This window comes from Pelodiscus sinensis, chromosome 19 (assembly GCF_052426305.1).
Source record: "Pelodiscus sinensis isolate ZL-2025 chromosome 19, ASM5242630v1, whole genome shotgun sequence".
Classification (NCBI taxonomy): domain Eukaryota; kingdom Metazoa; phylum Chordata; order Testudines; family Trionychidae; genus Pelodiscus; species Pelodiscus sinensis.
The window spans coordinates 29833858-30071419 of NC_143070.1; the positions used below are offsets into that span (position 1 = coordinate 29833858).

Here is a 237562-nt window from a genome sequence, read left to right on the forward strand (position 1 = left end):
CCTTGTCCTCCCACCCCCTGATGCCCCCCCTCAGCCCAATTTGTCCCTTGTGCCTGTCCAATCCCTCACCCCACCACTGTCCTGCTGGCATTTCTCTCTCCCCCGCTCTGAGCCCCCCGCCACCAGCCACTGCCTTCCCCTTCCTTCTCTTGCCCTGGGTCCCACCTAGGCCTCAGCATGAGCCCTTCCCTCGCCCCCTGCCTCTGCCTGCCCCTTCCCTCACTCCCTCCCTCTGCCACCTTCCCCTTAGTTCTGCCCCTCCCCTCTCCTCTGCCTCCCTGTCACCTGCACCCTCCCCCTCCCCAAACCACTGGTGCCAGCTCCTTTGCGCTCCCCTCCCCTGCCCCCTGGGCCCATTTCTCCCAGCTACCTGCCCAATGCAAGTCTCCCCTCTTGGCCCCCTTTCGGCCCCCTGATGTTTGCCCCTTCCCGGCCCCCCTCCTCTAGCCCACTGGTGCCCTCTCCTCCCCTCTGGGTCCTGCCCCTCCACTCACCTTTCCTCTGCCTCCCTTATGCCCTCCCTTCTCCACACCCAACTGTCTGCCCCCTCCTGTGCTCCCCTGTTCCCTTGTCTCCACTCTGCCCCCTGGCGCCTGCCCCTCTGCTCTCCGCCCTGCTTGCCTCTGACCCCATCCTTCCCTAGGGACTGCTCCTTGCCTTGCCCATCTCTGTTCTCCTGGCACCCAACCCTCATGCCCCTCCCCCCTTGATAATCACCCTCCCCTTTCTGCCCTTTTGCCCCCTGGGGTCTGCCCCCCATCCCCTTCTCACCTCTCTCTTCCCCCTTGTCACCTGCCCCCTCTCCCACCCCCTCCTTGCCCCTGGTGCCACGCGAGGCCTGGAGAATGTGGGCAGCTGTGGGAACGTGAGTCAGGAAGTGTCATTTCCCCTTCACCGCACACAGGAGCCAGGGGCACCCAGTGACGTGACCAGGCAGCGAGACTGACCCACACGCAAGGCAGCGTTTCCTCATGCAGCGCAGTCAGCCGGCGGGGCTCTGCTGGGGGTGGGGTGAAGGCCAAAGTGACAACATGGCTCAGAAAGGGCAAGATCCGTTCACGGAGGGTCGCTCCGCCAGTGGCTCTGAGCCAGAATGGGCAGGGATGCGCCAGCCTGATCTGAGTGTCCCCGACCTCCGTGCGCCGGACGCTGGGAGTGGGTCACAGGTTGGATAGTGGGGGAGGTCGGGGTTGGAGATGAGGAAAAACAATTTCCCTAGGTGGGTAGGGAAGCGCTGGGCTGGGTTCCCTAGGGAGAGGGTGGAATCTCCATCCCTAAAGGTGTTTCAGTCCCACCTGGGCCAAGCCCTGGCTGGGATGATTGAGTTGGGTGGGTCCTGCTTTGGGCTGGGGGCTGGACACGATGCCTCCTGAGGTCTCTTCCCACCCTAGGATTCTATAAGTCTATGATCACTAGACGATTCCCTCCTCTGCTCATTCCCTCTGGCTGCTCCAGGCGCTGCAGTGGCAGGAGGCAGGACACTGGGCAGAGGGACCAGGGGTCTGACCCAATATGGCTGATTTTGCATAAATATTAGTTATAATAATAACAACACAGTTGTAAAAACTGTAGAAACCATTTCATATTTAGCTAGAAGCCATCTTGTATAACAGAAACCATTTCAGGTTTTTGCTTTGGCACGTAGACCAGAGTGAACTTTCTATCACCCCATGTGCCAGGCCAAGACAGATGTGCTATTGCAGGGGTCTCCAAACTACGGCCCGCGGGCCGCATCCCTCATCCGGCCCATGGAGACTGTGACGGGGAAGAAACTCCCCGCACTAACAGCCCCTCCCCTGGAGAAGCGCCGAGCGGCGCAGCGCCGCGGAGCTGGGGCGGGGAAGAAACTCCCCACACTGACAGCCCCTCCCCCGGAGAAGCGCCGAGCGGCGCAGCGCCGCGGAGCTGGGGCGGGGAAGAAACTCCCCACACTGACAGCCCCTCCCCCGGAGAAGCGCCGAGCGGTGCAGCGCAGCGGAGCCCAGGGGAAAGCCCACGGGGAGGGGAGCGAGGGTGCACAGCCACAGGCGCGGCAGGCGAGGAAAGCGGCAGGACCCAGGAGGAGAAGGGGCAGGGACGCCAGGGTGAGCAGCACGCCCCGTGCGTGCCGGCTCAAAAGGGGGAGGGGCCGGAAGGACAGGGGCGGCCGGCACTCACTTTCTTTTGGGCAGGCAGCCAGGAGAGGGAAGCCGGAGGAGCCAGCGGGACGGAGGAGGGACTCTGGACCCGCGCAGCCCTTGCCCTGGGCAGCGAGACTCCCCGGCCGGGGGTGCGGGGGATCGGAGCCGCCAACGGACGGCCACACGCCCTGCGGACCGACGGCCGAGCCCAGGCTCTGCGCGTCCCTCACAGCAAGAGGGGTTGGGACTTGGAGTGGACAATTGCTCCCTATTGGCCAGTGCGTTCTTATCCTATTGGCTAGCTCTCTCATGAGGTCACTAGTGGGCTGGGCTCTATTTTGGCATCCAGGAAACAATTTCACCATTCACACTAATACAGGTGTTCATGTGTAGTGTATCAATGTGTTATTAAATAATAACTGAATAAAATAATATTAAATAAATAATTAAAAACAACATCCATGTTTTGATAGTTTTTTATTTGGACCTCAAGTGTGTAGTTGGCCCCCGAACTGCTGTTTGATAGTTAATGCGGCCCTCGGGCAGAAAAGTTTGGAGACCCCTGGTCTAGTGGTTAGGATCCAGCACTTTGACTGCTGAGGCCTGGGTTCAATTCCCAGTCAGGGAAACCAGCCTCACTTTTCACCTGACATCTGCCAAGTCATTCATCTTACCTCATTGTTACAGCAGCTGTGACCCAAGAGGTTCACTCAGGGCCCCTTTCCCACCTCTCCCTCACTGCCAAGACAGCACCTGCCATTTTCACAAGCCCTTCAGAAGGGCAGAGCTGGGTGACTCAAACTGCCCCTCCCCTCTCCCATGTGGGCAGCCCTGCAGGAAGCTCTGTGGCACACACAGCACTAGCCCAGCGCAGGGTCAGCTCAGCACAAGATCCATTGGTTCAGTTTGGTTGTTGAAGGAGACAACCCAGAACTGGCTCCAGCCCCCACTCAGTAACCTGGGGAAATGACCCACCAGGCCTGGGCCCCTCGGAGAGGCAACGATTCCCCACTGACCAGGGCAGAGCCTCCCTCTGACACAGTCATGGAGCCTTCTCCCCCTGGGCCTGCCTCCCCCTTCACTCAGCTCTCACTGCTCGGTGCTGCCAGGGAGGGGCCTCACTGCGAGAGCCGCCTGGGCAGGTTCCTGCCACAGAGACACGTCCCAGAGCAGGACGGATGCTCAGACCGACACTGAGTGTTGCTCAGCACTGGGGTGAGACAGGGAAGGACAAAAGGGTCTAACGGCGCCTGCAGCCTTTCAGAACAGCCCCCGGCCCCACCCCCAAGTACCAACCCTGCTCAGGATCCCCAAGGGCACTGACACAGACTCCCTGGCACAGGACAATCCCAGGCCTCAGTTCTGCCGGCCAGCAGTTTCCCCTCTTCGGTTTCCTGTCAGCTCCCTGTAAAACACCTCACAACGGTAGATGAGGGTGAGTGGGGATAAACCCAGCTGTGCTGTAGAGCGGCTGTTAGGTGGGGAAAGAGAGGTGCTCCCTTTGCCTCCCGAGCAACTCACACATGTAAGAAAACTACGGTTGAATATCTTGGCATAGTTGTCAGGATGGCCGAGTGGTCTAAGGCGCCAGACGCAAGGTTCTGTCTTTCCCTCAGTTGGGTGTTCTGGTCTCTGAATGGAGGCGTGGGTTCAAATCCCACTCCTGACATGGCTTCCTTTTTATATCTAGAGAAGTGACCTCATTTCGATGACTCTCCTGACATTGCAGGATCCCTTGCTCAGCATTTCTCTCAGGCTGCATCTACACAGCAGCGTTCCTTGGGAATAACGGCCATTACACTGCAATAACAATGGGAGCGTCAACACAGCGATTTCATTATTCCGACTTCTGTAACGCTCCATCCAGACCAGTGGTCTGAGGAGCCAGGAAGTTTCCAGGCTGCAGACAGACAAGCCCACAGGCAAAGACAAAGTGGAGTCGTTGGGACTTCAGCCCAGCAGGGTCTCCGTGTGGCTCCCAGACCTTTTGTTTCCCATTTCCAGGGGCAAACATTCAGCAACACTCACAGGCCCCACAGGAGGGGGCTGGTTTGATGCTTCACCCCACGGCCCAGCAACAAGCCCCCAAACTTCCCCTGTTCTAAGAGCCCGGTTTGCTGTGTGAATTTTGTTTGGCAGGTGACATCAGGCCTGGGCATCGGGATTATCTGCCAGTTCCCCTGGCCCTGGCGCTTTGCTGTCTTCACATCTGTGATGGCCGAGTGGTCAAGGTGTTGGACTAGAAATCCAATAGGGTTTCCCTGAAAAAGTTCTTAGCCTGCCCATAGCGAGGCCTTTGCTTTGGTCACTCCCCCTGCTAGTGTAACTCTTCTGCCAGGTAGTGCTGGCAGCAGCCAGGGCTGGGTTTGATTTCTAGGGGTTTCTCTTCATTCATCTTACACAAAACTGGCTTGAGGCCCCACCCAGCAGCCTGGGAAATCCACCCCCCCCCCCCCCCGAGTACCTTGGGGAGGCGATGTTTCCCCATTCGCCAGCACAGAGTCTGAATGTAGAAAAGAAACTTTTAATGAAAGAGGGTGAGAAGTAACATGGCATTCGCCTGGGAAAATACCACAAGCAGGGTTCAGAACCAACCCACAAATAAGTCTCGGCTCAAGTGGCTTGAGCAATGTCCTTTGCCAGTAATGTAAGTCCAGCAATGTACGTGTCCCACTCACGTGCCCAAACTTTCTCTGTACCCCACTCCCAGTTGCTGCCCTTGCTCAGGGCAGATAAGAGCTCAGGCGTGATTTTCAGAGTTCACCTCCCACTCTTGGAGGGAGTGGGCATAGGAGGCATGAGTCTGTTTTAGGCCTATCCTTAGAATGGGTAGTGGGGGAGGGAGAGACAGAATGAACCCGTCTCATAGCTCATGGCTGGAGGACATGTGGACTTCTGGTTCACGCTCCTTCCCCCCACACCCAGACTCCACTCCACTTGAGTCTGGAAGAGAAGGGCTCATCCATCCAAGACTTTTTTCAATGACAGTGTCTCTCCTGCAAGCACTGGTGTCATATTTTACAATCCCTACAGTTAGAGATAAAATGGTTTGTGACCCCACCATAGCCAAATTAGTTACAATACTCCACATTCCATTCTCACAAACGATCCTCCATCAAGCCCATAGCACTGGCTGAACTGGATTTACATAGCCACAGCCCGGATTCATTTCGCAGCCCAGCATGAGCTGTATTTCCATATCAACAGTTGATTATCTTGCAGGGCTACACAACTGAAGGAGTGTCCCCACACCTAGGACTGCTCTCCCCTTTCAGCTGGCTGTATTGGAAACAGTGGTTGAGACCCTGTTTACTTCTGCAGTGCAGACATACCCTGAGTGAGTGGGGGTGATACAGGGGGAGCAGCTCAAACAGGCCAAAGGGTTGGCCAGGAGCAGGACATGAGCCCTGCAAGGCAGCAGTGACATCATAAGCGCTTTGTGCAGCACCTCAGCTCATTGGTTAGGAGGCAGTGACCTCACAGAAGGTCCAAGACAACAGCCCGGTGGGACAGGGGCAATCTGAGACTACACACTACAGGGTGTTTGAGCTGCTCCCCACGAAAAGCGGTGAGAGGGAGCCCTTGGCTGTGGGACCCACTTGTGCCTGTTGTTCAGGGTTAAATAAGATCTCCCCCAGGAGGTTGCCTGTTCCCTTCCCACCTTGCATTGGCTGGGAATCAAATCAAGCAAGGGGCAGCAAACGCCAGGCACTGTCATGGTCTGGGGCACAGATAAAGACCCTCTTGGAGCTGTGGTCGAAGGAGGAGTCTCCGCAGGCCCTGCAGTCCATGCAGAGGAATGTGGACATTTATGGCCGAATGGCCAATGGTCTAGCAAAGAAAGGCCACCTCCCTCCTACCCCCGCATCCTAGACCAAGTCAGAGCCAAGGTCAAGGAATTGCGGCAGGGGGATGTGAGGGAAGCTCACTGTGAAATCAGACCAGAGACGGACACTGTCAGTAAACACTCATATCGGAAATGCTCCTCTGGATGCTGGGCCCACCAGAGCCGTGTGCTGCTGCCATCTACCTGCTCCGTGGACATCTTCCCATTGCAGAGAGCGCACCGAGCCAGACTGTGACTAGACAGCCCCTCTCTGGGCACGCAGGGACTACATCTACACTGCAGGCATCTTGCTCAAGAATGGTCGTTCTTACGCAAAAACTTGAGAAGCATCTACACTGCGCGCACGTTCTTGAGCAACTAAATTTACAGCAAAACGTAGGAAAAGAGGGCTTCTTGGGCAAGAGTTATTCCTCTCCCCATGAGGAATAAACCCTCTTGTGCAAGAGCTCTTGCACAAGAAGGTAGTATGAATGGGCAACAGTTTTTTTGTGTGCAAGAAACCCCTATGGCTAAAATGGCCATCAGAGCTTTCTTGCACAAGAGAGTGTGAACACTGCCTCGGACATTCTTGCCCAAAAGCACATGGCAGTATGGACGTGCTCTTGCACAAGACGTTTTGCACAAGAACTCTTGCACAATACAGTTCTTGAGCAAGAAGTCTGCAGGGTAGATGTAGCCAGGGGTTGTTTGGGTTTCTTATCAGCACTGAGCTTTGTAGAACAGCCCAGGGAACATTGTGAAAAGCCAAAACCTTCCAGCCCTGGGTGTCCCCGGCCAGCCAGCAAGTGGCACATAGGTTCCTGGTAGTGCTGGCTTGGGGTAGGTTGAAACAAGTCCACACAGTTCAGATGAGGTGGCCCAGTGGTTAAGGGGATGGACTGTTAATCCCTTGTGCTCTGCAGGCATGGGTTCAAATCCCATCCTCATTGGATGTTTGCAGCCCTTCCTCTTGCTTCTCTCAGGTCTCTCTTCAGTTCAGTGCCAGCTCCTCCTGTAACCCTGAGGGCTTTAAACTAGGTTCGTCGGGGGACGGTGACCAAAACCCTGAGGGGAGTGGGAAAGTCAGATACCGGGAAGAAATGCATAGAGCAAGGAGCGAGAAAGGAAGACCCCAGTTTCGAATGGAGAAGATAGTGCAATCAACTGGTTACCTGAAGTGTTTGTACACTAATGCGAGAAGCCTGGGCAACAAGCAGGAAGAACTGGAGGCCCTGGCCCAGACCAAGAAATATGATTTAATTGGGATAACAGAGACTTGGTGGGATGACTCGCATGACTGGAGCGCTGTCATGGAAGGGTATAGATTGTTCAGGAAGAATAGGCAGGGGAGAAAAGGAGGAGGAGTTGCACTATATGTAAGAGAGCACTATGATTGCTCTGAACTCCAGTATAAAGAGGGAGAAAAACTTGTTGAAAGTCTATGGGTCAGGTTTAAAGGAGCAAACAGCAGTGATGTTGTGGTTGGTGTCTGCTACAGGCCACCGAACCAGGTGGATGAGGTAGATGAGGCTTTCTTCGGACAACTGAGCGAAGCTTCCAGATCGCAGGCCCTGGTTCTCATGGGGGACTTTAAACACCCTGACATCTGTTGGGAAACCAATATGGCAATACACAGGCAATCCTGGAAGTTTTTGGAGAATGTTGGGGATAACTTCTTGGTACAAGTGCTGAAGGATCCGACCAGGGGCCGTGCACAGCTTGACCTTCTCCTCACAAACAGGGAGGAACTAATAGGGGACATAGAGGTGGGTGACAACCTGGGAAGCAGTGATCATGAGATGGTAGATTTCAGGATCCTGACCAAAGGAAGGAAAGAGAGTAGTAAAATACACACCTTGGACTTCAAAAAAGCAGATTTTGACTCCCTCAGAGATCTGATGGAAAGAATCCCCTGGGATGTTAACATGAAGGGGAAAGGAGTCCAGGACAGCTGGCAGTATTTTAAAGAAGCCTTATTGAAGGCACAGAAAGAAACCATCCCGACGCGTAGCAAGAGAGGCAAACCTGGTAGGAGACCGGATTGGCTTACAGGGGAAATCCTTGGTGTACTTAAGCACAAAAAGGAAGCTTACAGAAAGTGGAAACTTGGACAAATGACTAGGGAGGAGTTTAAATGTATAGTTCGAGAATGCCGGGGGGTTATTAGGAAGGCGAAAGCGCAAATGGAGTTGCGACTAGCTAAGGGTGTAAAGGATAACAAGAAAGGTTTCTACAGGCATGTCAACAAGAAGGTGATCAGAGAGGGTGTGCAGTCCCTAATGGATGAAGGAGGTAACCTAGTGACAGATGATGTGGGGAAAGCTGAAGTACTCAATGCTTTCTTTGCCTCTGTATTCACGGACAAGGTCGGCTCCTGGGCTTCTGTGCTAAGCGACGCAAGATGGGAAGAAGATGGACAGCCCTTGGTGGGTAAAGAACAGGTTAGGAAATATTTAGAAAAACTAAACGTACACAAATCCATGGGTCCGGACTTAATGCACCCGAGGGTACTGAAGGAGTTGGCAAATGTCATTGAGGAGCCTTTGGCCATTATCTTTGAAAAGTCGTGGAGATCGGGCGAAATCCCGGATGATTGGAAAAAGGCAAATGTAGTGCCCATCTTCAAAAAAGGGAAGAAGGACGATCCAGGGAACTATAGGCCGGTCAGTCTTACCTCGGTTCCTGGAAAAATCATGGAAGGGATCCTAAAGGAATCCATTTTGAGACACTTGAATGAGAGGAAAGTGATCAGGAATAGTCAGCATGGATTCACAAAGGGCAAGTCGTGCTTGACCAATCTGATTAGCTTCTATGATGAGGTAACTGGCTCAGTGGACATGGGAAAGTCAGTGGATGTTATATACCTTGACTTTAGCAAGGCTTTTGATACGGTCTCCCACAATATTCTTGCCAGCAAGTTAAGGGAATGCGGATTGGATAAATGGACGGTAAGATGGATAGAAAGATGGCTAGAAGGCCGGGCCCAGCGGGTAGTGATCAATGGCTCGATGTCAGGATGGCGGTCTGTTTCTAGTGGAGTACCCCAAGGTTCGGTTCTAGGACCAGTTTTGTTCAATATCTTTATTAATGACCTGGATGAGGGGATAGATTGCACCCTCAGCAAGTTTGCAGATGACACTAAGCTAGGGGGAGAGGTAGATACGCTTAAGGGCAGAGATAGGGTCCAGAGTGACTTAGACAAATTGGAGGATTGGGCCACTAGAAATCTCATGAGATTCAACAAAGACAAGTGTAGAGTCCTGCACTTGGGACAGAAGAATCCCAAGCATAGTTACAGGCTGGGGACCAACCGGTTAAGTAGTAGTTCTGCAGAAAAGAACCTGAGATATGAGTCAACAGTGTGCCCTTGTAGCCAAGAAGGCTAATGGCATATTAGGATGCATTAAGAGGAGCATTGCCAGCAGATCCAGAGATGTCATTATTCCCCTTTATTCGGCTTTGGTGAGGCCACATCTGGAGTACTGTGTCCAGTTCTGGGCCCCCCACTACAAAAAGGATGCGGACGCATTGGAGAGGGTCCAGCGGAGGGCAACCAAAATGATTAGGGGTCTGGAGCATATGACCTACGAGGAGAGGCTGAGGGACTTGGGTCTGTTTAGTCTGCAGAAGCGAAGAGTAAGGGGGGACTTGATAGCAGCCTTCAACTTCCTGAAGGGAGGTTCCAAAGAGGATGGAGAGAGGCTGTTCTCAGTAGTGACAGATGGCAGAACAAGGAGCAATGGTCTCAAGTTGTGGTGGGAGAGGTCCAGATTGGATATTAGGAAAAACTATTTTACTAGGAGGGTAGTGAAGCATTGGAATGGGTTACCTAGGGAAGTAGTGGAGTCTCCATCCCTAGAGGTGTTTAAGTCTCGGCTTGACAAAACCCTGGCCGGGTTGATTTAGATGGGATTGGTCCTGCCTAGAGCGGAGGGCTGGACTTGACGACCTTCTGAGGTCTCTTCCAGTTCTATGATTCTATGATAAGGGGATGGTTGGATGAAATAACATGATCTTGGTAACTAATTGACCATTCATTATAGGGAACTTTCTGGGTGTCTGGCTGGTGAGTCTAACCCACATGCTCAGGGTTTAGCTGATCGCCATATTTGGGGTCAGGAAGGAATTTTCCTCCAGGGTAGATTGGCAGAGGCCCTGGAGGTTTTTCGCCTTCCTCTGTAGCATTGGGCACAGATCACAGCTGAAGGACTCTCTACATGTTGGGGCCTTCAAAGTATTTGAAGGCTTCAATATCTGAGACATAGGTGAGAGGATTATTCTAAGAGGGGTGGGCGAGATTCTGTGGCCTGCGCTGTGCAGGGGGTCAGACTAGATGATCATAATGGTCCCTTCTGACCTTAAAGTCTATGAGTCTATGAGTCTATGAGTAACCCTGCCTGCCCCAGCCCCTCCCACTGCAGCCTGGGGAAAGGGGAAATCTCCACAGAGACGCTCCCAGATGGGACCCTCAATCCCTTCTGCCCTCAAGGGGAAACCTCACAAAGGAGATTCCAGGCAGCCAGGCCATGGGGGTCTCTGACATTCCTGCAGCCTGTCACACCTGGCTGTTGCCATGGACCCTCTGTGACGTCACTGCCTCCCAGCCAATGAGCTGAGGTCATGTAAAAGTTCCTTGTGATGTCACTGCTGCCTTGCAGGCTCATGTCTTGCCCCCAGCCAGCCCCTTGGCATGTGTGAGCTGTTCCCCTTCTGCCCCCCTCACTCAGGGCTGGTTCTGGGGCTCACACAGGGAACATCTGAGGCTGCTCAGGGGGCCACATGGCCCCAGGGTCACCTTTTAAATGTCAGGGCAAGCCAGGATCTATCCCGTCCCTTCCCCAACACCCCACCCCTTTGCTGAGCCCCTGCCCTCCCCAAACCTTTCCATGGACTCTTGGTTACTAATGGACACTCACCACTAATGACATAATCACACCCCAGCCATTTTGCTAGGGCTGCAGCTGGGGAGAAAAGTTTAATTTAAATCATTAAATGATTCAGCGTTTGAACTGTCTCATGTTAGTTGATCAAACTTCATTTTAAATAAAGGAAAACATTACGGCCAGCACAAAAGATTTCAGTGCCTCACCCCTAGAGACTCTGGAACAAAGAAGACACATGAGAAGAACCCAGCGTTCTTCCTTTTGCTGAGACATGGATGGATCTAGCTCAGGTTTCACTCAGGGGGTCTGTCTGCATGTGAAGTACCTGTGACAGCCCCTGTGCCCCTCTGCCCCTCACCAACAATGCCATCTACTTGGGGGAGAAGTTGCCCTGAGACTTGCAAAAGGAACAACCTGGATAAATTAGGTTTGGTCATGCACCCTTCAATAGTTCAGCTGGCAGAGCAGAGGACTGTAGTGGGTGTTTGGTAAGTGATCCTTAGGTTGCTGGTTCAACTCCGGCTTGAAGGAGCTATTCTTCTCCTTCCAACATGGCCTTAGCAGAAAGCAGTCAAGGTGGTTACCTTGGGTCCCTGTCTTCAGAGACCTGCACTTTAAATGACAAAAGGATTGTGGGGAGGAGCTGCCAATCACAATTCTTGGGCTGCACATGTTCTGTCCACACACAAAAGTTCTTTTGGAACAATGGCCATTATTCCACAACAACAATGCAAGAGTCTACACAGCAATTCCGTTATTTTGAAATAATTCTGAAGTAACAGACGGCTTATTCCGACTTCTGCAAACCTCATTCTATGAAGAATAACACCTGTTCCAAATTAGCTATTTCAAAATAAGGCCCGTGTAGCTGCGCCACTGCTGCTAGTTTGAACTAGCCCCTCCCCGGGGCCATTCTGAGTTATTCTTCCCAGGGCTCTAAATCGAGACAGCTCGTCCACACTGGGGAGCCTGCCTCGGACTATTTTGAGGTTTCCTTGCAGTGTAGACGTGCTAGTTCGAAATAAGCTATTTTGGAATCACTATTCAGGACTTAGAAACCTGCAATGTGAGTTCAAATCTCAATGGGACCTCCTGGGGTGCGCTTGTTGGTGTGAGGTTTTTCACACTGCAAGCTTTTTGCACAAAATGGCCGCTCTTGTGCAAAAACTAGTGGAGTGTTTACCCTGCATGTGCATTCTTGCACAAGAAAATATATAGTAAACCATTAGAAAAGATGGCTTCTTGCACAAGAGTTATTCCTCTCCCCATAACGAATAAGCCCTCTTGCACAAGAAGGCAGTGTGCACAGGCAAGAGGGATTTCTTGTGCCAGAAACCCCTATGGCTAGAGCTTTCTTACACAAGAGAGTGTCCACAATTCTCTTTATGAGGAGATACACCATCTCATAGAGCTGGAAGGAGCCTTGAGAGGTCAGGTAGTTCTGTCCTTGCGCTAATGGAAGCTCCAAGAACCATCCTTGACAGATATGACCCAGATACCTAAATGGTTACTTCAAGGATTAAACTCATAACCCTGGGCTTAGCAAAGTAACATTCAAATAACTGAGCTATCCTGCCTTGCTTTTAGGGCTAAAGCACACAGCCGTGTGGACTTGCTCTTGCACAAGAACTCTGGCCCAAAACCGTTCTTGGTCAAGAAGCCTGCAGTGTAGATGGAGCCTAAAGTTTTTCATATTTTTTGTTTTAAAAATAGTTCAAACAATTGTTCAATGGGCCCCAGGCCTGGAATTGTGCTGCAGCCGACTCCCTCGCTACGGTCGCTGGCTCCATGTGCACTGGCCTTCTGTCTGGGTGCTGACAGGGGGTTGAGACGTGGCAGGTACCGATGGGTAACAGGTGCCAAGGCGCATACAGAGACGCCAGCGCCTGCATCTCTGCAAGTGACCTCACTGTGCACAGCTCAGCTTTTAGCAAACACTCTCCTCCTGTCTGCGCCTAACACCAGTGTCACTGTCTGCTCCTGAGGGGTCCTCTCTGGGGGGAAATGGCAGTTCCAGGGGACACTTGCCCAGTGTTGAAACATCTCACAGGTAACATGGCAAAGAGGAAGCCAAAGAGACTCTACATCTACCAGGAAACATCACAACTGTCAACCCAGGTGGGACTTGAATCCACAATCCCTGGTTTAAGAAGCCATTGCTTTGTCCATTAAGCTACTGGGGCACACTAAAGATAACAGAGACAGAAATTCCCTCTTCCAAATGCACATTCCTCAATTTTTAGGTGCCAGATTCAAGCCGTTGGAAGGAGCCAGAAACACAGGAAGGGCTGATCCTTCCTGACGGCACAGAATTAAGGGAGAATTCCTTTGTCCTATAGCAATCCGAATTGGCCAACGAGCAAGTCACACATTTTTTGTTCTCATATAAGTACAGGAGAATGGTCTCTTACAGTAATGATGGCCAAGTGGTTAAGGAGTTGGCTTAAAAATCCAAAAGCTTTTCCCTGTGCAGGGTTGAATCTTGCTCACACTGAGGCCTGTGTTTTGGTCACACTCCTAACAAGGGCAACAAGCTTGACTGCCAGCTGTTTGCACATCTGGACCCAGAAATATCCTGAGCCTTGGTTCTGTTAGCCAGTTTCTTTTCAGCTCACTGCAAACTGCCTCCCAGCTGTAGGTGAGGCTGAGTGTGCATGAAACCAGCGGTGCCTGACCAATGTGTCTGCTTTTCCTACCATCCCTCCATCTGTACCTGGAGACGGCTTCCTTCAGTTGAACTTTGCCTTGTCCCCACGGCAGGAAGCCAAAGGGAGCAAAGAGCAGAAGTGCAGGATGCTGGTGGGTGCCCTCTGGGTTTGATTTAGTGAGTCTTAGTTTGACTGGCTGAATCAAGTTCCAGAAGATTGATCACGGCAATTCCTCTCCAGCTGGACGTGGTTCTTGTTCTTCTGTACAGAACAGCCAATGGGCGTTCAGATCTCAGCCTTGCTCAGTTGATGGGAATAGAAACCAGACACCCAGCAGGTTTGAACTGGTTTCAGCTGAGGGACCCGTCTGCCTGGTTTACGTGCATTGGCACAAGAACACACGAGGGGTTTGCTGACATTTTAAGAATCCCTGTACAATAGAAATCCATGACTGACACACCTGGAGGTGCAAATGTTTCACTTAGGATAATTAACTTTTTCAGGGGGCACTTGAGATTGAACCAAGACCTCTACAATCGGCACTCAAACACTGCCACTGAGTACACCTGACAGTGGTTGTACTTTTCAGCCCAGTGTTGGGAACTTAGCACCTGGCAGCACTGGTGCCTGCAGGAGCAGATTGTCATCCTGAAGCGGGAATACCAGGAACTCCCCCCAATACTTCTCTAGACCCTTTGCTCCCAACACAGGGTGGGGGGCCTGTGCGCCTCTGGAGGAGTGACCCACATCATATCCCCAGCATTTCTGCCCTTCATGGATGGACCTTTGGGGGAGGCCCAGACGCTCCATCCTCTCACTCAACTCCTATCACACACTGGAGCAGGGCAGCCCCCAACGGTAGGGCTGAGCCATGGGGTGCTGGGCAAGGGGCAGAGGCTGCAGGAGCTGAGAGTTTCCCTAGAGCCCAGGGACCCATAACGAGGCATCCACTTCTGGTCTTTGCCTAATAGCCAAGAAGTTCTGCTTTACCGAAACAACACAGGCACCCTCTCGCCTCTGGCTAGCCTCATGGCAGATGTAGGATTTTCCCAGAAACTCTGCAGGCAGGCATTGGTGGTATAGTGGTGAGCATAGCTGCCTTCCAAGCAGTTGACCTGGGTTCGATTCCCAGCCAATGCAATGTAAAGAGGGAGCATCAAAGCACCTTGCTGAGCTTTTATTTGAACCCTGAAAAAACAGGCACAAATGGGTCCTGCAGCTGTGGGCTGCCTCTCACCCCTCTTCATCCTCTCCGAGAGCATACACAGTAATGCGATTCCTCCCTCACGTACCCCTGCGGCAATTCCTTGACCTTGGCTCTGACTTGGTAGGATGTGGGGGTAGGAGGGAGGTGACCTTTCTTTGCTAGACCATTGGCCATTTGGCCAAAAATGTCCACATTCCTCCGCATGGACTGCAGGGCCTGCAGAGACTCCTCCTGGGACCACAGCTCCAAGAGCGTCTGTATCTGTGGCCCAGACGATGACAGTGCCTGGCGTTTGCTGTCCCTTGCTTGATTTGATTCCCAGCCAATGCAAGGTGGGAAGGGAACAGGCGACCTCCTGGGGGAGATCTTATTTAACCCTGAGCAACAGGCACAAGTGGGTCCCACAGCCAAGGGCTCCCTCTCACCGCTTTTCATGGGGAGCAGCTCAAACAAAACTAATTTGGCTGTTATGGGGTCTGCATGGGGCTTGTACCCGTGACCTGAGCGTTATTAGCATCAAGCTCTAAACAGCTGAGCCAGCAGGCCCAAAGGTGGCCCCACAACAGAGGGAAGAGAAGAGTTTCCCTGCTATTGGGGGAAGCCAGCCAGGCCAAGGCCCTTTTAGCCCCTGGGTCTGTGCAGGCTGGAGCCTCCTCTTACCAGTTTTCTGGCCTATTTCCTGAAAAGCTCACAATCTTGTGCCTATTTCTGTTTCCCTGTCCATAGCAGGCAGCTAAAGGAGGGAGAGAACAGTCACCACAACAAACATATCTGTGGCCAGCACAGGGCTTGAACCCAAGACCTTGGTATTACTACCTTCATGCACTAACCAACTTTACTAGCCAGCCAACCAAACACAGCTCACAAATATCCCTTTTAGAAAGGTGAGTCCGGCAGCTGAAGGGATGTCTCTGCAGCTGCCAATGGCTCTTCTCTGACAGGGCCACTAGTGACTCACTGTGACGTGGGCTGGCTAGTCCAGCTGGTTTGACATTTGGTCAAGGTGGCTGCTGGCGGTTGACGTGGTGCACTGAGACCCAGGGCAAAGAGGCAGCTGGAATCTCTTGCTATCAGCATCTTACCTCCCAGCTTCTTCCCTGTCAGCAGCAGCCACAGCCCCTTTCAGGCTCTGAGACAGCCCAGCAGTTCCATGAGTGGCCAGGGGAGGCCTCTTCTGTGTCCCAGAAGGACCTGGGAAAATGTGAGCAAAGGAAGCAACAAGGCACCACTGGGAGTTGAACCCAAGCTCTTGTGTTTAGAAGAAGCAAGCTAAGCCATGGTGCCCCCCTCAAGCTGTTGGGTGAAACTGCTCTGTGGTCCCAGACAACACCTTTGACTCCCAAAGTGCAGCAATTTCCTACCAGCCCTGGCTGTGTCTGTGGCTGAGCTGCACAAAGGAAGATACAAGATCCCTGCTGGGGTCTTTGCCGGATGAATGTGCCTGAGGAAAGAAGCTGGAAGCGCAACAGACACACAAAAGGGGACGTGGGACAGTTTGAGTCGCACACAAGGTTGGTGGTGCAGCTCAGCCAGGGACCTTATCCACTCGCAGAGCTTCACAGCTTCTCTAGGCCCCGAACCCTACCAGGCAAACTGCCCCATGGGCCTCGCCCGCACCATGCTCAGGGCCTGGGGATTTTCTGTCCTTTTGCCAGACCAAATAACTAGCCCCCTACCCACCCCACTGCTCTGGAGTCTCTACCTCTCATGGGCCTTCTCATCCTCAGACTCCTCTTTGTCTCCAGACAGACCCTGCTCTGCTATAGCCACCTCCCTCTGGCTGTCACTCCTGGGCCTTCTAGAGTAAAATGTGCCCCTTCATTCTGACTTTGAATACCTGGGGTTTCAGCAACCAGATCCGCAGCTAACACCAGCATTAGCTAGTGAGGGGTCTGGATAGCTTCTGCAGAGAAGGAGACAGTAACTGCAGAGCATCCTTGCCAACTATTTCAGAGAAACGCAAAATCCTTGTTAATGAAAGGAAACTATCACCCCAGGTGGGACTAGAACCCACAATCCCTGATTTAGGAGGCCAGTGCCTTGTCCATTAGGTCACTGTGGCACACAGCAAAGACTTCCAGGGAAAGAAATTCACCCTTCTAAATGGCCCTTCTTCAACTTTTAGCTCCTAATGAAGCCCCTTTGAAGGAGCCAGATACACAGGAAGAGCTGATCACACCCCTCTGAAAATCAGCTTTTGACTTGGCAGCTGGCTCCAAGTCATGGGCCTTGACATCTCGTCTCCCTCCCGAAACCAGGGAAGTGTCTCCCACCGCTGCAGCCTCCTGAGGCTCTATGGCCCTGTCTGTACAGCAGGGACAGCAACACTCACAGCCCCACATGAGGGCCCCTGGCCTAGCAATGTGGCCCCCTGAGCAGCCTCTGATGTTCCCTGCATGAGCCCCAGAACCAGCCCTGAGTGACGGGGCAGAGGGGGAGCAGTTCACACATGACAAGGGGCTGGCCAGGGGCAGGACATGAGCCCTGGGAGGTAGCAGTGACATCACAAGGGCCTTGTGCAGCACCTCAGCTCATTGGTTGGGAGGCAGTGACCTCACAGAGGGACCATGGCAACAGCCAGGTGGGACAGGCTGGGGCATCTCAGAGACCCCCATGGCCTGGCTGCCTGGAATCTCCTTTGTGAGGTTTCCCCTTGAGGGCAGAAGGGATTGAGGGTCCCATCTGGGAGTGTCTCTGTGGAGATTTCCCCTTTCCCCAGGCTGCAGTGGGAGGGGCTGGGGCAGGCAGGGTTACAGGAGGGGCTGGCACTGAACTGAAGAGAGAGCTGGGAGAAGCAAGAGGAAGGGCTGAAAACATCCAATGAGGATGGGATTTGAACCCATGTGTGCAGAGCACAATGGATTAGTAGTCCATCGCCTTAACCACTCAGCCACCTCATCTGAGCTACTGGGATTTGTTACCAATTACCCAAAGCCAGCATTGCCAGGAACCTTTGTGCCAGTCAGTGACTGGCCAGGGACACCCAGGGCTGGAAGGTTTTGGCTTTTCACTATGTTCCCTGGGCTGTTATACAAAGCTCAGTGCTGGTAACAAACCCAAACACCCCTTGGCTACATCTACCCTGCAGGCTATTACACAAGAACTGTTTTGTGTAGAAGTTCTTGTGCAAAACGTCCTGTGCAAGAGCATGCCCACAGTGCCATGTGTTTTTGCACAAGAATGTCTGTGGCAGAGTGCACGCTCTCTTGGGCAAGAAAGCTCTGATGGCCATTTTAACCATAGGGGTTTCTTGCACAAAAAACCCCTGTTGCCCATTCATACTACCTTCTTGTGCAAGAGCTCTTGCACAAGAGATTATTCCTCATGGGGAGAGGAATAACTTTTGCGCAAGAAGCCCTCTTTTCCTACGTTTTTCCGTAAATTTACTTGCATAAGAACGTGCATTCAGTGTAGATGCTCCTCAAGTTTTTGCGCAAGAACGGCCATTCTTGAGCAAGAAGCCTGCAGCGTAGATGTAGTCCCTGGGTGCCCAGAGAGGGGTGTCTAGTCAAAGTCTGGCTCGGCGTGCTCTCTGCAATGGGAAGATGTCCATGGTGCGGGCAGATGGCAGCGGCACACGGCTCTGGTGGGCCCAGCATTCACAGGAGCGTTTCTGATATGAGTGTTTACTGACAGTGTCCGTCTCTGGTCTGATTTCACAGTGTGGTGAGACACTGGCACCCACAGCAGCATGGATGGCGTGGCTGGAGGGAGTGGCTGGCGGGCAGCCGGTAGGAGCAGTGGCAAGTGGGCAACGGAGCGGGTGAACCTCATTTGCATATCTAATGAGCCCCCATTGTTGTGGAAGAGGCTCTTGTGCCAGGGTACGTCTAGACTACATGCCTCTGTCATCAGAGGCATGTAGGTTAGGCTACCCGACATAGGAAAATGAAGCGGCGATTTAAATAATACTTGCGCAAGAGGGCCAGTGTAGACAGGGAAGGAATTTTTTGCGTAAGAAAGTCCCAATTCGCAAAATGGTGATCGGGGATTTCTTGCGCAAAATCGCGTCTAGACTGGCCACGGATGCTTTTGCGCAAAAGCACTTTTTGCGCAAAGGCACCCGTGCCAATCTAGACGCTCTCTTGCGGAAATACTTTTAAAGGAAAAACTTTTCCGTTAAAAGCATTTCCGCAAAATCATGCCAGTCTAGACGCAGCCACCTTGTTTAAAGGCAGAGCTGACTAGAATCAATTGAGAGTCCTTGTCTTGTCTCAGTGATTGCTTGAGCAAAAACCATTGATAAAATCTTGTGTAGACTGACCTTGGACTCAACATGCAGGCAATATGTGTTAAAGGGCAGTGCAAAGGACGCAGTGAGGTACCATATTACCTAGTGAAATCATTGGTGCTGAAATAACTAAGGACTGGAATTTGACCACAGAACTGACACTTTCTTAACAGACTCCATTTTTGCTATTTAAAAGGTAAATCAATGTAACAGAAAACTGCAACACTCTCTGGTAACTTTTTAAAAATCAAACTTTAAACTTTATTGAAAAGATTGGAGAGTTTGCAATTGAAAATATTTGACCTACACTTAAGGCAACTGATTTAATTTTGTGTAAAATTTTGCATCATAAAGGATGGCATTTTTTTTTTGAAAATGTTCAACTATATTGATATACATTTTGGTCAGATCTACTTCTGATGTGATATTTGGGTGTGGTTGTGTCCTTTTTTTTTTTGCTCTACAAAAAATTCTGGGTGGTGGGGCCCTGCCAAAACTATTCGAATTGGGCCCCCCACTTCCTAAAGCCGGCCCTGTGCCCCACAACACGTGGCCTCAGCACAGGCCTCCAGCCACTGGACCAGGGCCCTGACTGCCAGAGTGGGCCCTGGCTTCCCCCCCCCTTCCCCTCACTATGTGGCCACAGCAGGCCCTGGCTCCCCCGCCCGCCAGAGTAGCCCTCACCACACAGCAAGCCCTGGCTCCCCACCTGAGTAGCTCCCCCGCCCTGTGGCAGACCCTGGTTTCCCCAGCCCCACCCCAGAGTAACCCCCTCACCATGCAGCATGTCCTGGCTCCCTGCCTGAGAAACACCTCCCACCCCCACCATGTGGTATGCCCTGGGCCCCCATCAGAGCAGGCCCCAGCCCCCCGCCATGCGGCAGCCCTTGGCTCCTCACTGGAGCAGCACCCCCCACACCTCCATGCAGCAGCCCCTGGCTCCCCACCAGAGCAAACCTCCCCACCACGCAGCAGGCACTAGCCCCCCAGCAAGCCCCAGCTGGGCCCTGGCCCCTCACCACATGGCCGGAGCATGTTGCTACCATGTGACCTCAATGTAGGCCTCAGTCTCTGGACCAGGCCCCCCCATTTCCCCCTACCCCCCACCACGAGGGCCACAGCAGCCCCCGCCCGCGAGAGCATGCGCCACTCACCTCTGTGGAGGAGGGAGGGAGGTGGGTGGAGAATTTTTTGTGCGCGGCTGTGCAGGTGCACACCTTAGAGGGAACGCTGCCCGGCACTTTTCAGTGCTGTCCCTCAGCCAGGGTAGAGAATCCCTTCGAGTGCAGGACACGTGTTCCGAGGACACATAAATCTCTTTGTGGCCTTCGCAATAACCAGCTCTGCCACATCTACCCTGGCCCGTGATTGCACAGATTATAGGATCCCACCCCTCTAACGCCCGGGGTGTCCACACTGGCCTAGCAAACCACCGCCACAAGAGACACGGCCCCTCCTGCTCGACATTACTTCGAAGTAACGGCTCGCTGTTGCAATGCGCATGTTGTTATTTCGAAATAAAGTCAGTTATTCTGAAATAACGCTGCTGTGCAGACATCCCCTAAAGGTATGACAAACAAAACTGTGATCTTTTCCATTGATCTGTGGCTGGGAAGAAAGCAAACTTCACCACACTCCATGTTAGGAGTCATTATGTGCCAGCATCTTTAATACAATTAAGTTAATTTGTTGTGACTCGGTAAAAGAATCCCTTCTCTATTTCTTTACCAAACTGCATTTGTTGTGTCTTTATAACCAAGGACATGAAGAGCCCAACACTGCACTGAAATCAATGCACGCTGGCTGCGAATAATATTTCTATAGAAAAATAAACTAAACAGGATATTGCAGCAGAGATTTCTATGGAGAGGAAGGCAGGATGTGAGGTTGAGGACAAAGCAGTGTTAATTGATGCAAGAGCAGGCAGGGAGGGGCCATATCTTGATTACCAGAGATCTGTAGCTAGACAGTTGAAAATTGCAGGAGTTTATGCAGCCAGAAATTCAAAGAATATTATAAAATCACGTGAATCTAATGAGATTGGTTAATTCATTCTATGTTTTTTTCACCTGTGAATGTTCAAAGGTGCAGCACAGTATGGGGTGTATGAGCCCTGCTTTCTAGAAAGAGCTGGTCAGGGCAAGAGAGTGAGGGAGCAGCTGCACACGTGTCACTGCGCTGGTTATGACACATGGACATTGTCACTGAACAGTCTGTGTGACGGGGTGAAGCAACCCCGCCACTCACCAGCGGCGCAAGGTACGGGCCAGGGCGAAGGGTCCGCGGGTGCCGGACGCCGGGGAAGAGGCGCGTCATCAGCGTGCGCCCGGGAGTGACGCTGATGTCACGGGCGCGCGTGGACAGGACCGGGAGGAAAACTCGGAAGTGGGGGGAGCCTGGGAACGACGGGGGGAGGGAGGACGGGACATCAAGGAAGGGGGAAGACACGAACGAGGACCGCGGGAGGAGAGGGAGGACGGGACAATAGGAGGGGAGGAGAAGAGAGACGCCGGGTCGTAACGCCGGCGGAGTGGAAGCAGCCCAGGGCGGGCCATGAACCCCGAGAGCAGGTGTGTTTGGGGTACACACACCCCTGCTACCGCCAAGAGCCACGCTTGGGTCGGGGTCCGGAGACCCCCCACTCTGCCCCACAAAGGGCTGTGAACTCGAGCTGGTCCGGCTCCCACCTCAAGGAGCCAGAGATGAGGGGGGGAGACGGTGGGTCGATTCATGACAGTCTGACAATGCCATAACGAATTGTGTTCACAGAAATGTTTCGGATTGCTTGAAGTGCCACAGCTGACATACACACAATGCCCTGTAAATAAGTCAAACATCGATATAGCTGTAAGGGAAGAAAAAGGTCAAAAATTCCATTTCTAAAAATAGATTTTTAATAAAAAGCTGTTGAACTGTAAAAGAAAAGGTTCTTGTGCTGACACCTTGTTACAATAACAAGTTTCTAAATTAGAAAACGTTTTTTCTTTCATATTTGACACTGAGATTTCACAGCTGTAGAAAACTCTGACAGGAGTGAAAGTCTCCTTCCTCCCCATCTGGGGTAGGGGACGGGGCAAGGTGAGGGCAGCAAACCCCACCCGCTGTCTGGCTGTGTTTTGTACCAGCCTCACCCTGTGCTGGGGTGGAGCAAACCTGGGTCAGGGGGAAAAGCAGCCTGGGCTCCTTCCAACCAGGGGGTCCCATCCCCAGCCTGGGCTGGGCTGCCAGGTGTCCGGTTTTCCACTGGAGGCTCCATTTGCAAAGGGAAAGGGGCAGTGACCGGTTGGCACAAAACATCCAGGTACCTGCAGTAACCGGCCCTGCCCCGGGGGAAGAGCCGCAGCGCTGGGAGGGGCCGGTCGGTGCCGCGGGGTCACTGTCAGGGGCAGGGATTCCCTCCGGCCTGGGCCGGCACCGGGCAGATGGTCAGGGGAGCCGCGTTGGTGCCCCCGGCGTTGAGACCGGGACAGAAGAAAGGGCGCAGCGTCCCGGAGAAGGTGTCGGTGAAGGTGAAGAGATGGGACCCGTCAGTCACATTGTAAAACGAGACCTCGCCCGCCTCGTAGTCCAGGAAAACCCCCACCCGGCTGGGCCTGGCGCTCACGGGGAGGGGGGTGGAGGGGGAGGTGCCGGCCTCGTATCCCCCGTCCCTCAGCCACACGACCCAGTATCCGTTCTTAGGTGAGAGTGTGACTATCCCCTTCCTGCTCACAGATTCCCTGCAAACCCCCAGGCCCCAGCCTGTCTTGTCTCCCACCCCCACCTCCCAGTAACGCCTCCTGCCCGCGAACCCCTCGGCGCCCAGGACAATGGGATAGTTCTCAAATCTCTCGGGGGTGTCGGGCAGATCCTGGCGCGTGTCTCCGTCTCTCACACGTTTCCGATCCTCAGACAGGACGAGGTAGCGATTTGCCGTGTCTGGATCCAGCGTCACGTCCACTGGGGAGAGAGTCACAGAGTCAGGGCCGGGGGCAGGGGCGGGTCCCTGGGGTCAGCGGAAAATTAACCTGCCCCCCCCCCGTTAATCGCTGTGCGGGGGGGGGGGTTATTGCCTGAGGGGGGTCAGGGCCCTTCTGCCACTGAGGAGACACAGAGCGGGAAAAGGGCGGGAGGAGCGGGGGAGGGGCGGCAAGCTGGCAGTGGGGGGAGGGGCAGGGTAATGCTGGGAGAGGAAGGGGGAGGGGCAGATGATGGGGCAGAGGGGAAGGAGCCACCACAGGCCCAATGTGGGGCAAGAGGAGCAGGCACAAGGCCACAGAGGGGTGAGGGAAGGGGCAGTCCCCTGGGGGGCTGAGTGGAGGGGCAGATGCAAGGAGGGCAGGGGGAGGGGCGGACACCAGGGGGCAGAGGGGGAGGAAGGGAGCAGAGGGGCACAGGGGGGCAGACAGAGGGGTGTGGGGAAGGGCAGGTGCTAGGGAGGCAGAGGGGGGAGGAGATGTGGGCACCAGTGCGGCAGAGATGGGGTGGGGCCTACACCACAGGACCCAAAGGGGGGCCCAGGGAGGAGACCCTAGGCAGGCCGAGGGGCAGAGGGAAGAGCAGGCACCAGGGAGGCAGATTCCCAGGAGCGCTGTGAGCAAGACACGAGGAGTCGTCCTTCCGCTCTGCTCTGCGCTGATCAGGCCTCAGCTGGAGTCGTGTGTCCAGTTCTGGGCCCCACATTTCAGGAGAGAGGTGGAGAAATTGGAGAAGGTCCAGAGAAGAGCAACAAGAACGATGAAAGGTCGAGAGAACATGAGCTAGGAGGGGAGGCTGGAGGAATTGGGCTTGTTTGGTTTGGAAAGGAGCAGACTGAGAGGGGACATGAGAGCAGTTTTCAAGTATCTAAAAGGATGTCACAAGGAGGAGGGAGATAAATTGTTCTCCTTGGCCTCTGAGGGCAGGACAAGCAGCAAGGGGCTTAAACTGCAGCAGGGAGGTTTAGGTTGGACATTAGGAAAAACTTCCTGCCTGTCCGGGTGGTGAGACACTGGAATAAGTTGCCTGGGGGGGGTTGTGGAGTCTCCATCCCTGGAGATATTGAAGAGCAGGTTGGACACACACCTGTCAGGGATGGTCTGGATGGTGCTTGGTCCTGCTGTGAGGGCCGGGGACTGGACTCGATGACTCTCGAGGTCCCTGCCAGTTCTGTGATTCTGACGGAGGTGAAGGCAGAGAGGGGCCTCAGGGAGGCAGAGGAGCAGTGACCAGAGGGGCTGGTACCAGGGGCTAGAGGGGAATGAGGGATGCAGGATCTGGGGGCAGAGGGAGAGGGACAGAGGAGAACTAAGGGGAAGGTGGTGGAAATGTGAGGGGAGGGGGCAGGTACCCAGGTGGGGGTGGGGGAGAGGAAAGGGGCTTATGCTGAGGGAAGTGGGGCAGGGCAGGAGGAGAAAGGGGAAGCAAGAAGGGCAGAGTGGGGGAGAGACAAATGCCGGGGGACAGGGATGGGGAAGGCACCAGGGCAGATGGGGGGAGAGAAGGTTTTATTCTCACTGGGTGGGAAGGGTGGGTGCCAGGGGGCTAGAGAGGGGGAGGGGTTAAAGGCAGGGGGAGAGGAGGAGCAGGTGGGCTGGCAGCAATGGGGCAGGGGAGGGGCAGGCACCAGGGCTAACAGGAGTCAAGGGGGAGACAGTGAAGGGATAGGGCAGGAGGAGCGGGGGAGGGGTGGGAAGGTGTCGGAGTGGGGGAGGGAGGGGACAGACTGATGCTGGCAGAGGGAAGGGGAGGGGCAGATGAGAGGGACAGAAGGGAGGCAATGGGGGCAAGAGGAACAGGAACGATGAGGACAGAGGGGGGTGAGGGGAGGGGCAGGTTCCAGCCAGGGTTTCCCTAGGACCCTGGGGGGTGTACACCAGTGCTTCCTCCAACTGTTCCTAGCCGTGTGCGGAATACATTTTATGACGTGCACTGCGGCGCACCCAGGAGACACACGGGCTGTGGCCATGCGAACGCTCTGCTGATCTGCTGGGCTGCTCCCGAATCTCCCCTGAGAGCGCAGGGTGGGTGTGACAGCCTCTCCCGGCTGCTGTCTGTGGTGGTGGAGCTGGTCCGGCGGCCCTGGCCGACTCACTAGTGTGTAAACAGGGCCTGAGGGAGCCCTCCCCCGCAACAGCTTGTGAGGAGCCGGATTGGGATGATGCCAGGCCCAGCCTGTATTGCCAGGGACACGCCTGCCCTGCCTGGGGCCCGGCCCACAGAGCTGGGCTGCCCGGGATCCGTTCTGCCTGGGGCTGGGCACAAACCACTGAGGTGCCCTGTGGGGTCAGGAAATGTTGGGACCCTTTTAGTGTCTGAGTGACGGGCAGCAGCAGAGCTGGGCTGGGCCTGCCTTGGGGAGGGACCCTCAGCACCGAATCTGTGCTGGGGCTGAGCCCCGGCCTCTCTGGGCTCGTCCGTTCCCAGCCCTGGCACTTCTGGGCTTACAAAGTCCTGCAGCGCCCACATCCTAACAGAGAGACGACTGGATTGTTGTTGGTTTCTCAGGTGCTACAGGCACACTCGGTGGTTTTTGAGGGTTTTTTAAGATACAGAATCAATTGGCCCCTCTGAGACCTCTGGGCTGGGCCCATCAGTTGGGAAAATAACAAACGTGCTGGAGCCTGGCCCCTTTCCGGTGACAGGTTAAGCCCTGACCACCGCCAGACACCTGAACTGGGGAGCAGGGTGGGGCTGCCGGGGGCTGGTGAGCAGAGGGCGGGTGGCCCAGGGGTTTGCCGGCCCCTCTCTCCTGCGCAGACAGAGCTGCCTGGGCCAGACGGAGCCTTTGGCTTGGTTCAGTGATGGCTGGAGCTGCAGTCACAGAGCTCTCAGGGCTGAGCCCTGCTGGGGACAGTGAGCAGGGTGGATGGGCGGCAGGGGGGCAGCCCAGCCTGCCCTAGCCGCGAGGTTCTCCACTCAGAGCTGCCATCACTCAGAGCTGGTGGGACCGGCCCAGGGCATGGGGTGGGGTGGGCACCAGAATGTGCCGGGGCCAGGCCATTGGGGACAGAGCAGTAGAGGGAACAGTAGCGCAGCAAACAGCAGCAGCCAGAACATGGGTCTGTGGGACTGTGTGTCAGGAACTTCACTCCAGCACTCTGCTTTGTGCCTGGGAACCAGATAGAAAAACACGTTTCCTAGGAGACCAGGACTTTTAAAATCTATTAATTGCCAAGGTTGTTGTGTCACGACATCACTAGCGCGACAGGCCAGTGTCTGGGGGAGTTTCTGTGTTGACTATGTCATGATTATTATAATTAATATTTATGCAAAACCAGCCCTATTGGGCCAGACCCCTGGTCCCTCTGCCCAGTGTCCTGCCTCCTGCCACGGCAGCACCTGGAGCAGCCAGAGGGAATGAGCAGAGGAGGGAACCGTCTAGTGATCCCTGCCCTGTCGCCCACTCCCAGCGTCCGGCGCACACACTGGGGAAACTCAGATCAGGCTGGTGCATCCCTGCCCACCCTGGCTCAGAGCCGGGGACGGAGCGACCCTCCGTGAATGGATCTTGCCCTTTCTGACCATGCTGTCACTTTGGCCTTCACCCCACCCCCGGCAGAGCCCCGCCGGCCGACTGCGCTGCATGAGGAAATGCTGCCTTTGTGTGGGTCAGTCTCGCTGCCTGGTCACGTCACTGGGTGCCCCTGGCCCCTGTGTGCAGTGTAGGGGAAATGACACTTCCTGACTCACGTTCTCCTCACCTGCCAGCATCCTCCAGGCCTCACGTGGCCCCAGGGGCAAGGAGGGAGTGGGAGGCGGGGCAGGTGACAAGGGGAAAGAGAGAGGTGAGAGGGAAATGGGGGGTAGACACAAGGGGGCAAAAGGGCAGCAAGGGGAGAGTTGTCATTAAGGGGGGAGGGGCATGAGGGGCAGGTGCCAGGAAAACAGAGACGGGCCAGGGAAGGAGCAGTCCCGGAGGGAGGGAGGGGGGCTGAGCAGAGGGGCAGTGACAAGCAGGGCAGAGAGCAGAGGGGCAGGTGCCAGGGGGCAGAGTGGGGACCAGGGAACAGGGGAGCACAGGGGGGCAGAGAGTTGGGTGAGGAGAAGGGAGGGAACAAGGGGGTCAGAGGAAAAGTGAGTGGAGGGGCAGGACCCAGAGGGGAGGGGAGGGTGCCAATGAGCTAGAGAAGGAGGGAGGGGAAGGGGCAAGCAGCAGGGGGCTCAAAGGGAGCCAAGGGCAGGGACTTGCACCGGGCAAGCCGTGGGTAGAGACGGGCCTACGGGGCCAGGGGAGGGGAGCACAAAGGGGCTGGCATCAGTGGTTTGGGGAAGGGGAGGGTGCAGGTGTCGGGAGGGGAGGGGAGGGGCAGAACCAAGGGGAAGGTGAAAGGGGATGGGGATGTGAGGGAAGGGTTCATGCTGAGGCCTAGGTGGGGCAGATGCCAGGGGCTAGAGGGCACAAGGGGTGGGACAGGTGCCGGGGCTCAGGGGTGCAGCCTGGAGTGGGGCAGGCACCAGGGCCAACAAGAGGCCAGGTGTGAAGCAGCTATTGAAGGTTGAAGGGGGCAAGGGAAGGGAGGGCACCAGAGGGCAGGGGGAGGGGCAGGTGCCAGGGGAGAGAAGGGGGAAGGGAGGGGCAGACAAAAGGAAGGGGGAGGGGAGGGAGCAGTGGGTGCCGGGGCAGAGGGGGTGAAAGAAGGAAGATGGGGGGTGGGGCCAGTCACATGTGAGGGTGCAGAGGGGCATGAGGAGAACTGGGGCAGAGGGCGGTGAGGGGGTGGGCACAGAGGAGAAGGAGGCAGGGGGCAAGCATTGGGGGGGCAGTGAGGGAAGGGGGAGGCACCAGGAGGGTGTGTGGAGGGGAAGGGCAGGTGCCAGGGGGATTGAGGGATGGAGCGTAAGGACAGATGGGGGAGGGGGGGCAGGCCTCCACTTTCCCGGCCCAGTCCCTCCCTGAGGGCTCCTAGGAGGGGCAGGGAGGCGGAGGATGCGAGGGGGATGTAAACATAAGCCAATGGGCTGTTGCTAATGAGGGCAGTGGGGATGGGAGAGGCAATTCCCCACTTCCTCCCCCTCCTATTGAGAGAAGCTGCCCTGGGGCCAGTCCCAGTTCACACCCACGTGGCTGCACTGGGGGTTTGCACGGAGGCAGGTGCATCGGTGCAAGGGAACCCGGCTCCCACGGCCTCAGATGCTGCTGTGCCGGGGCCGTGCTCCTCCTCTCACTGAGTTATGGGTCAGTAACTGCAGGTCACTGGGGCTGGGGGCTGGACTCTGGGCTCCCAGGTGGGGCCGCCCCACTGGGCAGCAGAGCGAGTCTCACCCCCACGCTCTGCCCAGGGCCGTGTTTAGGCATAGGGAGCATCTGCAGTAGGACAGACTGAGGGACCCTAGGTCAGACCCCCAGAACCGAGCAGTTCCAACCCCCACCCCCAACCAGGGGGACCCACATTCCCATCCCTGCCCCGCCCCACACAGGGAAGGGACCTGGGGCTCCCAGCTGGGTCCCCGCCCCTGGGCTACAGGCTGGAAGGGAAGCGGCGGCACCTGGCTCTGTCCATGGACACTCGCCAGCAAACTCAGCCTGGGGCCGGGAGCAGTTTCACTGGACCCCAAATCGAATTGTTCTGCCGATGAACCATTAGCACCCGATTGCCCAGCCCCTCTGCAAACCTGCCTGAGCAGCTGAGGCGCCCAGGCCCCAGTGACCGGCAGGGAGGGACTGTCCCCAGCCCCAGCCCCTCGTGGTGATGGGCAGGCCGGGCTCAGGGCACCAGCTGGGACACTCCAGAGCGACTGTGAAATGTGCCCTGGCCAGGAAAATCCTCCCAGCCCTGATCTCAGCCCACAGACCCGGCTGCCAGTGGAGACTCGGCTCCAGCCTGAACTCTCTGCCCAGAGCGACGTGTCCCCTGGGCCCTGCGAGCGGCACAGACCCTCTGCCGCTGCCCCGGCGTCTCCCAGCGCGGGCACTGGCCACAGAGCCCTCCCCCCCCCAGAGTCCCAGGGGGGCAGATATCTCCAGCTATGACTGCCCCAGCCTGCCTCTGGGTCTCCCTGCCCAAGTCTGGGGCAGACACGCTGTGGGCTCTCACCCCAGGCACAGCAGGTTCAGCTACACAGCCGGGCAGCACATCCCAGAGTCAGGGAAGGGGGCAGACCAAAGTGTGTCAGGCTCCCACTACAGCACAAAAATAGCCAGAGACCTTCCAGCTCAGGCTGGAGAGGGGGCTCTGAAGCCCAGGGACTGCAGCAGGAGGGGAGGTTCAAACCTAGGTTCCACTCCCACTCTCTACACATCCGTGTTTAATGCTGCAGAACAAACACCCACTCCCGCCAAGGAGGCTGACAGAGCAATATGGCCCAGACACCTTCCAGCTTGTGGGACATTTGATCTGCCAAGCAGGTTACTGGAGGGCCAGGAACAGCCCTGGGTACCCAGCACATCACACTGAGGGGGGCAGGGACTTGACCCTCACCCACCATAAACAGTGGTACAGAGGATGTTGCCAAGACTGTGGGCAAGATGGGTACAGGAGATGGGACTGCCCGCAAGAGTGGGGAGACTGGCTGCTTTCTCACAACAGGGGAGTACCAGGCAACTAGAGACATCTTGCCTGGGGGAGGTTGGCCCCAGGACTGTGGGAACCTATTTTGGACCTGGTAGAAGGACCCCTCCTGGGGTTAATTTGTTTTGACACATAACAGGATGCTGCCTACAAGAACTGTGGATGCTGACAGAGGGGTCACTGTGGGGCAGGGAGAGTTTCTAGTACTGGGTACAATGGGTAGCAAGGAAAGCAGGACTCAGGCCCGGCCTTTGGGCCAGTCTCTTCAGAGACGTTTTCAGTGTTAAATTATCAAAGGCAAGTGCCCCTTTCCCACAGGGGCCCAGTGTTAATGTGTTGGTCTGTATGTCACCACACAGGTGGTACCTTTGGCTGAAAGAGCCCAGGAAGGGGGAGGGGGGCTGGCACATGGATTGAGGAATGGGGAGGACATGGGTGATTTCCTGGTGGCAGACAGGAAAAGCCAGAGAGCCCTGGCTGTGAGTGCTTCCTTACCTGTGAATTCCCTCAGCATTTCTAGCATGCCGGGGACTCTGTATGCAACCTTCAGTTCAGCAGCACTGAGCTCTGAGTCCTGCCGCCTCACCTGCTCACTCCTAAGGAGAACACAGCCTGTTAGTGCTCAGACGCTCAGCATAGGCCCCACTTCAGTGGGCTTGACAGGAATAGATGGCAACAGAACATGGCATCTCACCTGGCCAGCGTGCCCTTGACATCCTGGGGAGACAGAGAGCAAATAACAGAATTAGTTGCATACAGTTCACAGGTAGAATCTCAGAACTGGAAGAGACCTTAGGAGGTCATCAAGTCCAGTCCCCTGCCCTAGGCAGGACCAAGCACCTGCTCTTAAATCTCTCCAGAGATGGAGATTCCACAACCTCCCTAGGCAACTTATTCCAGAGTTTGACTACCCTGACAGGCAGGAAACTTTTTCCTAATGTCCAACCTAAACCTCCCTTGCTAGAGTTTCAGCCCATTGCTTCTTGTCCTGCCCTCAGAGGCCAAGGAGAACAATTTTTCTTCCTACCTTTGGAACCATACATCATGCAGTTACCGTTACCTAATTACCTAAATACATGCTGCATGATGTATGGTTCCAAAGGTGCTAATGCACAATTTCAGCCCCAGAGAAGTGTCTTGTGCATGATGCAGCAGTTACTAATGGTACCAGGGGAGGATATACTGGGTCACTAAACGGTACAGTAACTATTTGCAAACAACAATAAGAAAAAATTAATTTTTCCCAGAAATATGGTGCAGATGTTCCAGATACTGTGCTGAGCTGTCAAAATAAATACCAAGATTAGAAAAAGCCACAGTCTAACTCATGCTTATGGGAGTGTTACACAGCAACTGTACAGCAAAAAAGCGATAGTAAATCTTGCCTCAAAAGGCTTCAAAGGCTACATCTACACTGCGGAGCTATTTCGGGATACTGGTAGTCAGTCCTTTTTTTGTGACGGTACTGTCCAGTACGCAGTACTGGCACCTCCAAACACAGTACTTGTACTTTCAGTCAGATCTTCCCTGGAAAGAACAGAGCGTACCGGCACGTCCGTGCACAAACATCCGATAGTCAGCTGGGCCATGTGTCTTAAAGGGGCTGCATCTCTTAAAAGGGCAATACCGGCCCCATCCCAGTTTTCTAGGGGAAAACTGGCACTTTTTTTTTTTTTTTTTAACAAAAGAAGCACTGTCAGTAACGCCTCAAAATAGCTGCTCCACATCTGTTGAAGCAGCCTATTATTTAAGGATCCCTGCAGACAGAGGCTGCATCAGCATCCCACAGAGCAGCATCCCCTGTGCTCCCCACCCCCAATGCTATGTCCAATAGAGACAGCAGAATGGGGAAAGGGCAGGCAGCTCCCAGGAGACAACATGAGAAGAAAGCTGGCTTAAAAGTCTGTTCCCCATGCGTACTAGCTCCCACCTGTCCCCCCCAGCTGCTGCCTCCAATAGAGAGGCTGCAGCGCAGGGGCAAGTGGCTCATGTGAGCCGAAATGCACAGGGAGCTGGCTTGAGAGCTTCATCCTGCATGTACCAGCTCCCATCTGTCCCCCTCGCGCTCCTCACTGCTGCCTCTCTTTCCAGGGGCAGGCAGCTCCATGGGTTCTGGGGTTCATGGGGAGCTGGCTTAAAAGGCAGCTGGGATGGTGGAACACAGGTAGTCAGTAAGATTAACAGACAAGCCCAGGCTCATCATGTTCTCAACTCCACGTTGACATCCCTACTGCTGACTGGTAGGAAGAGTTACCCTTTGTCTTGACAGCTGCATTTGACATTGGGAGGTGCTCTGATACCTTGGGGATGAGCACCAAGTAAGAACTTAGGAACACTGACTGGCTAATCTTTTAGGGGGCTCAATTCCTTAGTCAAAGTCCAGATTCCAGGGAAAATAACATCCCAACCCCATCATGATAATAAGTATAAAAATATTTCAGTTTCCTTTCAAAATCATCTGGCTGTCCAGATTTGGCCCATAGTCCACCTGTTGATTGCTCCTTTGTAGGGGCAGGGCCATGTCTCTCTGGGTACTGGAAAGCATCCGGTTCATGGCAGGGGCTACTGGATAAGAACAATAAAATGAGTCAGTGGACCTAGTGCCTAATCTATGTGTTGTTTGCAAATCTCATGAGGTGCCTATTTACTTCTCTTGGAACCTAAATACTGCTGAAAATCTGGCCCAAAGTCAGTCCTAAAAATTATATGTGGTCTCCTAAATCACTTAAGTTTTTTACCTCATTCTATCCTGAGGTTCTTAACTTTATGGAGCCAAATGCAAACCTCTTGGCCTAAACATTGCTAAAATGGACTGCAGTTCTGTGTGAATCTGTGACACTACAGACATAGTCAATCAGTAAATAATAATGGTAATATGGGCAGGAGATGGGAGTCTATTTGTTTCCTTGGCTGTTGAAAATTGAAACTAAAGGAGAACTCCATATAACTCACCTGCAGCAGCTCAGTGGCTGGCTGCTGACACTTCCTCTCGATCTCTACAATCAGTTGTTGCAGAGAAACGCTTTGCTGTGAGAGTTTGGTGACATTTTCCTGTAATCTCTGCAGAGTCTCTCTCTTCTCCTCCACCAGCCTCTTCAGAAGTAGCTGCTCCTCCTCCCTCAGCAGCGTGTGCAGCTTGTTAAATTCAGACAAAATTCGCTGTCTCTGACATTCCACTTTCTCCTTTAGGGAATAAAATACACACAAACCCACAACTATCAGCAGATTTATGAAACAAAATACAGGATTATGTAGCACTTTAAAGACTAACAAGATGGTTTATTAGGTGATGAGCTTTCGTGGGCCAGACCCACTTCCTCAGATCAAATTGTGGAAGAAAATTGTCACAACCATATATACCAAAGGGATACAATAAAAAAAAGTGAACACATACAAAAAGGACAAATCAAATTTCAGAATCGAGGGTGGAAGGCTAATGTCTGTGAGCTAATGATATTAGCAGTGATAATTGGGAAAGTCACAAGCAAGTAGATTGTACAGTTTGTCAAGGCCTGCCGATCACATAGAACTGAAGGGGATCTTGAAAGTCATCAACTCCAGCCCCCTGCCCTTGTGGCAGAACCAAGAGCTATCCCTCAATGGCCCCTCTCTCCTTACCCCAGCCTCTCTTCCTTTCACCAGGCAGAGGAAGAGGAGAGGGTTGGGGTGCATGCTCTTGTCTTGGGCTAAGGGAATTGGAGTGTGGGAGGGGCTCTGATCTGAGCCTGGGGCAGGGAGTTGGGGTGCAGAATCAGGTTCAGGGTACTGGCTCTGGGAGGGAGTTTGGGTCCCAGGGGCTCAGGGCTAGGGCAGGGGATTGGGGTGCAGGAGGGGGCTCATGACTGGGGCCAGGGTTTGGAATACAGTCTCCAGCTGGACACTGCTTACTACAGGTGGTTCCTGGGTGGTGGTGCAGTGGGGCTGAGGCAGGCTCACTACTGCTCTGGCCCTGCTCCACTCTCAAAAGCAGCCCTCAAACTCTCTCTATCCCAAGCTCTGTACCCCTCCCCCCACCCTGTCCATTCTCTGGAGATAGAACACAGGGTGGGAGAGGGGCACCCTGACATCAGTGACCCTCCTCTCCCTTCCCCTGCCCTGCAGAGTAAGCAGGAGGGAACAGCTCCAAGGCAACGGGCAAGAGGTGCTCAGAAGTGCGGGAGGGGCAGCTGAAGTGCTGGCACTTGACAGCCTCTTGGCCAAACCATCAGGATCACCTGTCAGAGGCTCCAAGATCTACCAGTGGATCCCGACCTACTGGTTTGTGATCTCTGACATAGAGGGACTGGATTCTGCCTCCTCCGCTTCCTAGGTGGATACCCCAGCTGTGAGACAAAGAACCCAGGGTACGTCTACACTACCCCGCTAGTTCGAACTAGCAGGGTAATGTATGCATACCGCACTTGCTAATGAAGCCCGGGATTTGAATTTCCCGGGCTTCATTAGCATAAAGCCAGCGCCGCCATTTTTAAAAGCCGGCTAGTGCGAACCCCGTGCCGCGCGGCTACACGTGGCAGGGGCTAGATAGTTCGGAATAGCTAGCTAGTCCGAACTATCTGTACGCCTCGTGGAATGAGGTGTACAGATAGTTCGGAATAGCTAGCTAGTCCGAACTATCTAGCCCGTGCCGTGTGTAGCCGCGCGGCACGGGGTTCTCACTAGCCGGCTTTTAAAAATGGCGGCGCCGGCTTTATGCTAATGAAGCCCGGGAAATTCAAATCCCGGGCTTCATTAGCAAGTGCGGTATGCATACATTACCCCGCTAGTTCAAACTAGCGGGGTAGTGTAGACATACCCCTATTCTCTTATACATGCTGGCCCAAGGACTGTGCATGTATCAGTGGAGCCATTTCAACAGAAGAGACTTTCCTTCTCCCCCTGACTCTCCTGAGAAGTGAGGGATTCCCATGTTCCCATCCCTTCTGCCCTTTACAAGAGATGAGAGGCACCATCCTACTACCATTCGTTATACAGGGAGCAGAAAATACTAAGCCAGTGATTTTCCAAGAACCTAAAGCTTTGGTGTGGTAACTTCCAAGTGCCTTTGAGGAGCTGGACCACAGTCACCTTCAAGTAACCATTACATCCTTAACTCTGTCCCCCACGTGATACTGCAGATCCAAAACTCATATGTGGGGAAAAGCAACTCCACTGCTCACCCTTTCATTTCAGTAAGTATTCATCAGGAAACACAAAACCATTAACAAGAAAGGGATACATAATAAGACAGAAACTATCCCTTTGTCTTCATATAAATCCATGGTACACCACGTTTTCAACACTGCATGCAGATGTGGTCATCTCGTCTTAGAAAAGAGATCTTGGAATTGGAAAAGGTGCAGGAAAGGACAACAAACATGATTAGGTGCAAGGAAAGCTTATGTATGAGAAGAGATTAATAAGACTAGGGCTTTTCAGTTTGGCAGAGACAATCCATGTGGGATATGATAGAGGTCTATAGAATCATGATGTGTGTGGAGAAAGCGAGTAAAGAAGAGAATACAAGAATGAGGGGTCAGCACATGAAATGAATAGGTAGCAGGTTGAAAACAAACGAAGAGAAGTATTTCTGCATGGAACCAGTCATCATATAGGGTGGGGGTTGCAGTCTCCATTGGCCCCAAACAGGCTGGTTTCTTCCCTCAACACACACAGCAATTCCCAAACCAGTCTGAGCTGGCCTGAGTCTTGGAGAGCACTTTGAATGGTGCTTTAAACTGAATTGGTGTCCCAGCCTTACGTCGGGTGCAGAAAGGCTTCTCCGGAAATGTGTGTAATTCCATGGGACTCACTAGGGCTAATTGCCCCACTCACTGACCCAGTGAGCATCAGGAGCAAGCCTGTCCATGCTCATGGGGCTATGGTCGTGTGAAGCTGGTGTGAGTGAGAGTAGGGCTGTCCCAGTGAGCAGAGTCCATGTAAAATCAACTCCACCAGACTGGCAGCATGGATTAACCTTAGTGCAATGCTGACACAAGCTGTGAGACATCACAGAGTCCAGCCTCTACCTCCCTAGGTGTTTCTAGGACGGTCCAGCTTGCTCTAGAAGGGGCTGCTGCAGCAGAAATGCAGATACATAAAATCTGGATTTGTCTGGGCCTCATTTGCATTCTCAGCCCGTTACTGGTAAGTGTCATGAAGATCTGCCAGCAGAACACTTCTATTCCCCTCCTCATTCCTCATCATTATTTGTTTCAGTATTGTGCTGGTGTTGCCTATGTTTGAAAGATTAACCCAAACCTCAGACACTTACTTCCCAGTCTTTGGGCTTATTCTGCTCCACGGATTCCAGCTTTGAAATCTCCCCTCTTGCTTTCTTCAGCAGCTCCATGTCTTTCTGGAGTTTCCCCTGTGAGGAAAACAAAGGCTGGGGGATTCTGCTGGCCGGAGTCAGACTCTGCAACACTCAGTGTAACAATGCCTAGCTTATAAGCCCCTCCAACACCTCTGGGAATACACTGTGACCCACAGTGCCTGAGCTAGGGGCCAGGCTCCCTGTACAATGCACGGGAAGAGCTGGGCACCTTAGACTGAGATTCACAAAACCCAGCATATTGGGGAGGGAGCTGCCTAAACTAGCCAATAGGAAGTGTTTATGTAGGAATCCTAAGCCCCACCCCCTCAGGGAGACAGACACCCAACGCAAGGTTGCAGGGAGGCGCCTGTCTCTACCAGAAGTGTCTCCGGGACCCAGGCAGTTGGACCGGGGCTGTGTCTTGGGGGAATGAGCTAGAGGCTGCTGACTCCACACAGAAGAGCTGGAGGAGCCCCTGATTTGTGACTTTTAGCCCGATGGCTGGAACACCCACCTGGGATGGGAGAGAGGTAGGTTAAGTTCACCCCTTCCTGCCCGAGGATGGGAAAGGAGACCCCAGTTCCAACCTGACCTCCCAGGAGAGGGCTCTAAGCCAGGCTGGGAGAACTTTTTGACTTGAGGGCCACGTCAGGGAGTAGAAGTAGTGTGGTGGCCATGAAAGCTCAGATGGGCTGGGGAGGCAGGAGTCATGACAAGGGGAGGAGAGGTGTGGAAGGGTTCAGGGCAGGTGTTAGGGCTGGGAGAATTGGGAGGGTGCAGAGTGGGGGACTCAGGCCAGAGGGCTCAAGGCATGAAGGTGGAAGGTCTCAGGGGGACGACCAGGCTGCCTGTGGCAGCAAGGACAGAGCTGCAGATGCTTGGCCCCCTGATTCCTGCAGGGGGGAGGGGTCAGGACTACACAGCCAGCTCTGCCAGGCCTAGCGTTCTGACCTCAGCTTTGGCTGACCCTCAGGGGGACAACAGGTCTGTGTGTGTCAGCCCTGCAGCTCCTTGGGGAAGGGCGTGACGAAATGGGGATTGTATTTGCCCTGTTCTCTTTGTTATGTGAGTTCTACTGTCCTGTAGTAACCCTGTGTGTGGGCCTCAATTTCCCTGGGCACTGCAACAATAGTGAGAGGGCGGTGGGATTTTTGGTGTGACAGCCTCCTGCACATACACAACAGCTGATGATTTCTGTCATCTAAGCCAGGAAGGGATGTGTGACCAGGTGACACCTTTGCTCAGGAATCTGGAGAAAGGCGAGGGAGTGGGTGGGGGGTGGGAACAGGACTGACTGGAGCAGAAGACAAGTTTCTGAGTGGTTCTGGTGGCCTTGACGGGCAGGGCCCTTGGCTCTGGGCCCCCTTCTCCCCAAGGTGGCCTGTACTGACTGCTCCTGGTCCTGTGCTAACAAGCCTGTTCTACACTGTATCTCTGAACTAATAAACCTTTTGTTCTACCTGCCAGATGACAGTCACATCCAGCTGTGCCTGGTGACTCCTCACTCTTTGCTGAAGGCTGTTTGGTGGCAGGGGGCCACTTACCTGCGGCTAGCAATATGGAGAGCTCTGGCCACAGCTGGCCACTCTTGCTGGTGTGGCTGCATCCTGTGGCCACTCTGCAGTGTAGCTGTCCTCCATGCTCCCAGTGATCACTGCAGAGTCTAACTGTCCCTACTGTCAGACCCCTCCCTTTCCATGTTGTGGAAAACAATCCGATTCAAGGCACATCCCATTGTCCTGGCAGAACCAAATGCTGGCCTTGCTTTAAGTCAGAACAGGAGGAAAGCGTATCCTGGTCAGCCTAGCTCTTACTATTGAGAAGTTCTTGAACAAATGGACTCGCAAATGGACAGATGGACTCATGGACAGACAGACACACACACAAAGTGTCTAAGATATATTTAAGGAAATAATGTTTCCTACCTTATATTCCTGCGCAGCCTCCTTGACCGGCGTCAACGTGTGAAATCTGTGTTCCTGGGTTTTATCACAAACCTGACAGATCACCTCACCATCCTCTTCACAAAACAGCTTCACTTTGTTCTCGTGCTGCCTACAGCCTGCCTGCTTTTTTAGGTCCTTAAGTTTTATTCCTAACTGCGGGATATTTTTCACCATAGTAGAAAGCTCCATGTTGGTATGGAAATTCTCTTTGTTGATATTTTTCCTGCACTGTGGACACAAAACTCCTCTTTCCATTGCCCGTTTTTCATAGTGCTGTGTGATACAAACCCGGCAGAAGTTGTGTCCGCAGTCTGTGCTCACTGGATCTTTGAAGTAACCCTGACAGGTGGGACAGGTCACCTCTTCCAGCATCTGCCTCAGAGACTGGGCAGAGCCCATGGCTGTGGGAATGTAAGTGTTTCAGTGATCAGTTTCATGTAAGGAGTTGCACTTTCACTGCAAATCAGGTGACATTTCACCAGTGAGGATAACAAACCATGGGAACAGCTTCTCAAGGGAAATGGCAGAATTTGTCATCACTTCAATCTTTTAGATTGTGCTTAGATGCCTTTCTGAAAGATTTGCAGTACACTGGAGATAAGACAGCTAGACTGGATCTAGCCCAGTGTCCTGTCTGCCCACAGTGGCCGGTGCCAAGTGCCCCAGAGGAGTGAACAGAACAGGGAATCACTAAGGCTACATCTACACTGGCTCATTCTCACACAAAAACTCTTTTGCGGAAGAGTTCTTGTGCAAAAACTCTTCCAGAAGAGAGCGTCTACACTGGCATGTGCTTTTGTGCAAGAGCATCCATGCCAGTGTAGATGCTCTCTTGTGCAAGAAAGCTCTGATGGCCATTTTAGCCATAGGGGCTTCTCGTGCAAGAAATTCATGTTGCCTGTCTACGCTGGCCTCTTGCGCAAGAACAGTTGTGCAAAAGGGCTTATTCCTGAGAGGGAGCATCAGAGTTCTGGCGCAAGAAGCCCTGATTTCATACATTAGAATGCCAGTTTACTTGCACAAGAACGCCCCACCAGTGTAGACAGGCAGCAAGTTTTTGCGCAAGAGCGGCTGTTTTTGCTCAAGATTGTACCAGTGTAGACACAGCCTAAGTGATCCTATCACTTATTCCCAACTTCTGATACAAAGAAGAGAGAGACACTCAGACTCTGTTGCTTCCTTGCCCATCCTGACTAATAGCCATTAATGAACTTTTCCTTCATGAACTTATTTCGCTCTTTTTTGAGCCTTGTAATTGTTTTGACTTTCACAAAATCCCCTGGCAAGGAGTTCCACAGGTTGGCTGTGTGTTTTGTGAAGAAATGCTTCCTCTTGTTTGTTTTAAACATGCTACTTATTAATTTCCTTGGGTGACCCTTAGTTTTTCAATTATGGGATGGAGTAAATAGCACTTATTTACTTTCTCCACACTAGTCATGATTGTATGGACTCCACCACATCCTATCCTGAGTCGTCTCTTTTCCAACCTGAAAAGTCCCAATATTTTTAATGTCTCCTCACATGGAAATGGTTCCATACATCTAGTAATTTATGTTTCCCACCTCTGAAGCAGGGCTTAACTCGAAATAAGCTACACAAATTGAGTTACGTCAAGTGTGTAGCTTATTTAGAAATTGGCAGCATCTACACAGCACTTATTTTGAAACAGAGCACTCTGCCTCCAACTTCCCTTATTCTTCATACAGTAAGGGTTACAGGAGTCTGTTGTATCATACAAGCAAGGTAGTAACAAACTTCAACAGGACTTTATTTACCAAAAGTGGAGTCTCTTTACAAAGCTGCTACATCCCTCAGTAGCTGTCACTCATCCCCTGCCAATCTTCTCCCCATTCCTTCCTGTTTCCTGTGCTTCCAGACTCCCAACAGCCAATGCTCCCAGTTCTAATAATTACAAGCAGCATCTAAAACACCACAGAGTTGGAGTAAGAAGTCCTCCAGCTTGACAGTATTTTGACATTATCTCATGGACTAAATGTAGGGTAAATTGAGGCACCATGATATTTTGCTAAGAACCCCTATTCAAATTCTGAAGTCCTGTATAGGCCTCTAACCTCAAAACCTGTAAACCTCTGTTATAGACTGTTAACAGACTGAACAACTGTTAGCCTGAGTAGAGGGACCTTGGGAAGACACAGTCGCCCCAGAAACCACATTCCAAGAGGCCACACCAGCTGATACCAAAACAACCTTGCTAACGTGTTTTGCTTTAATCCTAGATAATGGGCCCATAAACTCGTGGATCACATCAGCAGATGTATCATAATTTAACTAGACGAAAGTTGCCATTTAATTGTCTGTTTGTTGATGTTGGCTTATTTAGCTTCTTAAGGAAAACTATTTGTATCAGAGATAAGGTGTTTGACACTGGGCAGAGATGCTGTGTAATCTTTCTTAGCTTATTGGCTTACGTGCTCATTTCATCTTGCTGCTAGAACCTACTGAATTGTTTCCCCTCTTCCCATCAGCCCTCTATATAATCTATTGTAATGTTTCGCCTAAGCCGTGTTCACCAGCCTAACCACCAGCATTGTGTGTAATAAATCCTCTTGCCTGTTTTCACCACATCCAGAGTGTCTAGACTTATTGCCAACACTAACTTATTGTGAAATGACACTAGTTATTTTGGAATCATGTGGCTGTGTAGACATAGCCTACCTGTACATGACGGTGTGTGACTAACCCCCACTTGTGTGCTCTAAACACTAATATGGAGAGCCACCCCCACTTGCACCATTTGAGCTACTGCCCCAACTCCAGAAGGTGCTCATATCTCTGTGTGTGATGTTAAGATTGGCTGTGCAGCCTGTAAGACACCCCCCCCCCCCCCACGGCGGGCAGGGAGGGTGGAATGTCCTTATACGGTCACATACAAGGTGGTGCAATTGTTTTTGGTCAAAATCTTGAGATATTTTTTATCTTGTCTTGTCACATTTTTGGCCCTACTGGTGAGGTTTGAGCAGTGGGGGCAGGCCCTGCTGATTGTGAGAGCAGCATTTATTTACCTTCAGGCTCCTGCTGTTGAGTAGAAATGGCTTCTTGAGCCTGAGCAATCCCACTGTCGCTCCTAGAGAGAAGACAGACACTGTCATTGGTCAGCCCAGCCCAGTGCGGTGACTCTGCAGTGCATCCACCAGGGCTGTAAGGGGGGCAAATGCCTGTACAGTACCTGTCTGAGGTGCTCGCCTCCCCCTGAAAGAATAAATGAGGAAACTGTCAGTAACAGTCTGAAGTTTATTAAATCACATGAAAAAACATCCAGGGACCATTCCCCATCAGTGCATCACAGAGTTAGAGGCACAAACCCCCTCTGCCCATCAGGACAATCCTACTGTAGAATGGTAAACTCCCAAGCCTTCCCTGCTTATGAACTTCATTTGTCTTAACAAATCCTGTAGCATTGCCCGGAATCAGGCGATGAAGCCAGAAGCATCCGTTCTGATCATCTGGTCTGACCCCCTGTTTCTGAGCACATGCCAAAGAACCTCCCCCAGAGATTCCTGCATCCTTGTGGCTAAGCTAGGGCAGCTCTCTGAGAGATGCCCTGGGATGATTTAAAGACTCCAAGTTATGGGAACCCACCATAATCCCTGGAAAATTGTTCCAATGGTAAATCCCTCTCATGGTAAAATAAGTGTGCTGTACTTCTAGGTTCAAGTTATCTAGTTTCCATGCATTCAATCTCACTCTGCCTTCGTTTGCAGGATTAGAGCCCTCTCCCACCTCTGCCTTCCCTCTGCAGAGCCAATGGGATTAAAAGGCAGGAAAACTTCTTAGTAAGTAAATCTAGAAGCTCGGAGGGACTCTCTCAGAGCAAGAGGGAACATCAACCACCACAGGCCAGAAGAGAAGGCTGGAGGGAGTGAAAACAGGAGGACCGCTGCTTTGTCTGAGATGCTGACCACAATCCCTGCTCCCTATACAATCCCCCTGCTCCCCAACCAATCTCCCCATCTTCTCCCAACTCTCCCTGTCTCCCATCCAACCCCCCCAACCTCTCCCCCTACAAGACCCACCACTTACTAACTGCGCCATCAGGTCCCCCTCCAGTCAGAGCTGGAACTCTACGGCCCAGAACACTGGTGCTGGTGGCACAGTGAGTTGATGCTGTAGGCCAGGGCTACTCAACTTTGGAAGCCCTGGGGACCACAGTAATACTCACAGCACATGCCGAGGGCCACAACTTAAGTGTGATTGCATATACAGGCAAGTATTTATGCAAATATATGCAAATAGCTTCTTTCACAATGACGGGCATGAATACAAAGATTAAGGCAAGGCTACACAAGATGCAGGGCCCATTTAAGTCAGTTCTGCTGATAATAACTTTCAATATCTACCCAATTTCCACCCACATGACAGCACTTTTAATGAGCAATGACAGTTCGACAATTTAACTACTAAAACACATCTCAGCAGAAGACCATTGTATTGACTCCTTTTTTGTTTTGGCTCCTACCCATGGGCTGTGTGTTGAGCCCCATGTAAATCCAAACTGCCTCGTGGGCTGCAAACAAACAGACTGTGGGCCGCACACAGCCCACAGATGACGTGTTGAGTAGCTCTGCTGAAGGGGATAGGACACAGAGGGGGTGAGGCTGGGGGTCGCCTCCCCAGGTGGGAGCTCAGGGGCCAAACAGGAATGTCCTACAGGCTGGATGTGGTCAGTGGACCAGTTTGTCCCCCTTTGCTCTATGCTGATGGGAGCGAGCTCTCCTGGTGGCATAAGAACTCCACCCCCACAAGCAGCAGAACCGGTGCCAGCAGATGAAGCTCTCATGCCTATATAGCAGGGTGCTCATGGGCTCTCCTGCCACATACACTTGGCAAAAACAGGCTGTGGCATAGCCGTAGTGGTAGGAGGGGTGAAACCAGGCACAGGGGATCGCTACAGTCCTGAAAATCCACAGGTAGCAACTCTGTATCCAGGAAGCATTTCTGGTGATAACAGCATGGATGTGGATACAAATGTTGCACCTATGCAGGGAATGGTAAGAGCTGGGCAGGGAGCTGTAAGGAACCATGACACAGACCCTGCATGTGCCCTGAGTGGGGGACCAGAAGGAAGGAACACAGCTATCCACCAGGCTCTTACTCTGGCCTTGGCTCTTAGTCTACGTATAAACTACATTCTTTCAAAAGAGGAATGTAAATGAAGCCGATCAAAAATTCAAATGAAGTGCAGATTTACAAATCTCGTGCTTCATTTGCACAATCACGTGAGAGCTCTTTTTCAAAAAAGGGTTTTTCAAAAAAGAAACTTTAGTCTTGATGGGGCTCGCTCCAAAAAAAACCTTTCACAAAACCCATACACCTCACTTTTTCTTTCGAAAAAGTGTTTTTAAAAAAAGAACCCCATCTAGACTGCAGTTTCTTTTTCGAAAAACCCCTTTTCAAAAAAGCGCTCTTGAATGATTATACAAATGAAGTGCAAGCTTTCTAAATCTGCACTTCATTTGAATTTTTGATTGGCTTCATTTACATTTCACTTTCTAAAGAAGAATGTAGTTTAGACACGCCCTGAGACGTCTCCCCCCTTCCCCTCCCCCCCCCGCGCCCCAGGTAGGAGCTGGAGAGATGTTCCTGGCAGCTCTGAGGAGCTTTGCTCCCTTCATCTGCCCTGGGTGGGGAGGCCTGAGCAGTCCCTGGCCCATTTCCCTGCCCCCAGGCAGCTTGCCCAGGTCAAGTGAAGGGACCCAGCTTCCTGCAGTTGCCAGGGCAGCTCTCTTCAATCTAGCTCTGGCTGGGGGCAAAGGAAGTTCAGAGCAGGAGAAGCAATGGACTCTGCCTGGCCTGGGTAGGGGGCCCAAGCAACATCTGGGCAGCTCCACAGGTCACCCCTCCCCCACTCCACCAGGTCAGTGTGGAGCCCAGCCCGGGAACCAAGGGGAGCTCAGTGGATTTTCCATATGGCCACTGTCTAAGAGGGAGGCTCATAGCAGCCCAGCCAGCCACCGGCCATGTCACCATTCCCAAGGTTCCCCACCCAGCCAGGGCAGGTGAAGGGTCTGCAGCTGCACACAGGCTCCCTGCAGCTGCTTGCACAGATCACCGTGACCGGGTTTCAGGAGCAGGGGCTCAGAGTTCAGTCCAGCCAGGTAACTAGACCTCTGTAATAGGCCACAGACAATTTTTGCGGATCACAGATTGGTTGCAGATACACATTTTGTATCCATGCAAGGCTGCAGGACTTTGAGGAGGGGGGCAGTTTGTCTCAAGATTTTCTGTTATTGTGTGGAGTTGGGTAATTCTGTAGCGCTTTCTTAAATATACCAGCCCCAGCAGTTAAGAAATTCCTTTGTTCCAGGCTTGCTGGACATAGTGTCCCTGGAGGGGTCAATGGAGAACCCAGTGTGCCCACAGCCAGCTGGAAATCTGTGTGTAACTTACTGAGCACATGGGAGGGCTGCAGCCCAGCTGCTGTGGTTTCACACAGGACCCTGGCTCAAAGAAGGGAAACAGACGTGGGATCTGCAGCTGGGAGTGCAGAGAGAGACCCAGAGCTGGGGTCTCAGAAGCATGTGGGATCCTGTGGTTAGGTCCAGTCACAGCGGACTGGTGTCTGTCTGGGAGTGGGGGGTAGGGGACATGGGGCTCTGAAGGGATTTAATTAGTGAAAAATACACCCCTACCTTGGGCTCCTGGGCAGCCTTTGCCATGGGAACCACGGTGTGAGCATGGTGAGCTGAGGATCCTTTACAGTCGTCACAAAGGGCTTTTCCATCATCCTTACAGAACCACCCGAGCGCTTTGCCGTGTTCCACACAGACGTCCTCTCTCCGTCTCCTTTTCCGCATTTGTTTCATGTGCTGCACTAAACTGCCCAGCTGCGTGTTTGGCCTGAAGGCTCTTTTCTGGAACCTTTCTCCGCACTGAGGACAAGAGGTCGTCTTCTCTCCCGCACAGCGCTGGGTGATGCAGCCCTGGCAGAAGTTGTGCCCACACTCGATAGTCACCGGGTCTGTCAAATAATTCTGACAGATGCGGCAAATGGCATCATCTAGCTCTCTGCCAGCTAATGACGTTGCCTCCTGAAGGGGCTCCTGGCCCGCAGCCTTACGTTTGCCACTCTCCATGGCTCTGGGCTCTCAGTCCGTCTGTCTCCTTCCCCAGCACTGGGTGCTCTGCTGTCTCTGGTGGGAGGTGCCTGCTGCTAATCTCTGCCCTGCTGGGTACAGGGCGAGGCGAAGAGGAGGGAGGGGCTGGAGCAGAAATTGGAGAATGGAGAGAGACTAAGGGACAAGGAACTGACTGGGGGAGGAGTGGAATGGCTGTAAGAGAGGGCAGGAGAACAGCTCTGTGGGACACCCCTTCAGTAGCGAGCGGGGCAGGGTGAGGGGGGAGTTCTAGCTCTTCGTTCATCAATGGTGAGATAGACCCTGGAACATGGTGTCCCATTCTGATGGCCACATTGTGAAATGGAGGTTCTAAAAGAGCCCAAAGGGTGCACAAAGAGGCAGACCAGGTTTGATTTGAGGAATGGAGAAAATGCCCCACAGCTGAGAGAGCTCGACCTGCTCTCTTTAATCAAAGGCAGAGCGAGAGGTGACTGGCTTGTGGTGTTTTTGTGCCCTCACAGGGAGGAAATCTGGGGCATTAAAGGGCTCTGTGATCTAGTGGCAAAAGGCAGGACAAGAGCCAATGGCTGGAAGCTAAAGCCAGACAGATCCAGATGACAATGACACAATTTGCAACAGTGCAGGGGAATAACAAACTTCCAGGGTAGTGGCCCCTCCACTCCTTCATGTCTCCCAGTCCAGACCCTTCAGGAAGGGGGCTTTAATCAAACACAAGTTATTGAGCTCAGTAACTAGATGCCATTCACTAGCCTAGATTATACTGGAGGTAACTCTAAATCTAATGGTCCCTACAGGATTAGAGTGACCATATTTCTGCATGCCAAATATGGGACACCAAGGTGGGAGGGGCTGCTGGTACTTGGGGCTTCAGCCCTCCAACAGGGGCAGGGAGGGGGTGGCACTCTGGGCTCCAGCTCCATGGGAGTGGTGGGAATGGGAGCCACCAGCACTCAGGGCTTCAGTGGCTGAAGCTCTTTCAGAAGTGATGTGCCAAGATTTAGCTTATTCATGGATCTGTGTGCTGGGGGCGGGGGGAGACAGGAGTAGGCTGGGTATGGTGAATATATTTTTTGAACCAGCTGCAGCTGGGGAGAATGGTTTAAATTATTAAACAGATTAAGCATTTTAACTTTCTCATGTTATTTTATCAAACTTCATTTTAAATAAAATAAAATACTAATTTATGTCCCACACAAAAGGTTTCAATGGTTCCTTTAATTATGACAGGAGTGGGGAACCATTTTTAGGGTCGAGGTTACTGACCCACAGAAAAATCAGTTGGGGACCACACAAGTGAAGAGCAAAAAAACTCCCCCCCCAAGCCGCTAGTCCTCACTGGTGTGGCCCCAACTGAGACACCTCATTCCTCCGGCACTCCAGCCCTGCCCCCACTGCATTTCCCTCAGCCCCATGATTCTCCCCTAGCACAGCCTAATCACCCTGCATCATCCCATCCCCACCTTGGTACAACCCCTGTCTCCTCCCATCCTGCCCCTGCATCCTCCTTCACCCTGTCTCCTGCCTCCCCTCCACCCCACCCACCCCAAGCACTCACTCACAGGGCAGCAGTGTTGGGTTAAGGAGAGGCAGGGGTAAGAGTCTCTTCCCTGCCTGGCCCAGACCTTTGCCTGCAGGCTGCAGTTCCAGGACTGGGTAGGCAAAGCCCAGGGCTGCCCAGGACTGGCTCCAGCCTGGTCAGGCGCTAGGGAAGTGGGTTCCACAACCCTGAACATAGTCTGTGGGCAGCAACCCAGGCCCCAGCACAGCACGTGTGCCAGCTGCTCAGCCCTGGCTCTACAGAGCAGACCCAACCTCCTCCTCCCCAAAAGCAGGAAGCCTGTATCCAAGCGGAGGAGTCCCCTCCTGCATTTATCTCTGGGCAAGTTCCATCAACAGCACTCGCTGGCAGGAACGTCCATGCAAACAAGGGATTTCTACTGAATGTTACACACTGTTCATGGGCAGCAATGTCTGAACATTTAGGCCCTGATCCAACAAAGTCCTTAAGTTTGTGCATCATTTTTATCCTGCAGGCAGCCCCACCAAAGCCTTAATCACACGTATTGGTGCCAAAAACCTGTTTCTAAGAGGCCAAACAAGAAACCGAAACAATCCCATTGATCTGTGTGTCTGGTCATAGCTAACCCCAGTGAGCAATGCACTTCACAAACATGTTTATCATAAAAATACACATCTGTGTGGGCATCCCAGGCATGGGGCTAGGATCTGCGCCTTCCCTTCTCCTGTCCCAGACACCGATTCCCCATCTCCACCCCTTCCACACCTTCCTGCATGGTGCTGAGACTAATTTCCCCTCACACAGATGAGTTGGCAGCAGAAAGGATCCTGCATAGCAGGGCCTCTCACTCTCCCCTGGCCCCTGTGGCTGTTTTACCCCTTGTCATGAGCAAAGAGTCCCTGCTGCCCTGTAAACGCCGGGACATTCCCTGTTGGTCACTTGCCCCATGGCGCTCACTGAGCTTCTGGGCTTAATTTTACCTTGGGAGTCAGGCCATGCTGCAAATGGCCATGAGAAGACTTGGGCATCCCCAAGCCAAGCCTGGCCCTGGCCCTGCTGGGGTTGCCTGGGCATTGTGGAGGAGGCACTAAACCAAAAGGACCCTAGAGCAGTCTGAAAGCCTTCTGCAATTCTCTGAGTTTGACACAGTCAAAAAAGAAGATGAGGCCAAACTCTGTCGGGCCCATGTGGGACCCTTTGTAGGGGAATCAGCTCTCTGAGTCGTGCTCCTCATCCTACTGAAATGCTCCCACTGCCAGACTGTGTCCCTCATGACCACTAACGGCCTTTTGTTCTCACAGAGCAGCCCTGCAAAGTGGGGCAGCACCAGGATTCATGGCAGTGCCAAGCGGGGGCAGGGCAGAGAGACCGTGTCTTGGTTTACAGCAGGGACGGGGGCCTGTTTTGAGTCAGGGGCCGCCGACCCACAGAAAAATCAGTCGGGGTCCTCACACCAATGAGAAGCAAAAACCCAAAGCAAACCCTTAATGCCACTGCTCCTGACGGAGAAGGACAAACCCTCCCCACATTCCCCTCACACACCAGAGCCTGGGGGTACAGCCTAGCAGACGTTGTGTGCTCCAGCCCTGGGGGGAACAATGTGGGGCTGGAGAGACAGTGTGAGTTTCTCAATGCGGTGGGGGGGAGCCCTGAGCCTCAGAGGCTGGATCCACACAAGCCAGGGCCACATCCAGCCCCCGGGCCTGAGGCTCCCCACCCCTGGCTAATAGTGAGATGTCATGTTGCCATAGCTACGTCAGTTAGACGTGTGAAACACCCACCCACGCTACATAACTGTCCCAGCTCACACCTCCCTGTAGCCCCTTTTGTTGGTACCAACTCGTCCCCTTCAGGGGGTTGATGCCACCTACACTGGGAATATCACTGCCAATCTCAGCCGCCTCACTGCTTGGCGGGAGGGGCAGTTGCTCATGTAGCTGCACAGTCAAGGACCAGCCTCTGTCTCCACAGGGAGCGGATGGGCCTGAGCTCAGTTCTCAACAGCAGCCTCCCCTCTGCCGGCTGCACCGGCTGCTCTCCCTAGGGGCTCCCTGCACACAGGGCACAGGGCTCCTTCCCCCGCTCCCACACACAGCCCGGCCGTGTCTGCAGCTAGCCCAGTGTCCTCGCAGTCAGGGAGCCAGTCCTGTGATGACAGCCGGCCTCCCCCACCCCCTGCTGCCCCACCCCATCTCCCCTGGACTCTGCCCCTCTTCACTCCTACTGGAAGCAACAGCTGCCTAATACTGACAAGCACGTTACAGCCTCTCAATAGAGCCTCTACTGGGCCCTTCTCCCTTCCCTCTGGCTCTTCCCTGCTGCCCTTGGCTTGCCCAGGATCCCCTCATGTGAGCCCCAAAATACAGCCTGGATGCAGTATGATCTGAGGATGCCCCTCCCCCACACAACACAGAGACCGGTTTGAAACCCTGTCAGTCAGTTTTACTGGGCTCTGCCACAGCACAGGGGCAGGATGTGGGGTCGTCTCGACGGCCTGTGCAGCCCGACATTCCTACCAGTGAGCGCTGGCCTGTCTGAGACCCTGCGAACCTTCTCGCATGACCTGGCCACCACAACAGCCAATGATCAGATTCCCTCTGCCATTGGCTCTGGCCCTAGCACACCTCTCATCCCTCTGTGTATTGCACTGTGTGTGCTTAGGGGCCTAGCAGACCCCTGGGTTATTGTCGCAGGCAGACACCGAGCTAACAAAATTCTGTTTTGTCTGGGTTTCCACCATCCTGCCCCAAACATGAAATTGCTGGAAAGTAACCACAGCCAACAGGCTGGTCTAAGTGAGGCTGTAGGGACATGGTGAGCTCTGTTGCTCCAGAGGCTGAGGTGCCCAGCCCAGCACAGGTGCCAGATAAGACTCCGGCTGCAGCTTTCAGTTGGAATGTGGCAAACCTCACCTTCCTGAGGGGAAAGGAGGCGGGAGAAACGAACACTGTGATGTTATCAGCTCTTCTTCTATGTGGCCACATTATTCTTTTTCCCAGAAAATAGGCTCAGTCTGGTGAGAATGAGAGGGGAAAAAATAGCCTTTAAAAATTAAGAGGAAAAATGACCAAGATCCCTGAGTTAATGCCCAGACCTGCCCGCCATTTCCCAGGGCTTCTCCCTGCCCCCATCAGTTGTAATCCCGCCAAGTCACCCGTGGGGACGAGCAGCAGGAAGATGCAGGTGGTGAGTGCAGGGTACAAAGGGCAGCAACAACCAGCAGTTAATTGAGCTGCAGAAGGAAGCAATGTCCAATGGGAGCCTCTGGGGTCAGAGTCTCCTTTTTTATGGCACATCATTGAGCTCTTGCCTGATAGTCACACCCTGCGCCTCAGAACACACGGATAGGATGTGTCATTGAACACTCTCCTACCTGTGCTGACATTGCTCTGGGTGACTACGTCTAGACTGCAGAGCTTTTCCAGGATGCAGGCAATATCCCAGAAAATCTGTGATGCATCCAAAGAACACGTCCGCTTTTCTGGAAAAAAATTTGGAAAAGCAGAAGCATTCTTTCTCTATCCCTGTACACCTCGTTGTATGAGGAATAAGGGATGTGTCAAAAGAGGTTTTTCTGAAATTTGGCCCCATGTAGACAGGCCAAATTTTGGAAAAGTCTCTTTCAGAAGAAAAGTAGAAAAAGATACACAAATTGCGGTTTGCAATTTGAGAATCTTTTTCTGACTTTTCTTTGTAGTGTAGACACAGCCAATATCTGAAAAGAAGATTCTTCAGATGCTACTGTGAAGGGTGTATTATGGTTAGGCTGCAAAATTCCCTAACCTTTGTCTGATTTCCTGTGAGACTTTAATTAAGTTATTGAGGCTAAGCACTGACCTTCCAATGGGAGTTAGGCTACTAAATGCTTTTGAAAATCACACTAGGTGCCTAATTACATTGTTAGGTGCCTAGAGACCTTCCAAATTCTGCCCCTTAGTCTCTGAGGGTATGTCTACACTACAGCGCTAATTCGAACTAACTAAATTTGAATTAGTTAATTTGAAATAAGCTAATTCGAACTAGTGCATCTAGACCTAAAAACTAATTCGAATTAGCGCTTTGCTAATTCAAAATAGCATGTCCACATTGAGTGGACCCTGAATCGAAGGTAAGGCTGGCCGGAAGCAGTGCCGGCAGGGCATCAGGGTCGGACTTAGTGCGTGAGGCTGCTGCTTCAGGCTAGCCAAGGGCTGTGCTAAAGGGACCCGATCCCCTATCTCAGACAGACAGTTCCCAGGTTTCTCTGCTTGCTGGTCTACCTCGCTGAGGGACAGCAAAGCATTTGTTTCTCTGCATGCTCTGCTTGCCCTCACTCGGGACACCCTGGCACTCTGCAACATGGAACCAGACTGCCCCCGGGGACTCTGCTGCGTCTTATGGACACGTTGCCGGCAGCCTGGCTGCACTGTCTGCAGGCTGCCATCCAGGAGGACCATTGAGAGGCTGTCAGGATCCAGGGGGCCCTGCAGGAGAGCGTCTCCCCGGTCTACCTCACTGGGGGCTTGTGCCCCATTCCTCCCTCTCCTCCTTCCACTTACTCTTCCCTAGCCCCCCCTTCCTGATGTCAAATAAAATACACGTATTTTCAAAAATAACAACTCTCTTTATTGAACACAACTGTGGAGTGGAAATGAAACTGTGGGGAGACAGGGGAAAGGAGGTGGGAGAGGGCAGGAGAGAGGGTGGGAGGGGGAGAGGGAAAACTGGGAGGAGGGAGCTTAAAGGGGAAACCAAAGGGAAGAAGGGGGAGGGGAAGCTCAGGGATTGGGGTGGGGGTCTCGCCGGGCCAACCGCCTCCCAGCACAGCGAGGGAGGGGGCCTCGGCATCCCCGGGAGGATGGGGTGGAGGATGTGGAGGCTGAAGTGGGGGGTGTGCACACTGAGGGGGAGGATGTAGAGGTTGAGGAGGAAAAGGTGGGAGGGGGGACAGTAGTTGGGGGGGCAGTAGGAGCAGGACCGGCACAGGGCACCATGCTCTGCAGCAGGGCCTGCAGGGGACAGTTCCTCGCTCGGTCCTCCGCAAACTGCTCCCAGTGGAGCTGCAGGTCTTCCCACATCCAGGCCTGTTCGGTGTGGTGCAGGGCTCGCAGGAACTCCAGGTGCTGGTCCCAGTGCTCCTGCCATGTGCTGGTGGTCCGGAGCAGGCCGCGGGTGCGGGAGCATGTCCCGGGCGGGGTGGTGCGCCCGGCACGAGCAGCTGGTGCAGCTGTAGAGAAAGAAGAGAAGTGGTCAGTTCTCCCTGGGGACGCAGTGGATGATGCCCAGCCCCCTTCCCCCCGCGATGTGAGAGTGACCGTGCCCTGCACCGTCACAGCCGCTGTGCTTGCACAGAGGCCATGGTCAGGATGCCTGGCTCTCCCTGGGACTGGGAGCTGTCCCAAGACCGCACCCATGCCCCTGTGCTGTGTATAGTGTGGCTGGGGTGGGGGAGAGGTATTCCCTGCCTCTGTGTAGCGGGGGCGTGTGAAGGGAGGGCGTCCTGCTGGGTCCTGCCCCAGGGTTGGGAGCGTGTCAGGTGTCTTCACACACGCATGTGCCTATTGGGCCACAGCCCCTGGTGTCATGCAGCTGGAGCCACCTGCCCAAGGGTGGCATGGCATGTGCTCACATGGGCACAGGTGGCTGCGTGATCCGTGGGAGGCATGGCCCACGTGTGCGGTCCCTGGTCTCCCTCCCCACCTCTCCCCCGGGTAGGGGACAGTGCTGGCACTTACCCGGTATGGCCTCCCTGGATGACCCTGCCTACTCCGGTGCTGGAACAGCTGGTGATGGCCCTTCCGGTGTGCCTGGGTCAGGGCCCTCTGGTCCCAGCTCACTGCCTCCCGGGCTGGCGTGCACCGCCCCGCCCCCCAGGAGTTGGTTGAGGGAGGGAAGTAGGGACAGGTGTCAGCCCCTGCTGTGGTGCCGCCCCTGGTGGCCCTGGTGTACGCCTGCCACAGCTTCTTCACTTTCAGGCACACCTGCTCCTGGGAGAGCCTGTTTCGGGCCATGGTGGCTGCTCTACGGCTGTAAACGGCTGCATTCCTCCGCCTAGTGTGAAGATCATGGACATTGGGGGCCTGCCCCCAAACCTCAATGAGGTTCATGACCTCCGCACTAGTCCAGGAGGGCATGCGCCATCTACGGCCCCTGGATGGCCCCTAGGTGCTGGGGGACTGGATGGGGGATGGCTGGCTGGCACTGGCTGCCTGGCTTATCCTGGGGCCACTGGGTCAGGGGCAGAGACCGCTGGCAGGCCTGGCTCTGGCAAGTGTTGTCTGGCCAGAGTCTACCCCTTTAAGGGCCCCAGGGCTGGGGAGGGGAGAGGAGTTTTCCTGGTTTGGCCCAGAGTGGCTACCAGGGGGAACTGGGAAGGGCTAGCCTCCAGCTAGTTCGAATTAAGTGGCTACACAGCCCTTAATTCAAAATAGGCGTAACTCCTCGTAGAATGAGGTTTACCTAGTCCGAATTAAGTGCTCCGCTAAATAGATTTTGAAATAATGGGCAGCTTATTCTAATGCCCTGGTAACTCTCGTTCCATGAGGGCTAAAGGGAATTTCAGAGTAGTGCATTGTTGTGAAATTTGGCCCTGTGTAGACAGCACCAAATTATGAAATACGCTATTTCAAAATTATTTGAAATAAGTGATGCAATTTCTGTAGTGCAAGTCACATAGCTTATTTTGAGATAAGGGTGCTGTGTAGCCACGCCCCAATACTCGCAGGGAGGGCTACAAAAAAGTCTGCAGGCTGGGGGCAGTAAATCAGGGTGGACATCCCAAGCACGGAGGCAGATACAAAGACTGAAGGATATGGAGAGAGATGAGCGGTGGCCTCAGCAAGAGGTTGGGTGGAGTTAATACATGGGGGGAGACGGCTGAAGAGCTTCTTGGGCTCCTTCCCCCCAGTCTGGGACCATCACTCACCCAGTGCTGGGCTTGGGCTCTCCCTTTCCCCTTTCCTAGCCCAGCTACCAAATCCCCTTCCCCACCCCTCCCAATTCTCCACCCCTCCTTCCATCATTCTAAGAGTGGTTTCCTTGGCGCAGCTGAGTTGCAAGCACAAAGCAGCCCATACAGCAGAGACTGGCCTGCTCTCTCTGGCCCCCAGTGACTGTTTCTCTCTTTGCCGGGATCGTAGATTCCCTAGGACAGGAAATGCCTGGAGATTCCCTGCTGCTCGCTTGCCCAGTGGTACTCACTGAGGGTATGTCTACACTACCCCGCTAGTTCGAACTAGTGAGGTAATGTATGCATACCGCACTTGCTAATGAAGCCCGGGATTTGAATTTCCCGGGCTTCATTAGCATAAGCGGGGAGCCGCCATTTTTAAAACCCCTCTGCTTCGAACCCCTTGCAGCGCGGCTACACGGGGCTCGAACTAGGTAGTTCGGACTAGGTTCCTATTCCGAACTACCGTTACTCCTCATGAAACGAGGTGTACCAGTAGTTCGGAATAGGCACCCTAGTCCGAACTACCTAGTTCGAGCCCCGTGTAGCCGCGCTGCACGGGGTTCGAAGCAGCGGGGATTTAAAAATGGCGGCGCCCGGCTTATGCTAATGAAGCCCGGGAAATTCAAATCCCGGGCTTCATTAGCAAGTGCGGTATGCATACATTACCCCGCTAGTTCGAACTAGGAGGGTAGTGTAGACATACCCTGAGGTCCTGGGCTTGGCTTTTTTTCAGAGTCAGATCATGGAATATTGGCCCTGGAGAGACCTGGGAATCTATCTGAGCCTGGCCTGAGTAGCAAAATCTCAATAGTATTCATTACCATATAAATTACATAGGTTCCTGCACCCATTTTATTGCTTATGTCTCATCCTCCATCTCAGTTTCCTTTCATGTTGAGGTTTGGCATTGTCAGTCATTTTGGAAGAAAAGAAAAACTTTAATTTTTTTATGTTTGGTCAGTGGAATGTGGCATGCTTGTTCCTTGATGCAAGTATAGAGAAAAAGTATGAAAGACCAGAAGATATTATGAAAGATCTTTTATTATATTTAGCTATTGGCCCTTTTGAAATAAAATAATGTTTGTATTATGTTTGCATGGGGGGAATATTTTGATACAAATTTAGAGAAAAAATAACTAGCAGGTCCATAAAGAAAATTTTGAAAAAAGAAATATTTTTGTTAGGATTTGCAAGATTTTTAAAGAGTAAAAAGAGAGGAAACCATAGAAAGGAACAAGAGAGTGGAATTTGTTATAAAGATCTGTAAGCCAGTGGGGTGTGGGAACTGAAAAATAATTAATGAATAAAAATACAAAATACATAATACAGGAAAATTTTGTGTTTAGTCAGAGTGGAAATGGTTTTATGGATCAGAAAGTCTCTGGTAATGTGAGAATGAAAAAAAATAAAAAGTATAGAACATCATTAAAGAACAAAAAAATCTGTATTTAGTAACAGTGTCATTAAGATAATTAAGACTGTCAAAATAGGACAATTAAAAAACATAAAAAATCATAGAAAAGAACTAAATAATAGAAAAAAGTGTCTTTAGTGACAGTGGAATGTGTTGTAAAGATGAGTAAATGTCTGGTAAACTTACTTTTTGTTTAAATTAAACAAAACAAACAAGAAAAAGGCTTATTGCAATAAATTATTGAATGAGTATACCTGGCAAAAGAAAGGGCCTTGTAAAATATGTAATAAAATGGAAATTATTTAATAATCACATCTCAAAAATCTTCTCCCCAATCCAATCCTGTTAAGGAGAAATACTCCTTAACAGCTTGTGAATTAAGGATCAGAAGACAAAAGTTAGGTGACCAGAACATAACATGAAACCCTCCTAAACTTGCTTTTAAAGTACCTAAAAAGAAATTGTTCAAAATACAAGTTAATCTTAAAAAGTAACCCATTTTTTTTACCAGAAATAAGAAATAAGAATTCTGCTTTGTTTAGCTTGGTTAAAGATAAACGTTATTTGCAATATATTTTATTAGAAATAATGCTGTGTATAATACTTTCAAAGTATAATTGATTTATTAACTGCACAAAGAAGTAAGATAAACATTTTCTTTTGTTATGTGAAGAAGTCATTGCTTTGTAACTACACATTTTTCCTTGGAGTTGTGGTTGTGCATTGTCATGTAAATCGTGGGGCTACATTTGTTACTGGTAGTAAAAAAGAAGTGGCCTTTGCCTTAAAGGTTTTACTGAAAAAATAAGTATTGCTGGTAATTGTTGAGAATTTTGAAGGTGTATCTCACCCGTGTGGCATAAGCAGGAATAGCATTTTTTTTAAATTGTATTTGAACGCCAAGGCTACGTCTACACTGGCATGATTTTCCGGAAATGCTTTTAACGGAAAAGTTTTCCGTTAAAAGCATTTTCGGAAAAGAGCATCTAGATTGGCAGGACGCGTTTCCGCAAAAGCACTTTTTGCGGAAATGCGTCCGTGGCCAATCTAGACGCGCTTTTCTGCAAAAAAGCCCCGATTGCCATTTTCGCGATCGAGGCTTTTTTGTGGAAAAGAAATCTCTGCTGTCTACACTGGCCCTTTTGCACAAAAGTCTTTTGGAAAAAGACTTTTGCCAGAACGGGAGCAGCATAGTATTTCCGCAAAAGCACTGACAATCTTACATGAGATCGTCAGTGCTTTTGCGGAAATTCAAGCGGCCAGTGTAGACAGCTGGCAAGTTTTTCTGCAAAAGCAGATGATTTTGCAGAAAAAACTTGCCAGTCTAGACACAGCCCTTGTCTATCAGCACCATTAATAAAAGAAAAATTGTTTTAGTCTCACAGGGTGGGTTATGTGTAAAAGCTTCTGAAATATATATATATGGGAAATGTTTGTTGCTGTAAGTAAAAGGAACACACAGGAATATGTATTTAAAACATTTTGTTTGTCTGACTTATCAGGTGTATCCTAGCAGAACACATACGTAAGGAGACCATGGGCCAAGAAATTGCCTTCTGAAGCAATTACAGTTTCCAGTGTTAGAAACAAGATCAGGCTTCTTGATTCTGAACAGTCCTGCACATCCAGTACCGACATTACCCTGCCTGTGTCTACTCTGAGAGATAAGATCCACTTTATTAAAGTTGATTTTTAGCACCCGATTTTGTAAAGTCGAAGGTGCATGTCTCTGCTGTGTGCAAGAGTTTGACATAGTGCATCTCCAGTGGTATGCCTGCCATTGACTTTGACAGTGGTGCACTGTGGGTAGCCGTCCCACACTTCCAGCTACACCTTTGCTTTCTGGGTTAGGCTCCCAGAGGGACACAAAGAGAGCAGTGAGTGGTTCTGGGTGCATGTTGTCAGCATTCCCTACTGCAATGACCGCCTCCCTCTCCCGCACTTCAAAGCAATGGAAAAGAGTCTTTTCACACCCCTTTTGCTCTGGTTATCCATACGACATAGCAGGGCAAGCATGGACCTCACTCAGCTGCTAAGTGCTCTGGTAATTATTGCTAACATCTTGTGACTTTGGCTGTGGCATGTCCAGGGCCTAGCCAGGAGCCACGGAGTGAGGAAGAATGTGATGAGGCCATGAACATAGACATGTCTGAAACTCTTGAGTGGAACAGTCAGCATACGCTGGTGGCGGTTGATCCATGTGACACAGTGCAACAGAGGTTCTGGTGCCGTAAGACAAGCACAGTCTAGTGGGACCACATAGTGACACAGCTATGGGACGATCAGCAGTGGCTGCAAAACTTCTGAGTGATAAAGGCCATTTTGATGAAGGTTGTGAATGGCTTTTCCCACCTACAAGACAAAAATATCAGAAACTTCGGGGAGTACCTGAGTTAGTCTGTACAGGATAAACTTAAAAAACAAGAAATGGTCTGGTAGAACTTTATAGACTAACAGAACATATAGATGGGCACAGCCCACTTCTTCAGATGACCAGAATTCTGAGTTTAGGATGTGCAGAACCAAAATAAATAGGAGAGAAGGGAGAGGGGGTAAGGGAAAAAAGAAGGGGGGAGGGCAGAAAACAAGAGGCAGAGGGCATGAAAATATCAAAGGGAAAATAAGTAGTCAGAACTGAAAATCTATAAGCGGGGCTTGACAAACTATAGAATCTACTCACCCGTGGCAAGTAGGTTTCAGCTGCGCACTCCGTTTATCAGCGGCGTGCATATGCACAATGTGGCTCTTTCGCATGCGCAGTGCGGGCTGGCGAGTGGCTTTCACCACTGTTTGTCAAGTCCTGTTTATAAGCACCTAAAGACTGGATAGTTAAAAGGAAGCAAATAAGGATCATAGGATAGCAATAGATAGGAAGAGTACTAACTCAAGAATCTACACACAGAGCTTGGCACTTCCATTGAATGTTAGGTAGATGATGTCCCAGTTGGTGATAGAAGGTGCCTTTGGACATTTAAAGGGAAGTTTTTGCAAAAGTAGCATTCCCATCGTTGCAGCAGCCTGACGTGTGCTCCATAATATCTGTAACAGTAAGGAGGAAAATTTCATGCCAGGAGGAGAAGGGGGAGGGGTCAAGGCAGATCACCCAGCCCTAAGTATGAGCAGCTAAACACCAGGACAACAAAGAAAGGACATCGAAGGGCACCACTAGTCAGATAGGCTTTGAGAAACAGCTTTGTGAATGACCAGAAAGTGATATAAACAAGTGATCCTGTGGCACCTTAGCCCTGGTCTGCATGAGGGAGTTATTTCGAAACAACCAGAGCGTCCACACAACCAAGTCCATTGATTCAAAATAACGGGTGAGTTATTTCAAAGTCTGTACTCCTGCTTTCCTTGGGGGATGATGCTTATTTTGAAATAGAATTAATGGGGACCCTCCACTGCTGCTATTTCAAAATAATGACTCCCCAGAGTGATTCCAAGTAATTGCTCCCCAGTGCTTCCAGGGGCTCTGAGTGGAGGCAGTGCACCACAACAATGGAACCTGCCTCAGACTAATTTCAAGGCTCCCCCATAGTGGAGACACGCTATTTCAATGTTTTTATTTTGGGAATTACTTTGATTTTAGTTATTTCATAATAATTTCCTAGTGTAGACATACCCTAAGGGTACGTCTGCATTTGCTCCGTAGTTCAGACTAGGGATGCAAAGGTAGGTGACCAAAATTGCTAATGAAGCAGGGATTTAAATATCCCATGCTTCATTAGCAAGATCTTGCCGGTGTGCTAGTTTGAATCACAGCTGATTTGAACCAGGAAGTGCCCACCAGGATGCGATAGTTCTAACCAAAGCCCTTGGTTTGAACTAACGTTACTCCTCAAAAAATTTTGAGACATACCACCTGTCAAATGCAGACCTGCATTAATGAGGCTAATTAAGTGGTCTGGATGTGTCCCATTCATAGCTTTTGATGTGGAAATGCAGATGTTGATGTCAGGAGAGATTAGTTTTGTAATGTGCCAACTGTTTAGGCCAGGAATGGGGAACCTAAGGCCAGGGGGCCGGGTGTGGTTCTTGGTTTGCCTGGGTCTGGCTCTGAGGCTCAGGGTTCCTCCCCCAGCATTGGGGAGCCCGTGCTGGCACTACAAACCCCTCCCACCCCACTGCAGTGCAGGAGCCACAAAATCTACTCTCTTGGGCTCCCGAGGCTCTGGTGTGTGAGGGGAATGTGGGACCTGTCTTTATTCTTCTCTTTCAGGGACCACGCCAGTAAGAGTTTGTTTGCTTTTTGCTTCTCATTTGTATCATCCCTGACGGATTTTTCTGTGGGTCAGTGGCCCACAACCCAGAAAAGGTTCCCCACCCCTGATTTAGGCTTAGGGTAGGGCTATAAATAAATTCCAGTTCTGCAGACTCTCTGTGTAATTGGCTAGTGACACTCCTTTGCAGAAGAATGTTGATTTTTAAATACATGATTGAGTGACCAGGCAGATTAAAATGTTTCCCTGCAGGTTTCTGTGTGTGACCATGTGGAGGGGTCATCCCCTATCCGGGGTTAACTCCCCCTTTTGGGGGTCAATCCCCCTAACCAGTTGTAACCACCTCTGGTTGCCTTAGTGTTTGGTAGTCTTTGGCTAATCGTTGGGTTGCTCGGTACACCCTGGTGAGCGCTGGGAGGGACCCTCCCTCTCTCCAGGTCCCAGTCCAGGACCCTAAGAGCAGGCGCAACTGATGCCCAACTTGGCCAGGGGGGCAGATGCCACAACTCACCGACCCTCAGGTCCTCCTTGACCTCATCCTGGGCTGCTTCCTTCCCTCAGGCCATCCTCTGTCTTGGCTGCTCCAGTCCGCTTTCAACCCAGTCACCTGGTGACTCTCTGGCCTTGGCGTCTCGTGGCTCCATCGCCCAGTCCTGGAGGGTCCGCCATACGAGTCCCAGCTACTGCCCTGACTCCTGCCCTCTCCCTCCCTTTGAGGGCAGGCACCCTTCTTTTAAAGCCAGTGCCCTCTTCCCGGGATGCCGGCGCATGCACTTTCCGGCCCCTGTGCCCTGGCGCGTCTGCTGGGGGGAATCCTTGCGCCTGCACAGGCGGTGGCTGCCGAACAGGCTTGGCAGAGTCGCTTGCTCACTGTGGCGTCAGGGACCCATGCCGCTTGGGTGTGGGATGCAGGGCTTAACCCTTCTGCCCCGGCCGCCCATCACAGACCATTTCTGATTTGTGTCCTTTTATCCCTTGTGGCAGAGATTGTCCAGTTTGGCCAATGTACACGGCAGAGGGGCACGGCCAGCAAATACCATATTTGAGGATGGGCAGTTGCATGAACTCCTGATGTTGTAGCTTATGTGGTTCCCCTCATCCCGGCTCCAGGGCCTCGCCCAACAGAGCTCCCCTGCTCCAGCCTTGGCTCAGCCCTTCCCCCAACAGACTCCTCCCCTCTGGCACAGTCCCCCACCAACAGAGTCCCCCCACATCAGCTTCTTTCCCAGCTCCGCCCCCAGCACCTCCCCTTCAGCCAACCCCTCTGACAGAGCCCTCCCCCCATCCGAGCCCCCCATCTGAGCCCCCTGCACCAGCTTTTCCCTCCCATATGGGACCCCCAACAGAGCCCCCCCCACCAGCCCCAACTTTGAGCTGAGCCCCCCGCAATGGAGCTCTCCTGCTCCACCCTCTTCACCAGCTCAGCCCCTCAACAGAGCTGCCCTGCGCTAAAACCTCCTCTGCAGCTGAGCCCCCTGCCAACAGAGCCCCCTACACCAGTCCCTCCTTCCCAGCTGGGGTCATCAACAGAGCTGCCCTATTCAAGCCCCTCGCCTCAGCTGAGTCCCGCCAATGGAGCCCCACATCATGCCAGCTCGAGCCAAGGGCGTTGCTCATTTCAGCCAGGGAAACATCCACCTTGCATTCCTGGCTCTGCATTGCTGTGTCCAGGGTGGAGGACAAACCCCAAATAGTCTGGTCAGACTAGCGACCCGGCCCATAGTGAATTCCCATTAAAAGCTCCAGTCTACATGGGTCACAGCACATGCACAGTCAACAGACAACTGTGGTACCACAGAGAATCACTGTGCATGTGCGGCATGGCAGGGCCCTGCTAGGAAAAATCTCCCATCGCCAGCACCAGGATGCACCAGCACCTGAAGCGGAGCACCCACAGGGACAGCAGTCGCCGGAGAAGCTGGTGCACCCTGGGGCTGCCTCCTGGTCAGAGACTGGCTGAATGGGGCGGGGGCTCTGGAGGCTGCCAGCACACAGGCTCCAGCCCTGCTGCTCCAGCAGCACGGTCTCACCGCCCGGCCAGCCCCACTGCTACGGCAGCCGGGCAGTGCAAGTGGTCCCAACCCTGAGCTCCTCACCCACAACCCCCTGCCCTGAGTGCCCCCTCAATCCTCTGCACTGAGCCACCTACACCCGCAACTCTGGTGCCCCCCCACACTTCTAGCCCCCTGCCCTGGGCCACCTGCACCCACCTGACTCTGGTACCACCCCCACGCTCCCAGCCCTAAACCTTCTCCCTCCCCCCAGCATTTGCTCACACTCCAGTGGGAATGAAACTGCACCTGGGGGAGAGGGTTGGAGGGGAGACGGTTGGGGGCCAGCGACTCTGAGAGGAGAAATTCGAGTTCTTAAGTCGAATTTCATTATTTCAAAATAGTTTCCTAGTGTAGACGTGGTCTAAGGGTTTAAAAAGTGCTACGGAGACAGCGCTTTAACGTGGCAGCGTGGCCACAGCAGGGCCGCTGGCAGAGAGCTCTCCCAGCCCTGTAGGTGAACCATCTCCATAAGGGGAGTAGCTAACAGCATTAGCAGCCTGTTTACCTGGGTACCAGTATCCCTCTGAGTTTTTTCATCCAGGAGTGGAGTGAGTTTTGTCTTGTGTGCTAGCAATGAGGGTGAGGGCACTTGTGTAGATGGATGCCACCATGGCACCCACCAGTCGCATGGCTCTCTGAGAAACTCTTTCAGCTAGTACCCCCCCTCCCCACACACCATGTTGCTCCCTATGCAGCCTGTGTGCAGGGCAAGGAAAGCCCCAGGCTGCCCCTCAGGGAGCTGGCTGTGAGCCCCCACCTGGAGCGGGGAGGGTTGGGGGTAAGGGGGCTCTGTGGGGAGAAAGAGAGGTACGGGAGGGGGCAGCCCCAGGAGCAGCCACACCACAGCCTGGCTCCAGCCGTGGGGAAGGGCTGGAACTAGGCCAGGGAGCAGACCGGCTGCCGGAACAGATCTGGCCTCACACCACGTAGCAGCCTCCCTCCCCCCCTCCTCTCCCCCTCCCCGAGCAACACATGACCTCAGTGCAGGCCTCCAGCCACTGGACCAGGGCCCTGGCTGCCAGAATGGGCCCTGATCCCCCTCTCCCCCACAGAGCAGCCCCCAACATGCAGCAGGCCCTGGATCCTCACCGGAGTAGCTCCCTGCCATGTGGCAGACCCTGGTCCACCCACCCCCACCCCATGCAACATGGCCTGGCTCCCTGCTGGAAAAACACCCCCCCACACCACCACCACCACCACATCGCAGACTCTGGCTCCCTCCTGGAGCAGCTCCCCCATCATGTGACATGCCCTGTCCTCCCATCAGATCAGGCCCTGGCCCCCCGCCATGCAGCAGCTCCTGGCTCCCCACTGGAGACCTCCCCCATCCTACAGCAGGCACTGGCCCCCTCACCACATGGCTGAAGCAGGCCCTGATCGGCTGCCCCCATGTGGCCTCAACACAGGCCCCAGCCTCCAGACCAGGCCTTCAGTTTCCTCCTACCCCAACATGAGGCCACAGCAGCCTCTGCTCACTGGAGCATGCACCTCTCACCTCTGCGGAGGTGGGGGGCGGGGGTGGGTGGAAAATTTTTTTTTGTGCAGCTGCACAAATGCACGCCTTAGAGGGAATCCTGCCCAGCACTTTGCAGCGCTGTCCCTCAGCTCGTGTAGAGCACCCCTTTGACAGCAGGATGTGTTCCGAGGACACGTAAATCTCTTCGTGGCCTTCGCAATAACCAGCTCAGCCTTGCCTACCCTGGCCCATAGTGACACATCCTGCTGTCAAAGGGATGGTCTACACGAGCTGAGGGACAGCGCTGCAAAGTGCTGGGCAGGATTCCCTCTAAGGCGTGCACTTGTGCAGCTGCAAAAAAAAAAATTCTCCACCCACCCCCGCCCCCCACCTCCGCAGAGGTGAGAGGTGCATGCTCCAGTGAGCAGAGGCTGCTGTGGCCTCATGTTGGGGTAGGAGGAAACTGAATATCGATATAGACATGAGGGAAGAAAAGGGTCAAAATTCCATTTCTAAAAATAGATTTTTAATAAAAAGCTGTTGAACTATAAAGGAAAATGTTCTTGTGCTGACACCTTAGTACAACAACAACAGTTTCTAAATTAGAAGATGTTTTTTCTTTCATATTTGACACTGAGATTTCACAGCAGTAGAAAACTCTGACAGGAGTGAAAGTCCCCTCCCCCCTCATCTGGGGCAGGGGACGGGGCAAGGTGAGGGCAGCAAACCCCACCCGCTGTCTGGCCGCGTTTCGTACCAGTTTCACCCTGTGCTGGGGTGGAGCAAACCCGGGATGGGGGGGAAAGGCAGCCTGGGCTCCTTCCAACCAGCAGGTCCCATTCACCAGCCTGGGCTGGGCTGCCAGGTGCCCGGTTTTCCACTAGAGGCTCCACTTGCAAAGGGAAAGGGGCAGTGACCGGTTGGCACAAAACATCCAGGTACCTGCAGTAACCGGCCCTGCCCTGGGGGAAGAACAGCAGCGCTGGGAGGGGCCGGTCGGTGCCGCAGGGTCACTGTCAGGGGCAGGGATTCCCCCCTGCCTGGGCCGGCACCGGGCAGATGCTCAGGGGAGCCGCGTTGGTGCCCCCGGCGTTGTTAAAGGGATTGAAATACGGGCGCAGCGTCCCGGAGAAGGTGTCGGTGAAGGTGAAGAGATGGGACCTGTCAGTCACATTGTAAAACGAGACCTCGCCCGCCTCGTAGTCCAGGAAAACCCCCACCCGGCTGGGCCTGGCGCTCACGGGGAGGGGGGTTAGGGGAGAGGTGCAGGCCTTGTATCCCCCGTCCCTCAGCACCACGGCCCAGTATCCATTCCCAGGTGTGCGTGTGACCTTCCCCTTCCTGCTCACAGATTCCCTGCAGACCCCCAGCTCCCAGCCTGTCTTGTCCCCCACCCCCACCTCCCAGTAACGCCTCCCGCCCGCGAACCCCTCGGCGCCCAGCACAATGAGATAGTTCTCAAATCTCTGGGGGTTGTCGGGCAGATCCTGGCGCGTGTCTCCGTGTCTCACACGTTTCCGACCCTCAGACAGGACGAGTTCGGGATGAGCCGTGTCTGGATCCAGCGTCACGTCCACTGGGGAGAGAGTCACAGAGTCAGGGCCGGGGGCAGGGGCGGGTCTCTGGGCTAAGGGGGAAATTAACCTGCCCCCCCCGTTAATCGCTGTGCGGGGGGGGGGGTTATTGTCTGAGGGGGGTCAGGGCCCCTCTGCCCGTGAGGAGACACAGAGCGGGAAAAGGGCAGGAGGAGCGGGGGAGGGGCGGCAAGCTGACAGTGGGGGGAGGGGCAGGGTAATGCTGGGAGAGGAAGGGGGAGGGGCAGATGATGGGGCAGAGGGGGAGGGATGGAGAGGAGGGAGCAACCGTAGGGCCAATGTGGGGCAAGAGGAGCAGGCACAAGGGGACAGAGGGGTGAGGGAAGGGGCAGTCCCCAGGGGGGCTGGGTGCAGGGGCAGATGCAAGGAGGGCAGGGGGAGGGGTGGACACCAGGGGGCAGAGGGGGAGGAAGGGAGCAGAGGGGCACAGGGGCAGACAGAGGGGTGTGGGGAAGGGCAGGCCCTAGGGAGGCAGAGGGGGGAGGAGATGTGGGCACCAGTGCGACAGAGATGGGGTGGGGCCTACACCACAGGACCCAAAGGGGGGCCCAGGGAGGAGACCCCAGGCAGGCCGAGGGGCAAAGGGAAGAGCAGGCCCCAGGGAGGCAGATTCCCAGGAGCGCTGTGAGCGAGACACGAGGAGTCGTCCTTCCGCTCTGCTCTGCGCTGATCAGGCCTCAGCTGGAGTCTTGTGTCCAGTTCTGGGCCCCACATTTCAGGAGAGGTGGAGAAATTGGAGGGTCCAGAGAAGAGCAACAAGAACGATGAAAGGTCGAGAGAACATGAGCTAGGAGGGGAGGCTGGAGGAATTGGGCTTGTTTGGTTTGGAAAGGAGCAGACTGAGAGGGGACATGAGAGCGGTTTGCAAGTATCTAAAAGGGTGTCACAAGGAGGAGGGAGACAAATTGTTCTGCTTGGCCTCTGAGGGCAGGACAAGCAGCAAGGGGCTTAAACTGCAGCAAGGGAGGTTGAGGTTGGACATTAGGAAAAACTTCCTGCCTGTCCGGGTGGTGAGACACTAGAATAAGTTGCCTGGGGGGGGGTTGTGGAGTCTCCATCCCTGGGGCTATTGAAGAGCGGGTTGGACACACACCTGTCAGGGATGGTCTGGATGGTGCTTGGCCCTGCCGTGAGGGCTGGGAACTGGACTCGATGACTCTCGAGGTCCCTGCCAGTTCTGTGATTCTGACGGAGGTGAAGGCAGAGAGGGGCCTCAGGGAGGCAGAGGAGCAGTGACCAGAGGGGCTTGTACCAGGGGCTGGAGGGGGATGAGGGATGCAGGGTCGGGGGGCAGAGGGAGAGGGGCAGGGAGAACTAAGGGGAAGGTGGAGGAAATGTGAGAGGAGGGGGCAGGTACCAGGATGGGGGTGGGGGAGAGGAAAGGGGCTTGTGCTGAGGGGAGGGGGCAGGGCAGGAGGAGAAAGGGGAAGCAAGAAGGGTAGAGTGGGGGAGAGACAAATGCCGGGGGACAGGGATGGGGAAGGCACCAGGGCAGATGGGGGGGAAGGTTTTATTCGCAGTGGATGGGAAGGGTAGGTGCCAGGGGGCTAGAGAGGCACTGGGGGAGGGATTAAAGGCAGGGGGCAGAGGTAAGCAGGCGGGCTGGCAGCAATGGGGCAGGGGAGGGGCAGGCACCAGGGCTAACGGGGGTCAAGGGGGAGACAGTGAAGGGAACGGGAAGGAGGAGTGGGAGGGATGGGAAGGTGTCAATGGGGCGGAGCTGGGGGGAGGGGACAGGCTGATGCTGGGAGAGGAAAGGGGAGGGGCAGACGAGAGGAGCAGAAGGGGGTAATGGCGTCAAGAGAAACAGGTACCATGAGGACAGAGGGAGTGGGGTGAAGGGAGGGGCAGGTTCCAGCCAGGATTTCCCTAGGACCACTGGGGGGGTGTACATCAGTGCTCCCTCCAGTTGTTCCTAGCCGTGTGCAGAATACATTTTATGACGTGCACTGAGGCGCGCCCAGGAGACACACGGGCTGTGGCCATGTGAACGCTCTGCTGGTCCACTGGGCAGCTCCTGACTCTCCCCTGAGAACGCAGGGCAGGTGTGACAGCAGGGCCCGGACAAGCTCTCCCGGCTGCTGTCTGTGCCAGTGTCAATGGGGCTGATGCGGCTGCCCTGGCTGAACCACTAGGGTACGTCTAGACTGGCCACAAATTCCGGAAAAGGGATGCAAATCAGGTAAGTCAGGATAGGGAAATCCGCGGGGGATTTAAATATCCCCCGCGGATTTAAATAAACATGTCCGCCGCTTTTTTTCCGGCTTGGGGAAAAGCCGGGAAAAAAGCATCTAGATTGGCGCTATCCTCCGGAATAAAGCCCTTTTCTGGAGGATCTCTTATACTCAGGTAGGAATAAGAGATCCTCCGGAAAAGGGCTTTATTCTGGAGGATCGTGCCAGTCTAGACGCTCTTTTCCGGCTTTTCCCCAAGCCGGAAAAAAAGCGGTGGACATGCTTATTTAAATCCGCGGGGGATATTTAAATCCCCCGTGGATTTCCCTATGCTGACTTACCTGATTTGCATCCCTTTTCCGGAATTTGTGGCCAGTCTAGACGTAGCCTTAGTGTGTAAACAGGGTCTGAGGGAGCCCCTCCCCCGGGACAGCTCATGAGGAGCCGGATTGGGATGATGCCAGGCCCAACCTGTATTGCCAGGGACACGCCTGCCCTGCCTGGGGCCTGGCCCACAGAGCTGGGCTGCCCGGGATCCGTTCTGCCTGGGGCTGGGCACAAACCACTGAGATGCCATGTGGGGTCAGGAAATGTTGGGGCCCTTTTAGTGTCTGAGTGACGGGCAGCAGCAGAGCTGGGCTGGGCCTGCCTGGGGGAGGGACCCTCAGCACCGAATCTGTGCTGGGGTTTGCCAGGGCTCAGCTCTGGCCCCTCTGGGCTCGTCAGTTCCCAGCCCCGGCACCTCTGGGCTCACAAAGTCCTGCAGCGCCCACAGACTAACAGAGAGACGACTGATAGAAATGTAGCCGTGTTAGTCTGGTGTAGCTGAAACAAAATTAGTATCAGAGATCCTAATTCAAGCTACCTATTCCATGCCACGTGTAGCCACGGGCCGGAATTTAAAAATGGCGGCGTCTGGGAAGATGCAAATGAAGCCCAGGATAGCCTAGGGGGCTAGTGTAGACATACGCAGGGAGATGACTACATTTGTTGTTGGTTTCTCAGGTGCTACAGGAGCAAGCGTTGTTTTTTGAGGGTTTTTTAAGATACAGACTCAATTGGCCCCTCTGAGACCTCTGTGCCTGGCAGTTCCCAGCCCCGGCACCTCTGGGCTTGGCCCATCAGTTGGGAAAATAACAAACATGCTGGAGCCCGGCCCCTCTCTGGTGACAGGTTAAGCCCTGGCCACCCCCACACGCCCTGTGCTGGGGAGCAGGGTGGGGCTGCCGGGGGCTGGTGAGCAGAGGGCGAGTGGCCCAGGGGTTTGCTGGCCCCTCTCTCCCGTGCAGACAGAGCTGCCTGGGCCAGACGGAGCCTTTGGCTTGGGTCAGTGACAGCTGGAGCTGCAGTCACAGAGCTCTCAGGGCCGAGCCCTGCTGGGGACAGTATGCGGGTGAGGGGGAGCCCGGCCTGCACTAGCCACGAGGTTCTGCGCTCAGAGCTGCCATCGCCCAGAGCTGGTGGGACCTTGAGGGACTGGCTGAAGGCACGTGGAGGGGGGCAGCAGAAGGTGCTGATGCCAGGCCATTGGGGACAGAGCAGTAGAGGGAACGGTGGCGCAGCAAACAGCAGCAGCCAAAACATGGGTCTGTGGGACTGTTTCAGAGACGTCACTCCAACGCCCTGCTTAGTGCCTGGGAACCGGATAGAAAAACACGTTTCCTAGGAGGCCAAGACTTTTCAAATCCATTCATTGCCAAGGCTGTTGTGTCACGACATCGCTAGCGCGACAGGCCAGTGTCTGGGGGAGTTTCTGTATTAATGGTGTTGTTATTATAATTAATATTTATGCAAAATCAGCCAGTGTCCTGCCTCCTGCCACTGCAGCGCCTGGAGCAGCCAAAGGGAATGAGCAGAGGAGGGAATCGTCTCGTGATCCCTCCCCTGTCACCCACTCCCAGTATCCAGTCCACAGGGACTAGGGACACTCAGAACAGGCTGACGCATCCCTGCCTATCCTGGCTCAGAGCCACTGGCGGAGCGACCCTCCGTGAATGGATCTTGCCCTTTCTGACCATGCTGTGACTTTGGCCTTGACTCCCCCCTCCCCCGGGCAGAGCCCCGCCGGCCGACTGTGCTGCATGAGGAAACGCTGCCTTGTGTGGGTCAGTCTCGCTGCCTGGTCACGTCACTGGGTGCCCGTGGCTCCTGTGTGCAGTGAAGGGGAAATGACACTTCCTGACTCACGTTCTCCTCACCTGCCAGCATCCTCCAGGCCTCACGTGGCCCCAGGGGCAAGGAGGGGGTGGGAGACTGGCCGGCCAGGTGATGAGGGGAAATAGAGAGGTGGGACATGGGGGGCAGACCCCAGGGGGCAAAAGGGCAGCAAGAGGAGGGTGGTTATCAAGGGGGGAGGGGCATGCAGGACAGGTGCCAGGAGAACAGAGATGGGCAAGGGAAGGAGCAGTACCAGGGGTGGGGGGGGGGGGGGTAGAGCAGAGGGGCAGAGACAAGCAGGGCAGAGAGGAGCAGGGCAGGCACCAGGGGGCAGAGTGGGGACAAGGGAACAGGGGAGCAGAGGAGGGTGGAGAGTTGGGTGAGGAGAAGGGAGGGCACAAGGGGGCAGAGGAAGGTGAGTGGAGGGGCAGGACCCAGAAGTTAGGGGAAGGTGAGTGGAGGGGCAGGACCCAGAGGGGAGTGTAGGGCACCAATGGGCTAGAGGAGGAGGGAGGGGAAGGAGCAAACATCAGGGGGCCCAAAGGGGGCCAAAGGCAGGGACTTGCGCTGGGAAAGCAGCAGGAGAGATGGGCCCAGGGGGCCAGGGGAGGGGAGCACAAAGGGGCTGGCACCAGTGGATTGGGGAGTGGGAGGGTGCAGGTATCGGGAGGCAGAGGGGAGGGGAGGGGCAGGCACAGGGGGTGAGGGAAGGGCTCATGCTGAGGCCTACGTGGGGCAGATGCCAGGGGCTAGAGGGCACAAAGTGTGGGAGGAGGGGCAGGTGCCAGGGGGTGGGAGGGCAAGGGAATGGGGGGGATGTCAGGGGCTACAAGGTACAAGCAGCAGGTGCCAGGGCTCAGGGGTGCAGCCTGGAGTGCGACAGGCACCAGGGCCAAGAAGGGGCCAGGTGTGAAGCAGCTATTGGAGGCTGAAGGGGGCGAGGGAAGGGAGGGCACCAGAGGGCAGGGGGAGGGGCAGGTGCCAGGGGACAGAAGGGGGAAGGGAGGGGCAGACAAAAGGAAGGGGGAGGGGAGGGAGCAGTGGGTGCCGGGGCAGAGGGGGTGAAAGGAGGGAGCATGAGGAAGGTGGGGGTGGGGCAAGTCACATGTGAGGGTGCAGAGGGGCGTGAGGAGAACCGGGGGCAGAGGGCAGTGAGGGGGTGGGCTCAGAGAAGAAGGAGGCAGGGGGCAGGTGCTGGGAGGGCAGTGAGGGAAGGAGGCGGCACCAGGAGGCTGTGGGGAGGGGAAGGGAAAGGGCAGGTGCCATGGGGATTGAGGGGTGGAGCGTAAGGACGGACAGAAGAAGGGGAGTGGAAGGGGAGGGGACAGGCCTCCACCACCCCAGCCCAGCCCCCCCCGGGCTCCTAGGGGGGGCAGGGCAGTGGAGGATGGGAGGGGGGTGCAACTGCAAACCAATGGGCTGTTGCTAATGAGGGCAGTGGGGAGGGGGAGGGGCAATTCCCCATTTCCTGCCCCTCCACCTGGGAGAAGCTGCCCTGGAGCCAGTCCCAGTTCACACCCACGTGGCTGCACTGGGGCTGCACTGGGGGTTTGCACAGGGGCAGGTGCATCGGTGCAAGGGAACCCGGCTCCCACGGCCTCAGACACTGCTGTGCCGGGGCCGCGCCCCTCCCCTCACTGAGTTATGGGTCAGTAACTGCAGGTCACTGGGGCTGGGGGCTGGACTCTGGGTTCCCAGGTGGGGCCGCCCCACTGTGCTGCAGAGCCAGGCTCACCCCCACGCTCTGCCCAGGGCCGTGTTTACACCCAGGGGAGCATCTGCAGCAGCAGAGACTGAGGGACCCCATGTCAGAGCCCAGTGGTTCCAGCCCCCACCTGACAGGGGACCCACATTCCCATCCCTGCCCCACCCCACACGGGGAAGGGACCTGGGGCTCCCAGCTGGGTCCCCGCCCCTGGGCTAAAGGCTGTGGGGGAAGCGACGGCACCTGGCTCTGTCCATGGACACTCGCCAGCAAACTCAGCCTGGGGCCGGGAGCAGTTTCACTGGACCCCAAATCGAATTGTTCTGCCGATGAACCATTAGCACCCGATTGCCCAGCCCCTCTGCAAACCTGCCTGAGCAGCTGAGGCGCCCAGGCCCAGTGACCGGCAGGGAGGGACTGTCCCCGGCCCCAGCCCCACACGGTGACGGGCCGGCCGGGCTCAGGGCACCAGCTGGGACACTCCAGAGCGGCTGTGAAATGTGCCCTGGCCAGGAAAATCCCCCCAGCCCTGATCTCAGCCCACAGACCCGGCTGCCAGTGGAGACTCGGCTCCAGCCTGAACTCTCTGCCCAGAGCGACGTGTCCCCTGGGCCCTGCGAGCGGCACAGACCCTCTGCCGCTGCCCCGGCGTCCCCCAGCGCGGGCACTGGCCACAGAGCCCCTCCCAGAGCCCCCGGGGATCAGGTGTCCCCAGCTAGCGACTGCCCCAGCCTCCCCCTGGCTCCCTCCACCCAGCCCTGGGGCAGACGCGCTGGGGGTCTCACACCGGGCTCTGCAGACATGGCAGGTTTGGCTACACAGGTGGGCAGCGTGTCCCAGAGCCAGGGGAGGGGCAGACTCTGGTTGTGGGGTTTGTGCCCCAGCACTAAAGAATCCTGCAGAGCTTGGGGCTCTGTCACTGCCGATCTCACAGGACCTTCTCTGCTGAGCCCCCCTAGGTATCAGGGCCTGCACTGACAAGGCCGCCCCCTGCTGTGTGCTCCCGCCCCCAGCTCGGAGATTCGCTGCCCTGGGCCGAGCAGACAGACCCTTTGGCTATGGCTTGTGCAATAAATATGCAAATGAGGCGAAGTGTGGAATATTGCCACACCTCATTTGTATAATTAATTTTCAGCCGCTTTTTGCACAAGAGGCTTTTGCGCAAAAAGGAGTCGTCTCCACAGCTCCTTCTGGCGCAAGCCCCCCTCTTGCACAAGAGCCGTTCTGCCTAAAAAATAAAGCAGACCCTCTGTTTGCCTCATTTGTCTTTTCCTAAGACTCCCCCTCTCCTTTATTTTCACATGGCACTGCTGGGCATCCCTGGCATGTCCTCTCTCCACCACGCCCTTTGTGATCGTCACATAGATACCTGTATTTCATTTGCTGGTTCAGAGCTCCATGAGAACGGATTCTTCTCTCCACTCCTTCAACCTAAACTCCTCGTGTAGACCAGGCCGAAGTGACCATGGGTCGGGGAGCTTCATAATCAGGTTATAAAAACCATCAACTCCAGACAGGAGCAATGAATTATGGACCTACAGTGCCCAGACTCCACCAAATATGTGGGGCAAGATCTCGACCCTAGTTCTGCCTGCTGCCCCCCTCCAACACCTTCCTAGGTACATATCCTGGCCCTCCCTTCTGCCCCCAGATTTGAATGTGCCCAGAAGTCCCCAGCTACCACCAACACTGGCAGTACAAGAGGGCTAATGGTGGCTTCCTGTCTTCCCACCTTGAGCCGCTCCCTGCCCAGGGAAATGGTCTCATTATTCAACACTGTCCCAAAGCAAAGGAGCAGAAAGCTTACAGGTGAGCTGAAGTTTTGAAAGATCACATTCAGCAGAGTTTACAGCAGTTACCTGCATGTTGTCTGGCTTTCTCCCAGCCTGAAATCAAGCAGAGAGAGAGATGAGGACTGCCCTGAGCACAGACTTGCTGAATAGAAAATAATCTCAGATAAAGTTTATGACAAGAGAAAAATATAATAGCTATTGATAACTTTTCAAATAGGGTCTAACGGGCCGTCAGCGGCCCGCACGCGGAACGGCCCGGACCGCTGGATGGAGGGCGGAGGCGCGGGCCAAACCCCTGGGACGGCGCTGGGAGGGGCCGTGGCGGAAATTGACAGCTGGGCGGCTGCAGGGGAAGCTGCCATGCCGCTGGAGGGGGGGGAGCCCCAGGAGGTGTCCGGCACGGCGAACCATTTTAAAAAGGCCCACAGGTGCGCGACCAAGGCTGGCTGGTGGCCCGCCCCTGTCCTCGGGACTCTCGAGACAGCCCCCACAGCCAGCGGGCAGTCAGTCCTGGGTTCGCGGCCGGCCGGGATAGGCCCTGACACCCATCGGAGGAGCAACTTGGCCGGGGCTGGACCCGTGGCTACGGCAGCCCCACGGGGCTTGGACACCGCAACCTCAAACCGGGACCACTGAACCGCGGTAGGTCGTGCAAGATGGCGGGGGTACCCCAGGGGCTAGGGAAAGGGAGGAAGCAGCCCCGGGCAGGAGCCTTCTGGCATCCTTGGGCAGATGCATTGCGGGAGGAAACACTCCCCATCTGCCGTGCAGGGGCGATCACAAGCCCCTGCACTTAGGGCCCCGGGCTGGGATCCAGAGAGAGGGCGGGTCCAGGTCCCCCTCCCTCACCCCCACTGGCACCCAACCCCTTTTTGTGAACCTGGCCACCATCTGGCGTGCGGACAGCAGCGGCCGGGTGGCAGAGACGGCTAGGCCACGTCCCGTTGAGGGGTGACACTTGGGGTGTGGGCCCCCTCTTTTGCTGCTGAGGTGGGACACTGTTATCGGGTTCATTGACCCCCCTTCCCGTACCGTGGAGAGGGGGTGATCGCACCCGCCAGCTGGGGTGTCTGACAGGGAGCCCCGGCTGGAGAGTTGGACAAGGCAGGGAGAATGGGACAAAGGGATCTGCTGAGCCCTCCACCCACCCACACACCCCCACCCCCGACCTCCCACACGGGGAAAATGTGAATGTATTTACCTGCATTTAGTAGGGCTCTTCTCCACTCTGAAAACAAACACAGAGACATGAGACCTCTCCTGAACACAGAAACGCTGAATAGGAGACAATTTTGTAGCAAGTTTTACATTAGTAATAATAATAATAAAAAACTTACTGAGCTCACCCTGCAGTTTATCTAAAAGCAAAAGAAAGAAAAATGAGACCCACATGTTAAAAAGGAGGTATTCAATACGTTCCCACTGTAACAGGGCAGCTGCCCTGTACTGGCCCTTTAAGAGTCAAACCCCAGCCTGGAGCAGGGCCGGGGAGTTCAGCCCAGCTGGGCTGCGTTGGCCAATTAAGGCCCAGCTGGGAGCCATAAAAGGGGAGGGCTGCTTCAGAGAAGGTGTATGAGCCTGGCTGCTGGGGGAGTAGGATGCTCCCCAGAGCTAGGGCAGGGCAGGGCAGGGCAGGGCAGGGCAGGGCAGGGCAGGGCTAGAGAGTCAAGGCTGTGCCAGGGGCGCTTGGACAGACAAACTGCCAGCCTGCTAGGCCTGAAGTGAGGCCTGCTGGAGAAACACCAATCCCCCAGAAGGGGGGGCTCAGAGAGAGTGACTTGGGCACTGCCGGAGGGCAGTGTGGTGAAGAGAATGATGTGACTGGAGGATTCCAGAGGGGAAACCCCCACGTTAGCGGAGGCCCGTGCGGGCGGAATGGACTGATTCCGGGGACAGACAACGGACCCCCGCAACGGTGGTGAGTGCCCCCTCACCGCCCCCCTCACATCCACATTAAAGAGTAAACAAATTAAAATCTTCTGACTCAGAATCTAGGTTGACGGTGTAATCTACTCAGTTACAGAAAGCACAGTTCATACCTGTGCTTAAGCAAAACCAGAAGTAGAAAGGGATGAACTCCCTGGTCTAGCTAACTGGCAGGTGCCAGAGGTAATTAGAACCAATCAGGGACCATTCAGGAAATGGAAGTCTAACCTGTGTCAGATAAAGTATGAAGTGGATGGTTGGAGGGCCCAATGGAATTTGAAGAGCAAACAGCCAAAGGTGCAGAAATAAATACCAAGACATTTCTCAAGCAAGACTCCAGTGGAAGAACAGGTGAATCAGACTGGAGCCTGGTAGGAGGTGAGCAAGGTGATAAAATCAAAAGATCAGGAGAATGAAAACAGGAGATGAGAAGTGAGAAAAGTACCTTGTGCAGTAATAACAGTTCTTCAAGATGTGAATCCCTGTGAGTGCTCCACTGTTGGTGACAGGTTGTCCCAGTGTGGTGAAAGGTGGCAACTGCTGCCAGGTGAACTTGGAGAGAAGCTAAGGCTAAGGCCTGATTGTTTTAAGGAGCGGATATAATCCAAAATTTAGTGTGGTGGTATTGAATGCAGGTCCAGCCGTTTGTCTGTACACCATGATGCAAATCTGCACCACTTTCGGAGGGCGATGGAGCATGTAGTATGTTTCCTGCTGTGCATCAAGACCTCCTTAACCCGATCTGAGGTTAGAAAGCCTAATTCGAAATACCTACTCTGTGCCGCGTGTAGCCGTGGGCACGGAGTCCGAACTACCGGGGATTTAAAAATGGCGGAGCCCGGCAAGATGCACATGAAGCCCGGGAAATTTAAATCCCGGGCTTCATTTGCAACTTCGGATGCCTACATTAACCACCCTAGTTCGAACTAGAGTGGTAGTGTAGACATACCCTTAGAGTTCTTTGAAGGGGTTAACAAACATGCAGACTCGGGGATCCAGCAGATATAGTATAGTTAGATTTTTCAGAAAGCCTTTGACAAAGTCCCTCACCAGAGGCTCTTGCGTAAATTACATGGCCATGGGATAAGAGGGAAAGTCCTTTCTTGGACTGAGAACTGGTTAAAAGACAGGAAACAAAGGGTAGGAATAAATGGTAAATTTTCAGAATGGAGAGGGGTAACTAGTGGTGTCTCCCAAGGGTCAGTCCTAGGACCAATCCTGTTCAATTTATTGATAAATGATCTAGAGAAAGGGGCAAGCAGTGAGGTAGTAAAGTTTGCGGATTATCCTAAACTGTTCAAGATAGTCAAGACAGAAGCAGACTGTGAAGACCTTCAAAAAGATCTCACAACTAAGTGATTGGGTAACAAAATGGCAAATGATGTTTAATGTGCATAAGTGTAAAGTAATGCACGTTGGAAAAAATAACCCCAACTATATATATAGTATGATGGGGGCTAATTTGGCTACGACAAATCAGGAAAGAGATCTTGGAGTTATCATGGATAGTTCTCTGAAAACGTCCACACAGTGTGCTGCGGCGATCAAAAAGGCAAATAGGATGTTAGGAATTATTAAGAAAGGGATAGAAAATATGATACAGAATATCTTACTGCCCCTGTTTAAAACTATGGTTCACTCACATATTGAACACTGTGTACGGATGTGGTCTCCTCACCTCAAAAAAGATATTTTGGCCTTGAAAAGGGTTCAGAAAAGGGCAACTAAAAAGATTAGGGGGTGGGGAACAGGTCCCATATGAGGAGAGGCTAAAGCGACTGGGACTTTTCAGTTTGGAAAAGAAGAGACTGGGGGGGCGGTATGATAGAGGTCTATAAAATCATGAGTGGTGTGGAGAGGGTGAATAAAGAAAAGTTCTTCATTAGTTCCCATAATGTAAGGACTAGAGGACACCAAATGAAATTAATGGGTAGCAGATTTAAAACTAATAAGTGAAAGTTCTTCACACAGCGCATAGTCAACCTGTGGAACTCCTTGCCAGAGGAGGCTGTGAAGGCTAGGACTATAACAGAGTTTAAAGAGAAGCTAGATAAATTCATGGAGATTAAGTCCATAAAAGGCTATTAACCAGGGGATAGAAATGGTGTCCCTGGCCTCTGTTTCTCAGAGGCTGGAGAGGGATGGCAGGAGACAAATCGCTTGATCATTGTCTTCAGTCCACCCGCTCTGGGGCACTTGGTGGTGGCCACTGTTAGCAGACAGGCTACTGGGCTAGAAGGACCTTTGGTCTTACCTAGTACGGCCGTTCTTATGTATCGGCTGAGACATTGTTGATGCTGGGTAAGTATGATGCTACCAGTGTCACCTTGTGAATTGCCTTGATGCACAGGGAATGGAATTGGACACCTCCCTCGTGATTTATGTAATGTGAAAGAAAGATGTGGAGAAATTGGAAAGGGTACAGAGAAGAGCGACAAGAATGATTAAAGGGTTAGAGAACATGACCTATGAAGCCAGGCTTCATGAACTGGGCTTGTTTAGTTTGGAAAAAAGAAGATTAAGGGGGGACATGATAGCGGTTTTCAAATATCTAAAAGGGTGTCACAAGGAGGAAGGAGAAAATTTGTTCCTCTTGGTTTCTGAGGACAGGACAAGGAGTAATGGGCTTAAAGTGCAGCAGGGGAGGTTTAGATTGGACATTAGGAAAAAATTCCTAACTGTCAGGGTGGTCAAATATTGGAATAAATTGCCAAGGGAGGTGGTGGAATCTCTCTCTCTGGAGATATTTAAGAACAGGTTAGATAGACATCTGTCAGGGATGGTGTAGACAGAGCGTGGTCCTGCCTTGAGGGAGGGGGGCTGGACTCGATGACCTCTCGAGGTCCCTTCCAGTCCTATGATTCTATGATTCTATGTTGTCATCATATTGTCGGTAAGTACCCTGACCATATTTTGAATGCGTGTGGAGAAGTGCTTATGTAACCCACACACCTAGCGTGGTTACGGAGTACTGCAAGTATCCTGACTGTATTTTGAATGCGTGTGGAGAAGTGCTTGTACATACTGACGACTGCTCTCTGTTCTAAGAGACTGATGTGGAACAAGGTTTCTTTGGTGGACCATCAGCCCAGTGACCATCCAAATGCTCTCCCCATCCAAGTATGGAGGCCAGCCAGTGCAGTCGTGCATGAGAAACCATGTTTGTTGTGGCTGCCATGAGCTGGACACAGGTAAGTACTTGTACTGTAGGCTCATGGTGACCATTGCTATGAAGTCCTGTATTGCCTGGAACCTCTGCAATGGTGGGTATCACTGTGCTGAGGTACAGTCTAAGCAGGCACCTGTACATTTCAAGGACTGAGCAGGACATAGAGGAGATTTTTGATCACTGCTGTGGAGGCAGGAAAAGGGAATAAGGGAATTTGTGTGAAGCCATCTTGGTCTTGTTAACAAGAGAGCAAGAGTCAGGCTAAGTCTGTGGCCTGACAACGCGAGATCTGTAATTAGACGCTGCCTTCGCCTCTTGCCTCCATATGGAGATAAGGACAGAATGCTGACTCTGGTAGGGACCTTGAGATAAGGAGCATCTGGGTGGAACTAAATAACTGTTAGCCATTGGTGTTTGTAATGGGAAGGAGACTAATTGTTATTGTTGTTATATCTAATGGACAGTATATAAACTGCTTCATAATTGCTTGTATTCGAAGATCTGCCTGGGGGGGGAACTCCCGCCCAGTCCAAACCAGTTTTTCCCTTGCTGCAGCTCATAATAAAACTGCCTCTGGCTACTTGTTGCTTACAAACACAGCGAGGACAATGTTTTCTTCCACACTGATGATGAGGCCCAGGGATTTGAATATTTTCCATGTTGCATTCATGGATTCAAAAGTTTCTGGGAAGGAAGAGCCTTTTATTAGGCAGTCATTGAGGTACGGGAATATGTTAATTCCCTTGCTCCATAAGTAATCTGCAATGACAGCAAGCAGTTTGGAAAATACTCTGGTTGCAGAAGACAGGCTGAAGAGTAGGACAGGATATTGGAAATGTTCTGTTGCTACCATGTATCTTAGGAAACATCTGTGAGCAGGGTGGATTGTGATGTGGAAATAGGCATCTTGTAGGTTGAGGGCTGCAAATCAGTCCCTCCCATCTAGTGCAGGGATAACAGAAGCCAAAGTCACCATTTTGAACCGGTGTTTGCAAAGATATCAATTGAGTCTATGGAGGTCGAGAATGGGTCTCCAACTGTCTGTCCTTTTTTTGTGTGAGAAAGTAGCGGGAATAGAAGCCTCTGCCCCTGAACTCATCCAGTACCCTCTTCTGCCCCCATGGAGAGGAAGCGTTGGACCTCTTGTTTTAATAGGGCCTTGTGAGAAGGCACCGTGAAGAGGGACAGGCAGGGGGGAGAGGGTAGGGAAAGGGATGTAAACGGAATTGTGTAGCCCAGTGGTTCCCAACCTTTTTGAGCATATGGACCCCTTTTCAATCTATTAAAATTTCACAGAACCCCTCCTCCCCGTCGTTGAGAGAAAAGAAAAAGATAAAGAAAAGAAAATGAAAAGGAAAGAAAAAGAAAAGAAGTAAGGATCTAAACATTTAAAACTTTCCACGGACCCCCTGAAGTACTGTCACAGACCACCACGGGTTTGCGGACCACAGGTTGGGAACCACTGGTATAGCCTGATGCTCTGAGCTCGAGGATTCAGCGGTCGGTTGTAATGACAGCCCATCGATGATAGAATGGTTTTAAGCAGTAATGAAAAAGAATGAACCTGGTCTTGGCATGGACAGGTGAGCGGGAGATCTTGCATGCCCTCGACTAATGCGTCAAACCTGTTGCTTATTGTTCTGCTCGTTGGACATCAAATTATTTTGTGGATGCCTCCTTTGAGGGTGTTGTCTCACATGGGATTGGTTGAATCCCCTGTTCTGATATCTGGGGTATGCAAATTCATGGTGCCTTTGGTATGGCACATACTGTTTTTGTTGATTGGGGTCATGTACATGCCCCCAATCTTTACTCGTATGGAGGACCTCACTGGTCCTTTCGGTGAATAACTTTGTCTGTTGAACGGGAGGTCCTCTACTTTGGATTGTAGCTGATTGTAACCAGGATACTCTTCAACTGATTTGGCAGTAGATGTTGCAGACACAGCAGCACAATCAAGAGCCATTTGTCAGGCTGTCCGTGTGGCAGCACAGTGCTTCTGTCCGATGATTTCAAAGATTGGTGTTTTGTTATCTGTTAAATGTTCCCTGAGAACAGTGAGCTTATAATAATTGTTGAAATCATGATTTCTTAGGAGAGCTGCGTAGTTAGCAATGCTCAGTGATAAGGTTGATGAGGGATAGATCTTTCTACCAAAAAGATCTAAGCGTTTGCTCTCTTTGCCTGCTGTGGCATTCTTGTATTGCGGCACTTTAGCCCCCGGTTGTGCTATGTCGACCACCAGGGAATTTGTCTGGGGATGAGAAAAAAGAAAGTTCGTGCCCTTGGCAGGGATGAAATTCTTTTTATTGGCCCTTTTGTTAGTGGGTGAGATGGAGAGTGGGATTTGCCATTTTTCATTGGCCACCTCCATAATGGCCTAATTGATGGACAGTGCAATTTTTGCCCTTTGGAAAGGTTTCAAGCTGTCGTCTTGTTAGTCTTACAGCAGGCCTTAGATGGTGCCAGTGGTTTACTCAGTGCTGGCGGTGCTGTAGTAAGAGGTTGTAGTTCAGGCTCCCGGGATTTTGTTGGTTATGTTCATAGCATTTTCTGATGCAGTCCAAAAATCCAGTGGGAGAGTCTCTCAGATGATATATCCCTTCCCTTATTATGTTCTGCCAGTAGAATAAACAGTTTAGGTCAGGGTGGGCAATAATTTTTTGCCAGGGGCCACTTCGGAAATTTTTGAAGTGGTCCTGGGCTGCACTGGAAGGGGTGGAGCATCAAGTGGAAGGGGGTGGGGACAAGGTATTTCCAGGATCCCCACCCCCAATAAAGATTGGCCTTTGCCCCCACCCTAAGTTCCTTCTATGAGCCATGCCCCAGGCATGGAAGGAGACTTCCTGAACCCCTCTACCCCAAGGCCAATTAGGGCCTGGGGGTGGGGAAGTGCACAAAGCCTCCTCCCACCCTGCCAGGACTATGTGGTGCTTTGAAGCACCAGGCACTGCTCACGGGGTGGGGGCAGAGCGGAGAAGGTCTCCTGCCCTTGGTCTCCTGCCCCCCAGACTCTAAGTGGCCTGGAGGGGGAGCAGCAAGGCCTCCGTGGGCTGGTTCCATCTGCTCGGCAGCCCGGATCCAGCCCACAAAGGCCCTTTTGCCCGTCCCTTGTCTAGGTGAGGATCTGAAGGGCTTTGCTCTAGGTATATAAAAGGAAAGTGCCCTGCGGAAGTTGAGGGGATGCAGTTTTGCTTCTAACTGATTGGTGTGAGGGTTGGGAAGATATACTGGGAGCTGAATGGTCTGATGTATATGGAAAGAAGAGTGTATCTTAGGTAGGATTTCGGGATGAGTATGTAGGGTTACCTTGTCTTTGAAATAAATGGTATCTGGGGGGTCAGCCATTAGCGCCACTATTTCTCCCACACACCTGGCGGAAGTAACGACCACTAGAAAGGCAGTCTTCACCAAAAAGTAAAGCAGGGAGCATGTGGCCATGGGCTTGAATGGTCATTTAGTAAATGTGTTAAGAACCAAGTGCAAATCCCATGGCTCAGCTGTAAGAGCCACGTCGGGGTACAGGGCCTGGAGGCCTTTCAGGAACCATTTCATCACTGGATGGACTAATCGGGTAGCATCGTCTATTTTTGTGTGGAAAGTTGTGATCCCTGCCAGGTGGACTTTAATCGCGCTCCTGGAAAGATAGGATTGTTTTAAGTGCAGGAGATATTGGAGGGAGGAAGGTAACGGGGCCACCTCAAGTGGAATGTTACATGATGTGGCCCATCTGACAAATTGTGACCATTTGTGGGCATATGCATTTTTTGAGTAGACGTAGCCCTGCTATGTAGTAGCACATTCTGTACTTGTTCCAAGCACTGGCGCTCTAACTCTGAAAGCCATCTCGGTACCAGGCTTTGAGGTGAAGCCTGGGTAATTGGGGAGGCTGAATTTGGAGCCCTGTTTGGTATAATAGGTTCAGGCTCTGCGGTAGAGCGATTGGGGGAAATATGGCCATCCAGTTGAGGAAGGACTGCTTGGGCCAAGAAGGGGCTAGAAGTATGATCTTTGCTCTGTCCGTTCTTATTGTGTGTATTGTACTGTGGAGAAAGGGAATGGGGGGGATAGGGGTGGCATGGAGTAAATGATGGCTCTTTTTGAATATCGAGCACCTCCCAGGTATCCTTTTCCTATGCCTGCTCTGAAGCAACCCAGGGGGCACTTCTTGATGGGGTTTGTGGTGAAAAGGTCTCTCTGAGGATAGCCCCAGTGACAGAAGATCGTTGACAGCGCTGTCACTCATCGGTCACTCTGCTCTTGAGGTAGGGTTCTGCTGAGAGCATAGGCTGTGGTATTTAAAATGCCTGGGAAGTCACATGTACTGATAGTAATCCTGTGTTTGAGGCACATTTTCCAGGGGGCAATAGCTTCTGTACATAGGTACATGGAAGCGTGCACTGCCCTGCCTATATATATAGAACATGCATGCATTGCTGTTGATGTAGGCTGACAAGTCTGCCCAAGTAATACTGGTAGGAAGTGATGGCATGCAAGCCTGATCACTCTGAGTTCCAGGACATTTATATAGAGAGTCCTCTCTGTTGGAAGTCATATTTGCTAAGTAACACCATGTAGTTCACTAACCTAAATTATAGGGTGGATGAATGTAGACTTTCCTCTGGAATACATCTAAGCTCTTGCTTTCTTTGTCAGCTGGGGCTGAATGAGGTTGTTGTTGTTTACTCCTCTGATGCGCTGCTTTCACCATCAAAGAATTGTGGGAGTGTAAAAAGGAATTTGGATGACTTAGGAGGAACACAGTGCTTTCTATTCACTCACTTACTCATAGGTGGAATGGTGACTGGGGTCTGCCAGATCATTTTTATGGGGTCCAAGACTGACAAATTTATGGGTGAGGTGATTTTCACCAATAGGGCTGTTTGGAGGATGTTGGTGAGCTTGTGTTGAGTTTGTGACTTCTTCCCTGGTGATGTTGAGGTCAGCTGCCACTCTTTTAAACTGGTCCTGAAAAGTAGTGAAGTCATCAGCTGGCAATGGTGGCATCACTGTGTCATCAGGAGAAGATGATGAATTTGTGTCTGGAGATGTATCCGGTCTTGATTCACAAGATTGTGGGTCCTGCACCTCTTCCTCCATTCTTTGTGGTAATGGAGATTGTGGTGGGAGAGAGGGGGAACAAGTTGTGTATTTTGCTTGTTGGTATGTTTATTTCTAAAATTGTAGGTCCATAGGCTCCAATATTGCCAATAGAGTCATGGCATGGGTTGTGGTAACCATGGGTATGGTCCCTGTGATGGGGCATCGGGGCCCCGCACCCCTTTCAAGGACCCAGGGGGAAGGTCCATGCCAGAATGCCGCATGGTCACTGGCTTGGAGCTGGTAGAAGAGGCGGCCAGCATGGGCAGAGGAGGAGGCGCACTGCTGGCAGCTTTGAGCCCCGGCGCCTGTGCCGAGCATGGGGCAGGTGCGGGGACGCTGGACGCTGTGTCCAATTGTGCAGGGCAGGCTGGCAGGGAAGGACATGAATGGGCAAGAAAGGAGGGCCTGACCCATAAAAAGGGGGAGTTGAGAGCAAAAGGGAGGTGGGAACGAAGAGAAGAAGCGTCAGAAGGAAGCAACCTGGGGCTACAGAGAGAGGGGGGAAGAAGGATCCCTAGGGTGAGAATCACGGGGGAGGAAATGACACAGGGCGGAGATGTTGGCGGGCTGCCGAGTTGAGGCTGTTGGTGCCCCATCAGTCAGGTTGGGGAGAAGGCTCCCCGCCCCTAGGGCCCTGAGTTGGGACTTGGAGAGAGGGTGGTCCTGAGTCCCCCTTCCCCTTAGGGAATTCTATGGCGGTCTGTGAACAGTCCTTGAGTTTGTGAAGTCAAAAAGGGAGTGAGGTGCGGCCCCTGGATGGGATCGGCCCACTCACAGTCCCCAATGTGGGATAGCATTGCCCAAAGGGGATCTAAAGGTAGGATGAGTGGATGCTGCAGAGACCTCCGTGCCAGGTGACAAATGTGAAGCCCCCACAATCGTCATTTTCGTCGCTGGATAGCTCCATGGGCAACGTGCCATGTTTTGGTACCACTGTGGCAGGTGAAGTACTGGTGCCAAGGAATTGAGAATTAAAAGTGGAAGAGACCAGGTGCAGGTCTTTCTGATGTAGGTTCCTCAGTGCCAGGATAGACAGTACTGTTGTAATCTGAACCATAGATGGTACCAATTCCAGGGGTGTGGTTGCTGGTGCCGATGTCTGCTCCAGCGCCACAGTGGTCATGGTATCGACAGCCGTTGCCACAGCACTGTCATCCGGTGCAGATGATTGTTTCGGTGCCTTGTTGGCAGTTCTCTGCACCAACATGGTGACATCCTGGTTGCTCAGTACTGTGCTGGTCCCTGAGCTGTGTGAGGCAGGCATGGTCAGGCCTGTTGCCTCAGTACGGCTTCTGTGCACACCATGTTTGAAAACATTGTGATCAGGGCAGGAGATGCCTGTGGAAGCCAAGGGATTTGTATGTAGCCATTTTGATCTTTTGGTTAGCCTAACTCATGCTAACTGTGAGCCCTAACAACGCAGAGTACAGGGAGAGACAGTTTTCACCTCTCATCTCTCTTGTGCTCGAGATAAGGATAGAATGCTGACTCTAGTGAAGACCTTGAGATAAGGTGGCGTCTGAAGGGCATTGTTATGGAAAGGGGAATAATGGTTTATTGTTATTATATATAAACAGACAGTATATATATTGGCTTCTAATTGTTTGGTATTTGATGATCTGCCTAGCAGCAGCTTCTTCCCTTGCAATATTGCTACGCTGATTATTTTCGGGAATAACAGCATTGTGCAAGAAGGTTTTTCTTGTGCAAGAAGGGGCAAGAGCTTCTTCCACAAAAATGGTGGCTCATATATGCAAATGAGGCTCGGCGATATTCCACGCTTAGCCTCATTTGCATAGCTCTGGCGCAAAATCACGCCAGTGTAGACATAGCCCAGGAGCTGCCCCACAGCAGCCCCTTTACCACCTCTGCCCCAGGGAAAGCAGCAGGAACAGTCAAGTCTCCCCAGCACAGTGAAGAAAAAGGGGTGAGGGAGACCCCCAAGAAGATGGAAGGGGGGTATCTCCCCCTGGCCCTGCCTGGGGCAGGGCAGCAGAGGCCCCCACTCAGCCAGAACCCTCAACAGCTGACTGAGGTGAAGAGGTGGGGGGAGGAAGCTGCCTGCAAACAAAGCAGGTCAAGAGAAGTGGGGGCCTGGCCCAGAATGAGGGTGCACTGAACCCTGCCTGCCACAAGAGCAATAGCCACCCTGCCACATACACACCCCTCCCAAAAAGGAAGAGAAGAGGGGTGCAGGGAAGGAGGGTGTAAAGCAGCCTGAAAGCAGCAGGCTGCAGGAGTTTGCTGGAAGACAGGTACACGGGTAGCTGGGGGAGTTGATTCCTGTACCTGCAATAGGCTGCCAGATGTTCCTGCTCAACTATTAAGACAGGCAGGTACCTGAGATTCATTCAGAGCCCACCTGCAGTAGCAGGCTAATGGGACACCTGCAGCCAATTCTTCGGGCACTTGCAAATTTCTACACAAAGCTCTTAGAGATTCAGCAGAGAAAACCCTCTGGGGCAGGGAAAACTTTCCCAGCTGCCTTGGGGATTTGCACATTCAGTGCCCATTAATGTAACCAAGAATTGTGTGTTCCACACCCTAAAGAAACTTCGAAATCCCTGGCTCCCTATAAACATGAAGGTCACTGAAAGCCAATTTCTGCCCTTTGTGACCAAGGCACAACTACTGCCCAGCACTTACACTGCAGTAAAGAGCTAATTGCCCTGTCCTGTAGCGGGTATAACCACCGTGACTGCTAACACGTCCATGTGCACAGCCACTGCTTTGCCCACCCACACCTCCTACTTGCAGGCCTGACTGAGGAGGAGGGGACAGGACTGGGACCTAAGAAACTCCTCTTTTCTCCTGCTTCGCTTTCCAGTTTTCTTGCAAGCCCCCAGGTCCTGTATGTCAGCGCTCCAAGCCCAGCTTACTGAGTCCCACATGGTGTTAAACTGAGCAATGCTGATCCCCAGGGAATAGTCCAGAATCACATTCCGTCAGGCTCCCCAAGTGAGATCTGAAGGATGAAACCACTTGACATGACTCGGTTCAGACAAAGTCCTAGTTTATTCAGCTCCCTCTTCACCTCCAACCCGGCTCCCATTGCCTGAAACTCCTCCAAACACTGAATCAGAACACCTTAATCCTGATAGCTCTGCATTGGGTTTTGTTTTGAAATCCCTCCCCTCCACCCCCATACCCCCAGCCCTTTTCTTACTTCACCTTTTGCTCTGTGTTGCTTCCAGGAGTAGTAACTAGCCAGGGGGATGAGAACAGCCAGGAGAGCCAGGATCACCCCCAGAGACACCATCCAAGGGTTGACCCTTGGGAAAAACAGTCCTGCAAGAGAAAGTGCCATTGACATTGGGAGCAAATGTAGATAAATCTATGTATTAAGTATATTCACATAATTTCACATGACTTTGCATTGTGCTATTTTGTATTTCATATGACTTGGCATTGTGCCTCTCCATATAACCTTGTAACTTTGTATTAGAATACAAATCCATATAACCTTGTAACTTTGTATTAGAACTCTATATAGAAAACTTGTAGAAAACTGGGTATATAGTTAAAGTGGAAGAAAAATGTCTTTTTTGCTAGGAGTAGAATAAAATCTTCCCCCCACTCTGTAATCAATTGCCCTGTTGAATGAATGAGGTGTGAATGAGTAAGACTTGGGTGCCAAGCACCTCCCGACAGCTACACCAGTTGAAGAGGGGGTGGAAGCCAGGCCCAAGATGTCAAGTGGGCTCAAGAAAGAAGAACAGACATATTGACGGCCTTGGGGATTAGTAGCAGGCACCTTCTTTGGAAAACATCCTCTCTGAACAGCATTGGGACAACATCCAGAGAGAAGCAGCACAAAAGACCAATGGACACAGACCCAGATTTTGAATCTGGGATATATTTGCATGAGAGGGAAGCTGCTATAAAAGTGAGGTGTCTTGCAAAGGACCCCGGGTCTTGTCTTGTCACCATTAGAGCATCAATCCGGATCGGCAAAAGCCCGGCTCCACCCCTCCCGCATCTAACTCACCTGGCCAGTGAAGTTAAGGGGAGCAACTAGTTGGTAACAACAACAAGAAGGAGTGTGCTTGTGTGTGTTAGAGTGCATGAGTGATATATATCATATGCATATGATAAGTATTGATTAATTTATGTATGTTTAATAAAAATGGCGTGTTGCCTTATCCCTCTGAAAAAGATCCCAGGTACTTCTTTTAAGTACAACACAAATACACGCAGCATGAAAGCAGGGCACTGACAGTGGGCTCTCTGTGACTGCTTAAAAGAATCTCCCAGAGAAACACAGAGAGAAGTGTGACACCTTTGTTTTAGAAGCTTCAGGGGGCGGCTGAGTTAGTCTGTTAGGGTATGTCTACACTTGCACCCTCTTTTGAGACAGGGATGCAAATGAAGAAATTTGAAATTGAAAATGAAGCCAGGATTTAAATATCCCGTGCTTCATTTGCATATTCGAGTTATGGCGCTATTTCAGAATAACAGATGCTGTTAAGACGCGGTTATTTCGAGAGAAAACCCTTCTCTTGAAATAACTCTTATTCCTCATACAATGAGGTTTACCAGTTATTTCAGAAGAAGGGTTTTCTCTTGAAATAACCGTGTCTTAACAGCGTGTTATTTCGAAATAGCGCCATAACGCGAATATACAAATGATGCATGGGCTATTTAAATTCCGTCTTCATTTGCAATTTCAAATGTCTTCATATGCATCTCTATTTTGAAATAGGGTGCAAGTATAGACATAACCTTAGAGAAAAATGCAACAAATGGTCTGGTAGCACTTTATAGACTAACAAAACATGTAGATGGGATCATGAGCTTTCATGGGCACATCTGAAGAAGTGGGCTGTGCCCACAAAAGCTCATGATCCCATCTACATGTTTTGTTAGTCTATAAATTGCTACCAGACCATTCGTTGGTTTTTTTTACCTCTGTTTTATTAAGTCAGTGAAACGCCCAGCTTTAGCCTGGTTACTGAATATGGCTCTTTAATGGGAGGGGGTATAGTGGGGCAGAAGACTTTGCTTTGCTACCCCTACCTCCCACTGGTGTCAGTTCAAGCATCCCCTAGGCCAGGGCTAGTCAGTAGATGGACCGTGGCCCAATCTAAACTGCCAGATGCTTCAGAATGGACCTGAAATCTTCATCGTTTACCTATTTGATCTTTTTTATTATTATTTTCTCTGGTGTCTGGATCTTTATTGTACCTTGACCAAGCAATTTGTAATTTACAGATTTCCCCTTCCCTTGGCTACTCTACGTGATCCCAAGGCTGCAGCCAGAACAGACTGACCCTCAGAATCAGAGAGCTGGGACCAGCTTCCTGACACCCCCAACTCTCCTGAGCTCACAGGGACTCAACTACACGAGAGAGAGTGGCCCAAATTGTGTTAATGCTGGATTTTAATAAAAACAAACTTGAGCCCAGAAATTGAGAATAAAAATTCCTCTTCCCAGGGCCTTGGCATGATGGCTGATAAGAGGATCCTTAGCTAAATGATAAGTGGGGTCTATGGAAAACCATAAAAATTACAAGCTGACACTTTAAATACTGAGATGTTTCCTGGGATTGCTTACAGGCTAGGGCCCTGTGCAGGGAGAGCACATCTGGGTCCTCTGAAGTCAGTCTGCGAAGGACCAGCCTAGAGCAAGGTGGTCTGAGTTCTGCTCTTCTGCCTCTGGGAGCAGCCTGCATTTACCTCTGGTGTGTTGGATTCTGGATTCTTACAAATAAAGCAGAGCCGCACTGCACCCTTCCAGGGGGAGTATTTGTGTTTTGTTTTCAACTCTTGTTTTTATGCCATGAACATAACAGTCAAATAACACTGGGCCTATCACAACCAAAGCAGCTGTGAAGCACTTTGGGACCTTAGATGAAAAGTGCTTTACAAATACAACATTTTTCTCTCTCTCTATCTATTTCATTTTAAAAAGTTTTGCCTGTGGGACAAGAGTGATGTCGTTATGTCAGTCCCGTCTCAGCTGCCCTGCTTCCTCCCTGCTGCTCACCCAGGGGGCTATGCAGGAGCCACGTGGCCTTGCCCCTCACTGGTGGGGGGCCCAAACCTCAAAGCCTCCCCTCCCCCGTGCTTGGAGTGAGAGGGCCAGGTTAGCTGTGGCTACGGTCTGGCCCAATTCCCCCAGGGACTGGAGGGAGCGATCTAGGCCAGCCTTGGTCTGGCCCAACTACGCACGCTCCCTCCCCCATCCCACTCTGCAGCCAGAGGGAGGGAGCTGGGCCAGCCATGGCCTGGGTCCAATCCAACCTCCTCCCTCCCTTGCCTGGCAGCCAGAGGGAGGAAGCTAGACCAGCCTAGGTCCATCCCCCTGCCCACCAGCAGCTGGAGGGGTAGAGCCAGGGCTGCCTAGGCCTGGAGAGAGGGGCTAGTGTGCTAGCAAGCAGGGGGCACCACCTCTAGTACTGTTGCATAAATTGCTGGTTTCGTCCCCTTGGAGGCTAGTCTGATTTACCCCAAGAAGAGAGTCACACTTTCAGGCTGGGTCCAACTCAAGTTTATTGGTTGCAACCAAGGTACGGCTAAGGAACTCAATGTTCAAAGCAGAGCCGACCCTGAGCGTTGGCTAAGCATCCTTTTTTATACTTTCTTTAACTTTCTTATCTAACTTGGCACGTCTTGATTTGTTACCTTAGCTTCGTGTTGCCGCGTTATTGGTTAGCATATTTCAACTCTATTCCATTCAGTAACAACCACCAGTATAGCTTACTTAAGCAATAGCAATTAGCAAATTTCCCTAACTCAAGTAATACGTGTACTCCAGTCCTTGAGAAATGGGTCTAAACGGCTAGTTCCCCTTTTTACTACAGCTTCTAAAACATGCGCAATTAGCTAAATGATATGTGCTGTTTCAAGCTTAAGTAATGGAAGGGGGAAGAAGCACACATAGTCTTTACTATATTTTACTACAGTATGTATAAAAAAGTTTTTCCTGCAGGTTGACAGAGTGAGATCATCACGAACCTCTGCAACCCCACCCCCACCCCAGTGTTCCCTCTAAGCTGTGGGGCAGCCCAGCTCCACAGGGGATTAATCAGCCCCGTCCAGTCAGAGGCTCAGGGCTCCAGGCATCCAGCTGACTGACTGAGTGGGGCTGATGAATCCCCTGTGAAGTTGGGCTGCCCTCCTCCCCTTTCTTCAGTTCCTGCTGCCACCCTGCAGCCCCCCTCCTCCCCTTTCCCCAGCAACCAGGGGGAAGAGAGTGCAGCCTGCAAAGTGCCACAGAGGCCTCCCTTGGTGGCTGGGGGGGGAAGGGCACAGGGCCTGCGAGGCCCCAGAACGGTCCTCCCTCCCTCCCTGCAGCTGCGGGGGGGAAAAGCCAGACACAACCTTACCTGGGCCTCCGCCCTTCTCCTACCCTCCCCCCTGCCCGTGGCTGAAGGGAGAGGAAAGAGCCAGGGTCAATGGAGGGGGCAGGGTTGGAAGGGGAGGGTCAGGGATGGGGGAGGCAAAAGCAGGGGCAGCCTCAGGGCCGGGGGAAGGGCCTGGGGTGTGCCCCTTCCCTGGCTGTAGGGGGGGAGCCGTGCCCCTTCTGTGGCCCAACCCCCCCACACACTCCGGCAGCGAGGGACGGAGAGAGCCAAGTCTGGCCCAGCTTTCGGAGGGGCCTGATGACGGGAAGGGAAAGAGAGCCAGGGCAGGCCAGGACTGCCATGTCTCGGCCTGGCCCTCCTTGGAGGCCAGGGAGTGGTGTTGGGGCTGCCTATCCCCAGCGGGGGATGGCGAGCATATGAAGCATACCTAGTATTATTATAGAGATAAAATATTCATTTGGTTTCAGCCAGGTTATTTGTCAGATAACAGTAAATAAAATCTAAAAATTAAGACATTCTTAGGTAAGATTTTGTTTCGGCTTATTATAGTCCTGAACTTTTACTGCTGGTATTTTCAGATTTTAGTGATGCTGAGACCATAACCAGGGCTCTCTTCCACTCTTTGGGAAAAATGACTTTTAGACAGATAATCATAAACATTCAGGGCTTGTCTAGGCTACTGAAGTTTTGAAAGAGGATATGCAAATTCTGCAGGAATTCTTCCAATCTCACTTTCAAAAGCAGAGCTTCAAAAGTGAAAGTAGTCTGGATGTGTTTTTTTCTGCAATCCCCCTTTTTTGAAAAAACGTGTGAACCTCATTATTTGAGGAAGAGCGGCTTTTCAAAAAAGAGGGGAGGGTGGCTGAAAGAAACACGTCCAAACTACTTTCATTTTCTAAAGCACCGCTTTCTAAAGTGAGATTGGAAGAAGATATGCAAATTCCTGCAGAATTTGCATATCTTCTTTCGAAACTTCGGCATAGTCTAGACATAGCCTCAGCACCCAGCAGTTCACATTGAGAACAAAGGAGAATTCACACACCAGGACTGTTTCTAGAAGGGTACAGGGCCCAGTATAATTCCCAGCTCTGCCTCCCCCACCTCTTTCCCCTCCACCCTGCCCTACCCCCATTCCACTCCCTGAGTGACACCAGGAGCTAGGCAGTTGGAGCAGAGCGGGTCTGGTTTCACTGCCACCAGTCCCTGCATTGCAAAGGCCCCATGGCAACGTGAAGTGTGGGGGGACCCCCCAATGCACAAGGCCTGGAGTGACTAACCTGAATAGTCTAATGGATGGGATGGCTCTGCTCACCCCACCCTACTCCAATGGCTGGTCTGTAGGGACAGTTAGTGCACAGCAGGCTGGAAGTAAAAGTACTTCTCACCAGCTTTCTGTGCACAGACTGCCGTGCACTGATACGTCCCTACTGTGCTTTGCTCTGTTCTGCTTTCAAAGCAGAGGAGACTGAAGCTCACTGCGGAACTGTTAGTGCCCACGGTAGGGTCCACACAGCCAGGGTGTGTCTACACCACAGAGTTTTGTTGGAAAAATGGCCGTTTTTCTGACAAAACTTGAGCAATGTCCACACTGCAATTGCGTTCATCGGCAAGAAAATTGAAAGAACAGGGTTGTTGTTTTTTTTGCAGTATTGGCAATCCTCATTCTATGAGGAAGAAGCCTTTTTGTGAAAAAGCTCTTTTGGAAAAAGGTGTGTGTGGATGGGGAAGAGGGAAAGAAGAGGCAAGAGGAAAAAGCACAGGTGCCCTGGTGGCCACTCCGTCCATAGCAATCGCAGCTGAACTGCAAGATAGTGTCCATTCAGTGTGGATGCTCCCTGCCAAAAAAGCAGATCACTTTTTGATGTACTCTGGCAGTGTGGACATTCGCTTTTGCAAGAAGTTTTTTCAAAAGATCTCTTCCAGAAAGCTTCTTCCAAAAGAAGCCAGCACTGTAGGCATAGCCCCAGACAGTGCCTGGCAGGCTAATGAGAGGCAGATTTACACCCCAGCTTGCCACCAATTAACTGTTCCTGTGCACAAGGCCAGATGCTGCTCACTTTGCAGCAGAGTCCACTGGAAACCCCACACCCCCACTCTTAAGCCAACAGTGACAGCTTGCAGCTATACTGGCCTCACTGCAGCAAAGGAGAATCGACTCCACAGCCTGAGAAGAACGATGAGGGCTGAGTGGAGCTGAGCTGTTATGAAAACGTGGCCTACGGCGTCCCTGCTTGGAAGGTGCTAAACACTCTCAGCCCCTGCTGGAGTCAAAGAGACTGAAGGTTGCTCAGGACTTTCCAAGAAGTATTCAGCACATTGCAGTCTCAGGCTAATATGAGACCCAATGATAAATTCTGTCTGCCCATGTCAGCAGCATCTCATACACATGCAGCACAGACGGGCACTGACCTGCTATGGAAATTGTTGATTCCCTCTCCTGGTCGAGTCGGGGGTTCCAGACATGGCAGGAAACTTTCTGGTTGGACTCTTCTCTTAGAACAATGGCAAACTCTGTCTGAAACAGGTCACTGGCCTCGGGGGATATTTTTTCAGAGGCTGATGGTAAGGGCTGCCCCTGGAGATCTCTCCACTGGACTTCAGGCTGCGGGTACCATCCAGATGATCGACACACCACCCGGATCCCTCCATCCTGGTGTCCCTCCACCAAGACGTCAGGAGCAGAGCCCAAAGCTACAGAAGAAATAAATGAAGGTATGACAATCCTACAGTGTACAGTAACAACCTCAACTGTGCCCTTCCATGGTATGTCTACACTACAAAGTTAGTTCAAACTAACGTACGTTAGTTCGAACTAACTCTCATAGGCGCTACACTAGCGCTTAGTTCGAACTAGGTAATCCTCATTCCACGAGGATTAAGCCTAGTTCGAACTTACTAGTTCGAATTAAGGGCTGTGTAGACCCTTAATTCGAACTAGTGGAAGGCTAGCCCTCCCCAGGTTTCCCTGGTGGCCACTCTGGCCAACGCCAGGGAAAATCTTCTCCCTCCCAGCCCCGGACCCCTTAAAGGGGCACGGGCTGGCTACGGTGCCTGTGTCAGGTGCAAGCCTGCCAGCACCCAGCCAGCAGACCCTGCACCTGGCACGGATCAAGCCACCCACCCGATGCCCCCCAGCCCACCCCCTCTTCCCGGGATCAGGCTGGCGGCTCCCAGGAGCTTGCCCGGGACCGCAAGAGGCGGGCACCCGCCTGGGCTAGTGCGGACATCGTGGATCTCGTCCACGACCTCCGCACTAGGCACAGGAAAGTGGCCAGATAGGGCAGGAGAGGTGTGCATGAAAATCATGGTGGTCCACTTAGACCCCTGACCCTGAGCCCTGAGCTTACAATGGCCGTACTGGGTCAGACCAAAGGTCCATCTAGCCCAGTAGCCTGTCTGCCGACAGTGGCCAACCCTAGGGACCCTGGAGGGGATGGACCAAAGACAGTGACCAAGCCATTTGTCTCGTGCCATCCCTCTCCAGTCTTCCACAAACCTTGGGCAGGGACACCACTCCTACCCCCTGGCTAATACCACTCCATGGACCCAACCTCCATGACTTGATCTCACTTCCCTTTAACCTCTGTTCTAGTTGTAGCCTTCACAGCCTCCTGCAGCAAGGAGTTCCACAGGTTAACTATTTGCTTTGGGAACAACAACTTTCTCTTACTAGTTTGAAGCCTGCTACCCATTCCTTTCCTTTGGTGTCCTCTAGTCCTTCTTTATGGGAACTCATGAAGAACTTTTCTGTATGCACCCTCTCCACCCAACTCCTGCTTTTAGAGACCTCTATCCTGTCCCCCCTCCGTCTCCTCTTTTCTAAGCTGAAAAGTCCCAGTCTCTTTAGCCTCTCTTCATATGGGACCTGTTCCCAACCCCTGATCATTGTAGTTGCCCTCCCCTCTCCCACCCTCTCTCTTCCCCTCTCCCACCTCCTTTTCCCAGTCTCCCCCAGTTTTGTTAAATAAAGACAGATTCTATTTTTGAACACAATTGTCCTTTATTTTGTACATCAGGAAGAGGGGCTAGGGAAGGGTAAGTGGAAGGAGGTGAGGGAGGAATGGGGTACGAGCCCCCGATGGGGAGGACTGGGCTGGCTCTGCGGGCTTCTGGGGGTGGAAGCTCTCCTGCAGCCCCCCAATTGCCCCCTCTCCCCAGATGGCAGCCTGCAGCAAGTGCAGCCGGGCTGATGGCCGAGTGGTGTGATGTGCCCAGTGTGGGTACTCCGGCCACTCCAAGCCAGGACTGGTTTTCAAGCGGGGCACCCCTGAGAACTGTCTGTCCGGGGTGGGGGCCGGGTCCCTTTAAGCACAGCCCTCGGCTAGCCTGAGACAGCATCTCCACGCTCTAAGTCCTCCTCTGATGCCCTGCCGGCACTGCTTCCGGCCATCCTTAAGCCGGCCATCCATCAGGGTCCACTTAACGTGGACATGCTAGTTCGCATTAGCAAAATGCTAATTCGAATTAGTTTTTAGTTCTAGACGCGTTAGTTCGAATTAGCTTAGTTCGAATTAACTAATTCGAACTAAGTTAGTTCGAATTAGCGCTGTAGTGTAGACGTACCCCCAGAGTGCAGGAATGAATAGTCAATACACCTCAGGCCAGTGAGGGGTTGCCAGAGGGTGTGGGGGAAAAGGGAATGGATGGACAGGCCTGCAACTGGTGATGGAAATTTGCCTGGAACAGAAGTGGGAGTTCCAGAGGTGATGAGCCCAGTTCCGTGTGCAGCTCAGGCTATGTGACCAATTAAAGGTGTGGCTCACCAGTAAGCTGCAGCCTGTGGTGTGTGCCCCAGAACTGTGGGGCAGACAAGAACTACAAGTTGTGGGGAACTGTGATGCAGGTGGAGAAAGAGACAGACACACCAGTCTCCTCTCACATCCTTAAAATAGTGATAGAAATGTAGCCGTGTTAGTCTGGTATAGCTGAAACAAAATACAGGAGGGTATGTCTACACTACAGAGTTAGTTCGAACTAACTTAGTTCGAATTAGTTAATTCGAACTAAGCTAATTCAAACTAACGCGTCTAGAACTAAAAACTAGTTCGAATTAGCGTTTTTCTAATTCGAACTAGCATGTCCACATTGACATGGGTTTAAGGCTGGCCGGAAGCAGTGCCAGCAGGGCATCAGAGAAGGACTTAGAGCGTGGAGATGCTGTCTCAGGCTAGCCGAGGGCTGCGCTTAAAGGGACCCGACCCCCACCCCGGACAGACAGAGGCTACAGAGACTGGGACTGTTCAGCTTAGAAAAGAGGAGATGGAGCGGGGACAGGATAGAGGTCTCTAAAAGCAGGGGTTGTGTGGAGAGGGTGCATTCAGAAAAGTTCTTCATGAGTTCCCATAAAGAAGGACTAGAGGACACCAAAGGAAAGGAATGGGTAGCAGGCTTCAAACTAGTAAGAGAAAGTTGTTGTTCCCAAAGCAAATAGTTAACCTGTGGAACTCCTTGCTGCAGGAGGCTGTGAAGGCTACAACTAGAACAGAGGTTAAAGGGAAGTGAGATCAAGTCATGGAGGTTGGGTCCATGGAGTAGTCTTAGCCGGGGGTAGGAGTGGTGTCCCTGCCCAAAGTTTGTGGAAGACTGGAGAGGGATGGCACGAGACAAATGGCTTGGTCACTGTCTTTGGTCCATCCCCTCCAGGGTCCCTAGGGTTGGCCGCTGTTGGCAGACAGGCTACTGGGCTAGATGGACCTTTGGTCTGACCCAGGACGGCCATTGTAAGCTCAGGGCTCAGGGTCAGGGGTCTCAGTGGACCCCCTTGATTTTCATGCACACCTGCTCCTGGGTGGCCAGGCTGGCAGCTCTCCTGCCCTAGACGGCCACTTTCCTGTGCCTAGTGCGGAGATCGTGGACGAGGTCCACGATGTCCGCACTAGCCCAGGAAGGTGCCCGCCTCTTGCGGTCCAGGGCAAGTTCCCGGGAGCTGCCATCGGGTGGGTGGCTCTGTGCCATGCCAGGTGCAGGGTCTGCTGGCTGGGTGCTGGCAGGCTTGCACCTGGCACGGGCACCGTAGCCAGCCTGTGCCCCTTTAAGGGATCCGGGGCCTGAAGGGGGGCAATAGAGTTTCCCTGGCGTTGGCCAGAGTGGCCACCAGGGAAAGCTGGGGAGGGCTAGCCTCCCACTAGTTCAAATTAAGGGGCTACACACCCCTTAATTCGAACTAGTAAGTTCGAACTAGGCTTAATCCTCGTAAAATGAGGTTTTCCTAGTTCGAACTAAGCGCTCCGCTAGTTCGATTTAAATTCGAACTAGTGGAGCGCTAGTGTAGCGCCTATGAATGTTAGTTCGAACTAACGTCCATTAGTTCAAACTAACATTGTAGTGTAGACATACCCGGACTGTGTAGCACTTTAAAGACTAAGAAGATGGTTTATTAGATGATGAGCTTTCGTGGGCCAGACCCACTTCCTCAGATCAAATACTGGAAGAAAATAGTCACAACCATATATACCAAAGGATACAATTAAAAAAAAGTGAACATATATGAAAAGGACAAATCACATTTCAGAACAGAAGGGGGATGCGGGGGGGGGGGGGAGAAGGAAGGTAAATATCTGTGAGTTAATGATATTAGAGGTGATAATTGGGGAAGCTATCTTTGTAATGGGTAAGGTAGTTGGTGTCTTTGTTGAGTCCCTCTCCCCCCCCCCCCCCCCCCCCCGGTGAAGAGTGTCAAATTTTAGCATGAATGACAGTTCAGAGGATTCCCTTTCAAGTGCAGATTTGAAAGTGTTCTGGAGTAGGATGCAGGTAATCAGGTCGTTGAGACAGTGTCCTTTCTGGTTGAAATGGCAAGAAACTGTTTTTTCTTTGTGATCCTGTCTGATATCTGTTTTGTGGGCATTGATCCTTTGGCGAAGTGTTTGAGACGTCTGTCCAATGTACATAGCAGACGGACACTTTCGGCACATGATAGCATAAATTATATTTCTGGATGCGCAGGAATATGTGTTGTTGATCTTATAACTCACTTGGTTAGGTTCAATAATGGTATCAGCAGAGTGAATAAGTAGTAGTTGAAGTTTATAAATGCTTGGTGGAGATCCTGAAGTTTCTGGTCTCTGTCAGTGGGATTAGAGCAGATGTTGCAAACCTACACCCCACCATTAACCTCAGCCTGGACCATTCTACACGAGAGATCCATTTCCTAGACACCACAGTACAAATCAACAATGGAAAATTAGACACCACCCTCTACAGAAAACCCACCAACTCAAACAGTTACCTACATACTGCCAGCTCCCATCCAGCACACACCATACGATCCATCATCTATAGCTAAGCCCTTTGATACAACTGCATCTGCTCTAATCCCACTGACAGAGACCAGAAGCTTCAGGATCTCCACCAAGCATTTATAAACCTCAACTACCCACCTGGAGAAATAAAAAAGCAAATTGAAAGAGCCAAACGAATACCTAGAAACCATCTACTACAAGACAGACCCAAGAAAACCAACAATAGAACACCACTTGTCATCACCTACAGCCCCCAACTTAAACCTGTCCAACACATTATCAATAAACTACAGCCTATACTGGAACAGGATACTAAACTCCAAGAGGCTCTGGGAGACAGACCCATAGTCTCCTATAGACAACCACCTAACCTCAAGATGATTCTTACCAACAACCACAGGACATACCACACTAATACCAACCCTGCTACCTTCCCTTGCAACAAACCCCGTTGCCAGCTTTGTTCACATATTCACTCTGCTGATCAAGAATACATATTCCTGCGCATCCAGAAATATAATTTATGCTATCATGTGTCGAAAGTGTCCGTCTGCTATGTACATTGGACAAACATCTCAGACACTTCGCCAAAGGATTAATGCCCACAAAACAGATATCAGACAGGATCACAAAGAAAAAACAGTTTCTTGCCATTTCAACCAGAAAGGACACTGTCTCAACGACCTGATTACCTGCATTCTACTCCAGAACACTTTCAAATCTGCACTTGACAGGGAATCCTCTGAACTGTCATTCATGCTAAAATTTGACACTCTACGCGGGGGGGGACTCAACAAAGACACCAACTACCTTACCCATTACAAAGATAGCTTCCCCAATTATCACCTCTAATATCATTAACTCACAGACATTTACTTTCCTCCCCCCCCCCCCCCCCCCGCATCCCCCTTCGGTTCTGAAATGTGATTTGTCCTTTTCATATGTGTTCACTTTTTTTTAATTGTATCCTTTGCTATATATGGTTGTGACTATTTTCTTCCACTATTTGATCTGAGGAAGTGGGTCTGGCCCATGAAAGCTCGTCATCTAATATACCATCTTGTTAGTCTTTAAAGTGCTACATAGTCCTGTATTTTGTTTCATCCTTAAAATAGTCGCCATATAATAAACCTTAGAAGCTGCTGGGACAGAGACCGGGATGAGATTTCTCTCACCAGCCTATAACCAGCTGCACACTGCACAGCACGACTCCTAGCCCCACAGCACTATCACAGAGTGACAGGGGGAGGATCACTGAGCAACCATGGGGCAACCAAGCAAAGTGTTCTCAGGCCTGAGGTCTATTCCTGGCTCTGCCCCTGACAAGATGGTTGATCTTGGGCAACACACTTCTATGCTGTGTGCCTCAGTTTTTCATCTGTAAAATGGGGAGAATGAGGTAAAGTTCTTTTAGATCTACTAATGGGAAAGCAGTAATATATAGGTAAGGACTTTGAATATCTAGACACAGTTGTGTAGCAAATGCAAACTCAGGTGAGAACTAAGTCTGCCTGAATGGCCACTAACTCCTTCAATAGTTTCTCTTTCTTAAAAAACAAACAAAAAAAAGCCACCCCTCAGGACAGTGATCTCCAACCTTTTCAACCACAAGATCACTTTTTCAATTTAAGTGCAATGTAAGATCTACCTCAAACCCAAACACCCTTGCCCAGGTATGCTGTCTGCCAACAGTGGGCAAAGTCAGGTGCCCCAGAGGGACAACTGGTAACCTCACGTGATCCCTCCCCTGTCACCCACCTCCAGACAAACAGAGGCTAGGGACACCATTCCTACCCATCCTGGCTAATAGCCATTGATGGACCTAACCTCCATGAATCTATCTAGCTCTTTTTTGAAAAACCACCCCTGTTGAAGTCCTGATTTTCACAACATCTTTGGGCAAGGAGTTTCACAGGTTGACTGTGCACTGAGTGAAGAAAAACTTCCTTTGGTTTATTTTAAACCTGCTACCTATTCATTTCATTTGGTGACCCCTAGTTCTTAAAAAAAACGGTCTGGTAGTACTTTATAGACTAACAAAGCATGTAGCTGTTATCATGAGCTTCAGCTGACTAGAGTGTTGGAAGTCCAGAACCCAGAATAAATAAGGGAAGGAGGGAGTGGGGGAAGGGAAAAAATTGGAGGGGTGGGGGAGAGGATATTGAGTTGATAAGTTTCAAAGGTATAGACAAGCCAGCCTGTAACAGGAAAATTAATTGTACTGTAGTGTCAAGGAAGTGGATTTCTCATGTAGATTGATTCAGGCTGAGGTTTTGTTTTGTTTCAGGCCAATTCCACAAGCCAAATACACAGAGGACTGGAACTTAACTTCATTCACAAGTTTAATTCTTATGCTAATGGTCTACATCGCGATATCGGATGGCTTGCACATTATCTACCAACCAAAGAATGAAGTTACCAATGGTTCTTGATGTCTGTGTAGAATCTGGTGTTAGTACTCTTGCTTTCTTAATGCAAACTAATGGTCCTTCTTAGTCTCTTTTATCTTTTAGTCTTTAAGGTGCTACTAGACTATTGGTTGTTTTTTAAAGTTTTTCCTGTTACAGACTGGCTCTGCTATCCCTTTGAAACATATCTACCCAGGCTATGGCTACACTGTGAGTTTTGCTGCAAGAGCCAATGCAAATGAAGCATGAATTAGCATTTTCTCACACTTCATTTTCATACTCTCGTTCGGTTTTTGTGCAAAAATAGTGAGTGTGGCCATGGCCATTTTGCGCAAAACCCCTTTCCACAAGATCCTTATGCCTCTCTGGGACAGGCATCTTCCCTCTGCTCCAACCTCACTCCCCTCAGCCCCATGATCTCACCAGCCCGCTCCCCTGCATCGCCCTATGCCCCTCACTCAGTACAACCTCTGCCCCTTCCCATCCTGCCCCTGCATCCTCCCTCACTGCCTACTTCTGCCCCCACGTCCCTGTGCCCCTAGCTGGGGTGAGGTGAGGTAGGCGGGAAGGGCAGAGTCTCTTCCCTGCCTAGATGAGCCCTTTGCCTGCAGGCTGCAGCTCTGGGTCTGGGGCAGTCAGAGCCTGGGGCTGCCCAGGACTGGCTCCAACCCAGCTGGGTGCAGAGGGGCGCTGTGGAAAGTGCTCTCCGGCCCCACACACAGCCTGTGGGGAGCAGCCTGGGCCCCGAGGCCCCATGTGTGCTGGCTGCTCAGCCCCAGCTCTTCAGAGCAGACCCAGTCCCAACCGCTCCTGAAGCAAGAAGCCTGTAGACAGGAAGTGGGGGGTTAAACCCTTAGCTCCCGTGAGCTGCATGTCCAAGGTGGGCAGGAGAGCCCCAGGGACATATGAACACCTTTCACACACCCTGAGCTAGTGCTTCAGCCTGCAGCGGTACGGCTGAGGCTGGAGTGGAAGCACGAGCTCCCAGCTGCTTGTAGGGAGCTGAGCTCCTGTCCCGTGTGCCACGGGAAATTGGCTTGTGTGCTGCTTGTGCCAGGGGTTGCCAACCTCTGGTGTAGACCCAGGTGTTTGACCCAGTTACAGAACTAGCTGTCCCCTTTGCTGGTCTCTCTGGGTATGTCTACACTTGCCCTCTAGTTCGGACTAGGGAGGCAAATGAAGCATAACAAAGTTGCTAATGAAGCGTGGGATTTAAATATCCCGTGCTTGATTAGCATATTCGCAGCTGGTCGCCATTTTAAAAAGCCGGTAGACCAAATTACCGCGCCACATGTAGACACGGTAGTCCGATTCAAAACCCCTCCCTCGATTTAATTGTTACTCCTCATTGCACGAGGAGTAACAGTTAAGTTCAGGGAAGGGTTTTCTAATGGAATACCATGTCTACACGTGGCGCGGTAATTCGGGCTACTGGCTTTTTAAAATGGAAACTGGCTGCGAATATGCTAATCAAGCGGGGGGTATTTAAATCCCGCACTGCATTAGCAACTTTGTTATGCTTCATTTGCCTCCCTAGTCCGAACTAGGGGGCAAGTGTAGACATACCCTCTATCTCCTTTGCTGGTCTCTGGCAACTCCTTCAGGAGTTAGGCCTTCTGCCTCTACCAGTTCTGTGGGTGGGGAATGCCTCAATTCTCCTACTCTTATGCCAGGTTCTAGACTACAGAGCCCCGTGTATCCACCACGCTTGCCCTGGAAGAGCCAGATATGCACTGGGATCTATCTCAGCTGGTGCCATTAGTGTGAGGCGGCTCAGAGCCACCGTTCAACCCCAGATGTACACAAATAACTGCAATAATCACAATGTGTTAATGTCACCTGAGTGGGTAGGGGTGTTTGTGTCTCTCACTAATCCCTGGCTCAATTGTCCTCACATTTGGGCCACTAACCCCACCCCAGACTCCAGCGAGTCACAGCAGTTTTCAAGACAATCCAACTATGAGTCTGGGCTTTTGAGAGTTTAGAAAAAAACATGTATTACACAGCAAACTAGAACCAGCTTTATCCAGCACAGAGCTGCTGACCGAGTATACAGTAATGAAAACAAAAATGGTGTCATCTCACAATGAACCTTCTGACTCCACTTTTACCTGGTTGAAAACATTAAAACAGCAGAACAAGCTACTGACCTGCCACCTGCAGTTCCAATAAAGCATCTTCATAAGAATCACTGGACTGGAAAAAACACTTGTACTGCCCATTGTCAGAGGGTCGGATATTGCGTATTCTCAAGGAAACTCTCCCCTCGGTGATATTGTCTTTCAAGAGCTCAGTCCTCCCTCGATATTCCGGCATCTGCTCCTCATACTGATCCTGCCCATCGCGGTACAGGTGCACAGCTACAAAGAACTGGGATCGGAACCACCTCACTTCCATGTTCACAGCGCTCATCCGGGGGGAGAGGTGGCAGGACAGGACGGCCTCCCCACCGACCACGGCACTGACTGGGTGGTCAGGGCCAGTCACGCTGAACTGTGCTGTGAAATGTTCAGTGAGAAAACACTCAGAGGGGTAGCTGTGTTACTCTGTTTCAGCACAAACTAGGAGTCCTGTGGCACCTTAAAGCCTCAGTGAAGAACCTCTGGCCTGGGGGACAAATGCAGCCCCTGCTACCCTAGATCTGGCCCCTGAGGCGTGGGTCTCCTTCCCCAGTATTGGGGAGCCCACAATGGTGTTCTAGCCTCTCCTGGGGCTGGAGCACACACAATCTGCTAGCCTGCCCCTCCCCCAGGTTCTCCTATGGGAGGGGGACGTGGGCAGGGTCTTTCTGTTTCTCAGTTGGGGGCCATGTCAGTGAGTGTTTGTTTTGGGGTTTTTTACTTTTCACTTCTGAGCAGCCCCCAACTGATTTTTTTGTGGGTCAAGGGCCCCTGATGCAAAAAAGTTTCCCTCCCCTGCCTTAAAGACACATCCAGCTTTTATACCAAAAATATTTGTTTTCTTCAGTTTCTAGAATCTGGTCTAATCCAGTGAATGCAATTCTCCTTAAGGGTGTCACGTCTCCGGAGCTGTTACCTGTCACACCCCTTATGGCTTGTCATTTGGAAAAAAGAATCCCACCTGTATGTACAGATGGTTTCTCTCTGTTATTGGCAGGCTGGGCGGAGGTGGTTTACAATACAAGGCAGGGACGGGAGACGGACCAAGCAAGAGCAACAGCAGCAAACCCAGTGAGAAGGCCGGAGCTCTTACCTGCCTCCAGCCTGTGAGCCTGCAGAGCGAGGCAGAGCGTGAGGTAGCCGGGCAGAGCAGGGCGCACTGTAGAGCGGGGTGAGAATGAGGAAACCTTCCCCGTCATTGTTGCTGGGCCTGGGGAACAGGAGAAATAACAAACCAGAGGGTGGGTGAGTGGGATGCAGTGACAGCACAATGATTGTCTGACTCTCACAGCCCTGGCCCATGGCTCAGTTGCTTCCATTAGCGCACTTCCCAGTACCCACAGACTAAGAGCAGAGGGGCCATTAGATCATCCAGTCTGCTCTGTGACATTGGCATCGCCACTGCTTTGGGGAAAGGAATTGCTTCTCTGCTCGGGACATGACGAGCACACCCGGGTGTCTGAGCTGCAGAGCTACTCGGTGTTTGGGCTGAACTCAAGACATATCCATGGAGGATCTGGAAAAGACAACTGGAAGACTCAATGACTGAGCATCAACTCCTGGAGTACGTTTCTTCCTCCATTTCTTTGCAGGCACTGCTGCGGCCACATCTGGAGTACTGCATCTAGTTCTGGGCCCTCCACTATAGAAAGAATGTGGACACCTTCAAGAGGGTCCAGTGGAGGGTGAACAAAATGATGAGGGGGCTAGACACATGACCGACAAGGAGAGGCTAAGAGATCTGGGCTTGTTAAGTCTGCAGAAGAGCAGAACCGGGGCGGGGAGGAGGGGTGGGATTAGAGAGCAGCCTTCAACTTCCTGCAGGGGAGCTTTCAAAAAGGATGGGGAGAGGCTGTTCTCAGTGGGGGCAGATGGCAGAACAAGGAGCAATGGTCTCAAGTTGTGGTGGGGGAGATCTAGGTTGGAGATTAGGAAAAATGATTTCCCTAGGCGAGTGGTGAAGCACTGGGATGGGTTCTCTTGGGAGGTGTTGGACTCTCCATCCCTAGAGATTTTTCAGTCCTAGCTTGACAAAGGCCTGGCTGGGCTGATACCATTGGGATTGGTCCTACTTTGGGCAGGCAATAGGATTTGAAGACTCCTGAGGTCTCTGCCAGCGAAAGGAGTCTAAGGCTACCTCTAGACTACATCCTCTGTCGGCAGAGAGATGTAAATGAAGCACTTCAAAAGTGCAAATGAAGCTGGGATTTAAATATCCCACACTTCATTTGCATACTCATGTTTGGCACCGTTTCGATCAAGCGCCATTTCGAAAATGAAACCACAGTTAAGACGCAGTTCTGCCGACAGCGGGGTGATTTTTCAACAGATCCTGTACTCCTCAAAAAACGAGCCTGGAACTGGAGAGCAAAGGGAGCAGGTGTCCAGTGTCTGTGTTAAAGAACTGGACTCACAGGGTATGTCTACACTACCCCCCTAGTTCGAACTAGGGTGGTTAATGTAGTCATACGGAGTTGCAAATGAAGCCTGGGATTTGAATTTCCCGGGCTTCATTTGCATAAAGCCGGCCGGTGCCATTTTTAAATGCCGGCTAGTTCGGACCCCGTGCCGCGTGGCTACACGCGGCAAGGACTAGCTAGTTCGGATTAGGCTTCCTAATCCGAACTAGCTGTACACCTCATTCCACAGGCCAGCTGTTCCACGAGGTGTACAGCTAGGACGAGGAAGCCTAATCCGAACTAGCTAGTCCGTGCCGCGTGTAGCCACGTGGCACGGGGTCCGAACTAGCTTTAAAAATGGCGCCGGCCGGCTTTATGCAAATGAAGCCCGGGAAATTCAAATCCCAGGCTTCATTTGCAACTCCGTATGACTACATTACCCCCCCTAGTTTGAACTAGGGAGGTAGTGTAGACATACCCACAGGGACATAGGAACTTACTTGGGACTGAGAGACAAAAGGAGACAGGGAGCACGTGAGCCAAGCTGGACCCCAGCAGCACAGCTCAGTGGAGCCTGAGCTCTGGCCAGCTTGAACCCTCCCTTAACATTTGCTGCTCTGTGCTGAGCTCAGGACTTTCATGTTCCATAGGCCGGGTGACAACATGTGGTGTGGTTGTGCGGCCCCTCCGCTTTCGCCTTTGCCTGTTTTGGCCTAAGTCTGGCAGCCGCACAGCCATTTTGCTATATATAGTTTTCCCAGACTCTCCTGCCCAGCGGCAATCTGTGCTGGGCATTAACAATATGAGTCGCAAGCAGTTCCCATCGCCAAGGGCAAGCGGGGGTAGGGGGACCCGGACCCGCCCTCTCTCATGGGTCCTAGCCCAGGGCCCTAAGGACAGGCACACTTAAAGTCCCGCCCGGCTGGTGGGGCTCCAGCCGAAACACACCAGCCTGCAAGCCACTAGCAAGGAAGCCCGGCCCTGGGCTGCTTTTTGCCCCTGAAAGGATGCTGGGGAGGGGTCGCTCCCTCTCCCAGCCACCGCTTCTACCTTTCTCCTCCTTCCTCTTTCACTTGCTCTCCCTCTCTCTCTCTTGTCCGTGATGCTGCTTCCTTTCCCCCCTCCTCTCATGTCCATGCCCTTTTTGTATCTCCTGCCCGACCTTCCAAGTTGACCCTTCCCTGGTGACGCGCACCCTACACACCCTTCAAGGCCTCGCCCCCTTCCCTTATGTCCTGACCAGCGTGCACCCGCCGTGGCTCAGCCTGGCATCTCCCAGCTGCACGGCGGAAGTTAGGTCCATCAATGGCTACCAGCTAAGATGGGTAGGAATGTTGTCCCTAGCCTATGTGTCAGAGGCTGGAAATGGGAGACAGGGGAGGGATCATTATGACTGCCTATTTTGTTCACTCCCTCTGGGACATCTGGTATTGGCCCCAGGCGGCAGACAGGATCATGGATTAGATCCGTGGTCACCAACTGGTCGATCGCGATCGACTGGTCGATCACGAGGCCTCAACCAGTCGATTGCGAGGCGTCCTGTCTGCCCCGCCCCCATTTCCCTCCCACCCCCGAGAAGCCCCACTACCTACCTCAAGTGAAAATGGAGGTAGTGTAGCCTTCCCGGGGATGAACAGAAGTCCCACAGCTTAGCGCCACTTCTGGCAATTCCGGAAGTAGAGCTAGCTGCTCTGCCGGGTGTACTGTGGGAGGGAGCATCGGCTTCCTGCACCGCACCGGAGGGGTGAGTCAGCCCCGGGGAAGGCACACGCGTGGGGCAGTCGGCCCCAGGGCAGGCGCGTGTGGGGTTTCCCTGCGCCGGGGGGGGGGGGGGGGGGGTCGGCCCTGGGACAGGCACGCACTGGTTTTCCTCTGGGGCGGGAATCCTGGGAGGAGGCAGATGCAGGGGACTCTCTGCCTCCACTGGCACTCCAGCCCCCACTCTCCAGCCACAGAACTCTGTCCCCACTCCCCTGTCCCCAGCTACAGATCTCTGTTCCTATTCCTGTCCCCACTGGCACTCTGCCCCCTGCTGCAGAACCCTGTCCTCTGCCCTCCCAGCACCCTGTTCCCTCTTCCCTGCCCCCAGCCACAGAACTCTGTTCCCCCACAAAATGTATAATTATAAATGCTTCATTGTAGATTTAAATAGTATGAATAAAAAACAGACCATTTATTTCAGAACTATAAACACGTGATTTTAATTGTATGTATCGCATAATTTAAAAATAAACTGTTTATCAGAGTGTGTAAGGGCTGGGGATAGCAAGTGATGGACAGAAGGAGACTAGAGAGGGCGGGGCTTCAAGAAAGTGGCCGGGCGGTGGATCTTCGCCTGTCTGGAGATTTAAAAAGTGATCTTGGGTGTAAAAAGGCTGGAGACCACTGGATTAGATGGATTTTTGGTCTGACCCAGTATGGCCATTCTTGTGTTAAAAATCAATGTGGTTGCTCAAGTATTCAATTAGGGGATAACTAACATCCCTGGCCAGAAACCCCCTGAGAGCAGCAGCAGCTCCCCTACTCCGCCCATGCCCTCCCTTGGAGTGAGCCCGGCCCTCTCCCCAGAATGCCAGGGGTCTGGTGGGCCCAGGCACCAACAAATCACGGAGCTGGGGTCAATGGGGCTTGTGCACCTGAATCCCTTGGGCGCTCTAGAAAATCTCCCGCTCGCTGTCCCCACTCGCACCCGGGCTGCTGCATCCCTCGCCCTCTGGCTCTGGAGCCGCGGGGCAGGAGCGGCTGGCGAAACACCCGCACTCTCGGCCGCGCCTCCCCCTCTCAACGGGGCTCGGGTTCCGCCTTCGAGCCCAGCACAGCGCGCCGAGGCGACCCGGCAGGGGAGAAGTTCCCAGCCCCCGCTGCGCTCCCGGCGGCAAAGCCCCGCGTGATCCCCGCAGACCCGGGGCAGCAGCAGGGCTCGGCCCGGCAGCAAAGCGGCGCGTGATCCCCGCAGCAGCAGCGCCCGGCCCGGCAGCAAAGCGCGGGGCTCGCAGGGACCCTACCTGGGGGGCGAGTCTGCGCGGCCCCGCTGCCCCCAGAGCCCCCGTCCCTAGGCAGGGCCCCCAGGCGGGGCGGCCCTTTCCCGGGACTCAGCCTCCATCCCGCCGGCGGGGGCGGCCCGACTCGAAACCGAAAGCAGCAAAGGGCGGGGCGGGGCGCTTCCCAGTCTGGCCCCGGGGCGGGGAGGAGGCAGCTCTGGGCCCGCGGGATGGGCTCCCAGGCCCGCCCGGGGGTGACACCAAGAGCCCGGCGAGACGGCGCCCCCCGCGCTCTGACTCGCTGCGCCCCCTGAACCCCGCGGCTCCGGGCTGGGGCGAGCAGAGTCCGGGCTGGCTCCGCCCCCCGCCGGCAGTTTTAGGGACCTCGTGTGAGTGTCGGTGGGACTCTGAGCAGGTGCTGGACGCAGCTGCCGGGACCAGGAGTCCGCAGGGCCCTGCCCTGTGCTGAACAGCGCTGCGCCGCGCAGCCCGGGAAGGGGAAGCCCTTGGCCCCAGCAGGCTGGATTCCTGCCAGTCTCATGAGTCTCCCAGCTCTGGCGCAGAGGAGGGGAGCGAACAGCCCAGCGGGGCCCATCCCTGCTGCTCATTGCGGCCTCTCCCACCCACTGCCCCAGCAGCACCCCTGGGACCACCACGATGGCTGGACTGGGAGGGGTTGCAGGATCGGGCCCTTCCTGGCTTTCTCATCCGTCAGGGCTCCATATTCCATACAGCAGGAGAGGGGAATCGGGAAGGGGGGTTGAGCCAGAGAAGGGGGGACTGAAGGGTGTCCAGTATTGACCCCCTTGGGCCTAGTAATGTCCCACCCCTTCACCTCACATAAAAAGTCTAGCGCTACCACCCAGCCCCCGCCACTTGGGTCAGCCTGGTGCGACTCCACCCTGTGTGATGTGGAACATGCAAGTGCATCTTTGGCCCTGGCCAGCCCCAACGTCAGCATATCCAAATTGGCCCGGGAGGCCAGCAGGAACTGTTCCCCCACTCCTTCCCCGTCCCCATCAGAGCAACCCATGCAGTTAATCAATTAAATCTTAATATTTTAGTTGTTTAACCAGTGAACCATTTAATCGCTCTTTTACATCCCCACTTGGCACCTACATTTTTGAAACAGCAATCCCCTAAGTGCCTGTGATTCTGCCTCTAGACGGGGCACTGCTGCCAGCTGCCCACTCCTTAGCACAAGCCTGAATTGAGGGCGGACAGCTGCTCCTCCGCTTGCCTTGCCTTCAGGGTCTGCGCTTACCTGCAGTCTAAAGAGAGACTCAGCCCAGCATGGGCACCTGGGGGAGGAGGAACTGTGGGGGGAGAAGCTGTGGGAGGGGCTAGGGGTTGCCAACTTCAATGGACCAGATGGACTGGACGACATTGGCTGCAACGGCATGCAGTCTGGGAGAGCTGGCAGCCCTGGGGCAGGGCAGGTGGGAGGCTCACAGGCAGCCTCAGGGCAGCAGGCAGAAAGTGCAGGTGGCAATGAGAGTTTCATGTCCGGGCTCGAGGACTCAGGAGGAGCAGGGGTGGCCGCACTGATAGCCAGAGAGAAGCAGCTTTGAAGTGTCCTGCTCTCCTAACCCCACTTCCTGCACCTTCTGGTTATGTCGGCCCCCACCTCCTCATTCCCCTGCCCCCACCAGTACACCACCTGAGTCAGCAACCCACGCAGGGCATGTGGCATGAGGCTTGAGTTTGGGGAAAAGGAAATGAAAGTCTCATGGCAAAAGAATATAAAATGCACCTGCATGATCCCTCAGCTCTGCAATAACTTGGCTGCAAGTCAAGCGCTGACCAAATGTCTGATTGACCCCCCCCAAGCTGGGCACCCAGAGGGAGGTTCAAGCCAGCAAACTCTAAGAACCTGATATCTGGAGGTGGGTACAATGGAGACCACGTTGCACTCCTCATTCAGCACCTTGGCCGCCCTTTCAGTGAGTCAGGGACACTTCAATCTGGGTCAATACCTGGGCTCTTTCTTCTTGCAAGGTTTCCCACCAGTGGTTCCCAAGTTTCATAGGTGCTTCACAGCTACACTGCATACAACAGGCCTGGCCAAGAAAAAAACTAGGATGTCTGCCTGCCTGCCTTCTTGCTTCCTCTCAGGCTATGTCTAGACTACAGGGCTACGTCTACACTGGCCCCTTTTCCGGAAGGGGCATGTAAATTTCACCTATCGTAGTAGGAATAAGAAGTAGGGTTCTTTGAAGTAGGAATAAGAGCCTCCAGAAAAGGGCGCTTTTTCCGGAGGATCGGGGCCAGTGTAGATGCTTTTTTCCGGCTTTTTTAAAAGCCGGAAAAAAGCGGCGGACATTTTTATTTAAATGCCGCGGGGATTTCCCTACTACGATAGGTGAAATTTACATGCCCCTTCCGGAAAAGGGGCCAGTGTAGACGAGCTCATAGTGTCTTGTGGAAGAAGCTTTTTTTTGGAAGAGATCTTCCAAGAAATCTTCTTGTAAAAAAGAAAGTTGACACTGCAAAAGCATAGAAAAAACAATGTGCTTTTTTAAAAGGTAATGTTCTGGCAGTCTACACTCTTTCTTGCATGTAAGCTGCGATTACTATGGATGGAGCAGCCACTAGGGCACCTGTGCTTTTTCTCTTCCCTCTTCTCCAGAAAAACTCCCTCTTCCCCATCCACACATGCCTTTTTCTGAAAGAACTCTTGTGCAAAAAGGTTTCTTCCTCACAAAATGAGGATTACCAATTGCTCAAAAAGCCCTCTGTTCTTTCAATTTACCATCAAAAGAGCATGCTTGGAGTGTGACTGTAACTCAAGTTTTATTGGAAAAATGGCTGTTTTTCTGACAAAATTCTGCAGTCTAGTTATAGCTTCACACACTTATTGAGGCTGACAGGTGTTGCCAGGTAACAGACAGTCACAGGGTGATTGACTCAGCCCCATCTATTCCCCTTGATTGAAGCTGGAGTGGTGGGAGCTTATTAATGGCTTCCCAGGCACCACTCCCCCACCACAGGCCCAGCCAAAGAGTTTGTGGGGCCTAAGGCAGCACGCTGTGGTTGGCTGAGCTTCATGGCCAAGTGGGTAGGCAGGAACTAAGCAGCAGGTAGCCCTGAATATGCAGGGAGCAAGGCAACCACTTCATTCACCTTGCCCAAAGGCCAGGCCTGTGCCCCAGCCACAATGAACTTTAAATTCTCTATATGTGTTTTATCATTTAACAATAAACCTTCAGTATTGGACACTAAGGCTACGTCTACACTGGCATGATTTTCCGGAAATGCTTATAACAGAAAAGTTTTCCGTTATAAGCATTTTTGGAAAAAGCACGTATAGATTGGCAGGATGCTTTTCCAGAAAAGCACTTTTTGCGGAAAAGCGTCCGTGGCCAATGTAGACACGCTTTTCCGCAAAAAAGCCCCGATCGACATTTTCGCGATTGGGGCTTTTTTGCGGAAAAGAAATCTGGGCTGTCTACACTGGCCCTTTTCTGGAACAGTTTTCCAGAAAAAGGACTTTTGCCCAAACGGGAGCAGCATAGTTTTTCTGGAAAAGCACTGATGATTTTACATTATATTATCAGTGCTTTTCCGGAAATTCAAGGGGCCAGTGTAGACAGCTGGCAAGTTATTCTGGAAAAGTGGCTGATTTTCCGGAATAAGTGGCCAGTGTAGACACAGCCTAAATGATTGGCTGGCAAGTAAGACCCAAATGTGCTTTGATCTGGTAACATACCTGACTCTTTGGGTCTGGAAGAACATTTTTTACATGGGAAGAGAATTTTAAAATAACTTCTCTCTTTCTAGATTTAGGTGCTGATTGGGAACCAGAGAACTGGAATGTAATATGGAGGCTTTTTCTGCATGATCATCAGTGTGGTGGACCATCAGAAGCACTGTTGGTACCTGTTGGGATCCGCTTCTCTCCCCCCCCCCCCCCGCCCCGTCTGATCAGACTGACGGGATGAGGATTTGAGCACGTCTCCTCTTCATGGGTGTGCAGGGAGCAATCAACTTGATATTGCATCATGGTTTGTCTGGTGCCTTTGGGCCTTCTTTTGTTGGAGAGATGACACTCTAGTGTTATAATACTAATAACCTAGGATTCCTGTGGCACCTTGGGGATAAGCTTTTATGAGTAAAAACCACTTTGTCAGATGCATCTGACAGTTTGTTCAGTATATACAGCAGAGGCATTGTTGGCATATGATGAGATGTACCAGGTTAGTAGATGTGTATCTGATAAAGTGGTTTTTACCCTTGAAAGCTCATGCCCAAATAAATCTGTTAGCCTTTCAGGTGCCATGGAATTCCTCATTGTTTTTGCAGATACAGACTGACACAGCTACCCCTCAGATTAATATTCTAGGAGTGTGTCTAGACTGGCAAGATTTTGTGCAAAAACTTGCCAGCTGTCTACACTGGCTGCTTGAATTTGTGCAAGAGCACTGACTTTGTAATGTACAAAATCAGTGCTTCTTGCGCAAATACTTTCCTGCTCCCACTCGGGAAAAAGCCCTCTTGCACAAGAATACTTGTGCAAGAGGGCCACTGTAGACAGGGAAGAACTGTTTTGCGCAAAAAAGCCCCGATGGCGAAAATGGCGATCGGGGCTTTCTTGCGCAAAATCTTGTCTAGACTGGCCACGGATGCTTTTGCTCAAAAGCACTTTTTGTGCAAAAGCATCTGTGCCAATCTAGACGCGCTTTTGCAGAAATACTTTTAATGGAAAAACTTTTCCATTTAAAGTATTTCTGCAAAATCATGCCAGTCTAGACGCAGCCTAGTAGTTTGCCTTTAGTGATGATTCCCTCCACACTGGGTTTACAGTCTCACAGCAAATTTTTGTTTTTATTTTCCCAATGCTAAATCACATGCAGATGTGTTAGTGTTCATTTTAGAATGTATTTGGAATATATAATTGTGTTGTATGTTCATGATTATCTGTTCATGCTTTTAATGCTCACACAGTGATTTTATGTAAAACAAAATGGAGTCGGTCACCTTAGACCCCAGGGTTCCATCTTGGGCTTTGCCCTCCCCCTCTGGAACATTCCAGGGCAGTTGGAGATCCGGTTCTAACCAGATTTTCCCACCTTGGTGAGAGTTCTGCTCCCCTCAGGTTTCCCGCCAAGAGGGCTGGGAGTGAGGCTGCTCACTGCTGCTCACAGGGTCATTTTTCCAGCTCACAGATGATTGTGATCAGCACTTAAATCTGGGCTATTGAGGTGGGAAGCTCCCACTACTTAGCAACCCATCTGAGTGGTTCTTTGGGGGAATGAGGCTATGTCTAGACTGCAGAGTTATATTGGGAAAAGATTCACAAATTGCAAACTTATATTTGCATATCTTTTTCTGCTTTTTTTTTTCCCCAGAAGAGGCTTTTCCAAAATTTGGCCCATCTACACAGGGCTAAATTTTGGAAAAAAACCTCCTCTTGTGGAACATCCCTTATTCCTCTCACTGAAAGAATGTGTCTGGAAAGAAACTGTACCAAAAAAGCAGACACATTTCTTGGATGCAGCAGAGCTTTTCTGGGATACCTCCGGAAAACTCTGCAGTCTAGTCATGGCACAAGTTAGGAACCTGCCGCCCTGCACACAACATGCATGTTTGGGAGGTGGTGGGGATTGTTATGATGCTGCTATCAGGGGTAATGGCCCTGCTGCTGGCTGCTAGGGGACTCTCTGCAGGCCTGGGGTGGCTACATAAAATAATCAGCCATTCTTTGAAGTGTCAGAAACTTGTATAGAAAGTGTCAGTTTATTACAAGGGGGAGTGTGTGTCGGGATAAAATATTTCCCTGAATCCAGCTACCTCTGGTAGCTCAGTCCCACAGTTCAGACAAAGATGAGGTGCTGTTTCTGGGTGCAAGGCTGAGCTGGACCCTAAACAAACAGACAGACAGACACCCTCCTTTCCTTCTTCCCTGCTGGGGAGCTGGGGCTGAGCTGACTCATTCAGCAAAGGAACACAAGCTCTCCGTTGACCACAACCTGTTTCTGCAGCCAAAACACTGAGCTCAACCCATGGTCTGTGGTGTCTGTTATCCTCTCTGCTCCTCACATCTACGGGGTTTCCTGCTGTGCCCCATATGTCCATCAGCTGTGCCCCATATCTCCCCCTTTCTGAACCCCAGCTGCTGCACCCACATATGTCCATTAGCCCCTCTCCTTCCCCTCCCTCGTGCCCACTCTGGTCTCCGCTCCCTTCTTCTTTTGGTCCTTGCACAAATTGAACCCTCTCCTCCCACTTCCCCTCTCTATTCCCCTTTGGTTGTGGGAGGCAGCTTGTTTTCTCAAGTGAGGGCAGGGAGAGGGCAGCAACGTCAGAGCATGTTACTGAGCATGTTCTGGTCACTGCAGCATGTTCAGTAACAGTAAAGGAGCCAATTCACATGGGAAGCAGATTCTGAGGCACTGGCATTGCCTGTAGTACCAGCCCAGATCCTCTGCTCCTCCCCCACACTTCAGCCTCCAGCCTAGAGATGAAAAATGGACACCTCCCTCCCCTTTGCAACCCTCTAGGATCCATGCTTGGGAATGGGGCACAGCGACACTTCTGCCCCTCACACAGGCATGGGGAGCTCAGACATCAAATGACCAAAACCACAAATGCGGTAACAGGAAATCTCCTCCACAGACTGTTTTTCAATATGCCTAAATATGGCTGTGAGGTTTAGAGACTGTTGATTCCAGGAAACGGAAGTGCAGGGGTTTAGATTAATCTTTGTGTCCCTCTGTAATAGCCTGACATTATTATCTCAGTTCACAGTAGTGAAAGTCACAGATCTATGTGTCATTTGTCCTTTTATTCCCTCCAGATGCTCTGCCCTATGAAGTCCAAAAGAAGAATGGGAGATCTCTGGCATCACAGAGAAAGGGTGAGGTTTCAGGGGGTGTTTAGATTTAAATTAAGAGAAAATTCCCATGGAAACACCTTCAACCTCCCAACTGGTAGCACCAGCAGAAGCCAGGGCTGGGTTCAGTATCTAGGGGTTCCTCTCCAGCCATCCAACACAGAACTGGCTTAAGCCCCTACCCAGTCACCTGGGAAATTCACACAACACTACTAGGCACCTCTGAGAGGCAACACTCTCCTTCGCAAGCACAGAGTCAGAGTGAAGAAAAGAAACATTTGATCAAAGGGCAGGGAAGTAATTTATTTGGGAGAACACCCTAAACAGATTTCAGAACCTAACCTATGAGTAAAATTCCCACTTCAGGTAGTCTGGGCAGTGTCCTTTTCCTCTCAGGTTCTTAAGTCCAGTAATGTTAATGTTCCCTCTCCATGCCCAACCCTCCTCTGCCCCCCATTGCCAGTCTCTGACCATGGCCAAAGCAGACCCAGAGTTCAGAGGGGCATCCACAGAGTTCACCTCCCATCCTGAGGGAAAGGGAGGAGGAAAAAAGGCATCTCACTCACTCTGCTGGTCACTGGCTAGCTCCCTGCTCTTTGCTGCCACTATGCTGGCTGCTCATTACAGCTCTCCGCCATTGACCTGTTGGCTCTCAGTAACCATCCACTCGCTTTTTCTGCCACTTTGTGGTGGGTTTGGCTCTTGGCCCAAAACACAGGAAGCCACAAGAAATTCCAGCATCCACTTATGCAATTTTAATTTATAAAAGAGACTCTTTATGGAACACGCTTTGAGCTTTGGCAGTGGAGCAGTGAGGAGAAACAGGCCTAGCTGGACATATAGCTACTGCGTGGAGGGCATGTAGCCGGCTAAGTCAGAGTCCTGCCTGCCCCAGCTTATTCTCACAGGGCTCTGGAAGTGAAGCATCTGTCCAGGCAAATGTATTTACACTGACAGTATCTCTCTCCTTTGCACCAGGTTAAGCACAGACCTTTTTTACCTCCCCCCAATAATTACAGACATTGGAATTAGTGTTAATGTAATTTGGGACCCAACACCAGCCAAGTGGATTACAATGAGCAAAACACAATTCTATCAGCTAAATCACTAACACCTCTAAGCAAAGCAGGGCAAACTGTACTTTCAGAGACTCACCCAAGGTTTCTCTCCCATCCCAGGTGGCTGTAATGGAAGCATTAATTCAGATCCTGCTTAGACTTAAATTTCAAAATTTTGTGCAACCAACATGTCCATGCCAGGAGCCCTCGTGAGGGCAGCAGCAGGTCCCTGTTCCACCTTGGGATGAGTCCCACCAACCCCCTGAATACCAAAGGTCTTGTGGGCCCAGGCAGGGGCAATTCACACGTGAAGGGGGAGATTTTCACAGGCCCAGAGAAGTTGGGATCAATGGGGCTTGTGCTCCTGAATCCCTTGGGTGCTTTAGAAAATCTCCTGCTCCCTGCATCACTTGCACCTGGAGCCATGGGTCAGGAGCAGATAGTGAAACACCCGCACTCCTGGCCATACCCCCCCACCAAGGACTGTTAATGTTGCTCAGTTCCCACACCCACCTGTGCCCAGCGCTGCGCAGGAACAAAGGGGAACCCAGCAGGGCAGACATTTCCAGACCTCCTGCGCACCACTACCAGTGGCAAAGTCATGCTTTATCCCTGCAGCCCCTGTGGCAGTAGCAGTGCCCTGGGCAGGACCAGTCCAGCAGCAAAGCATGGGGCTTGCAGTGACCCTGCCTGGGGGGGGCCAAGTCTGCACGGCTCTGGGCTCTCCACTGAGTCCTGCTGCCCCAGAGCCCCTGTCCCTAGGCAGAGCTGCCAGGCAGGATGGCCCATTCCTGGACTGCAGTGTCCATCCCATGAGCAGGGGCTGCCAGCCACCGGTCTGTCCTGCCCACCCCACACTCTGCAGGCCGCTAGCATAGGGCGCCACTCCCAGCCACAAAACTGAAAGTAGCTATGGGCGGGGCAGGGCACTCCTGTGCCTGGGCCCCAGTTCAAAACCTGGGCATGGCCCCAGGGCGAGACAGCGGCGGCTCTGGGCTCGTGCTCTCAGCCTCCAGGCCTGCCCAGGGGTGATACCAGGAGCCCTGCAAATAGGGTTGCCAGGTGTCCAGGTTTTAACTGAACAGTCCAGTATTTGAGCTTTTCTGATTGGGAGGAGCCTGGTCTGAGCCCAGTTTCACGAGGCATAACGGAGCGATCAACAGAGGCTTCCCTGTCGACTGTGGCGCATCTAGACCATCCCGCTGTGCTGGGACAGCTGATCCCCGGCACAGCGTGGCAGCCATTTTCATGTAAATGAAGCCACAATTATTTAAATTGCAGCTTCATTTGGGTATGTCTAGTAAACTAATCTACATGGCTCTGGCAATAGAGCCATGTAGTGTAGACATACCCAAACAGAGGAATCAGTCAGATGTCCACTCCAGGAGCTCCCTGGCACCCAGGCCTGTCCTAGCCACAAAGGGGCTGCTGGAGAGTGTGAGAAATGGTCCCAGCCTCTCCAGTGCAGAGTTTGGCCTCTCATGTGCTGAATCTCTCTCCCCAGTGATTGTGACTCTGATTCCAGATATGGCTCATCCTGTTCCTAATTATCGACAGGAGAATTTTTATTGTGATGAGATGTACAAAGTAATTATTGTTATATGTGACATTTACTGCAGTTCACAAAAATACAGAAACAAAAGAACCCCAAGAAGAAGAGTCTCTTCAGAATCCTTGTAGCATTCAGGTGATTTGGATTACAAGGACATTTTCCTCTGCTGCTAATGACACTTCTCTTTTAGCAGGAATGTGGCTATTTCTTTAAGAGAAGACTCGTTTGCTGACATGAGATCATTTGGAATGCTGACAATTTCAAGTTTCCTCTAGTACTTTCAGTTTCAAACTCCGCCATTTTCAGCTGACATTAAAAAAGGACAATTACGAGCTTGGAGCAAAAAGGATTTCTTTAAAAACTGTAAGGAAAAGCTGCAATAAAACTCTGCAGCTATTTTTCAGCTAGACACAACTGTGCAAATGGATACAATGGAATGGGCATTGGAATATAAACTGTTAATTACGAGATGAGGATTTTGGAAGGCCAGGTCATACCCTAAAGATCATTAAACTTCTCGCATCAGGTAAGTGAATCTTGATTGCTTGAAAGCCACTGAACTAAAGGACTTGCAGCATCCTTAAGAGTCACTGATTTTTTTGCAAGGACTGTTAATAATACAAAGATTAGGTAATCTCATGAGAATTTCTTTTACTTTTTACATTACATGTACATACAAAATACATTTCCAATCACTTTCCTAGCTCTCTAACACCATTTTTACACCACTTTGACTTAACAAGAATGGCTGTTGTTATTGTGTTTTATTCAGGAGCACATGGTGAAGGCAAAGGAAGATTTGTAACAAAATAACTTCCTGTGTTTACCTGAAAGAAACATACAGCTGCAAACTCAGCCACCAGTATTAGAGCTAGATCCCCATGCAGATCCAAAATGTATCTGCATCCTCATCTGCGTCTGTAAAATCCAGCAGTGGATATCCCCATCTACATGCACAGATACCCATGGATATAAAGCGGAAGTTTGCAAATTTGCAAAGTTCTAGATAAAAAATGTGTATCCGCACCTGTATATGTATCTGCAAAAATAAGACACAGATAGCCACATCCACACCAGTGGAGCCACATCCACACCCATGGATGGAGACACTTGCTGCTATAAAGTGAATATGCATGGATTTGCTTGGCTCTTATTATAGTTTGCTGCCTATTGCCACTGTGTTTCTTGCTTTTTCCTGGGGTGGAGGTGGGTGCAGCAAATCCTCTTCTTCTAATAACCTCAAGGGGAAGAAAAGTCTAGTAACATATAGAATAAAACAGAAAAGTGCCTGCTTCACTCATTATAAAATCCATGGGAATAAAGGATGCGCCTGTAGTGAAGGGACTGTTTTCCGTGTGCTGTTGAATAGGGATGGACTCACTCAGCTTGGGTCACTCAGCTTGGGGCATAAACTTCAAAGTGTTTAGACAAGGAGGACGTGTCTACATGCTTAACTTGGTGTGGGGTTGTATGTGTCTGTGTGCACTGACTGGCCACAGCTGTTGAGTGAGCCATTTATTAAATAGAGATTGGCACAAAAGGAGTTGGACATTGTCAGGGCCTTCAGGAAAATGGTGCTCTGGGTGAAGTTCTATTTTGGTGCTTCCTGACCCTGTCCCCAAAAACATCAACTCTGAACCTCAGAGACTCCCTGGGCTCCTCCCATCACCTCGGTCCCAGCTGTCTCCCCTAAGTGCGGAATTTAAAATAGGTACCAGAGCTCAATTTCAACATTTCAGGAGGAGTAATGGTAGTTCGAACTAGGAAGCCTAGTTCGAACTACCTAGTTCGTGCCCCGTGTAGCCGCGCTGCACGGGGTTCGAACCAGCGGGGTTTTAAAAATGGCGGCTCCCCGCTTATGCAAATGAAGCCCAGGAAATTCAACTCCTGGGCTTCATTTGCAAGTGCGGTATGCCTACATTACCCTCCTAGTTCGAACTAGGAGGGTAGTGTAGACATACCCTAGGAGTGTTTTGCATATTATAATTCAGCTGACAGGAGCATTGTAGTTAATCTCTCTCTATATACATAAAAAGACTTCCTCTGGGATGACAGTGATGTCATCACATCATTCTGCATCACCAGGAGCCTTTACCACATGAAGTGGGGGGCTGCAGTGGCTCCGTTAGGGTTGCCAGGTGGCAGGGAGGTGGGGCATGACCGGCGCTGGGAGCAATGTCTTGGGGAAGAGGGGAAACCCCGTCACTGCTCCTGAGCACTAGTCAAGCAGGTGGTGGAACTGCAGCTGGTCTCACTTTGATGGGACTGTGCATGGGACCAGGGGCGGCCCGTGAGCCTAGGTGAGCTGGGCAGCTGCCTAGGGCGGCGTTGGCCCAGGCGCCCAATGATGACCCTGCCTAGGGCGCCAGCTACTGCAGCAGGCCTCGGGCCGCTCCTGCATGGGACAGGAAGTACCCTGGGATCTGCACATGCCCAATCACTCCCGCTCCCCCCAGCCCGGCCAGCCGTGCCCCGCCTGACCTGCTCCCCCCCCCCAAACAGCTCTGTTTCCCACCGGCCAACCCCGCTCCCCTGATCCTCCCTCCAAACAGCTCTGCTTCCCACTGGCCATCCCAATCTCCCACAGCCAGCCCTACTGCCTCTGACCCTCTCAACCATCTCTGCTTCCCGCTCATGTTAGCCTGTGGCCGGGGTAATGAGTGGTCTGTGAGTCCTATCATACCCGAGTCTTTAACTGTTAGGACAGAGTCCCCTTGTGGCGGGCAGCCAGGGAGGCTGATGGGTGCCCCAAAGATACACCCAAGTCTTTAACTGCTAGGACAAAGTCTCTTCGCAGCGGGCAGGTAGGGAGGCTGACAGGTGCCCCAAGAATCTGCCCCGTGGAGGTGGCATGACTCAATCCAAGCCTCGGTGATAGTTATTGTCATTCTTCCAGAACTTGAGGTGGTCCACACCCCCTTTCATTTCTAAGTTTGGAGAACGTGTGTCTGTGTTCCAAGGCTGGGGTGTTTAATTACAACGGTGTCCCCAGAAGCATATTTGGAGTCCTTCAGTGGTGTATTTTGGGCTGGAGAGGTTCTTCCTGTGGGAAAGAATCCTCTACTTATAGGGCTACCCATAGGGGTTTGCTGGTTGTTCAGCCGCTGAACTATGACATCTAGTCTGTCTCCCCATGTACCGTCCGCGGGCTTTAAGTGGTGCTTTAGCAACCCATTGCATCTGTCAATTATGCCGTTGGACTGGGGTTGGTACAGGAGGTGAAAGGTCCACTGAACTCCGTTCTGGAGGGCCCACTCCTGAACTAGTTTATTCTTAAAATGTGAGCCATTGTCTGATTGTATTTCTTGGAGTGTTGGGACAAGTGCTGTTAAGCGTTTAGTCCCGTGATGGTTGACAACCCCGTTGCCAATTGAGTCGGGTAGGCAAAGGCGATTCCCGAGACAACCTCCACTCCAGTCAAAACATACTTCCATCTCTGTCTGGTGGAGGGTCATGGGCCAATGTAATCAATTTGCCAGGTTGCCCATAGTGTTTTTCCCTCTTGTATCCTGTCGTGAGCTGGGCAAGTTTTGCACCCCAGCTACTTCCCTGATTCCCTAGAGTGGCCACTTTGTGCTATGGCTGGGGTGTGCAAAAAGGCCTCCATGGGCCACATCCGGCCTGCCAAGCAGGTTGATCTGGCCCATAGAGTCCCTGCTGCTCCCCCACACCCAGGCCAATTAGGCCCTAGGGGCGGGGGAGCACGTGAAATTTCCTCCCACAGGGTGGGAGAAGATGTCAGGCACTTCCTTGTCCTCAAACCCTGATTGGCCTGGGGGCAGGAGGAGCATGAGAAGTTTCCTCTGCCCTCTCCTCTGCCCCACAAGGAGCACATGGCACAGCTCCCTCACGGTATGTCTACACTACCACCCTAGTTCGAACTAGGGTGGTTAATGTAGTCATACGAACTTGCAAATGAAGCCCGGGATTTGAATTTCCCGGGCTTCATTTGCATGTTGCCGGGTGTCGCCATTTTTAAATGTCCGCTAGTGCGGACTCCGTGCCCGCGGCTACACGCGGCACGAACTAGCTAGTTCGGACTAGGCTTCCTATTCCGAACTAGCTGTACACCTCGTTCCACTACACTAACGGACATTTAAAAATGGCGGCACCCGGCAACATGCAAATGAAGCCCGGGTAATTCAAATCCCGGGCTTCATTTGCAAGTTCGTATGACTACATTAACCACCCTAGTTCGAACTAGGGTGGTAGTATAGACATACCCTCAGGGCCTGGGGGTGGGGGAGTGTATGAAGCGGCGCACGGCAAGATGCAAATGAAGCCCGGGAAATTCAAATCCCAGACTTCATTTGCAACTTCGGTTGCCTACATTAACCACCCTAGTTCGAACTAGGGTGGTAGTGTAGACATACCCTTGGTGAGTATTTATCAAGACACAGGCAGTCTTTGGGAAACAAGGGAACCATTTATGGGTCACCAGCTGTGCAAAATCTGAAAGTTTTGGGGTTAGAATGAGAAAAGCAAGCCTAGGACATGGTCTCTCTGAGGGTATGTATACATTAAAGAGTTTTGTTGGAAAAACAGCTGTTTTTCTGACAAAATTTGAGGAACTATGTAATACAGACTACTGTGATTATTGAGGAAAAGTTAACCTGATCCTGCCCTTGGTGCAGTAAAAGGGAGATTTGCTATTAATTAACTTGTATTTTTCTGTTTTGTAAAATAAGTTACAAACTCTTGCAAATCCAATTTTATGGGCAGCCTCTTTCACTGCCATCCCTGTTCCTTAATCATTCTGTTTACGAGACTGAATCATTTTTCCTCTGGTATGTTGAAAGAAAATAAATGAGTAAAAAATAAACAAAAAAAATCAAGAATCTTTCTTTTTTATGCACTCATTGAGGCTGTGTCTACACTGGCAGCTTCTTGTGCAAGAATTCTTCCACAAGAGAGCGTCTACACTGGCATGTGCTTTTGCGCAAGAGCATCCATGGCAGTGTAGACGCTCTCTTCCGCAAGAAAGTTCTGATGGCCATTTTAACCATAGGGGCTTCTTGCGTAAGAAATTCATGTTGCCTGTCTACACTGGCCTCTTCTGGAAGAGCTCTTGCGCAAGAGGGCTTCTTCCTGAGAGGGAGCATCAGAGCTCTCGTGCAAGAAGCCCTGATTTTCTACAGTACATCAGCTTACTTGCACAAGAACGAGCGGCCAATGTAGACAGGCGGCATGTTTTTGCGCAAGAGCAGCCGTTTTTTCGCGCAAGAACGCGCTAGTGTAGACACAGCCACAGTGTTTCTCATTTCTAAAAACTGTTTTCCCCATTGATGGAATTACTACCAACTTTTACGCTTTTTAAAATATGAATTTTGTAGGGGTGAGACAAAATCAGACTCATAATGGAAACACAATTTACTTGAATGGCTACTCTAACTCTGTAATATGAAAGAGTTCACTTAATGTATTTGTTCCTTCTTTATTGAACGTGTCCTCTTTAGTGCCTGATTTAACCAGTGTTATGCTCCTTGTGATAATTTTCTTCTTCTTCTTCCTGTTGTCTAGATCAAGCTACAGGGAAGATGAAGGTTCTTCCATTCTGCCACAACCCCAGAGCCAGCTCCCTTCTGCCTGGTTTTATTGTTTTCTTCTTGACTTGTTGTGTTCACAAGATGGAATCAGGTAGGATTCCACACTGCCTCTGCTGTGTCTTAGAGGATTTATTTAGGCCCTTGCAGTGTCTTAACAACATGCTCAACTCAAAGTCAATATTAACTACTCACATTATGTAAACTTAACCACAGAGCAAAATCACCAGTCCCTTCATTATCCACTGTTTACTCTAATTGTGTTACTGCTGTGTTATTTGACTTGCTTCTGGGATATCACACAGATGGGTTTCTTCACAGAAGTATTTTTAAAAGATCGTCAGTGATACCCAGAGCATTGCTGAACACATCTGACTCTGTGCGTGTCCGACAGAGGATGTGTCTATACAGCAACCTTATTTCAGAATAACAGATGTTATTCCAAAATAACTATATGAGGGTATGTCTACACTATAAAGTTAATTCGAACTAACACTGTTAGTTCGAATTAACTTTGATAGGCGATACACAGGCAAACCGCTAGTTCGAATTTAATTCGAACTAGCGGAGCGCTTAATTCGAACTAGGTAAACCTCGTTCTACGAGGACTAACGCCTAGTTCAAATTAACTAGTTCGAATTAAGGGCTGTGTAGCCACTTAATTCTAACTAGTGGGAGGCTAGCCCTCCCCAGCTTGACCTGGTGGCCACTCTGGGCACCACCAGGGAAACTCGTCTGCCCCCCTCACGGCCCTGGATTCCGTACAGGGGCACTGTCTGGCTACGGTGCCCGTGCCAGGTGTAAGCCTGCCAGCACCCAGCCAGCAGACCCTGCACCTGGCACGACATGAGCCAGCCACCCGCTGCCACCCAGCCCTCCGCCTCTTCCCAGGACCAGGTTGGCAGCTCCCAGGAGCCTACCCGGGGCCGTCTGGTCTAATGCGGAGATCGTCGACCTCATCCACGACCTCTGCACAGGAAAGTGGCCATCTAGGGCAGGATAGCTGCCAGCCTGGCCACTCAGGAGCAGGTTTGCATGAAAATCAAGGTGTTCAAGTGCGACCCCGACCCTGAGCCCTGAGCTTAGAACATAAAAACATAAGAATGGCTGTACTGGGTCAGACCAAAGGTCCATCTAGCCCAGTAGCCTGTCTGCCGACAGCGGCCAACACTAGGTATCCTGGAGGGGATGGACCGAAGACAATGACCAAGCCATTTGTCTCATGCCATCCATCTCCAGCCTTCCACAAACAGAGGCCAGGGACACCATTTCTACCGCCTGGCTAATACCACTCTATGGACCCAACCTCCATTAATTTATCTAACTTCTCTTTAAACTCTGTTATAGTTCTAATCTTCACAGCCTCCTGCAGCAAGGAGTTCCACAGGTTGGCTATTTGCTTTGTGAAGAAGAACTTTCTGTTATTAGTTTGAAGCCTGCTACCCATTCATTTCATTTGGTGTCCTCTAGTCCTTCTATTATGGGAACTAATGAAGAACTTTTCATTATTCACCCTCTCCACACCACTCATGCTTTTATAGACCTCTATCATATCCCCCCTCTGTCTCCTCTTTTCTAAGCTGAAAAGTCGAAGTCTCTTTAGTCTCTCTTCATATGGGAGCTGTTCCAAACCCCTGATCATTTTAGTTGCCCTTTTCTGAACCTTTTCAAAGGCCAAAATATCTTTTCTGGGGTGAGGAGATCACATCTGTACACAGTTCTGAATATATGGAATAACATAGTTTAATACTTCCCCTCCTCCTCCTTCCCCTGGCTTCCCCCTTCCGGCTCCCTCCTCCCAGGTTTCCTCCTCCCCTCTCCCACCCTCTCTCTTCCCCTCTCCCACCTCCTTTTCCCAGTCTCCCCGAGTTTTGTTCAATAAAGAGAGTTTCTATTTTTAAACACACGTGTCCTTTATTTTGTACATCAGGAAGGGGGGCTAGGGAGGAGTAAGTGGAAGGAGGTGAGGGAGGAATGGGGTATGAGCCCCCAAGGGGGAGGACTGGGGTGGCTCTGCGGGCTCCTCAGGGTGGAAGTTCTCCTGCAGTCCCCCGATTAACCTCCCCAGATGGCAGCCTGCAGCAAGTGCAGCTGGGTTGATGGCCGAGTGCTGTGATGTGCCGAGTGTGGGCATTCAAGGCACTCCAATACAGGACTTCTTTGCTGTCCCTCATTGAGGTAGACAAGCAGCGGGGAACCCCTGAGAACTGTCTGTCTGGGGTGGGGGTCGGGTCCCTTTAAGCACAGCCCTCGGCTAGCCTGAGACAGCAGCTCCACGCTCTAAGTCCTAATCTGATGTCCTGCCGGCACTGCTTCCGGCCAGCCTTAACTTCGGTTCAGGATCCACTCAATGTAGAAATGCTAGTTTGAATTAGCAAAATGCTAATTCGAACTAGTTTTTAGGTCTAGATGCACTAGTTCCAATGGGTATGTCTACACTACCCTCCTAGTTCGAACTAGGAGGGTAATGTAGGCATACCGCACTTGCAAATGAAGCCCGGGATTTGAATTTCCCGGGCTTTATTTGCATACGCGGGGAGCCGCCATTTTTAAATCCCCACTGGTTCGAACCCCGTGTAGCACGGCTACACGGGGCTCAAACTAGGCAGTTTGGACTAGGATTCCTATTCCGAACTACTGGTACACCTCGTAATAGGTGTTCCTCGGAATAGGAACCTAGTCCTAACTACCTAGTTCGAGCCCCGTGTAGCCGCGCGGGGTTCGAACCAGTGGGGATTTAAAAATGGCGGCTCCCCACTTATGCAAATGAAGCCCGGGAAATTCAAATCCCGGGCTTCATTTGCAAGTGCGGTATGCCTACATTAGCCCGCTAGTTCGAACTAGGAGGGTAGTGTAGACATACCCAATTAGCTTAGTTTGAATTAACTAATTTGAATTAAGTTAGTTTGAATTAGTGCTGTAGTGTAGACATACCCTGAGAGTCTACAGAACAACTGAGTTATTTCAAAATAATGTTGAAATAACAGGTGGCTTGTTTTGGTGTTTGTATGCCTCATTCTACGAAGAATAATGTCTCTTCTGAAATGGCTATTATGAAATAGGGGCTGTGTAGATAGGGCAGCTGAAGTTATTTCAGAATAAGGGGCATCCAGCCCTTCCCATGGTGCCCTGCTGGCTGCTCTGTCCACACTGGGGAAAACTTGGTAGTCCTCTGGAGTCCTTAAAGCTGCAGCCTCAGGGGAAAGGGCTTGTGACAGACAGAAGACCTGACAGCCCAGAGCTATCCTGCAGCTGCCTCACTTTTTGGCAGAATTAGCCAGTCTGCAGCTCCCACATAGTCCCCATCTTCTTCCAGGTCAGATGGCTCCCAGGTCCCTGCCCAGGGCCAACAGAGACAGGTACCTTCCTGGTCTGGTGTGGAGATCCTGGACCTTATTGAGGTTTAGGTGATGAGACCAACTTCCAGGATCTCTGCACCAGACACACACACAGATGCCAACGTCTATGGCCAGATGGCTGACAGCCTGGCCAACAAGGAGCAGGTGCGGATGAAGGTGAAGGAACTCTTCCAGGTATATGCCAGGTCCAGGGAGCACAGCTCCTGCTCTGATGCAGAACCCCACATCTGCCCCTACTTTGAGGACCTGAACTGCATCTTGGGAGGTGGGGTATTCCCTTCTTCCCCTCCCACCCCGGGAGTGAACTCGGGGCTCGAGACACCCGTTGTCATCCTGCTGGGGACAGAGCTGGTAAGGAGAAGAAAAAGAAGCATCTGGAAGAAGCCAACACAATCACTTTCCTGATCCTAGAGATGGTACCCAATGCTCCGGCCATGTCCCAGGCATCGTCTGAGGCCAGAGAAGGCACATCAGGTGAGTGTCATCACGATCCTTATGCACACAGAGGTGAAGGGGGGGCAGTGAGGGGTGGGGACATGCTTCTCACTCATCTTTTGTGGCCTGGGGAATCATGTAGCAGCCTGTACACATGGGAGGATGTGGAACAACAGTGCAGGGCACACAGGCCCAGCAGGCCGCTCCAGAGGACCCTTGTGCTATTGACCACAGAGTGTCCAGAGAGGCCTGCCATACTCATGACACTGGGCTGGGACACCCTCCCTCCACCAACCGCCACTAGGCAGGAGGCTGGGAACATGGAGACACACACACACACACCCTCAGCAATGCCACACATGGCACCTGGGCATTCCTGCACTCTCGGGGCAGCATCCACTCCTGGGGACAGTATAGTGAGGTGCAGGAGTGTCTGCCACTCACACACACCTCCCTGCCACACCCTGCCCCCCCTCTTCCCCAGTGGGCAGGGATACAAGTCCTCTCCCTGCAGTGCACTGCCACTGCTGGGCTCAGTGTGTGCATAGCATGGAGAGAAGCCCAGCTGCCCCGTGGCCCACCTCCCACCCACAGGATCCCATTCTGGCTGGCACCTTCACATGCCTGCTTGTACTTGGGATGTGGGGGTAGTGAGGTCTGCACAGAGGACATCTGGGCCCCTGCAGGAAAGGGCCCACTGGCTACAGTGCACATGGCCTTGCTCCAAGCACATCGCCTTTGTCTGAGCTGAGATCTCTCAGTCTTGGTTCACAGATGAGGGTTGGGCTTCAGGCGCAGTGTCCCCTGGGATGACTGACTATGTCTCTTTATTCTCCACAGCCAGATCAGCTGTGAGAGGAGGGCTGTCAACACCACCCAGGGCAGCCCCCTGAACCTGAGGGACCTGCAGGCACCAGAGACCTATGGGGAGTTTCCAGAGGGAGTACCTCATGGCACTCAGGTCCCCGGAGCAGACCATCAACCACAGGCTGCAGGAAGATATCCATCTGCAGTGAGACAGCTGGCAGGAGCTTCTGGAGCAGGATCACACCCTGCAGTGCATCATTGCCAGAATGATGCCTGCTCCTGCTCCCACTCCTCCTGCTTCTCAACCAATCCCACCCCTCTTTGGTTGCTGAGGACCCCACACCTGTGGCCGTGGGATCACCACAGCCAGGTGCCACTCTCAGCCCTGGCCTTGAGCATCTCTTCTCCCCTCCTCTCCCTTCCTGCTCCCCCCTCCCCTGTTCTTTCCCAAGTTCTGCCCCAATTACTTTGACCCCAAATAAAAACAACGCAGTTTATTTTTTCCAAATAAAAATGTCTCCTTTATTGTTTCTGCAGGGGCAGAGGAGGAAAGAAGGAAGGTGGGGGTTTGGGAGGAAAGACAGAGAGGGAAAATGCACAGGCCCCTAGTGTGGAGGCCCTGGAGAGAGCTACTGGAGTCCTGGGCCTCCTAGATGCTCATGGTGCTTTGATGGGTCTACCAGATGGCAGCTGTGTACAGCTGCTCAAAGGTCCTGCCAATGCGGTCAGCTTCTACCTCCCACCCTGGCAGGAATGCCTCCTCCTTCTTCTCACAAATATACAAGCATAAGATTCTTGCAAAAAACTTTTTTTGGGGTTCAAATACCCCCATCCACACTGCTTCTTTTTGCGCAAAAACCCTTGTGCCAGAAGAAATGGTAGAAAATATGCTAATGATGTTGCAACTTATACTAATGAGTCCTTCATTAGCATATTTTCTGCTGGAAGAACTCGCAGTGAAGACAAAGACTATGGCTATGTCTACACTGGCAGCTTCTTGTGCAAGAACTGTTTTGCAGAAGAGTTCTTGCACAAAAAGTCTTCCAAAAGAGAGTATTTACACTGGCATGTGCTTTTGTGCAAGAGCATCTATGGCAGTGTGGACACTCTCTTGCACAAGAAAGCTCTGATGACCATTTTAGCCATAGGGCTTTCTTGCCTAAGAAATTCATGTTGCCTGCCTATACTACTCTCTTGCACAAGAGCTCTTGGGTAAGAGGGCTTATTCTTCACGGGGAAGAGGAATAACACTTCCGGAAGAAGCCCTGTTTTCTTACACTAGACTGTAAATTTACTTGTGCAAGAACACGCGTGCATTGTAGACACCCAGCAAGTTTTTGTGCAAGAATGGCTGTTCTTGAGCAAAAAGCTGCCAGTATAAATGTAGCCTTTGTGTGCAAACACACTATTTTGAAATAAGCTGTTCCAGAAGACATCTTCCAGAATAGCTTATTCCAAAATAAATGTACAGGGTATATGTAGCCTTACTGAAACATTTAGTAATAAAAATAATAAAAAAATAAATTACCTTAATGGGTTTCAGAAGTACCAAAGATCAGAGGCATAGTTTGAGCCACTTGTACATCAGAAGGTTATAAGAGCTAGAATCTTTTCATGCCAGATGACTTTTTCTTAGGTCTGTGTTGAGGGGTGCTCCCTGCCAGTCAGGATGCCTCCCATACTGGCCCAACGGCACAGTCCATAAAGTCCTCCCCTTTTGGGGCCTCTTGGTGCAGTCCCTTGAATCCTCCCCTTTCGGGGTAGAATACGGCCTCTCAGCGCAATCCTTCGGGTTCCCCACTCTTAGGGTAAATATGGCCTTGTCTCACAGTCTTTAGAGTGCCCCTCTCTCGGAGTAAATATGGCTTTGCAGCCTAGTCCTTAAGCCTGCTGGCTCTGCTGGCTTCGGGGGGGGGGGGGGCGCTGAGGGAGAGGATAGGGGAACCCGGGCCCTTCCACTCCACCAGGTTCCAGCCCAGGGCCCTACTGTCAGTGGCCTGGTCCACTGCCCACTCAGCGAGGGGTTCCTCCCCGTAACCGGCAGAGTCCTTGCAGGGCAGTTGCTTCCTGCCCTGGGCTGCTTCTCCCTACCATGGGCTGCTTCCTACCTCCCCACCTTTCCCTTGTGGTTGTGCTTCTCCCCTGCTGCCGAGTCCAGGGTGGGCACCGCGCCTGGGGTGGTCACATCAGTCCTGATAGCTGGGGACTGCCCAGGTTAGGAGCTGGCCTCATCAGTCCTTCCCCGTCAGCTACCAGCCCCAAGTGAGCTGACTCAGGGCCTTTTATGGCACAGCTCACCAGTGAGCATCCCCTGCAAGGCCGTGGGGGTTGGGACAATCTCCGCCAGCTTGATCCTCTCAGCCAGCTGGGCCCGGCCCATAGGTTCACTTAGGGTTTGTCTACACTAGCTCGTTAGTTCAAGCAAGGCAGGCAAATGAGGGCAACCGGAGTTGAAAATGAAGCCCAGGATTTAAATATCCCAGGCTTCATTTGCATGTTCCCGGGTGCCACCATTTTTAAATCCCCCTTAGTCCGAACTAACTGCCCGTGGCTAGATGTGGCAGTTAAATGTTAATTCGAACTAACTCCTTAGTTCGAATTAACTGTTACTCCTCGAGGAATGAGGTTACTTCGGGCTTGTAAATTTTAAAAATGGCACCTGGACAGAAACATGCAAATCAAGCGCAGGATAATTAAATCCCGGGCTTGATTTGCAATTTCCAATGCCTATATTTGCAGCCCTATTTTGAATTAGGCTGCAAGTGTAGACATACCCTTTGAGAGCACCTAGAAAAATGGGCTGTTGAGTATTAAACTTGTGTCAACTACATATTGAGTGTATTGTTGTTGTGGTGTCTTTTCCAGCACGGTTTACAGTGGTTGGACCCCATGAGCCTGTCACCGCTGTCCTGGGTCAGGAAGCTGTGTTACCGTGTCATCTGTCCCCTCAGATGAGTGCTGCAAACATGGAGGTGAGATGGTTCCGATATGACGCTGTATCCATTGTGCACCTCTATCACGATGGGGCAGATCAGTATGAAAAGCAGATGCAAGAGTATCGGGGAAGGACGGCGCTTTTGAAAGCTGGACTCACAGATGGAAACATTCCCTTGAGGATTTCCAATATCATACCCTCTGATGAAGGAGAATACCACTGTTTTGTTCAAGATGATACTTTCTATGAAGCAGTTGTATTAGAACTACAGGTCGCAGGTCAGTAGCTTGTGTCAGTTTTAGCTTTGTGTGGGCTACAGACTTTGCTCTTTTACAATAACTATGACTCCCTGCTGGTGAAATGTTTTTGCAGTAACAGAGGCTACATCTACACTGCAAGGTTTCTGCACAAAAACAATTGTTTTTGTGCAAAAACCTGGGGAGTGTCCACACCTCAAATGAACTCTAATGATACTGTGAAGTGTGACACTGAGTGGATCAAGAGTGACTACAGGGCTCTGGGAGGACAGGTGAAGGAGTCTGGAGCGCAGTTGGTGTTCTCTTCAGTCCTTCTTGTCAAAGGTAGGGGCCCAGGAAGAGACAGTTTCATCCTGGAGGTGAATGCCTGGCTGCAAAGATGGTGTCACCAGGAGAGTTTGACCATGGCATGCTATTCCGGGAAGGACTGCTAAGCAGGGATGGAGTTCACTTTTCAAAGAAGGGGAAGACCATATTTGGATACAGACTGGCTAACCTAGTGAGGAGGCTTTACACTAGGTTTGATAGGGACTGGTGACCAAAGCCCACAGGTAAGTGAACAACATGGAGACCTGGGAGATGTGTCAGAAATGAGAGAGGTTGTGGGCTATAATAGCAGAGATAAAAGAGGGGCAAAGAAGAATAGGGACAAAATCAGATCAGTATCTCAGATGTCTGTATACAAATGAAAGGAATATGGGAAATAAACAGGAAGACCTTGAAATGCTAATAAATGAACCCAACTATGACATCATTGATATCACACAGACTTGGTGGGATAATACACAAAGTTGGAATAATGGTATAAAAGGGTACATCTTACTCAGGAAGGTTATGTGGAGAAGAAAAGGAGGAGGTGTTGCCTTATATGTTAAAAATATACACACTTGGACATAGGTAGAGATGAATGTAGGGGAGAGACTTGTTGAGAGTCCCTGCATTATTTTAAAAGGGATTAAAAGCAAGGGTGATGTCATGCTACAGGCCACTTACCCAGGTGGGTCTACTACAGGCCACCTACCCAGGTGGAAGAGGTAGATGAGGCTGTTTTTAAAGAATTAACAAAATCATCCAAAGTGCAGGAGTTGGTGGTGATGGGGAAGTTCAACTATCAAGACATCTGTTGGGAAATGAACACATCAAGACACAGATTATCCAATAAGTTCTTCAACTGCATTGGAGGCAATATTTTATTTCAGAAGTTTGAGAAAGCTACTGGGGGAAAGCTGTTCTAGATTTGATTTTAACAAATAGGGAGGAACTGGTTGAAAATGTGAAAGTGGAAAGCAACTTAGGAGAAAGGGATAATGAAATCATACAGTTCATGATTCAAAGGAATGATAGAAGGGAGAACAGCAAAATAGAGACAAAAGATTTTACAAGGACAGGTTTTAGTAAACTCAGAAAGCTGGTAGGTAAGGTCCCATGGGAAGCAAGAGTAAGGAAAACCAACTGAAGAGAGTTGGCAGTTTTTCAAAGGCTACATCTAAACTACACTCCTCTGTCATCAGAAAGATGTAAATTAGACACATTGAAAATGCAAATGAAGCCGGGACTTAAATATCCTGTGCTTTATTTGCATAATGGCGGCCACCACTTTTTTTTAAATGGAGCTTTTAAAAAAACCCGGCAGTTTGGACAGGGCATTTTTGACAGAAATTTCCCGTTTCAAAAGACCCTGTACTCCTCATTTTTTTGAGGAGTACAGGATCTTTCAAAATGGGGCATTTCTGTCAAAAATGCCTCTTCCAAACTGCCATTTTTTTCAAAACGCCCCAGCCGCCATTATGCAAATGAAGCACAGGATATTTAAATTCCAGCTTTGTTTGCACTTTTGATATGTCTACAGAGGGATGTAGTTTAGACATAGCCAAAGGGACATTATTAAGGGTCCAAAAGCAAACTATTCCACAGCTTAGGAAAGATAGAAATTATGATGAGAGACAGCCTTGGCTTAACCAGGAAATCTTTCATGATTTGAAAATCAAAAATCAGTCATATAAAAAGTGGAAACTAGGTTAAATTACAAAGGATGAATATAAACAAACCACAAGCATGCAGGGGCAAGATTTAAAAAGACAAAGTCACAAAACAAGCACAGTCTAGCTAGAGACATAAAGGGTAACAAGAAGACATTCTACAAATATATTAAAAGCAAGAGGAAGACCAAAAACAGGGCAAGCCCATTGCTCAGTGAAGAAGGAGAAACAATTATAGGAACCTTAGAAATGGCAGAGGAGCTTAATGATTTCTTTGCTTCTGTTCTCACCAAGAAGATTGATAGTGACTGAGTGCCTAACATAAGCTATTCTGAAAGATATATTCTGAAATACTAAATAGAGCGTCCACACAACAGGGAAGCATCAAAATTAGTCCAATGCAGGCTCCTCTAATGTGGACACACTATCTTGATGTAGAGCACCAGGAAGTATTGGGGAGTAGTTACTTTCAATGGCCCTGGGGAGGAGGTATTTTGAAATAGCAGCAGTAGAGCATTCATGCTACGGCTATTTCAAAATAGCTATTTTGAAAGAGGAGTTATTTCTGGTGCAATGAGGTTACACATTTCAAAATAAGCTATCTGTTAGATGCTGTGTAGATGTTTGCATTGTATTTTGAAGTAACTGTGTAGATGCTCGCATTGTTATTTCAAAGTATTGGCCATTTTTTCAAAATAATTGTGCTGTCCAGACACACCCATAGTGAATGCTAGTGGAAATGGAGTATGCTTAGAAGTAAATAAAATTAAAAAAAAGAACAAGTTAAAAATTATTTTAAAAAGTTAGATGTATTCAAGTCAGCAGGTCCTAATGAAATGCATTCTACAATACTCAAGGGGTATGTCTACACTACCCTCCTAGTTCGAACTAGGAGGGTAATGTAGGCATACCACACTTGCAAATGAAGCCCGGGATTTGAATTTCCTGGGCTTCATTTGCATAAGCGGGGCGCCGCCATTTTTAAAACCCCGCTCGTTCGAACCCCGTACAGCGCGGCTACACGGGGCTCGAACTAGGTAGTTCGAACTAGGCTTCCTAGTTCGAACTACCGTTACTCCTCATTCCACGAGGAGTAATGGTAGTTCGAACTAGGAAGCCTAGTTCGAACTACCTAGTTCGAGCCCCGTGTAGCCGTGCTGCACGGGGTTCGAACGAGCGGGATTTTAAAAATGGCGGCGCCCCGCTTATGCAAATGAAGCCCGGGAAATTCAAATCCCGGGCTTCATTTGCAAGTGCGGTATGCCTACATTACCCCGCTAGTTCGAACTAGCGGGGTAGTGTAGACATACCCAAGGAGCTGATAGAGGAGGTATCTGAGCCTTTAGCTATCATCTGGAAAATCATGGAAGACAGGAGAGATTCTAGAAGACTAAAAGAGCAAATCTAGTGCCCATCTATAAAAAGAGACATAAAAACAACCCAGGAAACTACAGGCCAGACAGTTTAACTTCTGTGCCAGGGCGCAAATAATTAAGGAGCAAGTAATTAAGGAATTAATTTGCAAACACCTGGAAGATAATAAGGTGATGGGGAACGGCCAGCATGGATTTGTAAAGAACAAATCATATCAAACCAATCTGATAGCTTTCTTTGATAGAATAACAAGTCTTGTGGATAAGGGGGAAGTGGTAGATGTGGGATACCTAGACTTTAGTAAATCATTTGATACAGTCTCTCATGACCTTCTTATCAATAAACTAGGGAAATACAACTTAGATGGGGCTACTATAGGTGGGTGCATAGCAATTTTCAGAGAGTAGTTATTAATGGTTCATAGTCATGCAATAAGTGCATAACAAGTGGGGTTTCTCAGTGGTCTCTTTTGAGACGGGGTCTGTTCAATATCTTCATCAATAATTTACATAATGTCATGCTTATTAAGTTTGCAGATGATACCAAGCTGAGAGGGGTTGTAACTGCTTTGGAGGATCGGGTCATAATCTAAAATTATGTGGACAAATTGGAGAAATGGTCTGAGCTAAACAGGATGAAGTTTAATAAGGACAAATGCAAAGTGCTCCACTTAGGAAGGAACAATCAGTTTCACACACACAGAATGGGAAGCGACTGTCTAAGAAGGAGTCCTGCAGAAAGGGATCTAGGGATTATAGTGGACTACAGACTAAATGGGAGTTAACAGTGTGACACTGTTGCAAAAAAAAAAAAAATTATTCTGAGCCGCATTAACAGGAGTGTTGTGAGCAAGACACAAGAAGTCATTCTTCCATTCTGCTCTATACTGATTAGGCCTCAACTGGAGTATTATGTCCGGTTCTGGGTACCACATTTCAAGAAAGATATGGAGAAACTGGAGAAAGTCCAGAGAAAAGCAACAAAAATTATTAAAATCTAGAAAACATGAGCTATGAGGGAAAACTGAGACTACAGGCAGTCCCCGGGTTACGTACAAGATAGGGACTGTAGGTTTGTTCTTAAGTTGAATCTGTATGTAAGTCGGAACTGGCGTCCAGATTCAGCCGCTGCTGAAACTAATCAGTTTCAACAGCGGCTGAATCTGGACGCCAGTTCTGACTTACATACAGATTCAATTTAAGAACCCCAGGCATCCCCAAGTCAGCTGCTGCTGAAACTGATCAGCGGCTGATTCCAGGAAGCCCGGGGCAGGGGCTTCCTGTAGTCAGCCACTGGTCAGTTTCAGCAGCAGCTGACTTGGGGACGCCTGGGGCAGAGCAGCTGGAGTGCTGCTGGGTTGGTCCAGTAGCGCCGCCGCTCCTCGACGCTACTGGACCAACCCAGCAGCACCCAAGCTGCTCTGCCGCAGGCGTCCTGATTCAGCCGCTGCTGAATCTGACCAGCAGTGGCTGAATCAGGACGCCTGGGGCAGAACAGCTGGGGTGCTGCCCGGTTGGTCCAGTAGCGCCCAGAGCGGCGCTACGGGACCAACTGGCAGCGCCCCAGCTGCTGTACCACAGGTGTCCGGAGCAAAGCCATGGAGCACGGGGGCAGCGGGACAGCCCAGACGCGCCATGGCTGTCCTGCTGCCCTCGGGCTCTGTGGCTTTGCTCTGCTTTGCTCCCCGTCCCCCTGGTCTGCAGACCAGGGGGACGGGGAGCAAAGCGGTGGAACACGCGGGCAGCGGACAGCCCAGACGTGTCTGGGCTGTCCGCTGCCCGCGTGCTCTGCGGCTTTGCTCTGCTTTGCCCCCCCCCCCGTCCCCCTGGTCTGCAGACCAGGAGGATGGGGGGGGGGGGCAAAGCAGAGCCAAGCCGCGGAGGACGCGGCCAGCTGACAGCTGTCAGCTGACCGCGTGCTCCGCGGCTTGGCTCTGCTTTGCCCCCCGCCCCCCCGTCCCCCTGGTCTGCAGACCAGGGAGAGGGGGGGCAAAGCAGAGCCAAGCCGCGGAGCACGCTGCCAGCTGCCAGCTGTCAGCTGATCGCGCGCTCCGCGGCTTGGCTCTGCTTTGCCCCCCCCCGTCCCCCTGGTCTGCAGACCAGGGGGACGGGGGGGGGGGCAAAGCAGAGCCAAGCCGCGGAGCGCGCGATCAGCTGACAGCCCAGACATGTCTGGGCTGTCAGCTGGCCGGGCGCTCCGCGGCTTGGCTCTGCTTTGCCCCCCCCCCCGTCCCCCTGGTCTGCAGACCAGGAGGACGGGGGGGAGGGCAAAGCAGAGCCAAGCCTCGGAGCGCGTGGGCAGTGGACAGCCCTGTCCGCTGCCCACGTGTTCCGCCGCTTTGCTTCCTCTCCCTGGTCTGCTGGAGACCAGGGAGAGGAACGGCCCCGTTCGTAACTGCGGATCCGACATAAGTCAGATCCGCGTAACTCGGGGACTGCCTGTACATCTATACTACAGGATTTTTGCACCAAACCAGCCATTTTTTGCAATAACCCATGGAGCGTCCACACCTCAAGTATGTTTTTACACAAGAACATTTACAGTAGATCATCAGAACAGAGGGCTTTTTGCAGTATAGGTATTCCTCCTTCTACAAGGAATAACTCCTTTTTGTGCAAGAGTTCTTGCGCAAAAAGGTATGTGTAGACAGGCAACAGCGATTTTTGCCCCAGAATCACTAATCTAAAAAAGCACAGGTACTCTGGTGGCTATTCTGTGATTAGCAATCAGAGCTTTCTTGCGAGAAAGCGTCCAAGTAGTCTGGATGCTCTCTTGTGCAAAAGCACATCACTTCTGTGATGTGCTTTTGAGGTGTAGACATGCTTTTGCACAAGAAAGTTTTGTGGAAGATCTCTTCCATAAAAAGCTTCTTGCACAAAAAGCCTGCAGTGTAGACATAGTCTAAAAGAACTGGGCTTATTTAGTTTAGAAAAGAGAAGACTAAGGGTATGTCTACACTAGCCTCCTAGATCAATCTAGGGAGGCTAACGACGATGACCGAAATTGCAAATCAAGCCCGGGATTTAAATATTCTGTGCTTGATTTTCATGTTCGTGACCGGTCGCCATTTTAGAAATTGACTAGCCCGAAGTAACTGCCCGCGTCTACACATGGCAGTGAAACAGGATTCTGATTTAATACCCTAACTCGAATTAGCTGGTATTCTTCCTGCAATGAGATTAGCTCAGGAATGGGCAATCATTTGGGGAGGGGGGCACCTATGCATTTTGGTATGTGGTCATGAGCCAACTCCACCTCCGGAAGTGGTGGGGCTTTGGGCAGAACGGACAGGGCTGGGGACCAGCCTTCCTTCAGAGTTGTCTGAGGCCGGAGGCTTTGAATTAAAAAGATAGCAAAGGGCTCACGGTTCCCAGGCCTGCTGCTACCACATTGCCTGGCAGTCACCTGGGGTTGCTGTGCTGATTTAAGGGCTTGCAGTTCTGGCCCCTGTTGGGGTAATATTGCAATCGTGAGCCATGAGTAAATATCATCCTGCTCCCTGAGCCACCGCCTGGAAATTGGGGGCATGGGCATCAGGCTATAAATGAAAAACAGCCAGATGCAGTCTGCAGGCTGGATCAGAGTCTACGGTGGGCCACATCTTGCCCAGCCATGGCTTCCGTTTTCATTGACAAAAAACTTCCAGCTTCACAAGGAGCTTTTGTCTTTTCCCCTCCTTGTGTTGTCAACAAACATGTAGTGTGGGCACCTTGCAGCGTGGGCACCTCAAGGAATTTTGTCACTGATTCTGGCCTTTGGGAAGTGGCCCACAATTTCCAATCAGCTGCTCTGGTCAGCAGTTTGAACTCCGCTGTCCTGCAGTCCATATAACTACCTAACTGCCCTGCTTCCTTGCAAACCCTGCAAAATTTAAAACCCTTTCCCTGCTTCCTGAGCCCCCATGGGCTGGCTCAGAATGGAGAGGTTTCATGGCATCTTCCCAGGTGCCTCTGCCTGGCCATTCACACATCTCTTATTCTTCAACAAATGAGGTTTACAGGATCTTGCACTAAAGGTTTTTTTCTGACAAATGGCCCCTTCTACATGGGGCATTTTAGCAGCAAAACCTCTTCTGCAAAAATAATCATCAGAAGATATGCAAATGATGGTGCAATTTGCTTATCTTCTGCCAAAAAAATAGCAGTGTAGACATTGCCTATGTCTACACTGCAATGCTATTTTGGGATATCAGAGGTATCCCAAAATAGCTTCCCCATGTCTTTTGAACACATCTTCTATTTTGAAATGTAGTGGGTGCGCTATTTCACCATACTTGTAAACCTCATTGTACGAGGACTAAGGGATGGCTTGAAATAGTGCTTTATTTTGTGTAGACAGCACCAAATTTTGGAATAATTTATTTTGAAATAGACTCAAAGTAAGCTACACATATGGGAAAAGGTATGGAATTGTCCATACAAAAGGTATCAATCTATTTCTAACACATAACTTCCGCTAGTGCAAACTTTTAATTCATTCATTATGTTTTCTTTACAACACAACCTATATTCTAATTACTCCTAAAAGCAACAGTGTGATCATGCTGAATCACAAGGATCCTATGGAGCTTTCTGTCTTGACATCAGATACAGACACAAGCAATCTGACGGATGCATTTTTACCAATGACCTAAAAGACTGTACTTCCTTACTAAACAGAGAAGGGGGCTGGTAGGGTTAGAGTTGTTTAACATTTATTGTCATAGTACCCGTTAAACACATTACATAAAACATTATAACACTCTGATGTCTGCAAGACACCCATACTATATGGCTGTGTCTAGCCTGGCAAGTTTTTCCGCAAAATCATCTGATTTTGCAGAAAAACTTGCCAGCTGTCTACACTGGCCGCTTGAATTTCCGGAAAAGCACTGACGATCTCATGTAAAATCATCAGTGCTTTTCTGGAAATACTATGCTGCTCCCATTCGGGCAAAAGTCTTTTTCCGAAAGACTTTTGCACAAAAGGGCCAGTGTAGACAGCATAGTACTGTTTTCCACAAAAAAGCCCCGATCGCGAAAATGGTGATCGGGGCTTTTTTGCGGAAAACCGCATCTAAATTGGCCACAGACGCTTTTCTGCAAAAAGTGCTTTTGCGGAAAAGCATCCTGCCAATCTAGATGCACTTTTCCGAAAATGCTTTTAGCGGAAAACTTTTCCGTTAAAAGCATTTCTGGAAAATCATGCCAGTGTAGACATAGCCCATGTCTTTTCTTATAGATTATCTTCTCTAGGGTGGTCTGTGTGTCATATAAAAACACCCGAAGGACTCTGTGCACACAAATGGTATGTCTACACTGCAGCACATATCTTGAAATAAGCTACGCAACTTGACCTATGCAAATTGCATAGCTTATTTTGAAATAGCTTATTTTTAAATTTAACGCTGTCCACATAGCACTTATTTTGAAATCAAGCACTATTCTGCTGACTTCCTTATTCCTCATAGAATGAGGTTTACAGGAAGTCACAATAACAAACCCATTATTTTGAATGTATTTTGAAATAAGGGGTTTGCTGTGTAGACAGTGCATTACATTATTTTGGAATAACAGAAGTATTCCAAAAAATGGTGCTGTGTAGACACACCAAACTGACACAGCAGTATTGAAATCTTTTTTATTTCACATTTGGTTAAGGTACAAGACTGTTGTTTCAGATTAAGATAATTATATTTCAATTTAACTCATCATTAATAAAACCCCATGTGTGATCTGGTATGGGAGGTGTTACCATAATCTTGCATTTGTTATCTAGTGCTTATGCTTCTGTTTTGCTGAGCATATTTTGGCTTTCAGAAGGTACCAGAGTTTTCTGCTACCCACTTCTGCATTCTAGAAGGACACAAGGCACTGCCAACCAACATGAACTTGCCTATAACAAAGTTTTCTATTAATTAATTCATGTAAGACATAGTTACACTTTACATTAATGGCTCTCATGGACTAATGCAAACATCTGTGAGGACACTCTTACATGGGCTAGGGAGAGGTTTGTATTGATTTAGATTCAGTTGATTGCTTCTTGATTTTTAAGTGTCCATACAAGGATTTGCAGATGATTAACAAAACCAGTTTAACTACATTGGAAGAAGTTTGTGCATAGAAAAGCCATGACATTAATATGAATTATATTTCAGAAGCTTCAGAGGGTAGCCAAGCTAATCTGTACATGATAAACTTAAAAAACAACAAAGAGTCTGGAAGCACTTTATAGACTAGCAAAACATATAGGTGGCATCATGAGCTTTTGTGGGCACAGCTCACTTCTTCAGATGACCAGAGTATTGAGTTTGGGGTATGCAGACCCAAAATAATAAGGGAGAAGGCAAAAGGGGGGGAATAGAAGGGGTGGAAAACAAGAAGCAGAGGGTATGTAAATAGGCAGAACTGGTAATCTAAAAGCACCTAAGATTGGATAGTTAAAAAAAGCAGATAAGGATCATAGGATAGCAATTAGAGAGGCAGGGTACTAATGCAAGAATCTACACAGACAAAGAGCTGTTGGCACCTATTTGAAAGTTAGGTTGATGATAATGACCCAGCCATCCATTGTCCCAACTGATGGGGCCAACGTAAGAATTGAATTTGTGGATGAATTCTAATCCCAAGGCTTCTCTGTTATCTTGCTTCTAGAATTGGTGAATTATACTGTGCATCAAATGGCCAGGTTAACCTATGAATCACACCCATGGATTTACATTCAATTATTAGTTTAATAGGAAATGGCTTTTGACACCAATGTAGGAAAGCTTTTATCTCATTACTGGAACTGTAGGATTAGCACAAGTTCATGTATTTCTTCTGCAGGTCTGGGCTCTGACCCTGACATCTCTGTGGAGGGACATCAGGAGAAAGGAATCCAGCTGGTGTGTCGATCTTCTGGATGGTACCCACAACCTGAGGCTCAGTGGAGAGATCTTCATGGGAAGCCCTTATCATCAGCCTCTGAAAATATTTTCCAAGATGTCAATGGCCTGTTTCACACAGAGATTGCCATTGTTCTAACAGCAGAGTCCAACCAGAAAGTGTCCTGCCATGTTATGAACCCTCGACTCAACCAGGGGAGAGAGGCAACAATTTCCATAGCAGGTCAGTGCCCGTCCATGCTGCATGAAGATAGATTGACACGCTACAGACATTGGCAGAGAATACTCATCATTGTGTCTCCTGTTTATTGACCTGAACCTTCCAGGCATCAACGATTGGTTGCAACCCCCACACTGAGGGGCCAGCAGCTGAAGAAGACATCTGACCTCCCCACATGTCTCAGCCCACCCCACCCCCAGCCTGGCCCACTGTGCTCTCCCCTCCCCACATTACCCATGTGCGCATGCAGGGGAAGGCTCTGACCTCCCACTGAGCTGACACCCTCCTCCCCTGCACATTCCCTGGCAGCCAGACTTCGCCAGGAAGCATGACGGAGCTACTGCCAGACACTGCCTGGTGCAGCACAGCAGCTACCCAAGGAGTGCCTAGCTCTGGCAGTAGGCTTGCCTTCCTGGACAGAGCTGAATGAGTCAGAACCCCCCTTCCATTCAGAGTTGGCAGAAGCCAACTGGAAGTCCCTGGAAGCCGTTGAGCCTGGGCAGGGAGCAAGTTGCTGCTGCTGCCCCTCATCAGCCAGGCTGTGGGCTCCCTCACCAGCTGAATGCTCTGTGAGCAACAGCAAGACCCTGCAATTAATCAGCCCCTTATCCCAAGTCAGCTGGCATGGACCTGTAGTCATTGTCTAATTTGACTAATGGTCCGTTTTGACTCCAGTGGGAGATGAGGGTGTTTAGCATTTTTCAGGCTGGGATGCCCTTGGATAGATTCTCAGAACATCTCAGTACCCAGAAATCACTATTCTTCTCCATGGGGTTGCAGGAAGAGGGAATTTTCCTGTGTTCATGTGCTGTAGTAAGGACTCTGTTGGAACTGCATGTTATCGCTGTAAGACAGAGGTGGGCAATAATTTGTGATGGGGATGTCAAGGCTGTTCCTCACTCTGGCAGTCAGAGTGAAGAAGGTGGGCGTCCACAAAAGACCATAAATACTTTGCCTCCAGGCTCTACAGGCAGTCCCCGGGTTACATGGATCTGACTTACATTGGATCCCTACTTACAAACGGAGTGAGGCAACCCCGCACTAGCTGCGCCACCCCCCCAGAAGACCGCCGAGACGCGCCGCGGTCTCGCTGCCCAGGTCCTCCGCGGCGAGAAAAGCCGCTCCGCGTCTCCCTGGTCTGCAGGACTGAGGGAAGTGAGGTGTGGGAGAATAAAACTGAGCTCTGGAGAAATGTTTGGCTAGAGTTTCCCCTACATTATGTACCAGTTCCGACTTACATACAAATTCAACTTAAGAACAAACCTACAGTCCCTATCTTGTACGTAACCCGGGGACTGCCTGTACTTACAAAAACTCCCCAGAGTCACATATGCACTGGCTCTGAAAAATAGGCTGCGACCATCAAGTGATTTTAAAGAACCCTGAAAAAAAAACCCAGGAAGGAATTCCTTCCCCAGGGGTACTCAAAGCTTCTTTGCCACAAGAGAGTTTGGAAAAAGAAATAAAAGAAATACAGAAAACAAACTGTGTCTCTGATAGCTGACCTCTCAGTCTAGGCAGGAATCTCCTATTACCTTTCAGGACACAAGAATCAAATAATTGCTTTACAATGATTATTTTATTAACAAAACCCAAAGAGATATCCATAGTAAAGCATGCTTGGTTGCTAGGTGTTACAGAGCAACTGAGCAAAACAAATTAAAAGGCAGCAAACATAGCAGCTCTGGGTATAGCTTAGATAGTGAATGGAGGAGAAGCGCATGTGGATTTCATGCAGAGAAGCTTAAACCAAACAACCAAATCAAAGAAAAATACCCTGATCGTGGCTAAACATGCATTCCTCTCTCTACTCATGATCTGTGCTGATCCATTCTTCAAGGCTCAGTTCACTCCCATGCCCAATATTCCTTGTAGACATGGTAATTCTGATTATTGCATCTTACTCTCTCCAGCTCTTAACTTAGAACTCACACAAAGGAAGAGCAGCCAGGTATATCTATTCAATTCAGATTTCAACTGTCTTTACTATTGGATTTCCTGGCTTTCTGCCAACACCCCCTACCTACCTGAATTTAACCCTTTAGTTACCGGGTACTGGCCAGCACTTCTCCCTGTCCATCACAGAAAGAACAGCTCCTGTGCAAGAGAGGTTTTTTGCACAAGAAGGAGCAATGTAGACAGCTCCTTCTTGTGCAAACCCCCCTTCCTCAAAAATGGCAGCTCATTAGGTATGCAAATGAGGTGAGGTGATATTCACCCATGACTCGTTTGCATATCTTTGTGCAACAATGTGCAGTCCCAGATGGTATCATAAATTTTCATAGGTCATCTGAAGAAGTGGGCTGTACCTACAAAAGTTCATGATACCATCTACATGTTTTGTTAGTCTTTAAAGTGCTACCAGCCCATTTGTTGTTTAAGTTTATTATTTATCAGAATTCTCATAGGCCTGGTCTATACTACATCAGGAAGGTCCTCTTAAGGTACACAATTCCAGCTATGCAAAATGTGTAAGTGGAGTCAGCTTACTTTAAGCTGAGCTGTGGCAGCATCCACACTGTGGGAGGCTGATGGGATCAAGCACTCCTGTTGGCTTCCCTTACTCCTTGCAGAAGGAGGAGTACCAGATGCTGGTGGGGGCTGCCTTCTGTGTTTGATTTATGGTTATACTAGACCTGTTAGATCGAATGTCAGAAGATCAACCTCTGTCATGTCAATCTTATGGTAAATAAGCCACTGCTTTTGCAGAAAAACTTGCCAGTCTAGACGCAGCCACTGTGTCTGGCCTGCCTTCTGCATGTGTTTCCTCACAAGTCAATTGACCTTCTCTTGCAGGTCAACTTTTTCCGCAGGTTTCATCTCTGGTGGTGGGCCTGGCTGTAAGCCTGGGAATAAGCTTGACTCTCCTGACTCCTGTGATTGTTCTCATAATCTGTGCTGTTTGTTCATGCATATGTGAAAGGTAAAGTAACAAGATGGGAGGGAGCTATGTAATCAGAGAAATTTAACAACAAAATGGAAACATAGGGATTGAGGTGTTTGAATTCAATGTTCAGAAAAGTTTGGAACAATTGGTGGTGGGCTCAGGGTGGAAGGGAAGTTGAATAAATTATGACCAAGTTTGAAACAAGAAGTGCCAAGTGGTTCCCCCCTTCCAATGTCTAGTTGGGGATCCCAACGTAATGTGATTCTGAACTATTCTATGGGGGTCAGCATTGCTCATTTTGAAAGAAACATGAGGCTCAGTGAGCTGGGCTTGGAGCTCTGACATATGTAACTTGGCTGCTTGCATGAAAAAAAGAACTTAAAGTAGGAGAAGGAGGGTCCTTAGGTCTATGATGGGGTGCATCAGGGCCTTTTCAGCCCCCTGCTAGAGGCTTCTCAGTCCTACCACACCATACTCCAAAAAAAGGAGCAGATGAGGTGGGTGCTAAAGACCTGCCTAGAAAAGCTTCTGGGAAACCTCCTCTTATGGAGGTAGTTTTATTATGTCAGTGTGACAACAGAGTCAAATCAGTGGGAGGACCATGGTAGTGTGTAGGCCTCCAGTGTTCTGTTGATGAAAGCAACATCATGTTGGTCAATCTGTGTAATGTAGACAAGCCCTGCATGTGGACCTTAGAAAAAATGACTGTTATGCAGTATGCAAGGCTCAACTTCAGGGGTGGGAAACCTACAGCCTTGACCCTCAAGGCTCACCCCCACCCCCCACAGCAGGGCAAGCTGGCGCTGGCTCTCCAGCCACACAGGAGGTTCCATGACTAGATTGCTAGCACCAGCTCCCTGCTGCAGGGGGACTTGCCTCCAGCTTCGTGGGCCAGATCAAGGCAAGGCAGGGACAAATCTAGCCCTCAGGCTCTACTGGGCAGCGGGGTAAGCAGCTCTGCACACTGCAGGCATCACCCCATCACGCCCATTGGCCAGGAATTGCAGCCAATGGGAGCAACGGGGACAGAGCCTGTAGAAAATGCTTCTCTACAGTGGGCAGAGCCACTTGTGCCACCCAGGAACTGTGCCAGGTAGGCACCCCAAACTTCTGCCTCCTTCCACCCAGTCCCTGCACCAGCAGTCCACTCCTGCACTTTTACCTCTTGCCCAGACCCCCACCCCACTTCACTCTCCATCAGCCTCCTCCCATACCCTGAACCCCTCATTTTTGGCTCCACCCTTGAGTATGGAGGGAGGGGGGCACAAAATCTTCTAGCCCCAGGCTTCCAGATGAGTTAATCTGGCCCTGAGGGTAAGCCCTGAACCTCAGTGCCTCCCTCCCCTCAAGGGGCTGGAGCTTGAGGAGAGTGAGGGGAGTGTCTTTGTTTCCTGCTTCTCCATTGGGAGTCATATCTGTGAAGATTTTTCTCAAGGTCACTGAGGGTTTTTTCATTTTTTGTTTTGCATCTCACTTGTGTGCGACTCCCAACTGATTTCTCTGTGGGTCAGCAGCTCCTGACCCCCAAAAGATTCCCCGCCCAAGCTTTACATTAACTACATCAGAACTCCCGCTCCAGCTCTCAAGCACCCACCAAGTCAACACCTGTGAACATGGCCACCATACAATACTTCTGGCAAACTCTGTAGCTCTTCTCGTAAACTTGTATGCAGTTTGCTAACACAAGTTCCTCTCATAAAACAATCTTGATGTATGATAAGTTCATGCTTGTGTGTATATAAGGGAGCCAGACTAGGGTGTCAGTCTATTTCCAGTCCTTCAGAATGGTTTCATAAACCTGAGCTAATGTTGATCTTGATTGATCAAACTACGAGTTGATGAGGCAAACTTCATGGGAAATGAGTTGACAAATTTGATGGATTCTTTCTTTATTACAGGTAGTCCTAAAATTAGCATGACAAGCTGCAGAGCCCATCTTCACTGGCGTGTACTTTTGTTCTTTTGATTTTGATGCCATGCGCCTAACCAATTAACAAGACTGCCCAGTGTTGCATAGATGCTGCCATTGTCACAGAAATTCCTTTCTCGGATGAAGGAAGCTACTGGAGGATTTATAGACTGTAGCCAATTTGACCATCACCTTGGGTATCAACCGGATTGCTGACCTGTCAGCTTGCTCACACTATACTGTACTGAGACAGACATCTACACTCTCAGTCTGTGGCATTACTGCCTGTGTCCATGGAGTGTACATTAATATTTTTTCTATACCCTAAGTGGGGCTCTTTCTTATTTCTCTTAGTATAAGAAACCACTTGGATGTGATCTTTATTATTACAGCTTCTGCAATACTTTAAATTGGCGGTTAGAAGGTGTGTGGAATCCTTTTCCATATCCAGTGCTGGCTCGAGCACTTCTGGCACCCTGGGCAGTGGACACACAACGCATGCTGTAAGGGGTGCCTGATGGCAGCTGTAAGGGGTGGCGCACGGAGCTGGTGGCGGCAGGATGCGCATGTGCTGTGCTGCCCGGCCAGGCCACCACCACTGGTACACAGCCCAGGGCTGCCCGGGGCGAGCCACGCCTGGCCGTGCAGGGCCCCACAGTAGCGGGGAGAGGGGTGCTGCTGGCTGGCACTGCGGGGGTTAACATGGCCCCCGCCCCAGGCGACCGCTGGAGGGTGGTCGCTGCAGGGTGGCCACTGGGAGCTGCTGCATCCTGCGATCCAGGAGCTGGGCGTATGGCACCTGATGGCAGCTATAAGGGGCACTGTGCACCCCTTACAGCTGCTATCAGGTGCCCCCCATAGGTTGGCACACTGGGCAGCTGCCCGGCTAGCTCACCCCTTAATCTGGCCCTGTCCACACCAATAGCTTATTGTACATCTGCTGAGTGGACAGGTTCTTGTCTTGGGTTACAGAGAGGCTACATCTAGACTGGCCAGATTTTGTGCAAAAGCAACCACTTTTGCACAAAATCTTGTCAGCTGTCTAAACTGGCCGCAAGTTCTTGCGCTAAAACACTGACGATCTCATGTGAGATCGTCAGTGTCCTTGCTCAAGAACTGTGACACTCCCACTCAGGGATAAGCACCTCTTGTGCGAGGGTTCTTACGCAAAAGGCCAGTGTAGACAGCTCTTTAGCAAGAAAGCCCCAATGCACAAAATGGCGATCGGGGCTTTCTTGCGCAAGAGAGCATCTATACTGGCATGGGATGCTCTTGAGCAAAAGCACAGCTTTGGTGCAAAGGCACCTGCCAGTATAGGTGCTCTCTTGCACAAATGCTTTTAACGGAAAAACTTTTCCGTTAAAAGCATTTGCGCAAAATCACGCCAGTCTAGACGCAGCCATAGTGTATACATTCCTATTTCTGTTATAGTGGCAGAATTGCAATTCTGTTGAATCTCTTGCTGGCATTTTCATTGCTACTCCATTTCTATTGCACTTTTAAAGGTTAGATTTCCCTGAGTCAAGAACCAATTTCCCTGAGTCTTCATTAAACAATCCACACATTGATCAGTTTCTTAGGATCCCATTAAGTCCATCCCTAAAAGCACAATATTTTGATTAAAAACAACCAGGAGTATAGTGACACTTTTAGGACTAAGAAATGTATTAGGGTAGTAGAGCATAAGGTTTCATGAGATGCTGAGGAGAAAAAGAAAGTCAGGAAAAAGGCAGGGATACAGAGATGGGACTGTGACATCCATTACAATGGATGTGGCTCATTTCCAGCAGTGATAAGAAGCTGAGAGTACCTGACTGAAAAAATACATACTATAATGCAAGAACCACTCCAAATGTTTGTTTAGACCTTGGTTCAGGGTGTTAAATTTGCAGATAAATCTCAGCAATTTCTCTCTACAATCTGTTTTTGAAGCTTTTGATAATATTTTTAATTCTTTTGTAAAGGAACAAATAGATTTCCATTCATGCTGATGCTGCTTATCATAATTGAACCTTTCTGCTATAACCACAGGCTTGGGTGACAAGTGTTCTTGAACAATTTGTACTGTAATTTTTATGTGCTCATCTGAGCAAGTCATGATACTATATGTAGATATGTTAGGGAGCAAGTGTACACATACCCTTAGAGTCTCTCGAGATAGCGATGCAAATGTAGTGTACCGAAATTGCTAATGAAGTGCGGGATTTAAATACCCCACTCTTAATTAGCATAATTGCATCTGGGTGCCATTTTTAAATCACGTTATTGCGAAATAAAACACCCCATGTAGCAGCATTATTTTGAGAGAAAACCCTTCTCTCAAAATAACTGTTATTCCTCATACAATGAGGTTTAACAGTGTATGTCTACACTACAGCATTATTTTAAAATATATTATTTCAAAATAGCTTATTTCAAAATAACGTGTCTAGACACAAAATGCATTTCAAAATAGCATTTTGCTATTTCAAAATAGCGCATTCACACTGCTAGGATGCTGAATCCCATTTAAGGCCAGCTGGAACTGGTTCTAGCAGGGCTTCAAATCAGGTGTTAGCCTCAGGCAGCAGACACACAAGGTATCTGAGACCTGTGCTTAAAGGGACCGCTCTTCCCATGACAGCCGGTTTTAAGGTTTCCCTGCTTGCTTGCCTACCTCACTGAGGGACAGCAAAGCATATTTTTCTCTGTATGCTCTGGTTGCCCTCACTCAGGACACCAGCATGGAGCTGGAGCCACCCCTGGGCACTGTTTCTCTTCTCCTGGACGTGTTGCTGCAAGCCTGGCAGCACATTCTGCAGGCAGTAACAGTCTCCATGGTGTGCTCCACTGGGGGCTTGTGCCTCATTCCTTCCTCACGTCCTTCCACTTACCCCTCCCTAACCCCCGTTCCTGCTGTACAATAAAAAGACACATGTTCATTACAACAAAGCCTCTTTATTGAACAAAACTGGGGTGGGGGGAAATTAAACTGAGTGAAACTGGGGAAAGAAGGTGGGAGAGGGCAGGGGGAAACCTGGGAGGAGGGAGCTGTCAGGAGGTGAGAAGGGTTTTCTCTCTAAATAACGGTGCTACACGGGATGTTTTATTTCACAATAACGCAATTTCAAAATGGCGTCCGGACACAATTATGCTAATTAAACATGGGATATTTAAATCCCGCACTTCATTAGCAATTTCAGTACACTACATTTGCATCCCTATCTCGACAAAGGGAGCAAATGTAGACATACCCTAAGGTGCCACAGGACTACTTGTATCATTAAAGGTTTTGCTTTCCTGGGGCAATCAGACTGTACCGAACTATCTGTTTTCCCTCTCATCACACTTTTTATCCTGGAAAATCTCATTTTCTTTGAAACATCGATCCAGCTTCTGCCTGCTTTATATATATTTGCCAGTCTTCCACAATATTGTCAAAGGCCACCATGTTTCCAATACAGCCTGCCATGTTGCTTCACTGCTGAAATAGTTCATAGTACTCATGGTTATAACAGGCTCCTCTTCCCTACTGGGACTGCAAGCAATATCACTGATTCTTTTGCTACTCTGATACCATGGGGGCCAATGGAACTGCTGGGCCCCTGGGCAAGGGTGGGAGTGGCTCCATGTTCCTTGAAGGGCCAAGGCCTACCGTGGAATACAACATCCCCATCCCCAACCAGCCCTTAGTGCCACCTGGAGCACGTTGTGCTACCTGAAGCTCCACTGGCAATTTAAAGGGACTAGGGCTTCCAGCCACTTGCAGCTACTGCAATGGCAGTAGCAGCCAGCAGCCCCAAGACTTTTTGAATCATTAGGCCCCAGGGCAGTTGTCCCCTTTGCCTGCCCCATGAGTGGGCCTCTCAGATACAGAGAAGGCTCTTGAAATCCCATACTGATTGTCAGTTGTGTGTTATGCACATAGCACAAATCCCTGCTCAGAAACTCAGAAGTGTGCACACAATGGTGGCTAGATGACTCTCAATGGCACAGAGAAAAACAAAACAAAACATAGTAACTGCAACGTATTAGCAAATTCAACATAAGAGACTGCTTAAGAGTATGTCTACACTTGCATCCTCTTTTGAAAGAGGGATGCAAATGTAGACATTCGAAATTGTAAATGAAGCCAGAATTTAAATATCCCATGCTTCATTTACATATTCGCAGATGGACACTAATTAGAAATATCTTATTTTGAAATACAAAATGCTGTTTAGATGCGGTTATTTTGGGAGAAAATCCTTTTTCCAAAATAACCCTTAAACCTTGTTATATGAGGAAAAAGGATTATTTCAGAAGAAGGGTTTTCTCCCAAAATAACCGCATCTAAACAGTATTTTGTATTTCGAAATAAAGTATTTCAAAATAGCGCCCATCCACAAATATGCAAATGAAGCATGGGATATTTAAATCCCGGCTTTACAATTTCGAATGTCTACATTTGCATCCCTCTCTCGAAAGAGGGTGCAAGTGTAGACATACCCTAAGATTGGAAACTGTAAGTGCAGGTTCACATAAATGGATTCAACATTTTGCTCAGTACTTACAAATACCTTACAGTCAGCTTCTACAGTACTCTAAGTTCAGGGAAGCATTTTATACTCTCACCCACAAAATCCTATAAAAATAATAATTTTCACAAGATTTTGGTACTTACAAGAATTCCTTGTCAGTGTATCAGTGAAACATCTGCACAAAGCCTCAGCACTGTTCAAAATATGTCATATTTGCTGTTCTGATTGCCTGAACTAGGTTCTCCTGCATGTCATCTACTGCAAATGTACTTTCACTCAGCTTATGACTTTTAAAAATCTTTAAAATCTTAAAAAATATCTTTATTTTGGCTTTGTAATTTTCTATTTTAACATTAAAATTTATCTATGTTTATAGAACAGTACGGCTGTGTCTAGACTGGCCAGTTTTTCCAGAAAATCAGCAGCTTTTCCGGGAAAACGTGTCAGCTGTCTACACTGGTTGCTTAAATTTCAGCAAAAGCACTGACTTCTTACTGTAAGAAATCAGTGCTTTTTGCGGAAATACTATGCTGCTCCCGTTCAGGCAAAAGTCTTTTTCCGAAAGACTTTTGTGCAAAAGGACCAGTGTAGACAGCAGAGATTTCTTTTCCGCAAAAAAGCCCTGATCGCGAAAATGGGCTTTTTTGCGGAAAAGCGCGTCTAGATTGGCCATGGACGCTTTTCCACAAAAAGTGCTTTTGTGGAAATTTAAGCAACCAGTGAGCGTCCTGTCAATCTAGACGCTCTTTTCCGAAAATGCTTTTAACGGAAAACTTTTCCGTTAAAAGCATTTCTGGAAAATCATGCCAGTGTAGACGTAGCCTAGATGTTTGTTCTTTGAGATCCTATGATTTCAGTGCTGAGTTCCTGGGTTGCCCATACTCTGAGACGAGATCGTATTCCTAGGGATCAGCGAGGGTACGTCTAGACTACTGACCTTGGGTGTGTCTAGACTACATGCCTCCTTCGACGGAGGCATGTAGATTAGCCAGATCGGAAGAGGGAAATGAAGCCGCGATTAAAATAATCGCGGCTTCATTTAAATTTAAATGGCTGCCCCGATCTGCCGATCAGCTGTTTGTCGGCAGATCGGGGGAGTCTGGACGCGATGCCCCGACAAAGAAGCCTTTCTTCATCGACACAGGTAAGCCTGGTTTCACGAGGCTTACCTGTGTCGATGAAGAAAGGCTTCTTTGTCGGGGCATCGCGTCCAGACTCCCCCGATCTGCCGACAAACAGCTGATCGGCAGATCGGGGCAGCCATTTAAATTTAAATGAAGCCGCGATTATTTTAATCGCGGCTTCATTTCCCTCTTCCGATCTGGCTAATCTACATGCCTCCGTCGAAGGAGGCATGTAGTCTAGACACACCCCTTTTCTGGGATACTGGCGGTATCCCGGAAAAGCTCAGCCATGTCCAAGGAATGCATCTGCTTTTCTGAAACAAATTTTGGAAAAGCAGACATAATTTTTTGGCTTCCCGGTAAACCTCATTCTATGAGGAAGGGATGTTTTGAAAGATAGGTTTTTCCGACATTTGGCTCCTTGTAGACAGGCCAAATGTTGGAAAAGCCTCTTCTGGAAAAAACCTGGAAAAATATACACAAATTGCGGTTCACAATTTGTGTATCTTTTTCTGACTTTTCTTTGTAATGTAGACTCTGAATTCAGTGATGAATTCAGAAGGATTGCAATGAAGCACTCCCTCTTGCAGAAAAAGGATTATAGGGGTATGTCTACACAGCAAAGTTATTTTGGGATATCAGAGGTATCCCAAAATAGCTACTCGTGTCTTTTGAACGTGTCCACTATTTTGAAATATAGTGGACATGTTATTTTACCATCCCTGTAAACCTCATTCTATGAGGAATAAGGGATGGCTCAAAAAAGTGTGCATTTTAAAATTTGGAGCTGTGTAGACAGCGCCAAAGGATGAAAGAAGGTATTTCCAAATAGACTCAAAATAAGCTATGCAATTTGTGTAGTGCAAATTGCGTATCTTAGTTCAAGTTTAGAGTCCAGTGTAGACACACCCTGGCTACGTCTAGACTGGCAAGATTTAGCGCAAATACTCTAAACGCAAGAGTTTTTGCATTAGAGTATTTGAGTAAGAAAGCATCTATACTGGCATGTGCCTTTGTGCAAAAGATTTGCTTTTGCACAAAAGCATCTGTGCCAGTGTAGATGCTCTGTTGCGCAAGAAAGCTCCGATGGCCAATTTAGCCATCAGGCTTTCTTGCGCAAGAAATTGATGTTACCTGTCTACACTGGCCTCTTGCGCAAGAACACAAGAGCGTCAGAGTATTTTCACATGAAGCACTGATTTCATACAGTAGAACGTCAGTGTTCTTGTGCAAATACTCACAGCCAGTGTAGACAGGTGGCAAGATTTTGCTCAAAAGCATTCGCTTTTGTGCTAAATCTTGCCAATGTAGACACAGCGCCAAAGTAAAGAGCTGTTGGAGCAGAGTCCTGCACTGAATCTCCTGCCTCTCTAATCTAGCTAAGAAACTAAAGTAATTGTTTCTTTCTTGACATTCTTGTTCTCGCTCAGTGATTATCTGACTATTTATACCACAGTTGAACAGCTCCAGGAGGACAGGCTGAGGCCTTGTCTACACTATGAGATTGATTTCTGATCACCCAATTTTGCAAAGTTGAAGGTCTGTGTCCCTGCTGTGTGCAAGAATTCAACATAGTTCAAAATAGGACATCCCTAGTGAAGAGACTGCAGTTGACTTTGAGATCAATGCATTGTGGGTATCTATCCACCCTTGCTTGAGATCAATGGAAAATAGTCTTTCCACACCCATTTTGGCTCTGGTTACCCATGCAGGTGCCATAGCAATGTGAGCATGGACCCCTTGTGTCATGGATCCCATTTAGTGTCTAACTATCTGTGATAGGGCAGACAGGCCCCGCACTGAGGGGCAGGGAAAAGCCCAGACACAGGTGGCTGTGAAGGCCCCACCCCTCCAGCCCTGCTGAGAATACTCCCAGCAGAGCCCGGGTATAAAAGCAGAGAGAGCCCTGCAGTGAGGGAGGACACAGAGGGAAGGAGTAGCCCAGGCCGTGCCGGTGTTTCTGCAGCAGTGAGACCAGCATCGCTGCCCGTGCCTAGCCCTGAAGCAGAGCCAGCAGCTGCCAACCCCAGGGAGGCAGGAGCGCACCCGCAACCCCAACCGCAGCCCCGCCAGGTGCTGACTCAGAGGCAAATAGGCCCCAGGGGAACCAGGGCGGGGTAGGAAGCAGCCCAGGGCACAAGACCAATAGTGCATGTCAGCTACATCTAGACTGACATGATATTCCGGAAACGCTTTTAACGGAAAAATTTTCCGTTAAAAGCATTTTCGGAAAAGAGCGTCTAGATTGGCACGGACGCTTTTCCGCAAAAGCACTTTTTGCGGAAAAGTGTCCGTGCCAATCTAGACGCGCTTTTCCACAAAAAAGCCCCAATCGCCATTTTCGCGATTGGGGCTTTTTTTGCGGAAAACAAATCTGAGCTGTCTACACTGGCTCTTTTGCACAAAAGTTTTGCGCAAAAGGACTTTTGCCCGAATGGGAGCAGCGTAGTATTTCCGCAAGAACACTGACAATCTTACATGAGATCGTCAGTGCTTTTCCAGAAATTCAAGCGGCCAGTGTAGACAGCTGGCAAGTTTTTCTGGAAAAGCGGCTGATTTTCTGGAAAAACTGTCCAGTCTAGACACAGCCAGAGTGTATTGGCTGGATTCCCTGCCAAGTGGGCAGGAGCCATAGTCCCTGCCTAAAGGGCCCTGGGCTGGGACCCGGTGGAGAGGAAGGGCCTGGGTCCCCCTACCACCCATTTTCGCTTCCCTGAGCAATCAATCCCTGGTCTAGGAGCGGCTTCCCTGGGTGGCTAGGCCTCAAGAGTCATATTTACCCTGATAGAGGGGCATTGACTTCTGGACTAGGCTGCTAGAGCTGTATTTACCTGGGTAGAGGGACACTAACTTTGGGGACTAGGCTGCTAGAGCCATATTTAACCCCGGTAGAGGGGCATTGACTTTGTGGTGCAGCCGAGGGGGAGGAACAAGGCCCTCAACAGGGCTGCTTTTTGCTTGCAACTCAGCTGTGCCAAGGAAACCACTCCTGGCATGATGGAAGGAGGGGTGGAGAATTGGGAAGGGTGGAGAAGGGGATTTGGTAGCTGGGCCAGGGAAGGGGGAGGAGAGAGCCTAAGCCCAGCACTGTGTGAGTGATGGTCCCAGACTGAGTGGATGGGACCCACTCATGGGAAGAAGTCCAAGAAGCTCTTTGCCCATCTCCCCTCATGTGTTAACGCCACCCAATCTCTTGCTGAGCCCACCCCTCACCTCGCTCCATATCCTTCAATCTTTGCATCTGCCTCTATGCTTGGAATGCACACCCTGACTTACTGCCCCAGGCCTGCAGACTTTTTTTTTATCCTTCCCTGTGCTTCTTAGAGTGAGACTACACAGCACCCTTATCTCAGAATAAACTACACAATTTGCACTACACAAATTGCATAGCTTATTTCAAGGTAATTTTGAAATAGCGTATTTCGTCATTTTATGCTGTCTACACAGGGCCAAATTTCAGAATAACGCATTCTTCTGAAATTCCCCTTAACCCTTGTGTAACAAGGGTTGCCAGGACATTGGAATAAGCTGCCTGTTATTTTGAAATATATTTCAAAATAATGGGCTGCTTCAATAGACACAAAATTGTTTTGGGATACTCCAGTATCCCAAAATAGCTCCACAGTGTAGACGTAGCTTTAGTGAAAGCCTGAGCCCAGTCCTGATTGAGAGTTTCCATGTTTTGCTTTGTCAAATGCCCACAAGCAGACCACAATTTTCTCAGATTTATTTGTTCAAATATATTTGCTAAAAACATTTGTAACTATACTAATCTGTGGGTTTAGTTATGATTGGACTCACAGGTCACATAAGACTACTTCTGTTTCTGGATTGGATTAATTTCAATAGGTTTTTGGTGCAAATAAGTGTAATTAAGGCTTTGGTAGGACTGTTTGCATGCTGAACGTTATGCACAAAATTGAGGACCTTGTTAGGTCAGTGCCTAGGTTGTCAGATATTGCTGCCCAGGAATATTTTATAATATTTGGTGGAAATCCCTTCTTTACATGGACTCTCCTGCCAGGGGGCACTTTCAATAAAATATATCTGGGATGAATGCAGAAGGGCAGGACTGTAGCTGAAGGGACTTCATGGGAGTCAGGCACCTAACTCATGCAGGCACTTTTGAAAGTCACAATCGGCTCCTGTCTTTCTCTCTATCAGCCTCAATAGCTGGCACAGAGACTAAGGGGCAGAATTTGGGTGGTCTATAGACACCTAACAATGTTATTAGGCATCTAATGTGATTTTCAAAAGCATAACTCCCATTGGAAGATCCGCGCTTCACTTCAATAACTTAATTAAGGTCTCATGGGAAATCAGACAAAGGGCAGGGAATTTTGCAGCCTAACCATAGTACATCCTTCACAGTAGCATCTGAAGAATCTTCCTTTCTGATACCGACTGTGTCTACACTACAAAGAAAAGTCAGAAAAAGATTCTCAAATTGCAAACCGCAATGTGTGTATCTTTTTCTACTCTTCTTCCGAAAGAGACTTTTCCAAAATTTGGCCCATCTATATGGGGCCAAATTTCAGAAAAACCTCTTTTGACACATCCCTTCTTCCTCATGCAACGAGATTTACAGGGATGGCGAAAAAACACTTTCACTTTTCTGAATTTTTTTTTCAGAAAAGCGGACATGTTCCTTGGATGCATCACAGGTTTTCTGGGATATTGCTGGTATCCGGAAAAGCTCTGCAGTCTAGACATAGCCACCTGGAGCAATGTCAGCACAGGCAGGAGAGTGTTTAATGACACGCCCTGTCAGTGTGTTCTGAGGCGCAGGGCGTGACTATCAAGTAAGAGCTCAATGATGTGCAATAAAAAAGGAGACTCTGACCCCAGAGGCTCCCATTGGACACTGCTCCCTTCTGCAGCTCAACAAACTTCTGACTTGTTGCTGCCCTTTGTACCCTGCACTCACCACCTGCATCTTCCTGCTGCTCGTCCCCATGGGCGACTTGGCAGGATTATAACTGATGGGGGCAGGGAGAAGCCCTGGGAAATGGTGGGCAGGTCTGGGCATTAACTCAGGGATCTTGGTCACTTTTCCCCTTAATTTTTAAATGCAATTTTTCCCCTCTCATTCTCACCAGATTGGGCCTATTTTCTGGGGGAAAGAATAAAGTGGCCACGTAGAAGAAGAGCTGATAAAATCACACTGTTAGTTTCTCCCGCCTCCTTTTGCTTCAGGAAAGTGAGGTTTGCCACATTCCAACTGAAAGCTTCAGCTCCCGGAGTCTTATCTGGTGGCTGTGCTGGGCTGGACATGTCAGCCTCTGGAGCAACAGAGCTCACCGTGTCCCTGCAGCCTCACTCGGACCGGCCCCAGAGCTGTGGTTACTTTCCAACAGTTTCATGTTCAGGGCAGAAACCCAGACAAGACACAGTTTTGTTAGCTTAGTGTCTGCCTGTGACAATAACCCAGGGGTCTGCTAGGCCCATAAGCACACACAGTGCAATACACAAGGGGACCAGATCTGTGCTCGGGCCAGAGCCAATGGTGGAGGGAATCTGACCAGTGGCTGCTGTGGTGGCCAGGTCATGCGAGAAGGTTCACAGGGTCTCAGACAGGCCAGAGCTTATTGATAGGCATGTTGGGCTGGACAGGCCGTCGAGACGACCCCACACCCTGCCCCTGTGCTGTGGCAGGGTCCACTAAACCTGACTAACCGGGCCTCCACAGGGTCTCTGTGTTGTGTAAGGGAGGGGCATCCTCAGACCGTGTTGCATCCAGCCTGTATTTTGCGGCTCACATGAGGAGATCCTGGGCAAGCTGAGAGCAGCAGGGAAGAGCCAGAGGGAAGGGAGAAGGGCCCAGCAGAGGCTCTATTGTGAGGCTGTAACGCGCTTGTCGGTAGTAGGCAGCTGCCACTTCCAGTAGGAGTGAGGAGGGGGAGAGTCCAGGGGGGAGATGGGGTGGGGCGATGGAGGAGGCCGGCTGTTGTCATGAGACTGGCTCCCTGACTGTGAGGACACTGGACTCATTGCAGACACGGCCGGGCTGTGGGTGGGAGCTGGGGAAGGAGCCCTGCGCACTGTGCACCTGGCAGCGCCTAGGGAGAGCAGCTGGTGCAGACGGCAGGGGGAGAGGCTGCTGTTGAGAATTGTGGGTACAGAGACTGAGCCTTGTCTGTGCAGCTAGATTAGCAACTGCCCATCCTGCCAAGCAGCAAGGCGGCTGAGATTGGCAGTGATATTCCCAGTGGTAGGTGGCATCAGTTGTACCAACAAAAGGGGCTACAGGGAGGCTTTAACTGGGATGGTTATGTGACATGGGTGGGTTTTTCACACGTCTAACTGATGTAGTTATGCCAACACGACATCTCACTGTTAGCAAGGGGTGGGGAGCCTGAGGACTAGATGAAGCCCCTGGCTTGCCTGGATCCAGGCTCTGAGGCTCAGGGCTCCTCCCCCTCCCCCCCCCCCCCCGCCAGCATTGGGGTACCAGCAATGGCTCCAGCCCCACAATGTTCCCTGGGGGCTGGAGCACATATGTACTAGGCTAGGCCCTCAGGCTCTGGTGTGTGAGGGAAATGTGCGGAGGGTCTCTGCTTCTCAGTCTGGAGCAATGTCATTAAGGGTTTGTTTTTTTGCTTCTCACCAGTGTGCGGCCTCTGACTGATTTTTCTGTGGGTCAGCGGCCCCTGACTCAAAACAGGCCCCTGCCCCTGCCCCTGCCCCTGCTGCAAACCAAGACATGGTCTCTCCAGGCCCTCACAGCAGTGCCATGGATCCCAGTGCTGCCCCACCTCACAGGGCTGCTGTGAGAGAACAAAAGTGATCCTGAGGGACTCAGTCTGGCAGTGGGAGCATTTCAGTAGGATGAGAAGGAACATGCCCAGGGCACTGCGGGGCTACAGAAATAATATGGACCAACAGTGACATCAGTAATTCTTCAGGGACAGCAAAGCCATGTATAGAAGGCAAGTGAGCAAAACCAACACAGGGCGTGGAAAGGACAACAGGGCTGAAAGAAGAGCTGGGGGATCACGTGCAGCATATTATGTGTCCAGCAAGATCAGCTTCTGTTCCCTTTTGTCAGTTGCCCACAAACGGATCACAGTTTTCTCAGATTTATAGGTTGTTCAAAAATATTGGATATGTATTATTATGATAAAGATGTTTGTGAAGTACATTGCTCACTGGGGTTAGTTATGACCAGACACACAGATAATGGGATTGTTTCTGTTTCCTATTTCAGCCTTTTAGAAACAGGTTTTTGGCTCCAATACGTGTGATTAAGGCTTTGGTGGGGCTCATTGCAGGTTAAAAGTGATGCACAAACTTAAGGACCTTGTTGGATCAGGTCCTAAATGTTCAGACATTGCTGCCCATGAACAGCATGTAACAGTCAGTAGAAATCCCTTGTTTGCATGGACGTTCCTGCCAGCAAGCGCCGTTGATGGAATTTGTCCTGAGATAAATGCAGTAAGGGCAAGTAAACAGTTGAGGGTGTTTGTGTGAGTCAGACACGTAACTCACAGCAGGCACTCCTGAAAGTGCCACTAGCCTCTGGCAGCATCCTTAGGAGAGGGAGAGTCATAAAAAAGGACTGACTCCAGATACTCCCATTGGACTCTGCTCCCCTCTGCAGCTCAACAAACTGATGATTATTGTTACCCTTTGTACCTTGCTTCCTGTTGCAGTTGCCCACAGTCCCTCCTCATCTCAGCAGGATCGTAAATGATGGGGGAGGAGAGAATGACCTGGCAGCAGTGATCAGATCTGGACATAAATTCGGATGTCTTGGTAAATTTTCCTCTTAATTTCAAAATGCTGGTTTTTCTCTCTTGCAGGACTGAGCCTATGTTCTTGGAAACAATGTGGCCACATAAAAGAAGAGCCGATAAGATCACATTGTTCATTTCACTTCAAGTTCAGGTACCTGGGGTTTGCCACTGAAAGCTGCAGCCAGAATCTTACCAGGCACCTGGACTGGGCAGGGCATATGAGCCTTTGGAGCAACAGAGCTCACTGTGTCCCTGCAGCCTCACTCGGATCAGCTCCAGGGCTGTGGTAACTTTACAACATTTTCAGTGCTAAGATCAGCATTAGGGCCAGATCCAACAGCCAATGAGATTCTGACCTTTGACTGGCATTGGCATCTGGTAAGGAACCTCCAAGGTCCAGTCTGAGACAGGCCAGAGCTCACTGATGGAAATGTTGGATTCGACGGGCCTTTGAAATGTCACCACATACAGTCCCTGTGCTGAGACAGGGCCCAGGACACCTGACTGACAGGGCTTGTCTTCATGCTGGTCTCTGCGTGGGGCATGGAAGGGGAATCCTCAGACCATCCTCAGGCCTTATTTTGTTGCTAACATAAGGTGACCTGGGTAAGCTGAGGGCAGCAGAGAACAACAACAATTTTTTTTAAAAAAATGCAATTTTCAGTTGCATTAACAGAGGCATAGCATGCAAATAATAGGAGGTGACTGTACTTAGTACTAGTTAGGCCTGAATTGAAGTGCTGTGACAGATATTGATCACCAATATATACATAGGAAATAAGATCAGCATTAGACTCTTTCTTTCTTTCTTTCTTTCTTTCTTTCTTTCTTTCTTTCTTTCTTTCTTTCTTTCTTTCTTTCTTTCTTTCTTTCTTTCTTTCTTTCTTTCTTTCTTTCTTTCAACGTGGCAGCTGCTAACTGTGGTCTACAACATCCTTTTTTTTAACAACAGAAACTGAACAATATCAACTATAAACAACTATAAATAACTAAGGGTATGTCTATACTGCATCCCTAGTTCGGACTAGGGATGCAAATGGAGGCGATCTAAGTAGTTAATGAAGTGGGGATTTGAATATTCCGTGCTTCATTACCATGATCTTGTTGGCACGCTAGTTCGAATCACAGCTGATTTGAACCAAGAAGTGCATGCCGGGACGCGTTAGTTTGGACTAAAACCCTTAGTCCAAACTAACGTTACTCCTCAAAAAATGAGGATAGTTCTCTGAAAATACCCACTCAGTGTGCAGTGACAGTCAGGAATAATTAAAAAAGGGACAGAAAAAAAGACAGAGAATATTTTATTGCCTCTATATAAAACTATTGTACACCCACATCTTGAATACCACATACAAATGTGGTCATCTCACCTCAAAAAATATATATTGGCATTGGAGAAAATTCTGGAAAGGGCAACAAAAATTATTAGGGATTTGGAACATCTGCCATATGGGTAGAGATGAAAAAGACTGGGACTTTTCAGCTTAGAAAGAGGAGACTAAGGGGGATATGATAGAGGTCTATAAAATCATGACAAGTGTGGATAAAGTGACTAAGGAAAAGTTATATACCTGTTCGCATAATATAAGAAGTGGGGATCACCTAATGAAACTAATAGGTAGCAGGTTTAAAACAAACCAAAGGAAGTATTTCTTCACACAACGCACAGTCAATCTGTGGAACTCCTTGCCAGAGGATGTTGTGAAGACCAAGACTTTAACCGGGTTCAAAAAGAACTAGTTAAATTCATGGAGGTTAGGTCCATCAATGTCTATTAGCTAGCATGGATAGAAATGCTGTCCCTAGCCTCTCATGATTCCTTGTTCTGTTAATTTCCTGGCATTGCTTGCTGACTGCAGACAGGACACTGGGTTAGACAGGCCTTTGGTCTGACCCGGTCTGGCCGTTCTTATGCTCTTATGGTGACAGATGGCAGAACAAGGAGCAATGGTCTCAAGTTGCAGTTGGGGAGGTCTAAGTTGGGTATTAGGAAAAGCTATTTCCCTAGGAGGGTGGTGATGCACTGGGATGGGTTCCCTAGGGAGGTGGTGGAATCTTCATCCTTAGAGCCTCGGCTGGGTTGATTTAGTCGGAGTTGGTCTTGCTTTGAGCAGGGCTTGGGCTGTATGACCAACCCTCTTCTTCTCTGATCCTATTATTCTCCATCCATCTCAGCACATGGGGGGAAACAGGAGAGAGCAGGTAGTGATTAGCTCAGCTGTAAAAGTGTCAGGAATTTCTGCTGCCTCTGCCTAGCCCACGTCTAGAAAGGACAAACCACAAATGCACAAATACAAATATCTGACTTGGTAGCAGCACTGCTGAGAAGGATCTGGGAGTGTCACCATCGCTTGCCCTCATTTTATCACCATTGAGCTGCCATTACCTTGGACTGTTGGGTCCTTGAGATTGTAACATCTGGCTACATCATCCCGTTTTCGTCCTTCCCCCCAAACTCCCCATCCCTCTTCAGGGACCTCTCTCATGAGGGCCTACTAAGACAGGAGGTTCACCAGCTGTTCTCCATTGGATCAGTAGAAAGGGTACCAGACTAGTTTAAAGGCAAAGGCCTTAATTCTAATTATTTTCTCACAGAGAAAAGAATGGGAGGTTGCTGGCACATCCTCAACCTTTGCAAGTTCAACTGATACCTACGCAAGCTGCCGTTCAAAATGATTATTCTGGCATCTATAATCTCAGCATGGGACAGGGGAGACTGGTTTGTAGCCCTCGACCTAGAGGATACATATTTCCATGTTAACGTCCATCCAGCTCACTGGCGATTCCTTTGATTTATGGTAGCATCAAAACACTTTCACTATTGCATTCTGGCTTTGGCTTCTCATCCTCCACCAGGGTGTTTTGGAAGATACTTGCAGTGGTTGTGGCATACGTATGTCAATAGGGCATCATGATTTTCCCTTACCTTGACAACTGCCTAGTAAAGGGTCCATCCTTCACAGAAGTACGCACTATGACACACACAACCAGAAAAATATTTGAAGTTACTCACCTTGTGCAGTAATGACAGTTCTTCAACATGTGTGTCCCAGTGAGTGCTCCATTATCTCTTCTCCTCTCTTTCTGAGTCTCTGTTCTCTCCTGTTTTTTTTTTTTGAAGATACTTGGGCATACACGAGGAACTGGTGGGGGCCGGGCCACATGCACGAAAGCAAGGCACAAACAGCACGTGCACCCCGGATGGCTGCTGTTAGGGAAAACTCCAATCTCCAGCGCTGAGACAGGAGTTGGGGGCGGGGGGTGGGAGCTCAGGGCAGGGGATTGGGTGTGTGGGGAGCTCAGGACTAGGAGTGCAGCCACCATGCTGCCCAGCTGTCATGTTCCCAGGGCTGGCTGGGATGGCTGGGACCGTCAGCTGCCCAAGCACCGGGCAGGAGCCTGGATGTGTTGTGGCTGCACAGCCCAGGGCGCCAGAAGCATCCCAAGGCCTGGCCCCAGCCAGTCTGTTACCAGGGCATCGCACAGGGGTGCACCAGCTTCCTTTCACCTTTGGCTGCAGCACTTCTAGTGTGGAGGTGTGACTCTGAGGTCTGGTCAGCATCTCAGGCAAGGCAGAGACCCCCTGTTTTTTCACCCTCCTGCCTTGTCTTCTGTCATGTGACAGTCAATGGTCCCTCTTGCTCTGAGAGCATCCCCCCTTCAGTATGGGCCTGTCCTCTTTTGCCATTTGGCATCCTCTGGGCTCCTTGGACCTCTCTTAACTTCAAATAATTGTTCACCACATTCTATCCCCATGCCCACTGCAGAGTCACTGCTCTGGTTTTCCTTGCCAGTGATTCCTTTTCCTGCCTTTTAATCCCATTGGCCCTGCAGAAGGAAGGCAGGGGTGGGAGACGGCTCTAATCCTTCAAACGAAGGCAGAGTGAGACCTAATGCATGGAAACTAGACAGCTCTAGCCTAGGACTAAGGTGCAGGTATTTTACCATGAGGGGATTTACCATGAAACAACTTACCAAGGCCTGTGGTGGGTTCACCATGACTTGGAGTCTTTAAATCATTCATTCAGACCTGCCCTAGCTTAGCCACGAGCTGACGTTGTGGAGCGTGGGAGGTTTGCTGATCTGTGCTGAAAAACAAGGGGTCAGACCAGAGGATCAGAATGGCCCCTTCTGGCCTGATCAGCTGTGAATCTGTCACTGATTCCGGCAGTGCTACAGGATTTGCTCAGACAAATGACAGTCCAAAAGACCCAGGGAAGTAGGGAAGGCTGGGAATTGACCCTTCTGCAATGGGATTGTCCTGATGGGAAGAGGGGGTTTGAGTCTCAGACTGTCCAGCAAACCTACAGGGAATGGTCCCTGGATGTTTTTTCATGTGACTTTATTAAACTGTAGACTGTTACTGACAGATTCCCCGTTTCTCCTTTCAGGGCGAGGCGAGCACCTCACACAGGTACTGTACAGGCATTTGCCCCCCTTACAGCCCAGAATCACTGCACTGGGCTGGCCAATGACTGTGTCTGTGTTATCTCTAGGAGCAACAGTGGGACTGCTCAGGCACAGGAAGCCATTTCTACTCAGCAGCAGGAACCCAGAGGTAAATAAACGCTGCTCTCACATTGAGCAGGGCCCTACTCCAAATGCTCAGAACTCACCAGGCAGGTTCAAACATGCCACAAGATTGGATTAAAAAAAAATCACAAGATTCTGCACAAAAACAGTTGTGCCACCGCGTGTTTGAAAACGTAAGGACATTCCAGCCACCCCGTTCCCCATGTCCTGCCCCACAGTATGTGTGGGGGGCTTACAGGCTGCACAGCCAGTCTTAACAATGCACAGATGCGAGCATCTCCTGGGGGTGGGGTGTTAGCTCAAATGGTGCAAGTGGGGGCTGTTCTCCAGGTTTGTGTTCAGAGCACACAGGTGTGGGTTGGTCACACACTATCAAGTACAGAGGAGAGAAACAAAAATTACTAAGTGTATGGAACCATTTCCATGTGAGGAGACATTACAAATATTGGGACTTTTCAAATTGGGAAAGAGATGACTCGGGAGTGTGACAGAGTCTATGAAATCATGACTGGTGTGTAGAAAGTACATAAGACAGTGTTATTTATTCCTTCACACAACTGAAGAAGTAGGATCACCCAAGGAAATTAATAAGTAGCATGTTTAAAACAAGAGGAAGTATTTCTTCACACAACACAGTCAACCTGTGGAACTCCTTGCCAGGGGATCTTGTGAAAGCCAAAACAATTACAGGGCTCAAAAAAGAGCCAGAGAAGTTCATGGAGGAAAAGTCCATCAGTGGCTATTAGCCAGGATGGGCAGGGATGCAACAGAATCTGAGTGTCTCTATCCTATGTGTACCAGAAGTTGGGAATGAGTGACAGGATCACTTGGGGTATGTCTACACTAAAAAGTTAATTCGAACTAACAGACGTTAGTTCGAATTAACTTTGATAGGCACTACACTAGCAAACCGCTAGTTCGAACTTAATTCGAACTAGCGGAGCGCTTAATTCGAACTAGGTAAACCTCATTCCACGAGGACTAACACCTAGTTCGAATTAACTAGTTCGAATTAAGGGCTGTGTAGCCACTTAATTCGAACTAGTGGGAGGCTAGCCCTCCCCAGCTTGCCCTGGTGGCCACTCTGGGCACCACCAGGGAAACTCTTCTGCCCCCGTCCCGGCCCCAGAGCCCTTAAAGGGGCACGGGCTAGCTACAGTGCCCATGCCAGGTGCAAGCCTGCCAGCACCCAGCCAACAGACCCTGCACATGGCACGGCTCGAGTCAGCCACCCGCTGCCACCCAGCTCTCCGCCTCTTCCTGGGACCAGGCTGGTGGCTCCCGGGAACCTGCCCAGGTCCGCAAGAGGCGGGCGCCCGCCTGATCTAGTGCAGACATCGTGGACCTCATCCATGACCTCCGCACTAGGCACAGGAAAGTGGCTGGCTAGGGTAGGATAGCTGCCAGCCTGGCCACCCAGGAGCAGGTTTGCATGAAAATCAGGGTGGTCCAGTGAGACCCCAGACCCTGAGCCCTGAGCTTAGAACGGCCATACTGGGTCAGACCAAAGGTCCATCTAGCCCAGTAGCCTGTCTGCCGACAGCGGCCAACACTAGGGATCCTGGAGGGGATGGACCGAAGACAATGACCAAGCCATTTGTCTCGTGCCATCCATCTCCAGCCTTCCACAAACAGAGGGAAGGGACACCATTTCTACCCCCTGGCTAATAGCACTCCATTGACCAACCTCCATGAATTGATCTAACTTCTCTTTAAACTCTGTTATAGTTCTAGCCTTCACAACCTCCTGCAGCAAGGAGTTCCACAGGTTGACTCTTTGCTTTGTGAAGAAGAACTTTCTGTTATTAGTTTGAAGCCTGCTACCCATTCCTTTCCTTTGGTGTCCTCTAGTCCTTCTCTTATGGGAACTAATGAAGAACTTTTCTTTATGCACCCTCTCCACCCCACTCGTGCTTTTATAGACCTCTATCATATCCCCCCTCAGTCTCCTCTTTTCTAAGCTGAACAGTCCCAGTCTCTTTAGCCTCTCTTCATATGGGACCTGTTCCAAACCCCTGATCATTTTAGTTGCCCTCCCCTCTCCCAGCCTCTCTCTTCCCCTCTCCCACCTCCTTTTCCCAGTCTCCCCCAGTTTTGTTCAATAAAGAGAGTTTCTATTTTTGAACACACGTGTCCTTTATTTTGTACATCAGGAAGGGGGGCTAGGGAGGGGTAAGTGGAAGGAGGTGAGGGAGGAATGGGGTCCGAGCCCCCAATGGGGAGGACTGGGCTGGCTCTGCGGGCTCTTTGGGGTGGAAGCTCTCCTGCAGCCCTCCCGATTGACGCCCTCCCCCCGGATGGCAGCCTGCGGCAAGTGCAGCCGAGCTGATGGCCGAGTGCTGTGATGTGCCCAGTGTGGGCATTCAGGGCACTCCAAGACAGGACTGCTTTGCTGTCCCTCATCCAGCTAGACAAGTGAGCGGGAAACCCCTGAGAACTGTCTGTCCGGTGTGGGGGTTGGGTCCCTTTAAGCGCAGCCCTCGGCTAGCCTGAGACAGCAGCTCCACGCTCTAAGTCCTCCTCTGATGCCCTGCCGGCACTGCTTCCGGCCATCCTTAACCCCGGTTCAGGGTCCACTCAATGTGGACATGTTAGTTCGAATTAGCAAAACACTAATTCGAACTAGTTTTTAGGTCTAGATGCACTAGTTTGAATTAGCTTAGTTCGAATTAACTAATTCGAACTAAGTTAGTTCAAATTAGCGCTGTAGTGTAGACATACCCTTGGTGATTCCCTGTTTTGTTCACTGCTCTGGGGCATCTGATGCTGGCCATTGTGGGCAGACAGGACACTGGTTTGACCCAGTCTGGCTGTTCTAATGTTCTTAAGTTCAATGTAAATCTTTTAGAAGGGCATCTTAATCACAATCTAAAGATTTGAAGTGATGACAAATTCTGCCATTTCCCTTGAGAAGCTGTTCCCATTGTTTGTTATCCTCACTGTTAAAATGTCGTCTAATCTGCAGTGAAAGTGCAACTCCTTACATGTTCTTACTGATCACGGAAACACTTATGTTCCCACAGCCATGGGCTCTGCCCATCCTCTGGGGAAGGTACTGGAAGAGGTGGTCTGTCCCATCTGTCTGGGTTACTTCAAAGATCCGGTGAGCACGGACTGCGGACACAGCTTCTGCCGGGTTTGTATCACACAACACTATGAAAAACAGGCAGTGGAAAGAGGGAGTTTTGTGTCCACAGTGCAGGAAAAATATCAAGAAGGAGAATTTCCAGACCAACAGGCAGCTTGCCACCATGGTGGAAAAGATCCAGCAGTTAGGGATAACACCTAAGCACCTAAAAAAGCAGACAGCATGAGAACAAACTGAAGCTGTTCTGTGAAGACGATGGTGAGGTGATCTGTCTGGTTTGTGATGAAACCTAAGAGCACAGATCTCGCACGCTGATGCCTGTCGAAGAGGCTGCGCAGGAATATAAGGTAGGAAACATTATTTCTCTATATATATCTTAGACCAGGGATGGGCAATAATTTTTGGTGGAGGCCACTCCATAATTTTGGTAAGTGGTCAAGGACCGCACTTTTCTGTGGAGGGGATGTGGAGTGTAGGTTGGAGATTAGGTGCACAAGGTCGCACGGGGTAAGGGACTAGGGTGCAGCCTGCTCCCTCCCCATGGCACCCAGCTCTACATAGGGCAAGAGGCTTATACAGCACCAGTCTGCCAGGCCAATCTCTCAGCTGAGAGATTGGCTGAGGTCAGGTCTTATTGGCCAGTTAGGAGTTGAGGGTTGGGCTGGGGTGGGAAGATCACACAAAGCCTCCCCCTCCCTGCATAGCAGAGGGACGCTGGGACTGTTTTAAAGCGCAGCGCCTGCATGTGCCTGAGGGTCCAGGCGGGGTGCTCAGTGGGCAGGATCCGGTAGCTTGGCGGACTGCATCCGACCCCCAGGCAGTATTTTGTCCAGACTTTGTGTGTCTGTCTGTCCATGAGTCCATCTGTCTGTTTGCGAGTCCGTTTGTTCAAGAACTCCTCCTAAATAGTGAGAGCTGGGACCACCAGGATAAGCTTTCCCCTTATCCTGACTTAAAGCAAGGTCAGGGCTGGGTTGTGCCAGGACAATGGGATGTGACTTGTTAGCACAGGAACCCAGAACATTGAGTACTATCCATCTGGGGGAGAAGGGGGCCCAAAGCCAAGGGCCCTGCCCCCCGTCTCTGCCCTCCAAGCCCACGAGGACCACTCACATACTCAGAAACTTGTCTCCTGCTCCAGTCAGCCCTTCCCTTCCCACCCCCACCCCCACTCCCACCCCTGCTCAGCCTTTGTCCAGCTTCCTGGGCAAATGTGTCACCTGGTTACACCCCCTTCCCAGGCTCAGGTTACAGGAAGCATCAGCCGTTGTGTACGTGCAGGAGGCTGTCACACCAAAAATCCCATAGCCCTCTCCCTATTGGTGCAGTGCCCAGGGAAACTGAGGCCACACCTGGGGTTACTACTGGACAGTAGAAATCACATAAAGTGAACAGAGCGAACACAATCCCCACTTTATCACACAGCCCCAGCACCGAGCCCCCCAGGAGCAGCACCTGAGCCGAGTATCTCAGCCCTAGCCCCCTCCCCAAGGAGCTGCTGGGGCTGGCACACACAGACCCGTCATCTCCCTGAGGGCCTGCCAGGGCTGGCTGTACAGTCCTGGCCTGCTCTTCCAAGAGGAGTTGGAGGCCTAGCAGCTGCAGCTCTGTCCTCGCTGCCACAGGCTGCCTGATCAGCCCCCCAAGACCTCCCACCCTCATGCCTTGAGCCCTCTGGCCTGAGTCTCCCACCCTGCACCCTCCCAAACCTCCCAGCCCTAACCCCTGCCCTGAGCCCCTCCACACCGCTCCTCCCCTTTTCCTGACTCCTGCTCCCCCAGCCTACCTGAGCTTTCAAGGCACCACATTATTTCCATTCCCTAAGGGTATGTCTACACTACCCCGCTAGTTCGAACTAGCGGGGGTAATGTAGTCATCCGCAGTTGCAAATGAAGCCCGGGATTTGAATTTCCCGGGCTTCATTTGCATGAAGCCGGCCGGCGCCATTTTTAAATGCCGGCTAGTTCGGACTCCATGCCGCGCGGCTACACGCGGCACGGACTAGCTAGTTCGGATTAGGCTTCACGAGACGTACAGCTAGTTTGGATTAGAAGCCTAATCCAAACTAGCTAGTCCGTGCCGCGTGTAGCCGTGGGCATGGAGTCCGAACTAGCCAGCATTTAAAAATGGCGCCGGCCGGCTTCATGCAAATGAAGCCCGGGAAATTCAAATCCCGGGCTTCATTTGCAACTCCGTATGACTACATTACCCCCGCTAGTTCAAACTAGCGGGGTAGTGTAGACATACCCTAACATGGCCCTCAAGTCAAAAAAGTTCACCCAGCCTGGCTTAGAGCCCTCCCCTGGGAGGTCGGGTTGGGACTGGGGTCTCCTTTTCCATCCCCGGGCAGGAAGGGGTGAACTGAACCTGGGTCTCTCCCATCCCAGGTGGGTGTTCCAGCCATTGGGCTAAAAGTTACAAGGCAGGTGGTGGCTCCTCCAGCTCTTCTGAGTGGAGTCAGCAGCCTTATAGCTCGTTCCCCCAAGACAAGGCCCCGGGCCCAACCGCCTGGGTCCCAGAAAGGCTTCTGGCAGAGACAGGCGCCTCCCTGCAACCTGGCATTAGGCCTATGTCTACACTGGTGCGATCTTGCACCAGAAATATGCAAATGAGGCTAAGTGTGGAATATCACAGAGCCTCATTTGCATATCTAATGAGCCGCCATTTTGCGGAAGAGGCTCTTGCACAAGAAGGAGCATCCACACTGCTCCTTCTTGCGCAAGAAAAACCCTCTTGAGCAATGCCGTTACGTTGATTATTTTCAGGAAGAACGGCATTGCGCAAAAGAGTTTTTCTTGCCCAAGAAGGGCCAGTGTAGATGTTCCTTCTTGCGCAAGAGCCTTTTCCGCAAAATGGCGGCTCATTAGATATGCAAATGAGGCTCAGCGATATTCCATGCTTAGCCTCATTTGCATATTTCTGGCGTAAGATCGCGCCAGTGTAGACATAGCCTAGGTGTCTGTCTTCCTGAGAGGGCGGGGCTTAGGATATCTGCCTCAGCCCTTCTCATTGGCTAGGTGAGGCAGCTCCATCCCCAGCATGCTGGGGTTTGTGAATCTCAGTCTAAGGCACCCAGCTCTCCCTATGCATTGTACAGTGGGTCACAGTGTTGTCCCAGAGGTGCTGGAGGTGCTTAGAAGCTGGATATTGCCCACTGAGCATCGCAGTGTCTGACTCTGGCCAGCAGAATCCCCCAGGTATTGTTTTCCCCACAGGTGAAACTCCAGGAAGATATGGAGCTGCTGAAGAAAGCGAGGGGAGAGATTTCAAAGCTGGAATCTATGGAGCAGAATAAACCCAAAGACTGGGGAGTAAGTGTCTGGGATTTGGGTTAATCTCATTTCATTCCCGTGTGTTAAGGGATTTGCAAGAGACTCTTGATCAACAAAGGCAACACCAGCATAGCACTGAAACAAATAATGATGAGGAATGTGGAGGGAAATAGAAGTGCTCAGCTGGCAGATCTTCATGACACTTATCTGATTTACCCTGACTCAGAATACAAATGAGGCCCAGACAAATCCATATTTTATGTATCTGCATTTCTACTGCAGCAGCCCTTTCTAGAACAGTGCTTCTCAACCTTTTTTTATGAACTACACCCTCTTTAAAAAAAGTTATAAGTACCCCCAGTACCTACAGTTTTCAGACACACAATTTTCTACTACCATTGCAATACATTTGTTTAAACAACTTAATTGTAGCCGAGTGGGCAATGAAATTTTTGGGTGTAAAAAGTACAAAAATAATAAAGCACTGTAAAACTTACGGGAAGATCGATGCTGTGGTTGGTCAATCTTCTGGGGTTTGATTTAGTGGGTCATGAAGTCGAAGGGAAGTCGATGGGAGATTTTCTCCCATCAATTTCCCACAATGGGAGTTCTGTGATTCTAACCAGTGAACTGCACACAACTAATTCTGTTATTTGCTCTCTGTCTCCTCAGGATGTCAAGGGCACGCTGGCCAGGTGAGACACCATGTTCTGTTTGCCATCTATTCCTGTCAAGCCCATTGCAGTGGTGCTGTGCTGAGCATCTGATGCTAACAGGACTGTGTTCTCCTTAGGAGTGAGCAGGCGAGGCGGCAGAAACCAGAGCTCAGTGCTGCTGAACTGAAGGCTGCGTACAGAGTCCCCGGCATGCTGGAAATGCTGAGGGAATTCACAGGTAAGGACACTGTGAGAGTTTGGGGTGCGATCACCCCCTCTCGGCCAGATGGGGGGGGTCTGCGGACCCCTTTGTCCTCCTTTTGTTCCTCGTTGCCCCAGATCCCCGATGTGGGGGCCTGGGCCCTTGGGTGCGATCACCCCCTCCCTGATGGGTGGGGGGGTCAACGAACCCTGGTAATGGGTACCCGCTCTGCGGGGTGGGGCATACGCCCCAGTCTAAGTCCTCCCCAGCACGGGGTTTTAGTTAGCGCTCGTCCCTTCAGTGTGGCCGTTGGGGGATGTGAGGGTTTGGATGCTCCCCTTGTGGAGGGAGGGGGACCCGGTCCCACCCTCTCTCCGGGTCCCAGCCCGGGGCCCTGTGTACCAGGGCCGATAGCGCCCCGGTACGGTGGACGGTGGACAGGGGGAGGATTCACTCCCCCTTAAGCTCGTCCACCCACGGTCACCAAAAGCGCCCTGCCCCGGGCTCTTTCCTCCCTCCCGCTGTGTCCTGTGGCCAGTCCCCGGTGCCCCTGAGCCTACCTTGACTCGGCGGTCCGCGGTGTCCGGTGTCCGGGTGGAGTCTCGGGGGTGGGTTCTCCGGCCCTGGCGTGCTCCTGGCTGACCTGTTCCCTCCTGGCTCGGCGCGGCGGGGTCCGCCCGCCGTCCAAAGAGGGGCTGATCGCTCGCCAGGGGCAGTGGCTGTCCCGGAGGCCCCGTGACCAGCGCCGGGCCGGCAGCCGGGCTGAGTGGCGCTCGCGCTCCGTCCTGCGGTGGGGGCTGCTCCTCCACCGCTGTGAGGAGCCTGCGCCCTGCCTCTTTGGCGGTGGGCCTTTTTGAACTGGCCCGCCGCGCCAGCCGCCACCCGTGGCCCCGCCCCTTCCGGGCACGTCCCAGCGGGCGGCCCTGACAGGCAGCCGTGCTCTTTGGCCCCACCCCCACCGTGTGAGCCCTCGGGTGTCGGGCCGTATGCCCGCTGCCGGCATAGGCGCGGGGGGAGCGCCCCAGCCAGCCGTCCCCTACGGCTGGCGTAGGGAGGGTACTGGGGGGTCCGGGCCTGGCCGTCAGCCCTCTGCCGGCGGGAGCTCCGGTCGCCCCGCCTCTGGGTCAGTGACAGCCCGTCACAGACACACTCACAGCCTGGGCTCTCTGGCTTTTCCTGCCTACCACCTGACAGTCACCCATGTCCGTCCTGATCCTAAATCCATGTGCCAGGCTCCTCTGGGCTCCTCCAGCCAAAGGTACCACACGTGCAGTGACACACAGAGACAAACACATTAACACTGGGCCCATGTGGGTATGGGGCGCTTGCCTTTGATATTTTAATACTGAAAACGTCTCTGAAGAGACTGGCCCAAAGGCCGGCACTGAGTCCTGCTTTCCTTGCTACCCATTGTACCCAGTACTAGAAACTCTCCCTGCCCCAGAGCGACCCCTCTGTCAGCATCCACAGTTCTTGTAGGGCGGTGTCTTTTTATGTGTCAAAACAAATTAACCCTGTGGGGGTCCCTCTTCCCAGCCCGCAGTCCTGGGCCCGACCTCCCTCAGGGCATGGTGCCTCTAACAGCTTGGCGCTGCCCTGTTCTGTTCTGAAAGTGACCAGTCTCCCCACCCTTGCTCCTGTGGGCAGCCCCATCTCCTGTGCCCGTCCTGCCCACAGTCAGTGCATTGGCCCAGCCCTGTACCATCTTCTCTGCCACTATCTGTGGTGGTTGAGGGTTAAGTCCCTGCTCCCCCTCGGTGCTAGGAGGTGGGTACCAAGGGCTGCTCCTGGACCTCCAGACACCAGCTTGGGAGAGCGAATGTCCCACAGGCTGGAGGGGGTCTGGGCCATGCTGCTGTCAGCCCCCTCGGCGAGCCACAGAGCTGGTGTGATGGACGTTGGCTGGTGGGGGTTGTGCTGCAGCATTAAACACAGCGGGGTAGATGGTGGGTCTGGGGCTGGAGCCTTGGTTTGAACTTCCCCTGCAGTCCCTGGGCTCAGAGCCCCCGCTCCAGCCTGACCCAGAAGGTCTTTACGGCTATTTTGTGCTGTAGCAGGAGCCCCACAAACCTAAGTCTGCCTCCTCCCCTGTCTCTGGGGTACCGAGCTGTGTAGCCAAACGTGCCGTGTCTGCAGATCCCAGTGTGAGACCCCAGCGCGTCTGCCCCAGGGCTGGGCAATGGAAGCTGGGAGGGAGGGGGGTCTGGGGCAGTCGCTAGCTGGGGTTACCTGGGCCCCGGGGTCTCTGTGAGGGGGGCTCTGTGGCCAGTGCCCGGGCTGGGAGACGCCGGGGCAGTGGTAGAGGGTCTGTGCCGCTCACAGGGCCCGGGGGACACGTCGCTCTGGGCAGAGAGTTCAGGCTGGAGCCGAGTCTCCACTGGCAGCCGGGTCTGTGGGCTGAGATCAGGGCTGGGGGGATTTTCCTGGCCAGGGCACATTTCACAGTCGCTCTGGAGTGTCCCAGCTGGTGCCCTGAGCCCGGCCTGCCCGTCACCGCCAGGGCTGGGGCTGGGGACAGTCCCTCCCTGCCGGTCACTGGGGCCTGGGCGCCTCAGCTGCTCAGGCAGGTTTGCAGAGGGGCTGGGCAATCGGGTGCTAATGGTTCATCGGCAGAACAATTCGATTTGGGGTCCAGTGAAACTGCTCCCGGCCCCAGGCTGAGTTTGCTGGCGAGTGTCCATGGACAGAGCCAGGTGCCGCCGCTTCCCTTCCAGCCTGTAGCCCAGGGGCGGGGACCCAGCTGGGAGCCCCAGGTCCCATCCCCATGTGGGGCGGGGCAGGGATGGGAATGTGGGTCCCCCCCTCGGGAGGGGGCTGGAACCGCTGGGCTCCGGGGGTCTGATGTGGGGTCCCTCAGTCTCTGCTGCTGCAGATGCTCCCTGGGTCTAAATACGGCCCTGGGCAGAGCGTGGGGGTGAGACTGGCTCTGCAGCACAGTGGGGCAGCTCCACCTGAGAGCCCAGAGTCCAGCCCCAGTGACCTGCAGTTACTGACCCATAACTCAGTGAGGGGAGGGGCGCGGCCCCGGCACAGCAGTGACTGAGGCCGTGTGAGCCGGGTTCCCTTGCACCGATGCAGCTGCCCCTGTGCAAACCCCCAGTGCAGCCGGGTGGGTGTGAACTGGGACAGGCCCCCAGGGCAGCTTCTCCCAGGTGGAGGGGCAGGAAATGGGGAATTGCCCCTCCCCCTCCCCACTGCCCTCATTAGCAACAGCCCATTGGTTTGCAATTGCACCCCTCTCCCATCCTCCACTGCCCTGCCCCCCCTAGGAGCCCTGGAGGAGGGGTTGGGCTGGGGAAGTGGAGACCTGTCCCTCCCCTCCCCTCCTCTTCCCTTCCTATGTCTGTCCTTATGCTCAGATAGTACAAATAGTTTGGAATGGCTTGCTAGTTCGAACTATCTAGCCCGTGCCGCGTGTAGCCGTGCGGCACGGGGTTCGAACAAGCGGGGATTTAAAAATGGCGGCTCCCCGCTTATGCAAATGAAGCCCGGGAAATTCAAATCCCGGGCTTCATTTGCAAGTGCGGTATGCTTACATTACCACCCTAGTTCGAACTAGCGGGGTAGTGTAGACATACCCCCTGGGTCCTACAACCCCCCCGCTAGCCTCTCGCCTGCTGGGCGCATGCGCGCCCACCATATTGGCTTCCCCCGATCCTGCTGGCCGCCCTGCCGCGCTGCGCCGGCTTCCCGGCGCCCCCTGATCTTCCACGCGGGGCCCAGGGCTGTGGATCCTGCGTCCGTTAGTGCGGGGGTGAGTCCCCCCGTCACATGCCCACCCCCTCATGCCCCTCTGCGCCCTCACATGTGACTTGCCCCACGCTCCCCTTCATCCCCTCTGCCCCAGTACTCACCCCTTCTTCCCCCCCCCGTCCCTTTTGTCTGCCCCTCCCTTCCCCCTTCTGTCCCCTGGCACCTGCCCCTCCCCCTGCCCTCTGGTGCCCTCCCTTCCCTCGCCCCCTTCAGCCTCCAGTAGCTGCTTCACACCTGGCCCCTTGTTGGCCCTGGTGCCTGTCACACTCCAGGCTGCACCCCTGTGCCCCAGCACCTGCTGCTTGTACCTTGTAGCCCCCGGTATCCACCCCTTCCCTTCCCCTCCCACCCCCTGGCACCTGCCCCTCCTCCCACACTTGTGCCCTCTAGCCCCTGGCATCTGCCTCACCTAGGCCTCAGCATGAGCCCTTCCCTCGCCCCCCCACCGTGCCTGCCCCTTCCCTCACATCCCCTTCCCCTGCCCCTTTCACCTTCCCTTTAATTCTGCCCCTCCCCTCTGCCTCCTGACACCTGCACCCTCCCCCTCCCCAAACCACTGGTGCCAGCCCCTTTGTGCTCCCCTCCCCTGGGCCCACCTCTCCCCGCTGCTTGCCCCGTGCAAGTCCCTGCCCTTGGCCCCCTTTGAGCCCCCTAATGTTTGCCCCTTCCCCTCCCTCCTCCTCCAGCCCATTGGCGCCCTCCCCTCCCCTCTGGATCCCTGCCCCTTCTCTCCCCTTCTCCTAACCTCTAGGTCCTGTCCCTCCACTCACCTTTCCTCTGCCCCCCTTGTGCCCTGCCTTCTCCACACACAACTCTGCCCCCCTGTGCTGCCCTGTTCCCTTGTCCCCACTCTGCCCCCTGGTGCCTGCCCCTCTGCTCAGCCCCCTCCCTCCCTTAGGACTGCTCCTTCCCTGGCCCATCTCTGTTCTCCTGGCACCTGCCCTGCATGCCCCTCCCCCCTTGATAACCACCCTCCCCTTGCTGCCCTTTTGCCCCCTGGGGTCTGCCCCCCCATCCCCCTCTCACCTCTCTCTTTCCCCTTGTCACCTGCTCCATCTCCCACCCCCTCCTTGCCCCTGGGGCCACGCGAGGCCTGGAGGATGCTGGCAGGGGAGGAGAACGTGAGTCAGGAAGTGTCATTTCCCCTTCACTGCACACAGGAGCCAGGGGCACCCAGTGACGTGACCAGGCAGCGAGACTGACCCACGCACCAGGCAGCGTTTCCTCATGCAGCACAGTCGGCCGGCGGGGCTCTGCCGGGGGTGGGGTGAAGGCCAAAGTGACAGCATGGTCAGAAAGGGCAAGATCCATTCACGGAGGGTCGCTCCGCTAGTGGCTCTGAGCCAGGTTGGGCAGGGATGCGCCAGCCTGATCTGAGTGTCCCTAGTCTCTGTGCGCCGGATGCTGGGAGTGGGCGACAGGGCAGGGATCACTAGACGATTCCCTCCTCTGCTCATTCCCTCTGGCTGCTCCAGGTGCAGCAGTGGCAGGAGGCAGGACACTGGGCAGAGGGACCAGGGGTCTGGCCCAATATGGCTGATTTTGCATAAATATTAATTATAATAATAACACCATTAATACAGAAACTCCCGCAGACACTGGCCTGCCGAGCTAGTGATGTCGTGTCACAACAACCTTGGAAATAGTGAATTTTAAAGTCTCGACCTCCTAGGAAAGGTGTTTTTCTCTCAGTTTCCCAGGCACAAAGCAGGGCGCTGGAGCGAAGTCTCTGACACACAGACCCACAGACCCATGTTCTGGCTGCTGCTGTTTCTGCGCCACCGTTCCCTCTACTGCTCTGTCCCCAATGGCCCAGCCCTGGCACCTTCTGCTTCCCCCACCCCGGTGCCTTCAGCCCATCCCTCAAGGTCCCACCACCTCTGGGTGATGGCAGCTCTGAGTGGGGAACCTTGCGGCTAGGGCAGGCCGGGCTGCCCCCCCCATGCACACTCCGTGACTGTAGCTCCAGCCATCACTGAACCAAGCCAAAAGCTCCGTCTGGCCCAGGCAGCTCTGTCTGCATGGGAGAGAGGGGCCGGCAAACCCCTGGGACACCCGCCCTCTTCTCACCCGTCCCCAGCAGCCCCACCCTGCTCCCCAGCGCAAGGTGTGTGGGGGTGGCCAGGGCTTAACGTGTCACCGGAGAGGTGCCGGGCTCCAGCACGTTTGTTATTGTCCCAACTGATGTGCAAGGCCCAGAGGTCTCAGAGGGGCCAAGTGATTCTTTATCTTAAAAAAGCCTAAAAAAACAAGGAGTGGTCCTGTAGCACCTGAGGGTATGTCTACATTACCCTCCTAGTTCGAACTAGGGTGGTTAATGTAGTCATATGAACTTGCAAATGAAACCCGGTATTTGAATTTCCACGAGGCGTACAGCTAATTTGGATCGGAAGCCTAATCCGAACTAGCTAGTCTGTGCCGTGTGTAGCCACGTGGCACGGGGTCTGAACTAGCTGGCATTTAAAAATGGCGCCGGCCGGCTTTATGCAAATGAAGCCCGGGAAATTCAAATCCCGGGCTTCATTTGCAAGTTCGTATGACTACATTACCCCCCCTAGTTCGAACTAAGGGGGTAGTGTAGACATACCCTGAGAGACCAAGAACAAATCTAGTCATCTCTCTGTTAGTCTGTGGGCGCTGCAGGACTTTGTAAGCCCAGAGGTGCCAGGGCTGGGAATGGACGAGCCCCGAGATTCAGTGCTAAGGGTCCCTCCCCCAGGCAGGCCCAACCCAGCTCTGCTGCTGCCCGTCACTCAGACACTAAAAGGGTCCCAACATTTCCTGACCCCACATGGCTCCTCAGTGGTTTGTGCCCAGCCCCAGGCAGAACGGATCCCGGGCAGCCCAGCTCTGTGGGCCGGGCCCCAGGCAGGGCAGGCGTGTCCCTGGCAATACAGGCTGGGCCTGGCGCCTCACCCACCCGGCTCCTCACGAGCTGTTGAGGGTGCGGGAGGAGGCTCCCTCAGATCCTGTTTACACACTAGTGGTTTGGCCAGGGCAGCCGGACCAGCCCCATTGACACCGGCACAGATAGCAGCCGGGAGAGCTCGTCCGGGCCCTGCTGTCACACCTGCCCTGTGCGCTCAGGAGATTCAGGAGCTGCACAATGGATTAGCAGAGCGTTCACGTGGCCACAGCCCGTGTGTCTCCTGGGCGCGCCTCAGTGCACGTCATAAAATGTATTCCGCACATGGCTAGGAACAGTTGGAGGGAGCACTGGGGTACACCCCCCGGAGGTCCTAGGGAAACCCCGGCTGGAACCTGCCCCTCCCTTCACCCCCCTCTGTCCTCATGGTGCCTGCTCCTCTTGCCCCCATGGCCTCCCTTCTGCTCCTCTCAACTGCCCCTCCCCCTCCCCCTCCCCCTCCCAGCATCAGCCTATCCCCTCCCCCACTGACACCTTCCCACCCCTCCCCCGCTCCTCCTTCCCTTTCTCTTCACTGTCTCCCCTTGGCCCCTGTAAGCTCTGGTGCCTGCCCCTCCCCCTGCCCCATTGCTGCCAGCCCGCCTGCTCACCCTCCTCTTCCCTCCCATCTTTCACCCCTCCCTTGGTACCTCTCTAGGTCCTTGGTACCCACCCTTCCCTCACCTTCCCACCCACTGAGGATCAAACCATCCACGCTATCTGCCTTGGTGCCTTCCCCGTCCCTGTCACCCGGCATTTGTCTCTCCCCCACTCTGCCCCTTGGTATCTTTCCCGTTCTCCTCCTGCCCTGCCCCCTCCCCTCAGCACAAGCCCCTTTCCTCTCCCCCATCCGCAGGGTGCCTGTCCCCTCCCCTCACACCCTTTCTGCCTGTCCCCTTAGTTCTCCCCTGCCCTCTGCCCCCTGCACCCCTCACCCCCTCTAGCCCCTGGTACCAGCCCCTCTGGTCACTTCTCTGCCTCCCTGAGGCCCCTCTCTGCCTTCACCTCCGTCAGAATCACAGAACTGGCAGGGACCTCGAGAGTCATCGAGTCCAGTCCCCGGCCCTCACGGCAGGACCAAGCACCATCCAGACCATCCCTGCCAGGTGTCTGTCCAACCTGCTCTTCAATATCTCCAGGGATGGAGACTCCACAGCCCCCCAGGCAATTTATTCCAGTGTTTCACCCCCGAAAGGCAGGAAGTTTTTCCTAATGTCCAACCTCAACCTCCCTTGCTGCAGTTTAAGCCCATTGCTGCTTGTCCTGTCCTCAGAGGCCAAGGAGAACGATTTTTCTCCCTCCTCCATGTGACACTCCACGTCCCTCTGCTCCCTCCTCCTCTGCCCCCTGGTGTTCACCCCTCCCTCTGTCCTCCTTGCATCTGCCCCTCCACCCAGCCCCGCTGGGGACTGCCCCTTCCCTCACCCCTCTGTCCCCTTGTGCCTGCTCCTCTTGCCCCACATTGGTCCTATGGTTGCTCCCTCTGCTCCGCCCCTTCCCCTCTGACCCATCATCTGCCCCTTCCCTTTCCTCTCCCAGGATTACCCTCCCCCATGCGCTCCCCCCACTGACCGCTTCCCTCCCCTCCCCCCCGCTCCTCCTGCCCTTTTCCCGCTCTGTGTCTCCTCACCGGCAGAGGGGCCCTGACTCTCCTCAGACAGTAACGCCCCCCCCCTCCCCTGCACAGCGATTAATGGGGGGGGGGCAGGTTAATTTCCTGCTGACCCCAGGGACCCGCCCCTGCCCCTGGCTCTGACTCTGTGACTCTCTCCCCAGTGGATGTGACGCTGGATCCAGACACGGCACAGCCCAGACTCGTCCTGTCTGAGGATCGGAAACGTGTGAGACACGGAGACACGCGCCAGGATCTGCCCGACAACCCCGAGAGATTTGAGAAATATGCCATTGTCCTGGGCGCCGAGGGGTTCGCGGGCGGGAGGCGTTACTGGGAGGTGGAGGTGGGAGACAAGACTGAGTGGGAGCTGGGGGTCTGCAGGGAATCTGTGAGTAGGAAGGGGAAGGTCACACTCACACCTGGGAACGGATACTGGGTCGTGTGGCTGAGAGACGGGGGATACGAGGCCCGCACCTCCCCCTCCACCCTCCTCCCCGTGAGCGCCAGGCCCAGCCGGGTGGGGGTTTTCCTGGACTACGAGGCGGGCGAGGTCTCGTTTTACAATGTGACTGACGGGTCCCATCTCTTCACCTTCACCGGCACCTTCTCCGGGACGCTGCGCCCATATTTTGACACTGGTTTCAACAAGGCTCCCCTGACCATCTGCCCGGTGCCGGCCCAGGCAGGAGGGAATCCCTGCCCCTGACAGTGACCCCACAGCACCGACTGGCCCCTCCCAGCGCTGCTGTTCTTCCCCTCAGTGATGGGAGCTGGTTACTGCAGGTACCTGGATGTTTTGTGCCAACCGGTCACTGCCCCTTTCCCTTTGCAACTGGAGCCTCCCATGGAAAACCAGACACCTGGCAGCCCAGTCCAGGCCAGGTGAATGGGCCCCCTGGTTGGAAGGAGTCCAGGCTGCCTTTCCCCCCTGTCCTGGGTTTGCTCCACCCCAGCACAGGGTGAAACTGGTACGAAACGTGGCCAGACAGCGGGTGGGGTTTGCTGCCCCAGATGAGGGGGGAGGGGACTTTCACTCCTGTCAGAGTTTTCTACTGCTGTGAAATCTTAGCATCAAAAATTAAAGAAAAAATGTCTTCTAATTTAGAAACCTGTCACTGTAACAAGGTGTTCACACAAGAACATTTTCCTTTACAGTTCAACAGCTTTTTATTAAAAATCTATATTTAGAAATGGAACTTTTGTCCTTTTTCTTCCCTCACATCAATATCGATGTTTGACTTCTTTACAGAGCATTGTGTGTATTTCAGCTGCGGCACTTCAAGCAATCCGAAATCTTTCTCTGAACCCAATTCATTATGGCATTGTCAGACTGTTCAGTGACAATGTCCATGTGTCATAACCAGTGCAGCGACACACATGTGCGGCTGCTCCCTCGCTCTCTTGCCTTGACCAGCTCTCTCTAGCAAGCAGGGCTCATACACCCCATACTGCACTGCACCTTTGAACATTCATAGGTGAAAAAAAACATAGAATGAATTAAACAATCTCGTTAGATCCATGTGATTTTGTAATATTCTTTGAACTTCTGGCTGCATAAACTCCTGCAATTTTCAACTGTCTAGCTACAGATAATTGGTATCAAGATATGGCCCCTCCTTGCCTGCTCCTGTGTCAGTTAACACCACACAATCCCCAGCCTCACAAGCATCTTCCTCTCCATAGAAAGCTCTGCTGCAATATCCTTTTAGTTTATTTTTCTGTAGAAATATTATTCACAGCCAGTGTCCACTGTTGATTTCGGAGGAGCGTCGGGCTCTTCATGTCCTTGGTTTTAAAAACACAACAAATGCAGTTTGGTAAAGAAACAGGGAAGGGAGCCTTTTACTGAGTCATCACAAATTAATTTACCATATTTTAGCAACTCTAACCCGTGGGTTATATTCGTTTTTACAAACCCCGCCCCCCCCCCCCGCGGGGTATACTCGGGTGCAGGGTATACAAAACTTTTTTTACTCACCCGGGGTAGAGTGCGGCTGCACGGGAACCAGGCGGTGTGTTTCCCCTGCTGGGAGGCTTGGCCTCCGAAAGCTACCAGGGGGGCGAGTGCTCCCCCACCCGGATCAGGCTCACAGGCAGGCGTCACGGGGCACAGTGCCGGGCAGGCCATGCAGCACATGCCTCGGAGAATGCCCCCCCCCAACTCTGAGAGCCCCTCCCGGCTGAGCCTTTGCTCGGGTGGAGAACTGCAAATACCTTTGCCCCCGGCAGAGAGCTGGGGACAGATTGAACAGCCCACAGCTGAACAACATGCGGATACTTACAAGGGGGGGGGCACAGCCCAGTAATTTTTTCCCGGCGTGGCTCTCCCAGAAGGGAGGGGCGGGGGGCAAAGTCTGTCTGGGAGCCTGTCTCGCTCGCCGGGAATGCTCCGGAGCCGGGGCAGAGGCATCCCCAGCAGAGGCGCAAGGCTCCCAGCCTGGGCTGACAAAGGGAAGGAGCCCGGAGCCCTGTCCCCGGCAGCGGGTAGCCTGCGCTGCAGATCACTGCAACCCCCCCACCCACTGCAACTCGCGTGCAATCTCCCCTGCGCCGCTTGCAAACCCTCCTTGTAGCCCCCTTGCCACACCTCGGAGCAGTTGTGGGTGCAGGGCTCAGTGGCCGGCGGCAGCAGCAGGAGGCTGCAGGTGGCCACGGTGCACAGGAGTGGGGGCAGACAGGAATATAACTGCACCTGAATAAACCCCGCCCCCTGCACGCTGTACTCGTGTGCGGGGTATACAGGGATTTCTAAACTCAAACAGCAAAAACCGCGGGGTATATTCAGGTGCGAGGTGTATTTGGCTGCGGGGTATATTTGTGAAAAGACAGTAATTGTATTAAAGATGCTAGCATGTAATGCCACCTAATGTGAAGTTTGCTTTCTTCCCAGGCATGAATCAGTAGAAAAGATCACATTTTTGTTTGTCATACATTTAGGGGATGTCTGCACTTTTAGGGGATAACTGACTTTATTTTGAAATAACGACATGCGCATTGCAACAGCGAGCCGTTGTTTCGAAGTAATGTTGAGCTGGGGGGCCGTGTCTCTTGCGGCGGTGGTTTGCTAAGCCAGTGTGGACACCCTGGGCGTTAGAGGGGTGGGATCCGATTTACTGCGCAGTCACGGGCCAGTGTAGGCAAGACCAAGCTGGTTATTGCGAAGGCCACGAAGAGATTTACGTGTCCTCGGAACACATGTTCTGCATTCGAAGGGGTTCTCTACCCTGGCCGAGGGACAGCGCTACAAAGTGCCGGGCAGGGTTCCCTCTAAGGCGTGCGCCTGCGCCGCCACGCACAAAAAATTCTCCACCAGCCCCCCCCCTCCTCCGCAGAGGTGAGTGCCACGTGCTCTGGCGGGTGGGGGCTGGTGTGGCCTCGTGGTGGGGTAGGGGGAAACTGAGGGCCTGCTCTGGAGGCTGAAGCCTGTGTTGAGGCCATGTGGTGGCAGCAGGTCAGGGCCTGCTCCGGCCATGTGGTGAGGGAGCCAGGGCCTGCTCTGGCAGCTGGAGCTTGCTGGGGGGGCTAGCGCCTGCTGCGTGGTGGGGAGCCAGGGGCTGCTGCATGGCAGGGGGCCGGGGCCTGCTCTGATGGGGGGCCAGGGAATGGCATATGGTGGGAGGGCTACTCTGGGGTGGGGTGGGGGAACCAGGGTCTGCCACATGATGGGGGAGCTGCTCTGGTGAGGATCCAGGGCCTGCTGCATGGTGGGGGCTGCACTGCGGGGGAGGGAGGGAGCCAGGGCCTGCTGTGGCCACACAGTGGAGTGGGGAGGTCAGGGCCCGCTCTGGCAGCCAGGGCCCTGGTCCAGCGGCTGGAAGCCTGCGCCCAGGACACATGTTGTGGGGGGCTGGATTTGTTCCAGCAGCTGGACTGCTCCCGGGCCTAGTTCCCTCCCCGTGCCTCACTTTCTCCCCTCAGAGCCCCCTGGCCCCCAACCCTCTTGCCCCAGATGGGGGCTCACAGCCAGTCCCCCGAGGGGCAGCCTGGGGCTTCCCCTTCCCTGCACACAGGCTGCCTAGGGAGCAACACTCCCTGGCGGCGGAGGGAGGAGGGGAATGCGTCTCACCTTCTCCCCACAAGGTGTGAGGGGGGGTACTTCCCGGAAGAGTTTCTCGGGGAGCCACCGCACTGGTGGGTGCCACGGAGCACCCATCCACCTGCACTTCCCGCCTCTGCCCTGAGGCTGCCTGTGAGCCTCCTGCCTGCCCCGCCCCACCCCAGGGCTGCCAGCTCTCCCGGACCAGATGCCGTTGCAGCCAATGCCATCCAGTCCATCTGGTCCATGGATGTTGGCAACCCCTCCCCCCACCGCAGCTTGTCTCCCCACAGTTCCCCCTCCCCCGGGTGCCAGTGCTGGGCTGAGTCTCTCTTCAGACTGCAGGTGAACGCGTCTATCACTGGGCTGAACATGATGAGTTGCCTCTAATTTTGGACAGGCCCAGCTCTGCTGCTCTGCCTCTGAACTGACCTGCTGAATCAGGCCCTGAAGGCAAGGCAAGCTGAGGAGCAGCTGCCTGCCCTCGACTCAGTCTAGTGCCATGGTCACCAACTGGTCGATTGCAATCAACTGGTCGATAACGAGGCCTCGACCAGTCAATCGCGAGGCGTCCTGTCCGCCCCGATTTCCCTCCCACCCCCAAGAAGCCCCACTACCTACCTCCAGTGAAAATGGAGGTAGTGTAGGCTTCTCGGGGATGGACAGAAGTCCCACAGCTTAGCGCCACTTCCAGTGATTCCGGAAGAAGCGCTAGCTGCTCTGCCGGGTGTACTGCCGGAGGGAGCATCGGCTCCCTGCACCGCAGAGGAGGGGGAGTCAGCCCCAGCGGAGGCGCACGCACGGGGTTTCCCTGTGCCGGGGGGGTCAGCCCTAGGGCAGGCACACGCTGGTTTCCCTCTGGGGGCGGGGGAATCCTGGGAGGAGGCAGATACAGGGGACTCTCTGCTTCCACTGGCACCCCACGCCCTAGCCCCCACTCCCCAGCCACAGAACTCTGTCCCCACTTCTCTGTGCCCAGCCACAGAATTCTGTTCCCACTCCCCTGTTCCCAGCTACAGAATTCTGTCCCTATTCCTGTCCCCACTGGCACCTTGCCCCAGCTGCAGAAACCTGTCCCCACTGGCACTCTGTCCCCTGCTGCAGAACCCTGTCCTCTGCCCTCCCAGCACTCTGTTCCCTCTCCCCCGCCCCCAGCTGCATAACTCTGTCCCAACAAAGGCTACGTCTACACTGGCATGATTTTCCGGAAATGCTTTTAATGGAAAACTTTTCCGTTAAAAGCATTTTCAGAAAAGTGCGTCTAGATTGGCAGGATGCTTTTCCGCAAAAGCACTTTTTGCGGAAAAGCGTCCGTGCCAATCTAGACCCGCTTTTCTGCAAAAAAGCCCCAATCGCCATTTTAGCGATCGGGTCTTTTTTGCAGAAAACAAATCTCTGCTGTCTACACTGGCCCTTTTGTGCAAAAGTTTTTCGGAAAAAGACTTTTGCCTGAACGGGAGCAGCATAGTATTTCCGCAAAAGCATAGTATTTCTGCTTACATGAGCTCGTCAGTGCTTTTGCGGAAATTCAAGTGGCCAGTGTAGACAGCTGGCAAGTTTTTCCGCAAAAGCAGATGATTTTACGGAAAAACTTGCCAGTCTAGACACAGCCAAAATGTATAATTATAAATGATTCATTTTAGATTTAAATAGCATGAATAAAAACCAGACCATTTATTTCATAACTATAAACACGTGATTTTAATTTTATACATCGCATAATTTAAAAATAAATTCTTTATCAGAGTGTGTAAGTAAGGGCTGGGGATAGCAAATGATGGACAGGAGGAGATTAGAGAGGGCGGGGCTTCAAGGAAGGGGCGGGGTGGTAGATCTTCGCCTGTTTGGAGATTTAAAAAGTGATCTTGGATGTAAAAAGATTGGAGACCACTGGTCTAGTGCTAAGGAGTGGCAAGAAATGGGTGGGAGGGGGGGAGCCTGGCAGCAGTGCCCCGTCTAGAGGCAGAATCACAGGCACTTAGGGGATTGCTGCTAAACAGCTAAAATGTTAACATTTAACCGGTTAACTGCCTGGGCTGCTCTGATGCTACGGGGTGTGTGTGTGTGTGTGTGTGTGTAGTTCCTGCTGGCCTATTCGGGCCAATTTGGATCTGCTGATGTTGGGGCTGGCCAGGGACACCTACCTGTTCTGCATCACCAAGGCTGGAGTCGTGTCAGGCCGACCCAAGTGGCGGGGGCTGGGTGGTGGTTGTGCTGGACTGTTTTGTGAGTGAAGGGGTGGGACATCGCTACACCCAAAGGGGTCAATACTGGACACCCTTCAGTCACCCTTCTCTAGCTTAGACCCCTCCTCCCCCTTCCGGATTCCCTTCTCCTGTGGTATAGAATATGGAGCCCTGACGGATGAGAAAGCCGGGCAGGGCCCGATCCTGCAACCCCTCCCGGTCCAGCCATCGTGTGGGTCCCAGGGGTGCTGCTGGAGCAGTGGGTGGGGAGATGAGGAGGCTGTAGGAGGGGGCGGTGTCTGGGAGAGGCCGGGCTGAGCGGCAGGTGCAGGCCCCATTGGGCTGTTCGCTCTCCTCCCCCGCGGTGCTTCCTCTTTTGCAAGGAGCTGGGGGACTCGTGACTGGCAGGAATCCAGCTGCTGGGGCCAAGAGCTTCTCCTTTCTGGGCTGCGCAGCGCAGCGAGGGCCCTGCAGAGTCCTGGCCCCGGCAGCTGCGTCCAGCACCGGCCCGAGTCCCACCGACATTCACGGGGTCCCTAAGACTCCCGGCGGGGGCTGGAGCCAGCCCGGACTCGGGAGCCGGGAGCCGCTGGGTTCAGGGGGCGCAGCGAGTCAGAGCGCGGGGGGCGCCGTGCCGGGCTCCCCGTGTCACCCCCGGGCGGGCCTGGGAGCCGAGCCCTGGGGTCCAGAGCTGCCTCCTCCCCGCCCCGGGGCTTGAACTCGGAGCCAGACCCGGAAGCGCCCCGCCCCGCCCTTTGCTGCTTTCGGTTTCGAGTCTGACAACGGACGCGGGGCCCGGGAAAGGGCCGCTCCGCCTGGGGGCCCTGCCTAGGGACTGGGCCCTGGGGGCAGCGGGGCCGCTGGGGAGCCCGGAGCGGCGCAGACTCCCCCCCCCCCCCCAGGTAGGGTCCCTGCGAGCCCCGCGCTTTGCCGCCGGGCCGAGTCCTGCTGCTGCCCCGGGGCTGCGAGGATCACGCGGCTCTTTGCCGCCGGGCTGGGAACGTCTCCCCTGCCGGGTCGCGCGGCGCTGGGCGCGGGATCCGAGCGCCGTCCGCAGCCCTTGGGAGGGGGAAGGGCTCGCCAGCCGCTCCTGCCCCGCGGCTCCAGAGCCAGAGGGCGAGGGATGGCGCAGCCCGGGTGTTAGTGGGGCCGGGAGCGGGAGATTTTGTAAACCGCCCAAGGGACTCAGGAGCACAAGCCCCATTGACCCCCCCCCCAACTCCCCTGGGCTTCTGAAACTCTCCCCCTCCACAGGCGACATGCAATTTACACGCGTCCACGAGACCGTGGCATACCTGGGGGAGATACTCAGCCCGAGGGGGAGGGGCTGCTGCTGCTACCCTCGGGGTTCTTGGATATGTTTGGCTTTACCTCTACCTAGGACAGAGGCCCTTGAGCGTTTCCAAAGGAGCTCAGCTGGAACTGCTCCCATGGGACTGGCAGGTTTCCCAGGCTTCAAAGCAGCCACACTTCACAGGTCCTGGCGGGGGCAGTGGCACACCCCCTTACTGGGGTCAGGCCTGCACCCTGACATACCCAAGACTCTGCCGAAAAGTGTTACAAGCATGATTTGGGGACTGGAGTGAGCAACACACAGTAGGAGATGGGGATGTAAGTGACTAGTTGACCATCCAGTAAGCAAAAGCTTATTGGCTACTCAACTAGTCCCTCAACTGGTCACTTCCCCCCTTGCTGCCTATCAGTGGCAGCAAGGGGGCGGGGGAGGGCTGGTGCTGGTGGGAGCCAGCTTAAAAACTGGTTTCCCCCAGCACTGTTTCTGCTGTGGACAGTGGAGTAGTGTAGACCAAGCACAAGCTGGGAATCGGCTGATTCCCAGCTCATGCCCAGTCCCAGACCCTGTGATTCTGCTTTTTAAATATGCATTTAAAAGGCTAAAGCACAGCAAGGGGGACCTGGTGTAAGCCGTGAATCAGCTGGCCCAGCTTGTGCCAGGTCCCCCCATTGTGCACCAGAGAGTTGCAGTGCCCTACTTTTAGACACCTTGAAAATCACTGGCATCTACAGATCTTGGCTTAGGTGCCCTGGCTGCCTCTACGATGAATGGGGAGGGAGATGCCCACACACTAACTAAGAGAACATGCCAAGGAGAGGGTGTGTCCTGAGCCCTAACTCTGGACTTCAGGGAGATGCACATTACACAGCTGGGAACCTCAGACCTGGAGTGTGGGGCCTCAGGCATGTCTTGCTGGAAGCACTGGAGGAGGAGGGGATGTGGATGCCTCACTTATAATGCTTATCTCAGGCCACAAAGCACTCCCCAGGACACCTAGACTCAATTCCAACCTCTACCCAGAGGAACAAAGGGCTTGAGGCCATCCCACCTCTCACAAGACAACAGAATCACAGAACCTTGGGATCCCTCACTGTCTCCTGCTGTGATTAAAAACAGTCAGTGGGCAGCAAGACTGAGCGGGGGGGATGACGGTGTAGCCTGGTGGTCCGGGAATGCCACTAACAGGTACATGCTCCTGTCCACCGGCCCTAATGTTGCAGTTCCAGACCGGGAGTCAGTGAGACATTCTGCCAGTCTGAGACCTGGACCTATGTGGGGGAAGGAAGGACAAACGTGGCTTTTTGCTAATTTTCCTGAAGCTGCCAGGAGCCAGTTCACACCCTGGCATTATATAGAGCAGCCTCAGGGTTTTCATCTTACTCTATCAGGCAGCAGCCGCCAAGGTTTATCACATCTGTTGAGGTTCAGTAGCACTCAAGCCACACCCTTTGCATCCCACCACACCCCCACCAGCCTTCTACCTTTTTTCCAGAGGGGCTGCCAGAAGGTGCCCGAAGCTGGTTACGTCGGCTTCACACCACTGTTTCATTCCCCACCGCTGACACCATTCCCCACTGGATGCTGCAGCCTACACTGGCTTTTTGGCCCCTCTGCGTTGCTGACGTGGCACAAAAGGACGAGGATGCTGCTAGGGACCTGGCCAGCTTTATGCAACAATTTCTACAGGCATGTAAGAGGCTTTAATGACACATTTAAGTGTTGTTTTCATATAGTCTGTTAGCTTCTGCTGTTTGTGCTGCAGCACACTGTGTCCCGCAGCTTGTTCACTGCACTTGTAGAGAAATGGCAGCAGCTGGCTAACGCAGGTTTGGTTCTCTTTGTTTCTCCTCTTGTTCAGAGCACGCTACAATGAAGAGGACAATCTTCTCCTTCTTTCGTGGCCTCACTGTGAGCACCTCCCTGCCTGGCTATGTCATTTTCTTCATTGCTCTGCACATTCACCGTTTGGCAATAGGTGGGAATTTGTACTTAGCCATGAGATTTCTGCCTCTTGTACAGCTTTGCCTTCTGAAAGCACCAGTTCTCACACATTACAGCCAGGGCTGGCCCGAGCCCTTTTGGCGCCCTGGGCCAGGGCACGTGGCGCCGCCCCTGGGCGCACAGCACATGTGTAGGCCCACCTGTGGGGCACGAGCCTGCCCCTCAAGGATGCCCAGGCCCATCCCCGGGGTGCACGGCGCATGCACTGCCCAGCCCAGCCCGTGGCCGTAGGAGGAAGGGCGCTGCTGGCCGGCGCTATCGGAGCTGGGCGCGCGTTGCCTGATGTCAGCTGAAAGGTACGCCGCACACCCCTTACAGCTGCCATCAGGCGCCCCCCATTGGTTGGTGCCCTGTGCAGCTGCCTGGCTCGCCCATGCCTCAGTCCGACCCTGATTACAGCTTCATGTCATTCACCATGTCTGCTCACCTGGAAGGCCATGCAAGTCACAAACTAGCCTCTTCATTCCAGACTTTTGGCTACGTTCTGCTAATGTCACTGCAGTAAGCTGACGGGTTCTTCCAGCCAAGAGTTTCTCCCTCCTGGGATGGCATTTCCCTGAGGGCCGTGAGGCTGGTGTTACAGCTCAGCACTGCTCTCTGGTAGCCCCGAGCACAAGAGTTGCCTGGGAAAGTGCAAAGCATTCACCATTCCCAGTGAATTCCAGGGGAGCCAGGCTGTGGATGTGTGACATACCATAAGAAAATGGTATGCTCAGAAAAATCAGGCCCAAGGTGCCTCCATTTGGGCATCCAAAGTGAGTGAACAATTTTGGCCTTCAACTCTCAGTTTCCCATCTGGACAACTGAGATAATGAAACCTTCCTACCTCAAAATAACATTGTGAACCTACAGTTATTACTGTTAATTGGCACACTCATAGGGACAAACACCACAAAATGTCCTTTGGACAGACAATACAACACTGTATCCTATGCAGGTTTTGGAGGGGGCAGTAAATATGGTCTGGAGCCCTCACTGAATGTCTAAGATAAAAACAGCATTGAATAGCTTCTCATTCAGGCTGTGTCTAGACTGGCAAGTTTTCCAGAAAATCAGCAGCTTTTCCGGAAAAACTTGCCAGCTGTCTACACTGGCCGCTTGAATTTCCGGAAAAGCACTGACGATCTCATGTAAAATCATCAGTGCTTTTCCGGAAATACTTTGCTGCTCCCATTCGGGCAAAAGTCTTTTTCCAAAAGACTTTAGCGCAAAAAGGCCAGTGTAGACAGCACAGTACTGTTTTCCGCAAAAAAGCCCCGATCGCGAAAATGGCGATCGGGGCTTTTTTGTGGAAAAGCGCGTCTAGAATGGCCACGGACGCTTATCTGCAAAAAGTGCTTTTGCAGAAAAGCATCCTGCCAATCTAGACGCGCTTTTCCGAAAATGCTTTTAACGGAAAAGTTTTCCGTTAAAAGCATTTTCGGAAAATCATGCCAGTGTAGACGTAGCCTCAGCGTATGTCTACACTGAATTCCTCTTTCTAGAGAGGAATGTAAATGGAGACATCTGAAATTGCAAATGAAGCGGGGATTTAAATATCCCATGCTTCATTTTCATAATTGCGGGTGGCTGCTATTTTGAAATAAAAGCTGCTGTTAAGATGCGGTTATTTCAAAAGAAAACCCTTCTTCCGGAATAACCCTTACTCCTCATAAAGTGAGGTTGAAGAATGTCTACATTTGCGTTCCTCTCTTGAAAGAGGAATGCAGTGTAGACATACCCTCAGTGAGCACAATCCATTCTGTGCAATGAATGAGCCAGGACGTCTCTGGAAAAAATACCGTTTGTCCAAGTAATTAAAGACTGTGCAGAGCCTTCATTCTGGCATTTCCTAGTTTTGGAGGGCTTGAGATGGCCACCTTCACGGAGTTATTGTCTGTAATTAATGTACAATTTCTGGCCTCATCATGGTAACCAGCTCCCAGGTAGCATGTAGCACAATGAAGCAGTGTGCGATGCAAGAGCATACAAATGGTGACTAAAATGCTTTACTGACAATGATGGGCTAAACCAGGGGTGGGGAACCTCAGACCCGGGGGCTGGATGTGGCCCCTGGCTTGCCTGGATCTGGCCCCCAAGGTTTAGCACTGGGGAGCCGGTGCTAGCGCTCCAGCCCCCCAGCCAACCCATCTGCAGGGTTGGAGCATACAAAATCTATTAGCTCGGGCCCCCTTAGGTTCTGGTGTGCTAGGGGAATATGGAGAGTTTTTCTGTTTATCAGTCAGGGGCTTCTCACTTGTGCACGGCCCTCAACTGATTTTTCTGTGGGTCAGCAACCCCCGGTCCCCAAAAGGTTCCTCACCCTGGGCTAAACTGTGTCATTAAAGCCCATCTCTTAGTTGGGTCAGCTGGAGGGACACAGGCCCAGTGGCATTTCCTCAGGTCATTTTGCTCCAGGTCCTGCCTCTTCCCCTTTGTGGTGCTCGTCACATATGTCCCGTCGCTGTTAGAGAACTGGACCACTGCTAGCTGAACGGTTGGGCTGCTGTAGTGTAAGCACCAGTGCAGCAGAGTATCCACGCTTCTGTTTGCACCAGCCCACTCTAGTGCCCTGCCATGCTGCTGCCCATCCAGCTTTTCTCTGACTGAATCACCTTTTTCTGCTGATACATTCCACAGCGCAGTTCACAGTGACTGGACCTGACCATCCAATCACCGTCCCTGTTGGTGGGGAGGCCGTCTTGCCCTGCCACCTCTCCCCCAGGACAAGTGCTCAGGACATGGAGCTGCGGTGGTTCAGATTGAAATTCTCTGCAGTCGTGCACCAGTATGCCAAGGGCCAGGATCAGTATGATGGGCAGATGCTGGAATATCATGGGAGGACAGAGCTGCTGAAAGATGACATCACTAATGGGAATGTTTCCCTGAGACTACGCCCTGTCAGGCCCTCTGATCACGGGCAGTACACTTGCCTCTTTCAATCCAGAGTCTTCTATGAAGAAGCCTTTTTGGAACTAATGGTATCAGGTCAGTTACTATGTTTTCCTGTTTTGATTTGCTAGTAGTGAAAAAAAACTGGTAATCATTCATTGTGAGATGCCCCTTAATTTCTCAAGAAGCAGAGAAACTAAATGAATTCTTTGCATTGGCTTTCACAGCAGAGGAGATGAAAGAGATTCCCAGAGCTGAACCATTCTTTTTAGGTGTCAAAATTGAGGAACTGTCCCAGATTAAGGCATCATTAGAGGAGGTTTGGGAACAAATTGTTAAATTAAAGAATAATATTTTACCAGGACTAGATGGTATTTACTCAAAAATTCTGAAGGAACTCAAATGTTAAATAGCAGAACTACCAACTGTGGTTTGTAACCTACCCTTTAAATCAGCTTCTGTTCCAGAAAACTTGAGGATAGCTAATGTGACGCTATTTTTAAAAACTCCAGAAGAAATCCTAGCAATTCAAAGCTAGTAAACTTCAATGCCAGGCAAACTGGTTGAAATTATAGTAAAGGAAAGAACTGTCAGACACATAGATGAACATAATTTATTCAACATGGATTCTGTAAAGGGAAATCACGTCTCACCAATCAACTAGAGTTCTTTGAGGGGGTCAACAAACCTGTGGATAAGGGAATTCCAGTGGATATAGTACTTTGATTTCCAGAAAGCCTTTGACAAGGTCCCTCACCAAAGTCTGTTAAGCAATATAAACTGTCCTGGGGCAAGAGGGAAGATCCCTTTATGGATCAGTAAGGGTACGTCTACACTGCACCCGTATTTCGGAATAAGCTATTCCGGAAGAAATACTCCAAAATAGCTTGTTTTGAAATAGCACATCTATACTACAGGGAAGCCTCAAAATTAGTTCAAGGCAGGCTCCTCTAATGTGGATGCGCTACCTAGACTCAGAGTCCCAGAAAGCACTAGGGACTAATTACTTTGAGTGGCCCTGGGGAGGAGCTATTTTGAAATAGCAGCAATGGAGCTTCCACTATTTCAAAAAGCTCTTTTGGAAGAGGCATTATTCCTCGTGGAATGAGATTTACAGAAGTCAGAATATGTTGTCCATTATTTCGAATTTATTTCAAAACAATGCAATTGCCTGGCCCTTCCTGTATCATGTCCCCTCTAAGCTAAGCATTCAGCTTTTGAAGGTTCATGCACTAGTGAGATTCTGGTATTTAGTAGAGATGTTAAATATTGATTAATTGAATAGTCGAGTAACCTTGTGAATTCTTATCGTTTAGTCGACTATTCTATAGTCCCTGGGGGTAGGGCCAGCCGCCAGTGTGCTCCAGCCTCACTCCTGAGGAGCCCCCTGATACAAAGGCAGCAGCGTGGGGTGCCAGGCAGCAGCTGGTCTACGAGGGGAGCTGGTTTAAAAAACAGCTCCCCCCATGGACTGGCTGCCTTTTGCCCAGTGCTGTTGCCTCTGATACAGAGGCAGCAGCATGGGGTGGCAGCAGCCCCTGTCCAGAGGCGGGATCTGAGCTCCTGACCCAGCACAAGCTGGGCTGCCTGCCCACCTGGCTCCTAATACACTTTAAATGCAGAGCTGCAGCAGGGGTCGATCCCGGACCTGGCATGAGCCAGAACTGAGCTGGGTTGATGGCCAGCCAGCTAAAAAATTTACTGGCAAGTGGTGGGGGAGGAGGGAATGTGTGTAGTCTATAGTATTCACCTATAAGCTTTCGCTTATTGGTTAACCAGTTACACTGTTACATCCCTAGTATTTAGCTGAGGAAAGCATCACAGGCCAGATTGAAAGGAACAATCTGCCCAGCACTCAGTGACACAACCTATGACAGTGGTCCCCAACCTTTTGAGGCTCCCAGGCGCCCGGGGGTGGGGCCACTCACGCGCCGGGTGCCTGGGGGCGGGGCCGCACGTCCGGGGTCACACCAGGGGATGGGGATGCCCTTGCATCCGGTACAGACATGTGCCCCAGGGCCGGGGCTACTCGAGCGCCTTGCGCCCGGGGCCAAAGCCGCCCAAGTGCCTTGTGCCATGGGCCTGGGGCTGGCGCCGCCGCCTGAGCCGCGCGCCTGGGGCTGGCACCGGCGCCGCACGAGCGCTGTGTGCCCGAGCACCCGCATGTGCCCCGGGGATGGGGCTGCCTGAGCACCACGCACCTGGTGCCGGTGCGTGCCGCGTGCCTGGGGCCGGCGCCCCCTGCGCGCCGGGGGCGGGGCCAGCGCCAGCCCAGGTTGTCGGCAGGCGCTCACAAATGCCCTGGTGAGCGCCATGGCGCCCGCGGGCACCGCATTTGGGACCACTGACCTATGGTGCATTTCCACATAGCTCACTCTGATGGTGGGTGCTGGGACACAGAAAGTTCATTTGCTCCTTCTCCTGAAGGTTTAGGCTCCTGTCCACTTTGCTGAAGGGGTAGAATTAACACAGGTTCATTCCATTCTCCTCTAGCGATCGGCTCAGACCCCCACATCTCTGTGGATGGTCACCAGGATGGAGGGATCCGGGTGGTGTGTCAATCGGCTGGGTGGCACCCAGAACCCCAGGCTCAGTGGAGAGATCACCATGGGCAGCATCTCCCATCTGCCTCTGAAGACATTTCCAAGGAAGCCAACGGGCTGTTTCACAGTCAGATTTCTATTGTTATAACAGAAGATTCCAACCAGAATTTGTCTTGTTCTGTCAGGAACCCGCTTGTCAACCAAGAGAAAATATCAACAGTTTCCATAGCAGGTCAGTGCCCGACCACACTGCACAGGGGCCTGATGAGACACTGCAGATGTCTGTAGGGAGTGTGTATTATTGTGGGCTGATGACAGACCTCTGCTCATGGCTTTCCTCTGAGTAACACAAGACTTCCTCTGCTGCACTCTTCCCTGGGCTCTTTCTTGGTTACATCCCTAAGATGGCACTAATCTAACAGCAGCACCAAAGGCCCCCTCAGGCTGCAGGCAGGAGTCAGGACAAATTGCCCTGGCTTCAGTGGGCTCTCTATCTGAGTAAGGAACGAAGGGTCAGGCCCTAGTGTCAAACTCTGGTGCAGTGGCAGCATTTTTAATGTTGTGGCAGAGTTTTGTTGATTTGTAAGAAATGTAGTAAAATGGTAAAAGAACAAGAACAAAAAATAACCAAACCCAGCCATTTGATCCCTCGGACTCTGTCTAGGGTAGGGGGGTTTATGGGATACCAGAGGCATCCTGCAAAAACCCTGCCGCATCCAGGGAACACGTTTGCACTTCTCTTTTTTTAATGGAAAAGCAAACGCGCTCTTCCGGGGAGCCCTGTATATCTCATTCCATGAGGAATAAGGGCTCTGTCGAAAGAGGAGGCTTTTCCACCATTTAGCCCCATCTCTTCTGAAAAAAACGCGGAAAAAGCTATGCAAAATGTGGCGTGTATTTTGTGTAGCTTTTCCTGCAAAAATGTTGCCGTCTAGACCTAGCCTCAGAGTGAGACACTGACCTCGGGGCAAGGATTTACAGCTGGGGTGGGCAAGATCTGGCAGTGGAGCTGACCTACAGGCCACCCCACTGGGGTCTCAGGAACAGAGCAGCTAGCTGCTTCACAGCAGGCCACAGCTTTAAGTGGCTTACTGCTCCCTGTAGCTCCACGCCTGCAGCAATCCCAAGATGCCCAAAATGGCTGGCTGCTCTCTGCTCCAGGCACCAGGCAGAGGTGAAGGCTTTATGTACTGCCCCTCCCTCCACCACCGCCCCCCCAGCAAAATCTCTCAGCTTGGAATCAGACCAGTGCGAGCTCAGAAACTGGCCAGTGGGAGCTGAGAAATTTTGTCAGAGGCAGGGTCAGTGCGCGAAACCTCCCCCCTCCTCCTTGGTGCCTGGAGCAGAGAGCAGCCAGCCATTTTGGGCAGCTTGGGATTGCAGCAGGCGTGGAGCCTGCCTCAGGGTACATCTACACTGCACGCTTATTTAGAAAGAGCAGCAGTGGAGTGTCTACACACAACTTACTTTGAAATAGCTATTTCAGAACAGGCGTTATTCCTTGGAGAATGAGGTTTACATATTTCAGAATAAGCCAATAATTTCAAAATAACAGAATGACTGTGTAGACACTCCCACTGTTATTTTGAAATAACGCTAGTTAAGAGACAGAGGAGGTAGCAAAGACCTGGATTTTAACAGGGTTCAAAAAAGAACTAGATACATTCATGGAGGTGAGGTCCATCAATGGCTATTGGCCAGGACGGGTAAGGGATGGTGTCCCTCGCCTCTGTTTGTCAGAGGCTGGAAATGGATTATACGACGGGATCATGTGCGGATTCCCTGTTCTGTTCACTCCCTCCAGGGTACCTGCCATTGGCCAATGTGGGCAGACAGGAGGACACTGGGCTGGATGGACCTTTGGTCTGACCCAGTTTGGCTGTTCTTATGTTAACTTACGTTAAATCCCTCTGTGATCTTAGTTCTTATCACTGCCCCCTGTCACCTCTGCCGATTGCTCATGTTCATGCTTGGGAGGCTGCCACTGGTGTGTAAATTCTTTAGTCCTCAGGCCTCTCCAATCTCTGTTGGGGCTTCCATTGACACAGACTGGTCCCAGCCAGCCCTGAGCAACCCATTAGGCGGTTTCCTTGTTGTCATATGGTGCCTTCTCTTGCAGAGCTGTTTTTCCCAAGGGTCAGTCCCTGGATGGTGGCTCTGTGGGTGAGCCTGGCTGTTCTCATTCCCCCGGCTGGCTACTGCTTCTGGAGGCAGCACAGAGCAAAAGGTAAAGTTAGAAGGGGCAGAAAGGGGAGAGAATGAGAGATTCTCTGCGGTTGGTTTTTTGTTTGTCTTTTCTTCTTTTTAAAGAGACAAAACAAGGCATCTTGCTACTTTAAGACTAACAAATGTGTTAGGGTTTTGGGGCACTGACTAGTGGGCTGGGGCTGCATCCCAGCCCTGCACAAGCTGCCATGCCACCCTGAGAGAGAGCGATACAGCTCCCCATCTCAAGTGTGAGGCCGCAGGTACCCCACCCAGTACATACACCCCTCCTGAGCCCCCCAAATACCCTCCAAGTGCACCTCCTCTCCAGTATTCCTCCTCCCCCAGCAGTGTCCTGAAATATGGTAGCCATAAGCCCATCTCACCATTAAGCCCCAGAGTGATCCACAAAGTGGCTGGAGAAGGCTGTCTGGACAGTGGTCTTGCTGACAGGCTCCAGTCTGACAGGTGTTTTCAGACCTCATCTTCCAGGACAGCACCCAAATAAAATCTGGCCAGAGGAGATGGTGCCGCCTCCCTTCTAACTTTTAACCTAGTGGTCAGAGTACTCACCTGAAAGGGTTTAATTCCCCCCTCCTCTGGGTGTCAGATTTTGGTTTAGCATCTCCCCTCAGAAGAGTGGTCTCACCTCAGCTCCCACCTCCATCTCTTCTAGGACTAACTACTGTCATTGGGACTCAGCCTATGTCTACACTCCAGAGTTTTTTCCGGGATCCTGGAGATATCCCAGTAAAACTCTGCTGTGTCCAGGGAATGTGTCCACTTTTTTGGAACAGTTTCCGAAAAAGCAGACGCATTCTTTCGGAAGCCCTGTATTCCTCATTTTATGAGGAATAAGGCATCTTCTGAAAGAGGAGGTTTTCCCCACATTTTGCCCCATGTAGATGGGGCCAAATGTCAGAAAAGCCTCTTACGAAAAAAAAGCAGAAAAAGGTACACAAATTGCATTTTGCAATTTGTGTATCTTTTTCTGGAAAAAGAACACAGTGTAGACATAGCCTGAAAGAGAGAGACGCCATGGCACCCTTGGGGAGGGCCCACACTTGCTATGCAAGAGACCCAGAAATGCTTATTGATACATAGTGGGACAGCTGTCTCAGGAGAGACTGAGGGATCCCCACCTCAGAATATCCCAGGGCTCAGTGGTTACGGGGAGGCCCCTATCAAATGCTTTGTCCCCTGCAGGTAAAGGGGAAGTTGAACCTGGGTCTCTCAAATAAAGGTCCTGACCACCGTGCTAGAAGTCAGGTGGAAGCTCCTCTCAGTCCAGTTTGCATGGATTTAGACAGTACGCAAATTGCGTATCTTTTTTCAATGTTCTTTCAAAAGAGGCTTTTCCGAAATTTAGCACATCTACAGGGAGCCAAATTTCAGAAAAAAAAATGCTCTTTCAACACATCCCTTATGCATCGTAAAATGAGGTTTACAGGGATGGCAACAAAGTGCATTTGCTTTCTCAAAAAAAATTCAGAAAAGCAGACATGTTCCTTAGATGCAGAATTGCTTTTTTGGGACACCTCCAGTATCCTAGAAAAGTGCTGCAGTCTAGACATAGCCTTACTGATTTAGACCTCTTGGTTCCCTTCTGTCCTCTCCCTGGAGCCCTTGGCCTGGGAGCCCCTAAAACAAAGTGCCTGCATTACAGTTCCACCTCCGCCACAGCCCAGGAGAGCTGGCCCTGTCAGGGGGCTCAGTCTCAGTCCCACCTGTCCTTGTGATTTCATTGAATCAGGAGCATGTGCAGCCCCTCAGTACAGCCAAGCTCCGATATTCCAAGACCTTGAGTCAGGCCTCCTGACCTAACAACAGCGATTTGGGGTCATTCTATTTGCCTTCAGATTCCACAGCCTTTAGGGGTCACGTTTTCCACCTCTTCTCCCAACCACAAAAGCTAGGAACTTAGTTTTTTGGGAAGCAAAAGCGGGGAGTCTCCCATGATCACATGACTGCAGAAGACAGAGCCCTAAGGAAAACACCAGCCATCTTGTGATTAAAATTAGGGAAGTGGCAACCCTGAACCCTGCTCAATGGTTCCTCTTTACCTGGAAGAGGCATGGCCAAAGCTGCACACAAGCAACTGCTCTGCGTGCAGAAACCTCAGCTCAGACTCCCAGATGAACTCTCACCTCTTCCAAGGGTGAAAATAACTGGGATTGCTCACTGGTGATATTACATCACCCCCCTGGCAGTGGGGCAGGGCACTCAGGGTACGTCTAGACTACATGGCTCCATCGACGGAGCCATGTAGATTTGTTTGTTCAGCAAAGGGAAATGAAGCCACGATTTAAATAATCGCGGCTTCATTTAAATTTAAATGGCTGCCCTGCTCTGCCGATCAGCTGTTTGTCGGCAGATCGGGGCAGTCTGGATGCTCCCCTGTCGACATGAAAGCCCTTTATTGACCTCCCCGGTAAACATCATCCTACGAGGCATAACGGGGAGGTCGATAAAGGGCTTCAGGTCAGCATAGGAGCGTCCAGACTAGCGCGCTGAGCCGACAAACAACTGATCAGCTGTTTGTTGGCTCAGCGCGGCAGCCATTTAAATTTAAATGAAGCCGCGATTATTTAAATCACGGCTTCATTTCCCTCTGCCGATCAGTCTAATCTACATGGCTCCATCGATGGAGCCATGTAGTTTAGACACACTCTCAGAGACCATGGGTGGGTGAATGCAAGTGGCTCAGAGCAAAGGGTTAGGGGGAGGGAGTGCAGCAGTCAGAGCAGGGAGCTGGGTGGCAGGGGGTGCAAGAGCTGGTGGTGTGGGCACCTCAGAGCCAAGGCAGGGAGCTGGGAATGTATATAGGAGAGACTGAAGGAGGGGAAGCAGGGATAGTTCTGGGGGTGGTTCAGGGCTAATGTGGGGCAGGCCCAATAGCAATTGGGTTACCTGGCTGGTGGAATTCACCTCTGCCTCTTTCCCTTTTCTCCCCCAGAGATGCTGCAGTCAGACTTGGAGAGACAGAAAGGTCAGTGTCTGGCCAATGGGGCTTGTTAAAGGTTTCATGTAGCTATTCGCAAACAATGAAGATGAGCCTGTAGCAAGACTCTCTGCAGATATGGGAGGTTGACTGACCTCTTGAAATCATCACAGTAATGTGGTTCCCATGAGCATCCCTACTGTGCTAATTAACCCAGCATTTATCAACTGGCAGGTCACCACCCTCTGGAGTGGGGCAGGCATGGCTACCCTGTGTCTGTGTGGGAGCAGGGAGGTTGTGAGGTGTTGACAATTGTATTGCAGTTGTAAAGCAAAGAAAATAAAATGTCCAGAACAACTTTGGGGCTGCCAAAACAGGCACGATTGGGGAGGTCACATATATGGGTACGTCTACGTTGCAGGGCTAAAGTTGAATTAAGCTATGCAACTTCAGCTATGTCAATTGCGCAGCTCAAGTCAAAATAACTTAACCCGGCTTTTGATGCTGTCTGCACAGCAGGCAGTGGAGGGAAGAACACTCTCTCTCCAACTTCCCTTACTCCTTGTACAATAAGGGTTACAGAAGTCAGAGTAAGAAATTCTCCAGCTCTACATTATTTTGAAATAAAAGTTTGCTGTGTAGACGCGCATTGTGGTATTTCGGAATAATGTCAGTTATTGCGAAATAACGCTGCTGTGCAGATGTACCCATACAGTAATTGTAGGGGTTGCAGTGGATTATCATTGGTACATGTTTTACTCTGACTAAATTATCAGTCATGAAAGAGCTCTGAATGTTGTCACCTGAAGGCTAGATCTACAGCCTGAGATGCAGGGGGCAGTTCCTATCTCAGATGACTGGTTTCAGGGTCTCTGTAGACCCGTGGTCACCAACCAGTAGATCGCGAGCTACCAGTAGATCTCGGAGGCTCTAAGAGTAGCTCTTGAGCCCTCTCTGAACTGCACACCTGCGCAGTACATTTACATTAGATTTCCTCATTTGAGGAGCAGCTACTCACAAAGCAACAGAAGAGATGAGTAGCTGTGAGAAATGGTGGGAATTTTGTTTTTAAAGCAGCAGTATAAGGATTGGGGATAGCAAGTGATGGAGAGGAGGAGAACAGAGAGGGCGGGGCTTCAAGGAAGGGGTGGGGCAGTAGATCTTGGCTTGGTCTGTCATTTAAAAAGTGATCTTGGGTGTAAAAAGGTTGGAGACCACTGCTGTAGACTCAGTCACTGCTCTCTTGTTATAGCTGGTTCTCTTTGGAAGTATTTGTTTTTATTAGGGATTTTTATTGGTGTTTAACAGTTAAACCCAGAAGCCCCAATTATGGAGCAGAGCTATGTGGCAATTGTAAAGAAGTGGGAATAATAATAATAACTGAGGAAAAATGGATAGATAATCACATTACAGGAGGGGCTGACAGTAATGCAGTCAGTGCGAACATCTCTACACCTGTGTATATATATAGTAGTAGAAAATTCTCCTGTAACTGTGCACTATGTAAAATCAAATCCTCTTCTTTATGATTTATTTGCAGAAGAACATCGTGAAGAGAAAGGTAACGTGTCTTCCTTACTGTTAGCAGGGAGGGGGTATAGCTTGTACTTTCTAAGCAGCTATTGAGGGCTCCTGTGAAATGGAGCCCTGTCTGCCTTACAGCACATACGAAGTAGAGCCCCAATGTAACTCCTTCCATTCTGCATACGAGCTCTGTCTACCAGTGCCCCCACCATTGAAATAGCCCAGGGATTGGCTTCCTAGTCCCTGACAGAAGGGAGCAGGCGAATGACTTGTTCTGTCATTCGCTAGGGCTACGTCTACATTGGCCCCTTTTCCGGAAGGGGCATGCTAATTTTTCAGATCGTAATAGGGAAATCCGCAGGGGATTTAAATATCCCCCGCGGCATTTAAATAAAAATGTCCGCTGCTTTTTTCCGGCTTTTAGAAAAGCCGGAAAAGAGCATCTACACTGGCCCCGATCCGGCCCGATCCTCCAGAAAAAAGCCCTTTTCTGGAGGATCTCTTATTCCTAATTTGAAGTAGGAATAAGAGATCCTCCGGAAAAGGGCTTTTTTCCGGAGGATCGGGCCGGATCGGGGCCAGTGTAGATGCTCTTTTCTGGCTTTTCTAAAAGCCGGAAAAAAGCGGCGGACATTTTTATTTAAATGCCGCGGGGGATATTTAAATCCCCCGTGGATTTCCCTATTACGATCTGAAAAATTAGCATGCCCCTTCCGGAAAAGGGGCCAATGTAGACGAGCCCTAGATGTTTAGTGATGGGGAAATGTGAAGCTGTTACCATGTTTCTACCTTCTCCATCAGGAAGGGGGAGGGGGGTAGGGAGACATTGGCTGCACAAAGGCTCGGGCAGGGGGTAGATGTGCAACTGTGAATTTCTCAACTGTCAGTCACTGAAGTTGTAATTGATAGTTTCAAAATTGTCACAATGGCATTAATTTAGCACTGACAGTCAGGAGAATTGCTGAGGCACTGCAGTGTGATTGTGGGTCCTCTGCTGTCTCCTCTCTCACCAGCTAGGGCTCCAACTTTCTAATGTGCAGGGGGGTGTTCAACGCCCCCCTGTTCTGACCCAAGCCCTGTCACAGGAGGGCGCTGTGATCCGGTTCATCAAGCCATATCACAGTATGCATTTGGTTCAACGTTCACAGAACAAAAGAATCTTCCACAGTATCTTAAACATCCCTTTAACCAGTTTTATTGCATGCAATTCGGGAGCAGTTTTAAAAGCACTATATGTATATGTATATTTAGTACTAAGCAATTAAAAAAGCATTAAAAGACATTAAAAGGCACCACAAGCATTAAAAGGCATTAAAAGCAATATTTAAATGGAATAATTAACAATCTACATCTAATCCTTAACCCAATTTAGCAGCCTAATCCTTAATTCACTTTAATACACACTCACTCACTTATGCTCTCTCTCTCTCTCTCTCTCTCTCTCTCACACACACACACCCAACCCCTGGGGCTGGCCAGACCCCAGGTGATGTTGGTTAATTTGGTTGAGGTGGAAGTCCGACGTGCACGTCACCCCAATATGCTGAATCAATGGCCTCCAACTCGTGGGGCAAAATGGTGTGGTATATATCCCCTCGGCAGGGGCCAGTCCCGTGGGATATCATCCACTGGTAGCACACAGTCCAGGTGGGGGGATGTCTGTTAGTGACACCCCCTTCTTCTTACTGGTGTGTCTATGACTGATCCAGAAACAGCCGGTTTTTGCTCTGCTTGCTTCACCAGGAGTGAGAAACAATGGTGGAAGTCAATGGTCTGTCCTTGGTTAGATTCTTCCCTTGTTACTTTTTTCCTATCTGGAAATGCTGGAAACACTGCCTCAGCTACATACTCAGTTCTTTTATTTCACACAGTCCTTCTTCTTAAAGTTGTAAACAAGTCCATAATCCTCTGGGGCTCTTGCCTGGGCCTCAGCATGGCCTCTCTTCAGCTCACCTACTGTAGATTCACTCATGTACTCATGCTAACCATTCACACTACCCATGATTTGTGACAGCCTCACTCCCTACTCCACCTCTTCCCCCAAGGCCTCACCCATCTCTTCCCTTCCATGTCCCACCCCTGCACACCCCATTTTTCCTCCTCCCCTGCCTCTCCTGTCTCCACTTCACCCCCGACCTGCCTCCTCTCCAGCTCTTCCTCCAAGCCCCTCCACCTCTTCCAACTCTGCTCCAGCACCTCCTTTGAGTGCACCAGCTCTCACGCCTCCTGCATGCCAAAGAACAGCTAATCTGTGGTGGGTGGGAGGTGCTGGGAGGGATGGGGAGTTAGCTGCCAGTGGGTGCTCAGCACCCACCTGTTTTATAATTGCAACCAATTTACCAGGACATGAACTAAAGTTTACTGGGCTGCAATTCTCCTTATCACTCTTGCACTGTTAAAAATACGGATGCCGGGTGTCCTACCGCTTTTCCTCTGGGTCAGGAACAGGTTAGAATTCAATGCATATTAATACTAGAAGCTCAGCTGTCTCATTTGTAGCACTCCTGGGCCTCGTGCCTGGCTTAGGGCCGTGCAAGAGTATGGAACTGTAAGGAATGCCTCAGGGCCTCTCATCTAAAGAGAAACTTCTGTAGGATTTTGACTCCCATCTCGTTTTTATCAACCTGAGTCCAGATCTGTTTGTTTATTGTTTTCTAGGGAAACTCTTCACTGAATTTGGGCTTGGTGAGTTCCATTCCCTGCTCCCCATGTGCACACCCTTAATGTAAACCGAGTTGCACACTGTGTCCTGTGCCGTGTGTCTGTATTCAAGGGAGGTCTCATCTCTCTCTATTTGCTTTCAGGGTTGAGAAGAGCCCAGCTATATGCAGGTATTGTACATAGATCTGATACTTTATTCATGTCAACGGCATCCCACCTCTTGCCTCATTTCCCACTTTCATATCAAAAGCAATAGACTAGAAAAGAGACAACGGAGAGTGGACGTGATAAAGGGCTATAGAATCATGACTGGTGTGGGGAAAGTAGATAAGGAAGTGTTATTTACTCCTTCCCATAACATAAGAACTAGAGGTTACCAAATGAAATTAATAGTAGCAAGTTTAAAACAAACCAAAGGAAGTTTTTCTTCATGCAGCGCACAGTCAATCTATGGAACTCCTTGCCAGAGGATGTTGTGAAGACCAGGATTTTACCAGGGTTCAAAAAAAAGCTTGATAAATTTTGGGGGGTTAGGCCCAGCAATGGCTATTAGCTAGGATGTCCCCTAGCCTCTGTCTGTCAGGGGTTGGGAATAGGTGACAGGCTTGATGATTCCCTGTAGGGCACCCAGCATTGACAGCAGACAGGACTGCATGGACTTTTGGTCTCACCCAGTCTTGCATTCTATAGATCAGTTAATCATAGAAACACAGTAGCAGGTGACACCCCAAGTTTATTGAAATGAATGGAGCTGCCTATTTCCTAGAGCTGGACAGGACCTTAGAAAGGTCATTGAGTCCAGTCCCCTGCCTTCAAAGAAGGACCAAGTACCATCCCTGACTGATTTTGCCCCAGATCCCTAAATGGCCTCCTCCAGGATTGAACTCACAGCCCTAGGTTTAGCAGGCTAATGCTCAAACCACTGAGCTATCCCTGCCCCTTCTGCAATTGCAGAGCAGGGACATGGTCTCCTTGGAAAAGGGCTGATTGGTGAGGAAATGTTTCCTCCTGGTACCTGAGCCCTGCAGGAGGGACCTTCTCAGCTGTGCATCATTGGCACTGATGGCCCAGCTCTCTCCTCCCTGCAGCAGCAGAGCCAGGCTCCGATTGGGCTTTAGCCCTAGCGTACCATGCCCAGGCAGGAGCGGTTCAGTGTCCCTGTGGCTCTGGGAGAGGCAGGCCCTGTCCCTGCAGACAGGTTGTATAACCAGCTGTGACGCTGCCCTGCCCTGCCCTGCCCACAGCAACCTGCACCCCCAGAGCAGCAGCTTTTCCGCCTCACAGCGCTGGCGGAGCCGTGTGTGTGTTCGCTCCCAGCCTGCTGCTGGCAGCTGTGAGCCCTGGAGCATGCTGGGAGGGCCTGGCCAGCTCCAGCAGGGATCAGAGAGCCCAGGGGCCATGCACACATATTGCACCACCACCGGCCCAGGGTCCGCGCTCTCCGGGGTCTCTTACTGTCCAGAGCAGGGCACCCAGGGACGTTCACAAACTCACTGGGGGGCCTGTGACGGTGCAGAACATCTGTCTGCTCCATGCACCTGCCTGTCCCCCCCCACCCAGGGCTCCTCACAGGGTTTCCGTCCCTCACTGGCTCCTGTTCCTACGGCTGCCTCAGGCACCATCCTCACCAAACAGGACTAGATGCCAGATCTACCCAGCTCCCCCAGTGCTGATCCCCCCCTCCAGCGGGTGCCTGGGCAGTGTGACTGGGCCCTGCAGCCTCCAGCTCCTCAGCTCTCCGCTCTCAAACTGCCCTGTCTCTGCAGCTCCAAGACACGCTGGAGCCAGGACTCCCTCTGTGCAGGCCCCCCCCCCCCCATACACACACAGCTCCCCTGCTGCAGCTACTGATATGCCCGTGTCATGTCACAATTCCCAGGGGAGCAGCCTGAGCAAAGGGACCATCCTGGGAAACCTGGCCTGTCCACACAGCCCAGTGACCCCAGCTGAGCCGGGAACAGGCAGCCACGTGCCAGCCCTGAACCCTGCCGGGGACACTGAGCTCCCAGCTGTCAGGGTCACTAAGGGTGCATCTGCACAGCAGCATGACTCCAAAATCACCTAGTCCGTGTCTACACTACGAGTGTTTATTTTGACATAATGTCGAGCTGGAGGACTCCTGTGCCCCTCATTTTCCCAGGAGGAAGTGGAGAGGGAGGACGAGGGCTCTAACTCAGACTTCCTGCTGTGCAGGCAGCACCAAAAGCTGAAAGAAGCTGTTCCGACTTCAGCGATGCAATTGATGTAGCTCAAGTTGCGTCGCTTGTTTCAACTTTACCCCGCTGTGTAGACTAACGGTGTTAGCTCTGCCATGTGCCACACCCCACACTTAGAGCCCCCCGGCCCTGGGCCAGCCCCAGAGCAGCTGTGACCTACACTCAGAGCAATGCAGGGAGGGAGGGGACCTCCAGGGGTCACCTGCTCCAGCTCCCCACGTCGGGGCAGGGCCTGAACCTGCCATGAGGCAGCCACAGTGAGGTCACTGCTGTAACAGCCCTGCAGTGCACCCAGCACTGCACTGGCCCCAGGGCCCTGGCTCTGCCATCTGTTGAGCTGGCTGTTCCTGGGCCAGGAGCTGCGAGGGGTCCAGGGCGGGAGGGGGCTGGGCCCCAGCTGTGCGTGTGCCAGGTGTGCAGAGCTCTCTGGGGAGACATTTCACACTGACCTAGGAGCTGTGGCTGGGAGTCCCACTGCCCAGGGGCTGAGGCGCTGCCTGCCCTGCCCTGGGGGTGAAGGGAGGGGCCATGGAGCAATGGGGGGAAGTGGACACAGACGATGTCCCCGTGCGCGCTGTGAGGGGCAGACCCAGCTCATCCCGATCATCCCGCCTGGACCTGGGCCATGAAACTGCTTCCCCCCGACAGGGTCCCCTCCGCGCTCTGCAGCCTGGGGACAGAACTCTGAGGCTGGGCTGAGTGAGGCTCAGAAGCCTGAGATGGGGGCTCAGTAAATCTGTAAATGGCGGCTGGTCGGAGCCCTGTCTGCAGGGCTATTCTCAGTGCCGTGACTCAAACCTCAGTCTGTCCCCACCCCCCAGCTCTGGGACACTGCCTGGCTGTGTGACTGTGTCTGCAGAGCCTGGTATGAGACCCCAGCGTGTCTGCCCCAGGACGGGGCGAAGGGAGCCGGGGGGTGGCTGGCGCAGTCACTAGCTGCAGACACATGCCCCCCTGGGCTCTGGAGGGGCTCTGTGGCCAGTGCCGGTGCTGGGAGACGCCGGGGCAGCGGCAGAGGGTCTGTGCCGCTCGCAGGGCCCAGGGGACACGTCGCTCTGGGCAGAGAGTTCAGGCTGGAGCCGAGTCTCCACTGGCAGCCGGGTCTGTGGGCTGAGATCAGGGCTGGGGGGATTTTCCTGGCCAGGGCACATTTCACAGCCGCTCTGGAGTGTCCCAGCTGGTGTCCTGAGCCCGGCCTGCCTGTCACTGCCAGGGCTGGGGCCGGGGCCAGTCCCTCCCTGCCAGTCACTGGGGCCTGGGCGCCTCAGCTGCTCAGGCAGGTTTGCAGAGGGGCTGGGCAATCGGGTGCTAATGGTTCATCGGCAGAACAATTCGATTTGGGGTCCAGTGAAACTGCTCCCGGCCCCAGGCTGAGTTTGCTGGCGAGTGTCCATGGACAGAGCCAGGTGCCGCCGCTTCCCTTCCAGCCTGTAGCCCAGGGGCTGGGACCCAGCTGGGAGCCCCAGGTCCCATCCCTGTGTGGGGCGGGGCAGGGATGGGAATGTGGGTCCCCCCTCAGGTGGGGGCTGGAACCGCTGGGCTCCGGGGGTCTGACGTGGGGTCCCTCAGTCTCTCCTGCTGCCGATGCTCCCCGGGTCTAAACACGGCCCTGGGCAGAGCATGGGGGTGAGACTGGCTCTGCAGCACAGTGGGGCAGCCCCACCTGGGAGCCCAGAGTCCAGCCCCCAGCCCCAGTGACCTGCAGTTACTGACCCATAACTCAGTGAGGGGAGGGGCACGGCCCCGGCACAGCAGTGTCTGAGGCCGTGGGAGCCGGGTTCCCTTGCACCGATGCACCTGCCCCCGTGCAAACCCCCAGTGCAGCCACGTGGGTGTGAACTGGGACTGGCCCCCAAGGCAGCTTCTCCCAGGTGTGGGGGGGGGGGTCAGGAAGTGGGGAATTGCCCCTCCTCTCCCCACTGCCCTCATTAGCAACAGCCCATTGGTTTGCAATTGCACCCCCCTCCCATCCTCCACTGCCCTGCCCCAGGTCTGGGCCAGGGAAGTGGAGGCCTGTCCCCCCCCTCCCTCCCTCTGTCTGTCCTTATGCTCCATTCCCTCTACCCCCCTGACACCTGCCCTTCCCCTCCCCACAGCCTCCTGGTGCCTCCCCCTTCCCTCCCTGCCCTCCAACTCCTGCCCCCTGCCTCCTCCTTCTCTGAGCCCACCTCCTCTCCGCCCTCTGCCCCAGTTCTCCTCACGCCCCTCTGCACCCTCACATGTGACTTGCCCCACCCCCCCATCTTCCTCATGCCCCCTCCTTTCACCCCCTCTGCCCCGGCACCCACTGCTCCCTCCCCTCCCCCTTCCTTTTGTCTGCCCCTCCCTTCCCCCTTCTGTCCCCTGGCACCTGCCCCTCCCCCTGCCCTCTGGTGCCCTCCCTTCCCTCGCCCCCTTCAGCCTCCAGTAGCTGCTTCACACCTGGCCCCTTCTTGGCCCTGGTGCCTGTCGCACTCCAGGCTGCACCCCTGTGCCCCAGCACCTGCTGCTTGTACCTTGTAGCCCCTGACATCCCCCCCATTCCCTTGCCCTCCCACCCCCTGGCACCTGCCCCTCCTCCCGCCCCTTGTGCCCTCTGGCCCCTGGCATCTGCCCCACATAGGCCTCAGCATGAGCCCTTCCCTCACCCCCTGTGCCTGCCCCTCCCCTCCCCTCCCCTCTGCCTCCCGATACCTGCACCCTCCCACACCCCAAACCACTGGTGCCAGCCCCTTTGTGCTCCCCTCCCCTGGCCCCCTGGGCCCATCTCTCCCTGCTGCTTTCCCAGCGCAAGTCCCTGCCTTTGGCCCTCTTTGGGCCCCCTGATGTTTGCTCCTTCCCCTCCCTCCTCCTCTAGCCCATTGGTGCCCTTCCCTCCCCTCTGGGTCCTGCCCCTCCACTCACCTTCCCCTAACTTCTGGGTCCTGCCCCTCCACTCACCTTTCCTCTGCCCCCTTGTGCCCTCCCTTCTCCTCACCCAACTCTCCACCCTCCTCTGCTCCCCTGTTCCCTTGTCCCCACTCTGCCCCCTGGTGCCTGCCCTGCTCCTCTCTGCCCTGCTTGTCTCTGCCCCTCTGCTCTGCCCCCCCCCCCCCCGATACTGCTCCTTCCTTTGCCTATCTCTGTTCTCCTGGCACCTGCCCTGCATGCCCCTCCCCCCTTGATAACCACCCTCCCCATGCTGCCCTTTTGCCCCCTGGGGTCTGCCCCCCATGTCCCACCTCTCTATTTCCCCTCATCACCTGGCCGGCCAGTCTCCCACCCCCTCCTTGCCCCTGGGGCCACGTGAGGCCTGGAGAATGTGGGCAGGTGAGGAGAACGTGAGTCAGGAAGTGTCATTTCCCCTTCACTGCACACAGGGGCCAGGGGCACCCAGTGACGTGACCAGGCAGCGAGACTGACCCACGCACAAGGCAGCGTTTCCTCATGCAGCGCAGTCGGCCGGCGGGGCTCTGCCGGGGGTGGGGTGAAGGCCAAAATCACAGCATGGTCAGAAAGGGCAAGATCCATTCACGGAGGGTCGCTCCGCTAGTGGCTCTGAGCCAGGGTGGGCAGGGATGCGCCAGCCTGTTCTGAGTATCCCTAGTCCCTGTGGACTGGATACTGGGAGTGGGCGACAGGGCAGGGCTCACTAGACGATTCCCTCCTCTGCTCATTCCCTCTGGCTGCTCCAGGCACTGCAGTGGCAGGAGGCAGGACACTGGGCAGAGGGATCAGGGGTCTGGCCCAATATGGCTGATTTTGCATAAATATTAATTATAATAACAACACCATTAATACAGAAACTCCCCCAGACACTGGCCTGTCGCGCTAGCGATGTTGTGACACAACGACCTTGGCAATTAATGGATTTTAAAAGTCTTGGCCTCCTAGGAAACGTGTTTTTCTATCCGGTTCCCAGGCACTAAGCAGGGCGCTGGAGTGACGTCTCTGAAACAGTCCCACAGACCCATGTTTTGGCTGCTGCTGTTTGCTGCGCCATTGTTCCCTCTACTGCTCTGTTCCCAATGGCCTGGCACCGGCACCTTCTGCTGCCCCCCCTCCACTTGCCTTCAGCCCGTCCCTCAAGGTCCCACCAGCTCTGGGCGATGGCAGCTCTGAGCGCAGAACCTCGTGGCTAGTGCAGGCCGGGCTCCCCCTCACCCGCATACTGTCCCCAGCAGGGCTCAGCCCTGAGAGCTCTGTGACTGCAGCTCCAGCCGTCACTGAACCAAGCCAAAGGCTCCGTCTGGCCCAGGCAGCTCTGTCTGCACAGGAGAGAGGGGCCAGCAAACCCCTGGGCCACCAGCCCTCTTCTCACCAGCCCCCGGCAGTCCCACCCTGCTCCCCAGCGTAGGGCGTGTGGGGGTGGCCAGGGCTTAACCTGTCACCGGAGAGGTGCCGGGCTCCAGCATGTTTGTTATTTTCCCAACTGATGGGCCAAGCCCAGAGGTGCCGGGGCTGGGAACTGCCAGGCCCAGAGGTCTCAGAGGGGCCAATTGAGTCTGTATCTTAAAAAACCCTCAAAAACCAACGCATGCTCCTGTAGCACCTGAGAAACCAACAACAAATCTAGTCATCTCTCTGCGTATGTCTACACTAGCCCCCTAGGCTATCCTGGGCTTCATTTGCATCTTCCCAGACGCCGCCATTTTTAAATTCCGGCCCGTGGCTACACGTGGCATGGAATAGGTAGCTTGAATCTGATACTAATTTTGTTTCAGCTACACCAGACTAACACGGCTACATTTCTATCAGTCGTCTCTCTGTTAGTCTGTGGGCGCTGCAGGACTTTGTGAGCCCAGAGGTGCCGGGGCTGGGAACTGACGAGCCCAGAGGGGCCGGGGCTCAGCCCTGGCAAACCCCAGCACAGATTTGGTGCTGAGGGTCCCCTCCCCCAGGCAGGCCCAGCCCAGCTCTGCTGCTTCCCGTCACTCAGACACTAAAAGGGCCCCAACATTTCCTGACTCCACATGGCACCTCAGTGGTTTGTGCCCAGCCCCAGGCAGAACGGATCCCGGGCAGCCCAGCTCTGTGGGCTGGGCCCCAGACAGGGCAGGCGTGTCCCTGGCAATACAGGCTGGGCCTGGCATCATCCCAATCCGGCTCCTCATGAGCTGTCCCGGGGGAGGGGCTCCCTCAGACCCTGTTTACACACTAAGGCTACGTCTAGACTGGCCACAAATTCCGGAAAAGGGATGCAAATCAGGTAAGTCAGCATAGGGAAATCCGCGGGGGATTTAAATATCCCCCGCGGATTTAAATAAACATGTCCGACGCTTTTTTTCCGGCTTGGGGAAAAGCCGGAAAAAAAGCGTCTAGACTGGCGCAATCCTCCGGAATAAAGCCCTTTTCCGGACGATCTCTTATTCCTACCTGAGTACAAGCCGGAAAAAAAGTGGCGGACATGTTTATTTAAATCTGCGGGGGATATTTAAATCCCCCGCGGATTTCCCTATGCTGACTTACCTGATTTGCATCCCTTTTCCGGAATTTGTGGCCAGTCTAGACGTAGCCTAGTGGTTCAGCCAGGGCAGCCGCATCAGCCCCATTGACACCGGCACAGACAGCAGCCAGGAGAGCTTGTCCGGGCCCTGCTGTCACACCCGCCCTGCGTTCTCAGGGGAGAGTCAGGAGATGCCCAGCAGATCAGCAGAGCGTTCACATGGCCACAGCCCGTGTGTCTGCTGGGCGCGCCTCAGTGCACGTCATAAAATGTATTCCACACACGGCTAGGAACAACTGGAGGGAGCACTGGTGTACACCCCCCCAGAGGTCCTAGGGAAATCCCGGCTGGAACCTGCCCCTCCCTTCACCCCCCTCCCTCTGTCCTCATGGTACCTGTTTCTCTTGACGCCATTACCCCCTTCTGCTCTTCTCGTCTGCCCCTCCCCTTCCCTCTCCCAGCATCAGCCTGTCCCCTCACCCCAGCCCTACCCCACTGACACCTTCCCATCCCTCCCACTCCTCCTTCCCTTCACTGTCTCCCCCTTGACCCCCATTAGCCCTAGTGCCTGCCCCTCCCCTGCCCCATTGCTGCCATCCCACCTGCTTACCTCTGCCCCCTGCCTTTAATCCCTCCCCCAGTGCCTCTCTAGCCCCCTGGCACCCACCCTTCCCACCCACTGCGAATAAAACCTTCTCTCACCCCATCTGCCCTGGTGCCTTCCCCATCCCTGTCCCCCGGCATTTGTCTCTCCCCCACTCTGCCCCTTCCTGCTTCCCCTTTCTCCTCCTGCCCTGCCCCCTCCCCTCAGCACAAGCCCCTTTCCTCTCCCCCACCCCCACCCTGCTACCTGCCCCCTCCTCTCACATTTCCTCCACCTTCCCCTTAGTTCTCCCTGCCCCTCTCCCTCTGCCCCCCTGACCCTGCATCCCTCATCCCCCTCCAGCCCCTGGTACAAGCCCCTCTGGTCACTGCTCCTCTGCCTCCCTGAGGCCCCTCTCTGCCTTCACCTCCGTCAGAATCACACAACTGGCAGGGACCTCGAGAGTCATCGAGTCCAGTCCCCGGCCCTCACGGCAGGACCAAGCACCATCCAGACCATCCCTGACAGGTGTGTGTCCAACCTGCTCTTCAATATCTCCAGGGATGGAGACTCCACAACCGCCCCTCCCCCCCCAGGCAATTTATTCCAGTGTTTCACCCCCGACAGGCAGGAAGTTTTTCCTAATGTCCAACCTCAACCTCCCTTGCTGCAGTTTAAGCCCCTTGCTGCTTGTCCTGTCCTCAGAGGCCAAGGAGAACAATTTGTCTCCCTCCTCCTTGTGACACCCTGAAAATCACTCTCATGTCCCCTCTCAGTCTGCTCCTTTCCAAACCAAACAAGCCCAATTCCTTCAGCCTCCCCTCCTAGCTCATGTTCTCTCGACCTTTCATCGTTCTTGTTGCTCTTCTCTGGACCCTCCAATTTCTCCACCTCTCTCCTGAAACGTGGGGCCCAGAACTGGCCACAAGACTCCAGCTGAGGCCTGATCAGCGCAGAGCAGAGTGGAAGGACGACTCCTCGTGTCTCGCTCACAGCGCTCCTGGGAATCTGCCCCCCTGGTGCCTGCTCTTCCCTTTGCCCCTCGGCCTGCCGGGGGTCTCCTCCCTGGGCCCCCCTTTGGGTCCTGTGGTGTAGGCCCCACCCCATCTCTGCCGCACTGGTGCCCACATCTCCTCCCCACTCTGCCTCCCTAGGGCCTGCCCTTCCCCACACCCCTCTGTCTGCCCCTGTGCCCCTCTGCTCCCTTCCTCCCCCTCTACCCCCTGGTGTCCACCCCTCCCTCTGCCCTCCTAGCATCTGCCCCTTCCCCCAGCCCTCCTGGGGACTGCCCCTTCCCTCACCCCTCTGTCCCCTTGTGCCTGCTCCTCTTGCCCCACATTGGCCCTACGGTTGCTCCCTCTGCTCCATCCCTCCCCCTCTGCCCCATCATCTGCCCCTCCCCCTTCCTCTCCCAGCATTACCCTGCCCCTCCCCCCACTGTCAGCTTGCCGCCCCTCCCCCGCTCCTCCTGCCCTTTTCCCGCTCTGTGTCTCCTCACGGGCAGAGGGGCCCTGACTCCCCTCAGGTAATAACCCCCCCCCCCCCCCCGCACAGCGATTAACGGGGGGGCAGGTTAATTTCCCGCTGACCCCAGGGACCCGCCCCTGCCCCCGGCCCTGACTCTGTGACTCTCCCCAGTGGACGTGACGCTGGATCCAGACACGGCTCATCCCAACCTCGTCCTGTCTGAGGATCGGAAACGTGTGAGACACGGAGACACGCGCCAGGATCTGCCCGACACCCCCGAGAGATTTGACACTTCTGCCTGTGTGCTGGGCGCCGAGGGGTTCGCGGGCGGGAGGCGTTACTGGGAGGTGGAGGTGGGAGACAAGACTGACTGGGCTCTGGGGGTCTGCAGGGAATCTGTGAGCAGGAAGGGGAAGGTCACACTCACAACCAAACAAGGATACTGGGCCATGAGTCTGAGGAGTGGGGATAAATACACAGTCTCCACCTCCCCTTGGACCCCCCTCCCCGTGAGCGCCAGGCCCAGCCGGGTGGGGGTTTTCCTGGACTACGAGGCGGGCGAGGTCTCGTTTTACAATGTGACTGACGGGTCCCATCTCTTCACCTTCACCGGCACCTTCTCCGGGACGCTGCGCCCTTTCTTCTGTCCCTGTTCCAACGCCGCGGGCACCAACGCGGCTCCCCTGACCATCTGCCCGGTGCCGGCCCAGGCAGGAGGGAATCCCTGCCCCTGACAGTGACCCTGCGGCACCGACTGGCCCCTCCCAGCGCTGCGGCTCTTCCCCCAGGGGTGGGGCCAGTTACTGCAGGTACCTGGATGTTTTGTGCCAACCGGTCGCTGCCCCTTTCCCTTTGCAACCGGAGCCTCCAGTGGAAAACTGGACACCTGGCAGCCCAGCCCAGGCTGGTGAATGGGACCCCCTGGTTGGAAGGAGCCCAGGCTGCCTTTCCCCCCCACCCCGGGTTTGCTCCACCCCAGCACAGGGTGATGCTGGTACGAAACACGGCCAGACAGTGGGTGAGGTTTGCTGCTCTCACCTTCCCTCGTCTCCTGCCCCAGGGGGAGCAGATGGTGGGGGAGGGAGAAGGGGACTTTCACACCTGTCAGAGTTTTCTAACACTGTGACATCTCAATGTCAAATATGAAAGAAAAAGAAGTCTTCTAATTTAAAAACTGTTGTTGTTGTAACCAGGTGGCGGCCCAACAACTTTTCCTTTATGTTTCAACAGCTTTTTATTAAAAATCTATTTTTAGAAATGGAATGATTGACCTTTATTCTTCCCTCACGTCAATGTGGACATTTGTATACATCCTTTGCAATTTTCAACTTTCTACCACTTATCGTTGGTAATCAAGATATGACCCCTCCCTGCCTGCTCCTGCATCAGTTAACACCGCTCTGCCCCATAATGTAAGAACTAGGAGTCACCAAATGAAATTAATAAGTAGCAGGTTTAAAACAAACCAAAGGAAGTTTTTCTTCATGCAGCACAGTCAACATGTGGAACTCCTCGCCGGAGGATGTTGTGAAGACCAGGATTTTAACATGGTTCAAGAAAGAGCTTAATAGATTCTTGGAGGTTAGACCCAGGAATGACTATTAGCCAGGATGGGCAGGGAGGGTGTCTTGGCCTCTGTTTGTCTGGGGCTGGGAATGGGCCACAGGAGGTGGGTCACTTGGGGATTCCCTGTTCTGTTCATTCCCTCTGGGGCACCCAAATTGGCCACTGTGGGCAGACAGGACACTGGGCTGGAGGGGCCTTTGGCCTAACCCAGCCTTGCCATTCTGATGTTCTGTAGAGCAGTTAATCATAGAAATGCAGGGGAGGGCGACAGGTTTATTGCAGAGCAGGGACGTGCTCTCCTTGGTGAGGAAATGCTGCTGCCTGGTACCTGAGCCCTGCAGGAGGGACCGTCTCAGCTGTGCCTCATTGGCACTGATGGCCCAGCTCTCTCCTCCCTGCAGCAGCAGAGCCCGGCTCCGATTGGGCTTTAGCCGTAGCGTACCATGCTCAGGGAGGAGCGGTTCAGTGTCCCTGTGGCTCTGCGAGAGGCAGGCCCTGTCCCCACAGATGGGCTGGCAGGTTGTATAACCAGCTGTGACCCTGCCCTGTCCTACCTACAGCAACCTGCACCCCCAGAGCAGCAGCTTTTCCCCTCACAGCGCTGGCGGAGCCGTGTGTGTGTGTTCGCTCCCAGCCTGCTGGCAGCTGTGAGAGCCCTGGGGCATGCTGGGGGGGCCTGGCCCACTCCAGCAGGGATCAGAGAGCCCAGGGGCCATGCACACACGTTGAAGCACCACCCGCCCAGGGTCCGCGCTCTCCGGGGTCTCTTACTGCCCAGAGCCCGGCACCAGGGCACTTCACAAACACCAGCGGGGGGCCTGTGAGGGTCACCACCTTAGAGAGGGAAAAAAATCTGACTGCTCCAGGCACCTGCCTGCCCCCCGCCCCCCCGGGCTCTGTGTTTGCATCCCACACGGGCTCCTGTTCCTAGGGCTGCCTCAGGCCCCCATCCTTGCCCCCACTTCCCTTCCACCCTCCACTGCCCTGCCCCCTCCTAGGGAGCCCTGGGGGAGGGGCTGGGCTGGGGAAGTGGAGGCCTGTCCCTTCCCTCTGGGTACGTCTACACTACAGCGCTAGTTCGAACTAACTTAGTTCGAATTAGTTAATTCGAACTAAGCTAGTTCGAACTAACGCATCTAGAACTAAAAACTAGTTCGAATTAGCGTTTTGCTAGTTCGAACTAGTAAGTCCACATTGAGTGGACTCTGAACAGGGCTTAAGGATGGCCGGAAGCAGTGCCGGCAGGGCATCAGAGGAGGACTTAGAGCGTGGAGATGCTGTCTCAGGCTAGCCGAGGGCTGCGCTTAAAGGGTCCCGACCCCCACCCCGGACACACAGTTCTAAGGGGTGCCCCGCTTGCAAAGAAGTTCTGGCTTGGAGTGCCCTGAGTGCCCACACTGGGCACATCACACCACTCGGCCATCAGACCGGCTGCACTTGCCGCAGGCTGCCATCTGGGGAGAGGGGGCAATTGGGGGGCTGCAGGAGAGCTTCCACCCCCAGAAGCCCGCAGAGCCAGCCCAGTCCTCCCCATCGGGGGCACGTACCCCATTCCTCCCTCACCTCCTTCCACTTACCCTTCCCTAGCCCCCCTTCTTATTGATGTACAAAATAAAGATAACGTTTCTTCCAACATTGACTCTGTCTTTATTGAACAAAACTGGGGGAGACTGGGAAAAGGAGGTGGGAGAGGGGAAGAGAAAGGCTGGGAGAGGGGAGGGCAACTAACATGATCAGGGGTTGGGAACAGGTCCCAGATGAAGAAAGGCTACAGAGACTGGGACTGTTCAGCTTAGAAAAGAGGAGACGGAGGGGGGACAGGATAGAGGTCTCTAAAAGCAGGGGTTGGGTGGAGAGGGTGCATTCAGAAAAGTTCTTCCTGAGTTCCCATCAAGAAGGACTAGAGGACACCAAAGGAAAGGAATGGGTAGCAGGCTTGAAACTAGTCAGAGAAAGTTGTTGTTCTTGCCAAAGCAAATAGTTAACCTGTGGAACTCCTTGCTGCAGGAGGCTGTGAAGGCTAGAACTAGAACAGAGTTTAAAGGGAAGTGAGATAAAGTGATGGAGGTTGGGTCCATGGAGTCCTATTAGCCAGGGGGTAGGAGTGGAGTCCCTGCCCAAAGTTTGTGGAAGACTGGAGAGGGATGGCACGAGACAAATGGCTTGGTCATTGTCTTCGGTCCATCCCCTCCAGGGTCCCTAGGGTTGGCCGCTGTTGGCAGACAGGCTACTGGGCTAGATGGACCTTTGGTCTGACCCAGGACGGCCATTGTAAGCTCAGGGCTCAGTGTCGGGGGTCTCAGTGGACCCCCTTGATTTTCATGCACACCTGGTCCTGGGTGGCCAGGCTGGCAGCTCTCCTGCCCTAGACGGCCACTTTCCTGTGCCTAGTGCGGAGATCGTGGACGAGGTCCACGATGTCCGCACTAGCCCAGGAAGGTGCCCGCCTCTTGCAGTCCAGGGGAAGCTCCCGGGAGCCGCCAGCCTGGTCCCGGCAAGAGGGGGTGGGCTGGGGGGCATCGGGTGGGTGGCTCTGTGCCGTGCCAGGTGCAGGGTCTGCTAGCTGGGTGCTGGCAGGCTTGCACCTGGCACGGGCACCGTAGCCAGCCCGTGCCCCTTTAAGGGGTCTGGGGCTGGGAGGGGGGCATAGAGTTTCCCTGGTGTTGGCCAGAGTGGCCACCAGGGAAACCTGGGGAGGGCTAGCCTCCCACTAGTTCGAACTAAAGGGCTACACAGCCCTTAGTTCGAACTAGCTAGTTCGAACTAGGCGTTAGTCCTCGTAAAATGAGGTTTACCTAGTTCGAACTAAGCGCTCCGCTAGTTCGATTCAAATTCGAACTAGCGGAGCGCTAGTGTAGCACCTATTAAAGTTAATTTGAACTAATGGCTGTTAGTTCGAACTAACTTTGTAGTGTAGACATACCCTCTGTCTGTCCTTACACTCCACCCTCTCAATCTCCCTGGCACCTGCTCTTTTTCCTCCCCTCCCCACACCTCCTGGTGCCTCCCCCCCTTCCCTCACTGCCTTCTCAAGGCCTGCCCCCTGCCTCCTTCTCTGTGCCCACCTCCTCACTGCCCTCTGCCTCAGTTCTCCTCATGCCTGTCTGTGCCCCCACATGTGACTTACCCCCCCCCCTTTAATTCCTTCTGCCCCGGCGACCACTGCTCCCTCCCCCCCCCCTTTTGTCTGCCCCTGGCACTTGCCTCTTCTCCCACCCCTTGTGCCCTCTAGCCCCCGGCATCCACCCCTTCCCTTGTCCTCCCACCCCCTGATGCCCACCCCCTCAGCCCAATTTGTCCCTTGTGCCTGTCCAATCCCATACCCCACCACTGTCCTGCTGGCATTTCTCTCTCCCCCACTCTGAGCCCCCCGCCACCAGCCACTGCCTTCCCCTTCCTTCTCTTGCCCTGGATCCCACCTAGGCCTCAGCATGAGCCCTTCCCTCGCCCCCTGCCTGTGCCTGCCCCTTCCCTCACTCCCTCCCCCTGCCCCCTTCCCCTTAGTTCTGCCCCTCCCCTCTCCTCTGCCTCCCTGACACCTGCATCCTCCCCCTCCCCAAACCACTGGTGCCAGCTCCTTTGCGCTCCCCTCCCCTGCCCCCTGGGCCCATTTCTCCCAGCTACCTGCCCAATGCAAGTCTCCCCTCTTGGCCCCCTTTCGGCCCCCTGATGTTTGCCCCTTCCCATCCCCCCTCCTCTAGCCCACTGGTGCCCTCTCCTCCCCTCTGGGTCCTGCCCCTCCACTCACCTTTCCTCTGCCTCCCTTGTGCCCTCCTTTCTCCACACCCAACTGTCTGCCCCCTCCTGTGCTCCCCTGTTCCCTTGTCTCCACTCTGCCCCCTGGCGCCTGCCCCTCTGCTCTCCGCCCTGCTTGCCTCTGACCCCATCCTTCCGTAGGGACTGCTCCTTGCCTTGCCCATCTCTGTTCTCCTGGCACCCAACCCTCATGCCCCTCCCCCCTTGATAATCACCCTCCCCTTTCTGCCCTTTTGCCCCCTGGGGTCTGCCCCCCATCCCCCTCTCACCTCTCTCTTCCCCCTTGTCACCTGCCCCCTCTCCCACCCCCTCCTTGCCCCTGGTGCCACGTGAGGCCTGGAGAATGTGGGCAGGTGAGGAGAACGTGAGTCAGGAAGTGTCATTTCCCCTTCACCGCACACAGGAGCCAGGGGCACCCAGTGACGTGACCAGGCAGCGAGACTGACCCTCCCACCAGGCAGCATTTCCTCATGCAGTGCAGTCGGCCGGCGGGGCTCTGCCGGGGGTGGGGTGAAGGCCAAAGTCACAGCATGGTCAGAAAGGGCAAGATCCGTTCACGGAGGGTCGCTCCCTCAGTGGCTCTGAGCCAGAATGAGCAGGGATGCGCCAGCCTGATCTGAGTGTCCCCGACCTCCGTGCGCCGGACGCTGGGAGTGGGTCACAGGTTGGATAGTGGGGGAGGTTGGGGTTGGAGATGAGGAAAAACAATTTCCCTAGGTGGGTAGGGAAGCGCTGGGCTGGGTTCCCTAGGGAGAGGGTGGAATCTCCATCCCTAGAGGTGTTTCAGTCCCACCTGGACCAAGCCCTGGCTGGGATGATTGAGTTGGGTGGGTCCTGCTTTGGGCCGGGGGCTGGACACGATGCCTCCTGAGGTCTCTTCCCACCCTAGGATTCTATAATTCTATGATCACTAGACGATTCCCCCTCTGCTCATTCCCTCTGGCTGCTCCAGGCGCTGCAGTGGCAGGAGGCAGGACACAGGGCAGAGGGACCAGGGATCTGGCCCAATATGGCTGATTTTGCATAAGTATTAGTTATAATAATAACAACACAGTTGTAAAAACTGTAGAAACCATTTCATATTTAGCTAGAAGCCATCTTGTATAACAGAAACCATTTCAGGTTTTTGCTTTTGCACGTAGACCAGAGTGAACTTTCTATCACCCCATGTGCCAGGCCAAGACAGATGTGCTATTGGAATGTGTTCATTGGGCAGTTTCAAGGGAAGCCTTACTCCCTGCTACCTGCCTCCATCTTCTGCTGCTAAGGCTTTGCTTTTCCTAGTTTAATTGATGATTTCTGTAATTGGATGCCCCAAAGTCAGACTGTTTGGTTAATGGTATAAAGATACTAAGATCGATTGTATTAGCAGCCTCGCTGGGCCCAGCTCTGCGGGGATCACGTTTGGCTCACTTTGCTTTTATTGTCCAATCAAACCGTCTGTTTAGCCGCGTAAACTGAGTGAGGTTTTTGCTTCAACACAGTTAAAACAGAAACTCCCCCAGATACTGGCCTGTCATGCTGGTGATGTTGTCACACAACGACCTTGGGAAATGATGGATTTGAAAAGTCTTGGTCTCCTAGGAAACATGTTTTTGTATCCGGTTCCCAGGCACAAAGCAGGGTGCTGGAGTGAAGTCTTTGAAACACAGTCCCAGACCCGTGTTCTGGCTGCTGCTGTTTGCAAGGACCTGGCACCAGCAACTTCTGCTGCCCCTTCCCCGGTGCCCTCGGCCTGTCCCTCCAGGTCCCACCAGCTCAGGGCAAAGGCAGCTCCGAGTGGGGAACCTCACAGCTAGTGCAGGCCGGGCTGCCTCCCCCCCCACACACACACACCCTGTCCCCAGCAGGGCTCAGCCCTGAGAGCTCCGTGACTGCAGCTCCAGCCGTCACTGACCCAAGCCAAAGGCTCCGTTTGGCCCAGGCAGCTCTGACTCTGCATGGGAGAGAGGGGCCAGCAAACGGGGTCTGTGGGGCTAGCAAACCCCTGGGCCACCCACTCTCTCTTCACCAGCACCTGGCAGCCCCACCCCTCCTCCCCAGTGCAGGGCGTGTCACGGGAGAGGTGCTGGACTCCAGCACATTTGTTACTTTCCCAGCTGATGGGCCGAGCCCAGATAGGCTGGAGGTCCTGGGGCTGGGAATCGCCGGGCCCAGAGGTTCCAGAGGGCACCACGTGCAGTTGTATCTTAAAAAAACCTCAAAAACCAACAAGTGTTCCTATAGCGCCTGAGAGACCAACAACAAATGTATTGTTAGTCTGTGGAGCTGCAGGACTTTGTGAGCCGAGAGGTGCCGGGGCTGGGAATGGACACAGATTCGGTGCTGAGGGTCCCTCCCCCAGGCAGACCCAGCCCAGCTCTGCTGCTGCCCGTCACTCAGACACTAAAAGGGTCTCGGCATTTCCTGACCCCACATGGCACCTCAGTGGTTTGTGCCCAGCCCCAGGCAGAACGGATCCCAGGCAGCCCAGCTCTGTGGGCCGGGCCCCAGGCAGGGCAGGCGTGTCCCTGGCAATACAAGCTAGGCCTGGCGCCTCCCCCACCCGGCTCCTCATGAGCTGTCGGGAGTGGGGGTGCTCCCTCAGACCCTGCTGACAAACTAGTGGGTCAGCTAGAGGAGCCCCACCAGCACCACCATAGACACCAGCCATGAAAGCTCATCCAGGCCCTGCTGTCTCACCCGCCCTGCGCGCTCAGAGGAGATTCAGGAGCCTCCCAGAGGATCAGCAGAGCGTTCACATGGCCACAGCCTGTGTGTCTCCTGGGCGCACCGCAGTGCACGTCATAAAATGTATTCCACACACGGATAGAGACAGTTGGAGGGAGCACTGGTGTACACCTCCCCCCCGGGGGTCCTAGGGAAATCCTGGCTGGAACCTGCCCCTCCCTTCACCCCCCCTCTGTCCTCATGGTACCTGCTCCTCTTGCTCCCCCCCGCAATAATCCCCTTCTTCCCCTCCCGCTACCTCTCCCAGCATCAGTCTGTCCCATCCTTCCCACACCCACTGTCGTCTTCCCTCCCCTCCCTTGCATCTCCTGCTTTTCCCCCTAATTGTCTGCCCTTGGCCCCTGTTAGCTCCGGTGCCTGCCTCTCCCTCTGCCCCATTGCTGCCAGCCCATCTGCTCCTCCTCTGCCCCCTGCCTTTAACCTCTTCCCTGGTACCTCTCTAGCCCCCTGGAACCCACCCTTCCCACACCTCCCCACCCACTGAGGATCAAACCTTCCCTCCCCCTCATCTGCCCTGGTGCCTTCCCCATCCCTGTCCCCCAGTATATGTCTCCCTCCCCCACCCCTAGGTGCTTCCCCTTTCTCCCCCTGCCCCACCCTTCTCCCTGCAGCACAAGCCCCTTTCCTTTTCCCACCCTCACCCCAGCTGCCTTCCCCCTCCCCTCACACTCCTTCCACCTTCCCCTTAGTTCTCCCCTGCCCCTTCCCTCTGCCTCTCTCATCCTGCACCGCACACCCCCACTAGTCTCTGGTACGAGCCCCTCTGCTCACCTCTCTGCCTTCACTTCCATCAGAACTACAGAACTGGCAGGGACCTCAAGAGTCATCGAGTCCAGTCCCTGGCCCTCACAGCAGGGCCAAGCACATCCAGACCATCCCTGACAGATGTGTGTCCAACCCGCTCTTCAATATCTCCAGGGATGGAGATTCCACAACCCTCCTAGGCAACTTATTCCAGTGTCTCACCACCCGGACAGGTGGGAAGTTTTTCCTCATGTCCAGCCTCAACCTCCCCTGCTGCAGTTTAAGCCCCTTGCTGCTTGTCCTGCCCTCAGAGGCCAAGGAGAACAATTTCCCCCCTTCCTCCTTGTGACGCCCTTTTGGGTATGTCTAGACTACAGGCTTCTGTCGACAAAACTTCTGTCGACAAAGAGCGTCTAGACTACATTGAGTTCTGTCGACAAAGCAAGCTGCTTTGTCGACATGGTAGTGTAGACGCAAAGGACAGTTTACATGCAATAACAACTTCTGTCGACAGAAACTCTGTCGATAGAAGGCGTTATGCCTCCTAAAATGAGGTTTACCAGCGTCGACAAAACTGCTGAGTTCTGTTGATGTTATGTCAACAGAACTCAGTGGTAGTGTGGACGCAGGTATAGTTTTGTCGACAAAACCCTGTAGTCTAGACACACCCTAAGACACAGATTAGATTTTGCTTCCCAGTGGTCCCGCGTCCCTCCTTTATCTCTGCCGTTACAGCCCCTGCTTGCTCCCATTTCTGGCCCATCCCCCAGGTGTCCATGTTGTTCACTTACCTCTGGGCTTTGGGCACCTGCCCCCATCAAACCTAGTTTAAAGCCTCCTCACTAGGTGAGCCAGTCTGCACCCAAATACTCTTCCCTTCCTCGACAGGTGAACCCCAGCCCTGCTGAGCAGCCCTCCCTGCAACAGCATCCCATGGGCAAGGAAGCCAAAGTCCCCTCCCCACAGAGCTGTAGCTGTCTGTGCACAGGGGTCAGACACCGCCTGGGCTCGATGGCTGGAGGGAAGTGGGGAACGGCTGCACTTTGGGAGTCAAAAGTGTTGTCTGGAAACATAAAGAGTCATTTTAAAGCAACTGTAGAGGAGGGCACCATGGCTTAGCTGGATAAAGCACCTGCCTCATAAACAGGAGATCCTGGGTTCAACTCCCAGTGGTGCCTTGTTGTAACCTTTGCTCACATTTACTTATGACCTTCTGGGACGCAGAAGAGGCCTCCTCTGGCCACCCATGGAACTGCTGGTTCAGGAAAAGGCTGATTTGAGAGGGGTATTGGGAAGAAGGAAACCACAAGCCTGGAGCCCCTGCAGAAGCTACTGGCAAGGCAGGGTTCTGACTGCAATTTCTGGGACAGGAGAGCCAGCACCACACGCCCTTGTGATTCCCTCAGGGGGTCTGGTCAGGGCCTAGAGAGCGTGAGGGAGCAACCACTGCAGCTCCTGCAGCCATAGAGAGTCAGGGTATGTGGGCATCAGGTGCTTCTCACTTGTTTCCTTCTTCCCAACACTCCTCCCCACTCAGCCTTTTCCTGAACCAGCAGTTCCATGGGTGGCCAGGGGAGGCCTCTTCTGTATCCCAGAAGGGCATAAGTAAATGTGAGCAAAGACTACAATAAGTCACTACTGGGAGTTGAACCCAAGATCGCCTGTTTATAAGGCAGGTGCTTTAGCCAGCTAAGCCATGGTACCCTCCTTGAAAAGCACTTTGAAACTGTTCTACTTTATGATCCCAGACACCCCCTTCCCATTCCAAAGAGCAGCCGTTCCCCGTTCCCCTCCAGCTCTTGCCATGACTCAAGGCCTGCGCAGCCCAAGACATTTGATCCAAAACAGAACTGGATCATTTAATGCAGGGAAGGTCAATCAATGGCATTGAACCAGGATGGACAGGGCAGGTGTCCCTAGCTGGTGTATTCTAGAAGCTGGGAATGGGCGACAGGAGGGGTCACTGAACTATTGTCTGTCCGGAGGATTCCCACTGGGCAATGAAATTGGCTGCTGTCATGAGACAGGATCCTGGGCTAGTTTGGCAACTGGCATGGCCCAGTCTGGCTGCTTTGATGTTCTGTTTGGTTTCTGGTCTTGTCCCCTCTGGACAATGGAAAATGGACCCATGTCCTGGGAGACACTCCCAGCAGCCAAGCACATTTCTCAGGCAGCCCCTTCCCTGCGCAGGGGGTACAGGTCACATGCCTGGGTGAATAAGAGCTTGTGGGGACTGCCCAGGGCTTCAAGCAGGCAGCTCCCATTGGCCACAAACAAGCTTGGAGCAGGGACCAGGCCTGAAGCCTTTTCCTCTAGAGCTGAGAGACACAAAGGGCCCAGCAGCCCCTTCTCTCAGCTGTGCGTGGGGGCAGGGCGAGCAGGGAATCTGCCTGAGGCTCCTTGCTGCCATGTTGGGTGGCTTCATGGGCTGGATCCAGCCCGCTGGCCTGTATTGCCCAGGCCTGGCTTAGAGGGAACCTTGGCTCTGGGCTGTGGGGGAGGGGCGCTGTGGAAAGGCCAGTCTGGCCTTCCTGGGCAGGGCATGACGACATGCGGCAAAACATCCTGGACAGAGAATTACAGGCCAGACAGGCCTTTTACCACAGCCAAAGTAACTCAATTGGGAGAGCGTTAGACCGAATATCTAAAGGTCCCTGGTTCAATCCCAGGCTTTAGCATGTGCTAGTAGGGGCTAATAATTTCAAGTTAATGGGTTTGTTCAGAGCTGCCCTCACAAACTGCCTGGTAGAATGAAAGCTGAGCTACAGCCTGGGGCTCTATTCTTCCAGGGGGCAGGTACAAGGGCTGCACTTGCAGGAAATCAGGTGACACCCCAAGAAACACTCTGTGTGGGCCTGGCTGGAATGTGGCATCACATGAGCATGTTGTTAGCACCAATGTGCCCTCCCGGGGGCTGAGGAGCACTAGAGCTGTTGGGCAGCTCTGCTCTCCCAGCCGGGGGCTGTCTGTCTGGGCCATACACACACTGGTCCCTACCTCCCTTTCTAGGGCAGGGCTCCTGCTGTTCCTTGGTTTACTCAGCCTGGGAGTTGGGCTTATCCCAAGCAGCAGGAGCTGTGTTTATCTGGGGAGACACAAATCAGAGCAGAACCTCCCTGTCCCCCATTTCTGCTTGGCTTTGAACCAGGAGCCTTTTGCACATTAAGCAAACATGATAATCACTACCCCACAGAAACATGCTTAAGTTAGTTTTTGTCTGTACATAAACTTGGACAAATATTCTGTTACTAATTCTTTGGCCAAGGCAGAGAAAGAGCAGAGAACAAGACCCCCCCCCCCTCCCGCCAATACTTCTCTAGACCCTTTGCTCCCAGCACAGGGTGGGGGGGGGGGGCTGTGTGCCTCAGGAGGAGTGACCCACATCTTATCCCCAGCATTTCTGCCCTTCATGGATGGACCTATGGGGGCAGGCCCAGATGTTTCATCCTCTCACTCAACTCCTATCACACTCTAGAGCAGGGAAGCCCCCGGGGTAGGACTGAGCCATGGGGTGCTGAGCAAGGGGCAGAGGCTGCAGGAGCTGAGAGTTTCCCTAGAGCTCAGGGACCCATAATGAGGCACCATGGCCCCTGTCTCTCTCGGAAGGCGCAGAAAGGGATTGACTGGGGACAGGGAGAGTGGCTCAGGGGTTGTGCAGCTTGTTGCCCTGGTTAGGGGTGTGGTCAAAACACAGGCCTCGCTGTGAGCAGGATTTGAAACTGCGCAGGGAAACCCTATTGGATTTCTAGTCCAACACCTTAACCACTCGGCCACCACAGCTGTGAGCTTAGCAATGCCTCAGGGCCAGAGAAATTGGTAACTAATCCTAGTGCCTAGGCCTCACCTCACCTGCCCCACAGAATTCAAAGGGCAAACCTGGCTCCCAGAACACAGGGGGAGCCTGGGGGCTCCTTGCTGGGCCATGGGGTGAAGCATCAAACCAGCCTCCTCCTGTGGGCCTGTGAGTGTTGCTGTCCCTGCTGTACAGACAGGGCCATGGAGACAGGGAGAGATTCACTGAATGGGCCAAGGGCACCCAGTGAGTTAGAGCCCAGCTCTGCCCCCAGCTCCCTGCCCCACCCACCGATGTGCTGACTCCCTCGCTGCCAGGGGCTGTTTGCATTGGCCTCTTTTGCTGTCTTTTCTGCTGTGAGACATTGGGACAGTTGGCCAGGGCATCCCGCAGTTGCCATCTCCCTCTGTGCAGGTGCTGTCCAGAGCCCCGACTAGCAAACGCTGACACTGCTGTTAGGTCCAGACCAGAGGAGAGTGTTTAAGGGTTATTTCGGAAGAAGGGTTTTCTCCCCAAATAACTGCATCTAAACGTTGTTTTTTATTTCATAATAAAGTATTTCGAAATAGCGCCCAGATACGATTATGCAAATATAGCGCGGGATATTTAAATCCTGGTTCCATTTAGAATTTCGAATGTCTCCATATGCATCCCTCTCTGGAAAGAGGATGCAAGTGTCGACATGTCCTGGGTGTTGTAACCTCCCAGCACTCACCTGATGTTCCCTCCCCGCTGCCTGAAGACGTTTGGGAGTCCTCCTGCGTCTCCTGGAGTGGCAGCCCATCAGAGTTGTCATCCTGAAGCTGCAGCTGCTGCTGCCCAGGTATCTCCATCCCAGACTCCACAACTCTCCCTGGAGACAGGGGCTCCCCACACCCCGGGATTCGGTCCAGTTCCTCACAGTATGCACAGTGCTGCGGTGCTTCCCCAGAGCGGGACCTGCCCTCACGGGCCCACACACACCTCTCCCGCAATTCGTTGACCTTGAGTCTGACTTGGTCTAGGATGCAGGAGGGGGGAGGTGGCCTTTCTCTGCAAGGCCATCAGCCATTGGGCCATATGTTAGATAATTTCATGGAGGTTAGGTCCATAAAAGACTATTAGCCAGGGGATAGAAATGGTGTCCCTGGCCTCTGTCTGTCAGAGGCTGCAGACGGATGGCAGGAGACAGATCGCTTGATCATTATCTTCAGTCCACCCCCTCCGGGGCACCTGGTGCTGGCCACTGTCGGCAGACAGGACACTGGGCTAGACGGACCTTTGATCTGACCCAGTACGGCTGTTCTTATGTTTTTATGTTTATAAATGTCCACATTCGTCCCCCTGGACTGCCGGGCCTGCAGAGACTCCCCCTCGGATCACAGCTCCAAGAGGGTCTTTATCTCTGGCCCAGACACTGACAGTGCCCAGTGTTTCTGCCCCTTGCTTGGTCCTGTGATGTGTCCCTGGAGGGGTCTCTGGGGGCTTGTGTCTGTGACATGGCTCTCCGAAAGGCAGACGTGCTCGATCTTAGGCAAAGGACCCAGAAACAACACTCTATGGCAAAAAACACAAGGACGGCTCTTGGTCCACATCCCCGGGCCACACAGTATCCAGAAGTCAATTCCCCACCTCTCCCTTGGCTGCTCTAGAGCTTAGCCCAAAGTCTGATAAACTCTACTCTCCCACCCAACCACCTCTGGGACTCCTCTCCTGCCCAGCTCCTCACACCACGGAGAGTGCAGGGCAACCACTCCCCCAGCATCACCACTTCTGGTCTTTGCCTAATGGCCCCTTTCAGGCCCTGGGTCAGCCCAGCAGTTCCATGGGTGGCCAGGGGAGGCCTCTTCTGTGTCCCAGAAGGACCTGGGAAAATGTGAGCAAAGGAAGCAACAAGGCACCACTGGGAGTTGAACCCAGGCTCTTCTGTTTAGACGGAGCAAGCTAAGCCATGGTGCCCCCCTCAAGCTATTGGGTGAAACGGCTCTGTGGTCCCAGACAACACCTTTGACTCCCAAAGTGCAGCAATTTCCTTCCAGCCCTGGCAGTGTCTGCGGCTGAGCTGCACAAAGGAAGATACAAGATCCCTGCTGGGGTCTTTGCCGGATGAATGTGCCTGAGGAAAGACGCTGGAAGCGCAACAGACACACAAAAGGGGATGAGGGACAGTTTGAGTCACACACACGGCAGGTGTCACAGCTCAGCCAGGGACCTTATCCACTCACAGAGCTTCACAGCTTCTCCACCCCCCAAGCCCCACCAGGCAAACTGTCGCATGGGCCTTGCCCGCACCATGCTCAGGGCCTGGGGATTTTCTGTCAGTTTGCCAGACCAAATAACTAACCACCCCACTGCTCTGGAGTCTCTGCCTCTCATGGGCCTTCTCATCCTCAGGCTCCGCTTTGTCTCCAGGCAGACCCTGCTCTGCTACAGCCACCTCCTGGGCCTTCTAGAGTAAAATGTGCCTCTTCATTCTGACTTTGAATACCTGGGGTTTTAGCAACCAGATATGCACCTAACACAAGCTAGCGAGGAGTCTGGACAGCTTCTGCAGCGAGTGAGACAGTAACTGCAGGGCATCCTTGCCAACTATTTCAGAGAGCAAAGGAATGCAAACTATTTGTCAGTGAACAACAAGGAAACTGTCACCCCAGGTGGGACTTGAACCCACAATCCCTGGCTTAGGAGGCCAGTGCCTTGTCCATTAGGCCACTGGGGCACACAGAAAAGCCTGCCAGGGAAAGAAATTCAGCTTTCTAAATGGCCCTTCTTCAACTTTTAGCTCCTAATGAAGCCCCTTTGAAGAAGCCAGATACACAGGAAGGGCTGATCACACCCCTCTGAAAATCAGCTTTCCATGGGTATAGGCAACTGGCTCCAAGTCATGGGTCTTGACATCTCCTCTCCCTCCCAAATCCAGGGAAGTGTCTCCTGCCCCTGCAGCCTCCTGAGGCTCTATGGCCCTATCTGTACAGCAGGGGGAGCAACACTCACAGCCCCACAGGAGGGCCCCTGGCAGCCTCTGATGTTCCGTGTGTGAGCCCCAGAACCAGCCCTGAGTGAGGGAGGCAGGGGGAGCAGCTCACACATGCCAAGGGGCTGGCTAGTGGCATGACATGAGCCTGCCAGGCAGCAGTGACATCACAAGGAACTTTTACAGCACCTCAGCTTATTGGCTGGGAGACAGTGACCTCACAGAGCAACCTTGGCAACAGCCAGATGGGACAGGGGCAATTTCAGAGACCCCCATGGCCTGGCTGCCTGAAATCTCCTTTGTGAGGTTTCCCCTTGAACTCTATGATTATTCTCTTCACTTTCCTATTGTTTGTCTGTGTGATCGCTGTCTGGATTGCAGTGACCTCACAGAGCAACCTCAGAGACCCCCATGGCCCAAAGTAGGAATAAGAGATCCTCCGGAAAAGGGCTTTTTTCCAGAGGATCGGGACCAGTGTAGACGCTCTTTTCCGGCTTTTCTAAAAGCTGGAAAAAAGTGGCAGACATTTTTATTTAAATGCCGCGTGGGATATTTAAATCCCCCGCGGATTTCCCTATTACGACCTGTGAAATTAACATGCCCCTTCCGGAAAAGGGGCCAGTGTAGACGTAGCCCTGCAGAAGGCAACAGAGGCTACAAAAGCAGGAGAGAACATGGATTGCAGGGTCCTGCCTAACAATAGGAAAACCAGTCTGGCTTTCAGCAGAGCCACCTCCCCATGGACACAGCCAGGGGACCAAGCAGCTCCAGTGGCCCCTCCCTCTCTCCACTTGCTCTCCCCAAAAGCCAGCCAGCCCTGGTTGGGTAGAAAGATGCTGGGCCCAGCGGCCTCCCTTCACCTGGCAGAGGCAGAAGTGATGGAGACAGGCCCAGGGGTGTGTGGGCTGCAAAAGCCTCTTGTTCCCTTCTCAACTCCTAACAGTGCAAACATCAGGGAGAGTAGCTCAGTGATAGACTACAAATTATATGAGCGTTACTTCAAATCCAACTGACCATTCAATGGAAACATTTAAGTCTCCAATTCCATTACATTCTATGTTTCTATTTTTTGGATTCTTTAAATGAATATGAACCCTTACTGCTGTCCTGTGCCAATGCACATAAACCAGGCAAACCCGTCCCTCAGCTGGAGCCAGCTCAAACCCGCAGTGTGTCTGGTTTCTGTTTCCATCCATTCAACAAGGGTGTGATTTGGAAGCCCAATGGCAGGTCCTTGGTCTCCATGGGCTGTGCTGTGCAGAAGAACAAGAAACACACCCAGCTGGGGAGGAACGGCCTAGTGTGTATTGCAATTGGTGGAGGAGGTGCCCAAATCTACCGGAGATGGGCAGGAGCCTGTTACAAACACACACTAAACACCATTATCAGACTGCCTGGTGCACATTCCTACCTTCCTTTTTGCACACAACATATATGAGGCTCTAATTACTGGCCACCTGCCTTTCACACAGATCATTGATCCTTGTGACTTTCAGATACATTCATACGGCAGCTGTTTAAACATAATGGCTACGTCTACACTGGCCCCTTTTCCGAAAGGGGCATGCTAATTTTCAACTTCAGAATAGGGAAATCCGCGGGAGATTTAAATATCCCCTGCGGGATTTAAATAAAGATGTCCGTCGCTTTTTTCCGGCTTGGGGAAAAGCCGGAAAATAGCGTCTAGACTGGCCCGATCCTCCGGAATAAAGCCCTATTCTGGAGGATCTCTTATTCCTACTTTGAAGTAGGAATAAGAGATCCTCCGGAATAGGGCTTTATTCCGGAGGATCGGGCAAAGTACTCCGCTTACTTTGAAGTAGGAATAAGAGATACTCCGGAATAGGGCTTTATTCCGGAGGATCGGGCCAGTCTAGACGCTTTTTTCCAGCTTTTTCCCAAGCCGGAAAAAAGCGGCGGACATCTTTATTTAAATCCCGCGGGGGATATTTAAATCTCCCGCGGATTTCCCTATTCTGAACTTGAAAATTAGCATGCCCCTTTCGGAAAAGGGGCCAGTGTAGACGTAGCCAATGGCTGTGTCTACACTGGCCATTTATTCCGGAAAATCAGCCGCTTTTCCTGAATAACTTGCCAGCTGTCTACACTGGCCCCTTGAATTTCCGGAAAAGCACTGACGATCTACTCTAAGGCTACGTCTACACTGGCATGAATTTCCGGAAATGCTTAAAACGGAATACATTCCGTTTTCAGCTTTTCCGGAAAAGGAGCGTCTACATTGGCCACGGAGTTTCCGCGATAACGATGCGCTTTTCCGGAAAAGCGCGTCTACATTGGCGGTGCGCTTTTCCGGAAAAGCAGAAAGCCCGGAGCCATTTTGAAGAGGGCAAAGGCCACCAGCCCTTTCCGGGGGCGGGGCCAGAGCGCCGTTCAGACACGTGCTTAAAGGGGTCTCGCCGGGCAGCCGTTGGTCTCCTGCTCCCGTGCCTTGGGGCCTCTTCCAGGGACTGACACCCTTCGCAGGTCTGTGGGTGCCCTTTGACTTTTGGGGACAGCCCCCCTTTTGGCCCCCAACTGCTTTTCTCTGCGGTTTATTTTTTTGCCCAGCTCTGTGTACTATGGAGCCACGGGTGGCCATGTGCCTGGTCGGGCCCCTCTTGGTGCTGTTCCGCTGGCTGCAGCTCGTGCTGCAGGCCGGTGCCCTGCTTTTCATGGACCAGGAGGCAGAGATCGCCTTGGACGCCCTCACCAGGGAGGCCCTGGCAACTCTGTCTCATCAGCACCCCACTGTATACCGGCCACTCTGGAGTTTGGACATCAGCACCGACTGGTGGGACCGTGTGGTCCTCGGACTATGGGACGACCAGCAGTGGGTCCGGAATTTCCGGATGAGAAAGCGGACCTTCTTGACCCTGTGCACCTGGCTCACCCCCGCGCTACAGAGAACCGCCACCCGGCTGCGGGCACCCATCCCCGTCAACAAGAGGGTTGCCATCGCGCTGTGGAAGCTGGCCACACCGGACAGCTACCGCTCGGTGGCACACCAGTTCGGGGTGGGAAGATCCACCGTTGGCGTGATCGTCATCCAGGTAAGTCCCAGGGGGAGTGGGATGGGGGGAGGGTGCTCCACTCCAGGCCCAGGGACAGCCAAGACTCCAGGCTGGGTCGCCCAGGGGTTTTGGCCATCCCTCACTTGCACAGGCCCACTGGTGGGGGGGGACATGGGGGGCCCTGGTGTGTGTGTGTGTGTGTGTGTGTGTGTGTGTGTGTGTGTGTGTGTGTGGACAGAGGGAATCAAGGGGGGGGGAACCCAAGGGAGCGCACACTCACCCCTGGCTGTATGTAATGTGTTCCCTTGTGTTTCTCTGCACCCTTCTGCAGGTTGTCCACGCCATCAATGACGTCCTGCTGCCAAGAATCATCCGCCTGCGCGACGTCGATGAGACCATGGCCGGCTTCGCTGCCCTCGGGTTCCCCAACTGTGGGGGAGCCCTGGACGCCACCCACATCGCCATCCGGGCCCCAGAGCATCGAGCAGCCCACTTTATGAACCGAAAGGGGTACTGCTCCATCGTCCTGCAGGCCCTCGTGGATCACCGGGGCCGCTTCCTGGACATCTACAGCGGCTGGTCCGGCCGGGCACACGACGCCCGCATCCTCCGGAACTCTGGACTGTTTCAGAGGTTGGAGGCGGGCACCTACTTCCCCCGGCGGGACTTGACTGTTGGGGATGTACCGATGCCCATCTGCATCATCGGGGACGCGGCCTACCCCCTGATGCCCTGGCTCATGCGGCCCTACACGGGGCAGCCGGACCAGAACCGGGCCCGGTTCAACGACCGCCTCAACCGGGCCCGAAACCCAGTGGAGCTGGCATTTGGTCGCTTAAAAGGCCGCTTCCGTTGTTTGCTCACCCGTCTCGACATGGGTGAGCAGAATGCAACGGAGGTGCTGGCCGCGTGCTGCGTGCTCCACAATATTGTGGAGCGCAGTGGGGAGGCCTTCCTCCCTGCATGGGTGGCAGCTGAGGCACAGACCTTGGACCAGCCCGCCACAGCTGCCATCCGCCAGGCGCGCCAGGAGGCGGTGCGCATTAGAGAGGCCCTGGTGGAGATGTTTGCCCAAGCCCCCTAGCAGGGTCGCTTGGGTCACCCCAGAGTACTCTGTCCCAGCTCCTACCCTTCCCCACCTCCTCCCCTTACCTCCCCCCCCCCCAATAGTATAGTAAAGCGTCGGGTCACAGCATATCGCGGCCGTCATCGAGTCTGTTCGTCGGGTGCGTCGGGCGTAGTTAGGGTTTGTCTTTTAAGTTAGGCTAGGGTTTAGGCCACCATCGCCGTCCTGAGGAACAGCCAACAGGATTTGGGACTTGTGTGGAAGGCTTACATCAGTGCCATCTTCAATGGATCTCCTGGCTGTTCCTCTCCTGAGGCCCGGAAGGACCAAAGGATCGAGGTGGCCAGCAACACCACGATCGTCCTCCCTTTGCCCTAGTGTTTGTTTAATAATCTCTGTTGTGTGCATCTTGTAACTGTTCTTGCTAGTTTGTAATCTATGTTAATAATATTTTGTGGTTTACCTGTTACTGAAAAGTGTCATCATTTATTTCTGCGCCACAAACTACTGACCACTTACGAAGGCCCCCCCACCCCCCCAGTGATTACAGTACAGATTTTGTTCTCCACAGTTTGCCACCATGTAACATTTAAGTGGCTACTTGGCATCTCACATCATTTTGTACACTACCCAAGAGTTACACAGTACCCAACACACGAATGAACAGCAAAGTAGAGATCTGTTTATTTACAAGGGGGGGGGAGACCTTCAACTGGGACAGGAGAGGGGGAGACCTTCAACTGGGACGGGGGGAGGCAGTTACTGGGATGGGCGGCCCCTGCGAACGCTCCTCCGGGGGCCAGCCTGCCCACGCTGGGCAGACCGCGTCGGGGCAGGCTGCACGCGGAGGTGGCCAGGAGCATGGACACGGCCAGGAACAGGGGCACGGCCAGGAACAGGGCCAGGAACAGGGCCAGGAACAGGGGCAGGAACAGGGTCAGGAGGAAGGGCAGGAACAGGGCCAGGAGCTGGGATAGGAGGAGGGGCAGGAACAGGGCCAGGAGCTGGGATAGGAGGAGGGGCAGGAACAGGGCCAGGAGCTGGGATGGGAGGGGGCATGACCTGTGCTACGGGAGGGATGGCGGGGGCCTGGGCTCCGCCCATGCCATAGTGAATGGCATGCACAATATGTGCCGTGAGAGTGTCCATGGTGGTGCGCATCCCTCTGCATTCGGCCAGGAAGGCAGCCCAGGCATCCTGCCGCCACTGCAGGTCCCCCTGCACCCGCTCCTCGATGGAGGCCTGGATTGCCTCCACAGCATGGACGTGGCGCCGAAGCAGCTGGTCCCTCTGGCGGAGCCTGTGCCTCCGGGGTTGGCCTGCTGGGGGTGGCGCTGCTGCCGCAATGGAGGGTCTGGTGCTGGGTCCCGCTGCAAGGAAGAGAAGAAAGGATGGGTCAGTCAGGCAGGCCGTCCACTGTCCCCACACCGCATGCCCTCCACCCCGAACCCAGGTGACCCCACAGTTGTGTGGCTTGGGCCCACTCGGTTCCCCTCCTGCCTGCCCCTGGAGTAGGGTCCTCCCTCCAGGGTATTGTAAGCACCGCTCTGTATCCTGGCCCCATGCAGGGCGGGAGGGTGCTAGTGCAGCATTCACCTGTGGAACTCCCTGCCGGTGGAGACTGTGAAAAGCTTTTGGGTTAATCACTGCTGTTTGACAGGGAGCGAGATGCATCCCCACGCAGTGCCTGGGAGCACATCTGGCAGAGGCGGTCTGGGCTCTCAGATCCCCTCGTGTGGGATATCTCCTGGACGGAACCAGAAGGGTGACTGGGGGGTGGGGGGATGTCCCATCCTTGCAGCACAACTCAGGGGCCCTTCTCCCTCCCACGATCCCTCCCGCAAGCCCGGTAGCCCAGGAACATGTGTGGCCCCAGTGGGGACTTCCCTTGGGGAACCAGCCAAGGCACCGGGAGCAGGTGAGGGGCTCGGTGGGGGCCACGGTCACAGGACCGTGACGCTGTGGTCTACCCAATTAGAAGCTGGCTGTGCCTCACTGCCAGGCATGGGACAGTGTGCCGTTGTCTGGTCTGCACCCTTGCTGAAGCTGCGGGCTCTGGGCTGAGTCCCTGGGGCCCTGGCCAGTTCCGTCCGGCATCCACCCTTCCCCCTGGTCCCGCCAAATGTGTGTGAGCAGCAGGGTCCCAGGCGTGGCCTGCAGCTGCCTGCCGTGGTCACGTGCCGCTCGGTCACCAGGTTGCACGTGGTTGCACCTGCTGCTTGCTGTCCTCATGCTATGCAGCGTGCAGCTCACGTGGCCTGAGTGACATGCTCTCCCCCTCCCCCCTCCGGGCACCTGGCTCCCCACCGCCCGCCCTCCGCCCCCCACCCTTGGGAGTGCAAACTGCACAGACTCACCAGTGGGTTCCTCCCCGTCCTCGGAGGAGTTGCTGGAGGGGGCCTGCTGGGTGGCAACGCTGGCCTCCTCACCAGATGCACTGCCGCTGTCATCTGCCTCCTCCGGCTCGGTGGGACGGTTAATAGGTGGCCGCTGGCAGGTGTCCACGGGGACCGGTGGGGCTTGAGGGGCGGGCTCTCCCAGAAAGGAGTGGAGCTCCGCAAAATATGGGCAGGCGTCGGGTCCTGCCCCCCTGCCCTCAGTGGCCCTGACATACCCCAGCCGCAGCTCCTTGACTTTGGAGCGGACCTGCTCACAGTTGCGGCTGGGGTGTCCCTGCTGGGCCAGGTTCTGCGCAAGCCGAGTGTACAGATCGGCGTTCCGGCGCCGGGAATGGAGGTCGTGGAGACCCTCCTCCTCCTTCCATAATTCGATGAGGGCCTCCAGCTCCCTGGGGCTCCAGGATGGGGCCCGCCTTTTGCGGCCCCTGGGGGCCTCCTCCGCTGGGGGTCCAGGGGGCTCTCCAGCAGGAGCTGCCATGGTGCGGTGAGCCGAAAGGAAAAAAGTGTTGGGCAGCACAGCAGGCGGCAGACCAGACCCAGACAGGCTCCTGGCACGTGCGCCCAGCAGCCTGAGAGCCCTTTAACAGCTCGGGCTTACCAGGAAGTCCGCGGCTCCTACGGGGTCTCCCAGCGTCCAAACCGCAGTTTTCCGTTTTTTCTGCTTTTCCGGAAAAGCTGTCTACACTGGCCCTTTTCCGGAAAAGCTTTTCCGGAAAATGAACTTATGCCCGAGCGGGAGCATCGTACGGTTTCCGGAATAGCGGCTGATTTTGTACAGTACAGGATCGTTGCTTTTCCGGAAATTCAAGGGCCAGTGTAGACAGCTCGCGGGTTATTCCGGAAAAGCGGCTGATTTTCCGGAATAAGTGGCCCAGTGTAGACGCACCCTAAGAAATCGGCCGCTTTTCCGGAAATACTATGCTGCTCCCATTCGGGCAAAAGTCCTTTTTCCGGAAAACTGTTCCGGAAAAGGGCCAATGTAGACAGCACAGTAGTGTTTTCCGCAAAAAAGCCCCGCGCCGCCCCCCCTCCCCATCCGCATCCAGATGTGACTCTCGGCCCGCAGGTAGAATGAAAGGCCTATTCCTTCAGAGGCGTACAGCGTTGAACGGATTTGACAGCACGGGAAAGAGAAACGCAAAAGGAGTAGCCGTGGGATTGGCTTACGCGGCAGGACTGCATTTTGCAGACCGTATGCCGACTTTCCTGGTCCGGTTGGGCACGTCTATGCCACAGCTGTGGCTCGAAATAAGCTACGCCATTTGAGCCACGCCAATGGCGCTGCTTCTTTCGAGCATCTTTTGAAAGAGCTTATTTCGTCATTTTCACGATCGGGGCTTTTTTGCAGAAAAGAAATATGTGCTGTCTACACTGGCCCTTTTCCGGAACAATTTTCCAGAAAAGGACTTTTGCCCGAACGGGAGCAGCATAGTTTTTCCGGAAAAGCACTGATGATTTTACAATAGATCGTCAGTTGCTTTTCTGGAAATTCAAGGGGCCAGTGTAGACAGCTGGCAAGTTATTCTGGAAAAGCGGCTGATTTTCCGGAATAAGTGGCCAGTGTGGACACAGCCCCAGGCTACGTCTAGACTGGCATGATTTTCCAGAAATGCTTTTAACGGAAAAGTTTTCTGTTAAAAGCATTTTCGGAAAAGCATGTCTAGATTGGCAGGATGCTTTTCCGCAAAAGCACTTTTTGCGGAAAAGTGTCTGTGGCCAATCTAGACGCGCTTTTCCGCAAAAAAGCCCCGATCGCCATTTTTGCAGTCGGGGCTTTTTTGCGGAAAACAAATCTCTGCTGTCTACACTGGCCCTTTTGCGCAAAAGTTTTTCGGAAAAAAACTTTTGCCCAAAAGGGAGCAGCATAGTATTTCTGCAAAAACACTGACAATCTTACATGAGATCGTCAGTGCTTTTGTGGAAATTCAAGCGGCCAGTGTAGACAGCTGGCAAGTTTTTCCGGAAAAGTGGCTGATTTTCCAGAAAAACTGGCCAGTCTAGACACAGCCCCAGGCTGTGTCTACACTGGCCGTTTATTCCGGAAAAGCAGCCGCTTTTCCGGAATAACTTGCCAGCTGTCTACACTGGCCGCTTGCTTTTCCAGAAAAGCAATGACGATCTAATGTAAAATTGTCAGTGTTTTTCCGGAAAAACTATGCTGCTCCCATTCGGGCAAAAGTCCTTTTCTGGAAAAACTGTTCTGGAAAAGGGCCAGAGTAGACAGCCCAGTAGTCTTTTCCGCAAAAGAGCCCCAATCGCGAAAATGACGATCGGGGCTTTTTTGGGGAAAAGCGCATCTACATTGGCCACGGACGCTTTTTCGGAAAAAGTGCTTTTCCGGAAAAGCATCCTGCCAATCTAGACACGCTTTTTCCGGAAATACTTATAACGGAAAACTGTTCCGTTTTAAGCATTTCCGGAAAAGGGTGACAGTGTAGACGTAGCCCCAGTAATCTGTTTCCCAGCAGCCGCTGAGTTGGGGCCTAGGCCGGAGGATGTTGCGAAGGCCGAGATACCGAGGCAGTGTGATGAAATGCATCCCCTCCCCCGCGTACTCAAGGAGCTGACTGGGGTGACATCTGAGACATGGAGGATTATTTCAGAAAACTCGCGGCAGGTGGGAGAGATTCCCGAAGAGGGGGAAGGGGCAACCTATCAAAAGGGTATATCTGCTGTCTTCAGGAAAGCTGTGGGTACCATCTCACGTGACGTGCGCACGAACGCGCTCGCTAGCCAAACGCAAGCTAGCCGGAGCTACCGTCAGGGGGCTGCTAAAGGGTCAGAGGTACCGTTCCCGGGGAATAGTTATCGCCGTAGTGCCCAGCCTCGCTGGAAGGGCGTAACGAGCGGGGGTCTGGCAGGGATTCCTTGTGGGCCCTGTTCCCTTCCTCGGCCATTCGGATGGGCGGCGTAGAGAGTACGCTTATCAAGACTGCGGAGGACCCCGAGCTGGGAGGGGTTGCAGGTGCTGTGGAGGACGGGTTCCTCGCAATTCAAAATGATTTGGACAAAGCAGAGAAATGGTTTGGAGAGACTACGATGAAGTTCAATAAGGCCAAATGCAAAGTACTCCGCTTATGAACGATCAATCCGTTGCTTGCGCCCGCGTGCACGGTGGCAGAGAGAGAGAGAGAGAGAGAGAGAGAGAGAGAGAGAGAATGGGAGACGGCTGTCTAGGAAGGAATACTGTGGACAAGAATCAGTGCAGCAGGGGAGAGGGCCAGGGAGAGGCTGGCTGTCACAGCAGACCACGAGGTAAACGGGAGTCGAGAGCGGTAAATAGGTTGCCAGAGCAACGAACATCGTTCTGGGGCGCGTTAGCGGAAGCAGCAGCGTCGTGCGCAAGACAGGAAAAGTAATTCTTCCGCTCTACACGGTGAGGATTAGGCCTAGCTGGAGCATCGTGCCCTGTGGGCGGGAAGGGAGGCAGACTTATACAAATCGGAGACAGGGAATGCAGAAAAGTGCAAGAGAAACTGACTGTGCGGGGTGTAGAAGATTTGAAGGGAGTCTGCCAGAGGGGAGCTGCTAAGAGTTTTCAGGGCCATAAAAGGCTGCTAGGCAGAGAAGGGAGAACTTCTGGTTCTTCTGAAGCTTGGGGGGGGGAGGTGCAGGATGAGAAGCAAGGGGCTGGGGCTGGGGCTACAGCGAGGGCCCGCAGACCGTTAGGGGAAACTTTCTGTAAGGCAAGCAGGGTGGCTGAAAAGGAGCATCAATGGCCTAGGAGAGTGATGTGCTTCCCGGGAGATAGTAGAAAAGACAGAAAAAAGAGCCCCCACAGACTGGGCCAGGCCAAGTCAAGCCTGAGCACAGAACAGGGACC

At 52.5% G+C, this 237562-nt stretch overlaps 4 protein-coding genes, 6 non-coding genes and 2 pseudogenes across 12 annotated transcripts; 6 read left to right on the forward strand and 6 right to left on the reverse strand.

Moving 5' to 3' along the window:
• Positions 1-3680: 3680 nt before the first annotated feature.
• Positions 3681-3789, forward strand: TRNAL-CAA (transfer RNA leucine (anticodon CAA)). Its single transcript has 2 exons — positions 3681-3718; positions 3744-3789. It is a non-coding gene; the product is annotated as a tRNA-Leu (tRNA).
• Positions 3790-14545: 10756 nt separating this feature from the next.
• TRNAG-UCC (transfer RNA glycine (anticodon UCC)) lies at positions 14546-14617 on the forward strand. The gene has a single exon. It is a non-coding gene; the product is annotated as a tRNA-Gly (tRNA).
• A 2885-nt stretch (positions 14618-17502) lies between these two features.
• On the reverse strand, positions 17503-17584 carry TRNAS-GCU (transfer RNA serine (anticodon GCU)). The gene has a single exon. It is a non-coding gene; the product is annotated as a tRNA-Ser (tRNA).
• Positions 17585-22160: 4576 nt separating this feature from the next.
• On the reverse strand, positions 22161-38036 carry LOC149522837 (E3 ubiquitin-protein ligase TRIM21-like). Its single transcript, XM_089771101.1, has 6 exons — positions 37602-38036; positions 35635-35730; positions 32337-32567; positions 30079-30101; positions 29880-29980; positions 22161-22854 (listed from the first exon to the last, which is right to left on the reverse strand). The coding sequence occupies exons 1-6, from the start codon at positions 38019-38021 to the stop codon at positions 22295-22297; spliced, it is 1431 nt and encodes a 476-aa protein (XP_089627227.1). The 5' UTR covers positions 38022-38036; the 3' UTR covers positions 22161-22294.
• Positions 38037-40637: 2601 nt separating this feature from the next.
• LOC149522838 (E3 ubiquitin-protein ligase TRIM39-like) lies at positions 40638-44716 on the reverse strand. The gene is made up of 3 exons (XM_089770514.1): positions 44273-44716; positions 40810-40832; positions 40638-40707 (listed from the first exon to the last, which is right to left on the reverse strand). Exons 1-3 carry the CDS (start codon positions 44714-44716, stop codon positions 40638-40640), a joined length of 537 nt encoding a protein of 178 aa, XP_089626640.1.
• Positions 44717-62790: 18074 nt separating this feature from the next.
• LOC102451427 (butyrophilin subfamily 1 member A1-like) lies at positions 62791-106537 on the reverse strand. The gene is made up of 9 exons (XM_089771104.1): positions 106416-106537; positions 102105-102221; positions 101042-101389; positions 91652-91933; positions 85107-85223; positions 73075-73095; positions 72939-72965; positions 71804-71830; positions 62791-63889 (listed from the first exon to the last, which is right to left on the reverse strand). The coding sequence occupies exons 2-9, from the start codon at positions 102208-102210 to the stop codon at positions 63330-63332; spliced, it is 1488 nt and encodes a 495-aa protein (XP_089627230.1). The 5' UTR covers positions 102211-102221; positions 106416-106537; the 3' UTR covers positions 62791-63329.
• A 9535-nt stretch (positions 106538-116072) lies between these two features.
• Positions 116073-178765, forward strand: LOC149522839 (butyrophilin subfamily 1 member A1-like; annotated as a pseudogene). The gene is made up of 11 exons (XR_016347269.1): positions 116073-116359; positions 121354-121470; positions 128843-129190; positions 139332-139613; positions 142407-142533; positions 157301-157463; positions 162157-162179; positions 162262-162323; positions 169203-169353; positions 169452-169552; positions 177951-178765. The product of XR_016347269.1 is annotated as a butyrophilin subfamily 1 member A1-like (transcript).
• On the forward strand, positions 165183-168770 carry LOC149522840 (tripartite motif-containing protein 5-like; annotated as a pseudogene). Its single transcript, XR_016347347.1, has 2 exons — positions 165183-165733; positions 168602-168770. The product of XR_016347347.1 is annotated as a tripartite motif-containing protein 5-like (transcript).
• Positions 178766-184932: 6167 nt separating the features above from the next.
• LOC149522841 (butyrophilin subfamily 1 member A1-like) lies at positions 184933-212581 on the forward strand. Its single transcript, XM_089771091.1, has 10 exons — positions 184933-186995; positions 187164-187280; positions 189926-190273; positions 192671-192952; positions 194840-194947; positions 197882-197914; positions 199407-199427; positions 202049-202075; positions 202195-202221; positions 211893-212581. The coding sequence occupies exons 2-10, from the start codon at positions 187175-187177 to the stop codon at positions 212453-212455; spliced, it is 1515 nt and encodes a 504-aa protein (XP_089627217.1). The 5' UTR covers positions 184933-186995; positions 187164-187174; the 3' UTR covers positions 212456-212581.
• Positions 212582-221621: 9040 nt separating this feature from the next.
• Positions 221622-221695, forward strand: TRNAM-CAU (transfer RNA methionine (anticodon CAU)). Its single transcript has one exon. It is a non-coding gene; the product is annotated as a tRNA-Met (tRNA).
• Positions 221696-224215: 2520 nt separating this feature from the next.
• On the reverse strand, positions 224216-224297 carry TRNAL-CAA (transfer RNA leucine (anticodon CAA)). The gene has a single exon. It is a non-coding gene; the product is annotated as a tRNA-Ser (tRNA).
• Positions 224298-226935: 2638 nt separating this feature from the next.
• On the reverse strand, positions 226936-227008 carry TRNAR-CCU (transfer RNA arginine (anticodon CCU)). Its single transcript has one exon. It is a non-coding gene; the product is annotated as a tRNA-Arg (tRNA).
• Positions 227009-237562: the final 10554 nt, after the last annotated feature.

Bases quoted from the DNA above. Each gene is read 5' to 3' on its own strand.
- LOC149522838 (XM_089770514.1), bottom strand. From the start codon at position 44,716: ATGGAGAGTGGCAAACGTAAGGCTGCGGGCCAGGAGCCCCTTCAGGAG. The intron at 40,833-44,272 runs GTAGGGGTGTAT...TTATTCTTTCAG, and splicing joins AGGCTGCCCAGGAGCCCAAG to GGGGAGGCGAGCACCTCAGA. The intron at 40,708-40,809 runs GTACTGTACAGG...TCTTCTCTCTAG, and splicing joins GAGGCGAGCACCTCAGACAG to GAGCGACAGTGGGATTGCTC.
- LOC149522841 (XM_089771091.1), top strand. From the start codon at position 187,175: ATGAAGAGGACAATCTTCTCCTTCTTTCGTGGCCTCACTGTGAGCACC. The intron at 197,915-199,406 runs GTCAGTGTCTGG...ATTTATTTGCAG, and splicing joins AGACTTGGAGAGACAGAAAG to AAGAACATCGTGAAGAGAAA. The intron at 202,222-211,892 runs GTATTGTACATA...GACTCTCCCCAG, and splicing joins AAGAGCCCAGCTATATGCAG to TGGACGTGACGCTGGATCCA.
- LOC149522837 (XM_089771101.1), bottom strand. From the start codon at position 38,021: ATGGGCTCTGCCCAGTCTCTGAGGCAGATGCTGGAAGAGGTGACCTGT. The intron at 30,102-32,336 runs GTGAGTTATATG...CTGTCTCCCCAG, and splicing joins CAGCCACTGAGCTGCTGCAG to GATGTCAAGGGCACGCTGGC. The intron at 29,981-30,078 runs GTGAGATGCCAT...TGTTCTCCTTAG, and splicing joins GTCAAGGGCACGCTGGCCAG to GAGTGAGCAGGTGAGGCGGC.
- LOC102451427 (XM_089771104.1), bottom strand. From the start codon at position 102,210: ATGACGGGGAAGGTTTCCTCATTCTCACCCCGCTCTACAGTGCGCCCT. The intron at 85,224-91,651 runs GTCAGTGCCCGT...TTTCTCTTGCAG, and splicing joins ATCAACAATTTCCATAGCAG to GACTGTTTTTCCCAAGGGTC. The intron at 72,966-73,074 runs GTAAGTTTTTTA...GTTTGTTTTCAG, and splicing joins TAAACTGCAGGGTGAGCTCA to AGTGGAGAAGAGCCCTACTA.